Raw genomic sequence first — 288,358 nt, forward strand, 5'->3', positions numbered from 1 at the left:
TGAAATAAATTTGTTTTGCACCTCCCTCAACCCCTTGATACACAACCTTCTATCCTGGAAGAGATGGACACTTATCAATTGCATGGTTCTCATCACATACTAGGAAAACCTCTATCACATTCAATGGACATTCATTCCTATGGTTCCTTTTGGTACATTTGGGAAAAAAGATAGCTAGTTCCCTTTCTGCCTCCTCTTGTTTCTTCCTAATATGCATGGTGTCCATCTGTAAGGAAAAGGTGTGTAACATATAACTCTTGAAATATTCCGACATATTCCCTATTTCATGTTTGGTAGTTAAGGTAGAGGGAGAAGAATTTACCAAGACTTAACTAAATCTACCTCATTTCTTTGAAGCTCTAGAGTGATCCTTAAGCATTTTCTTGATTTCATCATAATTCAATTGGTAAATGTCTCCACTATACAATATATTAATGGTTTCCATTAGCTCATTCCTAAATCCTCTAAGTAATACATGCTTTACTGATTTTGGGTCAAGGGTGTAATTGACTCTCCTATAGCTGAGTTAAAATCTCTCCTCATAGTCCTCTAAGGACTCATCTATCCCTTGGGTCATCCTAAAGACTTCCTTTCTAGTTTCCTTTGTCCTGCAATAGTATTTTTACTTCTCATTGAATTATTTGATGCATTTAGGCCCAAGTGATGATGATTCCACCTTCCAAAACCATGAACCAACATAGGGATGCATCCTTGACAGTGTAGGTAAACAAATTCAACTTCTTCTCATCAGAAGTGTAATCATAGGTTCTACAAACCATAGAAAACTCGAACATGAATGTATCAAGGTCTTTGGAAACTAGACATGGAAGTGTGGGAGAGTAGTTGGGCTTATGCTCTTCATTCTAGCCTCCCCATTGATTTCTCTAATGGGAAAGAGCTCAGGCTACCTATTTTCAACCATATTTTGGGTAGGTGATGTAGGTTCTTATTTCCATATGGGTTCTTCAAATATATCTGGTTTCTCACCTAAAGGGTTCCCCGATTCCTCTGTGGTCAAAGTAGGAGGTTCACAGTCACCAAAGAAGAGTGATGGGTGACTTCTTGTAGGAGTTGGGGTTTTTGGCAGAAATTTCCCTAGGTTATCCCTAACCCTATGAGGCATGAAATAATTGTGCTTTTTGGTGTGTGTTGGCCCTCAACTTTGGTCTACTTTTGCTTAAGAAAAATTACTTAATCCTTATATTTTCCATCCACTTTCCATCACATCCATCTCATTTTGATGTATTTTATGCATATTCAGGTGTTTAATTTTAATTTTGCAATTTCTAGAAGTTTTTATGAAAATTGAGTTTCAAGTGCAATTTTGGACTGAATAAGAAATTCACATAATAGCTATGTGGATGACATATTTGCAGGACACTTGGGCTCGAGCTGGATGCATGAATGGAAAGCTTGGGAACTAGGACTAAGCTAACTCCACTTGGTTCGGTCAAAACAAGCTTTATTAGGCCCGGTCAAGGCTGGTCAAACATGACTAGTCACTCAGAAAATCCCTAGGAAATAGGGTAGTTTTGAGATTTTATGGGATTGACCATATTTCTTGGGATGGATTGGATGAGTTCGACTTAGATAGGTGGATATGAGTAGATATTATTTTTATAAAGATTATAGATTAGTTTGTTTCACAAAACCTCTATTTAAAGCCAAGACATTGAAGGCTTATGAATGAAATTTATATGTAACTTTTGTATAATTTTATGCTGAGACACTTTGGAGTTGGAAGCTAATTTGAAGAACTTGTTTCATTTCAATTTGTTGTTCATGCTTGGTTGATTTACTGAAGTTGTTGTAGCTGAGATTTCTTCAAGTGTGCAAGGCAAGGATGGAGGGCCCCCACACCAAGCTAAGTGCACTTCTTGGTTCAATTTTCATAGTTTTCATAGATTAGTTCTTGTTTCAAATGTATTTAGATGTGTGATGATTGCTGAATGAATATTGGTTTAATTCTAATCTACATATGAAGGGACACACAGGAATTTAAGTTAAATTCCCCTTCTATTTGATCTTGAACTAAAACTGAATTTCATTCTCCATTTCTTATTTGAAGTTATTTCTGCATTTCTGGTTTGAAGCAATGGTGACTGTGATATAGTAGGATTGTGAAGAAAGACAATCTAGACTTCCTTAGTTAGGAGCCTCTTCTTTTACATCTTCTGCATCATAAACCATTGTTAATTGGTGCTCTTAGATTTATCTTCATGGAAGTAGTATTGTAGGGAAGGACAACCTGGTTCTCCTAAGTTAGGAGCCTCTTCCCTCATATATTACATAAATGAATTAGAAATTGTTAAAATAGGTTTATATTTGTAATATGTACTTCTTTAAATCTTCAAATTTTATCTTCTAAACTTGATTATATCTGATGTCCATATATTGTGGATTTTCCTCCAAGTTTTACAAACCCGGATTGATAATTAAATACTTGTGTTAATTTATGTTAATAAATTAGCCCAACAGTGTGTTTTTTCTCTCTCTTTTTTTATTTATTTCTAGATAGACAAAGTTTGATGCAAAGATTTTATATATATATATCAGGAAATAAAATGGAAAGAGAAAGAAACTCAAAGAATAATGAACACCTAATTTGACAAATCTCCAGAAATAGTGCCAAAAAGTGATGAGATTTGGTATTGCAACAAGAATGTTCTGATTCCCAGGGCTACCAGCTTTAATTTATCAATTTGGGATTCGTAAAAAGTTAAGAAGTGAAAATGTTGTATGCATAGTAAGCTAAGTTCTACTCAAACTGCTCTGAGACAGTGAATCAACCAAGGTGTACAAAGATCATTCTACAAAATAAATCTAGGTTTTGCAAGAAGGACAGAATAATGCATAAAAGGAAATTCTAATCTACCCGCAGGAATGAAAATGTTACACGAAAGGAAATTCTAATCTATTTGTAGGAATGGAAATATTGCATAAAAGTATATTCTAATCTCATTGCAAAAATAGAGATCTTGCATACAAATATATTCTAACCTAATTGTAGGAAATGAAATGCTTGAAATGGAAACCCTAACCTACTGCAAGAAAGAAAAGACAAAGAAAACAAACTTAGTCTAGCTGCATAAAGTAAAGAGCATGAAATCAATTCTAAATGACTATCTTCAAAAGAGATTATACTCTAGTGAAAAATTTCATTAGATGCTTCAAGAAGTAACCATGATAACCATCCATGTACCATTCAATTCATGAACCTATTCACGAACCCTAATTATAGAAATGAAATGCATTAATGGAGAAGCAAGTCCTAAGTAATATTTAATCTTCCTAATGTTTGGTTTCAAAGCCTAGGAGTCATTGTATAGGGCTATGATAAAAAAATAAAGCTCACAGGGTAATTCTGGTCAAGTTTGGAGGGTTTCTGCACAATGTTATAGGATCGGTAGAGGGTGCTACATGATTGTCGTGTTTTGCTACAAGATCAGATCCAAGATAATTGTTTGGACTTAGAAGGTGATATTAAAGTGAGGTAAGGTTGGAAAAATTAAAAGAAGTGTGTATGAGGTCCTTTCCAAGATTAGTGCCCCTCAGGAGCCCATCTTGCACAAGGAGAAATGCAAAAAGTGACCTCAGTGAATATTATACTTGGAGAAGTTGTTGAGGAGGGAAGGAGGGTGATGAAGGTAGGATGACAAGTGGAAATGATAGTTCTTGGCCCTGCAAACCAATATTTTTATCCGCACACAAGAAAGATTATGCATTTTGTGCTTGAAAAGACTAATAAACAAATTATCAATTGCAGAAACCAAAGATGGAAAAAGGAAAGCTAATTGAAGATATAAATATTGCAGAAGGAGAAAAACTATGTTTTTTCTTGCCACAAAAAAATATACAACCACACTTCCCACAAGAGAGATGATTGGCATACCTACAAAAGCACCTTTTATCATTAACAAATCTTGCTAGAAAATAAGGAAATATTGTTAAACTAAGTACATGAAAGAAAATGCATATTAGAAATGTACAAGGGAGAGAGACTAGAGTGCTTGGGCTGGGCCCTAACCCAAGGGAACTTAGCCCTCTAAAACACACTCAAGTTGAAGATGAAAAAATGCTTTCCATTGATATCAAACGATGCTCAAGTAGTACATGAAGAGATAATTGAAAATGACAAGTACAAACTCCTAGCTCTAGCAGTCTCTATCCTTCTCTAAAATTTTGAATCCTATTGAGTCCTTTGGCTTCTTCATTTATACAAATATGGTTAAGGGGGTAGCCTCCTTAGAAGGAGGATTGCTTCCCCCCCCAAAATCCCTAAAAATGTGGATATATCTCCCTAAGATCCTCACAATCCTTGAGTGCATCAGTTGTTCAATAGATCATAAAGTTGTAGGTGAGTAAATACAGGGAGAAAGTCAAGTTGTATGTGAGTAAATGCAGGGGAAAATCCTCCTACATCTCCTTCAATTGGTTCCCAACATATCCTTGCACATTAAATTCTCTTCTTCCTGCACATTCAACTATGTTAGGCTACAAGATATGACAATATTATTTTCCCTACCTAATGAACACATTATAGCTCAAAACATGTCATCAAATGCAGAGAGAGAGGTAAAAGTATGCTAAAATATGGCCAGATGGGCCTTCTTGTGTACCTATTAGGAGGCCCATCAGGTTGTTGTAGATAGGTTTTTGAAGATGGCACATTTCCTAACATGCAAGAGGACAAGTGATCTTATTGAAGTGGTTATTTTATTCTTCAAATAAGTAGTGGGACTTCATGGGTTTTGAAAGACCGTTACTTCAAATACAAGATTTCTGGGTAAATTTTGGAGGATGTTATGGAATAACATGGGATCTAAGATATTATACAGTTTGGCCTATAATCCACATACAAATGGATAGACTAAAGTAGCAAACATGAGTCTTGGAAATTTGTTGAGAAGTTTGAGTGGTGAAAATCCCACCAATTGGGATATGGTCTTGGCACAAGCAGAGCTTGCATACAATGGTTTGGTGAACATGTCAACTGGTAAGAATCCATTTCAGAGTGTTTATGGGTAGTCACCGAAAGGTATTGTGGATCTAATACAGTTTCCATATAGTGAGGAAAATACTGTAGTAGAGTAAGCACAGGTATAAGGAGAAGGAAGATTCTAAAATAAGAGAAAAGGTTTTTACAGAGGGAGAGCTAGTAATGGCACATATATAGAAAGAGATATTTCCCAAAGGTACCTACAACAAGTTAAAATATAAGAAAATATGCCCATGCAGAATTCTTCGTAAAATTTATGAAAGTGCCTACAAGCTGGTGTTGCCGAGAGACTTGGATATCTCTATGATATTCAATGTGGTTGATCTATATGTGTTCCATGAAGGAGAAGGTAGTGAATAAATGGGTACACCCACTAACTGGAAGGAACAATTACTAGTTAAACCTGTCAAAGAAGTGGAAGAAATTCTAGCCACAAGGATTGGAAGGAAGACCCGTCAAAGGGAATATCTGGAGTATTTGGTTAAATGGAAAAATAGGGGATTTGAAGATGCATCATGGGTGATTGAAAGAGAGCTAGCATGCCTAAGAGGACCTTAAATATTTGAAGGAAATACCACATGAGCTAGTAGCTCATATTTTCTTACCAAGGGTGTCTGATGCAAGAGAATCCTTTGCCTTGAGCAATCCTCATAAACCAAAACAAGTTTCTATTGATTTTATAATAAGTGTTGTTACTCCCATGTATTTTAGTTGGTGATACTCCCAACATATGGTTGGTTCTACTCCTATAGCCACGTTTTATCAAAGAAGAGATTAATTTTGAGTTGTTGGCACTTTGAGGATTGCATGTTGATACTCATTAGAGAAATTTTGAGGTAAAACATGGGCTCAAAACAAAAATGTACAAAAAAAATCAAATTTATAAGAACCAATGTGATGATGTCAACCATGGGGGATGATCCACCATTTTTGAGAAAAAAGGTAACAAAAAAAAAAAACTACTTTTTCAGGTTGTAGTTTCAACTTATCTCCCTATGATTTTACTCAAATTTCGAGCAAGAGTACTCATTGGATGAGAAATTTAATTTTCATCCAAGGATTACCCATGTTGCATACTTTCAATAGACCCTACTACAAGAAAAACATGAAAGACATGAAAAAACATGATTACAATAACGTTTTTTCATTCATTTCACATTTTTAATGTAGTAGGGTCCATCAAAAGTATGTAACATGGGTAATCCTTGGATGAAAAATTAAATTTCACATCCAACAAGTGCTCCCACTCAAAATTTGAGTAAAATCATATGGAGATAAGTTGAAAAAGTATTTTTTTTTTCTTTTTTCCCTCCAAAACGTGATGAGGTAACATAATATTATTTTATCATTTCCACTATTATTTTGTAATATTCCTTGGGAGGCCATATTTAGACCTCAAAATTTCCCTAATGCCTACTACGTGGAGTTGCTAACACATCCAAAATTGACAGTTGTTTAGTTGCACTACTACATGACAACCACTACTAGATGTGTTGTAAATGAGATGTAGGTTACAAATTTTGGTCTTTTTGCATATTGATAGGAAGTGAATGGAATCAGTTCATGAAGCCGAAAAGGTCGACATCATGGGAAGTGATTTGTTTCAGTTGGAATACGAAGAGGTTAGCAACAGGAGGATAAATTACAAGAGCAAGGAAGAAAAGGGGTTTTTCTGCTTTTGGGATTTTGTGTTGAAAATGCAACAAAATGATGGAGCTTAGTGAAAAGAAGTTGCCTTACTAAGTGGGCCCGCAGGCTATTTTTGGTGCAAAGTCTATTTTTAGACATATGGATCATGGTCTATGAGTTGCAGGACGCTATTTGTGGATGATTGGTCATGTTGGTAAAAATAGATGGACTTCTATTTTTAGACATATGGGCGGAGTCTATTTTTAGACTGCCAGGCTAAAAATAGAACAGTCGAATATTATTAGCTCTTAATAATATTTGGACTATAAACATTATCTTATCCTCTTGGAGCACTTCAGTTTGAGTTACAGATGTGGCACATGCAGCTGTCAGAAGGAAATACGCTTTTCTTATGGGTCAATTGAGCTATTTCATGATGGACTTCAGTTAGAACTCAAGTGATTGAGTTTGGTGGAGTTGATTGAGGAGTTGATGGAGTTGTGTTCAGTTTGACTTAGTTGAACTAGTTGTATTTAGTCTAACTACAGAATACACTAGTGATGAGTGATGTGAATTAATTATTAATTAATTCACTAATTATTAACTCATAAAGCAACTAAAGAATACATCAGTTAACTTAGTGCATGGACAGTTCAGTGGAGACAGGTGTTAGAGGTGAGTGAAAAAGCAAGACTACTGTCAGTTGTGACTATAGTTGTGCATGAGATTTGCACAATCAATGGATTGAGTATTTCCAATGAGGATTGCATGGTTTAGCCAAGGGAAATACGAGTTTGGATCAGCCATTCTCATCTATTCTCATGCAGGATTTCGCAGTGGAGGATTGCTGGTGATAAAGAAGAGAAACTTGAATTTGATTGCAACTCTTATTTGGTGAGGTGGCATCCAAGTCACTAACTGTCCATGCGCTTTTTCCTCCCTAAATTATGAAAAATAGGGTCCAATTATCTCTTTCTATATCCCAAACAATAATAGATGTTAGAAAACAAAGAAATTTTTTTGTAAATGATGATATTAGAAACAAAAGCCTCTTTCAATTTTTGAAAATTCATTTCCACATGCTCAGAAACTGTATTTGAATACACTTTCTAAAAACAAGAAAATTCAGGAAAATAGGCTTTCAAAGCTTCATCCGAATCTCCCAAACCATAAAAGTTGTTAGAAAAATGAGAGAGGTTTTTGTACATGATGATGTTATCAACAAAAAGCTCTTTCATTTTTTGAAAATTCGTTATCAGTTTCTTGTAAACCATGTTTGAAATTACTTTATTGTACAAGGAAAAAGTGTAGTTTTAAGTGACCATGAAACATACATATGATGTGGAGGCGGGCGGTGACATGGAGGTGGGGGATGATGTCGAGGCACATGGTTTGTGGAAAGGAAGTTGGGTCTGCAAGGGTGATGTGGATAAATGACGAGGATGTGAGTGGGGGAAACAGTCCAAGTGGCAGGTAGTGAGTGGTGCAAGAGTGACAATGAGGTCAAATGTTGGCGGGGTCCACAAGTGTGGTGGCCCCCTTTTCGGAGCGGGGGGTTGGGGGGGGGGAGGCGGGGGGAGAGGGGGGTGCGATGAGGGATTGTGAGGGGAGTACAAAACACCGCAGGAGCGACACGTAACCAGGCAAGCCCAACCTTTTTGGACCCCCCCCCCCCCACAACCCCCCTTGACAGAATGCATGTTGGAGTTCGGGGGGGGGAAGTCATTCCCCCGTTGTTGATCTGAGCAAGGGAATTATTCACCGCTGATTTATGCATGCTCAATAATGCAAGCCAACAAAACTAGTATTGTTGCTTATTTGATTTTATTATCAACCATAACTTTAGTGCTGGAGGGTTTTATTACATATTAATTAACCGTGTTTAAACTACACGATTAACTTGATTAAAACAAAATTAATTTATGCTAAAACATAATTACTTCATCCTAAGGGCGCATTTTATCTTGCAAGCCCATTTCTTTACTTTTTCTATTTGTTCTTGGAAATACTTTGCAGGATGAAATATTATTTACATCTCTCAAACCCAAATAATCAGGTAAAACAATAACTCATCCTATAAAATTTATAGGACCCTAACAACACACTCCATAATTTTTATCAATGATGAATGATGCAATTAATGCAAAGCACTAATTCTCATTATATTTGACTCAATCACCTTCTAGAATGTGGAGCGACCTTCCTCAAACTATTTAACCAAATACCATGTGCCAAAACCATAGAAAATTCCCATGGAATTAATTGGAGTGCGCACACAATTTGGTAAATCCACCTATAGGTAGTAACACACCCTTTTTGTTTGGGCACTATGTTATAATACAGGTAACAGGCTCTTTGGGGTGCATTATAATGTTGCTTGTATACTTATTTAGTTTTGTTACCACATATTAACGGCCTCTCTACCTAAAACTTTGTTTCAGCACTTCTAGAACTTGTCCAACATCTCCAAAACTTATCAAAACTCCTCTGTAAGCATCAATACATCATCATGAGACTATGATCATCATGAAAAATCCTCCAAACTTGTTGACATAAATTCCAACACAATTGAATCCACGGTTGACTCCTTAGGTAGACATCCTAGTTTGACATCAGTGCCAAGACCATGAAGCCAAGACAAGGCTACTTTCAATTGTGTTCTTCATACCTCCATATGCTCATACACAAACATACTCATGTGTATTATCGTACACATTATTATCTCACTTATATTTTAAACAAACATTATTTGCAAGGGTCTACTTCCTTGCTTACTTATTCCATAATTAGCATTATGGCTCTCTTTGCCAAGAAATATTTCTCTTGCACATTGGCATCCATAAGCACAATGTGTCACATAGCCTCTCATTGAGGAAACATGGGAAGTGTTGAATCTTCCTTAGAACCTATCAACTAGCTCTCTACTTTCTTTATAACCTATTCGATCCATGATTCTATCCTAATTCATTTCAACTAGTACAATCATGCACATTCCTTTCTAGGAATTCATTAACCACATTCATATTCCATGCTCTACAACATTCTTATCCCTTTTCCTCAAGAACCATGCCTTAACCATCTATGAAACTTATCCTAGAACCAGGACTAAAGCATTTTAATTTAGGCATGTCCACTTAAGCATAAGGTGCAAGGACTTCTCTCATCCCCAACATAATTAGCTTCAACCACTTAGGTATATACCATTTACTAAGCTTCCCATCCTTCAAGAATTTTCATCATAGCTCATCATCCATTCAATGTTGAAATATTTTAATTATATTCAATTATGGCCACTACCACTCCATTCATTCCATAAAAGAACTCCAACATTCTCTTAAACCCTAGCATTCCAACTACCTTCATACACACATATCCATATGCATTCAACATATATGCAAGTGCATCTTCTATACTTTCCATTTTTAATTATACCTTGTTGATTTCAAGATAAGCATCAATCACAGGAGTCCATACTTCATAAAATAATCTTCCTCAAGAAACCTTTTTCAAAGCCTGACTCTCTATCAAGAGAGCACTCATTTCACATAGTTTCTCCACCTCAAGCAACAAAATCATTTATCCAAGGTTAAATCTAGGTAGTGATATTGCTACAAAACATAACTAGAAATATTTGTCATACTCAAATTCACCTCTATGCTATACCTTTGGCCCTCCGTGCCTAGTGTTGAACAATAAAGCTCTATCAAAACTCCAAATTAATCTCTCCTAAGCTCATTTAGCCAAAGGGATAAGCCTTATCTCCACTACAATCTATAACATACCCAACCCCTTCATTGCTCAATTACGAATATAGGGTATCCAGGCCCAACCTCTGTGATTACCTCAAGGAAGTGGAGTCATAAAAATTTGTCTCTCTTCAATCACCTCAAAAATAATTTCCAAGACCACCATCAACTTGTGTTCATCGATAGCTTTCCAAAAATATAAACTTCACCCATTTCCAATCTTTGGACACAAAGTTATGCCCATTTTGAATTTGTTCTCTAAGTGCCACATAGTGATCCATGTCATGCCACTTCTTTCTTGAATGGAGACTAGAAATAAAATTAATTTTGGAATCCATGCTATACAAAATATTCAACATTATATTCATCTTAAATATACTACATTCATTGTGGGGTCAAATACCGTGTAAACCATCCTTATCCAAAGGATGATATGGGAAAAGCATGTGAATTGGTCATCACATTATAGGAGTTTGACTTGGAATTTGTATTGAGCAAATCTAGAATTCTCTAGCATTCACCAAATTAATGTCAATGTTGCCTCTAGGCATGAAGGAACCTGTAATTAATGAGTCATTTACAAAAAGTAATTTATTCCTAATTTCCTCTATAGACCCATGATATGATGACAATGTTTTGTATCTTTAGACTAAAAAATGTGGCTTCCACCTATCTCATGATGAACATTGATGCATACAAAATTTGTCCAAATTATACCTCATTATTGTTGATTATATGTATCATCACGGTATTGATATTGTCACGTACCTATGATCAATCCATGAGGACAATGAATTAGTCTTTAATAATTTCCACAATTAAGTATGTGGAAGACATCTTTCTAGGATCAAAACAACTCAAAAAATTCTTCCCATATAGTATTTCTATCCTTCATTCTTTAAGGATTGTATTTAAGCTACTGAAGTTTTACATGTGACAATTTTTTACATGAAAAAGTGTGTGCACCCTTCTCCACTCCATCATATAGTGACTTTCAACCTTTCTACAAAATTTACTATCGATTATATGGAATGTCAACCAACCTCCAATGTGACACAAGTATATAATTTTGGACATCAACTACTTCACTAAGTGGAGAAAATCAATGCCAATTTTTTCTAATGTTATTCTTATAGAAACCCTCTTTATTTTTCAATAATATTATTGCAAGTTTTGATGTCCCCAAGGAAATCATTACTAATACTAGTTCTCAATTTTATAACCACATGTTATGAGAGCTAGTAATCTATTTAGGTTTTCAACATGAACATTCTACACCATACTATCATCAAGAGAATGGTCAAGTATGCTCCATTTAGCCCAAAATGGGGGATACACTTTAATGGGGACAACTTTGCTCTTACAATTTCAGAGGAAGTAACAAAGTGTTGAAGACAATATTGTAAAGAAGGTAAACAAAAATAAGTACAATTGGAATTTAATTCTTTTTTCCAACTTTTTAGGAATATAAAACATTAGTTAATATTACCATAGATTTTTCCTTTTTTCTATTGGCATTATAAATAAAAGAAGTCTTACCCATATAATGTGAATCTCCTTCTCTTCAACTTTATATCAAACTTCTTCTTGACAACTCTATCAAGGAATACCTCATTTACCTAGTATGTTTAGATTAACATTATCAAAATGTTTCAACCATTAATGAAGGACATAAGAAATGCATAAAATCTCAATATGATTAGCGGCCACAGCCTCTGCTGAACCCTCCCCAACGGTCGCACCCATATATATATATATATCACATATATTATATGTTGCATATCTCATCGCACCGATTTCCGATTTATACTATCGCCGATATGTATATCAGTGAAATCTCTGATAAGGGCGCCACTACCTCCACAGTGCCGACCGTCGATAAGCGCAATCACTGATATGGATATCGGCGAAGTCCTGATAAAAGTGTCGATATAGATGCTTCGCAGTTCCGATCACTGATATTGGAAAAGCGTCAATCTTTAAGGCGCCAATAGCAGTTGCGCTAATATATTTATGCCAACAACAGTTAAGCGATAAGGTGTTAAGTGCAGGGTTAGTGGGCTGGGCTGAGCAAAGCAGACCTGACCCCTATTTCAAAGACATTGTCGTTGTAAAAGTGTTACATGCGGAGAGGCGGGATTTGATCCCCTGATCTCTCCTCAACAGTTTGCCTTACTTGCCAACACGCCAACCTCTTTACCATGGTGAATCTGCCCAAGGTTTTTCTACTTAAACAGTCATTTTTCTCTCTGCACACAGTTCGAGGAGGAGAGATTGTAGGCATGAATTTCGAGGCAAAATGTAGGCACGAATTTCAAGGCAGATTAATTAATATTTTAATGCAGGAACCATGAATTTTGCAGGAGGGCAAAATTTTCACTTTGTTAGAATTTGACAAGTTTTATATGGTTTTTACACCTCTCATCACCACGAACACAATGGTGTTGTTTGTTTCTTCATTAGAGGTCTACATTTTCCAGTCAGTTCCAGAATGCATGTGGAACCATGATTTCAGCAAAAACATGGAGCGGAACCATGAGCCATGAAATTTTCCCAAGGAGGTAAAATTTTGACATTTCAGAATATAGTCAAGTTTATACTTGTTTTTCATGGTTTTCCACAGGGATCACAATGGAGAGATCATATTCGCCATCTGAGTTGTAGATTTACAGTCCATCCATGGAACAAAATCTTTGAGGAATCTCGGGGGAATCTAGAAGATTCCTTGAGCCCAGAATTCTCAACTTCTCAGAATTCAGATTTTGGACAGTTGATTCAGCACTACTCAACGCAAAAAATCTGATGGTGGCTTCAAATTTCTTATTCTCTCATTTCTTCTTCTAGTCACTTTTCTAAGTGCCAATGCAGATGTCCACATAATTGTGCAAGTAGTGATCTTCATGAGATTGATGCCTTGAGAGCAATGGTCCGAGCAGCTTCAGCAGTGAGACATCCACTTCTTTAGATGGCCCTTGGTTGTGAGGTATATGATGTGTTCATGTACTTCTTATTTCTGCATTATGTTGTACAGATCCATGATTGATGTTGATGCAGGATCTTCTTTATTACGTGTTGTCATGATTCGTTGCTTCATGTTATGTGGAATCTTTTATGTGATGTAATTTTTGTCATAACTCATCATGTTATGCTTTGAGATCCCTTGTTGTATGTTGCTAGGATACTCTTGTTGTCGTCATGCATGTGTTTTTCTTTGACATCCCTTTTGTGCCATGTTGGCAGGATGCGCACCATGCATGTTTTTGTGTCATACTGATAGGAGTCTTTTGATTGAGAGTTCCAGTTGTGGAACATCTCTTAGAGCCACTCCTGCATGAGGGAATTTTCCCTTGTATTATCGAGACATCATCTTTGTGTACATCACCTTATTGACAACACTTAATGCAGCAGCCTACACCATCTTGACACTGAGGCTCAGAGACGTAGTCCCTCCTGGATGAACTCTATTATCAACGACTTTTGTTTTCATGTGCTAATGATTGTTATGTTCCTCTTCTTTACAGTCAGCAGCTATATTTGGTAATGTTCTTTTAAAAATGCAATTTTAACACATCACGAAAGTAAAAGGTCTTGGAAAGGTCCTTCTTCACACCTGGACCTGGATCAAGTGGTATCAAATCAGGTCTTTACATTGATGTGAATTGCAGTGTGAACAATGACAAAGGATGAAAGAGCAATGTATGAGACCATGCTTAACATTTCCAAGAAAGTGGAAATCCTGTATAAAACTCTACAGAAAGAGACAGAGGAAAAGGAGCAATTACAGCTTCAGTTGAAAGCCACAGAAGAGGCCATGAAAGAACTGAAGCAAGACAAACATAATCTTCAAACAGAGAATTATGAATTGAAGATGCATCTAGATGAAAAGAAAGAGGAGAAGTAGAGTTTGCTACTTCAGCTGCAAGCAAAGGACAAGGCATTGGAAAAGCTGCAGCGAGACTCATCTTAGGTAAAAAGTAGTTCTCCATCTTCATGTATGTTTCCTGATGATGATTTCGCTATGTTTGAAAATCATACGACAAGAATTGGCTCCAAACTATTGAAGAGAATGGGGTATGAAGGAAAAGGCTTGGGCATTAATGGCCAAGGCATTGTCAATCCCATCCAAGTAGAGGAATTACCGTGTCGATTAGGACTTGGGTATGTCAAGAAAGAAGTTGGGGAATGCGATCCACCAACAACAAATGATGAGCAGCCCTCATCAGTTCTTTCCAAATCGAAAGAGAAGGTAAAAGATGTTGATTTCCTTTCGATTTCATCCTCTCATAGTATGATGTTTGTTGGAGATTTGGAGATCCCGATTACAGGGACAAATATGAGGCTTCTTACAAAGACAAGGCACAAGGAGAAAGAAATTGGTGCTAATAACCAAGGCATAACTCAACCTTTGGAGGTTATGCATGCACCTCGATTTGCAGGATCGAGATACACCAGAGGAGAGTGCTCAAAGGTGTCAGATTTGTCTGAGACATCATCGAGGAAAGAGAATGATGGGAAAACATCCCCATCATCCCATGGCAGTTTCCATCGCAAGGAGAGCTGAGGCAAGCTCTCATCGCCATACTGACATCAAAAACAGTAAATAAGGGTATAATCACTTTCGATCTGAATGTTCATTTTGATTATGATCATATTTTTAATAATGAACGAAGACAAAGGCATCGAAAAACATGCACTTTTTGTGGTTTACCTAACCATACCTTTTCCAAGTGTTGGAAAAGAATGGCAGCACTCATGAGGCGTGAAAAAACCCTCTCGATAGCATGAAAGGAAACAGGTGAAGCAGATATGGAGGAAGAAAGCCTAGTGCAGTCATTGCGACAGAAATGGCCATCAAAGAGCCACTTGTTGGAAGCTCCATCCAGAGCAGCACCTTAAGGACAATGCGTCGGTGCATGAACCAGGAAGAGCAGTTGTTCGATGAGTAGAACCACCTCAAGGAGGTGACCCATTCACATTGATAAGTGAAAAGTGGTTTTTTTGACATGATGTCATTTCATGATCATTCTTTGTAAATCATTTGTTGCATTTTTAAAGTGTAAAAGTGATGATGTGTCTCCATCACTTGGTCAACAACAATGATGTTTGGTCAAGTTTTGAGTCGTATTTTGAGTTGCATGTTAAAACTCTGAAAGTGATGTTATGTTTCCGTCACTTGTCAAAACAATAGTGTCTGGCCTTATGTATGTAAATCATGTGTTGCAGTGATGATGTGTTTTCCATCACTTTTTGAAGCAACCATGATGTGTTGGCCTTGTTGTCATAGCTGGGGTATTACGTCCATCTTGTTGTAAACTTGACCACTGAGTATGTGTTATAAACTCATGGCAAGTATGGGATGTTTGGGTATTTAGTTGGCCATGTCATTCAAAGCATGTACATTGCAAACAATGTACTATAGGTTGTAGAAGTAGCAAGTGTCGGTTCGTCGCTTAAGGCTGTGAAGAACAAAGGTGAAGGAGATGGAAGCGAGACCTTTTCAGGACACTTGTGATGTGGACAGGGTACATATAGAGATGCATATTATTTTTAATGCTTTTGGAGGACCAAAAGCTCCTTAAGGGGGAGGATTGATCCAGGTGACTCCAGAGAGACACGTAGGACAAAGATGGCTAAAAAATCAAAGCGTTTTGATTATGCTTGAACTAGAACCAGATCGAAGACCTCGTCGTCCTGATCGTGATGGTGTGAACGGCTTGTCAAACCGAGCTCGTATGCGAATGATAGAGCTCTTCAAAGTTTGACATGACAGGGGAAAAGTGGGGCCCACAGCATGCCACATGGCATCCCAATAAGCAGAGGGGGACCCACATGGCAGCCCATCAGTCATTGACACTTGGCGTTTTCCCATTTGTCTCCTAAAATGGCATAAGAGACAAAAAAATCATGGGAAATGGTTAAATAAATAACCATATAATGAAATGTTTAAATAGTAAGTAAAATAACTATATAAAACCATCCAAACACATGGTTGCAGGATCGGCGGCAACAAAGCCCGCCGAACACTTTGAACAACCATATTACAAACAATCGCATTTCTATATGGGATCGGGATCAACGGAAATAACCTCCGTTGAACCCTCCTCCACATTTCCCACGCATATATCGAAACCATATTATATATATATATATATATAATGGGATCGACAGCCACAACCTCCGCCGAACCCTCCCCAATGGTCGCACCCATATATATATCACATATATTATATGTCGCATATCTCGCCGCACCGATCGCCGATTTATACCATTGTCGATATGTATATCGGCGAAATCTCCGATAAGGACGTTGCTACCTCTACAGTGCTGACCGTCGATAAGCGCGATCGCCGATATGGATATCGGCGAAATCCCAATAAAAGCGCTGATATAGATGCTCAGCAATTCCGATCGTAGATATTCGAAAAGCGCCTATCTTTAAGGCGTCGACAGCAGTTGCGTCGATATATTTATGCCGACAGCAGTTAAGTAATAAGGTGTTAAGCGCGGGGTTAGTGGGGTGGGTCGCCCAAAGCGGACCTAACCCCTATTTCAAAGACATTGTGGTTGTAAAAGTGTTATATGCAGAGAGGCGGGATTTGATCCCCTGACCTCTCCTCAACAATTTGCCTTACTTGCCAACACGCTAACCTCTTTACCTTGGTGAATTCGCCCAAGGTTTTTCTACTTAAACAGTCATTTTTCTCTCTGCACACAGTTCGAGGAGGAGAGACTATAGGCACAAATTTCGAGGCAGAATGCAAGCACGAATTTCAAGGCAGATTAATTAATATTTTAATGCAGGAACCATGAATTTTGTAGGAGGGAAAAATTTTCACTTTGTCAGAATTTGACAAGTTTTATATGGTTTTTACACCTCTCATCACCACGAACACAAAGGTGTTATTTTTTTCTTCATGAGAGGCCTGCATTTTCTAGTCAATTCCAGAATGCACGTGGAACCATGATTTCAGCGAAAACATGGAGGGGAACCATGAGCCATGAAATTTTCCCAAGGAGGTAAAATTTTGACATTTCAGAAGATAGTCAAGTTAATAATTGTTTTTCATGGTTTTATGCAGGGACTCGCAATGGAAAGATCAGATTCTCCATTTGAGTTGCAGATTTACAGTCCATCCATGGAACAAAATCTTTGAGGAATCCCAAGGGAATCTAGAAGATTCCTTGAGCCCAAAATTCTCAACTTCTCAGAATTCAGATTTTGGACAGTCGATTCAGCACTACTCGACGCAACAAATCCGATGTTGGCTTCAGATTTCTTATTCTCTCATTTCTTATTCTAGTCACTTTTCTAAGTGCCAGTGCAGATGTCCACATTCTTGTGTGAGTAGCCATCTTCATGAGATCGATGCCTTGAGAGCAACGGTCCGAGCAACTTCAACAGTGAGACATCCACTTCTTCAGATGGCCCTTGATTGTGAGGTATATGAGGTGTTCATGTACTTCTTCTTTCTGCATTATGTTGTGCAGATCCATGATTGATCTCGATGATGGTTCTTCGTTATTACGTGTTGTCATGATTCCTTGCTTCATGTTATGTGGAACCTTTTATGTGATGTACTTTTTGTCATAACTCATCATGTTATGCTTTGAGATCCCTTGTTGTATGTTGCCGGGATACTTTTGTTGTCGTCATGCATGTGTTTTGCTTTAACATCCCTTTTGTGCCATGTTGGCGGGATGCACACCATGCATGTTTTTGGGTCATACTGATAGGATTCTTTTGATTGAGAGTTCTAGTTGTGGAACATCTCTTAGAGCCACTCTTGCATGAGGGCATTCTTCCTTGTATGATCGAGACATCATCTCTGTGTACATCACCTTATTGACAACACTTAATGCAGCGACCTACACCATCTTGACACCAGGGCCTGGAGACGTAGTCCCTCCTGGACGAACTCCGTTATCAACGACTTTTGTTTTCATGTGCTGATGATTGTTATGTTCCTCTTCTTTATAGTCTGCATCTGTATTTGTTAATGTTCTTTTAAAAATGAAATTTTAACACATCACGAAAGTAAAAGGTCTTGGAAAGGTCCTTCTTCACACTCGGACCTGGATCATTGGGCTTCGTGGCTCAAAAAATTTCAAACAAATTACTTATTACACTCATCGAATTATAAATCCAGTGCTAGTTGTGAAGCTGAAAAATGCTCACTGTGCACTCTGGAATTTGATCACTTATCCTCCTTTCTACATAGGTAACCAGTGAAATTCGTAATATGTTGCTCGAATTCTATTATCAATTTAAAAAGTAAGTAATTTCATTTGAAATGCACGTTATTTTTTAAAGTGGAATTCACTCAATGTTTTTTAAAAAATATTTTAATTTTAACTTTTTATTTTTTTAAATATTTTAACTATTTTTTCTTCTTTAAAAATAATATTTCAATTCTAATTTATTCTTGGGAAATTGTCTTCTTCTTCTTCTTCTTCTTCTTAACTATTTTTTCTTCTTTAATAATATCTCAATTCTAATTTATTCTTGGGAAATTGTCTTCTTCTTCTTCTTCTTCTTATATATATATATATATATATATATATATATATATATATATATATATATATATATATATTTTTTTTATTTATTTTTTTTTTACACTGTATTGTATGTGACTTATAAGTGTCCGTTCTTCGTTCTTGAACTAGCTTTGAAGTTTATGTACTTAATTGTGTATCTTCTTCTTCTTCTTCTTCTTCTTCTTCTTAAGTATTTTGTTATTGTGTTAAGAGGAGCCTTGGAGTCCAATATGATAGAGATTTGGTAATATAATTTAATTTCATGTAAACATTTTGACTTGGTCAAAAAAATAATTAATAGTTATAATTATCAATAAAACATTTTGATTGGTTCAAATTAAATAAAAATAAAATATAAAATTAATAATTAATAATTATAATTATAATTAATAATTAAATTAACCTAGATTCATCGTAACTCTGGATCTACCAAGCGCCAAGAGTGATCAAATCTCTAGAGATACAGACTTTTTTTAAAGTGAAATGAGATTTGATCCATCTTGACCCTTGGTAGATCCAGAATTAAGATAATCTGGACTAATTTAATTATTAATTTTAATTGTAATTAATTATAATTATAATTATTAATTTTATATTTTCTTTTAGAATATTTAATCTGTTATAAATTAGATTTTGTTATTATTAAATTTAAAATGGAAATTTACCTTGAATCTAAATAACCTTAAATCTAATAATGTAAAACCAAACATACAAAACATTAAATTCCTTATAATTAATACTTATTATTTACCATTAAATAAATTGATAAACCACTCCCATATTCATTCCATATCAACATCTAATGATAAAACCTTTAACACCCCATAAAAATTTCAAACCCATACACTCACAAATCCTCTTAATCATTCACCCATTAGGAGTTAAACCCACAAATCTTATTGGCCATTCACCCATTAGGAGTTACGAACTCCTAGACTCACAAATCCTCTTAGTCATTCCAAAATATATAATTGAATTACATTCTCCACTATTTGTTTTTGCCCACTTTCTACCTTTGTTCAACTTAATACATTCTCGTCATTTATTAATGATGAACACCATTTCCCCATTATGCTAACATTTTTTTGTCGTGGTATCACTCGAGTCTAAGTTCTCCATGTCCAAACCACTTACCATCTATGTCTATTCCACCCACGCTTGCCAATTTTATTACCCATGGGAAGACCTTCGAGTTATTATAACCCATCTAAAAATTGAAAATAGATTGAAAACCGCGGGATCTAAAGAGTTATTATAACTTGTCTGATACGCTTTATTTATATTCTTAAAATGTATTTAAGATAATTGACAGTAGAAGTGTCGGGTTAGTAGTTTGAGTGGTTAAGAGTCCTGTCTGTTATCTTATTTATTTAGATTTAATTTTAAAGAATATATTTGACCTCTTGTAAGATTCTTATATCGACTCTGTTATAAGTTGTCAGTATATCTAGTCTTGCATATGCATCTTATAACTTTAAAAGAAAAACACACATTTATTACATCAAGAGACACTCTCCAACTTAGTGTGCAAGAGATGCTGTAATGTCATGTCTTGTCTTCTCATTTAAACATTTTAACTTTGTAAAAATGTATTAAAAAAAGTTAAATAAAAAGATTAATGTAATGTGATAAACATTTTAACTCCTTCAAAATAAAATAAAAATAACCCTATCTTAAAATAAAAGTTTTACGTAGTAGTTAAAGTCCGGTGGGTTTTGAGCTCTAGGTTTATGAGAACCCATGATAGTCATGTAGAATTTAGCCTATTTAAAAGAGAGAATTAAACCAATTTAGATCCATCTTAACTCCATATCAACCCAACACCCAAAAAAACTAAATCTCTTGAAATTTAAAATTAAGATGAATCTAAATTAATTATATTTTAACACATAAAAAATATTAAATTATATATATATATATATATATATATATAACATTTTCGGTTTTAAATATATACCACCTCAATTACGATTTAACCTTTTTCGACAGTTTGAAAACATACTTATTAAGGCCAAACATTTTGAATAAATTAATGGGTATGTATTACTTAGATGGATTTGAGTATGACACCATTACGAGGAATCATGCGAAAATGTGTTAGAGAATCACGCACGTATATACATATATACATTATTATGCAAGAGACCACCAACCCTATAGTCTAGGAGTGTGAATATTAATAAAGTCTACAAGGTTTGACCACATGACCAAAAAACCTCTCCCTTCTAGGTAGCTGAGGTGATGCAAGTAATGGTATGTCACATGATATATAGTTGTTTAGTGAGCTAGTAGTGCAGGTATTATAATATATTAGAAGATGAGTGAATGAGTAGTGCAGGTAACATAATATATTAGTAGATGAGTGAATGAGTAGTGCAGACACTTATGTGGGAGGCACGCTAAGGCATGTGCCATCATATCAATGGAGGTCATCACTACAAGAAAATTGGCGTGGAAAATTTCTTGGTCTCAACTCAGCATTATAATTGGCGTGGAAGATGCTACCATTCTCGTCAAGTCTCTTATGATGAAATTTTTTTGCATTGATGGTCTATATAACATATGATTTTAAGAATAAACTTTGTTTAATTTTAAAAGAAAATACTATATTTAACACTAAAAAATTGTAAATATGGTATAGGGTGATTATGTAAGTGAAAGTGGGATGTGTTGTTGTCTCAGTAGCTCAATATTGGATAGGGTGATTATTAAGCGAAAGTGGGATGCTGGTGGCACACACCTTTTCAAGGCTCTTATAAAAACATGCAGTTTATTCAGGGCACTGTCACAATCCACCACTCAGATAGAATGTATGGTATTTTATTTTTTATTAAGTCGCATAATAGGAGATTTTAGTGGATATGCAACGGGATTTCACGGCTAATAGTACCACTCTCATGGGTTCGCCTAGTCGACACAATCCCTTCACTTGCCTAACATTCAATTATCTACATTCAATGGCCATTTCATTAAGGCTTCACATGCTAGGGAAGGATATACATTGTATAGTCTGGTTCAAGGGGCACATAGTTCTATTTTCCCTGGTACTGGTCTTTGGTTCTCAGACCCTTGGTTATCCTTCGTGCTAGGCTCTCCAATGCAAGCAATTAACTCCTCTTATTTCACCTAGTGCATCAACCTTCCAACAGGTTCTGACACACTATTGGCCCACATAATAGGTAGGAAAAGTTGGAACTACCTAGTTATTCCCTTAACCCATACCACAATGGGCATCCTTCCTTTTGCATCCTCGTTCTCAGAGCAAGAGATACATAGCTTTGACAAGTGTTCCTCCATTCCTTTAGCTAGAGCCAACTTGAAGTCATTTGCAAACTTCCAAGCGAGCCACCTTCGAAGCTTAGTGATCTAGGAGTTCCTATGTATGAAGTGATTTCATGGCTATTTATCCTTACTTTTGACTTTTTGTTTGTTCCAAAAGTCGCCATCACAACTATTATCAAGTGTTGGGATCGCCCACGCTCCAAGTGATATCCACAGGCTTTCAAGGCTGAGTCATTGGCCTTCCACTTTCTCATAGATTCTCATTCCTGCTACAATTCTCTCCTCCTTCTGGTCTTGTGTCATGCCTAGGCAAAGGTCTAGAGCACATAGGGGAGCAACATACTACAAAGAAATAGGTTGCTCTAGAGCCCAAACTCAAGTTGAAATCTCAACCACGCACTATAGAGACCGAAGCCCTCAACGAACCCAAGAGGAGATCAAACAAGTGGAAAGGGAGCTCTCAAATGAAAGACACAACCTCACAGACACAGGGGTCCTTGAAGAAGTGGCAGATTAGGTCCCTGATGCAAGTGACACTGGAGGCAAGTACAACTAATATATTTACACCATGTACATCTACTAGCATCTCAAGTTTCTCTTAGGGAGGGTGCTCATAGACAAGAATGAAATCAGGGAAGATATTATTTACTATGAACCAAATGCAATAACACTTAATTGCATGGACCATAGGCTTGTGAGAATATAAACGCTGGTGGGAACTCCTCCTTATCTTGGCTTCTCCCTAGGCAATAATAAGGAGCCCATCCTCGTCGAAGAAACTAATTCAAAGAAATAGACATGCATGTCAATATGGTCCTTTGTTTTTATTTTTTTCTATGTTTCATTGTAGCAATTTTCAGGATGGGAAAGGCCCTTGTGGCAAAAAAATAAGAATTTATGTTTTATCTCTTAGAACTATACATTTTATCTTATCTTTGACATTTTGAATTAATTGAAATTATGTGTCTGATTTGATTTTCCCAATGACAAGCTAGCACAAACTTCAACAATTAAGGATATAATTTTTATTTGCAAACAATACAACTTTTACTTTAAAAAAACATTAAAAATTTGTAAAAATATAAATCTGCGTTGTGATAGTATTAACATTATTTTATAAAGAAGCCACATGGTGTAGAACATATGGTGACAAGATGTTTTGTTAAGGCACTTTATGGTGTAAAGGTCACTCGTTCAAAGCTTTGCTGGAAAAGTCCAACCATGCTAAGGGCTGATGTGGCTGAGGCCGGACGTGATTCCCAAGTGATTTTTACAGCTTAGATGCCCTTGCCTCTTGGTAATTCAAGCGATAGGTTAGTCATGACAATCATCTCAAGGCTCACATAAACTAGCAAACAAAAAAATATTATTTTATAAATAGTATTAAAAATTGAATTATCGAATATCATACAAACATTTTATAATGAATTCTTTATTTTTAAATTTTTTTTTCATTCCAAAAATAATATTACAAACTCTTACTTTATAAATTTGAGGTATAAATTTAAAATTTGTGCCATTTGGATTGCAAGGAGTGACAAAAACTCTAATTTTTTTCATAATTTGCCACAAAAAGGAGGAAAACAAATATTATCTGGGAATTGAAGGATGACGAGGGAAGGAATATATCCTCCCTAAAAGACCTTCATCAGGAGGTTGTCCATTATTTTGGTAATCTATATCATGCCAAGGAAGGGGTAAATATAGAGAATCAATTGGGGATCATCCAATTCTTTCCAAACATGTTAAGTGAAGAAGACAATTATTTTATTTGAAAACCAATCACTTTTGAAGAATTGACATCGGTATTAAAGTCTTTCACCAGGGATAGAAGTTCAGGTCTGAATGAGTGGTCTATGGAATCATTCCTTCATTTCATGGACATCATGGGGCCGTACCTGCTTCTTTTAGTGGAGTCAAGGACCCTCTGTAAAATCAATGGTGCATTAAATTCCACCTTCATAGCTTTGATCCAAAAAGTCACAAATGCTTCATCTTTCTTAGAATATAGGCCTATTTCGCTTTGTAATACCATCTATAAAATGATTTCTAAGATTATTGCAACCCAATTAAAAGCCACTTTGTCAAAATTTATATCACTTGAACAATTTGGGTTCCTGGAACATCAACAGATTCAGGATGTGGTGTCAATTGCTCAAGAAGGCTTTCATTCTATCAAGGTAAAAAAGAAGGATGTGTTGTTATTGAAACTAAACTTGATCAAAGCTTATGAGTATGTTTATTAGGGTTTTTTCAGAATGGTTTTGCATAAGATTGGTCTTTCAATGATGGTCATTGATTTGATTATGGTGTGCATCTCTTCAGTAAATTTCAGAATTCTAATTAATGGCGTTCCTTCTTGTTTCTTACATCAGATTATAGAATGAAAAATCTTACATCAGATTATTTTCTCCTTCAATGATGCACCGAGTCTCTATATGAGTAAGTCTAAGTCTTTACTGATTTCAACATCTTTGAATGAGGTCTCGGTTTTGGAGATTGCAAAATTATTTGTTGTTGAGGTTGTTCCATTGGATAGTGGATTCAAGTACCTTAGTTTTATGATGAAACCAAATAACTATGGTATAAGAGATTAGATTTGGTTGATAGATATTTTTGAACATAGGTTGTCGTTATGTCCACATAAATGGATCACTATGGGGGGTAGATTGGTATTGGTGTAGTTGGTCTTGCAGAGTATCTTAGTCTACTGGATGCATACTTATATGTTGTGAAAAAATGTCATTAAGCAGATAAATTCATACATCTCAAAATTTATTTGGCCAGGATCTAGGGATGCCAATAAGATCCATCTTGTTTTTCTGGAGGAAATTTATTTGTGGAAGGAGGACAGGGCTGGGGAATAAATAATATTGAACAATTCAAGGGTGGGGCTTTGCTGACAAAGAGTTTATGGCGAACCTTAAATGGTAATGGCATATGGAATTTGAATATCAAGGAAAAGTACTTGAAAAATCAATATTTAATGACGTGGATAAAGGATGGGCCACAGTTTCCATACTTAGCATCATACATTTCGAATAATATAATGAAAGCAAAACAATCACTGATTGGGAATATGTGGTGGGAGATCGAATCAGGAACTTTGGTGGAGATCAGATTGGATCCCATTAGAGGTTTTATTGGGGAATATTATTTGCTTGCCCCTCTCATATGGTATATCCACAATTTGGGTCTTTACTTTTAAAATCAAATATATGTATCACATGATCTCATTTCATTGTGTCCTTCCTGGACACGAGCAAGGGAACTTGGCTTATTTGGTGATTTGGCTATAACTTGGGATAGGTACATGAATAACCTATTCATGGAAGATAACACATTGATTGAAAATGATGATATATTAGGGATGGAAAAATTATACATGGTCTGATCTTGGTAAAGGACACATACAAATATATCACTCCTACTCATCATTATTATGAGGATCGAAGGTAGTTTTGTAAAATATGGAAGTGGAGTCAAAGGAACTTAGGTCAAATGGTATGGTTCATGATTTGTGTCCGAATTAGCATGGGTTCAAGTCTCTGGAGACATGTTGGCCCTTGTGACATTTATGTAATATTGTTTATGCCAGGTGGAATTGTTGCAAATGTTTCTATGAAGACACTGATTGCGCCTAGTGGAATGTACTCATTATGGTTTAAAAAATAAATAAATTTGGAAGTGAAACTTTCCTATTAAACTAAAATATTTTCGATGGTTGGCGTGGAAAAATAAGATTTTTACTTGGGATAACTTATGTAGGAGAGGTTTCATCAGGCAGGGAGATGTGTTATGTGTAAGTAGGAACTTGAAGATGTGGTTCACCTTTTCCTAAATTTTCCTTTTGCGATCTCCATTTGGACTAGTGTATTGAATATCTTAAATATATTTGTTGATTGGAATCCCTCTTCACTAGAAGCTTGTTTGCAGGAGTGGTCCTCGAGTTATAAGGTATATCACACTCTCGCATTTTACATCTTCTGGGGCATTTGGAGGAGTAGGAATGCAAAAATATTTGAGGAAGCTTCAATGGACATCAAGTGTATTTGCATGAATATTGTTGCATACTACAATGAAATCGGGCTAGTGTATGAGAAGGGTTTAACGAGATGTATTCAACTCTAGAATATATGGATCAGATATCCAGTGGGTTTCTTTGATGGGGTGACTTGCAATAATTATTATGGATGTGGGGCATATATAGTCATACAACTTGGTACTTTTAACATTTTTGTTGGAACAATGGGGTAGATTCTAATACCCGAGTTGAGACCATTTCACTTTGGGGGGTCCTATATTGTGCAAAGTGGCTATTGATTGGGTGCTGATGTGGTCTTCTTTTGAACCTTCCTTGCTCATAAATAGGATGAAAATAATTAAAAAGTTGATTGAAAGTTTATGTGGACTGACTTTTCTCACATATATATAGGGAACATAATGTTGTTGTTGATGCTTTATCCAAAGTAGGATATAACAAACAAACAGAGGAGATTATTTACACTGCTTTTTTCAATGATACTTTCCAAAGGACGGGGAAAATCTATATTACATAGGCACTCTTTTATTGATATGAAACATATGTTTTTCTCATCTTCAATTTTTGGTGATCAAATTTGTGATGTAGGGAATCATATTATGTTTAAGTATATATGCTACATAAAAAAACATATTTTCAATCTAGAGTGTGATATCTTTTTTGTGATCATAGGTTTATTCTAGAATAAATAAATATCTCAGCGTTATATCTAAATGTGATAACTTTTTATGTAAACATAGGCTATAATCTTAGACCTAAGCTATACCAAAAATAGTGAATTAGTGAACAACTTTTTATAAATAAAAAGTTAGTTGGTTTTTTCCTTTTCTAAACCCAAAAAAAATATCCAGGTATAAACCCCTTTTAACTTTAAAATTCATTGCGCATAAAAGTTGTTGCTTCATCAAAAGTAGAATTCAAAATCTATATAGATATCCAAATGCAATAAATGATGGATATGCATTGGTAGACTAGTAGTTATTAGCGTGATTGACCACGATTAATCTGTATAGATGTAAAAATACAATAAATGATATGCACTAGTGATTGAAAGTATTGTGAATTGTGATTGGCAATGAATTGTGGTAATCATGACTTAATTTGAATTTCTAAACATCTATATTTAAAGTATTATATATTTAATAAATAAATAAAACATCTATATTTATTAAGTTTTATAAATTTAATAAAAAAATTATTTTATTATACATGAAGTAATAAAATTCCAAATTAAAAGTGAAATAATATTACAAAAGTGTGTAGTATATAAATTATTAGGAAAAATGTATTTAAGATTTCGTTTTTTCTGAAGATTAAATTAATAGAGTATCATTTTTTTTTTTAATATAAGTGGTTTTAGGTTAATTATTTTTTTAATATACAAGTTTTTATTTATTTATTTTTTAATGTTTTAGAAAATTAAATTATTAGAATAATGTTTTTTTTACTATGGTGAAATGATAATTTGTTGAAGTAATTTGAGTGAGGCTTAATATTAAAATTAATGGCTGCCACTATAACTTCAAGAGTATATCCAATAGTTTGTAAGCCAGATATACCAGGAATTTATGATTTGGCAAGAGCTAAGACTCCACGAGGGTGGGAGGACCTACTCCTTGAGCCTTAATCACGACATGCCAAATATATCTTTGTGAGATTTGGAACTGAGTGAAAAGAATAACATCCTATTATACCAACCACTTAATTATCTCACAAGAAAACAAACACACTAGCATCTGTAAAATTAGAATAACAGTCCTTATCTATTATGATATAAATAATCCTATATCACCCATCTTTTCCACCTGGTCCATTTTGATGTAAGTGATTTTATGTCATGAACCTTGTACATTATAATGTAAATGATCCTATGTTATGTCATGAACCTTGTACATTATGATGTAAGTGATCCTATGTTACAAACCTTGTCCTTTTTAATGTAAGTGGTCCTATGTTTAATGTAAGTGGTCACCAACCTTGTCCATTTTGATGTAAGTGATTTTATGTAATGATCCTTGTCCATTATGACGTAAGTGATCCTATGTTACAAACCTTGTCCTTTTTAATGTAAGTGGTCCTATGTTTAATGTAAGTGGTCCTCTATCACTAGCCTTGTACATTTTAATGTAGGTGATTATTTGTTAATTAATTTACTTAGAAATGAAAGTTATAATGTAATTTTTATAAATGATCATTTTAAAAACATAAAACATTACAAATATTTAACACTTATTATACTATTAATAAAAACATTCTCAAAGTTGGGTAATTTACAAAGTGACTATTATTGATAATATTTTTAAGGAATTTGTTGAATAATACAAAGATAAAAAAGGAAACTATTAATTCCATCATCAAAAAATATATTTCTTGAATCTTAAAAATGGATTCGGCCAAAATCATTGATACTCCAAGATGACATTAGGAATGACGTAATGGGGACCTCGAATTTGAACTATATAAAAAAACAAGTTTTATGTTTATTTTAATATTATGAGGTGGGGCTTTTCTTCCACCTTCTTCTATGAATCCCGTTTTCTAATTTCTTCTACTTTTATATTTAATTATCGAGTTGTCTTTAGTGCGACTTTTTGGAAGCTTTTCCAGTGGATTTTTCCGGTATAATTTCTCTAAAGTCCAGAGGAATTCATTGAAATCACAAGCTTGACGGGTAACCCCTGCACAATATAAGTGCCAATTGTGTTCTTGATACCTCCATATGCTCATACACAAACATACTCATGTGCATTATCGTACACATTATTCTCTCACTTAGATTTTAAACAAACATGATTTGCAAGGGTCTACTTCCTTGCTTACTTATTCCATAATTAGCATTATGGCTCTCTTTACCAAGAAATATTTCTCTTGCACATTAGCATCCATAAGCACAATGTGTCACATAGCCTCTCATTGAGGAAACATGGGCAGTGTTGAATCTTCCCTAGAACCTATCAAATAGCTCTCTACTTTCTTTATAACCTAGTCGATCCATGATTCTATCCTAATTCATTTCAACCAGTACAATCATTCACATTCTTTTCTAGGAATTCATTAACCACATTCATATTCCATGCTCTACAACATTCTTATCCCTTTTCCTCAAGGAACCATGCCTTGATCATCTATGACACTTATCCTAGAACCAGGACTAAAGCCTTTTAATTTAGGCATGTCCACTTATGCATAAGGTGCAAGGACTTCTCTCATCCCCAACATAATTAGCTTCAACCACTTAGATATATACCATTTACTAAGCTTCCCATCCTTTAGGAATTTTCATCATAGCTCATCATCCATTCAATGTTGAAATATTTTAATTATATTCAATTATGTCCACTGCCACGCCATTCATTCCATAAAAGAACTCCAACATTTTCTTAAACCCTAGCATTCCAACTAATTTCATACACACATATCCATATGCATTCAACATATATGCAAGTGCATCTTCTATACTTTCCATTTTTAATTATACCTTGTTGATTTCAAGATAAGCATCAATCACATGAGTCCATACTTCATAAATAGTCTTCCTCAGGGAACCATTTTCAAAGCCCGACTCTCTATCAAGAGAGCACTCATTTCACATATTTTCTCCACCTCAAGCAACAAAATCATTTATCCAAGGTTAAATCTAGGTAGTGCTATTTCTACCAAAACATAACTAGAAATATTTGTCTTACTCAAATTCACCTCTATGCTATACCTTTGGCCCTCCATGCCTAGTGTTGAACAATAACGCTCTATCAAAATTCCAAATTAATCTCTCCTAAACTCATTTAGCCCAAGGGATAAGCCTTATCTCCACTACAATCTATAACATACCCAACCCCTTCATTGCTCAATTATGAATACAGAGTATCCAGGCCCAACCTCTGTGATCACCTCAAGGAAGTGGAGTTATAAAAAATTGTCTTTCTTCAATCACCTCAAAAATAATTTCCAAGACCACCATCAACTTATGCTCATCGATAGCTTTCCAAAAAGATAAACTTCACCCATTTCCAATCTTTGGACACAAAGTTATGCCCATTTTGAATTTGTTCTCTAAGTGCCACATAGTGATCCATGTCATGCCACTTCTTTCTTGAATGGAAACTTGAAATAAAATTAATTTTGGAATCCATGCTATACAAAATATTCAACATTATATTCATCTTAAATATACTATAATTGTGGGTTAAAATACCGTGAAAAACATCCTTATCCAAAGGATGATATGGGAAAAATATGTGAATTGGTCATCACATTATAGGAGTTTGACTTGGAATTTGTATTGAGCAAATCTAGAATTCTCTAGCATTCACCAAAGTAATGTCAATGTTACCTATAGGCATGAAGGAGCATGTAATTAACGAGTCATTTACAGAAAGTCATTTATTCCTAATTTCTGCTATAGGCCCATGATATGATGACAATGTTTTGTATCTTTAGACTAAAAAATGTGGCTTCCACCTATCTCAAGATGAACATTTTTTGCATACAAAATCTGTCCAAATTGTACCTCATTATTGTTGATTATATGTACCATCATGGTATTGATATTGTCACGTACCTATGATCAGTCCATGAGGAAAATGAATTAGTCTTTCATAATTTCCACAATTCAATATGTGGAAGACATCTATCTAGGATCAAACCAACTCAAAAAATTCTTCCCATATAGTATTTAAGCTATTGAAGTTTTACATGTGAAAAATTTTTACATGAAAAAGTGTGTGCACCCTTCTCCACTCTATCATATAGTGATTTTCAACCTTTCTACAAAATTTACTATCGGTTATATGGAATGTCAACCAACCTCCATTGTGACACAAGTATATAATTTTGGACATCAACTACTTCACTAAGTGGAGAAAATCAATGCCAATTTTTTCTAATGTTATTCTTATAGAAACCCTCTTTGTTTTTCAATAATATTATTGCAACTTTTGATGTCCCCAAGGAAATCATTACTAATACTAGTTCTCAATTTTATAATGACATGTTGTGAGAACTAGTAATCTATTTAGGTTTTCAACATGAACATTCTACACCATACTATCATCAAGAGAATGCTCAAGTATGCTCCATTTAGCCCAAAATTGGGGATACACTTTAATGGGGACAACTTTTCTCTTACAATTTCAGAGGAAGTAACAAAGTGTTGAAGACAATATTGTAGAGAAGGTAAACAAAAATAAGTATAATTGGAATTTAATTATTTTTTCCCACTTTTTAGGAATATAAAACATTACTTAATATTACCATAGATTTTTCCTTTTTCTATTGGCATTATAAATAAAAGAAGTCTTACCCATATAATGTGAATCTCCTTCTCTTCAACTTTATATCAAACTTCTTCTTGAAAACTCTATCAAGGAGTACGTCATTTACCTAGTATGTTTAGATGAACAGCATCAAAATGTTTCAACCATTAATGAAGGACATAGGAAATGCATAAAATCTCAGTATGATAGAAGTGTTCATCCTTGCAACTATGTTGAATAGGACTCTTCATTCTTATACATGACCAGGGTAAGGAAATATCATGTTTAAGGAAATTCATACCATTATGATAAGTCCCTTTTATTTTTAACACATTATATAGAAGGAAGCATATGAGTTAGTGGATTTTGAAGAAAATCCTCTCAAATAGCCTCACAATCGGCTCTACTTGAATATGTTCAATTCTTAGACTGATGCGTGTAGATAACTTGTATAACTTATATAGTTATTTATTTTATACCTTTTTCACATTGTTCATGCTTATCATAGTTTGTGTTTAATTGACAACATCATGAAACCCCTGCCATTTACATGGAATTCATGAATGGTTCCACTAGTTGCACATGAATCCGTGCTTTTATAGCTTTGACATTCTATTCCCCCTCTAATCAATTAGTCCATTTAGGAAATATTTTTCTTTATCTGGTTACCAATAAAAAATGGGATATATTATTTTCATAGGTTTGTTGGTATAGACATTAGATCACTTAATATGGTGACTTATTGGTCCATCTTAACCCTCAACTAGTCATTTCATAACTAAATAATATGTATCACATTAACAACACTATTCTTCTACAAAAAATTATACAAGTTAGATTTTTAAGTGTATTTACATGTACAAATGGCATACATTAATGTTCCTATGTCTCTAAATACATTACTTGATTATTATCCAATCTAGTATTGGATTACCATTCAACACACTAAATAATGAGGTATGCATGCAAATTACAATTAAAAAAAAACATGTAAAATGACAAGTACAACATTTGATATGGAATAAGTTCATAAGCCAAAATTTAAATATAGTAAGGGTATACATCATATGAAAAAATGTGTTTATATGAGTATAAAACAAGGATTAAGTCAATCAAAAGCTTAGTTTAAGAACCATGCCTAAGGGATTGTGAGGTGGCATAGTCCTTGTCCTCATTTGCACCCATATATACCCATGCCTAGTAGCATATTACTCCCATCATGACACAACATAGAAGTCATTTCCATAAAGGTGGAACCCCCGTGAAGTGCCACTTTAAATTACAAGAGACATTGTCCAATATAGTCATTGGAAGTCTAGGGGTCAAGCCCTTGAGGTTCTATTACACCTCAGTCAATAAATCTCTAACATCCCCTACACTAGCTACTCCACCAAGTGTTGCAACTACTCATGGTGTGCCACATCCTCTGTTGGTTGACATCTATTTCTAGGGAACCTAGTGAGTCTCATAGCCTTGACACTTGTAAATAACAAAAGTTAATTCTAATTTGATACTAAAATCTAAAATATTACCAATTAAGACTCCACCAATCTCTAGTGAGTAGTGGTAGGTTAATATCACTCCAAAATTTAGCACTAGAAAAAGGTTAAACCTAGATAAATACACCCTAACTAGCCCACAACTGAAACAATGTGTCATTAAATGCTCACCCAACCTTATCACTATACATTAAATATGTTTACAAAATCATCTCATAATCTCTTACTAATGCATTCCAGATCCCCTCATGAGAATGAGAGTCCATTATAATCACTTGAAAAAAATGAGCAAACAATATTTCTATGCAAACTATCAATTAAACCTTCAATTTAAATAGAATTGTAAAACTCCAATAAAAATCCTCTTAATCTAGGCATCTAATTACCGCTTGCATATGAATCCAAGATATGTGACATAGGATGTGTGCCATAGGGTAGCCTAACCTACTACCTTGGTAATGGTATAAGATATGATCTAGGGAGAATCATCCAAAAGCACTTTTATTAAAATGTACTTATTGATTCTAAGTACTTGATGCGAATGTTGATTAATAAGACCTTGATATTTGGGTTTCAAAAGTTGATTATTTTTTTAGCAACAAATTGTAGGTCATATATGGGCCCATAACCTTTGAAAACGACCACTATGTTCTTGGCTCCAACACTCTTACAACCTAAATTTCATACTCACTTTGTCTTCTTTCGTTTCTTTTTTTACAGCAGAGTTGGACAAATGTAGCCTTTAGTATGTTATCTTGTGATCATATATTTCTTGTCATGGTTGTCCACTTTGTGGTCCTTTACAGGTCACAATCATGACCCTCTAATTGTAGAAAATGTCGTGTGATCCACGATCATATAGGTTGGGCTTCGTGGCTTAAAAAATTTCAAAAAAATTACTTATTACATTGATCAAATTATAAATCCAGTGGTAGTTGTGAAGCTGAAAAATACTCACTGTGCACTCTAGAATTTGATCACTTATCCTCCTTTCTACATAGGTAACCACTGAAATTCGTAAGATGTTGCTCGAATTCTATTATCAATTTAAAAAGTAAGTAATTTCATTTGAAATGCATGTTATTTTTTATAGTGGAATTCACTTAATGTTTTTTAAAAAATATTTTAATTTTAACTTCTTCTTTTTTTTAAATATTTTAAATCTATTTTTTCTTCTTTAAAAATAATATTTCAATTCTAATTTATTCTTGAGAAATTATCTTATGTTTTTTTTAAATTTAGTATTTTTTAAACTTTATTGTATGTGACTTATAAGTGTTAGTTCTTGAACTAGCTTTGAAGTTTATGTATTTAATTGTGTATTTTTATTTTTTTATGGGTAATTTTCTATATTATAAGTTTGATTTTATTAAAAGAAAATGATTAATAAGTATTTTATTATTGCGTTAAGAGGAGCCTTAAAGTCCAATATGATAGAGATTTGGTAATATAATTTAATTTCATGTAAACATTTTGACTTGGTCAAAAAAATAATTAATAATTATAATTATCAATAAAACATTTTGATTGGTTCAAATTAAATTAAAATAAAATATAAAATATAAAATATAAATTAATAATTATAATTATAATTAATAGTTAAATTAAACTAGATCCATCTTAACTCTCCATCTACCAAGCGTCAAGAGTGATCAAATCTCTAGAGGTACAAACTTTTTCTAAAGTGAAATGAGATTTGATCCATCTTGACCCTTGGTAGATCAAGAGTTAAGGTAAATCTACGTTAATTTAATTATTAATTATAATTAATTATAATTGTAATTAATTATAATTATAATTATTAATTTTATGTTATTTTTATTTTAGAGTATTTAATGCGTTAATATAGGTTTTGATATTATTAAATTTAAACTAGAGATTTACATTATCAAATCTAAATAACCTCAAATCTGATAATGTAAAACTCGACCTACAAAACATTAAATTCCTTGTAATTAATAGTTATTATTTACCATTACATAAATTGATCAAACCACTCCTATATTCATAGCATATCAACCTCTAACGATAAAACCTTTAACATCCAATAAAAATTTCAAACTCATACACTCAAATCCTCTTAATCATTCACCCATTAGGAGTTCCGAACTCCTAAACTCACAAATCCTACTGGCCATTGACCCATTAGGAATTACGAACTCCTAGACTCACAAATCCTCTTAGTCATTCCAAAGTATATAATTGAATTACATTCTCCACTATGGTTTTTTTTTTATTATCCTTGCAGGTAGGGCTCCTATTTGTTTTTGCCTACTTTATACATTTGTTCAACTTAATACATTCTCGTCCTTTATTAATGATGAACACCATTTCCCCATTATACTAACCATTTTTAATGTAAGTGGTCCTATGTTTAATGTAAGTGGTCACCCACCTTCCTATGTTTAATGTAAGTGGTCACCCACCTTGTCCATTTTGATGTAAGTGATTTTATGTAATGATCCTTGTCCATTATGATGTAAGTGATCCTATGTTACAAACCTTGTCCTTTTTAATGTCCTTTTTAATGTAAGTGGTCCTATGTTTAATGTAAGTGGTCCTCTATCACTAGCCTTGTACATTTTAATGTAAGTGGTTCTTTCTTAATTAATTTACTTAGAAATGAAAGTTATAATGTAATTTTTATAAATGATCATTTTAAAAACATAAAACATTACAAATATTTAACATTTATTATACTATTAATAAAAACATTCTCAAAGTTGGGTAATTTACAAAGTGAGTATTATTGATAATATTTTTAAGGAATTTGCTGAATAATACAAAGATAAAAAAGGAAACTATTAATTCCATCATCAAAAAATATATTTCTTGAATCTTAAAAATGGATTCGGCCAAAATCATTGATACTCCAAGATGACATTAGGAATGACGTAATGGGGACCTCGAATTTGAATTATATAAAAAAACAAGTTTTATGTTTATTTTAATATTATGAGGTGGGGCTTTTCTTCCACCTTCTTCTATGAATCCCGTTTTCTAATTTCTTCTACTTTTATATTTAATTATCGAGTTGTCTTTATTGCGACTTTTTGGAAGCTTTTCCAGTGGATTTTTCCGGTATAATTTCTCTAAATTCCAGAGGAATTCATTGAAATCACAAGCTTGATGGGTAACCCCTGCACAATATAAGTGCCAATTGTGTTCTTGATACATCCATATCCTCATACACAAACATACTCATGTGTATTGTCGTACACATTATTATCTCACTTAGATTTTAAACAAACATGATTTGCAAGGGTCTACTTCCTTGCTTACTTATTCCATAATTAGTAGTATGGCTCTCTTTACCAAGAAATATTTCTCTTGCACATTAGCATCCATAAGCACAATGTGTCACATAGCCTCCCATTGAGGAAACATGGGCAGTGTTGAATCTTCCCTAGAACCTATCAACTAGCTCTCTACTTTCTTTATAACCTAGTCGATCCATGATTCTATCCTAATTCATTTCAACCAGTACAATCATGCACATTCTTTTCTAGGAATTCATTAACCACATTCAAATTCCATGCTCTACAACATTCTTATCCCTTTTCCTCAAGGAACCATGCCTTAATCATCTATGACACTTATCCTAGAACCAGGACTAAAGCCTTTTAATTTAGGCATGTCCACTTATGCATAAGGTGCAAGGACTTCTCTCATCCTCAACATAATTAGCTTCAACCACTTAGGTATATACCATTTACTAAGTTTCCCATCCTTTAGGGATTTTCATCATAGCTCATCATCCATTCAATGTTGAAATATTTTAATTATATTCAATTATGGCCACTGCCACGCCATTCATTCCATAAAAGAACTCCAACATTTTCTTAAACCCTAGCATTCCAACTACTTTCATACACACATATCCATATGAATTCAACATATATGCAAGTGCATCTTCTATACTTTCCATTTTTAATTATACCTTGTTGATTTCAAGATAAGCATCAATCACATGAGTCCATACTTCATAAAATAGTCTTCCTCAAGGAACCATTTTCAAAGCCCGACTCTCTATCAAGAGAGCACTCATTTCACATAGTTTCTCCACCTCAAGCAACAAAATCATTTATCCAAGGTTAAATCTAGGTAGTGCTATTTCTACCAAAACATAACTAGAAATATTTGTCTTACTCAAATTCACCTCTATGCTATACCTTTGGCCCTCCATGCCTAGTGTTGAACAATAACACTCTATCAAAGTTCCAAATTAATCTCTCCTAAACTCATTTAGCCCAAGGGATAAGCCTTATCTACACTACAATCTATAACATACCCAACCCCTTCATTGCTCAATTATGAATACAGGGTATCCAGGCCCAACCTCTGTGATCACCTCAAGGAAGTGGAGTTATAAAAAATTGTCTTTCTTCAATCACCTCAAAAATAATTTCCAAGACCACCATCAACTTATGCTCATCGATAGCTTTCCAAAAATATAAACTTCACCCATTTCCAATCTTTGGACACAAAGTTATGCCTATTTTGAATTTGTTCTCTAAGTGCCACATAGTGATCCATGTCATGCCACTTCTTTCTTGAATGGAAACTTGAAATAAAATTAATTTTGGAATCCATGCTATACAAAATATTCAACATTATATTCATCTTAAATATACTACTTTCATTGTGGGGTAAAATACTGTGAAAAACATCCTTATCCAAAGGATGATATGGGAAAAATATGTGAATTGTTCATCACATTATAGGAGTTTGACTTGGAATTTGTATTGAGCAAATATAGAATTCTCTAGCATTCACCAAATTAATGTCAACGTTACCTATAGGCATGAAGGAGCATGTAATTAACGAGTCATTTACAGAAAGTCATTTATTCCTAATTTCTGCTATAGGCCCATGATATGATGACAATGTTTTGTATCTTTAGACTAAAAAATGTGGCTTCCACCTATCTCAAGATGAACATTTTTTGCATACAAAATCTGTCCAAATTGTACCTCATTATTGTTGATTATATGTACCATCATGGTATTGATATTGTCACGTACCTATGATCAATCGATGAGGAAATTGAATTAGTCTTTCATAATTTCCACAATTCAATATGTGGAAGACATCTATCTAGGATCAAACCAACTCAAAAAATTCTTCCCATATAGTATTTCTATCCTTCATTCTTTAAGGATTGTATTTAAGTTATTGAAGTTTTACATGTGACAAATTTTTACATGAAAAAGTGTGTGCACCCTTCTCCACTCCATCATATAGTGATTTTCAACCTTTCTACAAAATTTACTATCGATTATATGGAATGTCAACCAACCTCCATTGTGACACAAGTATATAATTTTGGACATCAACTACTTCACTAAGTGGAGAAAATCAATGCCAATTTTTTCTAATGTTATTCTTATAGAAACCCTCTTTATTTTTCAATAATATTATTGCAAGTTTTGATGTCCCCAAGGAAATCATTACTAATACTAGTTCTCAAATTTATAATGACATGTTGTGAGAACTAGTAATCTATTTAGGTTTTCAACATGAACATTGTACACCATACTATCATCAAGAGAATGCTCAAGTATGCTCCATTTAGCCCAAAATGGGGGATACACTTTAATGGGGACAACTTTTCTCTTACAATTTTAGAGGAAGTAACAAAGTGTTGAAGACAATATTGTAAAGAAGGTAAACAAAAATAAGTATAATTGGAATTTAATTATTTTTTCCCACTTTTTAGGAATATAAAACATTACTTAATATTACCATAGATTTTTCCTTTTTCTATTGGCATTATAAATAAAAGAAGTCTTACCCATATAATGTGAATCTCCTTCTCTTCAACTTTATATCAAACTTCTTCTTAACAACTCTATCAAGGAGTACGTCATTTACCTAGTATGTTTAGATGAACATCATCAAAATGTTTCAACCATTAATGAAGGACATAGGAAATGCATAAAATCTCAATATGATAGAAGTGTTCATCCTTGCAACTATGTTGAATAGGACTCTTCATTCTTATACATGACCAGGGTAAGGAAATATCATGTTTAAGGAAATTCATACCATTATGATAAGTCCCTTTTATTTTTAACACATTATATAGAAGGAAGCATATGAGTTAGTGGATTTTGAAGAAAATCCTCTCAAATAGCCTCACAATCGGCTCTACTTGAAGATGTTCAATTCTTAGACTGATGCATGTAGATAACTTGTATAACTTATATAGTTATCTATTTTATACCTTTTTCACATTGTTCATGCTTATCATAGTTTGTGTTTAATTGACAACATCATGAAACCCCTGCCATTTACATGGAATTCATGAATGGTTCTACTAGTTGCACATGAATCCGTGCTTTTATAGCTTTGACATTCTATTCCCCCTCTAATCAATTAGTCCATTTAGGAAATATTTTTCTTTATCTGGTTACCAATAAAAAATGGGATATATTATTTTCATAGGTTTGTTGGTATAGACATTAGATCACTTATTATGGTGACTTATTGGTCCATCTTAACCCTCAACTAGTCATTTCATAGCTAAATAATATGTATCACATTAACAACACTATTCTTCTACAAAAAATTATACAAGTTAGATTTTTAAGTGTATTTACATGTACACATATCATACATTAATTTTCCTATGTCTCTAAATACATTACTTGATTATTATCCAATCTAGTATTGGATTACCATTCAACACACTAAATAATGAGGTATGCATGCAAATTACAATTAAAAAAAAACATGTAAAATGACAAGTACAACATTTGATATGGAATAAGTTCATAAGCCAAAATTTTAATATAGTAAGGGTATACATCATATGAAAAAATGTGTTTATATGAGTATAAAACAAAGATTAAGTCAATCAAAAGCTTAGTTTAAGAACCATGCCTAAGGGATTGTGAGGTGGCATAGTCCTTGTCCTCATTTGCACCCATATATACCCATGCCTAGTAGCATATTACTCCCATCATGACACAACATAGAAGTCATTTCCATAAAGGTGGCACCCCCGTGAAGTGCCACTTTAAATTACAAGAGACATTGTCCAATATAGTCATTGGAAGTCTAGGGGTCAAGCCCTTGAGGTTCTATTACGCCTCAGTCAATAAATCTCTAACATCCCCTACACTAGCTACTCCACCAAGTGTTGCAACTACTCATGGTGTGCCACATCCTCTCTTGGTTGACATCTATTTCTAGGGAACCTAGTGAGTCTCATAGCCTTGACACTTTACCAATTAAGACTCCACCAATCTCTAGTGAGTAGTGGTAGGTTAATATTACTCCAAAATTTAGCACTAGAAAAAGGTTAAACCTAGATAAATACACCCTAACTAGCCCACAACTGAAACAATGTGTCATTAAATGCTCACCCAACCTTATCACTACCAAAGTAATACATTAAATATGTTTACAAAATCATCTCATAATCTCTTAGTAATGCATTCCTGATCCCCACATGAGAATGAGAGTCCATTATAATCACTTGAAAAAAATGAGCAAACAATATTTCTATGCAAACTATCAATTAAACCTTCAAATTAAATAGAATTGCAAAACTCCAATAAAAATCCTCTTAATCTAGGCATTTAATTACCGCTTGCATATGAATCCAAGATATGTGACATAGGATGTGTGCCATAGGGTAGCCTAACCTACCACCTTGGTAATGGTATAAGATATGATCTAGGGAGAATCATCCAAAAGCACTTTTATTAAAATGTACTTATTGATTCTAAGTACTTGATGCGAATGTTGATTAATAAGACCTTGATATTTGGGTTTCGAAAGTTGATAATTTTTTTAGCAACAAATTGTAGGTCATGTATGGGCCCATAACCTTTGAAAACGACCACTATGTTCTTGGCTCCAACACTCTTACAACCTAAATTTCATACTTACTTTCTCTTCTTTCGTTTCTTTTTTTACAACAGAGTTGGACAAATGTAGCCTTTAGTATGTTATCTTGTGATCATATATTTCTTGTCATGGCTGTCCACTTTGTGGTCCTTTACAGGTCACAATCATGACCCTCTAATTGTAGACAATGTCGTGTGATCCATGATCGTATAGGTTGGGCTTCGTGGCTTAAAAAATTTCAAACAAATTACTTATTACATTGATCAAATTATAAATCCAGTGGTAGTTGTGAAGCTGAAAAATACTCATTGTGCACTCTAGAATTTGATCACTTATCCTCCTTTCTACACAGATAACCAGTGAAATTCGTAAGATGTTGCTCGAATTCTATTATCAATTTAAAAATTAAGTAATTTGATTTGAAATGCATGTTATTTTTTAAAGTGGAATTCACTTAATGTTTTTTAAAAAATATTTTAATTTTAACTTCTTTTTTTTAAATATTTTAAATCATCTTTAAAATAATATTTCAATTCTAATTTATTCTTGAGAAATCATCTTATGTTTTCTTCTAAATTTAGTATTTTTTAAACTTTATTGTATATGACTTATAAGTGTTAGTTCTTGAACTAGCTTTGAAGTTTATGTATTTAATTGTGTATTTTTATTTTTTATGGGTAATTTTCTATATTATAAGTTTGATTTTATTAAATGAAAATGATTAATAAGTATTTTATTATTGCGTTAAGAGGAGCCTTAAAGTCCAACATGATAGAGATTTGTTAATATAATTTAATTTCATGTAAACATTTTGACTTGGTCAAAAAAATAATTAATAATTATAAATTATCAATAAAACATTTTGATTGGTTCAAATTAAAATAAAATAAAATATAAAATAATAATTAATAATTATAATTATAATTAATAGTTAAATTAACCTAGATCCATCTTAACTCTCGATCTACCTAGTGTCAAGAGTGATCAAATCTCTAGAGATACAAACTTTTTTTTAAAGTGAAATGAGATTTGATCCATCTTGGCCCTTGGTAAATCAAAAGTTAAAGTAAATCTAGACTAATTTAATTATTAATTATAATTAATTATAATTATAATTACTAATTTTATATTTTATGTTATTTTTATTTTAGAGTATTTAATGTGTTATAAGTTAGATTTTGATATTATTAAATTTAAATTGGAAATTTACATTATCAAATCTAAATAACCTCAATCTAATAATGTAAAACCCAACATACAAAACATTAAATTCCTTGTAATTAATACATAATATTTTCGTTAAATAAATTGATCAAACCACTCCTATATTCATTCCCTATCAACATCTAATGATAAAACCTTTAACACCCCATAAAAATAAAAATTTCAAACTCATACACTCAAATCCTTTTAATCATTCACCCATTAGGAGTTCCGAACTCCTAAACTCACAAATCCTATTGGCCATTGACCCATTAGGAATTAGGAACTCCTAGACTCACAAATCCTCTTAGTCATTCCAAAGTATATAATTGAATTACATTCTCCACTATGGTTTTTTTTTATTATCCATGCAGGTACGGCTCCTATTTGTTTTTGCCCACTTTCTACACTTTTTCAACTTAATACATTCTCGTCATTTATTAATGATGTCGTGGTATCACTCGAGTCTAAGTTCTCCATGTCCAAACCACTTACCATCTATGTCTATTCCACCCACGCTTGCCAACTTTATTACCCATGGGAAGACCTTCGAGTTATTTTAACGCATCTAAAAATTGAAAATAGATTGAAAACTGCGGGATCTAAAGAGGGAAAGCAATAAAAAATTAAAATTACTCATCTACAAAATGTATCAAACATATCTTTGCTATCAATGGACACTTTCCCTTGTGCCAATTGATACTCTTTATATATATCGTTAAAACGTATCTAAAATAATCGATGGTAGAAGTGTTGGGTTATTAGTTTGAGTGGTTAAGAGTGTTGTTGGTTCTCTTATCTATTTAGATTTAATTTCAAAGGACATGTTTGATTCTTGTGATAAGACTCTTATGTCTCGATTATTGGTAAGTTATAAGTTGTTGGTATATCTAGTTTTGCATATGCATCTTATAACTTTTAAAGAAAAACACGCATTTATTGCGCCAAGAGACGCTCTCCAACCCAGCGTGCAAGAGATGTTGTAATGTCATGTCTTGTCTTGTCTCCTCATTTAAACATTTTGACTTTGTAAAAATGCATTAAAAAAAATAAATAAAAAGATTAATGTAATGTGATGTAAACATTTTAACTCTTTCAAAATAAAATAAAAATAACCCTATCTTAAAATAAAAGTTTTAAGTAGTAGTTAAAGTCCGGTGGGTTTTGAGCTCTATGTTTATGAGAACCCATGATATTCATGTGGAATTTAGCCTATTTAAAAGGGAGAATTAAACCAACTTAAATCCATCTTAACTCTATATCAACCCAATGCCAAAAAAGACTAAATCTCTTGAAATTTAAATTAAAATGAATCTAACCTAATTATATTTTAACACATAAAAAATGTTAAACTTAAAAAAAACATAAATATTAACACTTTTTAAAAATAATTTCTAAATATATTATAAATAAAAAATTAACTAAATAAAAAATAAAAAAATAATAATAATAAATAAACCATATAAAAATAAATGGTAAACGATATACATAATACTAAACATTACACAAATTACGATTTAATCCTGATTTAACCCTTTTTTTTCCTTTCCCCATATATATATATATATATATATATATATATACATTTTCGATTTTAAATATATACCACCTCAATTACGATTTAACCTTTTTCGACATTCTGAAAACATACTTATTAAGGCCAAACATTTTGAATAAATTAATGGGTATGTATTACTTAGATGGATTTGGGTATGACACCATTACGAGGAATCATGCGAAAATGTGTTAGAGAATCACGCACGTATATACATATATATACATTATTATGCAAGAGACCACCAACCCTATTGTGTAGGAGTGTGAATATTAATAAAGTCTACAAGGTTTGACCCCATGACCAAAAAAGCTCTCCCTTCTAGGTAGCTGAGGTGATGCAAGTACTGGTATGTCACATGATATATTAGTTGTTTAGTGAGCTAGTAGTGCAGGTATTATAATATATTAGAAGATGAGTGAGTGCACTAGTTGTTTAGTGAGCTAGTAGTGCAGGTATTATAATATATTAGAAGATGAGTGAGTGAGTAGTGCAGGGAACATAATATATTAGTAGATGAGTGAGTGAGTGAGTAGTGAAGGCACTTATGTGGGAGGTACGCTAAGGCATGTGCCGTCATATCAATAGAGGTCATCACTGCAAGAAACTTGGCGTGGAAAATTTCTTGGTCTCAACTCAGCATTATAATTGGCGTGGACGATGTTACCATTCTCGCCAAGTCTCTTATGATGAAAAAATTAAAGTGCTTAGAGTCAATGCCCTTGTATCAATGATTACTTAAGAAAACCAAATCCTCTTACAGGGATTTATTACGGAATAATGATCCAATTATACGGCCGTGCTTAAAATGTTTCGAGTAGATTTTGCATTGATTGTCTATATAACATATGATTTTAAGAATAAACTTTGTTTAATTTTAAAAGAAAATACTATATTTAACAATAAAAACGTGTAAATACATGATATGGTGATTATGTAAGTGAAAGTGGGATGTGTTGTTGTCGTCTTAGTAGCTCAGTATTGGATAGGGTGATTATGTAAGTGAAAGTGGGATGGGTTGGTGTTGTCTCACTAGCTCACATGATAGTAGGAGGTGGCAACACACATCTTTAAGGCTCTTATAAAAGCATGTAGTTTACATAGGGTATTGTCATAATCCACCACCCAGATGGAATGTATGGTATTTGATTTTTTATTATGTCACATGCATAATAGGAGATTTTAGTGGATATGCAACAAGATTTCACAGTTGATAGTACCACTCTCATGGGTTCGCCTAGTCGACATAGTCCCTTCACCTGCTTGACATTCAATTATTTGCATTCAATGGGCATTTCATTAAGGCTTCACGTGCTGGGGAAGGATATACATTGTATAGTCTGGTTCAAGGGGCACATAGTTCTATTTTCCCTGGTACTGGTCGCTGGTTCTCAGACCCTTGGTTATCCTTCGTGCTATGCTCTCCAGTGCAGGCAATTAACTCCTCTTATTTCACCTAGTGCATTAACCTTCCAACAGGTTTTGACACACTATTGGCCCACATAATAGGTAGGAAAAGTTGGAACTACCTAGTTATTCCCTTAACCCATACCACAATGGGCATCCTTCCTTTTGCATCCTCGTTCCCAGAGCAAGATATACATAGCTTTGGCAAGTGTTCCTCCATTCCTTTAGCGAGAGCCGACTTGAAGTCATTTGCAATCTTCCAAGCGAGGCACCTTCAAAGCTTAGTGATCTAGGAGTTCCTATGTATGAAGTGATTTCATGGTTGTTTATCCTTACTTTTGACTTTTTGTTTGTTCCAAAAGTCGTCATCACAACTATTATCAGGTGTTGGGATCGCCCACGCTCCAAGTGATATCCACAGGCTTTCAAGGCTGAGTCATTGGCCTTCCACTTTCTCATAGTTTCTCACTCCTGCTACAATTCTCTCCTCCTTCTGGTCTTGTGTCATGCCTAGGCGAAGGTCTAGAGCACATAGGGGAGCAACATACTACAAAGAAATAGGTTGCTCTAGAGCCCAAACTCAAGTTGAAAGCTCAACCACGCACTATAGAGACCGAAGCCCTCAACCAACCCAAGAGGAGATCAAACAAGTGGAAAGGGAGCTCTCTAATGAAAGACACAACCTCAAAAACATAGGGGTCCTTGAAAAAGTGGCATATTAGGTCCCTGATGCAAGTGACACTGGAGGCAAGTACAACTAATATATTTACACCATGGACATCTACTAGCATCTCAAGTTTCTCTTAGGGAGGGTGCTCATAGACAAGAATGAAATCAGGGAAGATATTATTTTGACTATGAACCAAATGCAATGACACTTAATTGCATGGACCATAGGCTTGTGAGAATATAAAAGTTGATGGGCACTCCTCCTTATCTTGGCTTCTCCCCGGGCAATAACAAGGAGCCCATCCTCGTCGAAGAAACTAATTCAAAGAAATAGACATGCATGTCAATATGGTCCTTTGTTTTTATTTTTTGCTATGTCTCATTGTCGCAGTTTTCAAGATGGGAAAGGCCCTTGTGGCAAAAAAATAAGAATTTATGTTTTATCTCTCAAAAATATACATTTTCTCTTATCTTTGACATTTTGAATTAATTGAAATTATGTGTCTGATTTGATTTTCTGTGACAAGCTAGCACAAACTTCAACAATTAAGTATATATTTTTTATTTGCAAACAATACAACTTTTATTTAAAAAAAACATTGAAAATTTGTAAAAATATAAATATGTGTTATGATAGTATTAACATTATTTTATAAATAAGCCACACGGTGTAGAACATATGGTGACAGGGTATTTTGTTAAGGCACTTTATGGTGTAAAGGTCACTAGTTCAAAGCTTTGTGGGAAAAGTCCAACCATGCTAAGGGCTGATGTGGCTGAGGCCGGACGTGATTCCCAAGTGATTTTTACAGTTTAGATGCCCTTGGGTCTTGGTAATTCAAGCGATTGGTTAGTCATGCCAATCATCTCAAGGCTCACATAAACTAGCAAACAAAAAAATTATTTTATAAATAGTATTAAAAATTGAATTACCGAATATCATACAAACATTTTATAATGGATTCTTTATTTTTAAATTTATTTTTTCATTCCAAAAATATATTACAAACTCTTACTTTATAAATTCGAGGTATAAATTTAAAATTTCTGCCATTTGGATTGCAAGGAGTGACAAAAACTCTAAATTTTTTCATAATTTGCCACAAAAAGGAGGAAAAAAAATATTATCTGGGAACTGAAGGATGACGAGGGAAGGAATATATCCTCCCTAAAAGACCTTCATCAGGAGGTTGTCCATTATTTTGGTAATCTATATCGTGCCAGGGAAGGGGTGGATATAGAAAATCAGTTGGGGATCATCCAATTCATTCCAAACATGTTAAGTGAAGAAGACAATTATTTTATTTGACAACCAATCACTTTTGAAGATTTGACATCTGTATTAAAGTCTTTCACTAGGGATAGAAGTTCAGGTCTGAACGAGTGGTCCATGGAATCATTCCTTCATTTCATGGACATCATGGGGCCGAACATGCGTCTTTTAGCGGAGTCAAGGACCCTCTGTAAAATCAATGGTGCTTTAAATTCCACCTTCATAGCTTTGATCAAAAAGTCACAAATGCTTCATCTTTCTTGGAATGTAGGTCTATTTTGATTTGTAATACCATCTATAAAATGATTTCTAAGATTATTGCAACCCAATTAAAAGCCACTTTGTCAAAATTTAAATCACTTGAACAATTTGGGTTCCTGGAACATCGACAGATTCAGGATGTGGTGTCAATTGCACAAGAATGCTTTCATTCTATCAAGGTAAAAAAGAAGGATGCGTTGTTATTGAAGCTAAACTTGATCAAAGCTTATGAGTATGTTGATTGGGTTTCTTTTAGAATGGTTTTGCATAAGATTGGTCTTTCAATGATGGTCATTGATTCGATTATGGTGTGCATCTCTTCAGTAAATTTCACAATTCTAATTAATGGCGTTCCTTCTTGTTTCTTTAATGAATCGAGAGGTTTAAGGCAAGGATGCTCACTTTCCCCTCTCTTATTCCTATTGGTCATTGATGGCACGAGTAGGATAATTATAAAGGCACAATCTTGTGGAATTTTCTTGGGGTGTTGAATCACAAAAAAATTATCCATTACCAACATTATTTTTGTGGATGATGTACTTATCCTTGGGGAGGTTTTTGTTATAGAATGAAAAATCTTACATCAGATTATTTTCTCCTTCAATGATGCATCGAGTCTCTATATGAGTAAGTCTAAGTCTTCACTGATTGCAACATCTTTGAATGAGGTCTCGGTTCTGGAGATTGCAAAATTATTTGTTGTTGAGGTTGTTCCATTGGATAGTGGATTCAAGTACCTTAGCTTTATTATGAAACCAAATAACTATGGTATAAGAGATTAGAGTTGGTTGATACATAAATTTGAACATAGGTTTTCGTTATGTCCACATAAATGGATCACTATGGGGGATAGATTGGTATTGGTGTAGTCGGTCTTGCAGAGTATCTTAGTCTACTGGATGCATAGTTATATGTTGTGAACAAATATCATTAAGCAGATAAATTCATACATCTCAAAATATATCTGGCCAGGATTTAGGGATGCCAATAAGATCCATCTTGTTTTTCTGGAGGAAATTTATATGTGGAAGGAGGACGGGGCTGGGGAATAAAGAATATTGAACAATTCGGGGGGGGGGGCTTTGCTGACAAAGAGTTTATGGCGTACCTTAAATAGTAATGGCATATGGAATTTGAATATCAAGGAAAAGTACCTGAAAAATAAATCTTTAATGATGTGGATAAAGGATGGGCCACAGTTTCCATACTTAGCATTATACATTTCGAATAATATGATGAAAGTAAAACAATCACTGATTGGGAATATGTGGTGGGAGATTGGATCAGGAACTTCGGTGGAGATTAGATTGGATCCCATTAGAGGTTTTATTGGGGAACATTCTTTGCCTGCCCCTCTCATCTGGTATATCCACAATTTGGGTATTTACTTTTAAAATCAAATATATGTATCACATGATCTCATCTCATTGTGTCCTTCTTGGACACCAGCAAGGGAACTTAGTTTATTTGGTGATCTGGCTATAACTTGGGATAGGTACATGAATAACCTATCCATGGTAGATAGCACATTGATTGAAAATGATGATATATTAGGGATGGAAAAACTATACATGGTCTGATCTTGGTAAAGGAGGCATACAAATATATCACTTCTACTCATCATTATTATGAGGATCGAAGGTAGTTTTGTAAAATATGGAAGTGGAGTCAAAGGAACTTAGGTCAAATGGTATGGTTCATGATTTATGTCCCAATTAGCATGGGTTCAAGTCTCTGGAGACATGTTGGCCCTTGTGGCATTTATGAAATATTGGTTATGCCAGGTGGAATTGTTGCAAATGTTTCTATGAAGATATTAATTGTGCCTAGTGGAAAAATAAGATTTTTATTTGGGATAACTCATGTAAGAGAGGTTTCATTAGGGCGGGGAGATGTGTTATGTGTAAGTAGGTCTTGAAGATGTGGTTCACCTTTTCCTAAATTTTTCTTTTGCGATCTCCATTTGGACTAGTGTATTGCATAGATTAAATATATTTCTTGATTGGAATCCCTCTTCACTAGAATCTTGTTTGCAGGAGTGGTCCTTGAGTTATAAGGTATATCACACTCTCCCATTTTACATTTTCTGGGGCATTTGGAGGAGTAGGAATGCAAAAGTATTTGAGGAAGCTTCAATGGACATCAAGTGTATTTGCATGAATATTGTTGCATACTACAATGAAATCAGGCTAGTGTATGAGAAGGGTTTAACGAGATGTATTCAACTCTAGAATATATGGAGCAGATATCTAGTGGGTTTCTTTGATGGGGTGACTTGCAATAATTATTGTGGATGTGGGGCATATATAGTCATACAACTTGGTACTTTTAACATTTTTGTTGGAACAAAGGGGCAGATTCTAATACTTGAGTTGAGACCATTTCACTTTGGGGGGTCCTATATTGTGCAAAGTGGCTATTGACTGGGTGCTGATGTGGTCTTCTTTTGAACCTTCCTTGCTCATAAATTGGATGAAAATAATTAAAATGCTGATAGAAAGTTTATGTGGACTGACTTTTTCACATATATATAGGGAACATAACGTTGTTGTTGATGCTTTATCCAAAGTAGGATATAACAAACAAACAGAGGAGATTATTTACACTGCTTTCTGCAATGATACTTTCCAAAGAACGAGGAAAATCTATATTACATAGGCACTCTTTTATTGATATGAACATATGTTTTTCTCATCTTCAGTTTTTGGTGATCAAATTTGTGATGCAGGGAATCATATTATGTTTAAGTATATAGGCTACATATAAAAACATATTTTCAATCTAGATTGTGCTATCTTTTTTGTGATCATAGGTTTATCTAGAATAAATGAATATCTCAGCGTTATGTCTAAATGTGATAACTTTCTACGTAAACATAGGCTATAATCTTAGACCTAAGTTATACCAGAAATGGTGAATATCTTGGCATATAGTGAATAACTTTTTATAAATAAATAGTTAGTTGGTTTTTTTTTCTTTTCTAAACCCCAAAAAAAAATCCAGGTATAAACCCCTTTTAACTTTAAAATTCATTGCGCATAAAAGTTGTTGCTTCATCAAAATTAGAATTCAAAATCTATATAGATATCCAAATGCAATAAATGATGGATATGCATTGGTAGAACAGTAGTTGTTAGCGTGATTGACAATGATTAATCTGTATAGATGTAAAAATACAATAAACGATATGCACTAGTGATTGAAAGTATTGTGAATTGTGATTGGCAATGAATTGTGGTAATCATGACTTAATTTGAATTTCTGAACATCTATATTTATTAAGTGTTATATATTTAATAAATAAATAAAACATCTATATTTAAGTTTTATAAATTTAATAAAAAAAATTATTCTAGTATAGATTTAGTTTTTTCGGTAGAGTATCGTTTTTTTGTTTATTTTAATATAAGTGGTTTTATGTTAATTATTTTTTTAATTTACAAGTTTTAATTTTTTATTTATTTTTTAATGTTTTAGAAAATTAAATTATTAGAATAATATTTTTTTTACTATGGTGAATTGATAGTTTGTTAAAGTAATTTGAGTGAAGCTTAATATTAAAATTAATGGCTGTCACTATAACTTCAAGAGTATATCCAATAGTCTATAAACCAGATATACCAGGAATTTATGATTTGGCAAGAGCTAAGACTCCATGAGGGTGGGAGGACCTGCTTCTTGAGCCTTAATCACGACATGCCAAATATATCTCTGTGAGATTTGGAACCGAGTGAAAAGAATAACATCCTATTATACCAACCACTTAATTATCTCACAAGAAAACAAACACACTAGCATTTGTAAAATTAGAATAACACTCTTATCTATTATAATATAAATAATCCTATATTACCCACCTTTTCCACCTGGTACATTTTGATGTAAGTGATTTTATGTCATTAACCTTTTATATTATGATGTAAGTGATCCTATGTTATGTCATGAACCTTGTACATTATGATGTAAGTGATCCTATGTTACAAACCTTGTCCTTTTTAATGTAAGTGGTCCTATGTTTAATGTAAGTGGTCCTATGTTTATATGTTTAATGTAAGGTGTCACCCACCTTGTCCATTTTGATGTAAGTGATTTTATTTCATGAACCTTGTCCATTATGACGTAAGTGATCCTATGTTACAAACCTTGTCCTTTTTAATGTAAGTGGTCCTATGTTTAATGTAAGGGGTCCTCTATCACTAGCTTTGTACATTTTAATGTAAGTGATTCTTTGTTAATTAATTTACTTAGAAATGAAAGTTATAATGTAACTTTTATAAATGATCATTTTAAAAACATAAAACATTACAAATATTTAACACTTATTATACTATTAATAAAATCTTAAACATTCTCAAAGTTGGGTAATTTACAAAGTGAGTATTATTGATAATATTTTTAAAGAATTTGCTGAATAATATAAAGATCAAAAAGAAACTATTAATTCCATCATCAAAAAATACATTTCTTGAATCTTAAAAATGGATTCGGCCAAAATCATTGATACTCCAAGATAACATTAGGAATGACGTAATGGGGACCTGAGATTTGAATTATATAAAAAAACATGTTTTATGTTTATTTTAATATTACGAGGGGGGCTTTTTCTCTACTTTTTTATGAATTTTGTTTTTTATTTTTTTCACTTTTATATTTAATTATCGAGTTGTCTTTAGTGCAACTTTTTGGAAGTTTTTATAGTGGATTTTTCTGGTATAATTTCTCTAAAATCCAAAGGAATTCATTGAAATCACAAGTTTGATGGGTAACCCCTGCACAATAGAAGTGCCCTAAGGGTTTTTCAGGGTGTTGAATCCATATATAAAGTTAAAAAACTAGTTTAAATAACACAAATCAAGATTTCACCACAAATTTTTCCACCAGATTCCGACACCGGAAACTCCAAAAAGTCACACTAAAGACAACTCCTTTAATTATCATTATGGACACCTCCTCTTATAGAACACTTATTTCCTATTTGTTTTTTAATTTTTAATTTTTTAATTTTTTAATTATTTTAATATTTATATATTAAAATAAAACCAAAAAAAATGTAAAGCATGGCGAGGGTAGTTTATTAAATAGAGTTTAATTAGTTTTATGGCTACAAATTTTGGAGGCCACATCTCGAAATCTATTTCACCAATCAGGCGCATGAGGGTTGTTGGAAAGATAATTCATAGAAGAGCAATTTGGCAATAGTTATTCAACCAAATCTAGCCATTTAACGCCCCAAAAAATTAGCAAAAAATTGGGTTGCGATTTTGTAACCAATTCGATTTTCTAAGTAAGCTTTTTGGAGAAATTTCATATATGAAGAATTCTTGTGTTAATAACTCATTTCTAGATTGCTCATTTGCCAATGATATCTCAAATATATTCAGTTTTATCAATTCATTGATCTAATTTTTTTTTTTTTTGACAGTTTTGGATTTTGGATTTTGTTTGCAGATTTAATATACTATTAATTATATTTTTGTGAATTTGTTTACAAGATTGGTTACTTCTATCATAATGTGGAGCTTCAGAGGAATGGGATTGAATCAATAGAGAAACAATAATATTTTCCAACTATCAAATGAGGTCTCATAATTTTTATTCAACTATCATTGAAACAAATTCCAATTTTGGATCTGATTGATGTAAAAAATTTAAATATGAGCTCTAAAGATGAGCCAAGGGTTTCAATTTTTTGCAAAAATAGACTTTTTTCACAACTGTAAGAGACTTATTTTGTAAAAAAAAATCTATATATTGGACCAGTGATTGGAGAACTCTTTCTTGTAACCATTATCAAGCACTATTGTTTGGTTCCAGCTGTGAATAAAGAGATAATTAAGTTTCTTTTCATCCTCTGTTGTATGGGTATGATTATATTTTCCATCACTATTATTAGATTAGAATAGTTCATGCTTATTTTAAATCACTGTCAAGCTATATTGCAGGGTTGAACAGTGGTAGATTTAGAGCTGAATATTGCATTTTAGCAGGCTTTTATTGTATTTAGAGCTGAATATTGCATTTTAGCAGGCTTTTATTGTATTAAGATGCTAGCTATCTATCAGTGTAATTGCATATTCATTTTGTTTTATAGAACTATTTTTCGTAATCTAACATGATCTATTGGCTTAGATACAAATCTTGTTTGAATCTAAATATTTGTATAGGGGATTCTAAACTATTTATCAGATAATTTCATGTGCATGTCTGCGTGAACAATAGCATGTCTTAGAACTATTCTTTGGTTTGTTAGCTTTATTTTATTTTAGGTTCAAGCTAGTCCATGTTACATTTTATTGTTCTTAATTGGAAGTAGTACTAATACTCCTTTTAATCGATATAGGTTAGGATTTCACTTTGATATCTGCATCTTAGATTAGATTACATTTTCATCTGCATTTAAGAATGCATTCTTGAAAGTCTCCTTACGTGAGAGCAATCATCCATGTGTGTTAGAAAAGCCCTTATTTTATCCCATTGAAATATTTCTTTCTTCAAGAAGATGTAAGGAAACACAAGTATTTCCCTTTGCATGTTAGTACCAACAAGTAATACCATACAATAATAGGTAAAATTTGGAGTAGATTTGTGCATTTAGATTAGATTTAGATTAGATTACTCATTTAGTTTAGGTTATTTTTAGATTGAGGAACCGAGGCCAATAAACAAGCGAATTCACCATCCCAAATGGATAAGGGTGTAATTGGGGCCCTAATTGAGTAATTTCCTAATGTTGATCATGGTCAATTTTGGCCATCAATAAATTGTTACTTTCAACTTTTAGTAGTAGCAATATGTTTACTTTCAACTTTTCTCACTAAACTGAAAGCATGGTATAGGGATTTAGGATTAAAGAGGAACACCTCATGTTGGATGTTTTCCTTTAATTTTTCAATAAATAGGTCTAAGAAATTAGCCTCTGAAATGTTTTTTACCTTGAGACTCAACTATTGGAATTGTTGAATGTTCTTTGTAACTAGACCTTTTTGTCAAAGATTTACTAATTAACTAAAGAATGCATTGCTCTTAATATCCCCATAAACTTCTATCAATTACTTTATAAAATGAATTGAGATAAAATAGAATCATTTTTCCATTCACAAAGCCATTGATACCATACAAATTGATTTTGTTCTAAAACCATGAATGCAATATTTATATTTGTAAGGTTTTCACTTGGTGTATATCAAAGTATTGCTCCATCTGGACAATCCATGTTATACGATTGTTATCATGAAACTCCCTCATATCAATATTTGGAATGAACTGGTTCCTTGGTGCTAACTTGAACCCCCGATAATCACAATCTTGGAGTGAAAATCATGACTACGGTTTTGCGATTCAACATTTGTGCTCTCCAATTGTGATTAAATACTCCCCATATGTGATTGATTTTTGACATGATTTCTCTCCATATTTTCATGATTTCCTTGTATCTCCATGTATTTAGGAATCCTATATAAGAGAAGCTTTGCCATAGAATATTTGGATTTTCTATTTCTTCCTTGACAATTTTTTGTATTTCTTCCTTGGATTTTTGTATTTATTCCTTGTTTCCTCCTTTTTCTCCACATTTTTTTATTGATCCTTGCATCTGTGAAAATTGACCTTCCAACATAGATACCCAACCATGGACATCTTATATTACTTCGAGAGATATGGATAATATTTCATGAGGTTAAAGTGGTAAATTAACCTTTGAAGTTCCCTTAGGAGACATGTGAGTCAATAATAAATCTAATTTTTCCTCTTTATCACAATTTTTTAATCACCAAAAATAGATCTTCCAATCAAAATTTCTACCAATTGTAAGTTAGGTACCTTTCAAAACCATTATTTGTATACTATGTAGATGGATGATATTTGTTGTGATATATATCTAAAGTTTGAACCCTTCTTAATCTTAAATTTTGGTAGATAATACTCTGATATTTCTTCTTTGCAATTCTACGAGTCTAATCAAAATTTGATGTGCCAAGTGAATATTATGATAGCTTTCCCAAAATATGTTGAGTTTTGGCTTCTTTTCATGAGAAAAATTGTATATAATTCCACGTGTTTAATTTATAAAATTTGATTATGAAATTTTTACATGAGGTACCTTAGTATGTCTTCTTAAATTTCTGAAAATTTTACATTCCAAAAATTCTCCATGAGAAAGTTACATAGAAGATTGCAAGAACAATCATTTGAAATTGATTTTAGGACTGTGTAAAAACCCTAACTTCCATAGGGCATATCTCCAAAATTTTAGTGAAATAGAACCTAAAATTTGTATTGACTGTAACATGATATCTCTCCTTAGTCTCTTAAAAATTTCGTCATCAAAAGTATCCCAATTTTTTTTTATAGAAAAAATGCCATTATCAAACATCTAAAAATGATTTCAAGCCAATTCACAAACCTTGAATTCCATAATATGTATCTTTAAAACTATAGTGAAAAAGAATCTAAAATTTTGTTCATATGTACAATGAGATATCTCCTCAATTTTCTCAAAATGTTGCTATCTGAAGCTTCTCCATAAAACATTATAGAGAAAATTCCACTATGGTTCATTTGAATCAACAAAATTCTAGGTTCATATGCTTTGATATGAGTTGTTATGAACCATGCACCTTAAAAATGATAAGAAGCCACTATTACAATCGATTTCAAGGGGAAAACTTTTACAACGAATACAACATGGAAGACAAGATTTGATGATCCTAAGATTAGGTCTCCATATATATATATATGAGAAAAAAATGTACAATTATGATGAAAGGGTATAATGAAAGGTTCTAGCCTATATAACAATATAACATTATAAATGTTATGTTTTTATGTAGGCTAGAACCTTTCATTGTACCCTTTCATCATAATTATACTTTTTTTAAAAGGTTCCAACCTACATTAAAATATACCATTATAAATGTAATGACTCAATATCTAGGGCTTAATAAGTTGTTTTAGGTTGAATATGGGGATTTTTTGGGGCTTCACATCATGCATGGTTGTTGAAGGAGATGACTGGTTTGTAGGGAAATGTAGCTCAAGAATGGAGAAGATTCATCCATGGTCTTAATAATAGTGTTATTGTGGCTACATCAGATTCAGCTCTGCAACTAAAACCTAACGGCGGGGGAAGCTAGGTGCGAACATGGAGGCCGAGGGCAGGAGCTCCTTATGGCAGTAGATCCGCAATGTGAAGACTAAGCACTATGCGAGTATGGGGGCAGAGAAATAGGGATTCAAACGATAGTGCTATCGCAGTTTGGAAGAAGAACGCAGTGCGCATAGGGAGGCTGAGTGCTGGGGTTGTAGCAAGCAAGTGGGTCCGCAGTATGGAGGCTGCCATGTCAGATATCTGTATCGAATAATAATGGTGGTCCCTGGTCGTGATGCACAACGGGAGATGATTATTTCTTGTGAGTCTGTCGACATAGACCCAGCGCCAGAATACCTTCTCGCCTGCTGGGGTCATGACGTTTCCGAGAAAAACCTAAAACACTTCTTCCCGAATAATGTAGTGTACCCTCGATCTCTTGACAAGGCGGTGGGAGAAGGGAGTTTGAAGACAGGAGCTCAGGAACGGGCCTCTGTTACAAAACCTATATTGGAAGGGCTGACTACCATCTTAACAAAGGCTCCGTCCAATAATGAAGTAGGAAGGGAGCCTAAAGGTATCAGAAAAGAGGTACAAGTGAAAAGATTGTCTCTTATCCCTGGGGCTGGGATAAAAAGGTCGACTGTGGAGGTGGAAGAAGAAAATAGAGACAATGACGATAAAAAATCTGAGCTGTATCGGGTAGAAAAGGTAGATGATCCTGCTAAAAAGAATATAGGAAAGGGAGAAGCCAGGAAGGATGGCGGGGGTGGAAAGAGGAAGAAGATCAAACCTATCAGAATAAAGGAGGAGCGACCTAGTTCTGTGTTTGGAGTGGATATTCGTATAGATTAGGATATGGAAGCCTTGGAAACAATATTAGTTGGCAGAGTCTAAGGAAGAAAGTTCTCGGTAGACTACATCAAGGACTGGGCCCAGTCAGAATGGAAAGAAGCACCTGGTCAGCCAGAACAAATCAAAAACTTGGACAGAGGACGGTTTTGTGTTCGATTCGGACATAAAGACCATGTCGACTGGGTGATGGAAAAGAACTAGAGCTTCGGGAAGAGGCCAATCCTTTTTAGAAGATGGACACCCCTGCTTGATGCCCAGAAAGAAAAAGATGTGGAGTCCCCAGTCTGCGTCAAACTACTGGGTCTCCCTATGCAATTCTGGACCGACTTGGCCTTCACCTCTATTAGTAATACTCTGGGGAAGTTTCTCAATATTGATAGATCATACCTTCGAACTCACGACTGGGGAGTCGCCTGTATACTGGTTAGTCTAAACCCCAGAGAGGGATTGGCGGACGCTATGAACTTGAAGTATCGAGGTCTTGAGTTCATTCAGATACTAGACTATGAAAACCTCCCTTTCAGATGCCATCGATGTCATCAATATGGTCATCTGGCCTGGGAATGTCCCCTTGGACAACGTCGACGCCGAGGACAAAGGAGAAGCAGAAATATTCAGAAGGCAAACCAGAAGGTGATCATTCAGGAAACAGAGGCTCTGACCAAGGAAAGCGACCCTATGGCATCTGCTCAGGGATTGGTCCCGGAGCAAGGGAAGGTTGTTTATCAGTAACAACTGGGGACTGCAGCAAATGAGTACATCTCTTATCTGATGTTTTCTCGGGGACCCTCAACAGACTCTGAAAAGGCAGGGGAGGCTCAGGCGAGTTTGTTTCTTTCCCCTCCCTCCTCCTTATGCTTTTCTAATGCTCTATCTCTGTCTTGTTGTGATGAGTCTGGTCCTTTAAGACAACTCTCGAATGAAATGCTGGATCTGAGGAAGGGGCAAGCCTCCATTGATAGCGTTATTATGACCATTCCCTCCTCCCCATTGCCAACCTCTTTTCCCATCGATGCTGCCTACTCTGTCCCTCCTTCTGTCCGGAGTCCTGATCCCCCATATAATCTTAGACCTTTGGCCAATAGAAAGGGAAAAGGGCTCGCTGTGAGTGGATTGGAGCTGGATATGGAGTCATCAGGCCTGAGGAAGCAAAGAGGAAGGAAAACTAATCTGTCGAAGGCACAGTTGAAGGTTGTCATCGACATTGCTGACGGGAAGCAGATGTCTCTTCCAGGGGTGCTTAGAGCAAAGCGGACACCCTCTGCGAGTTTACGATGATCATCTTATCCTACAATTGCAGGGGTCTAGCTAGCCTACCCAAAAAGCTAGCTCTGAAGGAATTGGTCAGGTCCAATAAACCTGATATTATTTTACTCCAAGAAACTCTGGGGAAGGGGGAAGAAGTTACAGGCTGCCTCGTTAAGCTTCTTCTGGGTTGGAGCTTTCATGTCATAGACGCCAATGGTCATTCGGGAGGGGTGGCACTGGGTTTCAACACGAAGGTTCTTCGAGAGATCTCCTCTTGGGGATGGGAAAATGTACTGGCTGTGGAACTATACTCCAACGAACTTTGCATCCCCTTTTTCATTATCAATGTTTATGGTCCTGTTTTGGAACGGGAGAGGTTTTGGAACCCCTTCTTTGCTAAATCATTTATGGCGCACCCAAATCTTGTAATCGACAGAGACCTTAACTTTTCTTTGGGGATGAGAGAATCTTAGGGGGTCATAGCAAGAGCAGATCCTCTCACTGACTTCTTTCTAAATAAACTGGCCTCCTCTCTTCTGGTGGATGTCACTCCGCTCAAGATGCACCCGTCGTAGAGGAATCGAAGAATAGGAGAAGAATGGGTAGGGAATAAGCTTGACAGATTCCTTCTATGTGATTCGCTAACTGATAAGCTACAGGCCTTCAGACACTGGGTTGGGGAAGGCGGTCTCTCGGACCATCTCCCTATTTTCTCGAAGTGAAGGGTGTTTTATCTAAACCGGGCACTCCTTTCAAATTTAATGCCTCCTGGCTTTTGGATGCATCTTTTATTAGCCTTTTCCACAGCACTTGGAATAATGCTAATCTCAGTGAAGATGAGAGTCGCAGCAAGGCTTTCATAGAAAATCTAACAAGGATGAAGGCTGCCTCTAAGCAATGGGCCCTCCAGAAGAAACTGAATGAAGAAAAAACTCTGGAAAATGTCAACTCGGAGATAGCACTTCTTGAAGACCCAGGAGGTATTGGTTATAGAACAGAAGAGTCTCGGGCCAGACTCAAAGAACTAGAGATGGAAAGGAAGAGAATTCTCCAGGCTAGGGAAGAGAGTTGGCACTTAAAAAGTAGAGCGATCTGGTTGCAGGCGGGGGACGACAACACCAAGTTTTTCCAGAACTATGCAAAAGGAAGGAAAAATTCTAATACTATATGGGAATTGAAAAAAGCCAATGGTGATATGGCTCGTTCTTTTGAAGAGTTAGCTTCTCTAGGGAACACCTATTTCAAGAACCTCTTCAAAGCGCCAGAGGAAGCATCTATTCCTGAAGTTATAAGAGTTGCTCAGTTCTTTCCTAGGTTCATAGAGGAGGAAGGAAATGAATCCATCATGGCACGCGTTTCTAACGAGGAGGTAGAATATATTCTCAAATCTATGCAAAAGGACAAAAGCCCCGGCTCGGACGGTTGGACTGTCGAATTCTTCCAACACTTTTTCGAATTCATCGGTGACGAGCTAGTGGCAGTTGTGGAAGAATCCAGGCACACAGGATCAATATTCCATCCCTTCAACTCCACATTTCTTGCCCTTATCCCCAAATCTGACCTCCCGGGCTCTTTTGAAGAATTCGGACCCATATCCCTGTGCATGTGTGTCTACAAAATCATAGCAAAAGTCATTGCCTCCAGATTAAAACCTTTTCTCTCCAGAAACATCTCCCATGAGCAATTTGGCTTCCTCGATGGTAGACAAATTCATGAAGCGGTTGGGGTTGCTCAAGAAACTCTTCATAGTCTAAAAATTGGGAAAAAAAAGGAGTAGTAGTGAAAATCAAATATAAAAAATAAATAAAAATGAAAAATACAAAAGAAAACAAAAATTCAAATATCAAAAATAAATAAAAACAATAGAAAAAGAAAAAAGATAAATACAAAATTAAAAAGAAAAAATTCAAATATTGAAAAAATAAAAACAATTAAAAAACACAAAAAAATTTAAAAAATAATATCAAATAATAAAACATAAAAAAAAAAAAAAAAAAAAACATGACATAAAAAATCAAATATAAAAAATTATATTAAAAAGACAAAAAAACTATAAAATGTAAAAAAAATCAAAATTAACTTGTAAAATTAAAAAATTTAACAAACAAAAAGTAAATAAATAATTAAAAATCAAAAACAATTTTTTTTCAAGTAAAAAAAAAAAAAAAAACCACTGTGTTTTTTAAATAACAAAATTAAAACAAAACATTAAAAAAAATAAGAAATAAAAAAATAAAAACTGAAAAAAATATGCCCAAGATGGCAAGGGCCGATTCCGAGAATCAACCCCTACCACCCCAGGCTTGTTGGTCCATCGGGCTGGGCGGAGAGGGAGTTGCATGCAGCGCGCTCCCCGCCCACCCCCGCCACTCGACATGATCGCGAGTGGCAGAGGTAGATTCCCTTGGGCTTGTTGTGCCACGAGGGTAGGCGGGAGGGAGCTGTGTTTGGTTATGTTATATTCTTTCCACGACTACCCCATATTTTAGGACCTACCTATGGTTTTGTGCATGGATTTTGCACATGGTTTTGGGCACGATGGTTTTCTATCCATGGTATTTTGTAGATCCGGTCAAGGGAACTACGGTTATGTTCTAATCCAAGGTTAATGGATTGGGGTTTATGGATGTTTCGGCATGTATATATATGTATTGTAACATTGAAAGGAATATAATGAAAAACTCAATCTGGTAGTCCTGGTTTGGGATCCAGGGGAAAATCTCTGTGTATATTTGTTTTATGTTTTATGCTCTCTCCATTTTTATTTTCTATTTTTAGAATTCATATCAAGTAATTTCTACACGGGGTTAAAACCTACATTTGGAATTAGAGTTATGTTGGCTTTAAGGGGATGCCTTTGCTACTGAGCGGTTTTTGCTCGGGCCTATGGTACACCCTGTTCAGTGGGAGATCTGAGGGATCGATTCTTGTGGTGAAAGAAGATGGCGAGCAGTGGAAAGATAGAGATCGAGAAATTTAATGTTCAAAGTTTTGAGTTGTTGAAACTCAAGACAGAGGATCTGTTGTTGGATAAAGATCAGTGGGTCGCAGTAGGTCTAGGTACTAAACCAATAGCAATGTTAGCTGAAGACTGGGCGGAGTTGGATCAGAAGGCAAAGAGCACAATACGATTGTGTGTCTCAGATTCAATATTTTTGAATGTATCAGGGGAAGCTTCAATGAAGGTTTTGTGGGACAAGTTAGGGACTTTGTACCAATCTAAGTCTCTGGTGAATAAACTGTTCCTACGGAAAAAGTTGTATAACCTGAGGATGAAAGATGCAGACTCAATGACAGAGCATCTGAATGCATTTAATACTGTGGTAAGCTAGTTATTATATGTTGATATTAAAATTTCAGATGAAGATAAGTGCATCAGTTTGTTGTGTTTTCTACCAGATTCGTGGGATAGTCTGGTTTTTGCAATAGGTAGCAATGCAACTGCCTTGCAGTTTGATGAAATAGTCTCATCCTTGTTGTCGGAGGAGATGAGACAAAAAAATATGGAGGGCCAAAATGGTGATGCCTTGTCTGTATGAGTACGGTCCCAAAACAGAAACAAAATAAGTCCTCGAGTGGGAGATCAAAATCTAAAAGGAGATCTAAATATCTAGGAAACCCTGTAAAGGTGTGCTGGAAATGCGAAAAGGAAGGGCACTTCAAAAGGAACTATAAATCTAAAGCTCATGAGAAAGGAAATGAATCTGATGATGCTCCTTCTGTAAAGGTGAAAAACGCCTCAGATGAAGGTGGGGATGTTTACTTGGCTTCTTCTTCAAGTACACATGTAGATCATGAGGCATGGTTGATTGACTCAGGTGCTTCCTTTCACTTCACTCCCCAAAGAGAGTGGTTCTGCGAGTATGAGAAATATGTTGGTGGTGATGTCTTCTTAGGGGATGACAGGAAGGCTAGAATCGTTGGTCACAAAAAAGTCAAGTTGATGTTGCACGGTGGAAGGATTAGAACACTTTTGGGGGTTCTGCACATTCCTGCATTGGCCAGAAATCTGATTTCTGTAAGCAAGCTAGATGATGGAAGTGTAAAAATAGTGTTCGAGAAAGATACCCGCAACATGGTTCAGGGAGCACTGCTATTGATGTGGGGAGTTCAGATTGGAATGCTGTACAAGCTTCAAGGTAGCACTATTATTGATGGGTGCAATAGTTATGTGGTTCCTGAAAGTGGAGCCGCAAATCTAGTGGTCTCTGGAGAAAAGACCATGCTATGGCATCAAAGGCTTGGACATATTGGAGAGAAGGGCCTTCGAATACTTCATGGTAATGGTATGGTAGAAGGTATGTCTAATTCTCTCTGGATTTTGATTTCTGTGAAAATTTTGTATATGGGAAGCAGAATCGGGTGAGTTTCCCCTCTGGTGGTAAGATGATGAAACATATATTATAGCTTGTGCACAGTGATGTGTTTGAACTTGTGTCGGTTGCATCACTGGGTAAGTCTGTGTACTATGCATAATTTATAGATGACTTCTCAAGGAATACATGGATATATTTCCTCTAGAAGAAATCTAAAGTCTTTGACAGGCTCAAAGAATTTAAGTCTCTACTAGAAAACCAGACAGAGAAGAAGATAAAGGTGTTGAGGACAGATAACAGTGGAGAGTTTTGCAAGAAGGAATTTGAAGAGTTATGTAAGAAGTGTGGTATAGCATGGAAGAAGACTACTCCATACACACCTCAAGTACAAAATGGAGTTGCAGAAAGAATGAACAATACATTGATGGAAACGGTAAGAAGCATGCTCAGGGGTGCGAGGTTAGGATTGGAATTATGGGCAGAGGTAGTGGAGACTACATGTTACCTAGTCAACAGATCACCTTCATCAACGTTGGAGGATAAGACTCCACGAGAGGTATGAAATGGTAAGAAACCTTCTATTTCACATATGAGGGTATTTGGATGTAATGCATATGTACATGTAACAAAGGAGAAAAGAACAAAGTTGGATAGTAAATATGAAAAGTGCATCTTTATTGGGTATAAGGATGGTTTAAAAGGTTATAAGATTTGGAACCTAGAAACAAGGAAGGTTGTGTACAGCTGAGATGTGGTGTTTAGAGAGGTGAAAGATGTTATTAAACATGAAGTCCTACCAAAGGAACCTAAGAATATATAGTTTGAGCTAAACGAGGAAGAATCAGACTCTACAACAAAATAGAAATCAGAAGATGAAGAGCCACAAACTCTAGTTGTGAGAAGATCAGTTCGAGAAAGAAGGCAACCAAAAAGGTATAGTCCATCTTCTTTCTGTTCAAATTTTGCTTTATCCATTACTGATGATGATCCGAAAACTGTGAGGGAAGTAGTAGATTCAAAGGTTGGAAAACTCTGGAAAGGGGTCATGGTTGATGAAATGGCATCTTGCACAAAAATGAGGCTTGGGATCTGTTGGAGTTACCGGCTAGAAGGAAACCCATTGACAGCAAATGGGTGTTTAAGAAGAAGATGAATGCAGAAGGAAAGGTGGAGAAATACAAAGCTCGGTTGGTAGAAAAAGGTTATTCCCAAATGTTGGGAATTTATTTTGGTGATATTTTTTCTCCTTTTGCCAAGGTAGCTTGTATTAGATTACTTGTATATGTTGTTGTTGCTTTCCATTTTTAGGTAGAACAGATGGATGTGAAGACAACATTTCTTCATAGAGATCTGGAAGAAGAGATCTACATGAAGCAACCTGAAGGCTTTGTAGTGAAGGGTAAGAAAGAACTGGTATGCAAGTTAAAAAAGTCTTTGTTTGGGTTAAAACAGTGACCAAGGATGTGGTATCAAAAATTTGATACATTTATACGGGGACTTGGCTTCACTAGAAGCAAAGAAAATCACTGTCTGTATTTTAAATTATTTGGTGACCGTGTTATTTATCTGGTCTTGAATGTGGATTATATGTTGCTGGTTGGAAATGACAAAGAAATTATCCAGGATTTGAAGACCCAATTGTCCTCCAAATTCAACATGAAAGATATTGGTGCTGCAAACTATATTTTGGACATGGAAATTAAATGAGATCGGGCAAAGAGGAAACTTTGGTTAAACTAGAGGAAGTATGTCGAGACGATACTGAGAGGTTTAATATGTAGGATAGTAAACTGGTGAAGGTTCCTATTCTTGTAGGTGTAAATTTATCTACTCAACAGTGTCCCAAGACACAAGAAGAGGAAGAGGACATGTCTCATGTTCCATATACAAGTGCAGTCGGTAGCCTAATGTATGAAATGATCTATACTAGACTAGACATTGCACATGCAGTGGGAGCATTGAGCAGGTTTATGTCAAAACCAGGGAAGGAGCATTAGACAGTAGTGAAGCAGGTTTTCAGGTATTTGCGTGGCACTAGTGATTATGGTTTGTGATACGAAGGAAGACCAGGATTGGACAAAGTTTTGGACATCCATGGCTTTGTTGATGAATACTAGGCTGGAGATGTGGATCAGAGAAGATCGACAAGTGGGTATGTGTTTAACCTATTTGGAGGTGCAGTCAGTTGGATGAGTAAGAGACAGTTTATAGTCGCACTTTCAACTACAGATGCAAAATACATGGTAGCCACTCATGCAAGCAAGGAAGTAGTTTGGTTGCAGATATTGTGTTCAAGTATGGGGTTACTACAACAAGCTATAAGGATAGATTGTGACAACAACCTGATGGCTTAGAGATTCCATGTTTTGGAACTAACTTGAAGCCCAAAATTTTCTTGACAAAGAACCCTGCTTATCATTTAAAGAAAAAGCACATTGATATTCAATATCACTTTGCGAGGGATATGGTTGAGGATAAAAAGGTGTTACTAGTAAAGGTGGACACTTTGAAGAATACTGCAGATGCATTGACAAAGTCTGTGAGCACTGAGGAGTTCTCTTGGTGTAGAGAAACAATGGAAGTTGCAGGGCTGGATCAATGACTAAGCTCTTATGTGGGCCCCCATGGAAAGAAAACAACAAGTGGAAGAATGTTGGGTTGTGTTATATTCTTTCCACGACTAGCCCATGTAGTTAACTGGAGGGTTAGAGGGGGGGCGGAGCCCCCCCTTCATTGTGCCGATTGGCAATCTCGCTTGAAAGAACACAAATGTGTCCTAGGTGGAATAACCGTGCATCCTGAAGGTGAAAATTTGGAAATTTCTTCCCTTCCAGGAGTGTCTGGTATGTGTTGTTGAAATCTGGATCACTTTTGTAAAGATGTGGCCACCCCGAAGTCTCGTGTCCAAAGAATTCGAGCACAGTGATCAGTGCTATGACCAGTGGTCGGTTGAGGCAATCAACAATATTATTGGTGCTGCCCTTCTTATACTTAATGTTCAAATGGAACTGTTGCAAGTAGGTCGACCATTTCTGATGGTGATCGTTCTGCAACTTCCCTTGTATCTGTATGAACTACAGGGGTCGGTGGTCTGTGTGGATGATCATTTCCTTCCCCATAATGTAATGCTTCCGTTGATGGCAAGCCTGCAGAATGGAATACATTTCTTTGTTGTAAGTGGGATACTTTTAGACTGTGTCTGAAAGTGACTCACTGTGGTAAGCCATTGGATTCCCATCCTGAGTAAGAACTGCACCAACAACATAGTTGGAGGTGTCTGTCTCAATCTTAAATTGTTGTTGCATGTATGGTAATGTGAGAATGGGTGCATAGCAGAGGTGATGCTTCAACTCAGAAAACTCCTGTTGTTGGGTTTTGAACCAAAAAAACTTTTCTTTCACTCCGCCCTTGGTGACTTGACTTAAAGGCCAAGTGATATGAGAGAACCCAAACACGAACCTGCGGTAAAAATTGGCAAGACTCAAAAAAATGCGGAGCTCTGTTAGAGTGGTTGGGGCTGGCCAATCTTGAATGAATTGTATCTTGGATGGGTCCACATGTACACTTTTCTCATCAATGATGTACCCCAGATATTGAACCTGGGTCAGGCCAAAAGTGCATTTCTCCAAGTTAGCATACAACTTGTGTTGTCGTAGATTTTGAACGACCCGTCGAATATTGTGGAGGTTCTCTTCCCAACTCTGGTTGAAGATCAAGATATCATCTAAATAAACCACCACGAATGCATTGGTGAAGGGTCACAAGATGTCGTCCATCAATCTCATGAAGGTTGCAAGGGCATTCATCAATCCAAACGATATGACCAACCATTCGAAAAGGCCCTCCTTGGATTTGAAGATAGTCTTCCACACATTAGAGAGTTCGATAGGCACCTGGTGATAACCTGACTTCAAGTTAATCTTGCTAAAATATTTGCCCCCCTTGAGCTAATCCAGAAGGTTATCAATCTGCGGGATTGGGTACCTATTCTAGAAAGTGATCTTGTTTAGCACCCAATAGTCAATGCAGTGTCTCCAGGTCCCATCCTTCTTCTGTACCAATACAATCAGGCTCCCATAGGGTGATGAGCTTGGCTTGATCTTCCCTTTCTGCAATAGTTCCTTAATCTGCCTCTTGATCTCATCGTTCTCTAGAACAGAGCGTCAATATATTAGTCCCTTCGGCAGCAATGTGCCCGGGGTTAGATCGATGGAGTGCTTGACTTGACAATGCAGAGGTACCCCTATAGGTGAGGCGAAAATATCCCTGTACTGCTCCACGAACTTTTCCATCTGTTGTTGCTATGCAGAGGAGCCCTGCCTGGAAGCCACAACGACAACCTTCTTCATGCCCCGAGGGTGGATCATAAGGAAAATAAATTTCATGGTCTGGGAAATGATCTTACTGCATTGCTTTGCAGTGATTAAAGAGATGGCAGTAGATGGGGCTACCTATGGTATCTTATACAACTTATTGGCCAAAGTAATAATCACAGAGCGAGTTTTAGACTCATATACAACATGTCACTTCCACAAGTATGGTTGTCCTAATAATACATCACAAAATTCAAGAGGAGAAACATCACACAACACCTCATCCATGGAGGGATTGATGTTATAAGGAAGGCAACACTGCTGGCTGACGCGAAGATCTCGTCCTTGGTGAAGCCACTTATGGTGTACGATTGTGGATGTGTTGTAGTCTTTAGGCCCAACTTCTTCACGACCTCTACTGAAATCAGGTTCTTTTGTCTCCCGCTGTCGACAATGAACTGCAACGGAGAACCCTTCATCCACATCTATGAGTGGAAGAGGCATCCCCCCTCCTCTGGATCTTTAGGCTCAATCTTCTAGATTTTGGTGGTGGCCACGGTGGCACTGGGCTCCACATCAATTATCTGATTCCCTTTTTCATTCCCCTTATCGGGTTCTGATTCAGAGTTCGAACATGCGTCTTATTTGGAGGCCTTCATCTTGGCCACCAGTGACTGCTTGGCTCGACACTCACTTGTGTTGTGAGTGGAGCTCTTATGGAACTCGCACCATTTTCCTGTGTCCTTCTTTGTCTTCGTGGTGTTTTTATTTACTTGTGGCTTCGGTGAAATGTCCTGGGTAGCCTCGCCTTGGCTCTGTCCTTTTCCCTGTGGTTTGGGGGCACCTTTTCCTTGCTTTTGATTTGGAGATCCAAAGTCCCGCTTCTTCTGTTTAAACTTCTGCTCAATCTTGACAGTGTATCGATACGTCGTGTCGAGCGAGGAAATGTCCAGGAACTCCATCTCATCCTGAATGTACTTGTGTAGACAGTCGCGGTACTTGAGTACCAAATGCTGCTCAGTATCCTTGATAGCCAGCTTCGTGCGAAGGGTATGGAAATTATTTTTAAACTCCAACACATCTTGGTCCCTTCCCTGCCATAATATGGTCCACTTTATGTATTTATCTTCATAGCTCCTGACAGGGTAATATTGTCCCTTGATGGTGTCTCAGAAAGAATCCCAAGTGGGTGCAGCTGAAAATAGCGAGGTTTCACTCTCGTATTTTTGTTCACAGTACGTTTCTCACCAGTCCTTCACATGTGGGGCGACTTTGAGAAGTGAAAAAGTAATATTTTCCCGATTGGAAAAGGCATGAACTGAAAAATATCGTTCCAACAGATTTAACCATTTATCTATGACGTTTGCATCTATTATGCCCTCAAATATGGGAATATCGAAGTTAACGTGTACCTTAAAAGGGGTGGCGCCTCCGAAGTGGTTGTTGGATGAAGATGTGTTGCAAGTGGGTAGCCATCGATGGATTTGGCAAAGTTATCCATCATCGCGTTCCTCTGTCGCTCAAGGGCTTCCTCGAGCAACATTTTGAAAGGATCTCCTACCCCCTCATCGTTATTTTCTTCCAGCATGGGAGGTCATTAGGGTTTGCGAGGCTGATCTTGCATCAGTTCAACCAGATGGAGCCCCAACTCTGTATACCCTGACCTCGTTGGGGACATGCACAGAAAAATAGAGAAAGAGCAGATTGCTTTGATACCACTGATCTGAACTTAAAAAGGAATGCAAAAAATTACAGATATAATCATAAATACAGAGATGCAACAAAAAAACACTTCATTTCATTAATAGAAAAATATTGAACTATGTTTACAAATAGAATGGAAATAAGATAGCTCAGGCGATGATAACTTATCTATGAGAAGAGATGTGGCAACTACATGCCTCTGAACTATGTTATAATGATGCTCAAGGGCCTATTTATTATTGAAAAACATGAGAAAACCATAAACAACCAAAACCCTAACCCCAGGAGATGTAACACCAAGATTTTGTGGGCCCCATTGGGGTTATTTGGGTAGCCAACTTCCCAGGGTTGTAACTTGGTCATATTATCTCCATTCGGCACGTACGATACCTTGTTGGAAAGGTCTCTCCAAGTACTATAGGTTTCTCCACAGGGCACCCCTCCCTATGGCTACGAGCCTGTAGTGGACCTCAAGAAAACATTGTTTAGGGGGTCAAAACTGCTTTGAAACTTCAGGACCTGAAAAACTACAAAAAATAGTAAATGCTGAAATAAACAAGGAAACATATGAAACTAACTGGAGGGTCTAGGTGGAATAGGCGGGTGGTCACCAATATCCACCTGGATCACATTCAACACTAAATAATATAGTAGGTATACTAATGAATAGTATTATTTGGCAAACAATCTTGCACGTCTTGCAATCCATGTCACAGTTATATGGACAATCAACAAGGCAATTGTATTCATATCTATAGCATCTAGGGTACCAGGTATCGGTGCATTTATCTTTTCCTATTACAAATGTTATGTTAACCATAAACATAAAGCAAAGTACAACAACATTCATGAATGTATTTGCAGCCATGATCAATCAATAGAGTAATTCCAAGGATTTGTGGCCCTTGCATCACTTCATTGTGATGTTGTGATGATATTCTTTGATATTGAATACATTTTAGAGTTGGTTTAGATTGATGTAGAGGGTGGAATCACATATTTTTCCCACTACCTTACGAATTAAGCACTATGCTAATGTGTTGCATTTTATTTATTTAGAAGTACAACTCATAATTCAAATATGCATTCATCCATAGGATTGGAAGTTCCCTTCCTATTAATTTTGGCTTTGTGGGCATAAATTCAATTATATAATGAATTTTTAGCTTTTTAGACATAAAATCAATTATATAATGGATTGGGATACGACATCTCGCCTCCCCTTGACTTTTAGTTTTCCACCAATAAGTACAATAATATTGCTTTAAACATACATACTTTCTTTTCATACTAGTCTAAATCAATTAATTACAAGTTAAGAATTCAAATGACAACTTTATTTATTCCATAAAGAATGCTTATATATATATATATATATATATATATATATATATATATATATATATATAACATTGCACTTTCATTACTGGTAATTTTAAGTCACCACCTTAATTCACTTAATAAGAACACAACAAACTTACTAGAACTGGTAATGCTATAGAAATCAAATAACATTATCTTAATAGGAAGGCTCTGCACACTTGCCACTTGTAAAATTGGAAAAAACCCTAAAAACTATATATTTCATGTGGGTAAAAATTATTTTTCAAATTTTAAAGAAAACCATCCGTAAAAGAGCCTACAACTTGAAATCTTAATTGTTAGCCAATAATCCCCATCATAAGAGTAGATAAATATGGGAGAAAAAATGGATGGTTAGATTTCGACATTGGCTGGAAAAGATGTTTGAGCTTAAAAAGTAGCATGTGAGTCTAATGGTATCTAATTGTTAGTATTAACTTCGATGAACGTCATTTATTTATATCATGTAAGAAACATGTTCCTGCATTAATCCTTTGCTTTGACCTTATGGGATTTCACACGTGCATGTGAAGTGGGGTATTCACGTGCATTGATTAGATAAAGTTTAATGAAGTTTTAATTAAGTGATTTTTAAAATTATATATGATACATGTTTTCCTTAAATAAACCAAAATATTGCATATCAAAATGTATGAGGAATTTGATTTGGGAAGATGCCATCCCATGGGATCCAAGGGTTAATATTAATCACGATAGATGGTTGAAATTTACATTGGGTGTTAAAAATCATTGTTGGTGAGGACTGTTTCATCCATTTGGAGCTATGTTTCAAGTTATACTCTCTAAGCCCTAGTGTGACTGATGTGCTTGGATAGACCCATGGGGAAAAATATAGAAGCCCTATGAAGATGGGTGTGCTCATGTCAGTGATGGGAGGGGAATCCAAATATGTTATTTACAATATGTCTTCCATAGACTGCAAAGTTGCCAGTTTCGGGTACCCCTCTAACTATCGTAAATTTGGCATCACCAGTGCACTCAATTGCAACAATGTAATTATTGGTGGTCGTGGGATCATCTACCACTAATAACGAAAAATGATAATGACAAAACAATAAGGGCATTGATTTGGATTGCTAGAAGCAAGTGAAAATGTGACAGATTCTATCAAAGCACCTTGTTGCCTTTTAACCACCCATAAACATAATACATTTCTAAACAACTAATAACTATGAACCAATAACTACCAAAAGAAACAAAAGCTATGCTATTATACCACTATCCAACTTATTTATTATATTAATCAAATATAAATATAATTAAAATAATCGAAATAAAAATTATTTTTTCCCCAAATTATGGATCTCATAACTTCCCCTCCTGACGTGACTATACATTTAATACACATTTATTATTTAATTTTAAAAAACACTCATAAATTTTATTAAAACCACCTATCGACAGCCCACATGTTTTTTTTTAAAACAAGTCACATGCATGCCATGAATAAAAAATTCATTCCCAAAAAAACACAAAAAAAAAAAAACAATAACAAATAAATAACCATTAAAATATACGAGACCAAGTACTACTTTTAATTACACCCAAACCTCTTAGCCAAGAAAAATCACAACATATCCTAATGTTCCAACCTACAACATACTTAAGTCCAAACATTTTGAATAAATAAATTAATAGTTTAAGTGTTAGAGAATCACGCACGTATATACACATGTGCATCATTATGCAAGAAACCACCAACCCTATAGTGTAGGTTTGACCACATGACCAAAAAAGCTCTCCCTTCTAGGTAGCTGAGGTAATGCAAGTACTGGTATGTGACATGATATATTAGTTGTTTGGTAAGTGAGTAGTGCAGGGAACATAATATATTAGTAGATGAGTGAGTGAGTAGTGCAGGGAACATAATATATTAGTATGTGGGAGGTACACTAAGGTATGTGCCACCTATCAATGGACGTCATCACTGCAAGAAACTCGGCGTGGAAAAATATATGAAGGCAAAATTCTTGCTCCCAACTAAGCATTATAATTGGCGCAAGCATGGTACTTGATCTCAAAAAAGGGTAAAGAGTAGGCCGCGGCTAACCAGCTTGTCATAGGGCATTAAATGCCCGGGAAGAGATGCAGGTTGGATAGCCCGGTTACACCCGAATTCGGAAACTGGGTACTAAATAAGAAATGGGAATTCGCGTGTAAGCGGGCTATCCAGCCTGCATCTCTCCAGGAATTTAATGCCCTATGGCAGGCTGGTTAGCCGCTGCCCTAAAGAATAAGGTAAAATTGAGAAAGAATAAGATAAAATTGAGATGATTAAACATTTATACAAAAATAAGTAAAACATAAATAAAAAATATATATTTAATATATTAGGTGGTAATATAATTCGCAAAAGAATGTTCACACATTTTTAATTTAATTTCTAGAATATATTTTAAGAATCCAATTTAATATATATAAAGAGAAAATTATAATTTTTTTAATAAGATATTATAAATTGATAAAAATTATTTTGTAACAAAACAATATAATACTTCTAAAATAATAATAATAATAATAATAATAATAATAATAATTTAATTTTAATTTTAAAATTATTTAAATTAAATTAATATATGAGGTTTTTTATTTATGAAATAAAAGATTCTCATTCACATAAAAATTTCATTATCTCTAAAAATATATGGAAATGTACATACTTTACTCCTATCTAAATTACCTCATCTTTTTAAGAAAAACACATAATTTGATTTATTAAACTTACTCAAAGACGTATAAATAAAATTATTAAACATATAACAACACCAATTTGTAAATCCAAAACAATAATTCAATTATTCAATCATTTTCAATAAAATATAATAAATTTGATGAACAATTATTTTAGAATAAAAAAACTTAATACTTCTAAAATAATTTTTAATGTTTAATTTTAAAATTATTTAAATTAAATTAATGTATTATATTTTTATTATAAAATAAAAAAAATTGTATTCACATGAAAAATTATTCTCTCCTTTTTATATATATATAAAAATTACTCGTTCATCCTTTAAAAAAACACAATCTGATTTATCAAACTCACTCAAAAACATATAAATAAAATTATTATTAAGCATATAACAACACTCATTTATAAATCCAAAAAAATCCTCATCCAGACCTTTAAAAGCACCCCTTTAAAGTGAGCCTCATTCACAACGCCAAATTAAACTACCAATATAAAGACCTTGAATCTTAAAAATTTAATAAAAGAGAAACCTTATATACGAAGTACAAATTAAGAAGTCTCAATACCACAAACCCCTAAATTAAGGAGAAGCCTTACCTCAACTTAAAATTGTTGGTCAAATCCAAAAGGGAGACTTAATTAATAATATAATGTAAGATGCATACATCTCACATTAAAACTACCATTAAAATTTTTAATATTCAATATTTTGTAAATTTTTTAATATTCAATATTTTGTATTTTTTTAAGGTGGGTATATGGTAATCAATGTTTTATACACGTTAAATGATAGGTTATAGAGTAATTAGTTTTTTTCAATTAGTTTTGAAAATTTTTAATAGATTTTGTAAAGTTTATGAAAGTTTTGAAAAACATAAATATTATACTGAATATTTTGAAAATTAAAAATAATTTTGAAAATTTTATTTTTTTAATAATTTATATAAATGAAATGATTAATTTTATAAGATTATAAATAGAATTTATCAGAAATAAAATTTATTCTTAAAAAAAAAAAACTGTATATCACCGAGTATCATAATAGTATACACATCAAATCTCAATATTTATGAAAAATAGTACACATTAAATCTCAAATCTCAATCTCTATCAAAATTTCATTTTTATGTAAATGTGTCATTAATTGAAGGAATACTTTTTTGTTTTTTACTATCAGCTCACCATGCTTTCAGCGGTTTTTGGAAAAAATAATACTCCCTAGGCTTTATATTATGGAGATGATGTCCGCGATCCAAGACAAATGTGTCCTATATTTTATTTTTTTTTATAAAGTTAACTATATAAATAATTGTGTTACATTTCTTACAACATGGTCTTTAATACTAATCTTAAAACAAAGGCTACATAGTAGCTAGTACCTACCCCTTAGCTTAAATATAGCTTAGTTAAAATAATAAAATAATAAAGACAAAGATTTCATCACAAAAATAATACAACTAATAAAACACTGTCATCACCAAAAATTAAGAAATATGATTAACTAATATTGTTTATATTAGCATATATACACTTTAGTATATATGTTTATTAAAATGTGTTTTTAATATGATAATAAGTCATCTTAAATTGAAAATATGGAGAAAAACTATAATTCATGAAAATGAAAATAATAGAAAAAAAGAAAAAAAACTACAATTCACGAAAATGGAAAAAAAAATAAAAATAAAATCAAAAAGCTATAATCCATCAAAATGGAAATAATAGAAAAATGAAAAATAACATAAAAAAGTTAAATAAAAATGAAATAAAACAAAAAACAAAAAATTAGTAACTAATAGAAATGGAAGTTACTAAACAACCCATAATAAGACATCAATCAATCATGTTACAAATAAATAAATATAAATAGTAATAAAAAATACAAAAAAAAAAGAATTCTCAATGTTGGATTTAAGTGGCATAAATGTTTGGTCAAAGACAAAATAATAAGCAGTCAAAGGCGTAATACCATGGTAGGCGTAATACCATGGTGCTGCAGGTATATATAGCTAATTGAAGGATGCACAATGATGAGTTAAACAAGTGCTACTGAGTAGGTAGTAGCTAGTGCCTACAACTTAGTTTAAATATAACTAATTGGAGTATGAACTGCTAACATGATGTGACATGATCAATTAAAGCCTTCATAAAAAAATAAAAATGAAAGTGAAAATGTTGTGCTAAAATGTTTTTTTCTGGTGTTCATTGGTTGTAATGAAGCTTTATAACTTTATTTCTTTGGTAGTGTTTGGTTCAAATTGATATCAAGAAACTTAGTTTCAACTCAATGAGGTGTCAATTCCAAGAAACTTGCTTTATCAGAACAAATTGTCTCCTACAAAGTTCAGGGGAATTGTACATGATTGATATAGAGTTGAATGCAATTGTGTTTGTGGCAGTGAAGGCATGGAATATGGAATAAAACTTTAATGTCATCTCTCAAATGGTGTCCCGTTTTAAACATGACTTCTTTCTTTTGAAGAGCAAAATGGAGCTAGGATGATCTATAATTTGTGATTTAATATTAAATTATTTTTAAATTAGATTGTAAAGACAAGTTAATTTCTAATCAAAATACTTAGTTCCTGAAACATTTTGTATCGTGAAAAAAAAAGAAGCATTAAAGTTGCAGTAGATTAAACCGCTTTAAAAAAATTCACACATTAACTTTTTGCACGGTAAATGAGACCAATCTTCTATGTTTGGTTTGAGGAAAGAAGATAAAATAACTTTAACAAATCAGTTGAAACATATGAGAAATTGAAGGCTAATCTTCCAATAAATGTCTAGCAATCTCTAGTGACTTGAAGTAGAATATGGAACTTCAAAGTGGGATCCTGGTAATACTTGGCCATAGTTTCAAATCCTTTGACCTGCAAGAATAACAGACCTTAATCACAGACACATGAAAGGATTAAAAAAAAGATCAATTTCTTGAATTCTTGATATACTTGGAGGAAAAAAATTATAAAAGCTATGCATAAATAAAACAAATTCAACAAAGTTATGGAAAAATTGCTCACAAGATCCTAAAAATTAGTAACTATACATCAATAAAACTGTCTTAATAAAATTAGGAAAGAAATGCTCACAAAATTCTGAAAATTAATAACTAATTATCATAATAGTGATTAATAAAAGCAATGTGTAAATAAGAAAAAAATTATGATTAATATAATTGGAATTGAAAATAGAGAAAACAAAAAAATATAAGTCAAATTAAAAAGTAATAAAACTTAAAAAAAAAAAATATTGGAAAAAGATTTTTTAATTGTTATTTTTTCTTTAAAATTAGTCATCTTAAAAAAAACCATAGAAAAAGATTAAAAATTAATATAACTAAAAAATAATTATTGGAAAAAGTTTTCTTAATTATTTTTTTATGGAGAAAAAACTATAATTCATGAAAATGGAAATAATAGAAAAAGAAAAAAAAAATCGAAAGGTTAAATAAAAAGGAAATAAAACTAAAAAAAAAATTAGTAAGTAATAGAAATGGAAGTTACGAAATAGTTCATAACAAGGCCTCAACCAATCACCTTACAAATAAATAAATTTAAATAATAATAAAAAATAACAAAAAATGAATTCCCAAGGTTAAATTATGGATAAATGACATAAACTTTTTGCCAAAGACAAACTAATAAGTAGTCAAAGGCAAAATTGAATGCGTAATACCATGCCTACGACAAGTATAATAATGATAAACACCATTTTTAAGTGTATATTAAAGACCATTCAAGCCTCCAAAGTTGCCACTTAGGGAAAAAAACTAATAATGAATGGGTCCATTTGGGCTTACCCTTTCATATGAAAAACTAACGATACACATGCGTGCTACAATAAAGAGTCAGTAATAAATTAATATATATATATATTCTTCTTATTTTTATTAATAATCCACTATCAATGATACTGTTGACACCTGATATTTCGGATTAGGTAAATCCATGTAAATATTGTAAATAGAAAATAAGGAGAATTAGAAGATGAAGAGACACTGGGAGATGAAACCCAAGAGTCTCTCCCTCCATGTATATATCTATGATCAATCTTAATGCAAGGACACAATTCGCTTTAAGGAGTTACCTCTTGGCCTGACATGGTATCAAAGCCAACCCTTTTTTTTGCTTCCTTTCTGCCCTTGTAACTCCCTCCTGCCTCTATTTTGCATATTTTGCAAAATTGCCTCTATTCTACATATTTTTGCAGAACTGACACCTATGCCTTCCAATCGACCATACCTCTCCAAAGCGAGCCCAATAATAAATCTTGACATACGAGCCATTATTTGTGTACTATGCTTCCCTCTCTCCTCCAAAAACTAGTATCGAAGCAACAACAACACCTTCAAGTCCTTGAGTTTTCGATTGTATCTTGCTTCATTGATCTTAATGTAGTTTCTTGTCACAAGAATTTTCATTTTGCATGCTCTCTTTCATGTTTATCTATGGAGAATATTTCTTTGTTAACTAATAAAGTTTCCAACAGCTTCTCTCTGACGACCTTCGTAGCCTTCCTGTGAAATCTTACCTCCTCACACCTCCATTCTACATATCCCCATAGTAGACCCGCCTCATATCTCCTAGATTGCGAATTTACAATGATAGACTTGTAAAATGAAGCAGTGAAACTTCATGGTAAGAAACGTTGAAGCAAAGAGTTGAAATGACTAGGTGAAATATGGTGTAGTGGTTGGGTGTCTTCGAGCTCAAGAGCGATAGTTGATAGTGGAAAAACCCTGGCAGTGAATGTGTATATTTTTGGAGTTGCGTTCAATTGTGGTAATATTCCAAATCCTTCAGCAGAGAGGGTGCCTCCACACAGGAACGAAGGTGAACCCTTGGTGTAGTCATGTGGAGCAACAGAAGTGTGATACATTTTGTTGATCAGTGAGTGCATTTCTTATTCCCTTTGTTGACTGTATGGTAATTATGTTGTGCATTACTGCCTATGCAAATATGTGGAATGAAATAGTGATTGTGCTTGGTTCTATGGTATATTTTTTAAGACATTCATTATGAGATAAAGTTTTTAATAGGGGTCGATACATGTTATGGTGAATGGTGAATGCCTTATGGTGAATGATCATAGGTAAATTATAATATTGTGTGTGTCTTCATATATTATATTGGGGCATTGGTATATACACATATTTGAAAAGTCAAAGATTGTTTGAAGCATGGTGTATGAAGGTATATTGATGAAGTTTTGAAGACATAGCCACTGAATTTTATTACAAATACATCAACTTTTTTTGCAACCACTAAAATTATTTTAGGCACAAATCAATTTTTATGATGCATTCACTAATTTCCATTGTGGGAGTGGTTCTCTCTGGCAAAGATAACTATCCTGAGTGGTCTCGGAAGATAAAACACACCCTCATTTTCAATGAGTTGTGGAAAGGGGTTTGTGAAGGAGAAGGAGACAATGCACTTGCAAAGCCCACTTCAGATAAGGAGCTTGCCATTTGGGAAAACAAGAACAACAAGGCCTATGCCTTGATTGCAACATCAGTAAATGAAGAGGTGAGTCGACATATTTCACCATTTTCAAATGCCTTTGAATCTTTAACGAAATAGAAAGAATTGTATGACTCACACTCGAAACTTGAAGTTGTTAAATTGATGATTAATTTGTTCAGTCTTGAATTGAAAAATGATGACCCTCTTTCCTTAGCATCAGAAGTAAAATCCATTATGCATGATATAAAAGCCACCGATGTCGAGAAAAATATTCCTCTTATAGCTTATGTCAAGGCACTATATCCCACTTACTCACATTATCTTGGGTCATTGCAAGCAAGTGGAAACCTTAAGGAGATTAACTTTGACTCCCTTGAAAGGAATTTTGCTGAGAGAGAGAAGTATTTTGGGAAGAAGACAACTCCTCGGTCTACTGAAGGAACTGTATGCCTCGCACAAAAGGATAAGAATCATACACAATATTCTTCTAGAGGAAGAGGTGGTCATAGAGGAAGAGGAAGAGGTGGTCATAGAGAAAGAGGAAGAGGGAATTTTAGAGGTAGCAGGGGCAGACAATTCCAAGGAGAAAATTCTTATATTCATTGCATACAATGCAATAAACATGGTCATGATGCATCCACATGTAAGTTTACTTGGGACAGAATTGAGAAGGAAGGAAATTAAGGGAAAGGTAAAATCCAATACAAAGGGAAAGGTAAAGAACCTGAATTCGCTCACTATGTTGTGGCACATTGTAACAATGGAGTAACTGAAGACTTGTTTAATGCTTCACTTGCTTCATGGAAAGGTGATTGGTTACTTGATTCAGGAGCAACTTGCCACATGAATTTTAGGAGAGAATTTTTTGAAGAATTCACTTACAATGTTGATGGAGTAGTTTATTTTGCAGACAAGTCAAAACTCAATCCATCAGGGCTTGGCATCATCAAGCTCAAACTCTCTGGTCTTCTAGACTTTCTTCTACATGATGTTCTATATATCCCAGAGCTGAGGAGAAACTTGTTGTATTTGGTCCACATTCACCAACAAGGACACTCCATTCATATGTTTGATGGCAAAGTTGAGGTGAGAAAAGCATCAAATCACTCACTTGTCATGACAGGAATAGAAGAAGAAAGACTTATGAAGCTGCAAGGTACCTCTGCTTGTGCACAAAACTTTTCATACAATTCTCACTATGATGAAGGTACATTTCTATCAAATCTTTTATTGCATGCTAAATTTGGACACTTGAACTATGGCAACCTTCGTTTGTTGAAGAAAAATGGTGTTACTGGTTTGCCTACAATTTTTAGGAAACTTAAGCAATGTGATGCTTGTATTCTAGGAAAGCACAACAAATAGTCTTTTCATAATTCTCATTCTGGAGCACATAGAAAACTTGAACTCATTCATTCAGATTTATGTGGCCCAATGTTTGTTCCTTCTGCAAATGGCAATAAATATATGATGACATTTATTGATGATTACACCACAATGTGTTGGGTTTATTTATTGAAGAACAAATCTGGTGCTTTTCAAACATTCAAGAACTTTCATTCATGGATTGAAAATGAATATAATTACCGACCAAATGAGAACTATTACCTCAAAACATGTACTCTAGCCCAAAAACCCCAAAAAAACGCTAAAAACATACTGAAAACGAAAAATGTTAATGTTGGAATAACAAAAAGAAATTGGGGTACATTTTCAACATTTTTTAAAAATGACAGTAAAAACCAAATTTTTGTGTGCAAAAGACCCTTAAAAAAAGGTGTTGATGTTGGAATAACGTCCCTTTTTTTCAGGGTAAATTTTCAACATTTTTTAATAATGATGTTAAAAATAAAATATTAGGACTCTGAAAACTTTAAATTTCCATCGATTTTCAAGCATGACATTAAAGATAAAATATCTCTTTGAAAAGCCTAAAAATTCCAAGAGTTTTAGGCATGCCATTAAATTTAAAATAACATGCTTTTGAAAAACCTTAAAATTCCAACAATTTTCAGGCATGGTGCTAAAGAAAAAATACTTATAACTGTTTTCAACTATAGCATTAAAGATAAAATATCATGACTTAGAAAAACATTAAAATCTTGACAAATTTTGAACCGTGAAATTAAAACCAAAGATTACGACCACAAAAAAATCTTAAGTTTTCAAAATATTTCAAGCATGACATCATGGAAAATTTTTATGGCTAAATAAAAATTAAAAATGAGCCCTTGAAAGAAAGAGTTATTATACCAAGAGTAATTTATTTTTTAAATGCTAAATGTATAGCAATTTTAAAATCTTAGCATAAAACAACTTGATACATTACAACAAAAATTTAAAAATCAACCATCAAATTGACACGTACTGTAGGTGAACTGGACCCATTGTAATGAAAACTTAAAGACCAACCATGAAACTGACACATTGTGGAAGCATACTCGATTCATTATAACGGAAATTTTAATATCTACTATCAAATTACACATAATGGGATCAGGTACCTTGATGAGCATCGACACGAACCATGCATAAATAATAATAATAATAATATAAATAAATAAAAATGAAAAATACAAAAGAAAACAAAAATTCAAATATTAAAAATAAATAAAAACAATAAAAAAATACAAAAAATACAAAAAAAAAAATTGAAAAAAAAAACAATTAAAAAACACAAAAAATTAAAAAATAATATCAAATAATAAAACATAGAAAATAAAAATAAAAAGACATGACACAAATAATCAAATATAAAAAAATGTATTAAAAAGACAAAAAAAAACTATAAAATGTAAAAAAAATCAAAATTAACTTGTAAAATTTAAAAATTTAACAAAAAATAAATAAATAAAAATCAGAAACAATTTTTTTTCAAGTTAAAAAAAAAATAATAAATAACTTTTTTTTTTAAATAAGAAAATTAAAACAAAACATTAAAAAAAAATTAAAAATTAAAAATAAATAAATAAAAACCCGAAAAAAATAAGCCCAAGATGGGAAGGGCCGATTCCAGGAATCAGCCCCTGCCATCCCAGGCCTGTTGGGCCATTGGGGTGGGCGGGGAGGGAGTTGCATGCAGCACGCTCCCCGCCCATCCTTGCCGCCTGACACACTCATGGGTGGCAGAGGTAGATTCCCTTAGGCTTGTTGGGCCACGGGGGTAGGCGGGGAGGGAGCTATGTTGGGTTATGTTTTATTCTTTCCACGACTACCCCATATTTTAGGACCTACCTATGGTTTTGTACATGGATTTCGCACATGGTTTTGGGCATAATGGTTTTCTGTCCATGGTATTTTGTAGATCCGGTCAAGGGAACTACGGTTATATTCTAATCCAGGGTTAATGGATGTTTCAGCATGTATATATATGTATTGTAACATTGAAAGAAACATAATGAAAAACTCAATCTGGTAGTCCCAGTTTGGGATCCAGGGGGAAATCTCTGTGTATATCTGTTTTATGTTTTATGCTCTCTCCATTGTTTATTTTCTGTTTTTAGAATTCATATACAAGTAATTTCTGCATGGGGTTAAAACCTACATTTGGTATAAGAGTTCTGTTGGCTTCAAGGGAATGCCTTTGCTGTTGAGCAGTTTTTGCTCGGGCCTATGGTAGACCCTATTTAGCGGGAGTTCTGTGGGATCGATTCTTGTGGTGAAAGAATCGAGCAGTGGAAAAATAGAGATCGAGAAATTTAATGTTTAGACTTTTGAGTTTTTGAAACTCAAGATGGAGGATCTGCTGTTGGATAAAGATCAATGGATCGTGGTAGGTCTAGGTACTAAACCAATAACAATGTTAGCTGAAGACTGGGTGGAGTTGGATCGGAAGGCAAAGAGCACAATACGATTGTGAGTCTCAAATTCAATATTTTTGAATGTATCAGGGGAAGCTTCAATGAAGGTTTTGTGGGAGAAGTTAGGGACTTTGTACCAATCTAAGTCTCTGGTGAATAAACTGTTCCTATGGAAAAAGTTGTATAACCTAAGGATGAAAGATGAAGACTCGGTGATAGAGCATCTGAATGCATTTAATATTGTGGTAAGCCAGTTATTATCTGTTTATATTAAAATTTTAGATGAAGATAAGTGCATCAGTTTGTTGTGTTTTCTACCAGATTCGTGGGATAGTCTGGTTTTTGCAATAAGTAGCAATGCAACTGCCTTACAGTTTGATGAAATAGTCTCATCCTTGTTGTTGTATGAGATGAGACGAAAAAATATGGAGGGCCAGAACGGTGATGCCTTGTCTGTACGAGGACGGTCCTAGAACAAAAACAAAAATAAGTCCTCGAATGGGAGATCAAAATCTAAAGGGAGATCTAAATATCTAGGAAACCTTGTAAAGGTATGCTATAAATACGAAAAGGAAGGGCACTTCAAAAGGGACTATAAATTTAAAGATCCCAATAAAGGAAATGAATCTAATGATGCTCCTTCTGCAAAGGTGAAAAGAACCTCAGATGAAGGTGGAGATGTGTACTAACTTCTTCTTCAAATACACATGTAGATCATGAGGTATGGTTGATTGACTCAGGTGCTTCCTTTCACTTCACTCCCCATAGAGAGTGGTTCTGCGAGTATGAGAAATATGATGGTGGTGATGTATTCTTAGGGGATGACAGAAAGGCTAGAATTGCTGGTCACAAAAAAGTCAAGTTGAAGTTGCAAGGTGGAAGGATTAGAACACTTTGGAGGGTTCTACACATTCTTGCATTGGCCATAAATCCGATTTTTGTAAGCAAGTTAGATGATGCAAGTGTAAAAATAGTGTTCGAGAAAGATACCCGCAACATGGTTCAGGGAGCACTGGTATTAATGCGGGGAGTTCAGATTGGAACGTTGTACAAGCTTCAAGGTAGCACTATTATTGATGGGTGCAATAGTTATGTGGTTCCTGAAAGTGGAGCCGCAAATCTAGTGGTCTCTGGAGAAAAGACCATGATATGGCCTCAAAGGCTTGGACATATTGGAGAGAAGGGCCTTCGAATACTTCATGGTAATGGTATGGTAGAAGGTATGTCTAATTACTCTCTGGATTTTGATTTCTACGAAAATTGTGTATATGGGAAGTAGAATCGGGTGAGTTTCCCCTCTGGTGGTAAGATAGCGAATCAGATATTAGAGCTTGTGCATAGTGATGTGTTTGAACTTGTGTCGGTTGTATCACTGGGTAAGTTGGTGCACTATGTATCATTTATAGATGACTTCTCAAAGAATACATGGATATATTTCCTCTGGAAGAAATCTAAAGTCTTTGACAGGTTCAAAGAATTTAAGGCTCTACTAGAAAACTAGACAGAGAAGAAGATAAAGGTGTTGAGGACAGATAACGATGGAGAGTTTTGCAAGAATGAATTTGAAGAGTTATGTAAGAAGTGTGGTATAGCACAGAAGAAGACTACTCCATACACACCTCAGCAAAATGGAGTTGCATAAAGAATGAACAATACATTGATGGAAAAGGTAAGAAGCATGCTCAGTGGTGTGGGGTTAGGACATGAATTATGGGCATATGCATTGGAGACTGTATGTTACCTGGTCAACAGATCACCTTCATCAGCGTTGGAGGATAAGACTCCATGAGAGGTATGGAATGGTAAGAAACTTTCTATTTCACATATGAGGGTATTTGGATGTGATGCATATGTACATGTTCCAAAGGAGAAAAGAACAAAGTTGGATAGTAAATATGAAAAGTGCATCTTTATTGGGTATAAGGATGGTTTAAAAGGTTATAAGATTTGGAACCCAGAAACAAGGAAGGTTGGGTATAGCTGAGATGTGGTGTTTAGAGAGGTGAAAGATGTTATTAAACATGAAGTCCTACCAAAGGAACTTGAGAAGATATAGTTTGAGCTAAAGGAGGAAGAATCAGACTCTACAGCAAAATAGGAATCAAAAGATGAAGAGCCACAAACTTTGGTTGTGAGAAGATCAGTTTAAGAAAAAAGGCAGCCAGAAAGGTATATTCCATTTTCTTTTTGTTCAAATTTTGCTTTATCCATTATTGATGATGATCCCAGAATTGTGAGGGAAGTAGTAGATTCAGAGGCTGGAAAACTTTGGAAAAAGGCCATGGTTGATGAAATGACATCTTTGCACAAAAACGAAGCTTGGGATCTGTTGGAGTTAACGGCTGGAAGGAAACCCATTGGCAGCAAATGGGTGTTTAAGAAGAAGATGAATGCATAACGAAAGGTGGAGAAATACAAAGCTCGGTTGGTAGAAAAAGGTTATTCCCAAGTGTTGCGAATTGATTTTGGTGATATTTTTTCTTCTTTTGACAATGTAGCTTCTATTAGATTACTTGTATCTGTTGTTGCTGCTTTTGATTTTGAGGTAGAACAGATGGATGTGAAGACAACATTTTTTCACATAGATTTAGAAGAAGAGATCTACATGAAGCAACCTGAAGGCTTTGCAGTGAAGGGTAAGAAAGAACTGGTATGAAAGTTAAAAAAGTCTCTGTATGGGTTAAAACAGTCACCAAGGATGTGGTATCAGAAATTTTATACATTTATACGAGGACTTGGCTTCACCAGAAGCAAAGAAATTCACTGTCTGTATTTTAAATTATTTGGTGACCGTGTTATTTATTTGGTCTTGAATGTGGATGATATCTTGTTGGTTGGAAATGACAAAGAAATTATTCAAGATTTGAAGACCCAATTGTCCTCCAAATTCGACATGAAAGATATTAGTGTTGCAATCTATATTTTGGACATGGAAATTAAATGACATCGGGTAAAGAGGAAGCTCTGGTTAAACTAGAGGAAGTATGTCGAGACAATACTGAGAGGTTTAATATGCAAGATAGTAAATTGGTGAAGGTTCCTATTCCTGTAGGTGTAAATTTATCTGTTGAACAATGTCCCAAGACACAAGAAGACGAAGAAACAATGTAAACTTTGAAACGGGAACTATAAACTCAAAACGGGAACTTTGGCCAAAAAACCTCGAAAAAACATCAAAAACAGTGTTAAAAACGAAAAGTGTTGATGCTGGAATTACACCTCTTTTTTTTTGGGTAAATTTTCAACATGTTTTAAAAATGGCGGTGAAAACCAAATTTTTGCACAAAAATTGTCCAAAAAACACCCTCAAAACGAAAAGTGTTAATGTTGGGAAAACACTTTTTTTTTTTCAAATGTAAAATTTCAATATTTCAAAATAATGCCGTAAAGTATTTTATCATGACCTCGAAAAACATTAAAATTTAAAAGAAATAATGAAAACATAAAATAAAATTAAAAGAAAAAAATTAAAAAATGAAAAAAAACACAAAACAAAAAAAAGTAAAAAAAAAAATAACAAAACGTAAATTAAAATATATACTAAAAAAAAAAAACCAAACAACAAACATTATAAACAAATAAATAGTAAAAAAAATAAAAAAAAAAATGGAAAAAAAAATAAAAAAATCTTCTAAACCATAAAGAAAAATTGGCAAAAAGAAAAAAAAACTAAAATATGGAAATGAAAAAATAAAATTTAAAATAAACTAAAAATTAGGTTAGTAAAAATAGAAAAATAAAAAATAAAAATTGAAAACAAACTGGATTTAAAAAAAATAGAAAATTAACAAAAAAAATTAAAACTACAAAAATTAAGATTAAAATGTTAATTATTTAAAAAAACAAATATTAAAATATATATAAAAAAGACAAAAATGAAAAATAAAAAATGTTAAAAAAAAATTATGTCATAAACCATAAAAGAATTTGGAAAATAAATAAATATATAAATATAAAATTAATTAAGTAAAAAAATAGAGAAATTTAAAAAAACATTAGCAAAAACTAGGAAAAAAATTAAAAACAAGCTAGTTAACAAAATAAAATAAAATAATATAACGAAAAATATTAAAAAACAAGTAAAATTAATATTAAAAAAAAAAACAAAAATTAACTCAAATTATATAAAAAAGACACAAAAAAATATGAAAATTATTTAAAAAAAACCAAAAAAATATCAAAATATAAAAAACCAAAAAAAATTTAACATTTAATTTTTTATTTTTTTTTTAAACCTTTTTTTTTTAAAACAAATTCTTTTTCTTATTTCAAAAAAAAAGAATTCACTAATTATTATTTTTTTAAATGAATTAAAATTTAAAAATTTTTAAAAAATTATTTAAAAAAAAAAATTAAAAATCTTCCCTTTTTTTTTCTTAAAACATTTTATTTGTAATTATAAATTTTAAAATATATAATTATTATTTAAAAAAAATTATACATTTAAATTTTTTTAATTTAAAATCTTAAAGTATATAATTGTTGTTTAAAAAAAAAATATTAAACATATGATTTTTTTTAATTTTTAATTTTAACATTTATATTTATTGTTAAAAAAAAAAATTAAAAAAGAAAAATGTGTTTTGCCCGCCCCGCGGCCGCCCGTGGTGGCACGGCGCTGGGCGGAGGGTCCTCCGTGCAGGACCCTTTGCCAGCCGCCACGCCACCATGGGCGGCCGGGGGGCGTGTGTCCGATTCCCGGAATCGGACGCCTGCCCCTGGGCCACCACGGGCGGCCGAGGGGCGGGCGTCCGATTCCGGGGAATCGGATGCCCGCTCCCCGGCTGCCCGTGGTGGTGCGGCGGCAGGTGAAGGGCCTGTGCGGAGGACCCTCCGCCCGCTGCCGCGCCACCACGGGCAGCCGGGGGGCGGGCAAAACAAATTTTAATTTTTTTTTTTTAATAATAAATATAAATTTTAAAATTAAAAATTAAAAAATTTCATATGTTTAATTTTATTTTATTTTTTTTAAATAATAATTATATATTTTAAGATTTTACATTAAAAATTTTTAGATGTATAATTTTTTTAAATAATAATTATATATTTTAAAATTTATAGTTAAAAATAAAATGTTTAAAAAAAACCCATAAAAAAAAATTTACATTTTTAATTTTTTTAAAATTTTTAAATTTAAAATTTTAATTAGTTTAAAATTTTTTTAAAAATTTGTGAATTGAATTTTTTTTTTTTTTTTTTTTTTAAATAAAAGGTTAATAATAATAATTTTTTTTAATAAAAAAAAGAATTTAATGTTAATTTTTTGTTTTTGTTTTTTTTTTTTTTTATATATATTTTTTTTTGGTTTTTTAAAAATAATTTTCATATATATATATATTTTAATTTTTCGTTAATTTTTATTTATTTATTTAATTTTTCTTTATGGTTTTTCGTTAATGTTAAATTGATTTTAGTTTTTTTTTAAATAATTTTCATATTTTTTTGGGGTTTTTTTTAGTTAATTTTTGTTTTTTTTTAATATTAATTTTACTAGTTTTTAAATTTTTTTCGTTAATTTTTTTTATTTTTTATTTTTTAACTAGCTTGTTTTTAATTTTTTTTTTTTTTTACTTAATTTTATATTTTTATTTATTTATTTTTTTCCAAATTTTTTTTATGGTTTATGAGATAATTTTTTTAACATTTTTTTTTTATTTTTCATTTTTGTCTTTTTTATATATGTTATTTAGAGACAATTATTTGATGTGGAATGAAAATTTAATTAACGATATATAAATATATAGAATATCATAAATGCAAAATATCGACCTTCTATAAATATGCAAAACAATAAAAAGCTCACTACAAAAAAAATAAAAATAAAAATAAAAACAAGAAAATATGAAAAAGAAGATCACTTCCAAAGTTATTAAATTTACAAAATAATTATTTACATTTCATACATTATAAAATTAAAAGTAAAAAGAAAAAGCCTCTTAAAAAAAGGGCATGGTGTAGAATTACCACTTTTTTAAATCAACATCAAAATCACTACCATTCTAAAACGCAATGTACATTAAAAAATTTATTGTGCCAAAAACTATGCTCTAAAAAAAACATGTGTGTTCTGCATCACTCCTTTTCAAAATCGGGTCACTTTTTTGCTATCTCTACAAAATGGGTAACAGTATCAGTTCCCGTTTCAAAGTTTACATTGTTGAAGAGGACATGTCTCTTGTTCCATATGCAAGTGCGGTCGCTAGCCTGATGTATGAAATGGTCTATACTAGACCAGACTTTGCACATGCAGTGGGAGTATTGAGCAGGGTTATGTCAAAACCAGGGAAGGAGCATTTGACAGTAGTGAAGTGGGTTTTCAGGTATTTGCGTGGCACTAGTGATTATGGTTTGTGCTACCAAGGAAGACCAGGATTGGATAAAGTTTTGGACATCCATGGCTTTGTTGATGAAGACTGGGCTGGAGATGTGGATCAAAGAAGATCTACAAGTGGGTATGCGTTTAACCTATTTGGAGGTGCAGTCAGTTAGATGAGTAAGAGACAGTTTGTAGTCGCACTTTCAACTACAGTTGTAGAATACATGGCAGCCACTCATGCAAGCAAGGAAGTAGTTTGGTTGCAGAGATTGTGTTCAAGTATGGGGTTACTACAACGAGCTATAAGGATAGACTGTGACAGCCAAAGTGCAATTTTCTTGGCAAAGAACCCTTCTTATCATTCAAAGACAAAGCACATTGATATTCAATATCACTTTGCAAGGGATATGGTTGAGGACAAAAAGGTGTTACTTGTAACGGTGGACACTTTGAAGAATATTGTATATGCATTGACAAAGTCTGTGAGCACTGAGAAGTTCTCTTGGTGTAGAGAAACAACGGGCATTGCAGGGTTGGATCAATGACTAAGATCTTATGTGGCTCTCTGTGGAAAGAAAACAACAAGTGGGAGAATTTTGGGTTGTGTTATATTCTTTCTACAACTACCCCATATATTAGGTGGGTGGACCTACCTATGGTTTTGTGCATGGATTTCACATATGGTTTTGGGCATAATGGTTTTTTGTCCATGGTATTTTGTAGATCCGGTCAAGGGAACTATGATTATGTTCTAATCCAGGGTTAATGGATTGGGGTTTATGGATGTTTCAACATGTATATATATGTATTGTAACTTTGAAAGGAACATAATAAAAAAATCAATCTGATAGTCTCGGTTTTGGGATCCAGGGGAAAATCTCTATGTATATCTGTTTTATGTTTTATGCTCTCGCCATTGTTTATTTTCTGTTTTTAGAATTCGTATGCAGGTAATTTCTACACGGAGTTAAGAACTACAAGCTACACGTAGCTCCCTCCCACCCCACCCCCACGGCCCAGTTGACCCAGGCGTGGCAGGGGCCGACTCCAGGAGTCAACCCCTGCAATCCTTGGGTCGGTTAGTTCCCTCTCTGCCTACCCCCGTAGGCCAACAGGCCAGGGGGTGGCAGGTGTCGATTCCTTAAATCGGCCCCTGCCACCCTGGGCCTGTTTTTTTAATTTGTTTTTTTCATATTTATATATATTATTTTGTTTTTATTTTATTTCATTTTTTTAACTTAAAAAAATTGTTTTATTTTATTTTTCTGGTTATTTTTTTTCTTAAATTATGTGTATTTTTAAAATATTTTCCATTTTTTTTTACATTTTAAATTTTACAAGTTTTTTTTTGTCATGTTTTATTATTTTATTTTTTATGTTTTATTACTTGTTATTTTTTTAAAAAAATTTTGTGTTATTTTATCGTTTTTTTTTTTTTTCAATATTTGAATTTTTGTTTTCTTTTGTATTATTATTATTATTATTATTATTTGAATATATATATATATATATATATATATATATATATATATATATATTTGTTTACAAGTTTTTTTGTTTTTTGTTTTTGTTTTCATATAATTTTTTATATTTGATTTTTTTTACTTGTTTTTTTACTTGTTTTTTTTATGTTTTATTATCAACATGAAAATCCCCAATATTTAAAAAAAAATATCTACACTTAATACAGTAGAAAATTTAAAGTGTAAAAAATAAGTCCTTAAACAAAAAGGGTTGATATTGTATCAGAACTTTTCAAAATCAAGATGAAAATCACTAACAAAAAAAAATTCTTATACTTGATACATAATAAAAAAATTGAAGTGTCAAAAGTAAGCCCTCTAAAATGTGTTGATGCTGCATCAACACTTTTCAAAATCAACATGAAAAACATTAACATTTAAAAAAAATTGTTCATACTTGACAGATAAGAAAATTTAAAGTGCCAAAAATATGCTTTGAAAAAAAATGTGTATTTTGAATCAACAGTTTTCAAAATCGAGTGATTTTTTGTTACCTCAAAAAAATGGGTACTAGGTAATTTTTGCGTTTGACTGGTAACTATGTTAATGATGCACAATCTCATATTGGCTCTATTCACACTAATAATGGAAAAGAATACACTTCAAATGAATTTGAAAACTATCTTCTCCAACATGGGACCAAAAATCAAACAACTATGCCTTATAATCCCCAACAGAATGGAGTAGCTGAAAGAATGAACAAGACAATTTTAAATATGGTACATTCCATGATGTTTTTCAAGAGTGTTAAACTAATGTTTTGGGATGATGCAGTTCTATGTGCTGTGTATATAAAGAATATGTGTCCATCTAATGCTATAAAAAACAAGACTCCCTATGAAATGTGGTATGGCCACATTCCTTCGGTGAGGGGTCTCAGGGATTTTGGTTCCACCTGTTATGCCTTGATACCTAAGGAATAAAGAAAAAAACTCGGTCCAAGGAGTCGCAAGTGTATCTTCTTGGGGTATTCAAATACCCCCAAAGCACATTGTGTCTATGATGAAGTGAACAAGAAGTTTATAATATCTAGAGATGTTATATTTCTTGAATCTTCCAAGGCTGACAATGTTCTTAAGTGGCAACGTGATCGCTTGGATATATTCGTACATGCAAAATATTTTCAAGAGTTTGATAATCAGATTCCACATCCTAAAGGGGGGATTCCTATATTGGATCAATCTGTGGAATCTTCTTCTGAAGCACTCTCTCCCCCACAAGAAGCTCCAACCATTGATGACACTTTGAGTGATGTGATTGACAAAATTGGGAGACTAAATCTTGATTCATTCCCATCTCAATCAACCGAGCAACATGGGCCATCTCATAAAGGTCCTCCAATATGGATGACAAAAACACTTGAAAGTGTTCATCCTTATGAGGTTGGAAAGACAGGAATAAGAAGCTCAACCAGACAAAATGGAGGTGATGTAGATGATTATGATTCACTGTTGATATGGATGTTTCGTATGATTGTGAACTGAATTTGTGTACAAATTTTGAACCAACTTGCTTCAAATAAGTTGCTTCTCATGATGAATGGAAAGAGGCGATTCAGAAAGAATATGATGCCTTGATAAAGAATTACACCTAGAAGCTAGTTGCTCCTCCATTGGGAACCAAACCAATAGGTTGCAAGTGGGTCTACAAGAACAAGTATAAAGTTGATGGCTCACTTAACAAGCACAAAGTTAGGCTTGTGGAAAATGGTTTTGCACAAAAGGAAGGGTTCGATTATGAGGAGACTTTTTCCCCTACATCAAAATGGGTTACCATCCAGACACTCTTTACCTTGGAAACACAGAATGGCTAGAAATTCCATCAAATAGATGTAAAAAATTCTTTCTTGAATGGAGATCTGAATGAGAATGTTGTTAGGTCCCAACCAGAAGGATTTTTTCTGAAGGGTCAGGAACATAAAGTATGAAAGCTTGTAAAATCATTGTATGGCCTCAAGCAGTCTCTGCGAGCATCGTATGAGAAGTTAACTGAACATCTTCTGAAACTCAACTTCAAACATTATGATCTTGATGATGCAACTTTGCTTATCAAGAAAGTTTGCGAAATAGTTGTATATCTTGTGGTGTATGTAGATGATATTTTGATGACAGGGAAAAATGAGAGCTATATTTCACTCGTAAAGAAGGAATTGAGGAAAGTTTTTGAAATGACAAAGTTGGGATATGTTCACTACTATCTTGGTATTGAAATAACTCAACATCCAAAGTTTACATTCCTCTCTCAGATGAAGTACGTTGGAGATTTGTTGAACATGTTTGGCATGACTGAGTGCAATCCTTTAACCACTCCAATAAAATAGAATTTAAAGCTCACATCCACTGAAGGAAAATAATTTGAGGATGCAACAAAATATAGACAACTCATAGGAAGTCTCAACTACCTAACTACTACCAGACCAAACATTTCATTTGTTGTTGGAATCCTCTCCAGGTTTATGAAAAAGCCTTGTGAGGGATATTGGTATGTTGCAAAAAGAGTTCTAAAGTACTTGAAAGGAACTCAATACTTTAGACTTAAGTATACACAGTTGGGTGACTTCAACTTGATTGGATACTCTGATTCAAACTTCGATGGAGATAAATAAATTGGGGTATCTAATTCAGATTATGTTATGTGCCTTGGATCAGGAGTTGTCTCCTGGAGGTCACGCAAACAATCAATTTCCAGCGGATTCCACAATTGAGGCAAAATATGTGGTAGCAGCTGAAGCAACAAAGGAAATTGTGTGGCTCAGGATAATTTTGGAATTTTTGTAGGAGAAACAAGTGCATTCAACTCCTCTCATGATGACAACAATTTTGAAATAAACTTGGCCAAGAACCCAAAGTTCCATGATCGAAAGAAGCACATCAATACAAAATACTAACTGATTCAACATCATGTTGAGGCCAAGACAATCCACCTATGCCATTTTTCCACAAATGAGAATATTGCAGACATCTTCACCATAGTACTTGGAAGAGAAAATTTTGTAAGATTCAGAATGATGCTTGGACTCACCAACATCCCTTCAGATTAAGGGGGGAAATGTTGACACCTAATCTTTGGGATTAGGTAAGTCCATGCAAATATTGTAAATAGAAAATAAGGAGAATTATAAGATGAAGATACATTGGGAAATGAAACCCAAGAGGCTCTCCCTCCATGTATATATCTACGATCAATATTAATGCAAGGACATAATTCGTTTTGAGGATTTACCTTCTGGCCTGACATATACAAATGCATGATGGTATTAAAAGTCCGTAATAAATTGATATTTACATCGTGATCACCATATGTATTTGAAGTATATATTAGAGCTCGCTTGATTTACTAGGGGATACATGATAATGTTTTTTTTACTTAGAAGTGAAATTTAGTTGATGATTCAAACCATTTACTATTTGTAAATGGATAATGCACTTAATTCTAAAAAAAGAACACTAGAATCAAATAAGAATTCTTTAAGAAACTTTAAATTTACTAATTTTTGTATTTTGAATTTTTTTTCTTTTAAGACATTATAATTGTATTTTTGTACATGCTGAAATTATTATTTTTACTTTAATTTAACTATCAACTACTTTTTGTATAAGACACAGGTACTATGCAACAACTCTGCATATTACACTTGTTTACCATATCAATTAACACCAAATTCCCCACCTGTGTGAAAAAAAAACACCAATGTCCTTGCCCGAATTAAAAAATCTCTCCCACTCACTTCTTTTAATTGTACTTTATGAACTTTCCCATTTGTAAATGTCATGCAAGAAAGTAATGAAATTTAAATATGAATAACTATTAAAGCCTAATTTTTATTTCTTTTTGTAAGCTTGGTAGTACTTTCTCTATTAATATTATCCAACCACTAACATGTTTTTCACAGTAGTAACAGGTGGCCTCAACCTGCCTGTAGGAAACCAGGTTGGCCACCTGTCAGCATTAAAAGATGTCCAAAATTTAAATAAGTCTTTTTCCACCATCCATGCAACATTTTCTGTTCTATCTATAATAAACATCAACTTAGGAAAGTAAAGGCTAATTGACATATAACAAAATTCTGTCTAGAAAACTATTTCACTTGTCTGAGGACTCCACTGGGGTTGGGGCTTTTGCACTGGACCTCGAAATCCCACTTCTCCTCATGTCTTGTAGACTTTTCTCTATCCTAATCAGAGCTAAATTGTTTCGGTAGACTTGAATCTGGACTGCTACTATCTCCCTGTGGAGATCCTTCCTGCTGGGCTCCTTGGTTTTGGCTTCCTCCTATACCTCCTGTTCCTTATTTAATTCATGTTCCTTGTTTAGTGCCATAGCTCAGGCTACTATGTTCTTCATAACCCAGTATTGCTGGATTGTTTGCCGGAATAGAGTATGTTGGCCACGAGTGTTCCCCGGGTCTTGCACCATGACATCCCATTCTTCTATCTCAATGTCTTGGTTGGTGATGCTGTCATTGAGTTCCCTCTCCCACTCGGCTATTTGTGGTCTTAGCTCTGGCGGGTTGCCAACCATGTAAGCATTAGACTTCCTGCATCTTTTTCTTTGGCCTTGGCTGGAGGTTGCATCCCCCCCAGAGGTCCTTTTCCCTGCATTCCCAGTTCCTCTGCTGCCTCGTTTAGCCACCTATTTTCCTTCTCTAGCCATGCTATCTTTTTCTTGGTCGCGTTTTTCTTCGCTTGAATCATTCTCCACTGTAGGTTTTCTCTCTACAACGTAATGCGTGATCCGAACCTCCAAGTTGTGCTGCACCCTCGTTATTATAATACCTAAAACAGTAACACAAGAAATGTCATCAGTCTGAATGCATACACACAAAACTGTCATATTTTTAGTTGCTCCAGACTTGGCCTCTCGCCCTAGTCCTGGCAACTTGGGTTTGCCCTCCTTCTCCCTCAGATTCCCCCATGACTATGCTTGACATAACAGGCTTTGGCCTCTCAGTTCTTCTCCTCTCTATTTTATCCCTCCCTGGCAATCCGTAACATGCAGGTCATCCTTTATGGTCTATAGGAGTCCCTGATTTGGATTCCCTTATCCCTGTTTGGGAGTTCAATTGGGTTTCCCGTCCTGGCTTCTCTCCTTTCAGGTATCCCCACTCGAATTTTTCCCCTGGTTATCCCCTGGGTCCCGCTCTGCAAATTCCAGTTTGGTTTCATCTCATGCCAGGCTATCCATAGTCGTACTTTGTTGGCCACCTGATCTAGGTGGATATTGGTGGCCACCTGCCTATTCCACTTGGACCCCCAACACTGTCTCTTTCAGTTTTTCGGGTCCTGAACTTCCGGAGCCGTTTTGAGGCCCTAAACAGTGTTTTTATGGAAAACGGAGAGATTGGAAACGTTCCAAATCGGCTTGCCCATTTTTTTTTATCTTCTCTTAGAGATCTTCAAAGCAAGGTATTATGATAGCCAAACAAAGATCATATGCCAAAATTATGACCCCGAGAAGTTGATGTACCAATTTACCCAAACGGGGCCCATAGTTTTAGCGCTTCATCTCGTAAGGTTAGGTTTTTGGATGTTTAGGTTTTTCCATTGTTTCTCAATAATAAATAGGCCTTTGAGCCTCATTGTAACACAATTTGGAGGCATGTAGTTGCCACATCTCTTCTCAAAGATAAGCTACCACCGCCCGAGCTAATATTATTTCCATTCTATTTGTAAGCATATTTCAATATTTGATATTAATAAAATGAAGTGTTATTTCTACTAAATATTTGTATTTATGGTTATATCTGTAATTTGTTGCGCTCCTGTTAAATCTGGATTAGTGGTATCAAAGTGGTTTGCTCTTTCTCTGTTTTTCTTTTCATGTCCCCAATGAGGTTAGGATATAAAGAGTTAGGGCTTGAACTGGTCGAACCTTAGCAAGACCAGCCTCGCAAATCCCGACAGCCTCCCATGGTGGATGAAAGAAAGACAAGGGGGTAGGAGATCTTATCAAAATCTTGCTCAAAGAAGCCCTCAAGTGACAAAGGAACACAATGATGGACAACTTTGTCTAGATCCTTCAGTGGCTACCCAAGGGCGATGCAACTACTTCTCGTATCTACTCTGGAAGCACCACACCCTTTAAGGTACAAGTTAACTTTGAAATTCCCATATTTTATGGTTAGATAGATGCAGACGATTTAGATAAATGGTTAAATCTGCTAGAAGGATATTTTTCCGTTCATGATTTTTCCAGCCGGGAAAATATCATTTCTGCACTTCTCAAAGCAGCCACCCACGTCAAGGACTGGTGGGAAACCTACTGTGAGCATAAGGATGAAAGTACAAACTCATTGTTTTCAGTCACACCCACTTGGAACTCATTCCAGGATGCCATCAAGGAGAAGTACTACCCTGTTAGGAGCTATGAGGACAAATACATAAAGTGGACAACGCTGCGACAGGGAAGGGACCAAGCTGTCCCGGAGTTTACCAATGATTTTCATACCCTTCGCACAAAGTTAGGTATCAAGGATTCTGAGAACCATCTGGTTCTCAAGTACCACGGCTGCCTACATAGGTACATCCAGGACGAGATGGAGTTCTTGAACATCTCCTCACTAGACATGGCATACTGATATGCTGTCAAGATCGAGCAAAAGTTTAAACAGAAGAAGTGAGACTTTGGATTTATGAATCTGAAGCAAGGGAAAGGCACCCCCAAACCATAGAACAAAGGACAAGGCCAAGCCGGGGCGACCCAGGATAACCCGCCAAAGCTGCAAGCAAAGAACAACACTGCGAAGCCGAAGAAGGACACAGGAAAGTGGTGTGAGTTCTATAAGATCTCCACTCACAACACAAGTGAGTGTCTGGCCAAGCTAAAGGCTTCGGAATCAAATGTATGTTTCAACTCTGAGTCAAAAACCGACAAGGGGAATGACAAAGGGAAGTAGATTATTGATGTGGAGCCCAACACCACCATTGCCACCATGAAGATCCAGAAGGAGGAACCCGAAGATCCAGAGGAGGAGAACCACCTCTTCCACTCCCAGATGTGGGTAAAGGGTTCCCCACTACAGTTCATTTTCGACAGCGGGAGCCAAAAGTACATCATTTTGGTAGAGGTCGTGAAGTGGTTGGGCTTACCGACCACAACACATCCACAACACATCCACAACCGTACACCATCGGGTGGCTTCACCAAGGATGGGATCTCCGCGTGAGACAACAATGTCGCCTTCCATACAACATCAAGCCCTTCACGAATGAGGTATTATGTGGCATTGCTCCCCTTGATGTTTGTGATGTATTATTAGGCCAACCATACTTATGGAAGCGACATGTTGTGTATGAGTCAAGGCCTCGTGCTGTTATTGTTACTTTGGGAAATAAGTTGTACAGGATACTAGAGGTAGCACAACCTATCGCCATCTCTTTGATTACTACAAAACAATGTAGTAAGCTCATTTCCAAAACCAGGAATTTTTTTCCCTAATGATACACCCTCAGGGAAAGAAGAAGATGGTGGCCAGAACCTCTAGACAGGGCCCCTCCGCACAACAACAACAGATGGACAAGGTCATGGAGGAGTATGAGGACACCTTCACCTCCCCAACAGGGGTGCCTCTACACTGTCAGGTCAAGCACTCCATCGATCTGACCCTAGGTGCGTCGCTACCCAATGGACCAATCTATCGGCGCTCCATTATGGATAACGACGAAATCAAGAGGCAGATTTAGGAGCTGCTGGAGAAAGGTCACATCCGCCCGAGTTCATCACCCTGTGGGAGCCTGATCGTGTTGGTACAGAAGAAGGATGGGGCTTGGAGACTCTGTATTGACTATCAGGCATTGAATAAGATCACTGTCTGGAATAGGTACCCGATCCCATGGATTGATGACCTTCTGGACCAACTAAAGGGGGAAAAATATTTCAACAAGATTGACTTGAAGTCAGGATATCACCAGGTACCAATTGAATCCTCCAATGTATGGAAGACTGCCTTCAAAGCCAAGGAGGGCCTTTTCGAATGGTTGGTTATGCCTTTCGGGTTGACAAACGCTCCTGCAACCTTCATGACGCTGATGTTTGAAATCTTGTGGCTATTCACCAACTCATTTATAGTGGTATAATTGGATGATATCCTGATCTTTAGCTAGAGTTGGGAAGAGCACCTCCACCACATCCGACAGTTTCTTCAAACACTGTGGCAACACAAGCTATGTGCCAATTTGGAGAAATGCACTTTTGGCATGACCCAGGTTCAGTATCTGGGATACATTATTGATGAACGGGGGGTGCATGTGGATCCAACCAAGATCCAAGTCATCTGGGATTGGCCAGCTCCAACCACTTTGATAGAGCTCCGTAGCTTTCTGGGTCTTTCCAATTTCTACCGCAGGTTCGTGTTGGGATTCTCTCATATCACTTGGCCCTTGAGTCAAGTCACCAAGGGAGGAGTGAAACAAAAATTCTTTTGGCCTGAATCTCAACAGAAGGCATTCACAGAGTTAAAACATCACCTCTGCTTTACACTAGTGCTCACATTACTAGACTTGAAACAACCATTTGAGATTGAGACAGATGCCTCTGACTATGCTATTGGGGCAGTCCTTACTCAACAGGGGCATCCAATGGCATATCACAGTGAGACACTTTTAGACACAGTCTGAAAGTATCCCACTTATGACAAAGAGATGTATTCCATTGTGTAGGCCTTCAGACAATGGAAAAATTACATTTTGGGGAAGGAAACGATCATCCACACAGACCACCAACCCCTGCAGTTCATACAAATGAAAGGGAAGTTGCAAAATGATCGCCATCAGAAGTGTTCCACATACCTGCAACAGTTTCATTTGAATATCAAGTATAAGAAGGGTAGCACCAATAATGTTGTAGATTGCCTCAGCTGACCACCGATCATGGCGTTAACCACCTCTCTGTCTCTGCTACATGTTTTTCCCTTCCATGCCTCAGGTACCACCTAGCCGGGACTTTAATATTTATGCGCTCCCCCTTAATGGAATCCCCATTGTCTCCCTATCCTCCCTCATTCCCTCTCTTCTCATCTTCCCAAGGAGACCCTTTAACTTTACCATATCTCTTCGCTTCATTAGCATTCCAGACCAGGTTAGAGTCCCAGGAACCCGAGGTCGCAACTCATTCTGAGTCATGGCTTTCCCAAGCCCCCTCCCCAAATTCCTCTGAATTAATCATTACTTCAATTCTATCAGGTAAGGCATTCAAGGTGACATACCATTGATTTTCGTTGACCAACCTGTGTCCACCACCTTTCTTTTCCCGTTCCTTCGCCTTCTTCCTTTGCATGCACCTATCTCCTTTCTCAACTACCTTCACCACTTCTTGTTTTATCCTTCTATCCTAGCTTTCTTCTGTCTAGCCTCCCACGTGCCCTCTTCTTCCTCTCACTGCCCATTCTTTTATTCCTTTTCCTCGGAATGATCAATCTCTGACACTTCCATCCTTGTCTCTCATTAATTCCCTCATGCCTCTGGCTGCTCCTTCCGTGGGTACCTCTTTGCTCTCATGCCACTTTCCGACTCTGTTCTGCCCACCCTCTTGCCTGCTCCCAAGCCTTCCTCGCTCCCTTCCATTCTCAGCCACACCTATCCTTGTTCTGAGCCTTCCTCTTCCCTGCTCTTTCCTACTTGCTTCCCTTCCTGCTATCTCATCCTCCCACCTCCCGGTGTCCCCTCTATCCTTGGGCCCAAGTGGTTGGTTTCTAGCGCCTCCACCTCCCATCCCCTCCGGCCCACCTCGACTTCCCTATCACACCCCAATCAGGGGATTAAAGCCTAAATTTTGAAATACATTGATTTACATGTGAAGTTAAATAATATTGTTAAAACTTGAAATATTAAATTGTATAGTCTAACTAATAAATGAAATGTTTTTCTAAGGAAATTTTTCCTGGTTAATTTTGGAGTAGCCTTTAAGTGTGGCTTTTTGGAGTTTTCGGTGGATTTCTAGGTGGAATGTGGCGCAAAAAATTGTGGCCAAATCTTGATTTTTTTTGTTTAAACTAGTTTTTTGACTGTATATATGGATTCACCATCCTCAAAAACTGCTTGGATACTTCGAATGTAAAGAGTTCACCTTTCAAACTTGTGATTTCAATGAATCCCTGTCGGATTCTAGACAAATTAGATCATAAAATAAACTGAAAAACTTTCCAAAAAGTTGCACTTAAAGGTTACTTGGTTAATTTTAACCAAATTTTGGTCGATGTTTTTAAGAACTTGAGTTCAAGTTGCTTAACCTGTCGAGTTAAAGTTCCCAGTGTTGAATCCATTTATGCATTCAAAAATGTAGTTTAAACAACAAAAAATCAAAATCTTTTTTGAAATTATATTTCTGTATTCCGGTCAAAGTGGTCATTTTGTCAATAAGTTAGACTATGCCACATTAAACCACACATTATGTGAATCTAAGCAGTAATTATTAAAAATGTAAACATTAAACCACCTAATTAAGTGATGAAAAAGACACAAAATATGTAATGAAATAAAGGACATATTTAGCATTGATATAAGAATAATTGATTGATTATTACTAATTTGTGAGTTTAATGGTTAAAAATATTTATTTCTTTGTAAGAGGTTATAAGTTCAAATCCAAAAGGTGTAATATACACCTTTGTAGTCTAATAATAAAATTGCTATGTGGAAGTGGATCCCTCATCCTACAAATAAGAGAATCTTTGAGTATGTATACCTCCATAGACTCTAGCATTCAAATTTCTATGTGGAAATGGATTCTTTATCCCATAAATGAGATATTCTTATACATTTTTACAACATAATATCAAGAAATATATATTTCATTTTATATTTAATTATTAATATGTAATTATGTAATTGATGTATAATATTTTTTCTTTTGATTGTTAATGTATCTGCGACTTGTGACCAGTATGTGGTTTAAGAAACCATGATCTAGGGGCACCTAAGTCATCAAAATCACTTTCAAATTGCACTCTACCTATGCCACACTAACCCTTAACTTGGATGGATTTTAAGTGTCTCCTCGCTACTGCAGGTTTTGAATTTGATTTCCATACAAAACTAGGTCCTTTGAAGCCAAACGCTCTAACAAGACTTCATTAATGTACAATATTTTTTTTCTTTTTTTTATTTAATTACCTTCTATTAAATCATAAAACTGACATACAAAGCTCAAAACTTATCCTTCTCACTATTGTGGTATTCCACAAGGGAAACCAAACTGATGATAGTAGATGCATCTTACCACTCTTATGTATATCAAAATGATCAAAATTTAAGTCATTGGAGAAATTTTAGAACTAGATTTGTAAAATTGGATATGTGACATGTTGTGGAAGTGTTCTTTAGAAGAAGCCAAAAGCAATAGCTTTTTAGAGAAGTATACTTAATGAGGGAAGAGGCAGCAAGTATACCTAGTGAACACAAAAGCAACTAACAAACCTAGTGAATGTAGAAGTGGAAAGGACACTTGGTGAAAGAAGGAGTAGCTAATAGATATTGTGAATAAGCAAGGAAATTTAGTGAAGTAGGTTGGGGCCTACAAATATTTTTAGTAGTGGGGATTGGTGTTTCATGTAGCTTGGTGCCTACAAATATTGCATCAATGGGTATTGGTGTCTCTTCTAAGTTGTTGTCTACAAATCTTGTAATAATGGGGATTGATGTCTCCTATGGGTTGGTTCCTACAAAGTAGTAGATGGGATTGGTGTCTCTTGTAGGGTGGTGCCTACAAAGCAGTAGAGGGATTGGTGTGTCTTGTAGGTTGTTTACCACAAAGAAGCAAAGGGGATTGATGTCTCATGTACATTGGTTCCTACCATGTAGTAGAGGAGATCAGTGCCTCTTGTAAGTTAGTGCTAACAAGATATTTCATATAAATAAGTCTTGTGGTTTTATCTCTTAAGGGTTTCAATGTATATCTTGTGCTAATTTTTTAGTTTATGAGGCTGGTGCTTTATGATGTTCAAATTTTTAAATAAGTAAAATAATGCATTATACTAACTCAACCCCCTCTTAGGATAGTTGTGATACAAATAATTAGTATCCAAGTAAGTTCCTTCAGAAGCAGTCTAGCCACTAGAAGGCATTAAATTGTAGCAAGAAAAGGCTTCATTTGACTTGTGCCTTAGTTAAATGAGGAAATTCGATTTTCCACATCAGTAGGATGACTTGAATTGTAGTTAGTAGGAGTGACATGTTCAATTCACTTAGTTAACTCAGTCAATTCGAGTTTGTGGGAAAGCAGTAGAGTTGTGCATGAGTTGATTGTTGAGATGTAGGAATCTAGGATTTATAGTTAGTGAAACTCAATTAATTGAACTCTAGTCATGAATAGAGTCAATATGAGTCCAGTTTACTAGTTGTAACTATTTATAACTCATTGATCTCTTAGTTAAGAAGTCAATTTACTAAAAATAGCCCTAGTCATGCATGCAATTTGAATTGCCTGGTTGAGTGGAGGGAAAAATTATAATTGTATTTATTATTGTATACCAGGATGGATAGAGTTTGCATGTAGCAGGTGAGCTAATTTCTTCAGGAATTATGCAAGGAAATATGAGCCTCTTATTCTTTAGGAGAAGGAATTGTGCAAGGAGATAAGAGGAATCTGGATACCTATTTTGGCTAAGTGTTGGTCAGATCAGTCATAGCAAGAGACCAATATTGCAGTGAAAATTGAGCTTCAAGAATTGAAGTTGTCATTGTAATAGATCATTGTTCTCATCTTATTTAATACAAACAAAGGAGGGGTTTTTCCCCGTTGGGTTCCCTAGTAAAAATTATGTTCATTGTGATTGAACGATTACATGTGTTTATATTATATGTTTTCCCTTCCGCGGATTGAGTAGAAGAAATTTGTGTCTATTTTTTCTAGTTTGAATTCATTATCAGTTGCAAATTTCAAGTTATTTCTACATGGTATTAGAGCTATAAAAAACTACATAGAAACCAGGTTTCTGATCTTCTCTCCGAGAAATTTCGAATAGAAGATTTGTGGTGCGGGAATTTTTCTAATGTAGGAGGACAATGTGAGTTGCTAGGAGGGAGAAGAGAGATTTCCCACAGGGAGATTGAGACTTAAGGATAGTCTAGTTTCAAAGGGAGTATCCCTATGGAAGTTAGTACTTTAGGATCAGGGGAGATCAAAATCATTATTGTAGTATTTGCAACAGTAGTGAGGAAGCAACAACAAAAGTATGAGTAAATCAGAGTTTTCTTTGTATGCAGTTATACCTCCATGAGTAAGGTGGGGTAATGTAGATCCTTAGTCACAGAGTTGCAAAGACTTGGGCAGGGTCCATAGGAGAGCAGCAACAATTGTAGTATACTCTTCTCATGGGCCATTACCCTTTCTATAGGGGTCCACAATATTCAGTAGCAGAAGGATCAATGTAAGTTGATGCAGTCAGATCTTAGGAAATAATTATGGGCTAGTAGTAGTGAGAGACTCTGGAGATAGTTTCAGCTTAGAGACACAGTTGATTCAATATTTTGGATGTGTCTTAGTTGGGGTTGTTACAGTAGAAACAACAACAATGAGAGGGAGTGTTAATTGTGTTACAATACATTTCTACAAAGCAACGAGATTGGGGGTGTTAGAACCCTTTTCTTGCTAAGAGGGAGTGTTAAATTATAGCAAGAAAGGGCTTCATCTGACCTGTGCCTTAGTCAAGTGACGAAATTTGAATTTCCACATCAAGAGGATGACTTGAGTTGCAGTTAGGAAGAGTGACAAGGCCAAGTCACTTTGTTAATTAAATCAATTCGATTTTTTGGGCAAGAAGTAGAGTTGTGAATGAGTTGATTGCCAATATCTAGTAATCTAGTGGAGTTATAGTTAATGAAACTCAGTTATTTGAGCTCTAGTCATTAATAGAGTCAATAGGAGTTCAGTTGAGTAGTTTTAATTGTTGTTAACACACTGATCTCCTAGTTAACTAGTCAATTTACTAAAAATAGCCCTAGACATGCATGCAATTCGAATTGCCTAATTGATTGGACAGAAAAAGTATAATTATATTCATTATTGTATACTACTGAATGTATAGAGTTTGCATGTAGAAGGTGAGCTAATTTCCTTAGGAATTGTGCAAGGAAATAGGAGCCTCCTTCTTTAGGAGCAAGAATTGCGCAAGGAAATAGGAGGAAGATGGAGGCCCATTTTGGCTAACTGTTGGTCAAAGTAGGAGATGAGTATTGCAGTGCATATTGAGCTTCAAGGAATGAAGTTTTCATTATAATAGATCATTTTTCTCGTCTGACTTAATACAAATGGAGGAGTTTTTCCCAGTTGGGTTCCATAGTAAAAATTATTTTCATTGTGCTTGAATGATTGCATGTGTTTCTATTATATATTTTTGCTTTTGCAGATTGAGTAGAAGAAATTTGTGTCTATTGTTTTCAATCTGAATTCATTAGTAGCTGAAAATTTTGAGTTATTTCTACTTAAGGAAGATCTCAAAGGGACCATGGCTATTCATGAAGGTTCAATTAAATCTCTTATGTTTGATGGATCAATTAAATCTCTTATGTTTGATGTATCAAAGGAATAAAAAGTGTAATCTATCTCAAGAGGAACTAGAAAAGGAAAAATCATGAATGCTTAACCTATCGATCATCAAAATGAAGATTCAAACTCAGGAAGAAGTTGAAGATGAGGTAGATATTGAATGAGATCTAGTGAATTCCCTAGAATAAATAAAGAGACTCAGAGGCAATAAAAAAAGGGAGAAAGAGTTGTTACATAAATATGAGAAGAAATATAATGATTATGATGAAGCACCAATCATCCTCTGAAAGAAAAAACTAGAAGAGGCTAATAAAATAGAATAAATATTGATAAGATATTTGAAATAAAAGGAAAGAAATTATGAAAAGCTAAAATTAGAGGTTGTGTCCTTAAGAAAGGATCTATAGAAGACAAATGCTTAATTAAATCTAAACTCAAAGTTTGTAAATAGGGTTGGAACATTAGATAATATTCTCATCTACCAGATATATCCCTCTACTAAAAGAGGCCTTAGTTATAATGAATAATCTAAAAGCTATGATAATGTGCTCAAATAATTTAGTAGCAATGCAAACATATTTGCAAATGAATCCAAGGATCACTAGAGATTTAATCCTATCTACAATACTAGCAACATAAGAAATGAAGTTAAGAATAACAGAGATATGGTTTTCAAATGAAAGAGAGCAACACCATAAAGGAATTAAGTAATAAACACACATCTACCCTCATAAAGACAATCAAAACGAGTTCAGGAGAACAATTCCCCCAAGAAGGCCCTTCACATCTAGGTACCAAAATATTTTGTATGGCTATTGCTTTTCGTGTCATAATTTTGGACATAAGGCAATAGATTATATATCCTATGTAAGAAATTATTGTTTAAGGAATAGAAGTAGGCGATCATATACAGTCTCAAGGAATGGTTGTGTGATTAGCAATCCTAGAAGTTTTAATGAGAATGTTGTCAAACATTAATTTATTTTCCCCCTTATTAGATCATATTAAATGTTTCAAGTGAAACAGTTTTGGGCACAAATCTTATGATCGTAGAAGCCTTATATTGAGGCCTCCAAATCAATGTAGAGAATAATATATTTTCATAAATAGAAATCAAAGAACAAAGGTATGGAGAAGGAAGCAAGAGAAGGAGGAAGAATTTGGTCTAGCTCTATGTGTTCAAAACAAAGAAATCCAACGGTATATAGACAAAAAATGTTCACATCATATGACATGAGATAAAACTAGATTTCTCTCTCTAAAGGAAGTCAATGGTGGTAGTGTCACTCTTGGATATAATACACCATCTAGAATAATGGGTAAAGGAATAGTTAGCCTCCATAATGAAAAAGCTAAAGTTGAAGATGTATTGTTTATTAAGGTTTAAATCAAAATATTCTAGGTGTAATTCAAATGGTTGATAAAGGACATGAGGTCATATTTTATTCTAAAGATTGTAAAATAAGCCTAAGGAAGGCTCTCGAATATTATTAGCAAAAATGCTTTGAGCACTAGAAGAAAATCACCAACACCAAAACAAAGACTTTAGACAATGGATATGTCCTTAATAATGATAAAGGAGAAGATTATTGTACCCCATACTAACCCTACTAACCCTAACCCTAACCCTACTAACCCCTACTAACCCTAACCCTAACTAATGGTAGAAGGAGGCACTTACTATGATGACTTGACCTCCAATGTCCCGTTATGGAAATGGGGTCCAAATTTTTTGACCCTTTTACACTTTCTTAAAACTTAAAATGGTTAATGTTATTGCGTTCATCTTGTTGGAGTGCTATAGTGATAGGATTCATAATTTTTGAATTGGCTGAGGTTAAGTCTTGTAATATTGTACATACCTTTGCTTTCTACAAATGTTTTCCATATTAAAATTAAAAAATGTAAAGAGGGTATGTCCTAAAAGAAATATCAAAGGACAAGAAAAATAAGAAAAGATCAAAAAAATGAAAAAATATGAACCCCAAACAAAAATAGATCATGAAAGTGTGTAATTCCAAGTGCCACTACTCTTTACTTTACTGTCTTAAATAATGGTTGTGTGCAGCTTGTCATACATGCCACAACCTATGATAGTCAAACTGTTTAATCTTGACTATTTCATGCTTTGAATTTCAAGTTTATAGTTAGAGAATAAAAATTAGACCAAACAGTTTAATCTTGGCAGATTAGTAGATATGTAGAGAAATAAAAGGATCTCATTAGTTTAATCTGAGCCCTTGGAAGATATAAGGTTAGAAGTAGATAGTTGTTTCATAAAAGAAAAAGGAAAGAAAAGGGTTTGCTAGCTTAAGTGCACCCAACAAAGTGAAGAAAAAATGTTAGGGTAAATAAAAGGGTAAGTAGAAGAAAGGTTGCAGAAATACAAGCTATTTGAGTCATAAGCACATCTATCATGTTTAATCATGTGTTTCAATGTGCAGGAGCAATTGTGAAAGAAAAGGGATGCTCATAAGCTAATTTGCCTAATTTTTCCCCGTTGCATTTCACCCCCCACTATATACTTACTAGTTTCCCTTCTACCCCTTCATGGCTTGTGAGGACACCATTTCCCTTCATTTTGACTCCTACCCCTAGGTTTCACACATTCCCTATTCAATTTACCTTCTAAATTCATCCCCCTTCCCAAAAATTCCTTTCCCCTAGTGTGAAACCCTTTTCCCCTTGGAAAAATCATTTTCCCTTTGATTAATTCCCCAAAATACCCACTAAACCTCTTATCCTAACTATTATTCCCCTCCCGCTTTACTTTATTAATCCCGAAAATTCACTTTTATCTGTTATGTTCCATAAACCCACATTACTTTATTAACCCCACATATATACAATGATTAATTACACTTAAGCGTAATTAACCATGGGCCCCGCTAAATCCCGCTCCCATCTCCCACCGTGCATCTCTGCCACGCGATGACCATTCGATCATCCACCCCCAGATCCAACGACCCTCGCCCATATCGCGCCCGCTCACTGCCATACCTTTACCAGCCTGAGAGCACACGATATGGGCGGTATTGCTCCAGCCCCCTTGGGTTACTTGGCGGAACCACGCTAAGTTGCATGCTCTCTGCAAAATACCACCCGACCCTCATAAGCGGTGTGATACCCTCCAATACCACCTCCCCGCCATAAAGAAAAACTGCCATTTTTCATTTAATTTCCCGGCCAATTCTAACCGCTCCCGGTTAAAAGCCCTCACACCCCATTTTCGCCCTTTTTCACTTGTTTTCACTGCGAAGCCTCCAAAGCACACCTGCGCCCTTAGAGCTCCTACGACCAGATACCAACCACTAGATACCTTCCGAAATGCCACCATAGCACACCTAAAAGCCACAAAAGCCTCTACAAACCTCCATTTAAAACTAGTTCGTAGCCCCGACCATAAATTCCAGGTATTTAAGCAGAAAATCATAACGATCCTCTCATTTAAAAATGTACACTAAATTCATGAAATAATTGATTGAATTTAATTGAATTCCTTAAATTGAGAGTATTCCCTATCCTAAAATACCAAAAATCCTACCTGCAAACTGCCAGTACCCTACCCCTTCACTAGAGTTATAAAGAATTCATTCCCATAGATAGTATAAGATAAGCCAAGTTCCCACATTTTATCACAAATATGGCTACCCCAACCTCTTTGAATGTTAGACTAGTGACAACCCCTCATCTAGATTTGGCCCTGACAGACAGGGATTTTCGAATTAAATATGTAGCCACCCCAGGCCACCTGCTGAGAATTCATTGTTGGGCTAGGGATAGGTTCCTAAACCATGTTGATGATATAAACCTTTGGGAATCCAATTTTCCTGAGTATACATTCCCAGAAGTCCACCCATTCCTAGACATTGTACATTTTTGTCATGTCTGTTATGTTCCAAGCCATAGGGGTATTGAGGCACCAAACCATGAGATATTGTTCACCATCACTGCTAAATCCATCAACGAGATGCTACAAATCCAACCTAGTCCTAATATGACTCCTTTGTCCATTGCAAACCTATTGGACTTGTACATCACACTGGACCCAGTTAAGATCAAACAAATATTTCAAAATTTCATCCTTGAGGAGTTCCATACTCCTAAAGACATTACACCCTATGTTGCCAGTATTTTTTTAGAGACTGGTAGGAGAATAATCACCATGCTCTCATGCATCTTAGGATTCACATCAAATGAGTATGTGGATGAGGTCATCATGGCTTTCTTATCCATTTTCACTCCAGGCAAGCCTCCTAATGTCATGTATGATTATGCCCAGTTCATTGCAGACAGAATGCATGAATAGTTCACTAGATTGCCCACTAAAAGAGTCTTCAAATACTCTTCAGTGTTGTTTCATATGTTCCTGTATTATCAAACAGATAAATTCCCTTTGAAGATCTAGAAATTGGACATCAAGGGAAAGGAAAGATTAGTCATCTACTAGACACCCTTGGTCCACAAGTTTTCCACCTCATACAAAGACTTCATAGACTCTTTTGTATACCCAGTTATGAACATGCTGACTTCTAAGACTCAGCCTAGAATCAGCCCAGAGATTAAAAGAGTATTGCAATTGGCCAAGAATAGCAAGGTGGGAGATTGGTACTTGTACCAAAACCACACAAAGATCAGGATTTATGGTTGTGAGCTAGCCCTCTACAAGTTGCCCAAGTACTTTCCAATGAGGATATTTGCTCTTGAGTACTCTAGGTAGATGATCAACTCTGACGACATCAACTTCCTAGCTTATAGGAAGAAAACCAAGTTCAAAGTGAAGAACCAGATGGACCCATTTATTTGCAACAACAAAGAAGCTGGACCAGAGGCTGACAAGTTACTTCAACTAATGAAGTTCAAAAACAGTTTCATCTAGCATTATAACCCTCATGGGGTCATAAACAAGCTTAGACTTAGGGTTAAGTTGGCATCCTACATACACCACCCAAGGCTTGACATTGAACAGTTTGCTAACCAGGATGAGTGGGTGGAGAACACCTTGATTGACATGGACAACACTGTTGTGGACATAGAAAATACACATTGATTTAGAGAGACAATTTGATCATAAATCTTTCCTGCAGGTTCCAGAACAGGGAGGGCCAATGAACATTCCTCCAGTCATACAGACCCCAGCAAATGAGGAGAAGAATCCTAAGAGGAGTAGGGATAAGGCATCTAGCTCTGCCATGGAGACCACTGATGAGTTGATGGAGCCAAGCAAGAGGCCCAAACCAAAGCTTGTTTTTGAACAGGAGGATAACATTGTATCACAAGAAATCATTGACACTGAGGCAATGAGACAGAAAGGAAAAGAAGAAGCTACATGAGAGGAGACACAACAACCCTCAACATCTAACACACAGTTGGTAGATAGACAACCCAGTATGGAGATTTCTTCCTATGTCAGGCCAACTAAAAAGGAAAAAGACATCAAAGATAGATTCAAAGAAATCAAAATGAGGAATGAAAGACTGAAGGCAGAAACATATGCACAGTACCTCAAGCTCACACCACCAAACCAAACCAGACTGATGTCAACCTTTGACATCAAAGAAGGAAAAATGCAGGTCTCATTCCTACAAACCATTGTACAGCAACCGAAGACCTCAGCAGACTATAAGAGGACCAATTTTGAGGTGTTGGCCATGCATGCTCATCCCATTGATCAGATAGAATTTCACAAGCATGCTGGAGAAATGAGCTACTCCACCCTCACAGCAAAGGCCATGGTTGCTTACAAGTTACAAGATTCATTAGACAATGTAACAGCTCAATTCAAGCTGGAAAGAGCCTCTTCACAGGCTAAAGACACCAGGATAAAGTCCTTGGAGGACTTGGTTATTGAACTGGGCCATGACCCAAGTGATGTGAAGGCCACAAAGAAACTAATCAAGAAGAAAAATGAGGACATAACATCCATTAAGAAAAAACTCAAGTTGCCTCACTTGCAGCAGCCACAAACAAAATAAGTCTTTGAAAGCCAGACCAATCATGAGGAGATGATGGACTTGGTGCTAAAACTCAATGACCAGTTAAAGGAGATGGAGAAGGAGTTGGATAGCTTGATCCAGCTCAAACAAGCTAGCATTGATAATGCTCCTGCAACTGTCATTCCAATAGTGACCACAACTATACCTTCTACTCTAGCAACAACATTAGCTCCCACTGCTCTAATGGCCATTGCACTACCAACATCAGCACAAACTACATCAGCAACAGGATCAACAACAACTGCTTCCACAAGTGAAGAAGCAAACAGGCTTGTCAAAGCAATGGAAGCAATGTCCATTTAGACCAATGAGATGAACAAATTGAAAGAGAAAGTCAGCAACCTTGAGATAGATTGCAAACTTGCCCAGATCATGCATAAGGAAGAACAAAAAAAGGCTGCAAGGATGAATGAGAGGATAAAGAACCTGGAAAAGGAACTGACCTTGATTGAACCAATAGGAAAGGCTAAAGAGCAACTGTGGGCCAATATCATTGACTCTGTCAATGATATTTGGCCATCTATCTAGGTCATTTTTTAGTAGATTGATTTGATTAAGCAGGCAATAGAAGCCATTGAAAGGGTTAAAACAAAACTTGGAGATATGCCAGAGGAAGCAGCAAGAATCATCCATTTCCTCAACTCCAAGAATAAATATGAACTGCAAGAGCTTGAGATACCTGATAGGACAGGTACCATTTTAGAAGTCAGAAAAGTCCTCACCAAGAGGAATTTGATGTTGAATCTAGAAGATAAGTGTCAGAACATGCAGTTAGACATTGACAGGTTCATGGCTAAGTTTGAACTGTTGAAGGAAAAGGGATTACCTAATCCATTAGTTATAAATAACAAGTTAATGACACATGCAGATTACAACAAGAAGATCAGGGAAGTGGCCAAAGAAAAGGCGATCACTTCATCTATGAAGGGCATGCCAACAAGCAAAGTCTTGTATCAAACTTTTGAAAACTTGTTTTACCTCCAGCATTAGGTAAAACACCTATTTATTAACACACCAACTTTTACCAAATATACAAAGGAAAATGAGATATATAGAAAAATGATCAACGTCCAATTACCAGATGAAGAAAGACGGGAAAAACTGAATGATTTACTTTAGTAAAAGGACATTAAATTGTAAATCTATAATAAAAAGTGAAACATCAAGGTAAAAGGATATTGACAGGTTAGTAGGATTAAAGTGTATCAGATGAAAGAGTATTAGGTGAAAGGTCAAAGTGAAACAGAACATCCAGCGTAAAGACCAAACAGCCAAGCAGCATAAAGGGCAAAAGATCAAAGAGCAAAGGCCAGCAAAACCTTAATAACAGGGACATCAAGCAGCAGTTCAATAGCGGTCTCTATCTTCTTGCAAGAAGATATTCATTTTTTCCTAGATTAGTTCTGAAATAAGTTTCAAATATTTTGTAATTCCTTTTGTATAAATACTTCAAAATTCGAAGTATTATGGTGGACTACTTTACATTTGTAGAGTTATTTTGATCCTGAACCTAAGGGTGATTGTACCATTTTCAAGTCAACAGACTGGAGCAAGTAATAAAAGCATTTCACTATAGGATTCATGAGATGAGCCATTTGCAGTGAAGTACTATCTTTGTGTGATTTTGTTACCTTTCTTATGTGTTTTCATAATCTTAATTGTGTTCTAAAATCTAAATGAATTAACTTGAAATATCACTCAGAATTTGTTTAATTACACTCTGTTTTGCACAGTTATTCATTTACATGTTTTCCTCTGATACCTGGATTTGAGAAACCTTAATTTCTCTCCCATCCTAGTTTACTTCTTTCATTCCTTCCAAAGTCATGTCTAGAGAACCCTTAATTTCTCCCTTGATCCAATTTGAAGCCATTCACCATTTAGCCTTTGAGATCTACAGTAACTCATCTATCTTGCCTTGTAGACACTATTTTTAGAACTAAATCCAGTCTTATTTGTTAGACATCCGACTCCACAGCCCAATGGTATAAGCCAAACCTCTGTCCATCTAAGTAAAGTGATCCCACCACCAAATTTTCAAAACAAAACCCAAGTGCAAGCAATAACTAGCCTAAAATCATCTTAACTAAAACAAAGTTAAATTATAAAGAGAGAGCCCTCTCTCAGCATCAGGAAGGTTAGATCCTGATCTCCAAAAGTGGTTTGTGGTTACCTTTGATTTGTCTTTCTTCATACTTCAAAAGAAATACCAGATTGATAACACATATCATTAATAACTTTCCAACGATATGAAATTTATCTCGATCGAAATCTAGAATCAAAATATATGGTTGATTAAAGTCTTGGCCAATTGAAAGAAAATGAAAGAAATTATGAGAAGCTAGAAGTAGAGGTTATGTCATTAAGAAAGGATATATAGAAGAAAAATTTCTAATTAAATCTAAACTTAAAGCTTGTAAATAGGACTGGAACATTAGATAATATTCTCATATACTAGATATATCCCTCTGCTAAAATAGGTCTTGGCTATAAAGAATAATCTAGAAGCTATGTTAATGTGGTCAAATAATTTAGTAGCAATGCAAACATATTTGGAAATGAAGTCGAGGATCACTAGAGATTTGACCTTATCTGCAATACAAGCAACATAAGAAATGAAGTTGAAGACCAACAAAGATATGGTTTTAAAATGAAAGAGAGAAACACGAGAAAGGAAGCAAATAATAAACAAACATCTAATATCACAAAGAAAATCAAACTGGGTTCAGGAGAACAATACCACCAAGAATTCAGAAAATAAAAATAAAAACAAATAAATAAATAAATTATGGCTATTGTTTTTCGTGTCATAATTTTTGACATAAGGAAATTTATAGATTATATCATATGTAAGAAATGATTTTATAATGAACAAAAGTAGGTGATCATATACGATCTCAAGGAATGGTTGTGTGATTAGCAATCCTATAAGTTTTAATGAGAATGTTGTCAAAAATTACGATTCATTTTCCCCCTCATTATATCATGTTGAATGTTTCAAGTGAAACAATTTTGGGCACAAAGCTTGTGATCGTAGAAGTAATACATTGAGGCCTCCAAATCAATGTATAGAAGAAGATATTGTCATAAATAAAAATCAAATAACAAAGGTATGGAGAAGGAAGAAAGAGAAGCAGGAAGAATGTGGTCTAGTTCTATGTGTTCAAAACAAAGAAATCTAATGGTATATAGACAACAGATGTTCACATCATATGACATGAGATAAAACTAGATTTATCTCTCTAAAGGAAGTCAATGGCGGTAGTGTCACTCTTGGAGATAATACATCATCTAGAATAATGGGCAAATTAATAGTTAGGCTCGATAATGAAAAACCTAAAGCTAAAGATGTCTTGTTTATTGAAGGTTTAAAGCATAATATTCTAGGTGTAATTCAAATGGTTGATAAAGGAAATTAGGTCATATTTTATTCTAAAGATTGTAAAATAAGGAAGGAAGGCTCTAGAAGATTATTAGCAAAAAATCTTTGAGCACTAGAAGAAAAGCACCAACACCAAAACTAATACTTTAGACAATGTATATGTCCTTAATAACAGTAAAGGAGAATATTATTGTACCCCCTACTAACCCTACAAACCCTAACCCTAACCCTACTAACCCTAACCCTAACCCTACTAACCCCTACTAACCCTAACCATAACTAAGGGTAGAAGGTGGCAATTACTATGATGACCTAACCTCCAATGTCCTAGTATGGAAATGGGGTCCAAAATTTTCAACCTTTTTAAACTTTCTTAAAACTTAAAATGGATAATGTTATTGCATTCATCTCATTAATACCTTTCCAATGATATGAAATTTATCTCAATCCAAATCTAGAATCAAAATTTATGGCCAATTAAAGTCTTGGCCAATTGAAAGAAACGGAAAGAAATTCTCAGAAGCTAGAAGTAGAGATTGTGTCCTTAAGAAAGGATCTATAGAAGACAAATGCTTAACTAAATCTAAACTTAAAGTTTGTAAATAGGACTGGATTTTTAGATAATATTCTCATATACCAGATATATCCCTCTACTAAAATAGGCCTTGGCTATAAAGAATAATCTAAAAGCTATGCTAATGTGCTCAAATAATTTAGTAGCAATGAAAACATATTTGGAAATGAAGCCAAGGATCACTAGAGATTTGACCCTATCTGCAATACTAGCAACATAAGAAAAGAAGTTGAAGACCAACAAAGATATGCTTTTCAAATGAAAGAGAGAAACATTAGAAAGGAATAATCAAACATCTAACCTCACAAAGACAATCAAAATGGGTTTGGGAGAATAATTCCCCCAAGAAGGCCATTCACATCTAGGTATCAAAATCCTTTTTATGGCTGTTGTTTTTTGTGTCATAATTTTGGACATAAGGCAATAGATTATATATCCTATGTAAGAAATGACTGTATAAGGAATATAAGTATGGGATCATATACGACCTCAAGGAAGTTGTGTGATTAGCAATCCTAGAAGTTTTAATGAGAATGTTGTCAAAAATTACAATTCATTTTCCCCCTTAGTAGATAATGTTGAATGTTTTAAGTGAAACAATTTTGGGCACAAAGCTTGTGATTGTAGAAGCAGTACACTGAGGCCTCCAATTCAATGTAGAGAAGAAGATATTGTCATAAATATAAATCAAAGAAAAAAGGTATGGAGAAGGAAGCAAGAGAAGTAGGAAGAATGTGGTCTAGATCTGTGTGTTCAAAAAAAAGAAATCCAATGGTATATAGACAGCAAATGCTCACATCATATGACATGAGATAAAACTATATTCTCTCTCTAAAGGAAGTCAATGGTGGTAGTGCCACTCTTGGTGATAATACATCATCTAGAATAATGGGTAAAGGAATAGTTAGCCTCGATAATGAAAAATATAAAGCTAAAGATGTCTTATTTATTGAAGGTTTAAAGCACAATATTCTAGGTGTAATTCAAATGGTTGATAAAGGACATGAGGTCATATTTTATTCTAAATATTGTAAAATAAGGAAGGAAGGCTCTCAAATATTATTAGGAAAAAAGCTTTGAGCACTAGAAGAAAAGCACCAACACCAAAACTAAGACTATAGACAATGTATACGTCCTTAATAACAGTAAAGGAGAAGATTATTGTACCCCATACTAACCCTAACCCTAACCCTAATAACCCCTACTAACCCTAACCCTAACTGAAGGTAGAAGGAGGTAGATGTTATGATGACCTGACCTTTATTGTCCCGTTATGGAAATGGGGTCCAAATTTTTTGACCTTTTTACACTTTATTAAAACTTAAAATGGATAATGTAATTGCATTCATGTCATTAATACCTTTCCAATGATATGAAATTTATCTTAATCCAAATCTAGAATCAAAATATATGGCTGATTAAAGTCTTGGCCAATTAGTTAGCGTCACATCATCTACTTGCCATGTGGTGCCCGGATGGTCCGAACACGGTTGTCCATGATCTACTGTTGAATGTTAGTTTTGTTGTGCTAATTTCAACTTCAAAATTAAAAACAATTGCTCATCATTTGCTTCATGTGCATAGATTTCCTTATGGTGTTTGTGAATGTAACAGGTAAATTTGTCAAGTTTTATGTCAAATTCATGAGAAATATAGCATGTAAATAAAGTGTTGAACAACAACAAACAAATATACTACAAACCATCAAAATGAACACTTAAAAAAGTGTTTTGATGAAGGAGTTCACCCCTCCTGGGCTACATCTCCTTGGTCCATCTTCCATGGCTTGGGCCTCTATATTAGCTCAAAATGGAAAGAAGTGTTGTTTACAATACTCTACTGCTCCTAAAACCTGCTTCAATGTGCTCAGAACATCAAAATCATCTAGGAATGACTCTTTTTGAGCTAAAATTCGTCGAAAATTGTAAAATTTATGGCCTCTTCAGGTTTCCCTAGGAAAACTCTACCAAATCTGGAGAAACTCTAGTTAACCCCGCCAAAAATGGAGCAATGTCGGATTTGTCGGACCGGCCAAAGCTACTGCCAAGTTAATCTGTACTTTAATTAAGGATAAGCATGGTTTAATTAGTGTTAAACTTCAGTTAGCGTGTTAAGCGCGTAGTTAGCAATTAGCGTTGGCTCTTGGTTTGAAGTGTTGGTAACATGCAGAGGGGGTTGGCCCTCTCCTCCCCCAACCACCACGTTTTATCACATGAAATACATATTGCAACCATAGTATGTTAAGTAATGATGTCGTGACATAGTGGTAAGAATTTGGGTTTATGTGGGAGAGGTAGCAGGTTCGACTCTGCCAACCTGCAAATAAACTTTTGTTGCTATGCACTGATGCTAATAGGCCCTTGGGGAGGGACATGTGGTGGCCTCTGAGCTTGCCACATGTCTCCTTCTCATTGGTCCTTCCCCGTCCAATCAAAAAATGCCATCTCAACAAACTATAGACTGATCAAAAAGTGCTACTTGGCGTGACCTCACTGGCTGTTGACCAAACCTTTGACCTACATAGTCACTTGCCATGTCAGCAGTACGGACTGCTAACTAGGCAGTGACTGTATTTTTTTTTTGCAAAATTCCTTGGTTTGGCAAAGCAGACAGAAGTACCTATCTTTCTCATACACACTCTGTTTTGAGTAAACGAGTTGCGTTGGGATCGTATCACCCAAAAAGATGTGTTCATTCAGTCTTTGATTGATTTTGAGCACTTTGATTTTTGAGCTAAATATTGATCATCTCATCATTCCTCCCCACTAGAAGCCTTTTGGACCCCAAAAGATACTATCGATTTTTTAGTAGGTGAGGGTACAACTCCCTCACCTTCTCAATCTACATCCATTTGGCCTTGAAAGGATTTTGTCCCTTGAGTCCCACTCGAAGGTATTCGACATTCCCTCTCTTTGAAGCTCTAGTTCTTCTGTCAAGTATGAGATCTTGTTGTGGTTCATCAAGTTATTCTGGTGAGAAATCATCTATTGATGGCAGCTGAACATGCTCTCCTTGATCATCAATCAAAGGAGGCTCAAACAATCTGAAATTCTCAACATTAACAATAGAGTATATTTGCATATAAGGAGGAAAATCTAGCTTAAATGCATTGTTACAAATCATTTCTAGAATTCTAAAAGGACCATAACGGATTGGATTCAGTTTTTTACTTTCCCCTTGAAGTCTCTCTTTTCTAATATATAACCAAACTTCATCTCCAACTTGAAATTTATGATTGACACGGTGTTTTTCATGCCTTGCCTTGTAGCTTCTTTGACTCTTTTCAAGCTGTTCTTGCACTTTGTAATGTATCAATTGAATTTGCTCAATGAACTTCCTTGCCTTATCGATGTCTCTATGACCATCAATGGTGACATATTTCTCAAAGATGAAGTCCAATGGTGATCTGGAAAGTACCCAAAACATGCCTCAAATGTCGATGTGTTTGTGGAAGAATGCTTTGCCCTGTTGTATGCATGTTGTATGTAATGCAACTGTTCATCCCACAACTTGGGATGTTTGCTACAATATCCTCTAAGAAGATGAATGATTGTCCTGTTGATCACCTTAGTTTGTCCATATTTTTGCAGATGAAAGGTTGTACTCTTATTCAACTTAGTGACCATCATGTCCGACAAATTTGACCAAAAATTCCCAACAAATCGACAATCTTGATCACTTATGATGTAAGTAGGAAGACCAAAATGAACCCAAAAATTTTGAAAGAAAATATGATCTATTTGTTCAGCTGCAATTTGCTTTTTACATGGTGTTAGAATACACATCTAGCTGAACCTATCTACAACTACATATAAGTAATCATGACCTTTCCTTGACAATGGAAGACCTCCTACAAAATCCATTGAGATACTCTCCCATGGACGTGAAGATACCGGAAGTGGAGTGTACAATCCTAGTTTCCTATTGCTACGCTTACTTATTGCACACAAAGAACATCGTCTAATGAAATGAGATACATTATCAAACATGCGTGGCCAATAAAAATACCTTTGGAGATTCGCTACAGTCTTGCCTACACCAAAATGTCTAGCAATCAATGAAGTATGCGCCTTCCTTATGATATTGTTTCTTTCTCCCTGTGGAATACACAACTTACCCAAGTGATACAACAAACTGTTATGTACATGGTAATCTAGCTCTTCAATTTGGTTTCCTTGCCTCAAGCTTGCATACACATCTTGAAAGTCATTATCATCTGAATATTGATCAATGTAACTTTCATGTAAAACATAATTGTGCTTGACTATAATAAATGAATTTACAATAGGCCTAGAAAGCATATCAACTACCTTATTGTAGATTCCCTTTTTCTACTTGATAACCAAATGAAACTGTTGTAAAAAACCCATCCATTTAAAGTGTCGTGATTGTTTCAACTTTGACTTTGACTGTAATTACGACAATGGTTGATGGTCGGTATGTTTAATGGTCTCCTTCCCCATCAAGTAGTGTTTCCATTTTCTTAACACTTTGTACCAATGCATAAAGTTTTTTGTCATAAGTGGGATAATTAGTCATAGCACCATTAAAAATTCTAGAATTAAATGAAGTGGGTTTACCATGATACATGAGAATTGCTCCCATTGCATAATCACTAGCATCCATTTGAATCTCAAATGGCTGTCTAAGATCTGGAAGATTCAATACCGGTGCTGAACTGATCTTTTTTTTTTAAGCATCAAATGCTTTTTCCTGTACATCTCCCCAATGGAAGACTTTCTTGAAACTAGTCAATGCATGTAGTGGAGTTGCAATGGAAAAACAATTAGCAATAAATTTCCTCCAATATTGTGCTACCCCTAGAAAGCTTCTTACCTCTATAACTGTATTGGGGTTGGGCCAATTCACAATGATCTCAACCTTAGAGGGGTCTATCTTCAACTCACCTCCTCCAACAAAGTGTCCCAAATACACTAAAGAAGTCTTGCCAAATTCACACTTTGACATCTTTAAAAATAACTGTTCTTTTCTCAAGACATCAAGTACTTTGTTCACATGCATGACATGTTCATCTTTGTCATCTAAGTAAACAATGACAAAATCATCTAGAAATAGTCTCAATACATCATTCATAACTCTCATGAAAGTAGCTGGAGAATTTGTAAGACCAAAAGGCATAACAAGTCACTAAAACAATCCTTGTTTAGTTTTAAATGCGGTTTTCCAAATGTCATCTTTAGCTATTCTAACTTGATGATAACCACTTCGTAAGTATAACTTAGTGAAATACTTTGCATACCTTAATTGATCAAGCAAATCATCAATTCTTGGGAGTGGATAATGATTCTTTATCGTTATCTTATTCAATGCATGAAAATCCACACACATGCACCAAGTCCCATCCTTCTTTGGCACTAAGACAATTGGTGAACCACATGGTGAAGTAGATGGGTGTATGATACCTTTGTTTAGAAGTTCTTGAATTTTATTTTTGATTTCCATACTCTCCATGATCGACATGCGATACATGCCAATGTTTGGAAGTGGAACATCCTGCTGCAGTTGTATCTCATGCTGAATTCCCCTCTTGGGAGGTAACCCCTTTGGTTCCTGAAATATCTCACCATGCTTGCTTACCACATCAAACAAATCAGATTTTGACTTATCATCATAACCTTCAAAATATTCATAATCTATATCATTATTTTTCTTGATCATGAGAAGCACAAAATTTTTACTTTCATTTACTAGTCTCTTCATTTGTCCTGCATTAACCAAAGAAATGTTTAACTTTTTGTGATTGGATTTCACAATATACTCCACTCCATCCTTGATAAATTGAGATTTGTTCTCATGGTGATAAAATACCGCTTTCCTATCATACAAATATGGGCTTCCCAAAATAATTCCTGAGATGTCAAGTGGAAATACATTTAACTCAACTTCATCCATGAATTTTTCAGTAATGGCAAACCTGAATAAGCATTTTCTTGTAACTTGTAAATTTTCATTATTGACTATCCAACCCAAAGGATATGGCTTACTATGAGGTACAGTTTCAAGGTTAAGTTTTTTGACCAAGTCTTCTGAATCGAGTTCAATTGTGGCCCACTATCAAATAATGCATCAATCTTTGTATGATTTGAAATTACCCTTACATGGAACAACTCTATCCTTGATTCTTCATTTGGAGTGTTGTTGTGATTATGTGAGGAACTAGTGCTTTCTATAGCTTCCTTTCCCTTTGTGACCATGGCTGAAATCTTGGTCTCATCACCGGAATCGGATCCAAGATCATGTTTTGTGGTAGCGGTTGTCTTTTGTTTCCCCTTATTGTTTGGTTTCTTAGGCCTTAGTTGAGGATGTAGTTTCCAACAGTGGGCTTCATCATGCCCCTCTTTGGAAAAATGTTTTCGTGTAAGTTTCTCCCCTTATTTCCTTACACTTTCATTCTTCTTTCCTTTCCATTTTCCATCCTTCTCTTTCTCCTTACCCTTAAATGGCTTCTTCTTACTACCCTCTTCTAGAATGTTCTTTCCTCTTGATTTAAGGAGCGTGGCTTGCACACATACCTCGTCTAAATTGCTTGGATTGAACATAAGGATAGTGTGTTTTAAGTAGGAAAGTAAATCCCCAATGTATTTCAATAGAGTATCTTGGGAATTAAGTTTACTCCTAACAACAAAGCCATTTTCCTAAACTCCTGGGTATAGTCTTGAACTGTTTGGCCCTTGAGTTGCCTAAAATTTTCCCAAATCATAATGGCTTTTTTCATGTAGGCTAAAGGATAAAACTGTCTTTTAATTGAAGAAATAAATTCAACCCAAGAAATGGATATCTTACCATGAATTCACATTTCCTCTTGAGTCTTTTCTTCCCACCAAACTAGTGTTGCTCCTTCTAGCCTCAATGAAGCCAACTAGATCTTTATGTCATCTTCTTGAAGGTTCTAAATTTTGTAATAAACCTCCAATTGTTGAATCCAATTGTCTAACTTCTCTGCATTTACCTCACCATTGTACATGGGAAGTTCAAACTTAATGTCCAATTTGAGTAAGGGATTTTTTCCTTTTGGGGTTTGTGAATGAGTATGAACAGTTTTTGTGGTGGAAGTGGAAGATAATGTTGTTTGTGATGATGAGGATGATGAATATGATGAGGAAGATGATGAAGATGGTGGAGATGGAGGAGGCTTTCCTCCATTACCCTTTGAATCCTTCTTTTCATCTTTTTTATCTTCTGAGCTTCCCTCTCCATGTGGAGACTTAGAACTCTCTCTAGCCATTCCAGTATTCCTCTCTTCATAGAGGACTCTAACCATGTCAGTTAAATCATAGAAATATTTCTTGAATGCTTCCTCTTCTGAAATACCTTCAGTTTCTCTTGCTCCAGACATGTTGACTTTGGATTCAAGCTCAACTTCTAGTACTGATTGTACCTCCTCAATCTCATCTGAAGGTAAAACTTGAGGTGCTTCAAGTGCAGATGGGATTGAAACTTTGGGTGGAGATTGTGGCCTTGTGGCTCTCCTTCTTTTGGGCATCACCTCAGGATTTCCAACCAATAGTTTTCCTTCTCCTCTCTGCAACTTTAACCTTGTAGGCATCACAAATTTGCAACCATTAAAACCCTACTTGCATAAAACTCAAGAAATCAAGCAAATAACCTTGCTCTGATACCAACTTGATCTGTTGTTGAATGTTAGTTTTGTTGTGCTAATTTCAAATTCAGAATTAAAAAAGATTGCTCATCATGTGCTTCATGTGCATAGGATTCCTTATGGTGTTTTTGAATGTAACATGTAAAATTTTCAAGTTTTACGTCAAATTCATGATAAAAATTAGCATTTAAATAAAGTATTGAACAACAACAAACAAAGATACAGTAAACCATAAAAATGAACACTTAACACAGTGTTTTGGTGAAGGATTTCACCCCTCCTGGGCTACATCTCCTTGGTCCAACTTCCATGGCTTAGGCCTCTGTATTAGATCAAAATAGAAAAAATTGATGTTTACAATGCTGTATTGCTCCCAAAACTTGCTTCAATGAGCTGAGAACATCAAAATCATCTAGGAATGACTCTTTCTGAGCCAAAATTGGTCGAAAATTGCAAAATTTATGGCCTCTTCAGTTTTCCCTAGGAAAACTCCACCAAATCTGGAGAAACTCTAGTTAACCCCGCCAAAAATGGAGCAATGTCAGATTTGTTAGACCCACCAAAACTCCTTTGCACTTTAATTAAGGATAAGCATGGTTTAATTAGTGTTAAACTTCAGTTAGTGTGTTAAGCGCGCGGTTAGCAATTAGCGATGGCTCTTGGTTTGCAATGTCGGTCACATGCAGAGGGGGTTGGCCCTCTCCTCCCCCAACCACCACGGTTTATCACATGAAATACATATCACAACCATAGTATGTTAATTAATGATGTCATGGAATATTGGTAAGATTTTGGGTTTGTGTGGGCGGGGTCACGGGTTCGACTCCACCGACCTGCAAGTAAAAGTTTGTCACTGCGCACCGATGATAATATGCCCTTGGGGAGGGACATGTGGTGGCCTTCAGGCTTGCCACATGTCTCCTTCTCATTGGTCCTCCCCTGTACAATAAAAAAATCCAACTCAATAAACTGTAGACCAATCAAAAGCACCAGTTGGCGTGACCTCACTCGTTGTTGACCAAACCTTTGACCTGCATAGTCACTTGCCAGGCCAGTAGTATGGACTGTTGACTGGGTAGTGACTGTATTTGTTTTGCAAAATTCCTATGTCTGACAAAGTGGATAGAATTCCCTATCTTTCTCATACGAACTCCATTTTGAGTGAAACGAGTTGCGTTAGAATTGTATCACCGAGAAGGACACGATTATTTAGTCTTTAAGTGATTATGAGCACTTTGAGTTTTGAGCTAAATAATGATCCCCTGATCAAAGTCGTGGCCCACATGGAAGTTGTTGACTTCCTTATACTTGTTAAACCTCTCTTAGCACATTATATTACACATTACACATATATCATGGATGTAGTACACGATGTGGGCCCCTCTTGCTACCACCTCATCCCAAAGATTAAATCTTGGGAGTTTCTTGGGTAGTCTCTCAACAACTCTTCTAGGGTATAAACTTTCGATATTGTATGTAACTTGTGGAACCCAATTCTAATGTGGCCCAAAACCTATACATGAATTCAACATTTCACCTCATGATACCTACGATGGCCCACTCTTCCACATCCACCTAAAAATAAAATCTCGGGAGTTCTCCATAGGGCCTCCATTTGAAAACTCTAGGGTCTGAGGTATGAGGTCATTTCTCTAGTCCTAAATGTCAATGTGATGTCATCCTTTGGTGTGCCCTCTACGTTATGTGACACGTACATGTGGGTCCCATTGTACCCCAACATTGCGGAACTTGCATCAAATCTTGTTGTAAAGTGAGTTTATATTTCCATTCACCACTTCGTGATAAGGTGTAAAATTGGCCCCATAGCATTGAGGCATCCCAGGAATAAAATCATGGGAGTTTCTCCTTGAGGCTCTCCTCAAAATATTCAGAGACAAAGTGTTAGGACACGTGGATGGCTATGAGCATTTAACTCTCGATGGTTAAATTTTTTCCTATTCTGCCTATGGTCATTGCACCCAGTCAATTAGCTTACTAGGCTTGAGCTTCTCAGCTCCTTATAGCCCTAAATTCCAACCCCCAACATATATGATATATGAGAAAAATTGGTCCCTTCTGCCCTAAGAACTCAGTCACAGTGTTTCTATAGCACAACGCCTATTGTGGCTTACTGCCCAAGCCCTTAGATGATCAAGATTCATTCCATATATGTATCAACATACGATAGGATTGAACCTGGTCGTTTCCAAAGGGAATCCTCCCTTAGTGCTTAAAACACATGGCTTGAATCCAATGGTTTTTGCAAAAGACTTAGTCCAAGTCTTTGTTGTAGTGGTTCTGATAAGAATCCAGGGTCCAAATTCAAATTCATCCTAATATACATATACATATATTTATATTTGTATAGACTATGGGGCCCTTCCTTTTCGTAGTTAACATATTAAGAATATATATATCTATATATATATATATCTATATCTATATATATATATATATATATTATTCCTCCTAATATTGTAAGGCTTCGACCCAACCATGCCATTATGTAGATGAACAATTTAAAAAAATATATATATATATATATATATATATATATATATTCGCTCATGGGAATCTTGGTTTTACAACCATAAAAATTCGAAACTTAAAAGCTTGCCTATCATTACATGCTGGTACATATGGTTAGCCCGGAATCGTTTGATCTTTGATGACAAACCAGCCATCTGGCCGCACATTATTTCTCTCATTATAGCTGCATATAACGCGCTGCCCGACCCGCCACAGCCCAGGAACAGAAGCCCGCGTGACCCTCCACAAATTGACCATAGCACCCCATGGGCTTTCTTTGATGGCTCAACACAACAACAGGGTTGTGGGGGTGGTTTTATATTATTCATCAATGATCATCATTTCTACAAAGCAAAACTGGGGCTGGGACCTGGCACAAACAATTTTTCTGAGATTATCTCTCTTCGTCATCTCTTGCATTTTGCATTGGGGCACAACTGCATGCATATCCATATATTTGGTGACTCTAAGATTATCATTGATTGGTTCAACAATAATACAGAATGCCACACACACACTCTCAGAACCATATTGGATGATATTCATATACTGAAGGCTCAATTTATTGACATCACTTGTCATCATATCTACAGGGAACACAACAGCAGTGCCGACCAACTTTCCAAGGAGGCTACGACACTTCCCAGAGGCGAGTGGTTGATCCAAGAGCAGCGAGGCACAGATTTTTACCAGTACTATCATCGACCATATATTGATACACACTACTATAGGGCGGACAACCCATGAGATATAGATCTGTTTTTGATACTTTTTTGAACTCCTGTACATAGCTGGAACAGACAATATATGATGCCCTGCGTGGCATTATGTTTCATATTTTTAACAGATAAGTTAAGGAACATCCTGCGTGATGGTTCATTTTTGCCTTTTTTTTATCAGACTTAACAGTTTCACAGCTTTCCACATACAGTGGAAGAATATACGGAATATGCCAATGCATCTACAACATGTAATTTTTCAACTTTTAATGAAAGATTACGATTTTTCCAGTGGAATATATATATATATATATAGATATCACAATGATGTCTTTCCTGAGATGTATCAATCATATAAAGGCCACTCATGTAAATCATTAAAAATATATATATCATTTCAACAAAAAGATTTTCTCATCTTTCATACTCAAGTAAATACATTGATTTTACGCTCACGATGACACAGGGTCCATATGATTGTTATATTAAGTAAATTTGAGCTAATTTCATACTCCTAAAGATAAGGAGAGCACATATGTTGCATTCAAGAAAGCATACCAACTTCATGCATACAAATAAGTACATGCATTAATCCCTTGGATCCATCATAGACACTCATCCATCCATAAGTGTGATGCAACAAATAGAAGGCATTTTCCTCACAACAAACATAGAACGCATGACTATTAGTATTACACAATTTAAGTGCACATGATTAACTCAAGTACAGAGGTCCAACCAGCTCATGCACCCAACAAATATACTAAGTTGTAAGCCGAAAACACATATAGAGATCAAGAATGAAATTATTTCTCTTAAGTCACACAAAACCACTCCATTTTCCCAAAATCATGCAGGAATCACTTCATCCAATCATAAAGGCATTTAAACAATTTAGTAAGTGAGGCTATGAGATCTACATGCATATAAAGTTAAATTGGTACTTATCTAATAATGAAGAAACCTGGCAAGTGATATTGGAACTCTAACTCTCCACCCAACCTTAGACAAGTTGCAACCAATATTTCTTTTAGTTGTCACCCCCATTGAAATTTCAAAGCTTGAGTAAGGGTACTCAAAGGGGAATTTTTACACCTTCATCACCATTGGGAGTCTTGATATTCTCCTATCTTCACCCAGAAATAAAGTAAGTGAGAAACCCAAGTGCCTTCAAAGATTCATGTGCTCCTCTAAACTTTGTGTTATCTCTAGGTAGGTTTTTCCTCTCCCTTTTCTTTTACATATATTGTCCAGGATATTTTTTCCTCCTCCCTTTTGTGTTGAGAGAGATGCTTATGTATTCCTTTCCCGGGGAGTTCTCCCTCTTTCATTTCTCCATCTCTCTCTATGTTTTCATTCCCCCTCTTTTTGTGTTGGTCTCCCTTTCTACCATCATTACATTTGGTTGTTGGAGATTGCAGGCACATTGTCCTGCTAGTGCAAACCACTCTTTCTGATTACTTTTATGTCATTTTCTTGCTTGTGATTTTTTCCCAACAAGCTATGGGTCTATCCTTATTTACCAACTAATAAATATACAATCAACCCCATTAAAAGCACACAAATCAGCCCATGACTAATATTTAATAGCCACATCTCTAACTTCCCAAGCAACCTCATCCCCAAGATCTGAAATATTTGTCCCATATCTCAACCTTTTAGATTTTATTACAATTGTTTGCAAGAGGGAACTTTTTCCAAAGGGGCTATCACAATCCCCTCCCCCTTGGAGGAATTCCATCCTCAATGTTGTAATATTGAGCATAGTGTAAAACATGATTAGCACCAACATAAATAATTGTGAGCTTTATAGTGCAACTCTCTTACAATTACATTTATATGTATACAAAGTTTTCTTACTCAACAATTGAATGGAAATGAAACTTTTCTTAGATTGTTAGGTCCCTATAATACCAGTGGATTCCCTTATTATTATTGTTATTGTTGTTCCCATGTTGTCCCCATATTGTTATTATTGTGCCCCATAAAAGCCCACTATTGTTATTGTTGTGCCCTCACATTATTATTGTTATGTAAGCTTTGACTATATTGTGACCCCTTAGACTCATATATATAGAAAGGAGGTCTTGTCATTTGTATCATCCAAGAATTGTTCATTTGTGTAATGTAAACAAGTTTTTCCCGTCTAAGAGGCTGATTTTGAAGTCGTTTCTCTATCTTTTCTTCTATTTTGTGAGCTGGTTGCATTACAATTGATATCAGAGCTTTGGATTCTAGGGTTTTGCTGTTTCAAATAGGTCATCATGGAATTTTCGCTATAAATATTTTTCTACAATGTTTCAGAAGCTAAAATTAAAACCCATTTGAGCTGCAACCTTGTTGAACCTAGGGTATGAATTTATGATATTGTCTCACTATATTTTCAAAGATATGATCTAAGGAAGTTAGGGTGTTTGTGGGCTCTCGAATTATATCGCAAATAGGTGACCTGGTAAAGATTGTCATAACTTTCTCTTTCAGCATCAGATTGAAATTTCATAGAAGGGTACATAAATAAGATGGACTTTAGTTTTCTATGTATCATTTTTAGGTCCGAAGGTAAAAACAGTGACATGGGGAACTTCGTACAAGTTCGCTCTACTAAACCAGTCTATAATCAGGTCATCGTGAGATATTTGGAATAACTCTTCCTTGGAGAATCCAATCATGATCAGAATTGCGGGGTTGGAACAAGGACTCAGAGAGCTACCACAGGAAAAAAAATTAGACCTTGGAGATCCAAAATTACAGAGATACAACATATTCAATATCGAGCTCCTACAAATCCAAAAAAGGTGTGTAGTCTTTTTAAAATTTTGCATAAGTTTGGTTTGAAAAATTAGTTTGAAGGAATTCAAAGGACATAGTGAAGCATAATTATCATTAATTGATGCCCCGAAGAAATAAAATGGAAACACTTAGTAAGAAACCTGAAATTTCTAGCATGACTCATGAAGAAGAGGAAGAAATGCAACATGATATATCAAAATTACGAGACCAAGTGCAACAAATTTCACTCTCACAAAAAGTAACAGAAGCTAAGATGGATGGTTTAAAGAAAGGCATGGAAGCTAAGATGGATGGTTTAAAGAATGGCATGGAAGCTAAGATGGATGGCGTGGAAGCTACGATGGATGGTTTAGAAGTAAACATTGAAGATTTGAAAGGAAGTTTGACAAAGTTGCTACAAGAAATGCTTCCTAATGGCGAAAAGGTAGTAGAGGAAACTCGTGATGAAAAAAAAAGAAATGTTAGTCATGATTTCATAGATTCTAACGTTGGATTGAAGACCCACCATGTTCCAAAGATCGATATGAAGAAGTTTGATGACAAGGATCCCGTAACATGGATATTACTGATGAAGCAATATTTTGATCTCCGTAATGTGCAAAAGACAAAAAAGGTATGGATTGCGAATTTATATTTGGAACCTAATAACTTTGTATGGTATTGATGGCTTTTCTCTCGTGAACAAATTGTCACTTGGGAAATTTTTACCGAAGAAATGATAGCACATTATGAGGATACAAAAAGCAACACCTTTTTTAGCCAATTGATAAATCTCAAACAAAAAGGTTCAATGGTGGAGCACATTGAGGACTTCCAAAAATTGATTATGAGGGTAAAAGATATTCCAGAGGAGAATAGGATTGATGTGTTCATAGAGACATTAAAGGATAACATCCAACATGAGGTTCACCTTTGGGAACCTGATTCATTGGAGAAGGCATTCAGGTTGGCAAGAAAAATTGAAAGCAAAATTATGGAAAGAAGGAAACCTACCAATCACAACTATAAAGATGGAAGTGTTGTTGCTCCTAACCTTCCACAACGTACAAGGTTGAAACCACAACAATTGGAATAAAAAAGAGAAAAAGGGCTTTGTTACAGTTGTGATAGAAAATACACTAAAGGTCATAAGTGTGCTGAGAAGAAATTATTTTACATATATTGTGAAGAGGAAGAAGAAAAAGAAGAAGAAACATCAAAAGAAGAGGATACACACCAGTAACAAATCCTAGAGAAAGAAGAAATGAATCTAGCCATACCTTGTAATGCATTGGTTGGAATAACCACTCCTCAAACTATCAAGATAAAAGGACATATCAAGAATAAAGAGGTAATAGTGTTGATTGATTCGGGCAGTACCCATAATTTTATTCATTGTAAGATAGCAAAGGAATTTAATTGCTTCCTATATCCAGCACCAGAGTGTCAATTAATGGTTGCAAATGGAAGAACCATAAATTTCTCTAGAAAGTGCCATAATATCAAGCTACCCATGGGAGAATATGTGTTGAATTCTCCAATGCTTTCCATTCCAATGGGTGGTGTTGATGTTGTACTCAAAGTCCAATGGCTACAATCTTTTGGTACGATAGCTTTTAATTTTCAATAACTTTTCTTGATTTTTTTTTCAAAAGGAAAGGAAGTTGGATTAAGGGGTATCATAGGGAAACCATGAAATATAATCACCTCTAATGGCATGAAAAAGCTTCTAAATAAAGAAAAACGTAGCGTAATTTCACAATTATGTTAGCTATAGTTTCCCACGTCAAAATCATCTATTTCTCCAGATCTCCAAAAAGTCTTGGACAATCATTCCAAGGCATTTGAGACTCCAAAAGGCCTCCCACCTATTTGCAATCATGATCATGCTATTCTTTTGATTCCAGGAAGTGTTCCTTCATGTTGGCTTAAGGGGGTTTGACCCATGTTTAGAGTTATTCATTCCAACCAACAAAACCCTAATTTTTGGCCCTTTCAGCAATAACATGTGTAGCGCTGGCTGCAGTCTCACCCGAAGAAGTATTGGGGGATGCTAGATCCAGTTTTTTGCATCTAGAGACCATGTGATGTGTATTGAAACCCTTCTAGCTCAAACCAGCCTTCATGCAAATCTATACCTTCCTACTGTCCACCACTGCAACTTTATCCAATTGACCTCTAGGCCTTCATGAAGGTCTACGATTGGGCTTATCAGACATAAAAGAGGCAGAATCATGACTTTTGCTCAGTAGATAACAACCCTAGATGTGCCTTCGTGCAGATCTACCTGTTCCAAATAATTATATTACCAGATCTATATAATATCTTCGCAAAAATAGTTCATTAAATTTTACAAGCATAGGCATTAAAGATCTAAGATATTTGTGCAGTAGAATATGTTGGCATTATGATTCAAGTGTTGTCCTTGATGGCAACTCACTCAGAGGTTGGTACAGGTGATGGCAACTTAATCAGAAGACAGATCTTAGTACATCATGCCAAGGAAGTTTATATACGCAGGTTCGTTAAGCCCAAGTCGCGTGTACACGCCAGTTGGATTCAGAAAAAGCGCGTGTATGTGGAAAAGTACCTTTGGTCCATGGTGGTTAGTCCTTGGAAGTTGTGCCTATGATTTCGGACCATTGTGTCTCGACGGGCGTGTCGATCCCTAGTTTTGAAGTTGATGGTATTGTGTTACTATGGTTTTGGCTCTTGGTATTGAGCAAGGCCTAAGGCTATATAAGGAGAAGAAGATCATTAGGCAAAAACATCTTTCGACAAGGCTTGAATATCTAAGAGAGAAAGAGATCTGATATGCAGGTTCTGGGTTGCTTGATCTAAGCCAAGGAGAGATCACATCGGTTGATGGAAGACTAGATCTAAGGATAGATCGGGATCTAATGGTTTGAAATGCACTATCATGATATGGTTGATTATGCGTATTTCTAGATCTGCATATTGTCGCAATGTTATGTTCTGGGTCTAACTGATGTCTGGTACAGCTGCAAATTGAGAAAGTTTATTTTTAGATCTGTACGCAGGTTGGCTTCGGTAAAAGCGCGTGTATACGCGGGTTTTGTTCATTGAAGTAGCGTATATCTTTTGAAGCTTGATTTTGGGTTTACAGTGGGGTCTGACTGTTATTGCAGAGTTCTGTAGTCTGCTCTGTGTTCTGGTAACCGGTGATTGACAGGGTTCAGTGGTTCAGTGATTCAAAGTTTGGTTGTTTTATGCTTCAATGATCTGTTGTGAAAATTGAATGAATTGGGGTCTACAGATTGTAATGTTGTGCTTCAGGAATATCCAGTCTGAAAATGTATGAAAGGTGGTACCTGAAGGAAAGAAGATTGTAGGTCAGCACCTACGTACTAGTATCTTGGCTAGTACAAGAGCAAAGGGGGTTGGAGCTCCCTTCCAAGGAAGTTTGGAGAACGAGAGAAGGTTGTAGCCTTCTGCAGGTTGTAGCCTGCGTACTGGTATAAGGCTGCACCAGTACAAAAGATTGTAAACTGAAGTTTCATATTAAAGAAAGATAGAGACAACTTGCAGCAGGTGGTTTTCACCCACATTGGGTTTCCACCTTACATCTTGGTGTTCATGTGTGTGGCTTTTGATCTGTTCTGTTATACTGCACCTGTTTACTGTTAATGTGGTGAATAATGTCCTGATGAACTTAACTGAAGAATAAGCTAACTAAATTATGAGTTTTCTTCTTATACGCTGTTTTATTTAGTCACAGTAGCGTGTACACGCTGGTTCACCTAACTGAAGTAGCGTATATGTTTCTGAGCATTGAAAAAGTTTGATTGATCTGATAATACTGATTCACCCCCCCTCTCAGTATTATTTCCAACAATTGGTATCAGAGCAGGTCCTTCAGAGAAGCTTGATCGCTTGAAGGTAGATCATTCATCATGAGAAACTACGAGAAAGAAGCATCAATCAGGCCACCGATTTTTGATGGGACAAATTTCAATTATTGGAAGGTAAGAGTTACTGCATATCTTCAATCTCTTGGTACAGAAGTTTGGAACATTGTAGAAACAGGCTATGCTTTTCCTTCAGCTACTCCTACAGATCCAGCTGAGAAAAAGCAGTATGAAACAAATGCAAAAGCAGTCAGTACTCTATTAGGAAGTATATCCCAAACAGAATTCATGAAGGTCATGCACTTCAAATCAGCAAAAGAGATATGGGACAAAATGATCACTAGCTATGAAGGAGATGAACAGGTAAAGCAAGCTAAACTTCAAACTCTCAGGATTCAATATGAGACTCTCAAGATGTATAATGATGAAAGTGTGGCTAATTATTTTCTTCGGGTAGATGAGATTGTTAATTGCATGAAAAATTTGGGTGAAGAAATAAAAGAGACTATAGTAGTTCAAAAGATTCTAAGATCATTATCCCCCAAGTTTGAATCTAAAGTATCTGCAATAGAAGAAAAAGAAAATCTCCGTGTTCTCACTATGTCTCAGCTACATGGAATTCTAACTGCTTATGAAATGAGAAAGGGAGGTCCATCTGACAGAAGGGAAGCTGCTTTTAAGGCATCAGGAAAAGAAGATTACTATGAAGCAAGCCATGTTCCAGAAGAAGAGGAAGAAGAATCAAATTTTGTCAGAAATCTTCAAAGGGGTTCTGGAAGGTTCAGAGGTAAGCTACCTTTCAAATGCTTTGCTTGTGGAAGAGTAGGTCATTATGCTGCAAAATGTCCTTATAAGGATAAAGGAAAAGAACCTGCTAGATGGAACAAGAAACAAAGTGCAAATAAGAAAAGCTACTACACCCATGAAGATAGTGATGGCTTATCAAACAGTGATGAAGATGAACAAGGTAATAAATATAAGCTGTTAATGGCATTTGAAGATGATGATTATGAGGATGCTGTAGATGTGGATAATCTCTATAATGAAATTACTAGACTCAAGAGATGCATAGAAGAAAAGAGTGTGATCATTGATACTTTGCAATTTCAAATTGATGAAAAGGAAAAACATCTTGAAAAACTAGAAGGTGAAATTGTTGGTCTCAGAAAAGAAATTGAGAAAACAAAAGCTATTAATCTTAAGTTTGTCAAAGGATCTGAAACTTTGGATGAGATTATCAATGTGCAGCGGTCTCCTCTAAACAAGACAGGTTTGGGCTATAATGGAGAAACCTCTCAAGCATCCACCTCAAAAAGTTATCTTGATGCAGCAAGAAGAAATGAGCAGAAGAACAATGAAGATAATCAGGTAAAGCAGGGACGAATTACAAACAGAAACTATCAGGGACAATCCTTCTTAAGGGTGAACAAAAGCTACAACCAACCACAGGTAAAATCTTCTCAGTTTGGCTCAAGAATAGATGAAAATAGAAATTACAATCAGTTGGCTGGTAGATTCAATAACCGCAGAAGCTTCTTCAATGGACAATGCTTTTCTTGCCATAACTTTGGTCACAAAGCAGCTCAGTGTGTTGCATATAAAACAATCATGACTAGGGAAGCTCAAAAACAAAGAAGTATGACAGGGATTACAAAGAGGACCTATAACAACTTTTCGGTTCTTGAAAATGAAGTTGAATGTTCTATTTGCAATAATTTTGGTCATAAAGACTCTGAATGCAGGAGCAGGTTTCAGGAGAAAAAGGAACAAGCCACGAGCACCAAAAAATGGAGAATAAAGGAACCTCAGACAGAAAGATGTGGGATAGCTTTTTATGCAGAAGGACAGGAAAATCTATGGTACATTGACAGTGGATGTTCGAAACATATGACAGGTGATAAAGAAAAACTTGAATCTTATTCTACTTTAGAAAAGGGAAAGAAAGTTTCTTTTGGAAATGATACTCCTGCAACTATAAAGGGAAAAGGTATTGCTCCTTTGAAAGAAAAGGTCAAGGCTGGAAATGTTTTGTATGTTGATGGATTGAAGCATAATCTACTAAGTGTCAGCCAGATGTGTGATCAAAAAACTGAGGTTATTTTCAGATCGAATGGATGTCTTGTTCGTGATCTTGATACAGGTAAAACAGTTCTCAAAGGCAAAAGAACTCCAAATAGTCTGTACATATTTGAAGAAGGACAACAACAATGCTATCTTAGCAAGGATGAAGAGCACTGGTTATGGCATCGAAGGTTGGGACATCTAAGCTTCTCACAAATAAGGAAAGCATGCAAATATCAGGCAGTTCGCGATCTTCCAGATATCAAAATTCCAGACAACACCATATGCAAATCTTGTCAGTTTGGAAAGCAAACCAGAACTAACTTTCCAGAGAAGGAAGGATCAGCTAGCTTGCCTCTTGAGCTAGTCCATACAGATGTATGTGGTCCATTTAGGAAAAGGACACCTCGAGGAGAAGAATATCTGATATTATTCATTGATGATTTCTCAAGGTTTGTTTGGTTAGGGCTTATGAAGCACAAAGATGAAGCATTCGAAAAATTCAAATCCTTCAAAGCATTGGCTGAAAATGAATCAGGACACAAAATTAAGTGCCTCAGATCTGACAGAGGTGGGGAGTTCACATCAAATGAATTTTTCGATTTCTGCGATGAACATGGGATAAGAAGAGAATTCTCTACAGCTAGAACTCCTCAGCAAAATGGGGTTGTGGAAAGAATGAACAGAACTATCCAACAAATGGCTCGTGCTATGCTCGATGAATCAGGTACTCCTGCAACCTTCTGGGGTGAAGCTGCACATGCTGCTGTTATTATTCTTAACAAAACAAATGTCCGAGTAAACAGCACTCAAACACCTCATGAGCTTTGGAGTGGTAAAACTCCTTCCGTGAAGCATTTCAAAATCTTTGGGAGCAAATGTTATATTAAGAATACTGATGAGCAACTTGGCAAACTTGAACCTAGAGCAGATGAGGGCATTCTTCTTGGTTATTCTCCACATAGCAAAGCATACAAGTGCTACAATAAAAGACTTGGCAGAATTGTTGACAGTATTGATATAGTGGTTGATGAGAAGGGATATATTCCTAGGCAAGTTCATCATGAAGACATTGAAGAAGATGAAGGTTACTCTCAAAGGCGAAATGATGAAGAAGAAGAACCTCAAGAAGAAGAAGAATCTCAAGAAGAACCAGAGGAGCAGACAAGAATAGAAGAGAAGACTCCATCCAGATATGTCCAAAAGAATCATCCAGAAACTCAGATTGTGGGGCAGAAAGAAGCAGGAGTACAAACAAGAAGGACACTTGCAGAAGCTTCAAGCTACTTGGCACTACTCTCCTCCACTGAACCACAAAATGTGAAAGAGGCATGCAAAGATGAATGTTGGGTCAAAGCAATGGATGAAGAACTTGAGCAAATCGAAAAGAACAACACTTGGGAATTAGTTCCTAGACCAAAAGATAAGAATGTAATAGGAACAAAATGGGTCTTCAAGAATAAATTAAATGAAAATGGAGAAGTAATTAGAAACAAGGCCAGACTTGTTTGTAAAGGGTATGCACAGCAAGAAGGAATAGATTTTGAAGAGACCTTTGCTCCTGTGGCAAGACTAGAGGCCATCCGAATGTTCCTTGCTCTCTCAAGCTTTCAAAACTTCAAGGTATTTCAAATGGACGTGAAATCAGCCTTCCTGAATGGAGACTTAGAAGAAGAAGTATATATTGAGCAGCCAGATGGCTTCATTCTTGGGAATGATCCAAACCTTGTATGCAGATTGAAAAAGGCACTCTATGGACTCAAACAAGCTCCAAGGGCTTGGTACTATCGGTTGGACAAATATCTTCACCAACAAGGCTTTTCAAAAGGATCAGCAGATAGCAATCTCTATATAAAAGTTGAAAATAACAAATTGCTAATTCTTGTTGTTTATGTAGATGATATTATTTTTGGCAGCAATGAAGAGACTATGAGTCAAAACTTTGCCTTGGTTATGCAGAAAGAATTCGAAATGTCACTTCTTGGAGAATTGACATATTTTCTTGGATTGCAAATCCAACAAAATGAAGGAGGTATCTTCTTGTCTCAAACCAAATACCTCAAGCAGATCTTGAAGAAGTATGGCATGGAAGAGTCAAAGCCAGTTTGTACACCCATGGTTACAGGATGCAGCCTCAGTGCTAATGATGAATCAGCAGCAGTTCACCAACCCACTTATAGATCCATGATTGGGAGTTTGCTTTATTTGACAGGTACTCGACCAGATATTACACATGCAGTAGGAATAGTTGGAAGATTTCAAGCCAACCCAAAGGAAACTCATCTTCAGGCAGTCAAAAGAATCTTCAAATATCTTCAAGGGACCCAAAACTATGGCTTATGGTATCCTAGAAATACAGATCTCACTCTTCATGCTTACACAGATGCAGATTGGGCTGGAAGTGTGGATGATAGGAAAAGCACAAGTGGTGGTGCTTTCTTCATGGGTTCCAGATTAGTATCTTGGTTCAGCAAGAAACAGAGTTCGATTGCCTTATCTACAGCTGAAGCAGAATATGTGGCTGCGGCATCTTGTTGCACACAACTTCTTTGGATGATGCAGACCTTGCAGGACTTTCAAATCACTTGCACTCCACCAGTTTCTATCTTATGTGATAATACTAGTGCAATCAGCATTTCAAAGAATCCAGTCATGCACTCAAAGACCAAGCACATACCAATCAAGTACCATTTTCTCCGGGAACAAGTGCTTGAGCAGAAGGTCAAGTTGGAGTATGTTCCTTCTAAGGAACAAGTTGCTGATATTCTCACAAAACCACTGCCCAGGGAAACTTTTGAATATCTCAGACAAAAGCTGGGAGTAGTTGATGCTTCATCCTGCTGTTGAAGCTTGTCTGTTCTACAGAAAAGTTGGTATACGCAAGTTACGAAAGGTATATACGCGTATACACGCGGATTTATGGTGGGAAAGTCGCGTGTAATGTGTACGCTTGTTGCAGAGATTATATCCGCGTCCATACGCTGTTTCATGCAGGAGAAATCGCGTATATGAAGTTCTGAACAGCAAGGGCAAACTCTGGAGTTCTGAACAGCAATGGGTATGTCAGAATTCTTCAGGCACGGTTTCAGGGGGTGCAGCAGGCACAGGTTCAGGGGGAGCAGCTTAAAAGTCTCATAAAGCATTGTTGGCATTCAGATGTTTTGGTTGTTGATTTCAGGAAAAGGAGCTCAGAAAGAAATCCTGGTTGCTGATCTAAAAAGATGTTTATAATATGCTACTGATGACTTTCATAAGTCTTGGTCTAGATCTGTTGTCTCTATGTCATGTATCTCTCTTGTAATGGTGTCAAGGTCATGTAACGGCCTATGTTGGTTTCCCCACTATGCTGTAATGTAATTGGTTGTTTCTGATATGTCCCCTCTTGGTAGGGAGTATGGATGTATGTATTGAGTCTTTTGGTGATAGGAAGGTCCCTTATGGTGTATAAGTCTTGGTTCTTGTTGAAGAACATCTTTTGCAGATCTGGCCTACTGTCAGGGGGAGCAGCCAAGCAGAGGTATCAGCATGTCCTCAGGGGGAGCACAGCCCTTTGCCCTTGATGTCAAAGGGGGAGAGTGACTTGGTGTGGTGGTTGCCATCAAGTCCAAAGGGGGAGATTGTTGGCATTATGATTCAAGTGTTGTCCTTGATGGCAACTCACTCAGAGGTTGGTACAGGTGCTCAGAGGTTGGTACAGGTGATGGCAACTTAATCAGAAGACAGATCTTAGTACAGCATGCCAAGGAAGTTTATATACGCAGGTTCGTTAAGCCCAAGTCGCGTGTACACGCCAGTTGGATTCAGAAAAAGCGCGTGTATGTGGAAAAGTACCTTTGGTCCATGGTGGTTAGTCCTTGGAAGTTGTGCCTATGATTTCGGACCATTGTGTCTCGACGGGCGTGTCGATCCCTAGTTTTGAAGTTGATGGTATTGTGTTACTATGGTTTTGGCTCTTGGTATTGAGCAAGGCCTAAGGCTATATAAGGAGAAGAAGATCATTAGGCAAAAACATCTTTCGACAAGGCTTGAATATCTAAGAGAGAAAGAGATCTGATATGCAGGTTCTGGGTTGCTTGATCTAAGCCAAGGAGAGATCACATCGGTTGATGGAAGACTAGATCTAAGGATAGATCGGGATCTAATGGTTTGAAATGCACTATCATGATATGGTTGATTATGCGTATTTCTAGATCTGCATATTGTCGCAATGTTATGTTCTGGGTCTAACTGATGTCTGGTACAGCTGCAAATTGAGAAAGTTTATTTTTAGATCTGTACGCAGGTTGGCTTCGGTAAAAGCGCGTGTATACGTGGGTTTTGTTCATTGAAGTAGCGTATATCTTTTGAAGCTTGATTTTGGGTTTACAGTGGGGTCTGACTGTTATTGCAGAGTTCTGTAGTCTGCTCTGTGTTCTGGTAACCGGTGATTGACAGGGTTCAGTGGTTCAGTGATTCAAAGTTTGGTTGTTTTATGCTTCAATGATCTGTTGTGAAAATTGAATGAATTGGGGTCTACAGATTGTAATGTTGTGCTTCAGGAATATCCAGTCTGAAAATGTATGAAAGGTGGTACCTGAAGGAAAGAAGATTGTAGGTCAGCACCTACGTACTAGTATCTTGGCTAGTACAAGAGCAAAGGGGGTTGGAGCTCCCTTCCAAGGAAGTTTGGAGAACGAGAGAAGGTTGTAGCCTTCTGCAGGTTGTAGCCTGCGTACTGGTATAAGGCTGCACCAGTACAAAAGATTGTAAACTGAAGTTTCATATTAAAGAAAGATAGAGACAACTTGCAGCAGGTGGTTTTCACCCACATTGGGTTTCCACCTTACATCTTGGTGTTCATGTGTGTGGCTTTTGATCTGTTCTGTTATACTGCACCTGTTTACTGTTAATGTGGTGAATAATGTCCTGATGAACTTAACTGAAGAATAAGCTAACTAAATTATGAGTTTTCTTCTTATACGCTGTTTTATTTAGTCACAGTAGCGTGTACACGCTGGTTCACCTAACTGAAGTAGCGTATATGTTTCTGAGCATTGAAAAAGTTTGATTGATCTGATAATACTGATTCACCCCCCTCTCAGTATTATTTCCAACAGAATATATCAATTTATAGAAAACAACTTACAGATAAAAGATCCATTATTTTAAGCATAATTGAAGAACAAGGCACAAATGCATTCAATTCAACCCAAAATAGTATTTATTAGATTCAACGTTTAAATTACAGACGCTTTTACCCTATGCACTCAGCTGCGGACTTGCCAAGGTCTTCACACACTCAGCTGCATGAGCCTTCCCATTTTGCCTAAGTACAACAAACAAACCTTTCTTGTCTTAGCACCTTACCCTTTCAATAGATATTTTTACCCAAGTTATCCCCCTACACTCGCTATGAATCAGAATCATATTTATAGCCTTTCTATTACAATACCATGGCCCACGGCCCATGGGTGAGTCTCTAAACCATCCTATCACTTACCCATACAAGGGGCTAAAGCCTCCTTGACTCTTAGTTAACTGCAAGCTCTATTTCCTCATTTCGCAGAGACTTTACATTCTTTACAAAATTCTAGCCAAAAACTTATCAAACTAACAAACATTTACCCTAAGGACCTTATTCCAACGGGCCCCCAGCACAAATATGTTGACTCGCCCTCAAGTCACTCAGTTGGCTTCTCTACTTTGTAGTGGAGCTCACTGAAATCCTACTTCAATGCTTCCAGCTCTGTGATGCCTTCTACAGCAACCTACTTCACCTCTTCGACCATCTTTTCTGTAGTTGGCCTCTCTATCGCAAGACGCATGGTCCTATGAGTCTGCTGCAAAGCTTTCATTTTTTCCTGAATAGTTTGAGAAATCTAGCTGGCCTCTTTTGTCCAAGGTTGAAGCCGAGCCTTTAAAATTGATTCTTTTTGCTGCAATTCCTGAACTTGTGCATGTATTAGCTTCCCTTCTTGTAGGTGCACGAAGCGCTAGACTGGCGCCAATTTATGTGCAGTCTCCTTGATCTCATCATATTTCTATTGAGCCTCTCTAATTTCTATACTCAATCTCTACAAGTTTGGGTCCTCCTGAAAAGTATCCCACAACCCCATGGTGTTGTTAAAAAGAAAGTCGCAGCCTTTCACTGCATTCTCCAAAGTAGTCATGTGTTCCTTGATGGTTGCGCCGTGCTACTCCCTGACCTTCGGGGAAGTAGTTGGCTGTAGTTTCAGCTGTAGTTATGATATCTTCATCTAGAAGTCAAAAGTGACTCTAACTATTTCATATTTCGATTCGCGCAATGCAGCAGCCAATTTCATAATCTTTGCCGCAACTGCTGCATCCTCTAGAATATGTAATTCTGGAACTAAATTACATGCCCATGTAATTGTTGCTTCCAAGCTCTGACTTTGTGCTTTTATCTCTTCCTTTTCTTTCAGGGCATGAGCCTTCTCAGTCAATATCTGTTCATTGTTTAACTTAACCTTGCTGATCACTGCTAGTGCACACTGCTCTCTGATTCGAAGTTCGTCTAAGACCCCCTGATGAAACGCGTGGCGGGTATGAAGTCGCAACATGGCTAATTTCACCCCCATGCCTTTAATCTTTCCCAGTTGAGTGCATTCTTCCTCTTATTCTACACGGACTGTATCTTCTAGTAAGGAGATGACTCTGAGATCTAGAGTCCTTTATGTCTCCAACACACTCTCGATTTCTTGTTGCAGGCTCGCTTGAACCCCACTCGCTTGTCCAACGCTCGCCTAAATTCTACCTATCTGGATTTGCAACTTGTGTAGATCCTTTTGGACACTCCCTAGTGTCTGCATGTATTGTTTCTCGAACTATTTCCATAGTTCTGTTGTTGTATCTTTGACCTTATCCCGAATTTCATCGAGATCCCCTTCTATGAAGACCATTGGGTCAAGGCGCACTTTCTATTATGATTTGTGCTTCTTCCTTGGTCCTGAGGTTGTTTCCTTAGTTCACTTCTTCAATGTCAAGGGAGTACTCTGATCATCACCCCCATCACCTCCCTGTGCAGACTGTTCCTAATCTTCGGTATGCTGGGAAGTCGATGCTTTGACTTCCACTGTGTCCCGTTGTTTGGTATGCTCTTTCTCGGCACGCACTTTCTCAACGCGCACTTTTTTAGAAGCTTCCTTAGCAGCAACTTCTTTCTTCCTCTGCTCGACCAATGCTTGCTCTGCTACCCGTGCTACTTCTTTTCCTTTCTACGCAGTTGTCATCTGCGCAACAGAGATTTTTCCACCCTGACTGGTACCTGCACCAACATTCGTGAGTTGTATCCACTTTATTGGCCAACTCCCCACATTTTCCTGCACATCTCTTTCTGAAACTAGGTATGGCAACTTATGCCAGATCTAGGATAGAGACATTATGAAAGTCGACCTTAAACTCCGCAAAGGCCCGCAGTTTATTAAACAAGGTTGTAGACAACCTTGGCTGCCGACTTATCACTGTGCGTAGGTCCATCTCAACCAGTATCCAAAAAACCTTTGGTTCCATGATCCTCTCCAGATCCTTTGCAACAGCGAAGTGAACTTCGCTGCCTACGGTAAGTCTTCTTCTTGTGGAGGAAATTGACTATCCTCTGGCAATCGCCATGCTACTAATAAAATTAGCAACGGGGGCTAGACATAGTGAAATGCATTGCTATCCTCCAATGATTCACGATAGTTCGCTAGGAATTCTTTACATAGGTACTACACCCAGTTGTACTGCACCCCCTTCACACACTGTGTAGCCAACGAAACGACTGGCGCCAGAACCTCGTCCACGCGATATTTCCTCATTATTTTCCTGGATAAAATTAGGGTGAGCAACTACACCGCTTGGTCTTGAATTGAGCAGACAGAATATCTGCGTGAATTTTTGATCAACCTAGATTCAATTTTCATTCGATCCGCCATCTCCTTTTCTTTTCTCTTTCCTCCAAATTCCTTAGCTGGGTCCTCCAATTTATAGGGAAACTTCGTAATTCTATGGATAAGCATATCAGTTATAGGGATGGGTTCACCTAGCCATAAGAACCCATCATGCACCATCGCGAGCATCTGGCGTACACAGTCAATGTTGATAATTGACCTGTGGAAGTGTGGCACACAAAGCATATGCAGTAATCCGGTCTGCTCGACAACTTTAACCCATTTCATGGGGTCTAGCCTTGTGACCCTAGTTTCTTCATAATAAATCTTGGTCATGTATTTATTGGTAGCCAAGTGAGGAAATTTCTCATGGTCGGAGAGATCCCAATCCTCCATCTTCAACACTAGGATGCGCGCTAAAATAATGCCTTCCAAAACTACCTCTTCTAGTAACAATAGTGTAGAGATCATGAATTTTCCCGAATCTGGGTCCTTGGTTACCTTGGCTTTCCCTTTTCACGGAGGGATATACGCCAGGATCCTTGCAATAGGCTCACCCTCCTCAGCATATAACTCCTCAACTCCATCTCGGAGCTCCTATACCTCCAATTCCAATGGTTCCTTCAGGTTCTTCCTTGGTGACTACCTCACCCGTACAGGTTTCTCGTGCTTCTCCTTAGCATGCGATTGCTTTGGCCTAGGTGACCTCAGCACCGTAGGCACTGAGAGCGTAGCTTCCATGGACACAACTTCACGGGTCTCTGCTTGAGAGACTACGACTTCAGAACTTACTGGAGCAGACATTTGTTCGAGAATAAATTGCTGGCTAATTTCAAGAAGTTTCACGAATGTCGGACTTGAAATTGTCCTCCCAAACCTGTCGATTCATATAGCGAAAATAAGAGGGCTTGTACCAATTTCTCATAAATCAAAGTGTTCTTCGGTAGCCCAACATGCCAGATTTATAGGTGATTTTAATTCAAATCCAAACGTTCCCTCCATTTTCTGGTCATAAATGCAGATTTGGTGGCAGATCTCTAAAAAGTTTCGCCATAAATGTCGCCTACCCTCTCCTCCTAATGGGATTTTTGTTATCCAATCATGAACAGTGACTTCAATGGCTACTTTTAGACCCGGTTGCACAACACCACCCCTTGTGGTGCAGCTCGTCCATCGTAGCTCCATCTGTCACAGCTTCATCTGTTGTAGTGTTTTCCGTCGTAACTTTTTCATCCATCGCGCAACCTCCTTACTACATTTTCCTCTTCTACATGCAGTGTATTTTATAGTCCCGCGCCCCTTTTCAACTACTTGGAATGCTAAGATTGTCCTGCTACCATATAGTCATTGCGTGGGGCCAGGATCCCTTGTATACAACTTCAACCTACTTCCATTCACTTTTCTAGGGAATGGCTCCCCATTAAGCTTCGCGAGCTGAACTGCACTACCATCCGTGATCTCCTTAGCAACATATGGCCCTAACAAGTACATTTGAAATTTCCCAAAAACTTTGTGAACTTGCTGTCGTATAGAAACACTAAATCGTCCACCTTGAAAGCGCGCAACTTAATATGCTTATCATGCCATGCTTTTTCTCATTCCATTTTGCACTTGCTGGTGAAATACTGCAAGAAAACGATCTTCTTCTAGCTTGAGTAACTGCGTGAGTTGTTCCTCCAAAGTCTCACGATCTGCCATCTCTGTCAAAGTTGCAATATGCAGACTTGGCACAATATACTCCATAGGCATTATCGCCTCAATCCCATAGACCAACCTAAATGGAGTTTGGCATGTCAACGTCTTGCAGGTCATTCGATATGCCCATAGAACTGTTGGTATGCATACGTCCCAGTCATTCCTCAACACGTTGAAAATCTTGGTCAATGCATTCTCCAGAATCTTATTGAATGCTTCCGTAGTACCACTGGCTTGGGGATGATAGGGTGTACTCTTTTGATGGTATAGCTGTAATTCTTGAAGCATCAAGCTGATTGTTTCATTCAGAAAATGTGTACCCCTATCACTCATCAATACCTTAAGGCACCCAAACTATGTTAAGACATACTCAAACAAGAACTTCACTATAGTGGTAGCATAACAATCCTTCACGGGTTGCGCCTATGCCCATCTTATTAAGTAGTCTTTTGCAGTAATAATCTACCATGCGCCCGTCTTCTTTTCTGGTGGTTGTATCAATCCTATAAAATCAATATCCCACTTATCAAATACTTGCAATGACACCTAAGGGTTTAGGGGTAATTCATCTCTTTGTGAAGGCATTCCCGTCCTTTAGCAAGAATCGTACGCCTTAGAATCCTTATGTATTGTTAGCCACTATAAACCTGCATGCAAAATCTTCTACACAGTCATTGTTCGTGCATAGTGTCCTCCTATCGCTCCTCCATGTGCTTCGGTGAGGATACTAGCGTGATCAAACTCTAGAACATATCTTCACAGTATTTCATCTATTCCCATCTTATACAAGTGACCTGAAATCATTGAAAAATATGCAAAGTAGACCACTTATTCCTTTTTTTGTTGAGTGGAATATCCTTCCGAAGTTGTACCTGTGGTTAAAAATTGAATGATATCAGAAAAATGGTCATTCGCAACGTGCATAGCAAAGAGCTATGCGTCCGATAATCATTCCTCCAAACTATTTGGTTCTTCGCCCATTTCAATCCTTGACAGGTGGTCTGGCCCTGCATTCAGCCTTCCAGGATTCACAATTACTTCAAAGTCATACTCCTGAAACAATAATAACCATTGGAAGATTCCCCCCCCCCCAACACAGGCTTATTGACCAGGTACCTCAGCGCAGAGTGATATGTATACATTTTAAAATGTGCGCCCAACAAATAGTTCTGAAACTTTTACAGCACGTAGACCATCACCAGCCCTTCACGTTCTGTAGTGGAATAATTCTTCTCAGCCTTTTATAACTTTTTGCTCGCAAAGGCTATCAGATGATCAATTTCTCCTTCTCTTGCCTATGTTAATACCACATTGAGTGCAATGTAAGAGGCATCGACATGCATGTGGAAGTATTTCTTCCAATTCGGGAACACCAAGATTGGGCAGTCACCATATTTTCCTTCAATACATCCAGGTTGTGTTGACATTCGTCATCCCAAAAAAGGTCGCATCTTTCTTCAATAACTTTTCCATCGGCGTGGTTATCGGAGCATATGTCTTGATAAACTTTCTATAGTACCCAGTGTGACCCGAGGTCAGGCGTAGCTGCTTTACAATCATGGGAGCTTCCAAATTCATAATTACAACAATATTCGCAAGTGTTGAGCCATGGAAAAGGTATGAATTTGCCATTTATTTCTTTATCTTTTTCTTTAATCATAAATCCTTTATATTCTAAGATGGTAGTATATCAAAGAATTATAGTAGAATTAAGGATATTTGTGATTATTACAAATTAATGAATTATTGTCTTTTCTTCTATAAAGAAAATAGAAGAAATGGAAAATCACCATTCGGGAGGAAAAGGCAAAGCAAAAGTAACTGTTGTCCCTTCTCCAGGAAGCCATATCCAGACAAGAAGATCGAGATTAGAGTGCACAGTCAAGGAAAAGAAAGGGAAAGTGAGGCATCAGCGTAAGAAGACAAAAAGATAATTGGAGATAAAAGATAGAGCGAATCCCTCAAGATCCTTTGATCTTGAGGGATCGCTACTTCAAAGCTCATCTATATTCTTGTTTTGTCTACCTAGCTGTCATAAAAGGATAGCTTTTGTAGAAATTAGGGGGCATGTATTATCAGTTTGCAAAACTTACTATTATTTTTCTACTTTGATCATCGACTCTTGTTAATCAAAACAGAGTACGATTGTTTGTAAACATTTTCACATGATCAATATATAAGTCGGTTGTTGTTCCATTCCTTCTTACTAAATTAGTCCGGCAATGCTTCACTAGCTACTAAGGGCCCGACCTTGGTGGATCCACTTGCTATTTGTACCATTACTTTACAATTCCAGTCGTGTGATGGTTTAATTTACTTTTCATTTCCTTGAATCGCATTGCTCTACAGTTTCCTGTTTTTACAGTTTACGGTTCTAACATTTTATGGAATCGTTTTATTGCATAAGTTGTGATTGAATCGCATTGTTGTTCCTTTCCATCATAACAAGATTATTATCCTTTACAACTTATACTGTTATTCATTTCAATTAGAAAGCCTCGCTGTTCATTACAGATTGCTGTTCATTTCCATTAAATTAGCTTTGTTGTTCATTTGGATTAAGATAGCTTTGCTATTCATTTTGACTAAGATAGATTTGCTATTCATTTTGATTAAGATAGCTTTGTTATCCATTTCTACTCAAATAGCTTTGCTGTTCATTTCTTTCTTGCAAGTATTTGGTTATGCTTTTAAGTGTTATTGCAGTGAGCGTATTTTCCGTTTTCTCTAGCAGCATTATTGAGTTAATTCAATTCTCATTTCCAATCAGTTACTTTAGTGTGGAGTGTAAACTGTAAAGGAAATTGGCTATTATTGTCTAAGTTCTCAGATTGAGGATCTTGTTTATGGTTAAATTCATTTACATTAGTTGACAGAGGAAAGAGTTACTACTACTGCATCCTTGATTGATGACTGTTGTAGTTTTCTTAGTGAATGATTTAGTTTCAAAGCATTGAGTTTCTTGTAATTGAAATTAGATTTGTTTCAAGAATCTGTTTACTTTTGTATTTGAAACACTGTACTACAAAACATTACTCTTGGAATAAATTCCCGCCTCAGACTAAGTACACTCTTGAAATAAAAAATTGTACTTGGATTGATAATTAATGTAGCATAAATAGGAGTTAAAAAGACACCTCTTTATCGCCCAACAACCCTTGCTTACATACTACATGACCAAGTAATATTCCAAAGGGCACATAGAATATGCACTTCTTCAAGTTTAGCGTGATCTGATATCTACGGCATGTATCCAACATAAGGCGCAGACTTGCAACATGGCGCTTCACCAACCTGAACACAGTCTAATCATCAAAATAAGCCTCCAAAAATTTATGAATAAACTCCTTGAACGCCGCGATTACTACCCGGGAGAAGATTGTAGGCGCATTCTTGAATTTGAATGGCATTACTGTATTCTGAAAGAAACCCCACTCCATCGCGAACGTAGACTTGATTTGATCCTTCGACACGATCTTTATTTGATGGTGTCCCGAAAATCCATTAGTAAATGAATAAGCCTTCTGTCCTCCAACATTCTCTAAAACTTCATCTGTAAATGGTGTTGGAAATGGATCATGCACACATGCATCATTTAGTTTTCTTAAATCGATGCATATCCTAATTTCACCTTTCTATTTCTTTTCTTCGAAAACCATTGGGCTCACCCAATTGGATTCTTCTACTGGTTAAATAATAACAGCATCCAACATCTTATCAAGCTCTTGTAGCACCTTTTCTTTATACTTCGGATTTAGCCGCTAAGGTCTCTACTTAACGGGCTTCACGTCAGGTTTCAAAGTGATTTTCATTACACCCAAATCTGCAACGATCCCCTACAAATCTGACAACTTTGTTGGAAATAGATCCTAGTATTCATGTAGAAATTCGGCCACATCATCTAATGTATCTTCTTCCCAGTAGTCTCGTATCTTTGAGATCTTAGGCTCTCCTTCAAATCCAATATTTACTTGTCTAGTGTTCACAGGCTCTGATATATCTAGGTTCTCGGATTTTGGTCCTTCGACTTCGCGTTGTCCTTCTATCTCTGGAATGTTAATATTTCTTGGGTCTTCTTCTTCCTCTTTAGTAGTCACATTGTAACATTCCAGCACACAGCGCAACTGTGTACTCCAATCCGACTAAGCCCATTCTACCGATTCCTTAGGCTTTCTGAATATAACTTATTTTATCTCTTAGAGCACTTGATCAATGCATTCAAACCCATCCTCAAAGCTGAAAGTCAATAAGAAACTCTCTCTTAATATATCTCATTCAGTTGTCCCATGGCGAAGCTCTGTTTCCAAATACCAATTCATTGGAATTATATCTAAGGTATGAAAGAAAATGTGCACCCATTATAGTTGCGGCTCCGTTCCCCAGGCCATAGTCCACCACGCCAAATGATCACAAGGATCATCCTTCCCACTATACTTCTCAGTCATTCTGGTATTAGCATATCAAAACCTTAATTTCATCATCCTTCTATATTCCTTCCAACTGATGAAGTTCTCCTTGTGCGTACCCCAACAATGGGAAGGTGTAGCGCGTAGTGCCAATTCAAGCGCTTGGAAGCGATGTTCTTCAGGTACTTCCCTTTCAAATTCATCCAGAAACAGATCGACATCAGTCAAACCATCATAATGGGGAAGCTTCCTTACCTCAGTTGAGACACACCGCAGTGATTTGGTCATCATATTGCAACGTAGTGTAGATACTTCATGCAACTGATTTTGCTAGTGTTCAAGCTCTTCATCTAAATCTGAGGTGCAGGAGTTGTCTTTATCCCACGCAATTATTCCATCGTCTGTAGGGTTGATCCAATCTTCGTTTTGCACTGTGATCTTGTATATCTAATCCAGATCATCATCATCCTCCATAAAGTCACAAACAGGTTCAGTATAGTGCACTCCCTCAGTAGGGTCTAGTGGTACTACAACCCTGAGTGCCTTCCTTTCAAAATCATCTTCCACTTCTTCAAGTTTATTACCGCATCCATGTCAAAAGTCCAGTCAATTCCTAGTAGCATGGGGTAAGGGTTACTATCATCCACTATTTCAATGACCTCAAAGTCAGCCAGCGCACTCGCGCCATCAATATATACCATCACACCATATAAGTGCCCCATCATAATAACATTTTGTTGATTTTCCATGCGCAGCTGAATAGGAGACCAATGTAGTGCATGCCTCCCCATTATTTCCCATGTCTACTTCGGCAGTACATTCACATGAGAACCCAAATCAAGGATGACTTGGTCCATTTCATATTTTCCTATCTGCGCAGTCAGCCTCATCTCATGTCTTATCCTCTTCTTATGCCTACCGAGTTTCCTTTCAATGCATTGTTCTGAAGGAACCTTAATCTTATCTGCACACTTTTCTATTAAGTCTTGGAGCCCTTCTACTACCTTCTTATCACACAATAACTTCATACAGGTTTTCAGGAAAGTGGCTAATAACGAGGGATCTACATCTTGCACTTCATTGTTCCTAGTGGATTTCTCTTGACTTCCTCACGTAGAAGCTTCAACAAAATTATTTTTAACCTCCATGAAAGTTTCTTTAGCTCGGTTAAGGTAAAATCAGACTTCCTTTTCAGTGGCCTTGTGCACCCATCGCTCGGTCTCTGGGTGTTTTCCCTTAACTTCGTCAGCGGTCATACCACTTCTTATTACTATATTTACACTATGATCTTCTTCGTGTGGTTCCGCCCTCATCATCTGGATATTCTGCGTAGGCTGCTAGTGTTGTGTCTGCTTTTTTTGCATATTTTCTATAAGGATCGGACAATCTTCTATCACATGGTCAAATTGTCTACAATATTGACATGACAGATGCTTTGGGTTTTGGCAGTCTCACACGAAGTGTCCTTTCTGGCCATAGTTATAACAGATCACATGTCCACGACCTATACTGGCCCCTCCTCCTCTTCCTCTTCCTCTTTCGCAACCTTGGAATCCTCCACGTGCTCTTCCTCTTCTTTATTCAGTGCTTGCTGAGTTTCTGCCAATGTCGCATTGGGGTGATCTACATAGTACTTGATATACCAGGTTAAAGATAGGTCTTGTAGGACTGTGAGCAACTGTACTTTCTTGATGTTATTGCCTGTAATCTGTTGTGTCGTCCACACAACTCCTATAACAAACCAAAACTGTTCGGGGTCCTCATTCCCTACCCCTTTAAAACTGACATCTTCATCACATTTGCCATGTTGAATGGTGGAAGTGGATGTGGAGGTAGAGGTGAAGGTGTAGGCGTATGAGGTGGAGGTGTAGGTGGAGGCGAAGTGGTCAGACGAAGTATCCTCAGGATACCCTAACTTACCAACTACAATGTAGTTTGTGATGTGTTCAAAATCGTTCCTTCGTCATCACTTGACGAGGATCCCAATAGCGGACTATATTCAAATCTCGATTCTTCGTTCCTCCTGATGGGTTTTCTGCTTCATGTAGTCCCAAACATCAAGGTAATGGCATAAACCATTTTTCACACAACAACATCTTAATCCAATTTTTCAAAGATCGTAAGTACTTACCTCGTGGTCCCTTGAAGAGTTTGCACTATCCTTCACTGTAACTGATAGTTGTATCGATCGTGAACTCAGTGAAAAATGCTTCGAGTGTTCGATAAATCCAGTGATCAACGACCTACCCAATGTTGTTTTCTAAAGCTTCTAAGCACCTCACCAGTTCTGGAGTCCACACAATAAGGCCGTCAAGTCTCCACGTACCCTGACTATCTGCTAATCTAGATAACCACCCATGCAATTCGCCAGGGAAGAAAAAAAATAAAAAAAAATAATAATAATAAAAAAAAAAATAGAAAAAAAAAAAATCATTTTTGTCTGATTATAGGTATCTACTCAATCGTTGTACCTTGAACAACTATGGGATTCTTTTCTCCTGAGCTGCAAATGCATGTTCCTTTTGATCGCATCACTTCTCAATTTATTTCTTGCTAGGGAACCACTTATTCGACATCACACATTCCTTAGATTGATCCTGTCTCGGCAAAGGAACCATTTGTTGGCTTAAGGGGGCTTGGCCCAGGTTCATAGTTATTCGTGCCAACCAAAAAGACCATAATTGTTGGCCCTTTCGGAAACATCCTACATAGCACAGGCTACAGTCTCACTCGAAGCAGTATTGGGGGATGCTAGAACCAGTTTTCTGCATCCAGAGACCGTGTGGTGTGTATTCCGAAACCCTTCTAGCTCAAATCAACCTTCACATAGATCTATACCTTCCTAATGTCCACTGCTTCAACTCTATCCAATTGACCTCCAGGACTTCGCGAAGGTCTACGATTAGGATTATCAGACATAAAAGAGGCAGAATAATGAATTTCACTCAGTAGATAGCAATCCTAGATCTGCCTTCGCGCAGATCTACCCATTCTGAACAATTATATTACCAGATATATCTAATATATTCGTGAAAACAGTTCATTACATTTTACAAGAATAAGCATTAAATATCCAACAGATTCGCACAGTAGAACATATCAATTTATAGAAAACAACTTACAGAGAAAAGATACATTAACTTAAGCATAATTGAAGAACAAGGCACATATGCATTCAGTTTAACCCAAAACATTCTTTATTAGATTCACCGATCAAATTACAGACTCTTTTACCCTGCGCACTAAGCTGCAGGGTCCCGTGCACTCAGCTGTGGACTTGCAAATGTATCTGCAAACTCAGCTACAGGAGCCTTCCCTTTTCGCCTAAGTAAAGGAAACAAACATTTCCTATCTTAGCACCTTTCCCTTTCAATATATTTTTTCCCCAAGTTATCCCCCAACACTCTCTATGACTCAAATATTTATAGCATTTCTATTGCAATACCATGACTCGCTACCTATGGGTGAGTCTCAAAACCATCCTATCACTTACCCATACAAGGGGCCAAAGCTCCCTTGACTCTTACTTAACTGCACACTCTGCTTCCACATTTCATTGAGACTTTACATTCTTTACAAAATTCTAGCTAAAAATTGATTAAACTAACAAAAATTTACCCTAGGGACCCTATCCCAACACTCCAAACATCAGTGCTTACAAATATCCCTATCCCCAAAAGAGTGAAATTGAACGTATGGTTGTAAAAATGTTAGAGGCTAGTATAATTCAACCTCGTCAAATTTCTTTTTGTGCTCCAGTAGTATTGGTGCACAAGAAGGATGGATCATGGCACATGTGTCTAGATTACAGGGAGCTCAACAAGCTCACTATTAAAAATAAATTTCCCATTCCTGTCATTGATGAATTATTGGATGAATTACATGGAGCAATTTACTTCACCAAGTTGGACCTTCATTCAGGATATCATCAAATCAAAATGAAGACTGAAGACATTCTAAAAATGACATTTATAACTCATGAGGGTCATTATGAATTTTTGGTCATTCCTTTTGGCCTTACCAATGCTCCTTCTACATTTCAAGGTTTGATGAATTCCATTTTCAAACCCTTCCTTAAAAAGTTTGTGTTAGTATTTTTTGATGATATACTAAGCTACATCAAGTCTTGGAAGGATCATGTTCAACATGTTGATAGAGTGCTCAAACTATTGGGGGAGAAACACTTATATGCAAAAACCTCCAAATGTTTCTTTGTGTCAGGCCAGGTTAGCTCAGAAATTAATGAGAAAGAAATATGTTCATTACAAATCTCCAATGTATTTATTTTGAGAAAGAAATATGGACTTTGGATGTTGGGTAACTTCAATGCCAAGATAGTAATGAACATAGCCCAAATCAGTCATTTCAAAAAATTTTCCTAATTCTTTCTTTATGGATGCAATATAGCTTTCATTGTTCCCTGTCATTAAAAGGTCATCTACATATACCACAAGATATACAACTGTTTTGCCAACTTTCTTGACAAATAAAGTTGCATCATCAAGATCAAAATGTTTGAAGTTGAGTTTCAGAAGATGCTCAGTTAGTTTTTCATACCAGGCTCGTGGTGCTTGTTTGAGGCCATACAAGGACTTCACAAGTTTACATACTTTGTGTTCATGTCCTTTCACAGCAAATCCTTCAGGCTGGGACATAAAAACATTCTCTTTTAGATCTCCATTCAAGAATGCAGTTTTTACATCCATTTGATGGACTTTCCAACCGTTCTGAGCAGCTAGTGCAAAGAGTGTCCGGATGGTGGCCCATTTTGCTGTGGGAGCAAAAGTTTCCTCATAATCGACCCCTTCCTTCTGTGCAAAACCTTTTGCCACAAGCCTAGCTTTGTGCTTGTCAAGTGAGCCATCAGCTTTGTACTTGTTCTTGTAGACCCACTTGCAGCCAATTGGTTTGGTTCCAAATGGAGGATCAACCAGCTTCCAAGTGCCATTATTTATGAGGGCATCATACTCCTTCTGCATCGCTTCTTTCCATTCATCATGAGAAGCAGCTTCTTTGAAGGAAGTTGGTTCAAAATCTGTAGACAAGTTCAATTCACAATCATAAGTAACATCCATATCAACAGGTGAATTAGAGTTATCTACATCACCTCCATCTTGTCGGTTTGAATTTCTGGTTCCTGTTTTTCCAATTTCATCAGGATGAACACTTTCAAGTGTCTTTGTCAGCCACTTTGGGGGACCTTTCTGATATGGTCCAGGCTGTTCTGTTGATTGAGTTGGGTCTGAATCAAGATTGAGTCTCCCAATTCTATCAATTACATCACTTAAAGCATCATCCGTTGTTGGAGTGTCATGCAGGGGAGATTGTTCTTCAGAAGAAGATTCCACATGTTGATCTAGTATAGGAATCCCCCCTTCAAGATGTGGAATCTGATTATCAAACTCTTGAAATGATTTCGGTTTTGTGAATCTATCCAAGCGATCAAGTTGCCGCTCAACAACACTGTCAGATTTGGATGATTCAAGAAAAATGACATCTCTAGATAAAACAAACTTTTTATTTACTTCATCATAAAGGCGGTATGCTTTAGATGTGTTTGAATACCCCAGGAAGATACACTTATGACTTCTAGCACCAAGTTTGTTTCTATGTACCTTTGGTATTAAAGCATAACAGGTGGAACCAAATATCCTGAGATGTTTTACCGAAGGAACATGTCCATACCACAATTCATAAGGAGTCTTGTTTCTTATAGCACTAGATGGACATCTATTCTTTATATATGCAGCACATAGAACAGCATCAGCCCAAAACATTGTCTTTACATTTTTTAAGAAAAGCATGGATCGTACCATATTTAAAATTGTTCTGTTCATTCTTTCAGCTACACCATTCTGTTGAGGATTATAAGGTACAGTTGTTTGATGTTTAATCCCATGTTGGCGAAGATAGTGTTCAAATTCATTTGATGTATATTCTTTTCCATTATCAGTGCGAATAGACCCAATATGAGATTGTGCATCATTTTCAATCCACTTATGAAAATTCTTGAATGTTTGAAAAGCATCAGATTTGTTCTTCAATAAGTAAACCCAACACATTCTGGTGTAATCATCAATAAATGTCATGATATATTTATTTCCATTTGCAGAAGGAACAGGCATTGGACCACATAAATCTGAATGAATAAGTTCAAGCTTCCTATGTGCTCTTGAATGTGAATCATGAAAAGACTGTTTGCCATGCTTTCCTAGAATGCAAGCATCACATTGTTTATGTTTTCTAGGAATTGTAGGCAAACCAGCAACACCATTTTTCTTCAACAAGCGGAGACTATCATAGTTTAAATGTCCAAATCTAGCATGCCATAATAAACTTGATGGAAGTGCACCTTCTTCATGATGAGAAATATATGAGAAATGCTGTGCACGAGCAGAGGTTCCTTGCAGTTTAAGGAGTCTTTCTTCTTCTATACCCCTCATGACAAGTGAGTGGTTAGATGCCTTTCTTACCTCAAGCTTGCCATCAAACATGTGAATGGAGTGACCTTGCTGGCGGATGTGGACCAGGGGCAACAAGTTTCTCTTCAGCTGTGGGAGATATAGAACATGATCCAGAAGAAAGTCTGGAAGACCAGGCAGTTTAAGCCTGATTGTGCCAAGCCCTGATGGCTTGATTTTTGACTGATCTGCAAAGTATACTGCTCCATCAACATTGTCAGTGAAATCTTCAAAGAAATCTCTCCTATAAGTCATATGACAGGTTGCTCCTGAATCAAGCAACCAGTCATTTTTCAAAGAAGCAAGTGAAGCATTAAACAAATCTTCATTTACTCCAATGTTACATTGTGCCTCAATATAGTGAGCGGATTCAGGTGCTTTACCTTTGTCTGTGTCATCAGTTTTACCTTTCTGTTGATTTCTTCTCTGCTCAACCTTGTCCCATGGTAGCTTGCATGTAGAAGCATCATGTGATCCATTTCATTTGCAGCGAATGCAATGCAGATCTGCCTTTTCTGCTTGAGGATGTCTTCCCCCCCTGCCTCTGAAGTATCTTCCTCTTCCTCTTCGTCCACCTCTTCCTCTTGTAGAATCTTGTGCAGGATGATTTTCTTTATGAGCAAGGCAAACAGTCTCTTCAGAAGATTCAGGGACTGTTTTCTTTCCAAAGGCTTTCTCTCTTTCAGCAAACTTTTTCACAAGAGTGTCAAAGGTTATATCTTTAAGATTTCCATTTGCTTGTAAAGACTCGAGATAGTTAGAGTAGGTAGGATAGAGTGCTTTGAGAAAGGCAATAAGAGAGATATCCAGCTCAACCTTAGTGGATTTAATATCATGCACTATAGACTTTATTTCAGATGCAAGAGTAAGAGGATCATTATTTTTCAGTTCAAGAGTGAAGAGTTTAATCATGAGCTGAACAACTTCAAGTGCAGGATGTGTATCATAGAGTTCTTTCAGCTTTTGTAAAGCTTCAAAGGCAGTGGAATAGGATGAAATATGACGACTTACTTCCTCACTTACGGATGCTGCGATCAATGCAAAGGCTTTGCTGTTCTTGTTTTCCCAAATGGCGAGTTCTTTGTCTGATGTGGGCTGCACAGGGTCTCTGTCTTCTTCTCCGACACACACACCTTTCCACAGCTCATTGTAGATGAGGGTGTGTTTTACCATCCGAGACCATTCAGAATAGTTCTCCTTGCCAGTGAGAACTATTCCGACCATAGAAATGATTGAATGCATTCTGTAAAAATATCTCTGCTAAAAAAAAACTTCTGTTGATAAAAGACTTCTGCTGGAGAAAAAAAATCCTTATGCCACAGCAACACTTCTGCTGAAAAAAAAACTTATGCCACAGCAACACTTCTGCTGGAAAAAAAAATCTTATGTCATAGCCTTATGCATTCTGTAAAAAAATATATCTCTGCCAAAAAAATCCTTATGCCATAGCCTTATTTTCTTCAAACATACATCATTTCTTATATCACCGCCACAATATTATGTTTTAAAAAAAGGAAGGCGCTCAAGGGATCTCATATATCATTTCAATATATATATTAATGCAAAAACTGTTCAAGAGGACAGCGTAATAAAACTCTAAGATGGTCCAGGCATTTGTATTTGTTTAACAAGATTAAAACTCTGCTCCAAGTATACTATAAACTCCGCTGCTAGCACATTACAAACGGGTTATTCAAAGAAACAACCCTCAAAACACCGTCAGGCACCACACCACAGCCTCGACTTCGTTTGCTTTCCAGATGTGCAAAAGCCACAAAGGTTAATGCGTATATAACCATGGTCAATGGGAATATAATGCAGTCTTCAAATCCACGGTCTTCAATAAAAACGCAGTCCACAGCATTAAAATGTATATACCATGAGATGTCTTGTCTTCAAAAAAACGCAGTCCACAGCATTTAAAATGCGCATATACCCACAACATTCAGTCTTCAAATAAAAATGCAGTTAATCATTTCAAGTTTTTAAAAAAAACGCAGTCATCTTTTCAGTCTTCATGTCATCAATACAACGCAATCTATCAACGCAGTCGCAGTCTTCAAAACAATACCACGCATGCTTGCATCCATTCTTCAATACACCGCAGACTTTAACACAATACAACGCAGCATTTCCATACAATACAATACAACGTAGCTTCAATACAACGCTGATGTATAAAAATTTGTATTGATGACAATACTCTGCTCATACATCAATTCCATGCAAAACACAGCGATACCAATAGAGCGTAACCATACTTCTTACAAAAATAGAGTGATACCAATAGAGCGATACCACAGTGCAGCGTAACGCAGTCTATACCACAGTCTTTACAATCAAAAGAAAACGATACCTCAGTTTTCAACGCAGTATTCAACAGCGCATTCCACGCATCCAGGGGCCAGAGGCGCTCAGATCACTGCCAGAAGCACGCAGTCTCAGGACAGAGGTAGGTTTCATGAGGCAGTAGAAACCTGGCAGAGGCAGGAGCTATTTCTGGGACCTGTGCTCTGATACCATGTCAGGCCAGGTTAGCTCAGAAATTAATGAGCGCAAGAAACAACTGGATAATTTTATTCATTAGACTATTATTATTTATACATATACAAAACGGATCAGTTCATCTTCTAGATGACTGTCCAGCTTCACCTCATCCATTTTGGATTAGGTGTCAACACTTTGGAGTACAAGAGGTAGAATATTTGGGTCATATTGTATCTCATGAAGGTGTTAAGGTAGACACTAGAAAAATTAAATCCATTAAGGAATGGGAAATCCCCACATCCTTAAAGCATCTGTGAGAATTTCTCGAGTTGACAGGGTATTATCACAATTTTGTTAAGAATTATGGGAGAATAGCAGCACCTATAACAACATTACTAAAGAGATATTAATTTTCTTGGACTCCAGAAGCAATGAAAGCCATTGAACATCTTAAAGAGAAAATTTTCCAAGCACCGGTCTTAGCTACACTAGACTTCACAAAAACCTTTATTGTGGAATGTGATGCCTCAGGAAATGGAATTGGCGTTGTTTTAATGTAAGAAGAAAGGCCCATTTCTTTCAAAAGTTGTCCAATCAAAGGAAAGTATTTACACAAAACTATTTATGAGAAGGAAATGTTGGCAATAATACAGACACTTAAGAAATGGTGACCTTACCTAATGGGAAGACACTTCAAGGTAAAAGCAGATCATGATAGTCTTAAATACTTTTTAGAACAAATATTATATTCATAAGAGCAGCAAAAATGGGTCACAAAGATGTTGGGTTATGACTTTTATATCATCTACAAAAAAGGGAAGAAAAATGTTGTTGCAGATTATCTCTCAAGAAAGGATGAGGATGTGGAAGAATTGCTTAGCACCATTTCTATTATCCAACCAAATTGGATAAACAAAGCAAGGGATGAATGGAAGAATGACGAAGAAGTGTGGGCACTCATTCAAAAGTTACAACAAGACTCCAGTGAATCTGATACATTTAGCTGGAAAAATGATTCATTGTGGTACAAAGATCGCTTATACCTCTATAAGAATTCCCAACTCAAACAAAATATTCTTATGGAATTACACACCTCTCCCTTAGGAGGGCACTCAAGATTTTTAAAAACTTAGCACGGGGTTAAGAAGGAATTTTTTGGGATGGCCTTAAATTTGATATTCAAAAGTTTGTGGCAGAATGTTTGGATTTCCAACAAAATAAAGCTGAAACAATTAAGATCCCAAGTCTATTACAACCTTTATCCATTCCAAGTCAACGTTGGGAGGAGGTTTCAATGGATTTTATCATAGGTTTACCCAAGTCCGAATGAAAGAGTGTCATCATGGTGGTAGTTTAAAGACTTACCAAGTATGCACTTTTTTGTGCATTATCTCATCCCTTTAAAGCTAGTACAATTGCTACTACATTTATGGAAACAATTCAAAAGCTACATGGAAACCAAAATATGATTGTAAGCGACAGAGATCCCATTTACACTGGAAATATTTGGACAGAATTATTTTCTTTTCTGGGTACTCAGTTAGCTCATAGCTCATCTTATCATCCTCAATCTGATGGGCAAACTAAGATAGTCAACAAATTTTTGGAAGGATATCTTTGTTGCTTTGCATCTGATAAACAGACACAATGGGTCAAATGGTTTCCTCTGGGTGAATGGTGGTATAACACTTCCTTCCATACTGCAGCAAAAATGATCCCATTTATGGCACTTTATGGATATCATCCACTATCCATCACATCATATTTAAGAGAAAATTCTAAGGTTCAAGCATTGGAAGATCACATTGACCATCAACAAAAATTTCTCCAACTCTTAAAGGATAACCTCACTTTGGCACAGAATAGAATGAAACAATAGGTAGATCAACATCGCAACGAAATAAGTTTTGATGTAGGTGACTGGGTATTTCTATGACTACAACCATACAAACAAATGTCCCTCAAGCAAACCAAGAAGGACAATAAATTATCACCAGATTATTATGGTCTGTACAAGGTGTTGCAAAATATTTGTACTATGGAATACAAATTGGAGCTTCCTACAGCTTCTCGAGTGCAGCTAATTTTCCATGTTTCATGCTTAAAGAAGGTTATAGGTGACAAGGTCCTAGTTCAAAAAATATTGCTAGAACTTGACGAGGAAGGAAAAATCATATTGGAACCTGAAGCAGTCATAGAAAAAAGAACTCAATAGCTATGAAATCGATCAATTTCAGAGTATCTCATTAAGTGGAAGAACTTACCTGTTGAAGATTCCACATGGGAGGATGAAATTTTTATATAGAAGCATCCATAACTACTCAAGCATTGGGGACAACACTTTTCTGAAGGAGAGGGTCATGTTTGGTCCCTATAATACTAGTATATTCCCTTATTATTATAGTATTCTATCCCCTTATTGTTATTGTTTTTCCCACTTTGTCCCCATATTGTTATTATTGTACCCCATAGAAGCCCACTATTGTTATTATTGTGCCCTTACATTATTATTATTATGTCAACTTTGACTATATTGTGACCCCTTAGAGTCCTATATATACAAAGGAGGTCTTGTCATTTGTATCATCCAAGAATTGTTCATTTGTGTAATGTAAAAGAGGTTTCCCCCTCGAAGAGGTTGATTTTGAAGTCGTTGCTCTATGTTTTCTTCTATTTTGTGAGATGGTTGCATAACATAGATCAACCACTATCAGTGGCCCCTTTGAAATTTCTTACCGCTTTCTACACCCAATTTCAGCTGCCTCACTTTCATTTTTCTTTGAGTGTTGCTCAATTCCATCATCCAATGTTGTCTTTCTCTTGCGCTCTTATTCCATCAATGAACATTTCATAACCCATTGCTTGCTGAAACACCCCAATATGCATTTGATTCCAATCATCCATGCCCATGACCCTTTTTTTTAAACCAAATTATTTTTCGACATCCCCTTCTCTGAATATCAGTCCCTCTGGTGATATAGTCCCTCTTCCATGTAGTCACCCACCTTCCAATTTCAAGAATCCCCTTATTTGCTTCCCAGTCCCTCGAGTGATCCATTACTTTGAAAGTTCTCCTCACATCAAAAGAGTATCATAACCGAGGCAAGTCCCTTCTTCAACACCTTTATACCGGTCATGGCATTCTTCATAGAAATTGATGGACACTATTGGTTGTTAGTCTCCCACAATGACCATATTCCTTGATTTTTTTACTAGCATATTGTTGCATGCTTTAATTCCTTTGTTGCTACTATTATTCATCTTGCATCCAAGTCCATCCACCAAACCTGAGAAGTTCTATGATTTCCTACACTATAACACATAAATATCCATGAGTATCATCATAAGCAATTGCAATATTTTAAATCATACCTAATTTACAGTGTATTAATGACGTGACATTTGAAATTTTATTTTGGTTCCTATTACAACAGGTCAAATTATTTCATAGATCAAATCATCATAAATCAAAATATCACATCACATTCCTAGTTGTGATTTTTCATGAAATCAAATGAGTCACTGATACTTATCTTGAGTTTCTCTTTACTTCTTTCTCTACACACACTAGATCGGTTGCCTAACCCAACAAGAAGCCAATGGCCTTTTCTCTTCCCGTACACACATTGGATTGGTAGCCAAACTTGACAAGCACCCAATTCCTTCTCTTCTCTTTGACCCCATACACACACTAGATTGGTTTCCAACCCGACAAGCACCATTCCTTCTCTTCTATTCAACCTTGTACACACACTAGATTAGTTGCGAACTAGACAAGCACCCAATTCCTTCTCTTCTCTTCGACCTCAAGTTTATTAAGTGGTTCATTAGCCCTAACGTGAGCACTTAGTAACTGATAAATATAAATAATCTCAATCACTAACCTGCGAATATGGGAACTACAAATCCCAGTAGTCTTATGTCTACAAAATATAGGTTTATTTCACACCTTCACAGGTCCAAGAAATGCCCATTCCAGGTAGTCTACCTATCATAATCAACATAGGCCCAAACAATTCCATACACACCTATCCTAAACACATTACACAACACAAGGGCCAGACAGTCCCATACCTTCTTATCCCAAAACATTACAAAACATATACACATATATATAGTGTACAACAAAACAAATACACATATACACATGATACAACACAATGAATACACATGGTACAACAAAACACATACACAATACACATGGCACAGTATAACATCTACAAACCATGTTGAAAATCCAAATATCACGTCATCTCTATCCACAAACACTAGGAAAAATTGCCTCTAGTGTATTTCCCATGCTTTATCGCATGCATTCACAATGCAAATTTGGAGTCTATGTTTTCTTGAATTATTCATGCTTGTCCTAACATGCCACATATCACACTTCTTTCGCTTTGCTAATATATCCTTCAACATTCCCCATTCATAATATAAACATGGGTATAATATAATAATCATATTCACATGATATTACAATCATAGATCATCTAGGGCTATTTTTTCCCACTTGATTCCTTACACAACCGAGAATCTTACATGCCATCCACATTTGCATTAAATGAATATGAACAATCATTATTCCACAAGAATGATCCCTAACAAGGTATATGAGTCACAATGGCATTCATATATGTATATAAACATTGGATTGATCATGAACATAAAACATATTTACATACGTACATTTGAGTTACAGTTAGGAGAACCCCCTTTGTGGTATTTTCATGGTTGTCTTATCATTGTCCATTATCACATGGACTAAACTAGTCGACCTAGTTGCCATATTGTTGTCCACTTATTTATGGACATAACATACATTAACATATGTCAAATAGAGCCAGGTTTTATAGAACTCCCTTCAATTATACACATCATGTATATAATTCTCAACAACAATCACTAATGTGGCCGAGAAATTATTTTAGACAAATTCCTCCCTTCATATTTTCACATTGCTTTTAGTGCCAGTGCTTCCAGTTGTTATTTTGTACTAGATATTTTTGCATAGTTGAGTTCTAGCCATGCAAATTTCTTCATTTATGTATTTTTTCACATTCATGAGCAACTCTCCAAGGTGTTCCATTCATGGCATATTTCAGCCCTTCTAACCAACATCAACATGTTTTTATCCATGCCAATCACACATTATATGTTCCCAACCTTCCTCATTGTCCTTCATGCGTAGGTCTGTCTCTAAAGTTTCATTCTATGCTAAGTTCGACTTAGTTGTCTCACAAGAGCTCTGTGGATTTCCTACGACACCCAACAATTTTTCCCCAAGCCCCTGGCATGAAAGTTGAAAGGAAAAAAATTAAAAATGAAAGCAAGGGAAACAATAAACTTTGTGGCAACAATATAAAACCACAAACAAAGGTAGGTTGATATGCCATAATTTAAAAATATCCCATAATAACTCAACTTTGTGAGTACAATGTTCACTATGTCCTTCATCACCATATATATATGTGTGTGTGTGTGTCCAAGGCTTTTCCACGATTTATGGAACCATAAAATATCACATCTCTCAATAATTCAAAGGGGATATTTTCAACACATAACTATATATCAAGGAGCTTGAGGGAATTACCCTTCCTCCTCCTCGACATCTTGCATCACTGATTCATGTTCCAATGGATCGTAAGAGCTATTTTATTTCTTTTTTTACCTACGAGGATAGTCCTTTCTCAAATGCATTTCTCCATGATACCAATAGGAAAATATCCTCTTCCCATGTTTATCTCACAAGGCCTCTTCCTTCCAATGTATTTTTTCCTTTTTGAGGATTAAGTTTGATATGTCAATTCCTACAATGTTTTTTCAATTTGGAGCTCCACTTGACCAATTCTTGTTGTTTCCTATTGAGATTTCTAAGTTTTTCCCTATGTATCTTTAGCTCATATTCTAAGTCCTTGAGAACAACCTCAAAATTCATAAAGGTTCTTTTCTTTTAGAGTATTTATCATTCTTGATGGATTTGGTCCATATATTGTTACACCATGACATGATACATGCTTCCTTTTACTACCACTAAGTCTTGCTATGTGCTACCACACATACTCAGCTATTAGTGCATTAACGAAATACAATAAATAATATAGCAATAGTCCCATTTCCAAGCTAAGCCAAGTAAGATACCCTGCAACTATCCACACATATTCAAATTTGTTAGGTCCCTATACTACTAATGTAACCCCTTATTGTTATTAGTACAACCCCCTTATTATATTGTTGTGCCCATGTAGTCCCCATATTGTTATTATTGTGCCCCATAGAAGCCCACTATTGTTATTATTGTGCCCTTACATTATTATTGTTATGTCAGCTCTGATTATATTATGACCCCTTAGAATCCTATATATAGAAAGGAAGTCTTTTCATTTGTATCATCGAAGAATTGTTCATTTGTGTAATGTAAAGGAGGTTGCCCCCTCGAAGAGGCTTATTTCTAAGGCATTCATCTATCTTTTCTATCTTTTTGTGAGTTGGTTTCATAACAAAATTTCTCATTTGTCACATAGCTTAAGCCAGGACACAATTAAATATATACATCAGTTTGGTTTTGAAATTCAAAGATAAATATATGTTCATATCAACGTGGTTTCCATCATGCCATCACAGTTTTGATTTATCCTTCTTGCTAAGATTAGCAGTAGCCATTAACTTCAACCTCATTACTAAGGAAAACTACGATCATTAAGTCCAACCTTTTTTCCAAGGCGAACAATCATGGAATTTACAATCTCAAAGGGGATAGTTAGAAAGCCATATCTAACATTAATATATTCCATCTTATAAATTATAATGATCACAATTACAAATGAAACATGGATATGCATACAATATTCCTCAGTCAATACATAACCATTCCATCACAATGCTACACCTTAGCAGCCACTTGCACAAGTAAGCAATCAACGAAACAATTCACTCTCTAATGGGGTCTTAGAATATCATTCCTTCAATCCACTGAGGCTCTTTTCCACATAATATAAACCATGGGATTCTCACATCCCAATTAGTGTATACACACACACACACACATTCAATCAAAAACCATCTATGTTATGCAATACAAGCAACACAAGGATCTTCCCAATCCCTCATATCATATGAGCATTCACATGTGCCTTCATTCCAATTATGAAGGAATACATCACTTAACCGATAGTGATAATACACTAAAAAAATTGTGCACAAAACCATGCAGGAATTTCTACAACATTTTAAAGAAATAATAGTAATCCCATGTCATAACAATAAGTTATCCTGACCTTCATCATCCATGATAGTAACTGCATGCATTGCTAATGCATCCCTGTGACAACATGCTAGCAACTTTATTGCAATCCACATTCAATTCTATAATCAAATTCCATAACAACATAAAATCTGCAATATGTGTTATGAGTAGCATGCAAAAATTATTTACCCTCAGCTAAGCACCCAAATTTTATGCTACATTCCATCTCTAGATATCTAATCATTAGATTTACTACTCTCTTAAATTCAATAATCGGGCATCAATTTTACTTCCAAAGGCTTAAAATTGCACCCTTGGCTCTGTTTCATCTGTGATAGAACCCATCCAGTCCAAGTGTTGAACCTAGAAACTTTGAGACCACTCTATAACGTAACCCGTACAAAACCATAGCCCCAGTTGAGGGTAGAAGAAGGCAGTTAGTATGATGACCCGACCTCCAATGTCCAGTTATGGAAATGGGGTCTAAATTTTTAGAACCTTGTCAACTTCTTAAGACTTAAAACAAATGACATTATTGTGTTGATATTGTCGATACCTTTCCAACAATATGAAATTTATCTCATTCCAACTCTCGGATCAAAATATATGGCTGATTAAAGTATTGGAAAATTAGCTAGCACCACATCATCTACCTGCCATGTGGTGCCCATGTGGTTGTCCATGTCATGGGCCACCTGGAATTTGTCAACCTATTCATACTTTTTAAACCTCTCTTAGCACGTTCCATCACACATTACACATATATCATGGGTGTAGTACGCGGTGCAAGCACTTCTCCCTACCACCTCATCCTAGAGATTAAATCTCAGAAATTTCTTGGGAAGTCTCTCGGAAGTTCTTCTAAGGTATAAACTTTTGGGATAATGTGGAACTTGTGGGACCTGTCGCTAATGTGGACCAAAACCTCTGAACGACTTCAGCCTTTCACCTCATGATATGTACATTATCCCATTATGCCACATCTACTTGGAAATAAAATCTAGATAGTTCTCTGCAGTGACTCTATGCAAAACCTCCAGAGTCCGAGGTCCAAGGTGATGTCACTAGTCCTAAAGAGCGAGGTTATTTCATCCTTTGATGCATGATCCACATTATGTGCCATGTATCTGTGGGTACCGATATACCCCAACAATGCGCAACTTGCATTAAATCATGTTCTAAAGGGAGCTCGAGTTTCCATTCGCCACTTAGTGCTAAGGTGTAAAACCAACCCCACAACACTTAGTCACCTCGCAAATAAAATATTATGAGTTTCTCCTTGAGGCTCCCATCGAAATCTCTGGGGACAAGTATCAGGACACATGAATGTCTACAAGCGTTCAACTCTCAATGGTTCATATTTCTCTTGTTCCACCTTTTGTCCTTATGCATGATGAATTGACTTACGAGGATTGGGCCTTCCATCTCTTCTGAGCCCTAATCTTCCAACCCCCAACATATATGATATGACAATACTTGGGCCCTTTCACCCTCATAACTCAGCCACGGTGGTTCTATAGCATAGGTCCTATTACATCTTAGTGCTTGAACCCTTAGATTATAAAGACTCAACCCTCACTCATTCCATATGCGTATCAACATATGATAGGGTTGAACCTGGTGGTTTTTGCAAAATAATTAGTCCAAGTCCTGGTTGCAGTGGTTTTGGTAAGAATTTGGGGTCTGACTCCAAATTCGTCTTAGTATACATATACATATATATATATTGTAGTCATATAAAGGCCACTCATGTAAATCATTAAAAACACAGGGATCATTTCAACACAAGGATTCTTCCCATCTTTCATACTTAGGTAAATAGATTGATTTCAGGCTCATGATGACACAGGTTCCATATAACTGCTATATTCAAGAAATTTAAGCTAATTTTAGGCTCTTAAAGACAAGGAGAGCACATTTTTTGCATTAAAGAAATCAGACCAACTTCATGCATATAAATAAGTACAGGAATTTAGCCACTGGATCCACAATAATCACTTAGTTGTCCATAAGTGCGATGTGATGAATAAAATGCATTTTCCTCATAAAAAACACACAAAATAGGACTATTGATATTATACATTTTAAACGCGCATGATTAAATCAAGTACAGAGGTCCAATCTTTTCATGCACCTAACAAATACTAAGTTGTAATCCTAAAGCACATATACAGATCTAGAAGGAATCTATTTCTCTTAAATCACACAAAACCACTCCATTTTCCCGAAGTCATGTAGGAATCATTCCAAGCATTCATAAAGGATTTAAACAATTCAACAAGCCTGGATTATGAGATCTATATGCATACAAATTTATATGGTCACTTATCTAATAATGAAGAAACCTAACAACTAATATTGGGACTCTAACTCTCTGCCCACCTTTGGCAAGATGCAACCAATCTTTCTTGTTGTTTTCACCCCTGAGCCATATTTCAGAGCTTGAGGAAGGGTACTCATCACCATTAGGAGTCCTTATATTCTCCTATCTTTTCCAAGTAATCAAGTAAGTGAGCATCGCTAGTGCCTCCAAATATTCACGTGCTCCTTTGAGCTCTGCATTATCTCCAGGAAGGTTTTTCCTTTGCATATATTTTACATGGTATTTTTTCAACCTCCCTTATGCACTAAGAGAGATGCCTCTTTCTTCCCGTCCTATGGATTTCTCCCTCTTTATTTTCTCGATCCCTCTCTTTGTCTACATGCCCCCTATTTCTATGTTGGTCTCCCTTTTTTCCATCATTTCATTCAGTCGTTGGAGATTCTAGGCATGTTGTATTGCCAATGCAACCCACTCTTTCCAATTATTTTTCTGTCCTTGTTTTTCTTGTGGTTTTTCTCGAACAAGTTATGGGTCTGTCCTTATTTCCCAACTAATTAATATATGATTAGTCCCATTAAAAGGACACCAATCAACCCATAAATTATATTTAATAGCCACATCTCTAACTTTCAAAGCAACCTCCTCCCTAAGCTCTGAACTATGTGTACCATATCATATCTCATCCTTTTATATTTTATTACAATAGTATTACAATTGTTTGTAAGAAGGGAATTTTTCCAAAGGAGCTATCACAATAGGAGACAAAGAAGAGATCTCAAGGTACCTATAGTAGAAATTTCAAACGTTGTTTTGCTATAATTTCATAAATATCATCTGAGGAAGTTAGTTTCCTTGAATTATCCTAAAACATACTTCAAACATGTTAGATTGGCATTTTTTTATGAATTTATTTTTGATATGTTTTAGACTGAAAAATTTGAAGGGGATAGAGAAGATAGATCCAGGTACATGTGGTAGAAATTCCGTAACCATATTTGCAAAAATTGGATACATGACATGTTGTGCAGGTTCGTTCTTAGGAAGAATCCAAATGCAACAAGTTTTGGGAGAAGTAGACTTGATGAAGGAACAAGCAATAACTAGACTTGGTGTAGGTACAAGCAACTAATAGACTTGGTGAAGGTACAAGAAACAAGAAACTTTGGTGAAAGTATAAGTAGCTAACAAACATTCTGAAGAAGCAAGTAGATTTAGTGAAGTAGGTTGGTGCCTATACATTTTTGTAGCAATGTGGATTGGTCTCTATTGTAGGTTGTTTCTTACAAATATTACAATAGTGGGGATTGGTGTCTCTTGTAAGTTGGTTCCTATAATTCTTGTAATAATGGTGATTAGTGTCTATTGTAGGTTTGACTACAAATCTTACGACATTGGGGATTGGTGTCTCCTTCAGGTTAATGCCTACAAAGTAACAAAAGGGATTGGTGTCTCCTATAGGTTGGTGCTTGCAAAGCAGTAGAGGGAATTGGTTTCTCTTTGGTGCCTATAAAGAATCATATTTGATTGTTGTCTCTTGTAGGTTGGTAACTACAATGTAGCAGAGGGGGTCAGTGTCTCTTGTAGGTTGGTGCCTACAAACTAATGTAATAGTAGGTTGGTTCCTACAATATAAATCATATAAAGAAGTTTTATGGTTTTCTTCCATAAGGGGTTCCATTTATATCTTATGTTACTTTAGTTTATGATATTGATGTTTTATGATGTTCAAATGTTTAAATAAGTAAAAAACTTCTTCATACTAATTCACCTCCCTACCCCCACTCTCTGAGCCTCATCCGATACACACTCAAGTTTTGATTTTAAATTTACCTTACATCTCCTTTGACACATAATATCACTCCATTTAGCCTCTACTAAGTGATATATCATTCCACTAGGCCTTAGATAAGTGATAAACTCTCACAACTTGTCCTTAAAGTCATCTTGCAACTCAATCATCTCATTATATTGCTCCATTATGGGCCAATGTAGCAACATATCACCCTCTTGAGCCTTAGTATAATGTTTCATCACTCTATTGATGGTAATTCTAGTGATATGGCATCTTTTTTAAGATTTATTTCATGCATGACACTCATGCTTTAACTTTTCCAATATGTCAGTGACTCATCTACTACTGGAAGTAAATTTAACAAAGGAATTTATTGAAGAATTAATGCAATAAACCTCAATGAAACTCTTTAAAAGGGCCCCATAATGCCATTATTTGTCACATTTATTGGCTTTCATGAGTAAAATAATTCATATATGGAGAAATATACTTCATCTTTCGTTTTCAATGCTAGAATAAACTTTCTCAGCTCAAGTATGGTTAGATGTATCCCACTCATTTATAGTGTTGATCCTTCCATTTATCTCTTTCTCATATTTTATTCGGTGATTGTTCTTTTTATACATCAATTGAGTAAATTTAAGACACTCCTTTTGCGAGGTAAGTCTATGTTTTTTCATTCCCCATTGACCCTAGCTCTCTCAAGCTCCCCACATGCTAAAAAACCTTGACCAACACTTAAAAAGGGATTCACCACTTCAACCAAGGCTTAGAGAGAAAGCTTGGCACATGGGAAAATTTATCATTAGTTGGCCAATATAACATTCCTCCATCTCATCTTGACCCCAAAATTGTGCCCCAACAACTACAAGTTGCTTTTGGCCTCCATGGCAATAAAACCCTTGAATATCTCTTTATTTGGCCCAACAACACTAAGATATATTTTCTCTTAGCTTCCTAGGATTACCCTCACCAAGACACCTAGGGTTTCATGCTGAATGCCACGTCACTCCACTAAGCTATTCCTTTTTCAATTAAAATTTGACAAGAATTTATATTTCTAGCATCGAGTTTATTACCAAGTATCTTTCTTGCCAAAAACACTATAACCCTAGTCTTTGTAGCACAAATATACATCTCTATAGAATAATATGAAGCCATCCTTGTTAATATTGTGATTTTTTAAACTATTATAATGATTCAAAACACTGCCCTTGGTGAACTTGGTGTTGGGCCGCCAAAATAACATTCACTTTCACTCTATTTTTCACCTTTATCCTCATTTTGTCACCTCATTCCATAACATTATCACTACATAAACCTACATTATCATTACTACATGAGTTCACATTTACATTTTCCAAAGTTATTAATTTCAAGTATTTAGAGTGAATTTATGATTAAAAGTTAGAGAAATAACATGTATTTGCTTATACCTAAGAGTGGCTTGAGTTTGATGACATGTGTAGATAATTTGGAAGCTTCCAAGGCACCCTTATGTGGCCTCGCAAGATCAAATTCGAATTTCAACTCAAAAGGTGGACCATATTCCAAAGAGAAAGATCATGGAGATCTTGATGTGTCATAGGATTTGTTTCTAGTATTTAGGGATAAGTTGAGACAAGTATGGATCTAGTAGATATTTAAGGGATCTACATTTATTGAGTAGATATCCCTAATTCATGTATAAATCAGAGGAGCATCCTTCAAATGAAGAAGAATAGTTATCAGTTATTCATTAGCATCAGATTTATGATTGTTCATTCAGCATGAATAATATCATTTTCTCCAAATCATGAGTTATGAGTGTTGTTTGATTCTTAAGGTGTGATAGTTGTTCATGTGTGCTCATTGAGGAATGGAAGAATACCCATACCAAGATAAGCACACTTTATTGTAGAATAATATTCATACTTTTGAATATACTAGTTTTAATTCTAGATGTACATCTTATTTTTTTTTTGTAAATACTTGTAGATAATTTCAGTATGAATTCATGTTATGGCCATGTTTTGTCGTGTGAAGATTGATATCCTTTCAATAGCTAGTTTTTGTGTGAGAAGGACAACCAGGAACTCCTAAGTTAGGAGCCTCTTCTCCCTGAGCTAGACTGAGCTAAAACAAGATTTAATTTCTTATATGCTTCCCTAGATTACATTTATGTGAAGATTAATTTCCTTTCAATAGCTAGTTTTTATGTGAGAAGGATAACCAAGTCCTCCTAAGTTAGGAGACTCTTATCCATGAGCTAAGAACTGAACTAAAAACAATATTTACTTGCTTTCATTTATATGCTTTATTTCCTGCTTTCTTAGATTTTTGGCAATGTTATTATAGAAAGATTGTAGAAGGACAATCAAGACGCTTGAACAAGAGACTCTTCTCTATCTTCTAAAGTAAAATAATTCCATTGATCAAACATTTTTATGCTTTCATAAAATAGATTTGGATCTTTTCTTTTCAAAATAGTTTAGATTTGTAATATGCATTTCCATTCTAAACAAACTTCCTACACTAGTTTCATCTGAGGTCCCATATATTTTGGTTTACTTCTAAGTTTACGAAACCCCTGGGTAGACAAATTAAATGATAGGGATTTAGCATACAATTAAATCGACCAACATTTTGGCGCCGTTACTAAGGAAGAAAACTTAGATGTAAGCTAGATAGGAGGACTGTTTAGGAATCATTTTCATGTAGGATCATTTTTATTTAGGGTTAATTGAATTTAGGCATTTTCATTTAACGTTTATTCTCATATAAAAAAACATAGAAATAGAACACAAACCAAAAACCCCCATTCACTAAAAAAAAAAAGAACACAATAAAAATCCATATGTATATATGGAAGAATGATGAGTATAAGTTTGGAACAACTCACTCAGATCCTAGCAAGAGTCAGGATCTCCTCTTTTTGCGAAGAAGAAATCTTGATAGCAGCCAATAGCTTAACTACTCCTCCAGAAGAAAACAATGAATTAACATTCGAAGAATCCTGTATATCTGATCATGAACGATTATTCGAACAGGAGATTGAGGAGGACAAAGAGAAGTTGTAGCATTATCTGAATCAGAGTGGAAAGCACGCCTATGAAAGCATTATAAAAAGGTGGTTTCGATGGTTTCAAGCAAATACCACGTTCGATCAATTTCGTTTTTGTTCTTATTTCATTAAATCACACTCGCAAAAACTAGATTCGATCATCCTTGTATGTTTTCATTTTAAAATTGCAAAATTGAAAATGAATATATTTTTATTACTATTGCATGAATGGTTACATTGGAAATTTAATTACACGTAATGGTTTGTAATTTTCAATTAGCATAGAATAGGTAAGGTGATATTTTTTGTTTCAAATAAGTATGCTCTCCTCCTGTGTCTTTGCACGATATTGAGGATCATAAAGTAGGATGTCTATAAACTTTTCAGTGTTTGCAATATTCTTGTCTCCATTTGCTAAAAAAAATTCATCCTAAATCAATAAAAAAATTTGAATTGTTTTAAGGGTTAGAATAAAATTTATTTATTCAAAAAAAAAATTGATTTTAAAAACAACATAACAAATTAGAAAAAAATTTAATATCTTTTTGAAAAGATTTTGATTTTAATACAACAGAAAAATTTAAAAAATTAGAATAAAATTCAGTTTTTTTTTAATATTTTAATTTAAAAGAAAAATTAAAAATAAATTTAGGAATGAAATTCAATTTGTTTCTAAAGATTTAAAAAAAAAACAACATACAAATTAAAAAGATCATTAGAAATACATTTAATTTCTTTTTAATTTGTTGCAACATAAAAATTAAAAAAATTAGGAATAAAATTTATTTTTAATTTTTAATTTAAACAAATAAAATCAATTTTATTTTAGTTAAAAAAAACAATAGAAAATAAATCAATTTAAAAAAAAAAATAGTTAAAAAAAAACAACATAAAATTAAAAAAAAATTAAGTATAGGATTTTTTTATTTTTTTTTAACAGAAACAGTTGAATTTTATTTATAAGAAGAGGTTGGGCATGCCAAACAACCTCGATTATAGTCAATTGAAAGAATTCTGGTTCTATAGAGTCCTCATATTCTAGCTTTTGTATCAAAGAATACCTACTGCTTTTACGCATTTGGCATGGCTGAGAGATCCTTGCTATGCTTTTGGCGTCTTAGAGTCCTGTCTTACATTTCCTCTTTTTTTGTTGCTTTGGTACTTTCCTGGGTTAAGATAAATCCTGAATAAACTTTAATTCACAGTCCAAATTATACAAAACCTGCATATATTAAACTATATTAATATATAACCTGTCCTCGCCTCCGATATACCAAGGCTCTCATCAGTACCTGACCCCACTTCAAGGTTAAAACCTGGCCATGTTTAGCTCGTGATTACCATCAGATCTTCCTCCATCCAGATCTGATGCTTATTGCGTCCCTCTCTGTTCGGCCCTTAACACCTCAAGAGTGCGTGATATGGGCTGTTTTGTCCTGCCACGTGTCAGCCACTAAGTGGCATCACGTCCGCTTCGTAGAAAATTGCCCAACAACCAAGAGTGGTGCGATGAAAACCGCTTACCACTCTCAGCGTAGTTAACACCCCTCCTTTTGCAATGCGCGATGACTGTCAGATCAACCCCGCCCAGATCCGATGCTTGTCATGTCCCTCCCTGTCTGATCCTTAACCTGATCCCACCTTTGTACCCCACCCCATAACAAGGATAATACCCCGCCATGTACAACAAGCGATAACCGTCAGATCTTCCCCTGAACAGATCCGACGCTTATTGCATCCCTCGCTATCTAACCCATAACACCACAGAAGCACGCGATATGGGCGGTTTTGACTAGCCACGCATCGAGCCCTATGGTACATCGCATCTGATTCATGAAATACTGCCCAGTAGCCAGAAGCAGTGCGATGTAAACTGCTTACCACTCCTCGCGACTTTAACACCCCACATTTTCCAGTGTGCGATGACCATCGAATCATCCCCCACCCAGATCCTATGCGTCGCTTCCTTCAAAACCATCCTTTGATTGGATACAATTCTGCGCCCTGTTAAAACACCCAAAAACTGTTGGCCCATGTGAAAACCTATAGCCTATCGAGGAGTGGCCCACTCTTTCTTGACAGTGAAAGTTTGTCTATGCCAGCCTTTGTTCTACAGAATTCTGTCCTTGATCATCTCTCCTTATCTGTTAAGGTATTGGGTGCCTTTCAGGTTCTTCATCATTCTTTACCAGCATATCTTGAGCTAGAAGACATCCTTTGTTAGCCATTATATCAGCTTCCTTGTTCAGAGCTCGTAGGACATGGTAGAATGAGTAGGATGTGAAGTTTTGAGCCATCTTTCTTATTCTTTCAAGGGTCTTGTTTAGAGCATAGCTATTGAGTTGGTCACCTGTGTTAAGGATTTTAATCAGGATTTCAGTATCCCCAAATATTTGAAGGGTTTCCCCTATGTTCCTCTAAGCCAGCTGACACACTTTGAGCAGTCTGAGGATCTCAGCCTGATTGTTGGTGCCCTGACCTAGGCCCCAACTAAAGCTGTATTGTTTTTGTCCATCTGTGGAGTAAATTTTTCCTCCTGCCTTTGATATCCCCGAGTTTCCTTTGGAGGCTTCGTCGAAGAAAACCGTGACTTTGCCCTAATTTTTCCACCATTTTTTAAATTCCGCCTCAGAGATCTGAAGACGCCACTTTGGGTTATGTCTAGACAAGAAGGTATTCTTATTGATCCTGGCGCGTCTCAGGGATTCAACTAGCTAGCTGAGCTCTTCAAGAAGAAGGGAGTTATCTAGCTTATGAGGTCTATTTTCAATAGTTTCCAGTAGTAAAGCTTTGGCCTTGGCAGCCATTATGTTGGTGGATTGAAGTCTGTTGTTGAAGATGCCTTCATTCCTAGCCAACCAGATTTCCCAACAGATATATTTTGGTATTACATTCCAAATTTTAGTCCATGTTGAGTTGCTATTCAAAGAGTGAGGATAACATTCTTTCCAAGTTGCTATTAGACTAACAACTAAAGACTGTTGAGGGATTTGGGCGTTGAGCCCCATAATTGCTTGCAGCCAGATCTCTTGAGAAAAGGGGCAGTCTATGAACAAGTGATCAATAGTTTCCTGATCCTTGCAGCAGAGAGGACATCTATGTAGACCCATGATTCCTCTTTTCTCTAAGTTGTCCCCAATGAGGGTCCTTCTCTGCATGAGAATCCAACAGAAGAAGTTGATTTTTGGGAGACCAAATGGGTCCCAAACATGCTGCCAAAGCTTTGTAGTATGGATATGATGTTGTTGTTCTTGTAGGGATGCAAAACCCATTCGAACTAAGTAAGCTCTGGACTTCCCCTAGCACCACTTGTCCCTCGAATGGAATGCACAGGAGCTAGAGCAGTGAGTTTAGCTAATAATTGATGGATTTGAGGGAGCATCCAATTAGGGGGGTGATGGAGGGCCCAGTTACTCCAGTTCCCTGCTGAATCCCATGTGCATATGTCAACAAGTTTGAGGATACCTTTTTGGATGAGTTAGTTACGCAAATCTGCTATTTTTGGAGCAAGATTTAGGGGATGGAGTCCCATGATCTTGTCATCCCACAGTCTAATTATTTTCCCATTTCTTGGAATTTTGTAGAGATGTTCTTTGAAGAATTTCCAGCCTTGGTTGCAGAACTTCCACAGCGTGGTTCCTTTGTGGGAAGATCCTCCTTCCATATTATTTGTTGAGAGTCTGTGCAGATATTTTTTAATTAGAACTTGACTTACATGGTTTCTTTGGTTTGAGAAGATTTTCCAGAGGATCTTCCCTCCCATCGCCAGATTGGCCAACACAGGATCTCTTACCTGAAGTCCACCTTCAGATATTGGCCCTTTCACTATGTCCCAGCTTACTATATGGAATTTTTTTTGGTTCCCCTTTCCTCCTTGCCATAGAAAATTTTGAATCAACTTTGCTAAATGTTCGGTGATAATTTTTGGAGCCAAAAGGAAAGAAGCCTGGTAGGTAAGAAGGGATGAGAGAACTGACTTGATTAGAGTGAGCTTTCTGGCTGAAGTAAGCCATTGTCCGCCCCAAGCAGTCATTTTAGCCTTAATTTTGCTGATAATTTCCATCCAATGAGGGGCCTTAGTGGAACCCAAGGTTAAAGGTAGGCCAAGATACCTAAATTTTTCCCAAAGGCATATCCAATGAAGCCCAGGGCTTGGGCAATCCTGAGTATAGATTCTTGGTCTATCGCCCAGCCGTAAACTGCACTTTTTCTCTTGTTGACCATAGCTCCAGAGAGTCTGCAGAAGCTTTGGATTACTCCACTGAAGGCTCTTGCTATTTTAATGGAGGCTCCTCCCATAAGGATAAAGTCATCGGCAAAAAAGGCGTGATTTATTGGGTTTGTTCCGGGTATCACCCTAATGCTAGGAAGAGTCCCGTTGAGCTTCTCATCTGTGAGATTTTGGCTTAGAGAGTCTTCCATCAAAATATACAGGAAGGGGGACAGAGGGCAGCGTTGCCTAATTCCCCTTGAAGCTTTGAAGTAGTTTACCGGCCTACCATTTACTAGAGGGGCTATCCAAGGTTCTCCAATGCATGCTTTAATCATTTTTACAAATTCAGAGCTGAAACCAAATGCAGAAAGAACTTGGAGGAGGAATGAGTGTCTTACTCTATCGAAGGCATTCGCCATGTCCAGTTTGATGAGCATACCTTGATCTTTGCGTTGATGGCTGGAATAGATGATTTCCTACACTACTATCACATTGTCTAGGATATGCTTGCCTTTGACAACCACTCCTTGATTGGGAAAGATGAGTTTGTCCAACAAAGGTTTTATTCTATTAGTAAGTAACTTGATGCGTATTTTGTAGGATGCATTGTAAAGCGATATTGGTCTGAATCTGTCGAATGTCTCCAGGTTGGCTTCTTTGGGAATTAGGGCTAGGAAGGTGGAGTTTGTGCTTCCTCCCACTTTGGCTTTTTGTAGGAATCCTTTGCTCATTTGGTACAAATCAACCTTGATGATGTCCCAACAGAGTCTATAGAAGTGTATTGAGAATCCATCAGGTCATGGGGCTTTGTCTGGTTCCATCTTCCATATGACATTGCTAATTTCTTCTTCAGTGAATGGATTCACGAGAGTTGCATTGTCCTCCTCGTTAACCATCCTTGGAACGTTCTTGAGGAAGTCGTGAGCTTCCTCATCATCCTCTGCGCCTTCCTCTTTGAAAAACTAATTAAAATGAGAGGTTTCCGCCTCTTTTATCAAAGTTGTGGCTTTAAGAACAGTCCCTTCTCGCGAGGTGATCTTGGCAATGTGGTTTCTAGAGAGGTGGGTTCGAATTTGCTTGTGGAAGAAGGCTATCTTTTTGTCTCCAGACACAAGCCAGAGATTACGTGTCTTGAGCCTCAAATATTCTTCCTCTTCTCTAAATGTTTGGAGGGTGTTGATTAGGTGTTTTGCTCACTATGAATTTCTACTCTGGTTATGTCTTGAGTCTCCAGGCCCATTTGGAGGTCCAGCAGCTGCTTTGTGCTCTATTTTCATTAGGTAGTGGGAGAGACTGTGGGATTTTTTATCCATTGCTTCATGGTTGTTTGTGTGGCTTTTATCTTTTGCTCCCAAACATAGCTGGGTGATCCAAGAACATGGATGGACCATGCCTTATTCATTGTATCCAAAAACCCTTCCCTGTTTTCCCATAGAGGGTTGAATCGAAAGGGGATTGGTCCCAGGTTTTCTTCTTCTTCCAGCAGAATGAGGATGGATTTATGGTCTGGTTTCCACTTTGGCAGAATTTTTGTGGAGATGATCATCTTTTCGGAAAGGAAGGAACTCTAAAGAAGGAACCTATCCAACCTGGCTGAGATATGCTCCTCCCCTATTCTGTTATTAATCCATGTGTATAGTCCTTTTTTTGGCTTGAAATCCATTAAATCCCATTGTTGAATCAGGTTTTCCACTAAGGGGAAAAAGCAATCCCTACTGCTGGTTCCTCCTTTTTTTTCCTTTGGGTCTAGGATTAGATTGAAGTCTCCGGCAATAATTATATTATTGAGGGAGTGTGCTTCCAAAAAATCGGTCAGAGTTTGCCAACATTGTTCCTTTTCTCCATAGAGGAAAGGTACATAGAGATTAAAGAGTGCAATGTTTATCTTACTTTATAGGTGTCAGAGTTCAGTGTAAATCCAGTGCTGTGTCTGAAAGGATCTCTCAAGCAGGAATTTGTTAGACTCCAAGAGAGTGGCTAACCTGCCACATGTACCTCTAGCACTTACCACTTTTCCACCTTTTGTTTTCCATTTTTCTTTGTTGAGTTCCAAAAGGTCTTCACCTTCTACTTTAGTCTCTTGGAGCATGAGAATCTCGGGAAGTTCTGATTTTAGTAGGCTCTTGACTGCTTCAGATTTTGATGGGTTCCCCAATCCTCTGCAATTCCAAGAGACTAATTGCATTATTTACTGGTAGGGGTTGGGGCATCACCTCCCTTGGGAGTCTTGGTTCTAGTATTTATACCGATAGACATCTCTATAGTGGCCTGGCTGCCTTGCATTTTTTGTCTCTCTACTTCTTCTTCTCTAGCCTTTTTGTGAGATTTCCTCCCCACTCTTTTCAAGGGCCTCTCAGATGTTTCATCTTCCGAGGATCCTGATATCTCAGGGGTCTTCTTTCTTGTCATATTTGCATAGGTTGGGGAGCTAGAGGCACCTTTTGGGGATGCGATTTGGACTGATTCCTCTTGCCTTTTGTTTTCTTCCATGTTATTTGCCCGTTGTTCATCCTCTTTATCTGTTGGGTCTTGGAGTTTTTCTGGTGTGCTGAGTATATCAAAGGGGTTTGTTGATATGTCTACTATTGGAGGGACTGAGCTTCCTTCTGCTTGGGTTTCGGGAGGAGAAACCCTCCCAGTGGATATGAGTTTCCCTTTATTCCTGTTGCTCTACTTAGTTGGCCCTTATTTCTGAACCTAATTCCATTGATCTCCTTTCTCCTTCTCAGCTCCATCCTCTGATTTCTTTTTGCAATGCTTGGCAAAATGCCCATAGCCATGGTAGTGCCGGAATTTAAATGGGAGTTTCTCATAGTCTAGGACTTGTATGTGTGTCCAGTCAGCCACCGTGAGTTTAATGGCTTCAAGGAGACCTTCCTCCAGGTCTACTTCTACATAAATTCTCGCACAGGAGTATTGGTCTCTTCTTTCTGCTCGGTCAATGTATTTTCCTAGATTGTTTCTTATGGTTTCTAAGGATTTAGGGTTCCAACAGTGCAGAGGTAGGTGGGGCAATCATACCCAGACTGGAATGGACGAGGGCACATCCTGAGTCAGGTCAAAGTCTGGAGTCCATTGATTCAGATAGAGGCCTTGAGGCCCCATGAAATATGGGTCGTTTCTGAATATGAGGTTCCTATCTTTTGCTACTTCAAATACGAATACGAAGAAGCCTTTGCTGACGAAATGGCTTTTTATTCATTCTTTGACTAGTGAACACCAGTTCCTTTACACCCAAGCTTCTACTTCTTTAGGCGAGGACCATAAGCCTATGAATTGGCCAATAAGCCCTCGCTTTGCTAGGTTTAATGCTGCTTTGCAGGGTTCTTCAGTTGGCAGAGTAACTGTAGGGATGGATTCCATTTTTTTACAAACTTCTGATGGTTTTTGGTTGCTGGCCATTTATTGCATGCTACAACCAGATTTTGGAATGTAGCTAGCTCAGGTGGCAAGGGAATTTCATTTTCGCAGCCCCCTCCTAGGGCCATGACTCTGGAGCTTCGCATAGACTTGTGGATGGTTGTGTCTCTTTACGCACTCCCCGGGCTTCCTCCTACTGGCCTCGGAGGCTGCACCAGGCTCCTGCTATCTAGTTCCTCTCATGTAGGCTGCTCCAGGCTCCCGCTCGCTTGTCTCTGGGAAGTATTTTACTTTTTTTTTGTACTTTTTAACACAATAACAAAATAAACAATTAAAAGAATATTAAAAAATACAAAAAATATTAAAAATATATAAAAAAAAAAATCATAGAGGATGGGAAAGAACTCCTAAAGACCTAAAACAAGAGAAAGATGGTATTGAAGATGTTCCCAAATGTTTGAAAAGGGTGATCTTGCTGTATGGCAAAAACCCATGAATCACATGGAATGTGTGAAGAAGGGAAATGCTTACAAGGTTCCTCATATTTGTAAAAATGGTAACTTTGATGATGCTTGGTATAGAAAAATGGAAACCTCCGTAACTCCAAAGGTCAGGTATATAAACTATGGAATGACAGGGTAGAAAACTACAACATGCTTATACGACAACTGGGTCAAGGAAGATACCGCAATATCATGGACATGAATCCTGGTCTAGGAGGCTTCACTGCTGCCTTGGTCAATGATCCTGTGTGGGTTATGAACTTTGTGCATCAGATGCCAAACATAACAGGGTGTCATCTATGAGCGAGGATTAATAAGAACTTAACGGAATTGGTGTGAGGCATCTCATGTGACCATTCTAGGGGAACTCGCACATCTATTTTGAGGCAGAGTATGATGTACTTTTGAGGCAAAGTATGACATAGTTCTGAGGTAGAGTATGATGCATTTCTAAGGCATCATATGGCATATTTTTGATACAGAATGAGGGCCATCCCTAAAGCATGCTTCTTACTTGAATTTATTACTAGCTTCTTAGTGGAGTGAGTGGGGATAAACAACGGTTTCAACTGCTCTCATTTTTTTACGCATCCATTAAACTTGGTCAGAGAAAAATCTTCCAAAAATCAGCGTCTCTATTTGAATTAATTGCTATCCTATCTTTATGTGATTTCCTATGATCTTTCCCTCCACAGGATCTTGATTGCCTAGTCCACCAATCTTTCAACTGAGCTTACCTATCAAATTATTGATAGGCCTATGCCAACAAATGAACGTACAAATGAAGACTATGTTTGGACATATGTATCACCCGTTTTCATGATGCAGCAGGAGGATAGATTGCAAACATTCAAACTTCCAAGACTAGTTTTGTGCATTGGGGGAATCTTGCAGATTGAACTACTTGGTAGGGTTCATAAGCAAGAAATGGATGGGTTGTATTATATGTGTGTGCCATGCTCAAGTTTTTGGAATACCTCTCCCCTTTGCATTTTATTTTGAGGCACTAGAGTCACAAGAACACTATATTCTAAAATACTCAAGCAAACCTGAACATCTTGATTCATTTTCGGAAGATTCTTCAAGAGGATCTTCTAACGATGGAGTTGGTGGTCCATGTAGTTGGCATGCCTTTGTAGAGCGGATAAGACTGATACGGGCTAGAATGATTCTTTTGTGGAATCGTTCAATTCTCAATGCATTGCTGGGAAATGCAACTGTGGAAAATTTGATGCTTCCAGATTATCAGGATTCAGATGAAGATGAAAAAGATGATGATGTGTTATATGAATAAGAATAGCATGCTTGAGTTCAGCAGAGTTGTTGTTTTTTCATTTTGGATTCAAGCTCTTGAATATGCTAATTTCTAGGTGATATGGTGACAGGGAAATCTACATGTAGTCTCAGATAGATAATCAGGAGTCGGGACATCTTTGTGGTCAACAATCAAATGCAATTAATTAGAGCTATGGGGTTGCATCTCAAATGGTGTTGGCCATCATGATTATTCATTGAGTTCCTTTGCATGGAATATTATGCATTTGTACTGGAAAGGTTCTCATTTAATGGCTATCCATAGCCTTTAACAAAAAAAAAAACAATTAAATAATAATAATAATAAAATCAAAACAATTAAAAACAAATAAAATAAAAAATTTGCAAATGGACATTTCATAATTTTTGAAAACATTTTATGCTAACTTTTCTTCTTGGATTTAGGAACTAGTGAGCAAAGGCAACAGGTAAAAAAAAATTGTTTTATTTTATTTTGTTGCTAGCATTGATACTTGCGTTTTATATCTTTCAAAAATCTCTCACATTTTTCATGGAGGATTTGTACTGAGCTTTTACAGGTGCGCAGACGATCCAAGTTCATGCAGATGTGATCTCCAAAAATCACATTCATCATTGAAAGATTGAAGGATATAATTACATATGTCACGACATTTGTCGCTACACATAAATGTTTTGCGTCATGATATGTTTACCCACACTTTCCTTCAAATCCTCATTAGTAATCCATGTTAAAGTCCATTGATTGATTGCCTCATCCATCATGACTTCATACATGTCTACTTTTCTGAGTCGCATACATTTTTGCCTTCTTTTCAGTTCATCATTTTGCCTCATGAATAAACCATTCATCTCTCTACATTGCTTTGTTTTCCTTGCCATAAAAACAGTTTGACCATAACATATTGTATCTATAGTCCTACCAATCATTTTGTACGAACTCACATTAACTGATGTGGGATTCCTTAAGGCCCACCTTTCAACAAGTCTTGACCCATCAACCTCAATACCTTATCTGGGACAAAGACTAGAGTCATTATTAGTACCTTGAGGCTTGCATGCCCTAATGGAAAGTCTTCTCGCCAATGAACAATGGGAATACATTAATGTCCCTTGTTTTTTGGATCTTGCAAGTGGCTCGACATCAGCTCATTTATTTGCACTTCGCAAGATGTGCTTTGGTACCTTGGCACTCATTGACATTAATGGTGAGTTTTCATCGCATTGGTTAATGCCATTCATCAATGGCTAGTAATCCAATGACTTCTTTCCATGTTCGACATCAACACATTTATTCACATGGAAAGAATTGTGCCACGATATGGGACGACATGAAGACTATATGATTCAGTAGCAGATTCAACACCATTTTATACTTTGGAACATATTCAGCAGCAGTAATAAAGGATCCACATTCACAACTTCATCCATCATGTATGCAACCAAAATGCAGATCATATTCGTGTATTCTTCATTCCATGTTTCAGCAATAGGAGCTACATTAATCTACATATACACAGTCTGTCCACTTAGGTAAGTAAAGGTATGTTCTTTTCTAGCTTTTTATCATATAATTCCTTTAATACTACAATTATAATTTTTGGAAAATGTTTCACCATGTTCATTTTCAGACCTCATATTCACATTCATATTTCATTATCACCTTTCATATGTCATATATGTCCTTTACACACATGTTATCCTAACCAACATACTTTTTCCAAACAACTACTATTGCATTATGATTCAAATGTTACATGTTTTGCAAATAATGATCGAAAAATGAATGGTTGATTAAATGTTTTCAAAGTCTTTTGATGCAACACAAAAACGACAAAAGTATTGCTACATAAGAACCAATACTAATCAAATTTTTTTCGTCACACAAGAACCAACCAAAATAATAGGTTGCAACCCAATGTTTTTCAGAAAGAACACCTTGCAAAAAGGAACAAAGTTGTCAAAAATAAAATTATGCAAAGTTAAAAAAATCGATATCAACCAAAGTTCATATACAAGAAAGACAATTCAAAAAGATTAAATCATGATTAAGTGAATAAATGCAATAGATTGCATAAGGACATGCAATAACTTAACATTCACTTTCACTCTATTTTTCACCTTTATCCTATTTTGTCACCTCATTCCATCACATTATCATTACATAAACCTACATTATCATTACTACATGAGTTCACATTTACATTTTACAAAGTTATTAATTTCATGTATTTAGAGTGAATTTATGATTAAAAGTTGGATAAGTAACATGTATTTGCTTATACCTAAAAGTGGCTTGAGTTTGATGACATGTGTAGATCATTTGGAAGTTTCCAAGGCACCCTTATGTGGCCTCCCAATGTCAAATTCGAATTTCAACTCAAAAGGTGGACCATATTTCGAGGAGAAAGATCATGGAGATCTTGATGTGTCATAGGATTTGTATCTAGTATTTAGGGATAATTTGAGACAAGTATGGATCTAGTAGATATTTAAGGGATCTACATTTATTGAGTAGATATCCTTAATTCATGTATAAATAAGAGGAGCATCCTTCAAAGGAAGAAGAACAGTTATCAGTTATTCATTAGCATCAGCTTTATGATTGTTCATTCAGCATTAATAATATCATTTTCTCCAAACCATGAGTTACAAGTATTGTTTGATTCTTAAGGTGTGATAGTTGTTCATGTGTGCTCATTGAGGAATGGAAGGATCCCTATACCAATATAGTTACACTTTGAGAAATGTTCATAGTTGTGAATATACTAGTTTTAATTCTGGATGTTCATATTATTTCTTTGCTGTAAATACTTGTAGATAATTTCAGTATGAATTCATGTTATGGCCATGTTTTGTTGTGTGAAGATTGATCTCCTTTCAATCGCTAGTTTTTATGTGAGAAGGACAACTAGGAACTCCTAAGTTAGGAGTCTCTTCTCCAGGAGCTAGACTGAACTGAAAAAATATTTACTTTCTTATATGCTTTCCTAGATTACATTTATGTGAAGATTGATTTCCTTTCAGTAGCTAGTTTTTATGTGAGAAGGATAACCAGGGCTACCTAAGTTAGGAGAATCTCCTCCATGAGCTAAGAACTTAACTGAAAACAATATTTACTTGCTTTCATTTATATGCTTTCTTTCCTGCCTTCTTATATGTTTGGCAATGTTATTATAGAAATATTGTAGAAGGACAATCACGACTCTTGAACAAGAGACTCTTCTCTATCTTCTAAAGTAAACTAATTCCATTGACCAAACATTTTTATGCTTCCATAAAATAGATCTGAATCTTTTCTTTTCAAAATAGTTTAGATTTGTAGTATGCATTTCCATTCTAAACAAACTTCCTACACCAGTTTCATCTGAGGTCCCATATATTTTTGTTTGCTTCTAAGTTTAAGAAACCCCCAGGTTGACAAATTAAATCAGAGGAATTTAGCATACAATTAAATCGCCCAACACTTGGCTAACCTTATTTCCTATATCAAAGGAGTCCAAGCCCTTAATCTTAGTTTTAAAATCTATGAAATGAATTGGTAGACAAGCACAACTAGATTTAAACCCAAACTGCTTACTTCCTTGAATATAACATTGTGATCTAATTTTCATAATGGATACCTATTTTTGCACGAAGACACACAATGTAGCCAAGTAACACGATGACGTTGCAAAACATTATGTAATGTGTTATGAAATGTAATGTTATGTTGACTTGATCAACATTAAAATTAAAAATTAAAAATTATATATAATTTTGAGTTAGTCATTTGATGGGTTTACTAATGGTGGTTTACAAGCCCATGGTGTTTTTCCATGGCATTTGTTATGATGAATCCTATTCAAAGTCTTGAGGAAGTCCATTATGGAATGCAAGAGTATCATCTTAGATCCATCTTAACTCCAAACTTGATCCTTTTTGGTGTTCGGTATATTTGGATTTAAGATGGATCTAGGTTGGTTTTTAATTGGATGTGTAGGAGGATCACATACATGGTAATGAACAAGGTCTATAAAGCCCTAGTGGTTGAGACCTTATATGAAAAGGGACCTGCAAACTCATCTGGTTCGTAGTTCTAGGATACTCTATGCTTCATTTATAGATATACCACATCTACATGGTTAGAAGTGTATTGGTAGTTTAAGAGAGAAACCCACCTCCAGATGACCTAGATACAAAGGTTTACAAGGCTGCTAAGGGATCATGGATGCCTAAAGTGGCTACTCATCCACCTGCTCTTCCATGTGTCAAGGATGTTGAGTGGCTGGTGAAATTTTTTTATCATGAGGAATCCATGATCAAGGATAGCCACAAAAATCCCATCACTTCATTTGATGCCTCAAACATTGAAATGTACTACAAGATTCCTAAAAAGGAAGTAAACCTAGATGAATATTAGCTAATATGTTTCAATATTTTTCCCAGAGAGTTGATAAATACATGGTGGATTAGTAGAGGAACCCTTAGGACCTAGGAAAACAATAAATATCTAGTAAACATGTCAAATCTCCATTCCATATAGTAGCTACCACACTATGTGATTTATATGGTCAATATAATGTTGAGACCTTCCCTAAAGGATGGGTACCACTCATGTACATTGTAGTAATCAAGGGAAGAATATTAAATGGGAAGATATCATTTCATGATCCTTGAGGGACAATATTAAACATGTCTAGAATCCTAAAGAAGGCTAGCACTCTTAATTTTTCATGGTTTCCTATATATTGGATAGTGTTGTGCCAAACATGAATTCCCAAAAATAGGATGGAAGTGGACAATTCATGATGAACTAGTCCATATATATTGCAAATTCTTTTAGGAGGACCACGATGTATAGGAATATGCAAAGATATTTTAAAAATTCTTGGTGCCACTATATGAGGTCACATTTAATGAACCTATTTCATGTATGTCCTAGAGGGCCAAGTAGGTAGTGTCCTAAGTTGGTGATTGGTTTGTGGAACAATATTGAATTTACCTAAGAATATTTGGAGCAACCAAACCTCCCCATCTACTACCTAAGTTTGTAACTGATAGAGCGTTATTTCAAGAAATAACATATTAGGTTTACAAAAGGGTAGATGGAGCACTTTGATGGGACAAGAAGGATCCATAGCCACACATGATTTTACACCTGGGAACATATTAGTTAAAGGATATGAAGAAAGAAGAGGAGGATTATGATGCATTGGTGATTTTCCATTTTGGAGACCTAAAATTCCACATGTATGATCCAAGATTTGCAATGAAAAATAATTACAAGTCATGATAATACATGTGGGATTACCGGTTAGAGATTTGGGAAGAGGAGAAGAAAGAAAATAATTCTTTAAATTTATCAAATGGTATTCACAAATATGTTACAATATTTCTCAAACTAAAAAATAAAAGGATCAAGCTAAAAAGGAAATCCTAGCCTAAAAATAGGTTGCTCAGTAGGAGGTAGCTAGTCGAACAAGAGAAAAAAATGAAGCAGGACCAAGAATAACATATATATCCCAAGGAATTAATGTTAAATAATAGGAGGAAGAAAGAATGAGGAGATAGATAAAGTAGAATAAAAGATCAAAGGAAGAAAAAGGTAGCAAGATAAAGTAGAAGCCATTAAAAGAGAAGATGTTATTAAGGCCCATAAAGAGGAAGAGGAACCAACTACACAACCATAATCAAATGCCATGGATGTTGATCCATTCCAACTAGTATCTCCCATAATCATAGGAGGCCACTTTCCAATGATATAAATGGGCATCATACCAACTAAAAGCAAGAAAGTGGTCAACCTTGGTAGATTCAATTTTGATCACATCTTGAACATGATAGTGGAACATATGCATAAAACATTTGCTACCCCATGTCAATCTTTAGTGCATATGTTCCACCTACCCATTGTTCTTCAAGGCTTCATTAAAACATAAAATATACTTAGTCTAAGAAAATATCAAGTGCTTGAACTACTCTTGAGATAGCCACAATTTCCATTTACCTTTATGAGGGGAAACCTTATAAATATTTGTACCTAGAATAGGGATCTAAATATTAAATTGTGAGAAATTGAATTATTCTCTATTGTCCGAGGAATGTGGGGTTGTATTGCATTGTTCTGTTATGTGTTAGTGCTCTGCTAATAATGAGAGTGCTCAAGAATATATTTATTGAGTTTAATTCCTTTCTTCCTAAAATATAACCCTATTTCTACAAATTGCATCTTCTAACACAAGAAATTGGGAAGGGCCATCCATACTTGCTTGAAGATCGAATTTCCTTTAAAATTACCTACATAATGCTTTTCCCAAGACTCATTAAATTTTCACATTAGAGGGCCAAACCGTTCTTCCTACTAATACTTGCATGAAATATCCTCAATTATATTTTGTAAAATTTCACTCTACACGTAGAGGCTAGATTGATTCAATATTATTTTGAGAAATAGAGCAACAATAAAGTCCATGGATTCCTATTTTCCTCAAATTATTAATTGTTAGGATTTTGTTATGAACACTAGTTCAATAAAAGATGATTATCAATGGAAATCCATTTTTGTTTCATACATTTTCCCAAATCCTTGATTTTATAGCGGGGAATGAAGAAAGAGCGTTGATAAATATCCCTCTTTAACTATGCATTCCGCTATTCTCCATCCCCTTAAATCCTATTCTTCCTAGTCGCTCAAAGCACATCTAGAGAGAAATCCTTCGAACAATCATGTGTGCACTTTTAGATTTTCTAGAGCATTGACAAATGAAATTCCTTCCACTAACCATCCTCCATCCATGAAGAGATATCCACCAAAGAATATTTTCCTCGTCCCACTAGCCATTCACACTGAGAGAGAAGGGACTTAATTCCTCCTAGTGGTGGACACCCATTATGAAACAAATCCAAATGTAGATATATCTTCTATTATATAAAAAATAGGTAAGATTATCCTTTATCTAGGGGAAACTACTGTCCAAATCCTCTAAATTGACATTCCTCCCCTAAAAAAAATAGGGAAGTCCAAACATGGTTTCTTATCTCTAGCAAAATCATTTTATAAAACTACTTGATTCCATCACCTATCTTGTTGTGATATCAATTTCCAATAAAAATTTTCCACGAGGGATAAATTCATCAAGTATAAATATATTATACCTAACCCCCTTTGAATTTTTGGAGAATGCATAATTTCCCATTTAAAAAGATGGATTTTTTTTTATTGGATTTCCCCCTTGATACAAAAAATTTTCAATTTCCTGGGTCATTAGGAGCAATGAGGGATGAAAATTGATACAATGGTAAAGCAACTAGAATTGTCCTTATTAGAATCGATCTCCCCACTGGATTCAACCAATTAAGTCCCCATTTCTCACATTTCCTTTTAAATTTGAAAATAATGGGAAGCCAACATGGATGGGGATATGGCTTCAAGTTGATCAACATACCTAGATATTTAAATTCCTTTCAAGCTTCAAAAATTGGAAAACCCAAAATTCTTAAAATATGGTCCTAGATCAATCTATTGACATTCTAGGTACAATCTTGGCTTTTTTCTTTGTTAATCAATCCTTCTAATGTGGAAACAAAATTCTCTAGAGATGATTTAAATCTTGAATCAATGTTAATCAAATCTCCTCTTAAGAGCAAGGTGTAATCCAAAATATGTAAGTGGTTAATTTTCTTGATCCCTCTAACATATTTGATTTCTTATCAAGTTCATATTCTTATTTCATAATCTAATTTCCTAGTCAATGAGTCTGCCATAAGAATATAAAGAATAGGAGAAAGAGGGAAACCTTTTCTTAGACCCCTAGAAGCTTTAAATAATCCATCTAACCTCTCATTAACCAAAGGAAAGATATATGGGACAACAATGCAAGAATATATTTACTTAATAACATGATCATAAAATCAAAATTTTCCTAATACATCAAATATAAAGTGCTGATTCAACCTATCAAAGCCATTTTCCATATCCATTTGTATGATCATTCCCTTCTCCCCTATAACTTTTCTGGAATGAATTTCCTCTTGCACCAATATAATAGTATCAACACTCGATTGATTAACCACAAAAACATCTTGATTATCAAAGATCAATTTGGGAAGGAGTGTAATCCTAAAGGCTATAATTTTAGACATAATTTATAGGACACATTGTAGAGGAAAATAGGCCGAAATATCATAATCGAGGAGGGGTTTGCATATTTGGGAACTAATTCCAAGAAGGAAAAATTTATTTTGCCTCACATTTTAAAATTCTTATGAAAAAAATATACTATTCTGCAGATATCAAACTTAATAGCATTCCAACACTTTTGATCAAAATGAGACGAGAACTTGTTTGGCCTAGGAGCCTTGTCTAGATCAAATGAGTTCAAGCTCGTCCATACCTCCTATTTTATCATTGTCCTAAGAATGGATTTATTACCCTCCTAGGGAAATATTTTTGGAATATGTTCTAACATGATCCTAACTGCTTCCTCCTCACTATTTCCTGAATCTTTATAAAGATTGTTGAAGTTTTTGATAATATATTCTTTGTTTTTGGCATATTCCAAGATTCTTTCTCGATTAATTAGAATGGATTTAACATGATTCCACCACTACCTCATTTTATTTTTATTATGGAGGAATTTTGTGTTTCTATTGCTCGCATTTAGCCATAGACTCTTGGATTTCAATCACCACCTTTCCTCCTATGCCTTAAATTCTTTGTGATAGAGAGAAAACTCCATCCTTTTTTATTTCAAACCTCCTTAGACTTCTTCTATTGTTCCATTCATTATTTAATTTATTTTAATCTACTTTGATGTTGTTTGATATCTTTCTCCCAATCTGAATGGTTTTCCTTTGCCCAATATTTTAGGGCTAGATTTTAATCTTTGAATTTTCATTCCCATATATAAACAAGAGACCCTAACACCCATTTTCTCCATGCCTTTGTTACCAAATTAGGAAACCCATACCATTGTAGCCACTAAGGATTAAAAAAAAGGTAGTGGTCCATACTCCTCATTTCTAAGGAGATAAAGTGAAATTGAATGATGATCAAAGCCTCCTCGAGATAGAGTCTATAAGAAGAATGAAAATCATTGCTCTAAAAATTCACTATTCATTAGGAAGTGGTCAAACCTTGGAGTGATGTGTCCGAGCCTTGCACATTTATTACTCCAAGTGGATTTCTTTTATGAGTTTAATATCTATCGATTCCTGAACAATAATGAAATCTTCCATTTTCTCTCGGAAGGATCCTAAATTGGGATAACCGCCTCCACTATTTTCCACAACAATGAAGGGTCGTGTTGAAGTTCCCTCCCATAAATAATACAATTATTATAATCAAATTCCCCAAGATTAATCAATTATAGCCAACAAGAAACCTTTTCTTGATAAACCACTAGCATATAAGAATTAATAATAAATAAAAAAAATGGAATGAAATATGAAGTCATTGATATCTAGTGCAAACATCTAAGCTTTGAGACCAACTAAAAGATAGAAGAGGACCAAAGAGTACACAATTCTCCTAAGGCCCAACAAGTGCTTACAACCAATGCCCCACAACATTTCCATAAATTTCCACTTTTTGGAGGATTTCCTAGTCCCCCATTTTCATCTCCTAGAGAAGGAGGATTATAGGTTTTCCCTTTTTAACTATACTTTTAACTTTTAACATGTTTCATTTTTATCCTAATCCCCTACAATTCTAGAAGACTATCTTCATCATTTATTGGTAGTCTTTAGTGTCCCCCCTTATGTAGGGGTTGGTCCAATACATTTCTTAGTATTCCTCTATCCTTTGTTGAATGATACTTATATTATTTGTTGTGTTCCCATTTCTTTATCTTTATCTACCTTCTCATTATGAATATCCCAATTTGTCTTTCTTCCTACCCATTTATATGACTTGTGCTATCTATGCTCCTTTCCCCATTCTTTTTCAAACTTTTCATTTGTTTATCCCGTAGAAAATGGCCTCTAGTGATTTCTTGGGTTTTAAGGAGAGTGAAAAACAACTTCTTCTTCAGATTCTAACTCCTTCTATCCTTTCATTGACCAACACATCTTCTAGCTGACGAATATATGCATTTCTACCATTAATACTTTTATGGGGGATGGTTATTGAGGGATCTCCTTATTTCCATTAATCTGGTTTGCCTCTTCTTCTCCCATTTTCTCCAACACTATGCAATTATTACTTTGAGAACCCATATCTTTATTTTTTCTTGAGGAAGAATCATGCACCTCATCCCATTTTTTAGAGAAAGAGGAGCCTTTAATCCTACACCATTTGTTTCCGGGGATTTTGCTACTACATTTTGAAGGTTTGGGCCTCATATTTTCTTTGGATGTGCATTATTTACCATCCTTTCTCTAATTTTTTTTATCCTTTGACTTAGGGAAATTCCTATAAAAGTGTTTGTATTCATGACATTATTTTCACTTGAAATAATATTGATCATAATCAACCTTTTGGAAAAAGGTCTAGTGATCTAGATTAAGATGTATTTCTTTAGGAAAGCCCTTATTGAGATCCACTTCAACACATATTCATGCACTTGTAAACATTCCCTCCCATGACTTGGCACAATTTATATATCATCCTAGAGCATTCCATATATTTTGAAATGTTTCTTCATTCTAGTAATGAAGTAGGAAGTGGGATAACTTGACACACATGTGGACTATGGAAAGGACATAATTCTTAGCATTGAAATATATACTTCACCTATCTACATAGATCCCTTGAGAACCCATAAATATGGCCTAACTCTGAATATGAGATCTCAATCAACCTTTTCCTCAAAGAGAATTGAAAATCCCTCAACCACAAAAAGGAACCGAGAGTTGCAGCTTTATAGGAGGGCACTAGTTCTAATCAATTCATAGATTTAGAGACATGGGGGAGGGCCAAAATCCCTGTGAAATACCCTATTAAACCTTATTTTACAAATTTTGGGGCCATAACTCGTTATTAAGTTGCATTAACTAAGAGCTTTAGAATATCATCTATTTTATTCACAAATCAAGCAGGCCTGACTTTCTGCACACATGGGTAGGCTACTACAAGAGTGTTGAATAATACAATGTAAGGAGTAGGAGGGGGTGACAGAGGAGTAGTCCCTCTTGAGCCCCAAAGCATTGTTGAAACTAGGGCTATGGCTAGGTTTTTAGACAAACACACCTACCATAGAGAAAATCTTCTACGAAATTCATTAACGTCAGCTACATGTGAAATTATTAAATAAAGAAGGAATTCTTTATTTATGAAATTTGTTGATATGGTAAAATAACTTGATAATCCACCCCTAATAACATATTCAATACTATTAATTAAAGAAAAAATGGAATTAGAACTAAGAAAACTAAAATTTGCATGGGGAATGGAGTTTGATGGCCTCACAAATATCTTAGAGGATGAAATTAGACATTAGTTGGCCAGCTTTGTAAATGAGAATGAAGATCAAATGGTTGTCACATGACAATAACACTTTGATTTGAAAGGAATTCAAGATGGAATATTTGTACTAAATATTAAACTAGACATTACTATAGCATCATTACAAGAATATATTAAAGAATGGTTGAAATAGGCATTAGAAGAATTAACTAGCCCACTATGATATTCAATATTCAAGTAATTTTTACATTGGTTAGCATTGTTGTGCAAGCTCCTTAAATATTTTAAACGATAAAAGAGTCATATTCCATCTACCTTTTGTTACTTCCATTTTTGTAAGTATAGGATCCATGAACCATTTCTCTTGGTAATTCTTACTTCTCATGCTACAATTTATGTCCTTGTCATTTGTACATTGGGCTTATTCCTTACTATATTTTTTTTGTTGTAAGTTACATTTGTTTATTATATGATCCAAGGGAGACCTATCCAAGTTCAGAATTATGAATGCATTTTGGTAATTTCTCATTTAAGTATCACGAATGTTATGTAGTACTAATTATATTTAAGCTTAATAAGTAATTATTTTTTTATATTTTATTAAAACTTGACCAAGAGATATTTTGGATCTCATAACTTTTCTTATTTATGGGTTTTATTAGTCCCTACCTCACAAGGGACTATAACACTCACCTCATAGTCAAAGTGCATTGATCATGCATTATTTTGCCATTTTTTGCAATTTTAACCAAATTTTATGGAAAATGTTGAATATTTCTATTTTCTATAAATTCAAAAATAATTTTCTATTTTTCTGGAAATTTTATTTCTAATTTTCGATTGGCCTGGAAAATTCTAACATGACATAATTCCCCTGGTGGAGAGCATTTTATTTTTGGTATTTGTCAGTGCCTAAAAATTGATTTAAAAATAAAAACTAATTTTCTGAGTTGCCATTCCATAGGTAAGTGAAATGACACTAACACTATTATGGTACTTATCTTCCCAATGATGACAGAATTGATGCAGTTACAGGTACTTTCTATAGGTTAGGGGGCTAGACAAATATCTACTTAATATTTTGTTGTGCAAAGATGACTATTACTTTTACAAATTTCAACATCGTATATCGTATATTGTTCCTTGAAAAAATTTCCAATGCACAAGGATGGGGTATGTGTGGGAGAGAAGATGCATAGAGCTCTTATTTTATAGAGCTATGAATCTTTGTGGAGGAAAATCCAAAAACATGGAGAACGGGTTGTGATTTTCGTGAGTGTTGAGACAGTATGTTATTGCTCTATCCAATGGTGTTAGAAACTTTAGAGACAGGATGTAGAGGAAACTTTAATTAGTTTAACTATGAACAAATTTTGAATTAATATTACTATGTTTCATTGTGCATAGATTTTACCATGCACAAGATGCAGTATGCATAGGAGAACGAGGGTACAAATGGAACTTTATTCGGCAAGGAAAAAATTACTGTTAAAAGTTTTCCTTGTGCGAAGCTTTTATTGTGCGGAGGACAAACTATGTGTGGGAGAGCTATTGTGTAGAGATTTTATTTTATAGTTATGAATATTTGCAAAGGACGGGGTATATGCGGGAGAACATAATACTTAATATAGTTATGTTATATTTTGCAGAGATTTTACTATGCAGAGGATGGGGTTCGTGTGAGAGAACTGGTGGTGCATAGGGAAATTAATGTTAAAATATCAATGTTAATCTGTGAGATCTTTTCACGCAATGGATTTTTTCTACTATTCTGCACATATGCATTTGTGTTATATTTGTTGAAAATGGAGCAAGAAAATCTCATTTTGACTTCACCTTGGACAAACTAGAGAAAATTTGAATTTCTATTTTAGCAAAAATATTGGAGGTAGTTAATTGAGGTGACATGGCACTTGCCACTCAGTTAAATCAATTAATTCGAGTTGGCGAAGCTTGAGTTCAGATCAGTATGTTTGATTGTTAATTTTTAGCAATTTGTTTTAGTTAATTTGAGTTATTGTCAGTTAAATTAGTTCTAATTGTCAGAAGAACTAGTGGAGGTCAAGTTGTGGAAGTGGAACTTCAACCACACTCAGTGATCAACCAGTTAACTGATCAATCATCCCAAAAAATTGTTGCATGCAGAGAATTCGATCCCTCTCTCTGTCTAGATGCCCCCTATTTCTATTTTGGTCTCCCTTTTTGCCATCATTTCATACAATCGTTGGAGATTTTGGGCATGTTGTCTTGCCAATGCAACCCACTCTTTCCAATTATTTTTCTGTCCTTGTTTTTCTTGTGGTTTTTCCCGAACAAGGTATGGGTCTGTCCTTATTTCCCAACTAATTAATATATGATTAGTCCCATTAAAAGGACACCAATCAACCCATAAATTATATTTAATAGCCACATCTCTAACTTTCCAAGAAACCTCCTCCCTAAGCTCTGAAATATGTGTACCATATCATATCTCATCCTTTTATATTTTATTACAATAGTATTACAATTGTTTGTAAGAAGGGAATTTGTCCAAAGGGGCTATCACAATAGGAGACAAAGAAGAGATCTCAAGGTACCTATAGTAGAAATTTCAAACGTTGTTTTTCTATAATTTCATAAATATCATCTGAGGAAGTTAGTTTCCTTGAATTATCCTAAAACATACTTCAAACATGTTAGATTTACATTTTTTCTATGAATTTCTTTTTGATATGTTTTAGATTGAGAAATTTGAAGGGGATAGAGAAGATAGATCTAGGTACATGTGGTAGAAATTCCGTAACCATATTTGCAAAAATTGGATACATGACATGTTGTGCACGTTCGTTCTTAGGAAGAATCCAAATGCAACAAGTTTTGGGAGAAGTAGACTTGATAAAGGAACAAGCAATAACTAGACTTGGTGTAGGTAGAAGCAACTAATAGACTTGGTGAAGGTAGAAGAAGCAAGAAACTTTGGTGAAATTATAAGTAGCTAACAAACATTCTGAAGAAGCAAGTAGATTTAGTGAAGTAGGTTGGTGCCTATACATTTGTGTAGCAGTGTGGATTGGTCTCTATTGTAGGTTGTTTCTTACAAATATTACAACAGTGGGGATTGGTGTCTCTTGTAAGTTGGTTCCTATAATTCTTGTAATAATGGTGATTAGTGTCTATTGTAGGTTTTACTACAAATCTTATGACAGTGGGGATTGGTGTCTCCTTGAAGTTAATGCCTACAAAGTAACAAAAGGGATTGGTGTCTCCTATAGGTTGGTGCTTGCAAAGCAGTAGAGGGAATTGGTTTCTCTTTGGTGCCTATAAAGAATCATATTTTATTGTTGTCTCTTGTAGGTTGGTAACTACAATGCAGCAGAGGGGGTCGGTGTCTCTTGTAGGTTGGTGCCTACAAACTAATGTAATAGTAGGTTGGTTCCTACAATATAAATCATATAAAGACGTTTTATGGTTTTCTTCCATAAGGGGTTCCATTTATATCTTATGTTACTTGTTTAGTTTATGATATTGATGTTTTATGATGTTCAAATGTTTAAATAAGTAAAAAACTTCTTCATACTGATTCACCTCCCTACCCCCACTCTCTGAGCCTCATTCGATACACACTCAAGTTTTGATTTTTAAAGTTACCTTACATCTCATTTAACACATAATATCACTCCATTTAACCTCTACTAAGTGATATATCATTCCACTAGGCTTTAGATAAGTGATAAACTCTCACAACTTGTCCTTAAAGTCATCTTGCAACTCAATCATCTCATTATATTGCTCCATTATGGGCCAATGTAGCAACATATCACCCTCTTGAGCCTTAGTATAATGTTTCATCACTCTATTGATGGTAATTCTAGTGATATGGCATCTTTTTTAAGATTTATTTCATGCATGACACTCATGCTTTAACTTTTCCAATATGTCAGTGACTCATCTACTACTGGAAGTAAATTTAACAAAGGAATTTATTGAAGAATTAATGCAATAAACCTCAATGAAACTCTTTAAAAGGGCCCCATAATGCCATTATTTGTCACATTTATTGGCTTTCATGAGTAAAATAATTCATATATGGAAAAATATACTTCATCTTTCGTTTTCAACGCTAGAATAAACTTTCTCAGCTCAAGTATGGTTAGATGTATCCCACTCATTTATAGTGTTGATCCTTCCATTTATCTCTTTCTCATATTTTATTTGGTGATTGTTTTTTTTATACATCAATTGAGTAAATTTAAGGCACTCCTTTTGCGAGGTAAGTCTATGTTTTTTCATTCCCCATTGACCCTAGCTCTCTCAAGCTCTCCACATGCTAAAAAACCTTGACCAACACTTAAAAAGGGATTCACCACTTCAACCAAGGCTTAGAGAGAAAGCTTGGCACATGGGAAAATTTATCACTAGTTGGTCAATATAACATTCCTCCATCTCATCTTGACCCCAAAATTGTGCCCCAACAACTACAAGTTGCTTTTTGGCCTCCATGGCAATAAAACCCTTGAATCTCTCTTTATTTGGCCCAACAACACTAAGATATATTTTCTCTTAGCTTCCTAGGATTACCTCACCAAGACACCTAGGGTTTCATGTTGAATGCCACGTCACTCCACTAAGCTATTCCTTTTTCAATTAAAATTTGACAAGCATTTATATTTCTAGCATCGAGTTTATTACCAAGTATCTTTCTTGCCAGAAACAATATAACCCTAGTCTTTGTAGCACAAATATACATCTCTATAGAATAATATGAAGCCATCCTTGTTAATATTGTGATTTTTTAAACTATTATAATGATTCAAAACACTGCCCTTGGTGAACTTGGTGTTGGGCCGCCAAAATAACATTCACTTTCACTCTATTTTTCACCTTTATCCTCATTTTGTCACCTCATTCCATAACATTATCATTACATAAACCTACATTATCATTACTACATGAGTTCACATTTACATTTTCCAAAGTTATTAATTTCAAGTATTTAGAGTGAATTTATGATTAAAAGTTAGAGAAATAACATGTATTTGCTTATACCTAAGAGTGGCTTGAGTTTGATGACATGTGTAGATAATTTGGAAGCTTCCAAGGCACCCTTATGTGGCCTTGCAAGATCAAATTCGAATTTCAACTCAAAAGGTGGACCATATTCCAAAGAGAAAGATCATGGAGATCTTGATGTGTCATAGGATTTGTTTCTAGTATTTAGGGATAAGTTGAGACAAGTATGGATCTAGTAGATATTTAAGGGATCTACATTTATTGAGTAGATATCCCTAATTCATGTATAAATCAGAGGAGCATCCTTCAAAGGAAGAAGAATAGTTATCAGTTATTCATTAGCATCAGATTTATGATTGTTCATTCAGCATGAATAATATCATTATTTAACATGAATAATATCATTTTCTCCAAATCATGAGTTATGAGTGTTGTTTGATTCTTAAGGTGTGATAGTTGTTCATGTGTGCTCATTGAGGAATGGAAGGATACCCATACCAAGATAAGCACACTTTATTGTAGAATAATATTCATACTTGTGAATATACTAGTTTTAATTCTAGATGTACATCTTATTTCTTTTTTGTAAATACTTGTAGCTAATTTCAGTATGAATTCATGTTATGGCCATGTTTTGTTGTGTGAAGATTGATATCCTTTCAATAGCTAGTTTTTGTGTGAGAAGGACAACCAGGAACTCCTAAGTTAGGAGCCTCTTCTCCCTGAGCTAGACTGAATTAAAACAAGATTTAATTTCTTATATGCTTCCCTAGATTACATTTATGTGAAGATTAATTTCCTTTCAATAGCTAGTTTTTATGTGAGAAGGATAACCAAGTCCTCCTAAGTTAGGAGACTCTTATCCATGAGCTAAGAACTGAACTAAAAACAATATCTACTTGCTTTCATTTATATGCTTTATTTCCTGCTTTCTTAGATTTTTGGCAATGTTATTATAGAAAGATTGTAGAAGGACAATCAAGACGCCTGAACAAGAGACTCTTCTCTATCTTCTAAAGTAAAATAATTCCATTGATCAAACATTTTTATGCTTTCACAAAATAGATTTGGATCTTTTCTTTCCAAAATAGTTTAGATTTGTAATATGCATTTCTATTCTAAACAAACTTCCTACACTAGTTTCATTTGAGGTCCAATATATTTTGGTTTGCTTCTAAGTTTACGAAACCCCTGGGTTGACAAATTAAATGATAGGGATTTAGCATACAATTAAATCGACCAACATTTTGGCGCCGTTACCAAGGAAGAAAATTTAGATGTAAGCTAGATAGGAGGACTGTTTAGGAATCATTTTCATTCAGGATCATTTTTATTTAGGGTTAATTGCATTTAGGCATTTTCATTTAACGTTTATTTTCGTATAAAAAAACATAGAAATAGAACACAAATCAAAAACCCCCATTCACTAAAAAAAAAAAAAAACAAAATAGAAATCCGTATGTATATATGGAAGAATGATGATTATAAGTTTGGAACAACTCACTCAGATCCTAGCAAGAGTCAGGATCTCCTCTTCTTGCGAAGAAGAAATCTTGATAGCAGCCAAAAGCTTAACTACTCCTCCAGAAGAAAATAATGAATTAACATTCAAAGAATCCTGTATATCTGATCATGAACAATTATTCGAACAGGAGATTGAGGAGGACAAAGAGAAGTTGTAGAATTATCTGAATCAGAGTGGAAATCACGCCTATGAAAGCCTTATAAAAAGGTGGTTTCGATTGTTTCAAGCAAATACCAGGTTCGATCAATTTCGTTTTTGTTCTTATTTCATTAAATCACACTCACAAAAACTAGATTCGATCATCCTTGTATGTTTTCATTTTAAAATTGCAAAATTGAAAATGAATATATTTTTATTACTATTGCAAGAATGGTTACATTGCAAATTTAATTCCACGTAATGGTTTGTAATTTTCAATTAGCATAGAATAGGTAGGGTGATATTTTTTGTTTCAAATAAGTATGCTCTCCTCCTGTGTCTTTGCACGATATTGAGGATCATAAAGTAGGATGTCTATAAACTTTTCAGTGTTTGCAATATTCTTGTCTCCATTTGCTAAAAAAAATTCATCCTAAATCAATAAAAAAATTTGAATTGTTTTAAGGGTTAGAATAAAATTTATTTATTAAAAAAAAAAATTGATTTTAAAAACAACATAAGAAATTAAAACAAAATTTAATATCTTTTTAAAAAGATTTTGATTTTAATACAACACAAAAATTTGAAAAAATAGAATAAAATTCAGTTTTTTTTTAATATTTTAATTTAAAAGAAAAATTAAAAATAAATTTAGGAATGAAATTCAATTTGTTTCTAAAGATTTAAAAAAAAAACAACATACAAATTAAAAAGATCATTAGAAATACATTTAATTTATTTTTAATTTGTTGCAACATAAACATTAAAAAAAATTAGGAATAAAATTTATTTTTAATTTTTAATTTAAACAAAAAAATCAATTTTATTTTAGTTAAAAAAAAAAATAGAAAATAAATCAATTTAAAAAAAAAAAAATATTTAAAAAAAAACAACATAAAATTAAAAAAAATTAAGTATAGGATTTTTATTTTTTTTTAACAGAAATAGTTGAATTTTATTTATAAGAAGAGGTTGGGCATGCCAAACAACCTCAATTATAGTCAATTGAGAGAATTCTGGTTCTATAGAGTCCTACTGCTTTTACGCATTTGGCATGGCTGAGAGATCCTTGCTATGCTTTTGGCATCTTAGAGTCCTGTCTTACATTTCCTCTTTTTTTTGTTGCTTTGGTACTTTCCTGGGTTAAGATAAATCTTGAATAAACTTTAATTCACAGTCCAAATTATACAAAACCCGCATATATTAAACTATATTAATATATAACCTGTCCTCGCCTCCGATATACCAAGGCTCTCATCCGTACCCGACCCCACTTCAAGGTTAAAACCTGGCCATGTTTAGCTCGTGATTACCATCAGATCTTCCTCCGTCCAGATCTGATGCTTATTGCGTCCCTCTCTGTTCGGCCCTTAACACCTCGGGAGCGCGTGATATGGGCTGTTTTGTCCTGCCACGTGTCAGCCACTAAGTGGCATCACGTCCGTTTCGTAGAAAATTTCCCAACAACCAAGAGTGGTGCGATGAAAACCGCTTACCACTCTCAGCGTAGTTAACACCCCTCCTTTTGCAATGCGCGATGACTGTCAGATCAACCCCGCCCAGATCTGATGCTTGTCACGTCCCTCCCTGTTTGATCCTTAACCTGATCCCACCTTTGTACCCGACCCCATAACAAGGATAATACCCCGCCATGTACAATGAGCGATAACCGTCAGATCTTCCCCTGCCCAGATCCAACGCTTATTGCATCCCTTGCTATCTAACCCATAACACCACAGAAGCACGTGATATGGGTGGTTTTGACTAGCCACGCATCGAGCCCTATGGTACATCGCATCTGATTCATGAAATACTGCCCAGTAGCCAGAAGTAGTGCGATGTAAATTGCTTACCACTCCTCGCGACTTTAACACCCCACATTTTCCAGTGCACGATGACCATCGAATCATCCCCCGCCCAGATCCTATGCATCGCTTCCTTCAAAACCATCCTTTGATTGAATACAATTCTGCGCCCTGTTAAAACACCCAAAAACTGTTGGCCCATGTGAAAACCTATAGCCTATCGAGGAGTGGCCCACTCTTTCTTGACAGTGAAAGTTTGTCTATGCCAGCCTTTGTTCTACGGAATTCTGTCCTTGATCAGCTCTCCTTGTCTGTTAAGGAATTGGGTGCCTTTCAGGTTCTTCATCATTCTTTACCAGCATACCTTGAGCTAGAAGACATCCTTTGTTAGCCATTATATCAGCTTCCTTGTTCAGAGCTCGCAGGACATGGTAGAATGAGCAGGATGTGAAGTTTTGAGCCATCTTTCTTATTCTTTCAAGGGTCTTGTTTAGAGCAAAGCTATTGAGTTGGTCGCCTGTGTTAAGGATTTTAATTAGGATTTCAGTATCCCCAAAGATTTGAAGGGTTTCCCCTATGTTCCTCTGAGCCAGCTGACACGCTTTGAGCAATCTGAGGATCTCGACCTGATTGTTGGTGCCCTGACGTAGGCCCCAACTGAAGCTGTATTGCTTTTGTCCATCTGTGGAGTAAATTGTTCCTCCTGCCTTTGATATCCCCGAGTTTCATTTGGAGGCTCCGTCGAAGAAAACCGTGACTATGCCCTAATTTTTCCACCATTTTTTAAATTCCGCCTCAGAGATCCGAAGATGCCACTTTGGGTTATGTCTAGACAAGAAGGTATTCTTATTGATCCTGGCCCGTCTCAGGGATTCACCTAGCTAGCTGAGCTCTTCAGGCAGAAGGGAGTTATCTGGCTTATGAGGTCTATTTTCAATAGTTTCCAGTAGTAAAGCTTTGGCCTTGGCAGCCATTATGTTGGTGGATTGAAGTCTGCTGTTGAAGATGCCTTCATTCCTAGCCAACCAGATTTCCCAACAGATATATTTTGGTATTACATTCCAAATTTTAGTCCATGTTGAGTTGCTATTCAAAGAGTGAGGATAACATTCTTTCCAAGTTGCTATTAGACTAACAATTAAAGATTGTTGAGGGATTTGGGCGTTGAGCCCCATAATTGCTTGCAGCCAGATCTCTTGAGAAAAGGGGCAGTCTATGAACAAGTGATCGATAGTTTCCTGATCCTTGCAGCAGAGAGGACATCTATGTAGACCCATGATTCCTCTTTTCTCTAAGTTGTCCCCAATGAGGGTCCTTCTCTGCATGAGAATCCAACAGAAGAAGTTGATTTTTGGGAGACCAAATGGGTCCCAAACATGCTGCCAAAGCTTTGTAGTATGGATATGATGTTGTTGTTCTTGTAGGGCTGCAAAACCCATCCGAACTAAGTAAGCTCTGGACTTCCCCTAGCACCACTTGTCCCTCGAATGGAGATGCACGGGAGCTAGACCAGTGAGTTTAGATAATAATTGATGGATTTGAGGGAGCATACAATTAGGGGGGTGATGGAGGGCCTAGTTACTCCAGTTCCTTGCTGAATCCCATGTGCATAGGTCAACAAGTTTGCGGATACCTTTTTGGATGAGCTAGTTACGCAAATCTGTTATTTTCGGAGCAAGATTTAGGGGATGGAGTCCCATGATCTTGTCATCCCACAGTCTAATTATTTTCCCATTTCTTGGAATTTTGTAGAGATGTTCTTTGAAGAATTTCCAGCCTTGGTTGCAAAACTTCCACAGCGTGGTTCCTTTGTGGGAAGATCCTCCTTCCATATTATTTGTTGAGAGTCTGTGTAGATATTTTTTAATTAGAACTTGACTTACATGGTTTCTTTGGTTTGAGAAGATTTTCCAGAGGATCTTCCCTCCCATCGCCAGATTGGCCAACACAGGATCTCTTACCTGAAGTCCACCTTCAGATATTGGCCCTTTCACTATGTCCCAGCTTACTATATGGAATTTTTTTTGGTTCCCCTTTCCTCCTTGCCATAGAAAATTTTGAATCAACTTTGCTAAATGTTCGGTGATAATTTTTGGAGCCAAAAGGAAAGAAGCCTGGTAGGTAAGAAGGGATGAGAGAACTGACTTGATTAGAGTGAGCTTCCCGACTGAAGTAAGCCACTGTCCGCCCCAAGCAGTCATTTTAGCCTTAATTTTGCTGATAATTTCCATCCAATGAGGGGCCTTAGTGGAACCCAAGGTTAAAGGTAGGCCAAGATACCTAAATTTTTCCCAAAGGCATATCCAATGAAACCCAGGGCTTGGGCAATCCTGAGTATAGATTCTTGGTCTACCGCCCAGCCATACACTGCACTTTTTCTCTTGTTGACCATAGCTCCAGAGAGTCTGCAGAAGCTTTGGATTACTCCACTGAAGGCTCTTGCTATTTTAATGGAGGCTCCTCCCATAAGGATAAAGTCATCGGCAAAAAAGGCGTGATTTATTGGGTTTGTTTCGGGTATCACCCTAATGCTAGGAAGAGTCCCGTTGAGCTTCTCATCTGTGAGATTTTGGCTTAGAGAGTCTGCTATCAAAATATACAGGAACGGGGACAGAGGGCAGCCTTGCCTAATTCCCCTTGAAGCTTTGAAGTAGTTTACCGGCCTACCATTTACTAGAGGGGCTATCCAAGGTTCTCCAATCCATGCTTTAATCATTTTTACAAATTTAGAGTTGAAACCAAATGCAGAAAGAACTTGGAGGAGGAATGAGTGTCTTACTCTATCGAAGGCATTCGCCATGTCCAGTTTGATGAGCATACCTTAATCTTTGCGTTGATGGCTGGAATAGATGATTTCCTACACTACTATCACATTGTCTAGGATATGCTTTCCTTTGACAACCACTCCTTGATTGGGAAAGATGAGTTTGTCCAGCAAAGGCTTTATTCTATTAGTAAGTAACTTGATGAGTATTTTCTAGGATGCATTGTAAAGCGAGATTGGTCTGAATCTGTCGAATGTCTCCGGGTTGGCTTCTTTGGGAATTAGGGCTAGCAAGGTGGAGTTTGTGCTTCCTCCCACTTTGGCTTTTTGTAGGAATCCTTTGCTCATTCGGTACAAATCAACCTTGATGATGTCCCAGCAGAGTCTATAGAAGTGTATTGAGAATCCATCAGGTCATGGGGCTTTGTCTGGTTCCATCTTCCATATGACATTGCTAATTTCTTCTTTAGTGAATGGCTTCAGGAGAGTTGCATTGTCCTCCTCGTTAACCATCATAGGAATGTTCTTGAGGAAGTCGTGAGCTTCCTCATCATCTGCTGCGCCTTCTTCTTTGAAAAACTAATTAAAATGAGAGGTTTCCGCCTCTTTTATCAAAGTTGTGACTTTAAGAACAATCCCTTCTCGCGAGGTGATCTTGGCAATGTGGTTTCTGGAGAGGCGGGTTTGAATTTGCTTGTGGAAGAAGGCTATATTTTTGTCTCCAGACACAAGCCAGAGATTACGTGTCTTGAGCCTCAAATATTATTCCTCTTCTCTAAATGTTTGGAGGGTGTTGATTTGGTGTTTTTCTCACTATGAATTTCTACTCTGGTTATGTCTTGAGTCTCCAGGCCCATTTGGAGGTCCAGCAGCTGCTTTGTGCTCTGTTTTCATTGGGTAGTGGGAGAGACTGTGGGCTTTTTTATCCATTGCTTCATGGTTGTTTTGGTGGCTTTTATCTTTTGCTCCCAAACATAGCTCGGTGATCCAAGAACATGGGTGGACCATGCCTTATTCATTGTATCCAAAAACCCTTCCCTGTTTTCCCATAGAGGGCTGAATCGAAAGGGGATTGGTCCCAGGTTTTCTTCTTCTTCCAGTAGAAGGAGGATGGATTTATGGTCTGGTTTCCACTTTGGCAGAATTTTTGTGGAGATGATCATCTTTTCGGAAAGGAAGGAACTCTGAAGAAGGAACCTATCCAACCTGGCTAAGATATGCTCCTCCCCTATTCTGTTATTAATCCATGTGTATAGTCCTTTTTTTGGCTTGAAATCCATTAAATCCCATTGTTGAATCAGGTTTTCCACTAAGGGAAGAAAGCAATCCCTACTGCTGGTTCCTCCTCTTTTTTCCTTTGGGTCTAGGATTAGATTGAAGTCTCCGGAAATAATTATATTATTGAGGGAGTGTGCTTCCAAAAAATCGGTCAGAGTTTGCCAACATTGTTCCTTTTCTCCATAGAGGACAGGTACATAGAGATTAAAGAGTGCAATGTTTATCTTACTTTATAGGTGTCAGAGTTCAGTGTAAATCCAGTGCTGCGTCTGAAAGGAGCTCTCAAGCAGGAATTTGTTTGACTCCCAGAGAGTGGCTAACTTGCCACATGTACCTGTAGCACTTACCACTTTTCCACCTTTTGTTTTCCATTTTTCTTTGTTGAGTTCCAAAAGGGCTTCACCTTCTATTTTAGTCTCTTGGAGCATGAGGATCTCGGGAAGTTCTGATTTTAGTAGGCTCTTGACTGCTTCAGATTTTGATGGGTTACCCAATCCTCTGCAATTCCAAGAGACTAATTGCATTATTTACTGGTAGGGGTTGGGGCAGCACCTCCCTTGGGAGGCCTGGTTCTAGTATTTCTACCGATAGACATCTCTATAGTGGCCTGGCTGCCTTGCATTTTTTGTCTCTCTACTTCTTCTTCTCTAGCCTCTTTGTGAGATTTCCTCCCCACTCTTTTCAAGGGCCTCTCAGATGTTTCATCTTCCGAGGATCCTGATATCTCAGGGGTCTTCTTTCTTGTCATATTTGCATAGGTTGGGGAGCTAGAGGCACCTTTTGGGGATGCGATTTGGACTGATTCCTCTTGCCTTTTGTTTTCTTCCATGTTATTTGCCTGTTGTTCATCCTCTTTATCTATTGGGTCTTGGAATTTTTCTGGTGTGCTGAGTATATCAAAGGGGTTTGTTGATATGTCTACTATTGGAGGGACTGAGCTTCCTTCTGCTTGGGTTTCGGGAGGAGAAGCCCTCGCAGTGGATATGACTTTCCCTTTATTCCTGTTGCTCTACTTAGTTGGCCCTGATTTCTGAACCTAATTCCATTGATGTCCTTTCTCCTTCTCAGCTCCATCCTCTGATTTCTTTTTGCAATGATTGGAAAAATGCCCATAGCCATGGTAGTGCCAGAATTTAAATGGGAGTTTCTCATAGTCTAGGACTTGTATGTGTGTCCAGTCAGCCACCGTGAGTTTAATGGCTTCAAGGAGACCTTCCTCCAGGTCTACTTCTACATAAATTCTCACACAGGAGTATTGGTCTCTTCTTTTTGCTCGGTCGATGTATTTTCCTAGATTGTTTCTTATAGTTTCTAAGGATTTAGGGTTCCAACAGTGCAGAGGTAGGTGGGGAAATCATACCCAGACCGGAATGGACGAGGGCACATCCTAAGTCAGGTCAAAGTCTGGAGTCCATTGATTCAGATAGAGGCCTTGAGGCCCCATGAAATATGGGTCGTTTCTGAATATGAGGTTCCTATATTTTGCTACTTCAAATACGAATACGAAGAAGCCTTTGCCGACGAAATGGCTTTTTATTCCTTCTTTGACTAGTGAACGCCAGTTCCTTTACACCCAAGCTTCTACTTCTTTAGGCGAGGACCATAAGCCTATGAATTGGCCAATAAGCCCTCGCTTTGTTAGGTTTAATGCTGCTTTGCAGGGTTCTTCAGTCGGCAGAGTAACTGTAGGGATGGATTCCATTTTTTTACAAACTTCTGCTGGTTTTTGGTTGCTGGCCATTTATTGCATGCTACAACCAGATTCCGGAATGTAGCTAGCTCAGGTGGCAAGGGAATTTCCTTTTCACGGGTCCCTCATGGGGCCATGACTCTGGAGCTTCGCGTAGAATTGTGGATGATTGTGTCTCTTTATGCACTCCCCAGGCTTCCTCCTACTGGCCTCGGAGGCTGCACTAGGCTCCTGCTATCTAGTTCCTCTCACGCAGGCTGCTCCAGGCTCCCGCTCGCTTGTCTCTGGGAAGTATTTTACTTTTTTTTTGTACTTTTTGACACAATAACAAAATAAACAATTAAAAAAATATTAAAAAATACAAAAAATATTAAAAATATAAAAAATAAAAAATCATAGAGGATGGGAAAGAACTCCTAAAGACCTAAAACAAGAGAAAGATGATATTAAAGATGTTCCCAAACGTTTGAAAAGGGTGATCTTGCTGTATGGCAAAAACCCATGAATCACATGGAATGTGTGAAGAATGGAAATGCTTACAAGGTTCCTCATATTTGTAAAAATGATAACTTTGATGATGCTTGGTATAGAAAAATGGAAACCTCCGTAACTCCAAAGGTCAGGTATATAAACTATGGAATGACGGGGTAGCAAACTACAACATGCTTATATGACAGCTGGGTCAAGGAAGTGTTGTGCTCTATAACAACCCCCCATTTCATACAATTTTATTCACAAAACTATAATATGAAATGGGTCCCTTTTCGTTTTTAATTGGTATCAACTTTGTATTAGTCAAAAAGGTCCGAAAAACAAAATGAAAGCATTATAAAAAACATTTTTGACAAACCAATTATTTGGTCTTATAATATAAATAATTAATCTTTTATCATTGCGATAAAGCGATCGCAAGATCGCATATCGCAATGACAAAGGAAGCATAACTTAAAGGCCCGTTGGTTTTCTCCGATGCGATGACATGCAGTAGGCTATCAGATATCGGCAATAATAAGTTCCCATAACAAAAGTGCCTCCCGATCCGATGCGATGCGATTAAATGCTTTTCACTCCGATGCGATGCGATCACGTCCCTTTCGCTCCGATGCGATGCAATATCGCTATCGGCGATCGGGGATATACCATTCATGCTTTTTTAAAGTGCCCATACTTCGAATGCGATGCGATGCGATATCGCTATCGACGATCAGGGATTTCAAAAGGTGTCAATATAAAGATTTAAGTTTTCCCCGACACCGGATTGCGATAAAGCCAAAAGCGCAAACTTCAAAAAGCCGTTAAAGCAGAGGTATTATGATTAATTCGTATTTAAGGCCTTATCTTTCAAACAGTGATTCACTTGTGCTCAACCGCCAAAACGTCCAAGGCACGCTTAAACAAATCATGCGGCCGATAAGAGATATGATGAGCATTTAAAGGATTGGCAGGTTTTAATGGCCATTTAATGAAATAGTAAGCTTAAAAAATCTTCTCATAGATTGTATCCGTGGCCACTTTAAGTTAATCCCTCATCATGCATTGATCAATATATATCACTCATATTTGGTTTTCGCTACCAATTCTCTGTGTTACACTTATTTCCACTACTGTGCAAAATTCTTCCGAAGTAATAGATTCAAACAAAATGGGGAAGAAGTCTAAGAAAACCACAGTCGCTTCCACTACACTAGCCACAGGACAAGCCGTCGCTGATCCAGCAACTAAAAAGAAAGGATTAATATCTGATACTACATGTTCAGGACTTGGCAAGACCACTTGGCAAAGTACCTATAATTTGATCGAGGCCGAAGAACCAAAGGTGACGGCAGTGCAAGCTACAGCGGGTTCCAATAGAAAATCTGATGGTACTTTGAAAGACTTGGCCGACTCTTTCCTTCATCGGATAGCGGCTCAGGAACAAATTCTCCCATATACGGATGTAGTAAAGTGGGCAATGTAGGAAATCCCAATCACAGATAGAACCTTCTGCACCAAAGATGGGAGAATCTTCGGTTCATTCAAGGCTGACGATTTGAGGCAAATGTACCATTTGCCTAAGCCAGAAAAGAAGTACAACAAGGCATTTCTGGAGAAATTCCGAAGTGAGAACGAAACTGAATCCGAACCCATTCGAGAATGGAGGCAAAATCCAGTGAAACACAAGCATGAAACTTCCGGTAAGTACTCTGTTGATTCTCTATGTTCTCCGTATTGTTATGCTGGGATAATGATGTGTAGATTGTGGGGGTTGCACGATTCCGCTAATTTCACCATAGAAATGGTTCCCTTGATGGAAGCGGCATGTAATAGTGAGATTATAGATTGGGCAACCATACTGTCAGATAAGCTAGCTACAGCAGTTCTTAGTTTTAGAACTAAAACTTCCATCTCAGAAAGGTTTATTCCCCCATTCTACTACAGTGCTTATATACTAGATACCCTGTGTTTTAATTCTGAGTTTCCTGTACTCGGCTGGAGGTGGACTCCACAAGACCCCACGCCTATTCACATATACCACCAGAAATTGTGGAAGACTTCCTATAAGCACCATTTGTACCAAGTCTGCAATGGCTTTATGTTACCGATTCATTATTCTATTTTTAATAAACCTGCTCCCAAGATTTCTTACCAAGCAGGGATTGATTTGACATCAATAGGAAGATGGTTCGGAGAGGAGAAATTTACTTATATAAGAATTTTCGGCAGCCAAGCCGAACCTCATGTTCTTCCTTTGTACATACATGATAAACTGCTGGCAAGGGAGATAACCTATCAGATTATTGCCGAAGGAGTTACACAAACTCTGAAGAAAAATAAGAAGCAGGTCTGGCCCTCCTTTCCTCTGAGATGTGGTGTCTACACTTTGCATGATTTCAAACATGCAGAAAAAGAAGCTACGAAAATGAAATCATTAACTCTAGTGACTCTCCCAAATAGGCGATTTGATCCCAACAAAGTCGCCTATAATGCACTTGAACAGGCCAAATTAACAAAGTTTGATCATGTAGAAGATAAGTTTGATGACCTGTTCTCTTCAGTTGAATCAATGTATCAAGTTAGATCGTTGGCCATAATGCAATACAAAGATGAAGGGTTAGCTGAATTCAACAGACTTAGAGAACAGAGGTTGCAAACTCTGCCTCTAGATCTGTTAGCGACAACCCCAGAAACAAGACCAAGCGAGCCTGAACAGCGACATACTAAGGAACCTCCAGTTACAACAAAAGAACGGGAGAAAGTGCAGGAGGAAACCCAGAACAAAGAGCAGAGCAAAGAGCAGGAGAAAGTGTAGGAGTAAACCTAGACTAAAAGGCAGGAACAGAGCAACATAGAGGTAAATGTGGATACTCAAATTGATCCCAAATTGCTCCAGGAATGGCAGCAATTTGATTCAATTATCAGTAATCTTGAGTGCTCAAAAGACACCGAAACTTCAAAAGTGGCAGATACACAGGAGACCACTTCAAAACAGGTTCCAACTGGAACCAGCGACCTACCCAGTTCAAAGGAAGTAGAAATAATACCAAAGGATCCCTCCGATCAAATTATTTTGTAGATAGAATAAATTCCTCCTTTGGATGTCTTCTATAGCCGAAGACACAAAGCTATGGTAAAACGACAGAGGAAGAGGAGAAGGACTGATCAACCTTCCCTTTTCCCAGAACAGATGGTCACGGGCAATGTGGTTTGGAAGGAGGAATTCGACCCCTCTGATGACCTAACAAAGCTATCACAATATGCTGGAGCCTATTCGGAAGCAACAATAGACAAGGCATCAGAGGTGAGTCTTTTATTAAAAACAAAAGACCAGGAAATCTTTTTATTGCAAGCACAGCTATCAGAAGCACAACAGAAAGCGGAGTAGGCAGAACAGCAATTGTTAACACAACAACAAATAAATAATCAATTAAATCAACAATTGAGAGAAGAGAAACAAAGGATTGATCAGAGCGTAGTCTAGAAGCAGAAAGAGTTGTCTGAGGCCTTGGCACAACTGAGGGTAGCAAATGAACAAATGTTGAAGACAAAAGATGAGTAGATTGCTCAATTATCAGCACAACTTGAGAAGACAAAGGGCGTTCCATAGATATCCAAATTCAAATTAGAAGCATTACAGATAAATAAGGCATTAATAACACAAATCAAGCTTCTATGTCAACAAATCGCCCAGGCGGAACCATTATGCGAATTGACGGCATCAATAAGTAAACAAACAGAAAAGACTAGAACAGAATTGGATCAAGCTGAAGAAACATTAACTGAATTTCTTGACTGGCAAGATACCGATCAGGGACAAGCAGCAAATTTACCAAGAATTTTAGAGTCACATAAAGAAATATTGTTTACAGAATGGCAGTCCCAGTTAATGAAAGCAGAGAGGGCAATTTCAAGATGCAAATCAACCACAAGTAATTTGGTTGAATTGGTTAATAATACTCTCTACTTGTCAAACATTATTTCCCAATGCACTCCAGGTAAATTGACAGCGGTGAAAACATTGGAGCAGTCATGTTATGCAGATCTAGAGGAAAAGGGGAGATTAATTGCTGGAATTAACAATTTAACATGGGACACCTATTGGTTCTTCTTGGTAAAACCACACAGTCAAAGAGCCGCCCTCAAATTCCTTACAGATGCAATCGGGTATATTATCCCCGATATTCAGGATGCCACCTATGCCGCCCAGCTTAACGCTCGCCTCAACAGACCGCCCGAAGTGGAGCCAATGCTTGCGATAAGTCAGCTCAAGTTTAAAGGCAAACACCCTACTTGATGATTCATGCCGCCGACTGCCAGATTGCTGAGAAGGAGATATTCAAGATCATTTGATACCAATTAAGTAGGATTTCAGTTTCATAGATAGTTAGTTTAATTTAGTATTTATAGACCCTTTCATTGTTTTGGAAATGGTCGTAAAGTTTTGTACTTGACTTAAAACCTGAAGTTGCACTACTGTACTTCAGGCATATTCTTTTATAAAACTGGACCAATCATTCTGATTTTGGCAAAGAAGCTTTTATGCAAATGTGCACTACTGTCTTTGTTTGAAATTATTTCTGCGTTAGAGGAAGAATTTCAAATAGCGATTGATATTGGAGAGTGACTCGCAGCTCATATGGTACTATTATCTATGTCTGAATCCATTCTTTTTATATGAATTCTTATTTGATCGCCTTTGCTATTATCGAATATATGTATGTGTTTTAACAGCATTTCTTTATTCCCTCCACTATTGGATGTTTATGGTAATGCTCTTCTTTTGATCATATATGTATTGATGATATAAATAATGAGTGTAGCAATATTGCGTTAATCACCTTGTTTAACTATTTAAGCAAAGTAATCCTTGAATGAGTAAATGTCCATGTTTATTAGATGGAGTCGTCTACATGCCTGTTAATAAACATAGATCATCAAGCGCTACACTTCAAAGTACAATAGTTCCCAGGATTAGTAGTAATTCTTTTTATTTCGCTGATAAATTAATTTATTCGCCTATCATTAGATTAGTCAATCAATCATTCATTCATCCCGTTTATTCATTGCTGGGAAACTGGTCCCATTATCCCCAGTCGGAGCCACCATTCCAAACAGAAAAGGAGTTGTATTAAGGTCCAGACCGGGTGGTTATCCCCCAATGTTGATACAACGATTTTCGGGGCATCAACATTTTTGGCGCTAGAAGGAGGGCCATCAACTGTGCATGGCAAGCAAACCCAAATCTGCAGGCCATTCTAAGAGTAATTCTCCCTCCGCATCACCTCGTACTTCCCAATTGCATGCTGGTTCTCCAGTATCCAAACAAGAAGAAGAGGAGTCAACTACCACTGCTCAAACCCATCATACTCCAGAATAGCTAAGTCTTGAATCCCCTGAAGTTCAGTCTCTCATCCACAAACTTCAGAGCTTCTCGATTTCACCACAGAAATCTGAGGTATCTCAAAGCAGTGCGACTTCGCAGTTCAATTTACCTTACCCTCTCACCAAACTTCAGAGTGGAAAGCTTGGTATTGAACCTACTGAGTTCCCTTTACCCAAAAAGAAAAAGGCGAAGAAGAACACTGAAGGATCTGACAGTGAAGAACTTTCATCCACATCCTCCATCTCATCTTCCCCCGTGCGAAGTCAACCATCCACTCCCTCATCACACATTGTTGTTCATCAGGGATTAGCAACTGCAACATCCCAAACTGCGCAATATTTAATATCAACTCCTTCCCAAACTTCTGTAAGTTCAACAGTAATATTATCCACTACTGCAGTTACAATGGCAGATCCATGGACCAGGCCTGGTGCAGTCAATATGCCTGCTCCATTGCATGCATTACCTGATGCACCTGAAAAATGGCTACCCAAGTTTAACCCAGATGATGGAACACAAGCTGAGGAACATATTAATAACTTCATGTTGGCAGTTAATTTGAAAGGAGTAACGGAGCAAGATGTTTTCGTTAGGCTTTTTCCTTATACCTTGCAAGGATCAACAGGATCCTGGTATTTTTCTTTACCTTCTGGTTCCATTACCAGTTGGACGACTTGCCAAGAATAGTTTCTTACTAAGTATGGTGATGATAGGTCTTTGGCTACACTAATAAATGATCTCTCCAATCTTAGGATAGAGCATAGGGAACCAATTAAGGAATTTAATGCGCGATTCAATAAACTCTTGAATAAAATCCCAACGGCCTCCAAACCAAGTGAGCAAATCCGAAGTGAGTGGTATATAACTGCCCTACCTGCCAATATAGCTATTTTTGTAGATAGGGTTGGAAAACCTACTTTAGCTGAAAACATGAAAGAAGCACTTGCTGTGGAGAAACGTATTAATGCTCTAGAAAAGAAAGCTGCTCTTGAAGATAGAAAAGCCAAAAAAGTTTCTTTTAAGGATGATTCAAAGAAGAAAACCCCTAAAGATCCATATGACATGGAGGGTCTACAAAAGGTCCTCAAAACTATGTCAAATGAAATGGTTGAAATCAAAAAACAAGTAGCCGAAACCTCAACCAAAAGACCCTTTAGAAATTACAAGAAAACTGAATCAAAACCACCAAATGTTATATCAAATACAGATTCAGATCTTGAAGAAGGAGAAGAAGAAACAGCTACACCAACTGATGAAGAAGAGGAAGTTGTTGAATGTCATGGAATGTGGGATTTTATATTGCCTAACTCCGATACAAAAAACGAAGAAGAAGCATTTCCTGTCACTACCAGGAGTAGAGGTACCTTCGAACCTATTTAGACAACTTCGAAGAAAAGAAGTGCAGGTGCTGCTACAACAAAATAAAAGGTACCCCCAAAAAAGCCACCTATAACAATTCCACAAAACCAACCTTCAACCTCAACAATCCCATCAACATCTAAGACACTGGTAGTGTTTGATTCAATGGATTACAATATTGTTGATGACATGAAAAAGACTAAGGCAAACATTACCATGTTTGAACTTAGTAAATTGAAACATCAGCAAAAATTGCTTCTCAAAGAATTAAATGTTGTTCCTACTTCACCTCTTCCCAGTGCTAAAGCTGCAAACGATACAGGTCAACCACCTTCTGGTATGGTCGAAGCTACTGATACAGTCCTAATAGGAGATAGATCAAATTCTCATACTCCACCTTTCCTTCTAACCTATGAAATCTACAATAGAAACCTGCACAACTGCTTGATTGACTCAGGGGCATCTTCTAACATAATGCCAGCTTCAGTTTGTTCCAAACTTAACATTGAACCCCAGAAGTCTTCTATTCATATTGTACAATTGGACAGGACTAAAGTACAGGTTTTGGGAGAGATCAACTCCGTAACTATCAGGTTATCTGCTGATCCTAGAATAGTACAAAGGATTGATATTTTGATCGTCGATATACCTGAATTTTATGGTTTGATCTTGAGTAGGGATTGGTCTAAAAAACTACATGGATATATATCTACTGATTGGTCACATATGTGGCTTCCCTATAAGGGTAAGCCAAATCAAATAAGAATCGATTGGGAAAAGCATATGACCCATACAGTTACTGAATTTGAATAAGAAAACCAACCAATAGCATTTAATAACAACATTTTGGGGAATTATTCATCAGAGTCATTCTTTGGCAACTTCGTTGCCCAACCATCCCCTTTCTTAGTAAACCATTTTACATCTCAGATCGAAATTTTTTCACAAACAGATAGGTCAAGATGTTTCAATGATACTGAGGAAACTGTAAATAAAATTGTTAATACTTCTTTATTCTGGTCATTATATTTTGATGGGTCCAAATCTAGTGAGGGCTCAGGAGGAGGATGTATTTTGATTAGCCCGCAAGGAGAAAAAACAATGTTGTCCTGTAGGTTAGAGTTTGAATGCACGAATAATACAGCAGAATACGAAGCCTTAGTCCAAGGAATATATAAAGCTATTGACCTCAAGGTTCAATATTTGAAAGTGTTTGGAGATTATGAAATTATCATCAAACAGGTAAGGAATACAATTCATTGTCTTTCCACCCATCTCAAACATTATCAATCGTTGGTACAGGAACTCACCTCCCACTTTTCGACATTCAATATTTCTTCCATTCCCAGGTCTCAAAATTCGGCAGCCGACCTGCTAGCCAATGTTGCTTCCAAGCTCCTACCTTCCGAAGACTACAGCCCAGATAGATTTTCAGTAGAATTACTTTTTAGGCCATCAATTCCTGACAATATTACTAATTGGAGAGTATCCAACCATGATGAAGACATTTTACAGTTTTTAACTTCCGAAAAGTCCTATGATGATCAAATCATTCAAGAAAACGAGCATGACCTTCAAATGAGAGGTAAACCCGAGGAGAATTCAATCCCTAAGCCTGTGGTGAAGCTTGAGGATCTTTATGATATTAAAGATAGGTTTAAACCTATGACCAATACAAAGCTCCAAAGTTCTACCTTAAGGTTTGAATTGATAAACCTTGGCACTGAGCAAACTCCTCAAAACATTAATTTAGGATTAGGACTTTCCTTGGAAGAAAAGGAAGCATTCAATAGACTGTTAAGAAAAAATAAATAGGTTTTTGCTTGGAAATATGATGATTTAAAGACATATGACACATCCATCATCCAGCATACCATTCCAATGCTTCCCGAACAGAAACTAATTTAGCAGAAGTTAAGGAAAATACATCCGAACTTAGAGAGTCAAATAAAAACTGAACTTAATAAACTCTTGAAAGCTCAGATTATTTTTCCCGTTCGGCACTCAAACTGGGTCTCCAATATGGTGCTAGTACGAAAGAAAAATGGCGACATTAGGATTTGTATAGATTTCAGAAATTTGAACAAGGCGAGATTAAAAGATAATTTCCCATTACCTACTATGGAGCAGATACTCCAATCAGTAGCAGGCTCTGAGTTAATGTCCTTTCTAGACGGTTTCTCAGGATATAACCAAGTTTTGGTCCATCCTGATGACCAACTCAAAACCACATTTAGAACAAAATGGGGAACATATGCGTATCAGAAAATGCCTTTCGGACTTATTAATGCAGGAGCGATGTTCCAAAGAGCGATGGATATAGCTTTTAAAGGGTTGATTAACAAAACAGTAGTCGTCTACCTAGACGATATTACTGTATTTTCTAAGGAGAAGTCCAATCATTTGCATGATTTAAATCAAATATTTCAACACTGCAAAAGATATGGTATTTCACTTAACCCTAAAAAATCTTTCTTCGCTCTTGACCAAGGAAAGCTCTTAGGCTTTATTGTGTCTAAAGATGGCATTTATATTGATCCCGATAGGATCAAAGAAATCTCTGAAATCCCTTTCCCTCATAATAAAAAATCCATGCAGTCATTTTTAGGCCAAATCAATTTTGTCAAAAGATTTGTTCCAGACTTTTCAAAAATCATTTTGCCACTTCAAACTATGATTAAGAAAAATTCAGTCTTTAAGTGGGGATCAGTAGAAAAGGAAGCGTTTGATTTAATCAAACAATCAATAATTAATGCCCCCGCCTTAAATACCCCTAATTTTTCTAATCATTTCACATTGTACACTATCGCATCTGATTTATCTTATGCAGCAGTACTCACACAGATCAACGATCACAATTCGGAAGCACTCATTTCGTTCTATAGTTTAAATCTTCAAGGTGCTGAATTGAATTACTCCGAAGTAGAAAAACAAGCCTTTGCTGTATATAAAGCTGTCAAACATTACAGACCCTTCCTTTTAAAAGCCCACACAAAAGTTATAGTTCCTTTCCCTGCAGTAAGGCAACTATTAATCCAAAGAGAACTAGGTGAAAAAAGAGCAAACTGGGTTACAACACTTCAAGAATATGATTTAGAAATTAAACCAGCAAAGATTGTTAGAGGCCAAGGTTTTTGCAGGTTATTGGCAGGAGCATCCAACATTCCAAAATCAGGTGATACAGATCAAACCGAAGAAATCAACCAGATAAGTATTACTGATTCGAAATCACAATATGCTGACTTAATCTTTTATTTGAAAAATGGGTATGCACCTGCTAACCTGTCTTACAAAAACAAAAGGGCCATTAGATTAAAAGCAAAAAATTTCACAATTATTGATGATGTGATTTTTAGGCAAAATTATGATTCAATCTTATTAAGATGCCTAGAAAAACCTGAAGCACAAAAGGTCTTGCAGGAATTACATGATGGACTAGCAGGAGGACATTTTGGAGCTAATACAACAGCCCACAAAATCATTCATTCTAGATATTACTGGCCCACTCTGTTTAGAGATGCTCATAAATATGTAAGGAAATGCCGAAATTGTCAAACTTCTAGTGGAAGGCAAAGAAAACCAGCTTTCCCTTTACAACCAGTCAACATTGAACAGCCATTTGAGCAATGGGGATTGGATATCATTGGGGAAATTACTCCACATTCTTCCAAACAGCATAAGTATATCCTTACCACCACTGATTATTGTACTAAATGGGTTGAAGCATTTCCTTTGAAGACAACAAATTCTGAGGCAATCATTGAATTCATAGATCAATTCATCATTACCAGGTTTGGTGTCCCAAATTCTCTTGTTTTTGATAATGCATCTTACTTTTCAGGTAATGCTATGTTGGATTTCGCTATTAAAAGAGGATTTAAATTAAATATTCTGCTAATTACTATCCCTAAGGTAATGGTTTGGCAGAGTCTACAAACAAAAATCTGATTAAAATTAGTAAGCGAACCATTGAACATAATCATAAAAAATGGCACAAATCCTTAATATTTGCACTATGGGCTGATAGGGTAACGCAAAAGGCTTCCATAGGATCTTCCCCGTTCAAAATTGTATATGGAAAGAAGCAGTACTACCAACAAATCTTGTCCTCTCTTCTCTAGCCCTAGTGCAGTTTATTGAGGAAAGCCCTTCTTCTTCTATTCAACTTAGACATGACCAAATTTTAAAATTAGAAGAGGAAAGAGAAAAAGCCAAAGTTATTCATGCCAAACATCAGCAAATCATCAAGTCATCCTTTGATTTAGTCTCATCCGGTTCAAAACAATTTCAAGTTGGTGATTTAGTTCTGAAATGGGACAAAGCCCATGAGGACAAGGGAAAACACACCAAGTTTCAGAAGATGTGGCTTGGGCCATTTCAGATCTGTGAGAAGATAGGCCATTCGACCTTCATATTACAAGATTTATCAGGTTTGAGAGATTCTCTCCCTGTTAATGGCCTTATCTTAAAAAAATTCTTCAATTGAGAAGGTAACCCCTTCTCCCCCTTTTTTAGAATTTTGTAGTTTGTAGGATCATTAGAAAATAAAGTTGTGAGATATCTACCATTGACCTTTGTTGTACTTGAAAGTTGCTCAAAACAGAGTAGGGTTGATATTTACTTTTAAAATAATAGAGATCTTAAACAAAAGGGATAATTTCTGGGAAATTAGGTGTAATTGCATTCTGAAAACTACATTTCAATTTTTGTGAATGCTTCTCAAAGTTTAGAATTATTGTAAATCATTTTATGATTTTAAATTGGTCACAAAAAGGTTATCAATATCAGAATAGAAACTGATCCAACTTCAGCATCTTTAACTCTTACCTTGTCATCCATTTACTCTTAAGGAGAAAATTGTCCATCCCACTCACCAAAGCTTATGATTACTCAGAGTGTAATTCTAAAATATTTGATATAAAAGATAAGAGGTCTTATTACAAGCCTGCTTACCATGATCATAGGGAAATAGTTTAACCGACGTTACCAATACTGCATACCAAAACAGGGTAATGGCTTAGAATTATAAGACAAGGGGTCTCATCACGAGCCAACTTGTTCGGTTAAATTACTACCAGTGAATGGCATTGTCACTAAGCTGGTCACCAAACTAGGACAATGGTTTTTTATCTTACAAAATTGCAGAAAAGTGGAAAAGAAATGCAAAATATGAAAAAGATGTTTTGAATTCATTCTGATAATCATACTCTGAAATGAGCAGGACAATGGACAATAGCATGGTTAAAAAGGTATCCCTGTCGAAACTATGAACGTTTGCTGGCAGCAGAGGCTCTACCTATGACAAAGGAGTCAATTCTAAAAGCTGATTTGGAAAGTTTTTCTGTTTTATCACTATCAACCACAAAAGGCCAATTTAAAACTTAGAATGTATCTAATTTTAAACAAGAGAGGAAATTAGCAAAGATAGTTTTATTTTATTTGGAATGCATATATACCTAGTTATATTAGAATTTTCCCCTTTGATGAGAACTCTATTTTGAAAAAGTTTAAGTATTTCCATACTTTTCAGAGATAACTGTTTCTTCCAGCGAATCACCAATTGTTGTGCTCTACAACAACCCCCCATTTCATACAATTTTATTCACAAAACTATAATATGAAATGGGTCCCTTTTTGTTTTTAATTGGTATCAACTTTGTATTATTCAAAAAGGTCCGAAAAACAAAATGAAAGCATTATAAAAAACCTTTTTGACAAACCAATTATTTGGTCTTATAATATAAATAATTAATCTTTTATCATTGCGATAAAGCGATCGCAAGATCGCATATCGCAATGACAAAGGAAGCATAACTTAAAGGCCCGTTGGTTTTCTCTGATGCGATGACATGCAGTAGGCTATCGGATATTGGCAATAATAAGTTCCCATAACAAAAGTGCCTCCCGCTCCGATGCGATGCGATTAAATGCTTTTCGCTCCGATGCGATGCGATCACATACCTTTCGCTCTTATGCGATGCGATATCGCTATCGGTGATCGAGGATATACCATGCATGCTTTTTTAAAGTGCCCATACTCCCAATGTGATGCGATGCGATATCGCTATCGGTGATCGGGGATTTCAAAAGGTGTCAATATAAAGATTTAAGTTTTCCCCGACACGCGATTGCGATAAAGCCAAAAGCGCAAACTTCAAAAAGCCGTTAAAGCAGAGGTATTATGATTAATTCGTATTTAAGGCCTTATCTTTCAAACAGTGATTCACTTGCGCTCAACTGCCAAAACGTCCAAGGCAGGCTTAAACAAATCATGCGGCCGATAAGAGATATGATGAGCATTTAAAGGATTGGCATGTTTTAATGGCCATTTAATGAAATAGTAAGCTTAAAAAATCTTCTCATAGATTGTATCTGCGGCCACTTTAAGTTAATCCCTCATCATGCATTGATCAATATATATCACTCGTATTTGGTTTTCGCTACCAATTCTCTGTGTTACGCTTATTTCCACTACTGTGCAGAATTCTTCCGAAGTAATAGATTCAAACAGAATGGGGAAGAAGTCTAAGAAAACCACAGTCGCTTCCACTACACCAGCCACAGGACAAGCCGTCGTTGATCCAACAACTAAAAAGAAAGTATTAATATCTGATACTACATGTTCAGGACTTGGCAAGACCACTTGGCAAAGTACCTATAATTTGATCGAGGCCAAAGAACCAAATGTGACGGCAGTGCAAGCTACAACGGGTTCCAGTAGAAAATTTGATGGTACTTTGAAAGACTTGGCCGACTCTTTCCTTCATCGGATAGCGGCTCGGGAACAAATTCTCCCATATACGGATGTAGTAAAGTGGGCAATTAAGGAAATCCCAATCACAGACAGAACCTTCTGCACCAAAGATGGGAGAATCTTTGGTTCATTCAAGGCTGACGATTTGAGGAAAATGTACCATTTGCCTGAGCCAGAAAAGAAGTACAACAAGGCATTTCTGGAGAAATTCTGAAGTGAGAACGAAACTGAATCCGAACCCATTCGGGAATGGAGGCAAAATCCGGTGAAACACAAGCATGGAACTTCCGGTAAGTACTTTGTTGATTCTCTATGTTCTTCGTATTGTTATGCTGGGATAATGATGTGTAGATTGTGGGGGTTGCACGATTTCGCTAATTTCACCATAGAAATGGTTCCCTTGATGGAAGCAGCATGTAATAGTGAGATTATGGATTGGGCAACCATACTGTCAGATAAGCTAGCTACAACAGTTCTTAGTTTTAGAACTAAAACTTCCGTCTCAGAAAGTTTTATTCCCCCATTCTACTACAGTGCTTATATACTAGATACCCTGTGTTTTAATTCTGAGTTTCCTGTACTCGGCTGGAGGTGGACTCCACAAGACCCCACGCCTATTCACATATACCACCAGAAATTGTGGAAGACTTGGCACAATTGAGGGCAGCAAATGAACAAATGCTGAAGACAAAAGATGAGCAGATTGCTCAACTATCAGCACAGCTTGAGAAGACAAAGGGCATTCCACAGATAACCGAATTCAAATTGGAAGCATTACAGATAAATAAGGCATTAATAACACAAATCAAGCTTCTATGTCAACAAATCGCCCAGGCGGAACCGCTATGCGAATTGACGGCATCAATAAGTAAACAAACAGAAAAGGCGAGAACAGAATTGGATCAAGCTAAAGAAACATTAACTGAATTTCTTGACTGGCAAGATACCGATCAAGGACAAGCGGCAAATTTACCAAGAATTTTAGAGTCACATAAAGAAATATTGTTTACAGAATGGCAGTCCCAGTTAATGAAAGCAGAGAGGGCAATTTCAAGATGCAAATCAACCACAAGTAATTTGGTTGAATTGGTTAATAATACTCTCTACTTGTCAAACATGATTTCCCAATGCACTCCAGGTAAATTGACAGCGGTGAAAACATTGGAGCAGTCATGTTATCTAGATCTAGAGGAAAAGGGGAGAGTAATTGCTGGAATTAACAGTTTAACATGGGACACCTATTGGTTCTTCTTGGTAAAACCACACAGTCAAAGAGCCTCCCTCAAATGCCTTACAGATGCAATCGGGTATATTATCCCCGATATTCAGGATGCCACCTATGCCGCCCAGCTTAACTCTCGCCTCAACAGACCGCCCGAAGTGGAGCCAATGCTTGCGATAAGTCAGCTCAAGTTTAAAGGCAAACAACCTACTTGATGATTCATGCCGCCGACTGCCAGATTGCTGAGAAGGAGATATTCAAGATCATTTGATACCAATTAAGTAGGATTTCAGTTTCATAGATAGTTAGTTTAATTTAGTATTTATAGACCCTTTCATTGTTTTGGAAAGGGTCGTAAAGTTTTGTACTTGACTTAAAACCTGAAGTTGCACTACTGTACTTCAGGCATATTCTTTTATAAAATTGGACCAATCATTCTGATTTTGGCAAAGAAGCTTTTATGCAAATGTGCACTATTGTCTTTGTTTGAAAGTATTTCTGCGTTAGAGGAAGAATTTCAAATAGCGATTGATATTGGAGAGTGACTCGCAGCTCATATGGTACTATTATCTATGTCTGAATCCATTCTTTTTATATGAATTGTTATTTGATCGCCTTTGCTATTATCGAATATATGTATGTGTTTTAACAGCATTTCTTTATTCCCTCCACTATTGGATGTTTATGGTAATGCTTTTCTTTTGATCATATATGTATTGATGATATAAATAATGAGTGTAGCAATATTGCGTTAATCACCTTGTTTAACTATTTAAGCAAAGTAATCCTTGAATGAGTAAATGTCCATGTTTATTAGATGGAGTCGTCTACATGCCTGTTAATAAACATAGATCATCAAGCGCTACACTTCAAAGTACAATAGTTCCCGGGATTAGTAGTAATTCTTTTTATTTCGCTGATAAATTAATTTATTCGCTTATCATTAGATTAGTCAATCAATCATTCATTCATCCCGTTTATTCATTGCTGGGAAACTGGTCCCATTATCCCCAGTCGGAGCCACCATTCCAAACAGAAAAGGAGTTGTATTAAGGTCCAGACTGGGTGGTTATCCCCCAATGTTGATACAACGATTTTCGGGGCATCAACAGGAAGATACCGCAATATCATGGACATGAATCCTGGCCTAGGACGCTTCACTGCTGCCTTGGTCAATGATCCTGTGTGGGTTATGAACTTTGTGCATCAGATGCCAAACATAACAGGGTGTCATCTATGAGCGAGGATTAATAAGAACTTAACAGAATTGGTGTGAAGCACCTCATGTGACCATTCTAGGGGAACTCGCACATCTATTTTGAGGCAGAGTATGATGTACTTTTGAGGCAAAGTATGACATAGTTCTGAGGTAGAGTATGATGCATTTCTAAGGCATCATATGGCATATTTTTGATACAGAATGAGGGCCATCCCTAAAGCATGCTTCTTACTTGAATTTATTACTAGCTTCTTAGTGGAGTGAGTGGCGATAAACAATGGTTTCAACTGCTATCAGTTTTTTACGCATCCATTAAACTTGGTCAGAGAAAAATCTTCCAAAAATCAGCGTCTCTGTTTGAATTAATTGCTATCCTATCTTTATGTGATTTCCTGTGATCTTTCCCTCCACAGGATCTTGATTTCCTAGTCCACCAATCTTTCAACTGAGCTTACCTATCAAATGATTGATAGGCCTATGCCAACAAATGAACCTACAAATGAAGACTATGTTTGGACATATGTATCACCCGTTTTCATGATGCAGCAGGAGGATAGATTGCAAACATTCAAACTTCCAAGACTAGTTTTGTGCATTGGGGGAATCTTGCAGATTGAACTACTTGGTAGGGTTCATAAGCAAGAAATGGATGGGTTGTATTATATGTGTGTGCCATGCTCAAGTTGTTGGAATACCTCTCCCCTTTGCATTTTATTTTGAGGCACTAGAGTCACAAGAACTCTATATTCTAAAATACTCAAGCAAACCTGAACATCTTGATTCATTTTCGGAAGATTCTTCAAGAGGATCTTCTAACGATGGAGTTGGTGGTCCATCTAGTTGGCATGCCTTTGCAGAGCGGATAAGACTGATACGATCTAGAATGATTCTTTTGTGGAATCATTCAATTCTCAATGCATTGCTGGGAAATGCAACTATGGAAAATTTGATGCTTCGAGATTATCATGATTCAGATGAAGATGAAAAGGATGATGATGTGTTATATGAATAAGAATACCATGCTTGAGTTCAGCAGAGTTGTTGTTTTTTCATTTTGGATTCAAGCTCTTGAATATGCTAATTTCTAGGTGATATGGTGACAGGGAAATCTACATGTAGTCTCAGATAGATAATCAGGAGTCGGGACATCTTTGTGGTCAACAATCAAATGCAATTCATTAGAGCTATGGGGTTGCATCTCAAATGGTGTTGGCCATCATGATTATTCATTGAGTTCCTTTGCATGGAATATTATGCATTTGTACTGGAAAGGTTCTCATTTAATGGCTATCCATAGCCTTTAACAAAAAAATAAATAAAATAAAATAATAATAATAATAAAATCAAAACAATTAAAAACAAATAAAATAAAAAAAATTGCAAATGGACATTTCATAATTTTTGAAAACATTTTATGCTAACTTTTCTTCTTGGATTTAGGAACTAGTGAGCAAAGGCAACAGGTAAAAAAAAATTGTTTTATTTTATTTTGTTGCTAGCATTGATACTTGCATTTTATATCTTTAAGAAATCTCTCACATTTTTCATGCAGGATTTGTACTGAGATTTTACAGGTGCGCAGACGATCCAAGTTCATGCAGATGTGATCTCCAAAAATCACATTCATCATTGAAAGCTTGAAGGATATAATTACATATGTCACGACATTTGTCGCTACACATAAATGTTTTGCGTCATGATATGTTTACCCACACTTTCCTTCAAATCCTCATTAGTAATCCATGTTAAAGTCCATTGATTGATTGCCTCATCCATCATGACTTATACATGTCTACTTTTCTGAGTCGCATACATTTTTTCCTTCTTTTCAGTTCATCTTTTTGCCTCATGAATAAACCATTCATCTCTCTACATTGCTTTGTTTTCCTTGCCATAAAAACTATTTGACCATAACATATTGTATCTATAGTCCTACCAATCATTTTGTACGAACTCACGTTAACTGATGTGGGATTCCTTAAGGCCCACCTTTCAACAAGTCTTGACCCATCAACCTCAATACCTTATCTGGGACAAAGACTAGAGTCATTATTAGTACCTTGAGGCTTGCATGCCCTAATGGAAAGTCTTCTCGCCAATGAACAATGAGAATACATTAATGTCCCTTGTTTGTTGGATCTTGCAAGTGGCTCGATATCAACTCATTTATTTGCACTTCGCAAGATGTGCTTTGGTACCTTGGCACTCATTGACATTAATGGTGAGTTTGCATCGCATTGGTTAACGCCATTCATCAATGGCTAGTAATCCAATGACTTCTTTCCATGTTCGACATCAACACATTTATTCACATGAAAAGAATTGTGCCACGATATGGGACGACATGAAGACTATATGATTCAGTAGCAGATTCAACACCATTTTATACTTTGGAACAGATTCAGCAGCAGTAATAAAGGATCCACATTCACAACTTCATCCATCATGTATGCAACCAAAATGCAGATCATATTCGTGTATTCTTCATTCCATGTTTCAGAAATAGGAGCTACATTAATCTACATATACACAGTCTGTCCACTTAGGTAAGTAAAGGTATGTTCTTTTCTAGCTTTTTATCATATAATTCCTTTAATACTACAATTATAATTTTTGGAAAATGTTTCACCATGTTCATTTTCATACCTCATATTCACATTCATATTTCATTATCACCTTTCATATGTCATATATGTCCTTTACACACATGTCATCCTAACCAACATAATTTTTCCAAACAACTATTATTGCATTATGATTCAAATGTTACATGTTTTGCAAATAATGATCGAAGAATGAATGGTTGATTAAATGTTTTCAAAGTCTTTTGATGCAACACAAAAACAACAAAAGTATTGCTACACAAGAACCAATACTAATCAATTTTTTTTCGTCACACAAGAACCAACCAAAATAATAGGTTGCAACCGAATGTTTTTCAGAAAGAACACTTTGCAAAAAGGAACAAAGTTGTCAAAAACAAAATTATGCAAAGTTAAAAAAATCGATATCAACCAAAGTTCATATACAAGAAAGACAATTCAAAAAGATTAAATCATGATTAAGTGAATAAATGCAATAGATTGCATAAGGACATGCAATAACTTAACATTCACTTTCACTCTATTTTTCACCTTTATCCTCATTTTGTCACCTCATTCCATCACATTATCATTACATAAACCTACATTATCATTACTACATGAGTTCACATTTACATTTTACAAAGTTATTAATTTCATGTATTTAGAGTGAATTTATGATTAAAAGTTGGATAAGTAACATGTATTTGCTTATACCTAAAAGTGGCTTGAGTTTGATGACATGTGTAGATCATTTGGAAGTTTCCAAGGCACCCTTATGTGGCCTCCCAATGTCAAATTCGAATTTCAACTCAAAAGGTGGACCATATTTTGAGGAGAAAGATCATGGAGATCTTGATGTGTCATACGATTTGTATCTAGTATTTAGGGATAATTTGAGACAAGTATGGATCTAGTAGATATTTAAGGGATCTACATTTATCGAGTAGATATCCTTAATTCATGTATAAATAAGAGGAGCATCCTTCAAAGGAAGAAGAACAGTTATCAATTATTCATTAGCATCAGCTTTATGATTGTTCATTCAGCATTAATAATATCATTTTCTCCAAACCATGAGTTACAAGTATTCTTTGATTCTTAAGGTGTGATAGTTGTTCATGTGTGCTCATTGAGGAATGGAAGGATCCCTATACCAATATAGTTACACTTTGAGAAATGTTCATAGTTGTGAATATACTAGTTTTAGTTCTGGATGTTCATATTATTTCTTTGCTGTAAATACTTGTAGATAATTTCAGTATGAATTCATGTTATGGCCATGTTTTGTTGTGTGAAGATTGATCTCCTTTCAGTCGCTAGTTTTTATGTGAGAAGGACAACTAGGAACTCCTACGTTAGGAGCCTCTTCTCCAGGAGCTAGACTGAACTGAAAAAATATTTACTTTCTTATATGCTTTCCTAGATTACATTTATGTGAAGATTGATTTCCTTTCAGTAGCTAGTTTTTATGTGAGAATGATAACCAGGGCCTCCTAATTTAGGAGACTCTCCTCCATGAGCTAAGAACTTAACTAAAAACAATATTTACTTGCTTTCATTTATATGCTTTCTTTCCTGCTTTCTTATATGTTTGGCAATGTTATTATAGAAATATTGTAGAAGGACAATGAGGACTCTTGAACAAGAGACTCTTCCCTATCTTCTAAAGTAAACTAATTCCATTGATCAAACATTTTTATGCTTTCATAAAATAGATCTGAATCTTCTCTTTTCAAAATAGTTTAGATTTGTAGTATGCATTTCCATTCTAAACAAACTTCCTACACCAGTTTCATCTGAGGTCCCATATATTTTTGTTTGCTTCTAAGTTTAAGAAACCCCCAGGTTGAAAAATTAAATGAGAGGGATTTAGCATACAATTAAATCGCCCAACACTTGGCTAACCTTATTTCCTATATCAAAGGAGTCCAAGCCCTTAATCTTAGTTTTAAAATCTATGAAATGAATTGGTAGACAAGCACAACTAGATTTAAACCCAAACTGCGTACTTCCTTGAATATAACATTGTGATCTAATTTTCATAATGGATACCTATTTTTGCAAGAAGACACACAATGTAGCCAAGTAACACGATGACGTTGCAAAACATTATGTAATGTGTTATGAAATGTAATGTTATGTTGACTTGATCAACATTAAAATTAAAAATTAAAAATTATATATAATTTTGAGTTAGTCATTTGATGGGTTTACTAATGGTGGTGTACAAGCCCATGGTGTTTTTCCATGGCATTTGTTATGATGAATCCTATTCAAAGTTTTGAGGAAGTCCATTATGGAATGCAAGAGTATCATCTTAGATAAATCTTAACTCCAAACTTGATCCTTTTGGTGTTCGGTATATTTGGATTTAAGATGGATCTAGGTTGGTTTTTAATTGGATGTGTAGGAGGATCACATACATGGTAATGAACAAGGTCTATAAAGCCCCAGTGGTTGAGACCTTATATGAAAAGGGACCTGCAAACTCATCTGGTTCATATTTCTAGGATACTCTATGCTTCATTTATAAATATACCACATCTACATGGTTAGAAGTGTATTGGTAGTTTAAGAGAGAAACCAACCTCCAGATGACCTAGATACAAAGGTTTACAAGGCTGCTAAGGGATCATGGATGCCTAAAGTGGCTACTCATCCACCTGCTCTTCCATGTGTCAAGGATGTTGAGTGGCTGGTGAAATTTTTTTATCATGAGGAATCCATGATCAAGGATAGCCACAAAAATCCCATCACTTCATTTGATGCCTCAAACATTGAAATGTACTACAAGATTCCTAAAAAGGAAGTAAACCTAGATGAATATTAGCTAATATGTTTCAATATTTTTCCCAGAGAGTTGATAAATACATGGTGGATTAGTAGAGGAACCCTTAGGACCTAGGAAAACAATAAATATCTAGTAAACATGTCAAATCTCCATTCCATATAGTAGCTACCACACTATGTGATTTATATGGTCAATATAATGTTGAGACCTTCCCTAAAGGATGGGTACCACTCATGTACATTGTAGTAATCAAGGGAAGAATATTAAATGGGAAGATATCATTTCATGATCCTTGAGGGACAATATTAAACATGTCTAGAATCCTAAAGAAGGCTAGCACTCTTGATTTTTCATGGTTTCCTATATATTGGATAGTGTTGTGCCAAACATGAATTCCCAAAAATAGGATGGAAGTGGACAATTCATGATGAACTAGTCCATATATATTGCAAAGTCTTTTAGGAGGACCACTATGTATAGGAATATGCAAAGATATTTTAAAATTCTTGGTGCCACTATATGAGGTCACATTTAATGAACCTATTTCATGTATGTCCTAGAGGGCCAAGTAGGTAGTGTCCTAAGTTGGTGATTGGTTTGTGGAACAATATGGAATTTACCTAAGAATATTTGGAGCAACCAAACCTCCCCATCTACTACCTAAGTTTGTAACTGATAGAGCGTTATTTCAAGAAATAACATATTAGGTTTACAAAAGGGTAGATGGAGCACTTTGATGGGACAAGAAGGATCCATAGCCATGCATGATTTTACACCTGGGAACATATTAGTTAAAGGATATGAAGAAAGAAGAGGAGGATTATGATGCATTGGTGATTTTCCATTTTGGAGACCTAAAATTCCACATGTATGATCCAAGATTTGCAATGAAAAATAATTATAAGTCATGATAATACATGTGGGATTACCGGTTAGAGATTTGGGAAGAGGAGAAGAAAGAAAATAATGCTTTAAATTTATCAAATGGTATTCACAAATATGTTACAATATTTCTCAAACTAAAAAATAAAAGGATCAAGCTAAAAAGGAAATCCTAGCCTAAAAATAGGTTGCTCAGTAGGAGGCAGCTAGTCGAACAAGAGAAAAAAATGAAGCAGGACCAAGAATAACATATATATCCCAAGGAATTAATGTTAAATAATAGGAGGAAGAAAGAATGAGGAGATAGATAAAGTAGAATAAAAGATCAAAGGAAGAAAAAGGTAGCAAGATAAAGTAGAAGCCATTAAAAGAGAAGATGTTTTTAAGGCCCATAAAGAGGAAGAGGAACCAACTACACAACCATAATCAAATGCCATGGATGTTGATCCATTCCAACTAGTATCTCCCATAATCATAGGAGGCCACTTTCCAATGATATAAATGGGAATCATAGCAACTAAAAGCAAGAAAGTGGTCAACCTTGGTAGATTCAATTTTGATCACATCTTGAACATGATAGTGGAACATATGAAGAAAACATTTGCTACCCCACGTCAATCTTTAGTGCATATGTTCCACCTACCCATTGTTCTTCAAGGCTTCATTAAAACATAAAATATACTTAGTCTAAGAAAATATCAAGTGCTTGAACTACTCTTGAGATAGCCACAATTTCCATTTACCTTTATGAGGGGAAACCTTATAAATATTTGTACCTAGAATAGGGCTCTGAATATTAAATTGTGAGAAATTGAATTATTCTCTATTGTCCGAGGAATGTGGGGTTGTATTGCATTGTTCTGTTATGTGTTAGTGCTCTGCTAATAATGAGAGTGCTCAAGAATATATTTATTGAGTTCAATTCCTTTATTCCTAAAATATAACCCTATTTCTACAAATTGCATCTTCTAACACAAGAAATTGGGAAGGGCCATCCATACTTGCTTGAAGATCGAATTTCCTTTAAAATTACCTACATAATGCTTTTCCCAAGACTCATTAAATTTTCACATTAGAGGGCCAAACCGTTCTTCCTACTAATACTTGCATGAAATATCCCCAATTATATTTTGTAAAATTTCACTCTACACGTAGAGGCTAGATTGATTCAATATTATTTTGAGAAATAGAGCAACAATAAAGTCCATGGATTCCTATTTTCCTCAAATTATTAGTTGTTAGGATTTTGTTATGAACACTAGTTCAATAAAAGATGATTATCAATGGAAATCCATTTTTGTTTCATACATTTTCCCAAATCCTTGATTTTATAGCGGGGAATGAAGAAAGAGCGTTGATAAATATCCCGCTTTAACTATGCATTCCGCTATTCTCCATCCCCTTAAATCCTATTCTTCCTAGTCGCTCAAAGTACATCTAGAGAGAAATCCTTCGAACAATCATGTGTGCACTTTTAGATTTTCTAGAGCATTGACAAATGAAATTCCTTCCACTAACCATCCTCCATCCATGAAGAGATATCCACCAAAGAATATTTTCCTCGGCCCACTAGCCATTCACACTGAGAGAGAAGGGACTTAATTCCTCCTAGTGGTGGACACACATTATGAAACAAATCCAAATGTAGATATATCTTCTATTATATAAAAAATAGGTAAGATTATCCTTTATCTAGGGGAAACTACTGTCCAAATCCTCTAAATTAACATTCCTCCATTAAAAAAATAGGGAAGTCCAAACATGGTTTCTTATCTCTAGCAAAATTATTTTATAAAACTACTTGATTCCATCACCTATCTTGTTGTGATATCAATTTCCATGAGGGATAAATTCATCAAGTATAAATATATTATACCTAACCCCCTTTGAATTTTTGGAGAATGCATAATTTCCCATTTAAAAAGATGGATTTTTTTTTATTGGATTTCCCCCTTGATACAAGAAATTTTCAATTTCCTGGGTCATTAGGAGCAATGAGGGATGAAAATTGATACAATGGTAAAGCAACTAGAATTGTCCTTTATTAGAATCGCTCTCCCCACTGGATTCAACCAATTAAGTCCCCATTTCTCACATTTCCTTTTAAATTTGAAAATAATGGGAAGCCAACATGGATGGGGATATGGCTTCAAGTTGATCAACATACCTAGATATTTAAATTCCTTTCAAGCTTCAAAAATTGGAAAACCCAAAATTCTTAAAATATGGTCCTAGATCAATCTATTGACATTCTAGGTAAAATCTTGGCTTTTTTCTTTGTTAATCAATCCTTCTAATGTGGAAACAAAATTTTCTAGAGATGATTTAAATCTTGAATCAATGTGAATCAAATCTCCTCTTAAGAGCAAGGTGTAATCCAAAATATGTAAGTGGTTAATTTTCTTGATCCCTCTAACATATTTGATTTCTTATCAAGTTCATATTCTTATTTCATAATCTAATTTCCTAGTCAATGAGTCTGCCATAAGAATATAAAGAATAGGAGAAAGAGGGAAACCTTTTCTTAGACCCCTAGAAGCTTTAAATAATCCATCTAACCTCTCATTAACCAAAGGAAAGATATATGGGACAACAATGCAAGAATATATTTACTTAATAACATGATCATAAAATCAAAATTTTCCTAATACATCAAATATAAAGTGATGATTCAACCTATAAAAGCCATTTTCCATATCCATTTGTATGATCATTCCCTTCTCCCCTATAACTTTTCTGGAATGAATTTCCTCTTGTACCAATATAATAGTATCAACACTCTATTGATTAACCACAAAAACATCTTGATTATCAAATATCAATTTGGGAAGAAGGAGTGTAATCCTAAAGGCTATAATTTTAGACATAATTTATAGGACACATTGTAGAGGAAAATAGGCCGGAATATCGTAATGGAGGAGGGGTTTGCATATTTGGGAACTAATTCCAAGAAGGAAAAATTTATTTTGCGTCAAATTTTAAAATTCTTATGAAAAAATATACTATTCTGCAGATATCAAACTTAATAGCATTCCAACACTTTTGATCAAAATGAGTCGAGAACTTGTTTGGCCTAGGAGCCTTGTCTAGATCAAATGAGTTCAAGCTCGTCCATACCTCCTATTTTATCATTGTCCTAAGAATGGATTTATTACCCTCCTAGGGAAATATTTTTGGAATATGTTCTAACATGATCCTAACTGCTTCCTCCTCACTATTTCCTGAATCTTTATAAAGATTGTTGAAGTTTTTGATAATATCTTCTTTGTTTTTGGCATATTCCAAGATTCTTTCTCGATTAATTATAATGGATTTAACATGATTCCACCACTACCTCATTTTATTTTTATTATGGAGGAATTTTGTGTTTCTATTGCTCGCATTTAGCCATAGACTCTTGGATTTCAAGCACCACCTTTCCTCCTATGCCTTAAATTCTTTGTGATAGAGAGAAAACTCCATCCTTTTTTATTTCAAACCTCCTTAGACTTCTTCTATTGTTCCATTCATTATTTAATTTATTTTAATCTACTTTGATGTTGTTTGATATCTTTCTCCCAATCTGAATGGTTTTCCTTTGCCCAATATTTTAGGGCTAGCTTTTAATCTTTGAATTTTCATTCCCATATATAAACAAGAGACCCTAACACCCATTCTCTTTGTGCCTTTGTTACCAAATCAGGAAACCCATACCATTGTAGCCACTAAGGATTAAAGAGAAGGTAGTGGTCCCCGAGATAGAGTCTATAAGAAGAATGAAAATCATTGCTCTAAAAATTCACTATTCATTAGGAAGTGGTCAAACCTTGGAGTGATGTGTCCGAGCCTTGCACATTTATTACTCCAAGTGGATTTTTTTATGAGTTTAATATCTATCGATTCCTAAACAATAATGAAATCTTCCATTTTCTCTCAGAAGGATCCTGAATTGGGATAACCGCCCCCACTATTTTACACAACAATGAAGGGTCGTGTTGAAGTTCCCTCCCATAAATAATACATTTATTATAATCAAATTCCCCAAGATTAATCAATTATAACCAACAAGAAACCTTTTCTTGATAAACCACTAGCATATAAGAATTAATAATAAATAAAAAAAATGGAATGAAATATGAAGTCATTGATATCTAGTGCAAACATCTAATCTTTGAGAGCAACTGAAAGATAGAAGAGGACCAAAGAGTACACAATTCTCCTAAGGCCCAACAAGTGCTTACAACCAATGCCCCACAACATTTCCATAAATTTCCACTTTTTGGAGGATTTCCTAGTCCCCCATTTTCATCTCCTAGAGAAGGAGGATTATAGGTTTTCCCTTTTTAACTATACTTTTAACTTTTAACATGTTTCATTTTTATCCTAATCCCCTACAATTCTAGAAGACTATCTTCATCATTTATTGGTAGTCTTTAGTGTCCCCCCTTATGTAGGGGTTGGTCCAATACATTTCTTAGTATTCCTCTATCCTTTGTTGAATGATACTTATATTATTTGTTGTGTTCCCATTTCTTTATCTTTATCTACCTTCTCATTATGAATATCCAAATTTGTCTTTCTTCCTACCCATTTATATGACTTGTGCTATCTATGCTCCTTTCCCCATTCTTTTTCAAACTTTTCATTTGTTTATCCCGTAGAAAATGGCCCCTAGTGATTTCTTGGGTTTTAAGGAGAGTGAAAAACAACTTCTTCTTCAGATTCTAACTCCTTCTATCCTTTCATTGACCAACACATCTTCTCTCTGGCAATCAGATTGAAATTTCATAAGAAGGTACAGAAAGAGAATGGACTGTAGTTTCTTGTATGTGTGTTTTAGATTCAAAGGTTGAAACAGTGACTCGTGGCACGTCGTACAAGTTCGCTCTGCTGAACCAGTCTAAAAGCAAGTCACTGTGGGAGATTTCACATAACTCTTCTTGGGAGAATCCAATTTGGCTCAGACTTGTGGCATTGGAAAGAGGACAAAGAAGGCTACTACAGGTAGCAATTTTAGAACTAGATGATCCAAAATTACAGAGATACATCAGATTCAATATCAGGCTTCTATAAAGTGAAAAAAGGTGTGTAGTTTTTTTTTAAATTTTTGTGTAAGCTTGGTTTAACGGAATTCAAAGGGCATAGTAAAGCATTATTATCGGTAACTGATGCCCCGAGGAAAGAAAATGCAAACACCTAGTAAGGAACCTGAAAGCTCTAGCATGACTCATGAAGAAGAGGAAGAAATGCTACATGATATATCAAAATTACAAGAACAAGTGCAACAAATGTCACGCTCACAAAAGCTAACAGAAGCTAAGATAAGTGGCGTGGAATCTAAGATAAAGGGCATGGAAGCTAAGATGGATGATTCGAAGACAGATTTGAAGAGATACATGGTAGATTTGAAGATAGATTTGAAGACAGACATGGAAGAATTGAAGAAGTTGCTACAAGAAAGGGTCACTAATGGTGAAAAGGTAGTAAAGGAAACTCATGATGAGAACAAAAGAAATGTTAATCATGATTCCATAGACGCTAATGTTGGATCGAAGAATCACCATATTCCAAAAATGGATATGAGGAAGTTTGATGGCAAGGATCCCGCCACATGGATATTACAGATGGAGCAATTCTTCGATCTCAATAATGTGCAAAATGCATAAAAGGTACGTCTGGCAACTGTATATTTGGAACCAAATTAGTTTGTATGGTATCAATGGCTTTGCTCTTGTAAACAATTTATCACTTGGTCAATTTTTATGGAAGAATTGATAGCACATTATGAAGATACAAAAAGCAACACTTTTTTTAGCCAATTGATAAGTCTCAAACAAAAGGGTTAAGTAATGGAGCACATTGAGGAGTTCCAAAAATTGAACATAAGGGTAAAAGATATTCCAGAGGAGCATAGGATTGATGTGTTCATAGGGTCTTTAAAGGATAATATCCAACATGATGTTCGCCTTTGGGAATCTGATTCATTAGAGAAGGCATTCAGGTTAGCAAGAAAAATGGAAAGCAAAATTATGGCAACCAGGAAGCATACCACTCACAACTATAAAGACGGAAGTGTTGTTGCCCCTAGTCTTCCACAACCTATAAGGTTGACACCACAACAATTGGAAGAAAAAAGAGCAAAAGGGCTTTGTTACAGTTGTGATAGCAAATACACTAAAGGTCATAAGTGTGCTGAGAAGAAATTATTCTACATAGATTGTGAAGAGGAAGAAGAAAAGGAGCAAGAAAGGTCAAAAGAAGAAGATATACTCCAGGAACAAAGCCTAGATGAAGAACAAATAAATCCGACCATATCTTGTAATGCATTGGCGGGAATTACCACTCCTCAAACCATCAAGATAGAAGGACAAATCAAGAAGAAAAAGGTAATAGTGTTGATTGATTCAGGAAGCACCCACAATTTTATTCATTGTAGGGTAGCAAAAGAATTGAATTGCTTCCTATATCTAGCACCAGAGTGTCAAGTGATGATTGCAAATGGAGGAACAATAAATTGCTCTAGAAAGTGCCATAATATCAAGCTATCCATGGGAGAATATGTATTGACTAGCCCAATGCTTTCCATTCCAATGGGAGGTGCTGATGTTGTACTAGGAGTCCAATGGCTACAATCCTTGGGTACAATAGCTTTTAATTTTCAAGAACTTTTCATCAAATTTTCTACAGAAGAAAAGGAAGTTGAATTAAGGGGTATTGCAGGGAAACCAGGAAAGATTATCAGCTCTAATAGCATGACAAAGCTTCTAAAAAAGGAGCAAAGAGGTGTAATTGCACAATTATGTTCGCTAGATGTTTCCACATTGGAATCATCTATTTCTCCATATCTCCAAAAATTCCTGGACAATCATTCCAAGGTATTTGAGACTCCAAAAGGTCTCCCACCTATGCATAGTCATGATCATGCTATTCATCTGATTCTAGGAAGTGTTCCTCCAAACATCAGGCCATACAGATATCCCTATGTCCAAAAAAGTGAAATTGAACGTATGGTTGCAGAAATGCTAGAGGCTGGTATAATTCAACCGAGTCAAAGTTCTTTCTCAGCTCCAGTAGTATTGGTGCACAAGAAGGATGGATCATGGCGCATGTGTCCGGATTATAGGGAGCTCAACAAGCTCACTATTAAAGATAAGTTCCCCATTCCTGTTATTGATGAATTACTGGATGAATTGCATGGATCAATTTACTTCACCAAGTTGGATCTTCGTTCGGGATATCAGCAAATCAGAATGAAGATTGAAGACATTCCGAAAACGGCATTTAGAACTCATGACGGTCATTATGAATTTTTGGTCATGCCTTTTGGCCTTACCAATGCACCTTCAACATTTCAAGGTTTGATGAATTCAATTTTCAAACCATTCCTTAGAAAATTTGTGTTAGTATTTTTTGATGATATACTAATCTACAGCAAGTCTTGGAAGGATCATGTTGAACATGTTGACAGGGTGCTACAACTATTGGAGGAGAAACAATTATATGCAAAAAGATCCAAATGTTTCTTTGGAGTCTAGGAGGTGGAATATTTGGGTCATATTGTATCTCATGAAGGAGTTAAGGTAGACCCTAGCAAAATTAAAGCCATTAAGGAATGGAAAATCCCCACATCCATAAAGAATCTGCGAGGATTTCTTGGGTTGACAGGGTATTATCGCAAGTTTGTTAAGAATTATGGGAGAATAGCAGCACCTCTAACAACATTATTGAAGAAAGATTCATTTTCATGGACTCCGGAAGCAACAAAGGCCTTTGAACATCTTAAAGAGGCAATGTGCCAAGCACCGGTCTTAGCTACACCGGACTTCACAAAAACCTTTATTGTGGAATGTGATGCTTCAGGAAATGGAATTGGTGCTGTTCTAATGCAAGATGAAAGACCCATTGCTTTTGAAAGTCGTCCAATCAAGGGAAAGTTTTTAAGCAAAGCTATTTATGAGAAGGAAATGTTGGCAATACTCCATGCACTTAAGAAATGGCGACCCTACCTAATGGGAAGACACTTCAAGGTAAAAACGGATCATGATAGCCTTAAATACTTTTTAGAACAAAGATTATCCTCTGAAGAGCAACAAAAGTGGGTCACAAAGATGTTGGGTTATGACTTTGAAATCATCTACAAAAAAGGGAAGCAAAATGTGGTGGCAGATGCACTCTCAAGAAAGGATGAGGATGTGGAAGCATTGTTGTGTGCCATTTCTATTATCCAACCAGATTGGATAAACGAAGCAAGGGAGGAATGGAAGAATGACGAAGAAGTGTGGGCACTTATTCGAAAGCTACAACAAGATTCCAGTACTTCTGATACATTTAGCTGGCAAAATGATTCGTTATGGTACAAAGATCGCTTATACCTCTGTAAGAATTCCCAGCTAAAACAAAAGATTCTTATGGAATTGCACACTTCTCCCTTAGGAGGGCACTCAGGATTTTTAAAAACTTACCACAGGGTTAAGAAGGAATTTTTTTGGGATGGCCTTAAATCATATATTCAAAAGTTTGTGGCGGAATGTTTGGTTTTCCAGCAAAATAAAGTTGAAACAATTAAGACACCGGGTCTATTACAAACTTTATCCATTCCAAGCCAACGTTGGGAGGAGGTTTCAATGGATTTTATCACAGGTTTACCCAAGTCTGAGGGAAAGAGTGTCATCATGGTGGTAGTTGACAGACTTACCAAGTATGCACACTTTTGTGCATTATCACATCCATTTAAAGCCAGTACAGTTTCCACTGCATTTATGGAAACAGTTCAAAAGCTACATGGAAACCCAAAGATTATTGTAAGTGACAGAGATCCCATTTTCACTGGAAATTTTTGGACAGAATTATTTTCTTGTCTTGGTACTCAGTTAGCTCATAGCTCATCTTATCATCCTCAATCTGATGGGCAAACTGAGATAGTAAACAAATGTTTGGAAGGATATCTTCGTTGCTTTGTATCTGATAAACAGACACAATGGGTCAAATGGTTGCCTTTGGCTGAATGGTGGTATAACACTTCCTTCCATACAGCAACAAAAATGACCCCATTTATGGCACTTTATGGGTATCAACCACCATCCATCACATCATATTTAAGAGAAAATTCTAAGGTTCAGGCAGTGGAACATCACATCGAACATCAACAACAAGTCCTCCAACTCTTAAAGGATAACCTCGTGTTGGCACAAAATAGAATGAAACAACAAGTAGATCAACATCGCAGTGAAAGAAGTTTTGATGTAGGTGATTGGGTAGTAAGAAGGATAATAAATTATCACCAAAGTATTATGGTCCGTACAAGGTGTTGCAAAAGATTGGTACTATGGCATACAAATTGGAGCTTACTGCAGCTTCTCGATTGCACCCAGTTTTCCATGTTTCATGTTTAAAGAAGGTGATAGGTGACAAGCTCCCAATTCAAACAATATTGCCAGAACTTGATGAGGAAGGAAAAATTATATTGGAACCGGAAGCAGTCACAGAAACAAGAACTCGACAGCTACAAAATCGATCAATTTCAGAGTATCTTATCAAGTGGAAGAACTTATCCGCTAAAGATTCCACATGGGAGGATGAGAATTTTATGCAGAAGCATCTAGAACTACTCAATCGTTGAGGACAACACTTTTTTGAAGGAGAGGGGCATGTTGGGTCCCTATAATACTAGTGATTACCCCATTACTATTGTAGTTATACCCCTTATTTATATTGTTGTGCCCCTATTACCCCCATATTGTTATTTCTGTGCCCCATAGAATCCCTCTATTGTTATTTTTGTGGCTTTATATTATTATTGTTAGGACGGCTGGATTATATTGTGACTCCTTAGACTCTTATATATAGAAAGGAGGTTTTGTCATTTGTATCATCCAAGAATTGTTCATTTATGTAATGTAAAGGAGGTTGCCCCCTCGAAGAGGCTGAATTCTAAGGCGTTGATCTATATTTTCTATCTTTTCTTGAGCTGGTTTCATAACAACATTTGTGTTATATTTGTTGAAAATGGAGCAAGAAAATCTAATAGTAGGTTGGTGTCTCTTGTAGGTTGGTGCCTACAAACTAATGTAATAGTAGGTTGGTTCCTACAATATAAATCATATAAATAATTTTTATGGTTTTCTTCCATAAGGGGTTCCATTTATATCTTATGTTACTTGTTTAGTTTATGATATTGATGTTTTATGATGTTCAAATGTTTAAATAAGTAGAAAACTTCTTCATACTGATTCACCTCCCTACCCCCACTCTCTGAGCCTCATCCGATACACACTCAAGTTTTGATTTTAAAGTTACCTTACATCTCCTTTGACACATAATATCACTCCATTTAGCCTCTACTAAGTGATATATCATTCCACTAGGCCTTAGATAAGTGATAAACTCTCACAACTTGTCCTTAAAGTCATCTTGCAACTCAATCATCTCATTATATTGCTCCATTATGGGCCAATGTAGCAACATATCACCCTCTTGAGCCTTAGTATAATGTTTCATCACTCTATTGATGGTAATTCTAGTGATATGGCATCTTTTTTAAGATTTATTTCATGCATGACACTCATGCTTTAACTTTTCCAATATGTCAGTGACTCATCTACTACTGGAAGTAAATTTAACAAAGGAATTTATTGAAGAATTAATGCAATAAACCTCAATGAAACTCTTTAAAAGGGCCCCATAATGCCATTATTTGTCACATTTATTGGCTTTCATGAGTAAAATAATTCATATATGGAGAAATATACTTCATCTTTCGTTTTCAAATCTAGAATAAACTTTCTCAGCTCAAGTATGGTTAGATGTATCCCACTCATTTATAGTTTTGATCCTTCCATTTATCTCTTTCTCATATTTTATTCGGTGATTGTTTTTTTTATACATCAATTGAGTAAATTTAAGGCACTCCTTTTGCGAGGTAAGTCTATGTTTTTTCATTCCCCATTGACCCTAGCTCTCTCAAGCTCTCCACATGCTAAAAAACCTTGACCAACACTTAAAAAGGGATTCACCACTTCAACCAAGGCTTAGAGAGAAAGCTTGGCACATGGGAAAATTTATCACTAGTTGGCCAATATAACATTCCTCCATCTCATCTTGACCCCAAAATTGTGCCCCAACAACTACAAGTTGCTTTTTGGCCTCCATGGCAATAAAACCCTTGAATCTCTCTTTATTTGGCCCAACAACACTAAGATATATTTTCTCTTAGCTTCCTAGGATTACCCTCACCAAGACACCTAGGGTTTCATGCTGAATGCCATGTCACTCCACTAAGCTATTCCTTTTTCAATTAAAATTTGACAAGCATTTATATTTCTAGCATCGAGTTTATTACCAAGTATCTTTCTTGCCAAAAACACTATAACCCTAGTCTTTGTAGCACAAATATACATCTCTATAGAATAATATGAAGCCATCCTTGTTAATATTGTGATTTTTTAAACTATTATAATGATTCAAAACACTTCCCTTGGTGAACTTGGTGTTGGGTCGCCAAAATAACATTCACTTTCACTCTATTTTTCACCTTTATCCTCATTTTGTCACCTCATTCCATAACATTATCATTGCATAAGCCTACATTATCATTACTACATGAGTTCACATTTACATTTTCCAAAGTTATTAATTTCATGTATTTAGAGTGAATTTATGATTAAAAGTTAGAGAAATAACATGTATTTGCTTATACCTAAGAGTGGCTTGAGTTTGATGACATGTGTAGATAGTTTGGAAGCTTCCAAGGCACCCTTATGTGGCCTCACAAGATCAAATTCGAATTTCAACTCAAAAGGTGGACCATATTCCAAAGAGAAAGATCATGGAGATATTGATGTGTCATAGGATTTGTTTCTAGTATTTAGGGATAAGTTGAGACAAGTATGGATCTAGTAGATATTTAAGGGATCTACATTTATTGAGTAGATATCCCTAATTCATGTATAAATCAGAGGAGCATCCTTCAAAGGAAGAAGAATAGTTATCAGTTATTCATTAGCATCAGATTTATGATTGTTCATTCAGCATGAATAATATCATTATTTAACATGAATAATATCATTTTCTCCAAATCATGAGTTATGAGTGTTGTTTGATTCTTAAGGTGTGATAGTTGTTCATGTGTGCTCATTGAGGAATGGAAGGATACCCATACCAAGATAAGCACACTTTATTGTAGAATAATATTCATACTTGTGAATATACTAGTTTTAATTCTAGATGTACATCTTATTTCTTTTTTGTAAATACTTGTAGATAATTTCAGTATGAATTCATGTTATGGCCATGTTTTGTTGTGTGAAGATTGATATCCTTTCAATAGCTAGTTTTTGTGTGAGAAGGAAAACCAGGAACTCCTAAGTTAGGAGCCTCTTCTCCCTGAGCTAGACTGAACTAAAACAAGATTTAATTTCTTATATGCTTCCCTAGATTACATTTATGTGAAGATTAATTTCCTTTCAATAGCTAGTTTTTATGTGAGAAGGATAACCAAGTCCTCCTAAGTTAGGAGACTCTTATCCATGAGCTAAGAATTGAACTAAAAACAATATCTACTTGCTTTCATTTATATGCTTTATTTCCTGCTTTCTTAGATTTTTGGCAATGTTATTATAGAAAGATTGTAGAAGGACAATCAAGACGCTTGAACAAGAGACTCTTCTCTATCTTCTGAAGTAAAATAATTCCATTGATCAAACATTTTTATGCTTTCATAAAATAGATTTGGATCTTTTCTTTTCAAAATAGTTTAGATTTGTAATATGCATTTCCATTCTAAACAAACTTCCTACACTAGTTTCATCTGAGGTCCCATATATTTTGGTTTGCTTCTAAGTTTACGAAACCCCTGGGTTGACAAATTAAATGATAGGGATTTAGCATACAATTAAATCGACCAACATTTTGGCGCCGTTACCAAGGAAGAAAACTTAGATGTAAGCTAGATAGGAGGACTGTTTAGGAATCATTTTCATTTAGGATCATTTTTATTTACAGTTAATTGCATTTAGACATTTTCATTTAACGTTTATTCTCGTATAAAAAAACATAGAAATAGAACACAAATCAAAAACCCCCATTCACTAAAAAAAAAACAAAATAGAAATCCGTATGTATATATGGAAGAATGGTGAGTATAAGTTTGGAACAACTCACTCAGATCCTAGCAAGAGTCAGGATCTCCTCTTCTTGCGAAGAAGAAATCTTGATAGCAGCCAAAAGCTTAACTACTCCTCCAGAAGAAAACAATGAATTAACATTCGAAGAATCCTGTATATCTGATCATGAACAATTATTCGAACAGGAGATTGAGGAGGACAAAGAGAAGTTGTAGCATTATCTGAATCAGAGTGGAAATCACGCCTATGAAAGCCTTATAAAAAGGTGGTTTCAATTGTTTCAAGCAAATACCAGGTTCGATCAATTTCGTTTTTTTTCTTATTTCATTAAATCACACTCACAAAAACTAGATTCGATCGTCCTTGTATGTTTTCATTTTAAAATTGCAAAATTGAAAATGAATATATTTTTATTACTATTGCATGAATGGTTACATTGCAAATTTAATTCCACGTAATGGTTTGTAATTTTCAATTAGCATAGAATAGGTAGGGTGATATTTTTTGTTTCAAATAAGTATGCTCTCCTCCTGTGTCTTTGCACGATATTGAGGATCATAAAGTAGGATGTCTATAAACTTTTCAGTGTTTGCAATATTCTTGTCTCCATTTGCTAAAAAAAATTCATCCTAAATCAATAAAAAAATTTGAATTGTTTTAAGGGTTAGAATAAAATTTATTTATTAAAAAAAAAATGATTTTAAAAACAACATAAGAAATTAGAATAAAATTTAATATCCTTTTAAAAAGATTTTGATTTTAATACAACACAAAAATTTAAAAAAATAGAATAAAATTCAGTTTTTTTTAATATTTTAATTTAAAAGAAAAATAAAAAATAAATTTAGGAATGAAATTCAATTTGTTTCTAAAGATTTAAAAAAAACAACATACAAATTAAAAAGATCATTAGAAATACATTTAATTTCTTTTTAATTTGTTGCAACATAAAAATTAAAATTAAGAATAAAATTTATTTTTAATTTTTAATTTAAACAAAAAAATCAATTTTATTTTAGTTAAAAAAAACAATAGAAAATAAATCAATTTAAAAAAAAAATAGTTAAAAAAAAACAACATAAAATTAAAAAAAATTAAGTATAGGATTTTTTTTTTTTTTTTTTAACAGAAATAGTTGAATTCTATTTATAAGAAGAGGTTGGGCATGCCAAACAACCTCGATTATAGTCAATTGAGAGAATTCTGGTTCTATAGAGTCCTACTGCTTTTACGCATTTGGCATGGCTGAGAGATCCTTGCTATGCTTTTGGTGTCTTAGAGTCCTGTCTTACATTTCCTCTTTTTTTTGTTGCTTTGGTACTTTCCTGGGTTAAGATAAATCCTGAATAAACTTTAATTCAGAGTCCAAATTATACAAAACCCGCATATATTAAACTATATTAATATATAACCTGTCCTCGCCTCCGATATACCAAGGCTCTCATCCGTACCCGACCCCACTTCAAGGTTAAAACCTGGCCATGTTTAGCTCGTGATTACCATAAGATCTTCCTCCGTCCAGATCCGACGCTTATTGCGTCCCTCTCTATTCGGCCCTTAACACCTCAGGAGCGCGCGATATGGGCTGTTTTGTCCTGCCACGTGTCAGCCACTAAGTGGCATCACGTCTGTTTCGTAGAAAATTTCCCAACAACCAAGAGTGGTGCGATGAAAACCGCTTACCACTCTCGGCGTAGTTAACACCCCTCCTTTTGCAATGCGCGATGACTGACAGATCAACCACGCCCAGATTCGATGCTTGTCATGTCCCTCCCTCTCTGATCCTTAACCTGATCCCACCTTTGTACCCGACCCCATAACAAGGATAATACCCTGCCATGTACAACGAGCGATAACCGTCAGATCTTCCCCTGCCCAGATCCAATGCTTATCGCATCCCTCGCTATCTAACCCATAACACCACAGAAGTGCGCGATATGGGTGGTTTTGACTAGCCACGCATCGAGCCCTAAGGTACATCGCATCTGATTCATGAAATACTGCCCAGTAGCCAGAAGCGGTGCGATGTAAACTGCTTACCACTCCCCGCGACTTTAACACCCCACATTTTCCAGTGCGCAATGACCATCGGATCATCCCTCACCCAAATCCTATGCATCGCTTCCTTCAAAACCGTCCTTTGATTGGATACAATTCTGTGCCCTGTTAAAACACCCAAAAACTGTTGGCCCATGTGAAAACTTATAGCCTATCGAGGAGTGGCCCACTCCTTCTTGACAGTGAAAGTTTGTCTATGCCAGCCTTTGTTCTACGGAATTTTGTCCTTGATAATCTCTCCTTATCTGTTAAGAAATTGGGTGCCTTCCAGGTTCTTCATCATTCTTTACCAGCATATCTTGAGCTAGAAGACATCCTTTGTTAGCCATTATATCGGCGTCCTTGTTCAGAGCTCGCAGGACATGGTAGAATGAGCAGGATGTGAAGTTTTGAGCCATCTTTCTTATTCTTTCAAGGGTCTTGTTTAGAGCAGAGCTATTGAGTTGGTCGCCTGTGTTAAGGATTTTAATCAGGATTTCAGAATCCCCAAAGATTTGAAGGTTTTCCCCTCTGTTCCTCTGAGCCAGCTGACACGCTTTGAGCAGTCTGAGGATCTCGGCCTGGTTGTTGGTGCTTTGACCTAGGCCCCAACTGAAGCTGTATTGTTTTTGTCCATCTGTGGAGTAAATTGTTCCTCCTGCCCCTGATATCCCCGAGTTTCCTTTGGAGGCTCCGTCGAAGAAAACTGTGACTTTGCCCTAATTTTTCCACCATTTTTTAAATTCCGCCTCAGAGATCCAAAGACGCCACTTTGGGTTATGTCTAGACAAGAAGGTATTCTTATTGATCCTGGCCCGTCTCAGGGATTCACCTAGCTAGCTGAGCTCTTCAGGCAGAAGGGAGTTATCTAGCTTATGAGGTCTATTTTCAATAGTTTCCAGTAGTAAAGCTTTGGCCTTGGCAGCCATTATGTTGGTGGATTGAAGTCTGTTGTTGAAGATGCCTTCATTCCTAGCCAACTAGATTTCCCAATAGATATATTTTGGTATTACATTCCAAATTTTATTCCATGTTGAGTTGCTATTCAAAGAGTGAGGATAACATTCTTTCCAAGTTGCTAATAGACTAACAACTAAAGACTGTTGAGGGATTTGGGCATTGAGCCCCATAATTGCTTGCAACCAGATCTCTTGAGAAAAGGGGCAGTCTGTGAACAAGTGATCGATAGTTTCCTGATCCTTGCATCAGAGAGGACATCTATGTAGACCCATGATTCCTCTTTTCTCTAAGTTGTCCCAATGAGGGTCCTTCTCTGCATGAGAATCCAACAGAATAAGTTGATTTTTGGGAGACCAAATGGGTCCCAAACATGCTGCCAAAGCTTTGTAGTATGGATATGATGTTGTTGTTCTTGTAGCGCTGCAAAACCCATCCGAACTAAGTAAGCTCTGGACTTCCCTAGCACCACTTTTCCCTCGAATGGAGATGCACAGGAGCTAGACCAGTGAGTTTAGCTAATAATTGATGGAATTGAGGGAGCATCCAATCAGGGGGGTGATGGAGGGCCCAGTTACTCCAGTTCCCTGCTGAATCCCATGTGCATATGTCAACAAGTTTGCGGATACTTTTTTGGACGAGCTAGTTACGCAAATCTGCTATTTTCGGAGCAAGATTTAGGGGATGGAGTCCCATGATCTTGTCATCCCACAGTCTAATTATTTTCCCATTTCTTGGAATTTTGTAGAGATGTTCTTTGAAGAATTTCCAGCCTTGGTTGCAGAACTTCCACAGCGTGGTTCCTTTGTGGGAAGATCCTCCTTCCATATTATTTGTTGAGAGTCTGTGCAGATATTTTTTAATTAGAACTTGACTTACATGGTTTCTTTGGTTTGAGAAGATTTTCCAGAGGATCTTCCCTCCCATCGCCAGATTGGCCAACACAGGATCTCTTACCTGAAGTCCACCTTCAGATATTGGCCTTTTCACTATGTCCCAGCTTACTATATGGAATTTTTTTTGGTTCCCCTTTCCTCCTTGCCATAGAAAATTTTGAATCAACTTTGCTAAATGTTTGGTGATAATTTTTGGAGCCAAAAGGAAAGAAGCCTGGTAGGTAGGAAGGGATGAGAGAACTGACTTGATTAGAGTGAGCTTCCTGGGTGAAGTAAGCCACTGTCCGCCCCAAGCAGTCATTTTAGCCTTAATTTTGCTGATAATTTCCATCCAATGAGGGGCCTTAGTGGAACCCAAGGTTAAAGGTAGGCCAAGATACCTGAATTTTTCCCAAAGGCATATCCGATGAAGCCCAGGGCTTGGGCAATCCTGAGTATAGATTCTTGGTCTATCGCCCAGCCGTACACTGCACTTTTTCTCTTATTGACCATAGCTCCAGAGACTCTGCAGAAGCTTTGGATTACTCCACTGAAGGCTCTTGCTATTTTAATGGAGGCTCCTCCCATAAGGATAAAGTCATCGAAGAAAAAGGCGTGATTTATTGGGTTTGTTCCTGGTATCACCCTAATGCTAGGAAGAGTCCCGTTGAGCTTCTCATTTGTGAGATTTTGGCTTAGAGAGTTTGCCATGAAAATATACAGGAAGGGGGACAGAGGGCAGCCTTGCCTAATTCCCGTTGAAGCTTTAAAGTAGTTTACCGGCCTACCATTTACTAGAGGGACTAACCAAGGTTCTCCAATGCATGCTTTAATCATTTTTACAAATTCAGAGCTGAAACCAAATGCAGAAAGAACTTGGAGGAGGAATGAGTGTCTTACTCTATCGAAGGCATTCGCCATGTCCAGTTTGATGAGCATACCTTGATCTTTGCGTTGACACTACTATCACATTGTCTAGGATATGCTTGCCTTTGAAAACCCCTCCTTGATTGGGAAAGATGAGTTTGTCCAGCAAAGGCTTTATTCTATTAGTAAGTAAATTGATGAGTATTTTGTAGGACGCATTGTAAAGCGAGATTGGTCTGAATCTGTCGAATGTCTCCGGGTTGGCTTCTTTGGGAATTAGGGCTAGGAAGGTGGAGTTTGTGCTTCCTCCCACTTTGGCTTTTTGTAGGAATCCTTTGCTCATTCGATACACATCAACCTTGATGATGTCCCAGCAGAGTCTATAGAAGTGTATTGAGAATCCATCAGGTCATGGGGCTTTGTCTGGTTCCATATTCCATATGACATTGCTAATTTCTTCTTCAGTGAATGGCTTCAGGAGAGTTGCATTGTCCTCCTTGTTAACCATCCTTGGAACTTTCTTGAGGAAGTCGTGAGCTTCCTCATCATCCTCTGCGCCTTCTTCTTTGAAAAACTAATTAAAATGAGAGGTTTCCGCCTCTTTTATCAAAGTTGTGACTTTAAGAACAGCCCCTTCTCGCGACGTGATCTCGGCAATGTGGTTTCTGGAGAGGTGGGTTCGAATTTGCTTGTGGAAGAAGGCTGTATTTTTGTCTCCAGACACAAGCCAGAGATTACGTGTCTTGAGCCTCAAATATTCTTCCTCTTCTCTAAATGTTCGGAGGGTGTTGATTAGGTGTTTTCTCACTATGAATTTCTACTCTGTTTATGTCTTGAGTCTCCAGGCCCATTTGGAGGTCCAGCAGCTGCTTTGTGCTTTGTTTTCATTGGGTAGTGGGAGAGACTGTGGGCTTTTTTATCCATTGCTTCATGGTTGTTTTGGTGGCTTTTATCTTTTGCTCCCAAACATAGCTGGGTGATCCAAGAACATGGATGGACCATTCCTTATTCATTGTATCCAAAAACCCTTCCCTGTTTTCCCATAGAGGGCTGAATCGAAAGGGGATTGGTCCTAGGTTTTCTTCTTCTTCCAGCAGAAGGAGGATGGATTTATGGTCTGATTTCCACTTTGGCAGAATTTTTGTGGAGATGATCATCTTTTCAGAAAGGAAGGAACTCTGAAGAAGGAATCTATCCAGCCTGGCTGAGATATGCTCCTCCCCTATTCTGTTATTAATCCATGTGTATATTCCCTTTTTTGGCTTGAAATCCATTAAATGCCATTGTTGAATCAGGTTTTCCAGTAAGGGAAAAAAGCAATCCCTACTGCTGGTTCCTCCTCTTTTTTCCTTTGGGTCTAGGATTAGATTGAAGTCTCCGGCAATAATTATATTATTGTGGGAGTGTGCTTCCAAAAAATCAGTCAGAGTTTGCCAACATTTTTCCTTTTCTGCATAGAGGACAGGTACATAGAGATTAAAGAGTGCAATGTTTATCTTACTTTATAGGTGTCAGAGTTCAGTGTAAATCCAGTGTTGCGTCTGAAAGGAGCTCTCAAGTAGGAATTTGTTAGACTCCCAGAGAGTGGCTAACCTGCCACATGTACCTCTAGCACTTACCACTTTTCCACCTTTTGTTTTCCATTTTTCTTTGTTGAGTTCCAAAAGGGCTTCGCCTTCTATTTTAGTCTCTTGGAGCATGAGGATCTCAGGAAGTTCTGATTTTAGTAGGCTCTTGACTGCTTCATATTTTGATGGGTTCCCCAATCCTCTGCAATTCCAAGAGACTAATTGCATTATTTACTGGTAGGGGTTGGGGCAGCACCTCCCTTAGGAGTCTTGGTTCTAGTATTTCTGCCGATAGACATCTCTATAGTGGCCTGGCTGCCTTGCATTTTTTGTCTCTCTACTTCTTCTTCTCTAGCCTCTCTGTGAGATTTCCTCCCCACTCTTTTCAAGGGCCTCTCAGATGTTTCATCTTCCGAGGATCCCGATATCTCAGGGGTCTTCTTTCTTGTCATATTTGCATAGGTTGGGGAGCTAGAGGCACCTTTTAGGGATGAAATTTGGACTGATTCCTCTTGCCTTTTGTTTTCTTCCATGTTATTTGCCTGTTGTTCATCCTCTTTATCTACTGGGTCTTGGAGTTTTTCTAGTGTGCTGAGTATATCAAAGGGGTTTGTTGATATGTCTACTATTGGAGGGACTGAGCTTCCTTCTGCTTGGGTTTCGGGAGGAGAAACCCTCCCAGTGGATATGACTTTCCCTTTATTCCTGCTGCTCTACTTAGTTGGCCCTGATTTCTGAACCTAATTCCATTGATCTCCTTTCTCCTTCTCAGCTCCATCCTCTGATTTCTTTTTGCAATGCTTAGCAAAATGCCCATAGCCATGGTAGTGCCAGAATTTAAATGGGATTTTCTCATAGTCTAGGACTTGTATGTGTGTCCAGTCAGCCACCGTGAGTTTAATGGCTGCAAGGAGACCTTCCTCCAGGTCTACTTCTACATAAATTCTCGCACAGGATTATTGGTCTCTTCTTTTTGCTCGGTCGATGTATTTTCCTAGATTGTTTCTTATGGTTTCTAAGGATTTAGGGTTCCAACAGTGCAGAGGTAGGTGGGGCAATCATACCCAGACCAGAATGGACGAGGGCACATCCCGAGTCAGGTCAAAGTCTGGAGTCCATTGATTCAGATAGAGGCCTTGAGGCCCCATGAAATATGGGTCGTTTCTGAATATGAGGTTCCTATATTTTGCTACTTCAAATACGAATACGAAGAAGCCTTTGTGGACGAAATGGCTTTTTATTCTTTCTTTGACTAGTGAACGCCAGTTCCTTTACGCCCAAGCTTCTACTGCTTTAGGCGAGGACCATAAGCCTATGAATTGGCCAATAAGCCCTCGTTTTGCTAGGTTTAATGCCGCTTTGCAGGGTTCTTTAGTCGGCAGAGCAACTGTAGGGATGGATTCCATTTTTTTACAAACTTCTGCTGGTTTTTGGTTGCTAGCCATTTATTGCATGCTACGACCGGATTCTGGAATGTAGCTAGCTCAGGTGGCAAGGGAATTTCCTTTTCACGGCCCCCTCCTGGGGCCATGACTGTGGAGCTTCGCACAGACTTGTGGATGGTTGTGTCTCTTTACGCACTCCCTGGGCTTCCTCCTACTGGCCTCGGAGGCTGCACCAGGCTCCTGCTATCTAGTTCCTCTCACGCAGGCTGCTCCAGGCTCCCGCTCGCTTGTCTCTGGGAAGTATTTTACTTTTTTTCTTGTACTTTTTAACACAATAACAAAATAAACAATTAAAAAAATATTAAAAAAAAAAATTTAAAAATATATTTAAAAAAAAATAAAAAAAATCATAGAGGATGGGAAAGAACTCCTGAAGACCTAAAACAAGAGAAAGATGGTATTCAAGATGTTCCCAAACGTTTGAAAAGGGTGATCTTGCTGTATGGCAAAAACCCATGAATCGCATGGAATGTGTGAAGAACGGAAATGCTTACAAGGTTCCTCATATTTGTAAAAATGATAACTCTGATGATGCTTGGTATAGAAAAATGGAAACCTCCGTAATTTCAAAGGTCAGGTATATAAACTATGGAATGATGGGGTAGCAAACTACAACATGCTTATATGACAACTGGGTCAAGGAAGATACCGCAATCTCATGGACATGAATCCTGGTCTAGGAGGCTTCACTGCTGCCTTGGTCAATGATCCTATGTGGGTTATGAACTTTGTGCATCAGATGCCAAACATAACAGGGTGTCATCTATGAGCGAGGATTAATCAGAACTTAAAAGAATTGGTGTGAGGCATCTCATGTGACCATTCTAGGGGAAGTCACACATCTATTTTGAGGCAGAGTATGATGTACTTTTGAGGCAAAGTATGACACAGTTCTGAGGTAGAGTATGATGCATTTCTAAGGCATCATATGGCATATTTCTGAGACAGAATGAGGGCCATCCCTAAAGCATGCTTCTTACTTGAATTTATTACTAGCTTCTTAGTGGAGTGAGTGGGGATAAACAACGGTTTCAACTGCTCTCAGTTTTTTACGCATCCATTAAACTTGGTCAGAGAAAAATCCTCCAAAAATCAACCTCTCTGTTTGAATTAATTTCTATCCTATCTTTATGTGATTTCCTGTGATCTTTCCCTCCACAGGATCTTGATTGCCTAGTCCACCAATCTTTCAACTGAGCTTACCTATCAAATGATTGATAGGCCTATGCCAACAAATGAACCTACAAATGAAGACTATGTTTGGACATATGTATCACCCGTTTTCATGATGCAGCAGGAGGATAGATTGCAAACATTCAAACTTCCAAGACTAGTTTTGTGCATTGGGGGAATCTTGTAGATTGAACTACTTGGTAGGGTTCATAAGCAAGAAATGTATGGGTTTTATTATATATGTGTGTGCCATGCTCAAGTTGTTGGAATACCTCTCCCCTTTGCATTTTATTTTGAGGCACTAGAGTCACAAGAACGCTATATTCTAAAATACTCAAGCAAACCTGAACATCTTGATTCATTTTCGGAAGATTATTCAAGAGGATCTTCTAACGATGGAGCTGGTGGTCCGTCTACTTGGCATGCCTTTGCAGAGCGGATAAGACTTATACGGGATAGAATGATTCTTTTGTGGAATCGTTCAATTCTCAATGCATTGCTGGGAAATGCAACTGTGGAAAATTTGATGCTTCCAGATTATCAGGATCCAGATGAAGATGAAAAAGATGATGATGTGTTATATGAATAAGAATACCATGCTTGAGTTCAGCAGAGTTGTTGTTTTTTCATTTTGGATTCAAGCTCTTGAATATGCTAATTTCTAGGTGATATGGTGACAGGGAAATCTACATGTAGTCTTAGATAGATAATCAGGAGTCAGGACATCTTTGTGGTCAACAATCAAATGCAATTCATTAGAGCTACAGGGTTGCATCTCAAACGGTGTTGGCCATCATGATTATTCATTGAGTTCCTTTGCATGGAATATTATGCATTTGTACTGGAAAGGTTCTCAGTGATTAAATACAATTTCATGGCTATCCATAGCCTTTAACCAAAAAAAAAAAAAAAAAATTAAATAATAATAATAATAAAATCAAAACAATTAAAAACAAATAAAAAAAAATTGCAAATGGACATTTCATAATTTTTGAAAACATTTTATGCTAACTTTTCTTCTTGGATTTAGGAACTAGTGAGCAAAGGCAACAGGTAAAAAAAAATTGTTTTATTTTATTTTGTTGCTAGCATTGATACTTGCGTTTTACATCTTTGAAAAATCTCTCACATTTTTCATGCAGGATTTGTACTGAGCTTTTACAGGTGCGCAGATGATCCAAGTTCATGCAGATGTGATCTCCAAAAATCACATTCATCATTGAAAGCTTGAAGGATATAATTACATATGTCACGACATTTGTCGCTACACATAAATGTTTTGCATCATGATATGTTTACCCACACTTTCCTTCAAATCCTCATTAGTAATCCATGTTAAAGTCCATTGATTGATTGCCTCATCCATCATGACTTCATACATGTCTACTTTTCTGAGTCGCATACATTTTTGCCTTCTTTTCAGTTCATATTTTTGCCTCATGAATAAACCATTCATCTCTCTACATTGCTTTGTTTTCCTTGCCATAAAAACTGTTTGACCATAACATATTGTATCTATAGTCCTACCAATCATTTTGTACGAACTCGCGTTAACTGATGTGGGATTCCTTAAGGCCCACCTTTCAACAAGTCTTGACCCATAAATCTCAATACCTTATCTGGGACAAAGACTAGAGTCATTATTAGTACCTTGAGGCTTGCATGCCCTAATGGAAAGTCTTCTCGCCAATGAACAATGGGAATACATTAATGTCCCTTGTTTGTTGGATCTTGCAAGTGGCTCGACATCAGCTCATTTATTTGCACATCGCAAGATGTGCTTTAGTACCTTGGCACTCATTGACATTAATGGTGAGTTTGCATCGCATTGGTTAACGCCATTCATCAATGGCTAGTAATCCAATGACTTCTTTCCATGTTCGACATCAACACATTTATTCACATGGAAAGAATTGTGCCATGATATGGGACGACATGAAGACTATATGATTCAGTAGCAGATTCAACACCATTTTATAGGGAACAGATTCAGCAACAGTAATAAAGGATCCACATTCACAACTTCATCCATCATGTATGCAACCAAAATGCAGATCATATTCTTATATTCTTCATTCCATGTTTCAGCAATAGGAGCTACATTAATCTACATATACACAGTCTGTCCACTTAGGTAAGTAAAGGTATGTTCTTTTCTAGCTTTTTATCATATAATTCCTTTAATACTACAATTATAATTTTTGGAAAATGTTTCACCATGTTCATTTTCATACCTCATATTCACATTCATATTTCATTATCACCTTTCATATGTCATATATGTCCTTTACACACATGTCATCCTAACCAACATACTTTTTCCAAACAACTACTATTGCATTATGATTCAAATGTTACATGTTTTGCAAATAATGATCGAAGAATGAATGGTTGATTAAATGTTTTCAAAGTCTTTTGATGCAACACAAAAACAAAAAAAGTATTGCTACACAAGAATCAATACTAATCAAATTTTTGTCGTCACACAAGAACCAACCAAAATAATAGGTTGCAACCGAATGTTTTTCAGAAAGAAGACTTTGCAAAAAGGAACAAAGTTGTCAAAAATAAAATTATGCGAAGTTAAAAAAATCGATATCAACCAAAGTTCATACACAAGAAAGACAATTCAAAAAGATTAAATCATGATTAAGTGAATAAATGCAATAGATTGCATAAGGACATGAAATAACTTAACATTCACTTTCACTCTATTTTTCACCTTTATCCTCATTTTGTCACCTCATTCCATCACATTATCATTACATAAACCTACATTATTATTACTACATGAGTTCACATTTACATTTTACAAAGTTATTAATTTCATGTATTTAGAGTGAATTTATGATTAAAAGTTGGATAAGTAACATGTATTTGCTTATACCTAAAAGTGGCTTGAGTTTGATGACATGTGTAGATCATTTGGAAGCTTCCAAGGCACCCTTATGTGGCCTCCCAATGTCAAATTCGAATTTCAACTCAAAAGGTGGACCATATTCCGAGGAGAAAGATCATGGAGATCTTGATGTGTCATAGGATTTGTATCTAGTATTTAGGGATAATTTGAGACAAGTATGGATCTAGTAGATATTTAAGGGATCTACATTTATTGAGTAGATATCCTTAATTCATGTATAAATAAGAGGAGCATCCTTCAAAGGAAGAAGAACAGTTATCAGTTATTCATTAGCATCAAATTTATGATTGTTCCTTCAGCATTGATAATAGCATTTTCTCCAAACCATGAGTTACAAGTGTTGTTTGATTCTTAAGGTGTGATAGTTGTTCATGTGTGCTCATTGAGGAATGGAAGGATCCCTATACCAATATAAGTACACTTTGAGTAATGTTCATAGTTGTGAATATACTAGTTTTAATTCTGGATGTTCATATTATTTCTTTGCTGTAAATACTTGTAGATAATTTCAGTATGAATTCATGTTATGGCGATGTTTTGTTTTGTGAAGATTGATCTCCTTTCAGTCGCTAGTTTTTATGTGAGAAGGACAACTAGGAACTCCTAAGTTAGGAGCCTATTCTCCAGGAGCTAGACTGAACTGAAACAAGATTTACTTTCTTATATGCTTTCCTAGATTACATTTATGTGAAGATTGATTTCCTTTCAGTAGCTAGTTTTTATGTGAGAAGGATAACCAGGGCCTCCTAAGTTAGGAGACTCTCCTCCATGAGCTAAGAACTTAACTGAAAACAATATTTACTTGCTTTCATTTATATGCTTTCTTTCCTGCTTTCTTATATGTTTGGCAATGTTATTATAGAAATATTGTAGAAGGACAATCAGGACTCTTGAACAAGAGACTCTTCTCTATCTTCTAAAGTAAACTAATTCCATTGATCAAACATTTTTATGCTTTCATAAAATAGATCTGAATCTTTTCTTTTCAAAATAGTTTAGATTTGTAATATGCATTTCCATTCTAAACAAACTTCCTACACCAGTTTCATCTGAGGTCCCATATATTTTGGTTTGCTTCTAAGTTTACGAAACCCCCAGGTTGACAAATTAAATGACAGGGATTTAGCATACAATTAAATCGCCCAGCACTTGGATAACCTTATTTCATATATCAAAGGAGTCCAAGCCCTCAATCTTAGTTTTAAAATCTATGAAATGAATTGGTAGACAAGCACAACTAGATTTAAACCCAAACTGCTTACTTCTTTGAATATAACATTGTGATCAATTTTCATAATGGATACCTATTTTTGCACGAAGACACATAATGTAGCCAAGTAACGCGATGACGTTGCAAAACATTATGTAATGTGTTATGCAATGTAATGTTATGTTGACTTGATCAACATTAAAATTAAAAATTAAAAATTATATATAATTTTGAGTTAGTCATTTGATGGGTTTACTAATGGTGGTTTACAAGCCCATGGTGTTTTTCCATGGCATTTGTTATGATGAATCCTATTCAAAGTCTTGAGGAAGTCCATTATGGAATGCAAGAGTATCATCTTAGATCCATCTTAACTCCAAACTTGATCCTTTTTGGTGTTCGCTATATTTTGATTTAAGATGGATCTAGGTTGGTTTTTAATTGGATGTGTAGGAGGATCACATACATGGTAATGAACAAGGTCTATAAATCCCCAGTGGTTGAGACCTTATATGAAAAGGGACCTGCAAACTCATCTGGTTCGTAGTTCTAGGATACTCTATGCTTCATTTATAAATATACCACATCTACATGGTTAGAAGTGTATTGGTAGTTTAAGAGAGAAACCCACCTCCAGATGACCTAGATACAAAGGTTTATAAGGCTGCTAAGGGATCATGGATGCCTAAAGTGGCTACTCATCCACCTGCTCTTCCATGTGTCAAGGATGTTGAGTGGCTGGTGAAATTTTTTTATCATGAGGAATCCATGATCAAGGATAGCCACAAAAATCCCATCACTTCATTTGATGCCTCAAACATTGAAATGTACTACAAGATTCCTAAAAAGGAAGTAAACCTAGATGAATATTAGCTAATATGTTTCAATATTTTTCCCAGAGAGTTGATAAATACATGGTGGATTAGTAGAGGAACCCTTAGGACCTATGAAAACAATAAATATCTAGTAAACATGTCAAATCTCCATTCCATATAGTAGCTACCACACTATGTGATTTATATGGTCAATATAATGTTGAGACCTTCCCTAAAGGATGGGTACCACTCATGTACATTGTAGTAATCAAGGGAAGAATATTAAATGGGAAGATATCATTTCATGATCCTTGAGGGACAATATTAAACATGTCTAGAATCCTAAAGAAGGCTAGCACTCTTAATTTTTCATGGTTTCCTATATATTGGATAGTGTTGTGCCAAACATGAATTCCCAAAAATAGGATGGAAGTGGACAATTCATGATGAACTAGTCCATATATATTACAAAGTCTTTTAGGAGGACCACGATGTATAGGAATATGCAAAGATATTTTAAAAATTCTTGGTGCCACTATATGAGGTCACATTTAATGAACCTATTTCATGTATGTCTTAGAGGGCCAAGTAGGTAGTGTCCTAAGTTGGTGATTGGTTTGTGGAGCAATATGGAATTTACCTAAGAATATTTGGAGCAACCAAACCTCCCCATCTACTACCTAAGTTTGTAACTGATAGAGCGTTACTTCAAGAAATAACATATTAGGTTTACAAAAGGGTAGATGGAGCACTTTGATGGGACAAGAAGGATCCATACCCATGCATGATTTTACACCTGGGAACATATTAGTTAAAGGATATGAAGAAAGAAGAGGAGGATTATGATGCATTGGTGATTTTCCATTTTGGAGACCTAAAATTCCACATGTATGATCCAAGATTTGCAATGAAAAATAATTACAAGTCATGATAATACATGTGGGATTACCGGTTAGAGATTTGGGAAGAGGAGAAGAAAGAAAATAATGCCTTAAATTTATCAAATGTTATTCACAAATATGTTACAATATTTCTCAAACTAAAAAATAAAAGGATCAAGCTAAAAAGGAAATCCTAGCCTAAAAATAGGCTGCTCAATTGGAGGCAGCTAGTCGAACAAGAGAAAAAAATGAAGCAGGACCAAGAATAACATATATATATCCCAAGCAATTAATGTTAAATAATAGGAGGAAGAAAGAATGAGGAGATAGATAAAGTAGAAGAAAAGATCAAAGGAAGAAAAAGGTAGCAAGATAAAGTAGAAGCCATAAAAAGAGAAGATGTTATTAAGGCCCATAAAGAGGAAGAGGAACCAACTACACAACCATAATCAAATGCCATGGATGTTGATCCATTCCAACTAGTATCTCCCATAATCATAGGAGGCCACTTTCCAATGATATAAATGGGCATCATACCAACTAAAAGCAAGAAAGTGGTCAACCTTGGTAGATTCAATTTTGATCACATCTTGAACATGATAGTGGAACATATGCAGAAAACATTTTCTACCCCACGTCAATCTTTAGTGCATATGTTCCACCTACCCATTGTTCTTCAAGGCTTCATTAAAACATAAAATATACATAGTCTAAGAAAATATCAAGTGCTTGAACTACTCTTGAGATAGCCACAATTTCCATTTACCTTTATGAGGGGAAACCTTATAAATATTTGTACCTAGAATAGGGATCTGAATATTAAATTGTGAGAAATTGAATTATTCTCTACTGTCCGAGGAATGTGGGGTTGTATTGCATTGTTCTGTTATGTGTTAGTGCTCTGCTAATAATGAGAGTGCTAAAGAATATATTTATTGAGTTCAATTCCTTTCTTCCTAAAATATAACCCTATTTCTACAAATTGCATCTTCTAACACAAGAAATTGGGAAGGGCAATCCATACTTGCTTGAAGATCGAATTTCCTTTAAAATTACCTACATAATGCTTTTCCCAAGACTCATTAAATTTTCACATTAGAGGGCCAAACCATTCTTCCTACTAATACTTGCATGAAATATCCCCAATTATATTTTGTAAAATTTCACTCTACACGTAGAGGCTAGATTGATTCAATATTATTTTGAGAAATAGAGCAACGATAAAGTCCATGGATTCCTATTTTCCTCAAATTATTAGTTGTTAGGATTTTTTTATGAACACTATTTCAATAAAAGATGATTATCAATGGAAATGCATTTTTGTTTCATACATTTTCCCAAATCCTTGATTTTATAGTGGGGAATGAAGAAAGAGCATTGATAAATATCCCTCTTTAACTATGCATTCCGATATTCTCCATCCCCTTAAATCCTATTCTTCATAGTCGCTCAAAGCACATCTAGAGAGAAATCCTTCGAACAATCATGTGTGCACTTTCAGATTTTCTAGAGCATTGACAACTGAAATTCCTTCCACTAACCATCCTCCATCCATGAAGAGATATCCACCAAAGAATATTTTCCTCGGCCCACTAGCCATTCACACTGAGAGAGAAGGGACTTAATTCCTCCTAGTGGTGGACACCCATTATGAAACAAATCCAAATGTAGATATGTCTTCTATTATATAAAAAATAGGTAAGATGATCCTTTATCTAGGGGAAACTACTGTCCAAATCCTATAAATTCACATTCCTCCCCTCAAAAAATAGGGAAGTCCAAACATGGTTTCTTATCTCTAGCAAAATTATTTTATAAAACTACTTGATTCCATCACCTATCTTGTTGTGATATCAATTTCCAATAAAAATTTTCCACAAGGGATAAATTCATCAAGTATAAATCTATTATACCTAACCCCCTTTGAATTTTTGGAGAATGCATAATTTCCCATTTAAAAAGATGGATTTTTTTTTATTGGGTTTCCCCCTTGATACAAGAAATTTTCAATTTCCTGGGTCATTAGGAGCAATGAGGGATGAAAATTGATACAATGGTAAAGCAACTAGAATTGTCCTTATTAGAATTGCTCTCCCCACTGGATTCAACCAATTAAGTCCCCATTTCTCACATTTCCTTTTAAATTTGAAAATAATGGGAAGCCAACATGGATGGGGATATGGCTTCAAGTTGATCAACATACCTAGATATTTAAATTCCTTTCAAGCTTCAAAAATTGGAAAACCCAAAATTCTTAAAATATGGTCCTAGATCAATCTATTGACATTCTAGGTAAAATCTTGGCTTTTTTCTTTGTTAATCAATCCTTCTAATGTGGAAACAAAATTCTCTAGAGATGATTTAAATCTTGAATCAATGTTAATCAAATCTCCTCTTAAGAGCAAGGTTTAATCCAAAATATGCAAGTGGTTAATTTTCTTGATCCCTCTAACATATTTGATTTCTTATCAAGTTCATATTCTTATTTCATAATCTAATTTCCTAGTCAAAGAGTCTACCATAAGAATATAAAGAATAGTAGAAAGAGGGAAACCTTTCCTTAGACCCCTAGAAGCTTTAAATAATCCATCTAACCTCTCATTAACCAAAGGAAAGATATATGGGACAACAATGCAAGAATATCTTTACTTAATAACATGATCATAAAATCCAAATTTTCCTAATACATCAAATATAAATTGATGATTCAACCTATCAAAGCCATTTTCCATATCCATTTGTATGATCATTCCCTTCTCCCCTATAACTTTTCTGGAATGAATTTCCTCTTGTACCAATATAATAGTATCAACACTCTATTGATTAACCACAAAAACATCTTGATTATCAAATATCAATTTGGGAAGAAGGAGTGTAATCCTAAAGGCTATAATTTTAGACATAATTTATAGGACACATTGTAGAGGAAAATAGGCCGGAATATTGTAATGGAGGAGGGGTTTGCATATTTGGGAACTAATTCCAAGAAGGAAAAATTTATTTTGCCTCACATTTTAAAATTCTTATGAAAAAAATATATTATTCTGCAGATATCAAACTTAATAGCATTCCAACACTTTTGATCAAAATGAGTTGAGAACTTGTTTGGCCTAGGAGCCTTGTCTAGATCAAATGAGTTCAAGCTCGTCCATACCTCCTATTTTATCATTGTCCTAAGAATGGATTTATTACCCTCCTAGGGAAATATTTTTGGAATATGTTCTAACATGATCCTAACTGCTTCCTCCTCACTATTTCCTGAATCTTTATAAAGATTGTTGAAGTTTTTGATAATATCTTCTTTGTTTTTGGCATATTCCAAGATTCTTTCTCGATTAATTATAATGGATTTAACATGATTCCACCACTACCTCATTTTATTTTTATTATGGAGGAATTTTGTGATTCTATTTCTCGCATTTAGCCATAGACTCTGGGATTTCAAGCACCACCTTTCCTCCTATGCCTTAAATTCTTTTTGATAGAGAGAAAACTCCATCCTTTTTTATTTCAAACCTCCTTAGACTTCTTCTATTGTCCCATTCATTATTTAATTTATTTTAATCTACTTTGATGTTGTTTGATATCTTTCTCCCAATCTGAATGGTTTTCCTTTGCCCAATATTTTAGGGCTAGTTTTTAATCTTTGAATTTTCATTCCCATATATAAACAAGAGACCCTAACACCCATTTTCTTCGTGCCTTTGTTACCAAATTAGGAAACCCATACCATTGTAGCCACTAAGGATTAAAAAAAAGGTAGTGGTCCATACTCCTCATTTCTAAGGAGATAAAGTGAAATTGAATGATGATCAAAGCCTCCCCGAGATAGAGTCTATAAGAAGAATGAAAATCATTGCTCTAAAAATTCACTATTCATTAGGAAGTGGTCAAACCTTGGAGTGATGTGTCCGAGCCTTGCACATTTATTACTCCAAGTGGATTTTTTTTATGAGTTTAATATCTATCGATTCCTGAACAATAATGAAATCTTCCATTTTCTCTCGGAAGGATCCTGAATTGGGATAACCGCCCCCACTATTTTCCACAACAATGAAGGGTCGTGTTGAGTTCCCTCCCATAAATAATAAATTTATTATAGTCAAATTCCCCAAGATTAATCAATTATAACCAACAAGAAACCTTTTCTTGATAAACCACTAGCATATAAGAATTAATAATAAATAAAAAAAATGGAATGAAATATGAAGTCATTGATATCTAGTGCAAACATCTAAGCTTTGAGACCAACTGAAAGATAGAAGAGGACCAAAGAGTACACAATTCTCCTAAGGCCCAACAAGTGCTTACAACCAATGCCCCACAACATTTCCATAAATTTCCACTTTTTGGAGGATTTCCTAGTCCCCCATTTTCATCTCCTAGAGAAGGAGGATTATAGGTTTTCCCTTTTTAACTATACTTTTAACTTTTAACATGTTTCATTTTTATCCTAATCCCCTACAATTCTAGAAGACTATCTTCATCATTTATTGGTAGTCTTTAGTGTCCCCCCTTATGTAGGGGTTGGTCCAATACATTTCTTAGTATTCCTCTATCCTTTGTTGAATGATACTTATATTATTTGTTGTGTTCCCATTTCTTTATCTTTATCTACCTTCTCATTATGAATATCCCAATTTTTCTTTCTTCCTACCCATTTATATGACTTGTGCTATCTATGCTCCTTTCCCCATTCTTTTTCAAACTTTTCATTTGTTTATCCCATAGAAAATGGCCCCTAGTGGTTTCTTGGGTTTTAAGGAGAGTGAAAAACAACTTCTTCTTCAGATTCTAACTCCTTCTATCCTTTCATTGACCAACACATCTTCTAGCTGACGAATATATGCATTTCTACCATTAATACTTTTATGGGGGATGGTTATTGAGGGGTCTCCTTATTTCCATTAATCTGGTTTGCCTCTTCTTCTCCCATTTTCTCCAACACTATGCAATTATTACTTTGAGAACCCATATATTTATTTTTTCTTGAGGAAGAATCATTCACCTCATCCCATTTTTTAGAGAAAGAGGAGCCTTTAATCCTACACCATTTGTTTCTAGGGATTTTGCTACTACATTTTGAAGGTTTGGGCCTCATATATTCTTTGGTTGTGCATTATTTACCATCCTTTCTCTAATTTTTTTTATCCTTTGACTTAGGGAAATTCCTATAAAAGTGTTTGTATTCATGACATTATTTTCACTTGAAATAATATTGATCATAATCAACCTTTTGGAGAAAGGTCTAGTGATCTAGATTAAGATGTATTTCATTAGGAAAGCCCTTATTGAGATCCACTTCAACACATATTCATGCACTTGTAAACATTCCCTCCCATGACTTGGCACAATTTATATATCATCCTAGAGCATTCCATATATTTTGAAATGTTTCTTCATTCTAGTAATGAAGTAGGAAGTGGGATAACTTAACACACATGTGGACTATGGAAAGGACATAATTCTTAGCGTTGAAATATATACTTCACCTATCTACATAGATCCCTTGAGAACCCATAAATATGGCCTAACTCTGAATATGAGATCTCAATCAACCTTTTCCTCAAAGAGAAGTGAAAATCCCTCAACCACAAAAAGGAACCGAGAGTTGCAGCTTTATAGGAGGGCACTAGTTCTGATCAATTCATAGATTTAGAGACATGGGGGAGGGCCAAATCCCTGTGAAATACCCTATTAAACCTTATTTTACAAATTTTGGGGCCATAACTCGTTATTAAGTTGCATTAACTAAGAGCTTTAGAATATCATCTATTTTATTCACAAATCAAGCAGGCCTGACTTTCTGCACACATGGGTAGGCTACTACAAGAGTGTTGAATAATACAATGTAAGGACTAGGAGGGGGTGACAGAGGAGTAGTCCCTCTTGAGCCCCAGAGCATTATTGAAACTAGGGCTATGGCTAGGTTTTTAGACAAACACACCTACCATAGAGAAAATCTTCTACGAAATTCATTAACGTCAACTACATGTGAAATTATTAAATAAAGAAGGAATTCTTTATTTATGAAATTTGTTGATATGGTAAAATAACTTGATAATCCACCCCTAATAACATATTCAATACTATTAATTAAAGAAAAAATGGAATTAGAACTAAGAAAACTAAAATTTGCATGGGGAATGGAGTTTGATGGCCTCACAAATATCTTAGAGGATGAAATTAGACATTAGTTGGTCAGCTTTGTAAATGAGAATGAAGATCAAATGGTTGTCACATGAAAATAACACTTTGATTTGAAAGGAATTCAAGATGGAATATTTGTACTAAATATTAAACTAGACATTACTATAGCATCATTACAAGAATATATTAAAGAATGGTTGAAATAGGCATTAGAAGAATTAACTAGCCCACTATGATATTCAAGATTCAAGTAATTTTTACATTGGTTAGCATTGTTGTGCAAGCTCCTTAAATATTTTAAACGATAAAAGAGTCATATTCCATCTACCTTTTGTTACTTCCATTTTTGTAAGTATAGGATCCATGAACCATTTCTCTTGGTAATTCTTACTTCTCATGCTACAATTTATGTCCTTGTCATTTGTACATTGGGCTTATTCCTTACTATATTTTTTTTGTTGTAAGTTACATTTGTTTATTATATGATCCAAGGGAGACCTATCCAAGTTCAGAATTATGAATGCATTTTGGTAATTTCTCATTTAAGTATCACGAATTTTATGTAGTACTAATTATATTTAAGCTTAATAAGTAATTATTTTTTTATATTTTAATAAAACTTGACCAAGAGATATTTTGGATCTCATAACTTTTCTTATTTATGGGTTTTATTAGTCCCTGCCTCACAAGGGACTATAGCACTCACCTCATAGTCAAAGTGCATTGATCATGCATTATTTTGCTATTTTTTGCAATTTTAACCAAATTTTATGGAAAATGTTGAATATTTCTATTTTCTATAAATTCAAAAATAATTTTCTATTTTTCTGGAAATTTTATTTCTAATTTTCGATTGGCCTGGAAAATTCTAACATGACATAATTCCCCTGGTGGAGAGCATTTTATTTTTGGTATTTGTCAATGCCTAAAAATTGATTTAAAAATAAAAACTAATTTTCTGAGTGGCCATTCCATAGGTAAGTGAACTGACACTAACACTATTATGGTACTTATCTTCCCAATGATGACAGAATTGATGAGGTTACAGGTACTTTCTATAGGTTAGGGGGCTAGACAAATATCTACTTAATATTTTGTTGTGCAAAGATGACTATTGCTTTTACAAGTTTCAACGTCGTATATCGTATATTGTTCCTTGAAAAAATTTCCAATGCACAAGGATGGGGTATGTGTGGGAGAGAAGATGCATAGAGCTCTTATTTTATAGAGCTATGAATCTTTGTGGAGGAAAATCCAAAAACATGGAGAACGGGTTGTGATTTTCGTGAGTGTTGAGACAGTATGTTATTGCTCTATCCAATGGTGTTAGAAACTTTAGAGACAGGATGTAGAGGAAACTTTAATTAGTTTAACTATGAACACATTTTGAATTAATATTACTATGTTTCATTGTGCATAGATTTTACCATGCACATGATGCAGTATGCATAGGAGAACGAGGGTACAAATGGAACTTTATTCGGCAAGGAAAAAATTACTGTTAAAAGTTTTCCTTGTGCGAAGCTTTTATTGTGCGGAGGACAAACTATGTGTGGGAGAGCTATTGTGTAGAGATTTTATTTTATAGTTATGAATCTTTGCAAAGGACGGGGTATATGCGGGAGAACATAATACTTAATATAGTTATATTATATTTTGCATAGATTTTACTATGCAGAGGATGGGGTTCGTGTGAGAGAACTGGTGGTGCATAGGGAAATTAATGTTAAAATATCAATGTTAATTTGTGAGATATTTTCACGCAATGGATTTTTTCTACTATTCTGCACATATGCATTTGTGTTATATTTGTTGAAAATGGAGCAAGAAAATCTCATTTTGACTTCACCTTGGACAAACTAGAGAAAATTTGAATTTCTATTTTAGCAAAAATATTGGAGGTAGTTAATTGAGGTGACATGGCACTTGCCACTCAGTTAAATCAATTAATTCGAGTTGGCGAAGATTGAGTTCAGATTAGTATGTTTGATTGTTAATTTGTAGCAATTTGTTTTAGTTAATTTGAGTTATTGTCAGTTAAATTAGTTCTAATTGTCAGAAGAACTAGTGGAGGTCAAGTTGTGGAAGTGGAACTTCAACCACACTCAGTGATCAACCAGTTAACTAATCAATCATCCCAAAATAATTATTGCATGCAGAGAATTCGAGTTACCCAATTGAGATTGATATTCCAATGTAGTGTACTATTAGTTTGTAGCATATTCCAATGTGTAGAGGTGGTGTGTGCCTTCAAAGGAAGGACCTAAGGGAATTGCACAATTAAATAGTGGGAAATACCTAAATAATAAGGGGAAATTTCCCAAAGGAACAACATAAGGAAATAAGAGCTTGGAGGGCTTGAAAATTGGCTAAGTGTTAGCCAGAGTCAGCCAGTCAAGCAGAGAGATAGACTATACACTTGTAGGGTATGCTCAAGCTTGAGAAAGCATATGTATTTCATCTTTATTCTTTGATTAATGCAATATATATAGTAAGGGGTTTTGAGCAATTGCTTCCCCCAGATAAATATATGTGCATGTGTGATGTTTACTTTTGCATGTCTATGATTTGTGTTCTAGATGGTGAATTAACTTCTGCAGATCAGTAGAGTAGCTTCAAGTCTTATGATTTAGTAAATTTCATGAGCAGTTTTGAATCTACACATTAATTTGTACATGGTATCAGAGTTGGAATCACTCTAGAGCAGATATTTCAAAGTTGTTACTATAGGAGGACCATATTTGTGGGATCGATTCTCAAGAGCTAGAAGGATGGATTTCTATGGACTAAGGCTCGAGTATGTCCTTGAGGGAATCTCTAATTATGTTGCTTGGAAGGACCACATGGAGGAAGTGTTGGAAGATAATGGGTTGAAGGAATTCATTGATAATGATATTCTGAAAGCAGCAACATCTAATGCTCAAGATCTAGAGGAATGGAAGAAGTGTGTAGCCAAGGAAAGGAGAATCATATTAGAGGGAGTACGAGACCATATTGTTTCAAATATCCATGGGAAAGAGACTTTGTATACAATGTGGCATGAATTGACGTATATGTTCCAGAATAGTAATGACCACAGGAAGTTGGCATTCAAGGAAAAACTTCGAAATATCAAGATGCAGAAGAACGAGACCATTCCATAGTACCTTATCAGGTTCACACAATGTCGTTATGAACTTGGTTAAGTTGGTGTTAATATGGCAGAGGATGATTTGGTAAGCCTAGCCCTTCTAGGCCTTCCCAAGAGCTAACATAGCTACCAAGATTCAGTGAATGGGAGGGAGAAACTACCAAATTAGGAATGCGTACTATATGAGATGATACAGTAGGAAATAAGGCAAAACACCAAAGATGGGACTTCATCCAAGGGCGAGGATAAAGATAATTTTTCCTTGGATGGAAAGGCAAAGAAAGGGAAAGGGAATAAATCCCAATCCAAAACAAAATCTAGTCAAGGGGGTAAGAAGAAAGACTTGTCTAGAATCAAGTGCTTTCACAGTCATGAATTTAGGAACTATGCCATGAAGTGTCCACATAAGAATACAAGAAAGAATATCGTAGCAAGAGCAGCATGTGAAACCGTGGCCTCACAGTTCGAGCTTGACTTCACTCTCACTGCATATATGGCCAACACAATGATGGGAAGTGTGTGGTACCTAGAGAGCAGTGCCTCGTTCCATATGACAGGGAATAGATATTTTTTAGTGATTTGGAGAAGATGGATCTACAGATGCACATAGATATGGGATATGATGTAAGGTACAACACAACCGAAATAGGTATAGTCACCTTTCAGAGGGAGTTGGGCTCCCCTCTCAGACTTAAGGATGTGATGTTTGTTTCGGGTCTAAAGAATAATCATGTCTTTGTTGAAGTTTTGGAAGATTTTGGTTATGATGGGATCTTGAACAAAGGAAAGGAATTCTTGAGACACATAACCACAGGATAGGTGAATAAGATCAAGGTTCATGTGAAGAACCTTTACAAGCTAGATGTGGAGGATTGTGCTGCATTGAGCACAAAGGCAGAGAAGGTGTAGAGTCATGATGTCGATGAACTTTGGCATAGAAGACTTGGCCATTTGCATCATGGCACTTTGAAGATCATGCAAAATATAACCACAGGCCTCCCCAAAGGAGCACTAGAGCAGCAAGATACATGCAAAGGGTGTACCTTGGGGAAGTACACAAAATCCACTTTCCATGATCGGGACAACAGAGCACATGCAGTCCTTGAAAGGATCCACTCTAATGTTTGTGGACCTTTGTCAACAACCTCCACTGCCAAGCACAAATATTTTTTCATCTTTATTAATGATTTCTCACGGAAGTGTTGGAACTTCTTCATGCGGAAGAAGGATCTTCTTCATGCAGAAGCAGGATGAGACTTTCTCCAAGTTCTTAGAGTTCAAGGCACTCATGGAGAAAGAAATGGGAAATAAGGTGAAGGCTCTCTGGAGTGATAATGGAGGTGAGTACGTGATGAATGAGTTCAAAAATTTCTATGCAAAATAAGGCATTCGACGAGAGTTGACAACACCCCATAACCTATAGGTGGCTGAGATGAAGAACCGTAGCATTGTGGGAGCACCATGTGAAATGTTGCATGACCAAAGTATACCTCTACACTTGTGGACATAAGCATGAAACACAATGGTATATTTGCAGAACATGAGTCCTCATTGAATACATGGCATGATCACACTAGAGGAGGTTTTCTCGGGGAGGAAGTTGAATGTGTCGCACTTCAGGACTTTTGGAGCCTTTGTATACTTCCATGTCTCCAAAGAATCAAGGAAGAAGTTAGAGCTAACAACAGAAATGGGGGTATTTTTGGGTTACACAAAAAATCCCCACAACTACCGTGTGTACTTTCCATCACTCATAATGACATTTGTGTGAAGGGATGTAAAATTTGATGAAGATAAATACGTGTGGTGCTCTCTTGAGAGGGAGCTTAAGATCCCACCAGAGGAGGAGCTTTTAGCTCCAAAGGAGGAGCCTCAAGATGTTGTGGAGTAACCATAAGTTGAGGAACAGAAAGTGGAGACATCCAATCAAGTAGAACCATCTAGAGAAGGAAGGAAGAGAACCAGGGAAGCTAAGAAACTTGTGCAAGATGCGAGGGAGAATTTGGGTGCTCCTTAAAATCAGTGCAAGTAGAGAAGGTCACCATATTGATACAATGGCTACATGGCTCTAATGACTGAGCTAGTAGAGATTGAGACATGATCTTTCGAGGAAGCAGTAAAGAAACCAATATTATTTGATGCAATGGTGGAGGAGTAGGAATCCATTGTAAACAACAGTGTTTGGGAAGTGGTCCCAAGATCAGCAGACAAATTAGCTACGGGTCCGAGATGGATCTTCAAGGTGAAGCGGGCAGCAGATGGAAGCATAGAAAAGTACAAGGCTAAATTTTTGGTCAAGGGGTAATCTTAGGTTGAGGGGATTGACTATGAGGAGACCTTTCTCCTATAACAAGGTACTCATCCATCAGATCAATCCTTTCTCTGGTTGCACAGATAGGGTGGAAGATCCACCAACTGGATGTGAAAAGAACATTCCTCAATGGAGTTACTGAGGACGAGGTGTATATCGAGAAACCAGAAGGATTGATACTTTTGATCAATATTCTCATCTATGCAGACTCAAGCAGGCGTTGTATGGTCTCAAGCAAGCACCCCGTGCTTGGTACACCAATATTGGTAGCTATCTCACCAGTTTTGGCTTCACCAAAAGTGAAGCAGATGAAAACCTCTATCATATTTTGGTAGAAGGTAAGTTGTTGATTATTGTTTTATATTTTGATGACTTGGTTTTGACTGGTGATGAGCAGTTGATAAGATATTGCAAGGAGGACCTTGCAAGAGAGTTTGAGATGAATGATATCGGCCTCATGCACTACTTCCTCAAATTGGAAGTATGGAAAGGTGATGGGGAACTATTTGTCTCTCATGGAAAGTATTCCAATGAGATACTTTAAAAGTTCTGCATGGACAGGTGCAAACCCATGCAAACGCCTCTAGCGACTAACTAGATAGGGAGGATGCCACTTTAGGTGACGAAGTGGATACGACTATTTACTAATAGTTGGTGGGTTCAGTCATGTATCTTGTGAACACACTTGCAGACATGTGCTTTGCAGTCAACCAGCTGAGCCAAGATATGGTTAGGCTAACCAAACTATTTTGGAGGGCATCTAAGCATGTTCTACATTACCTCAAAGGAACTACCCAGTTTGAACTTTGGTACAAATAGACAAAGGGAGTGAAGTTGTGTGGCTTCACCAATGCATATTGGGTGGGCAGTGCATCAGACCTGAAGAGTACATTAGGTGGAATTTTAGTGTTGGGTCTGCAACGGTTTCTTAGTATAGAAGGAAGCATAGATCTATGGCACTCAACTCAGCATAAGCAGAATACATGGCTACAAGTCAAGAGCATGTGAGGTGATCTGGATGAGAAAGATACCTATTCGCTTATTTGGTCATATGATGGATCCAACTTTGATTTACTGTGATAATCAAAGTTTTATCAAACTCTTTGAAAATCCTATTTTTGACCATCGATCCAAGCATATTGAAATCTGGTATCACCATCTACGAGATTGTGTGCAAAGGCAGATTATGTTGTTGCAGTATTCTGACAGAGGAACAAGATGTTGATATTTTGATAAAGTCCTTGTCAAGAGGGAAATTCAAGTTCCATAGGTGTAGGATAGGGTTGGTTGATAATCATTTTCTTACTGAGAGGGAGTTTTGAAAATGCAACAAGAAAATCTCAGTTTGAATTTGCCTTGGTCAAACTAGAGAAAATTCAAATTTCTATTTTAGTAGAAATCTTAGAGGTAGTTAACTGAGGTGACATGGCACTTGTCACTTGGTTAACTCAGTTAATTTGAGTTGGGGAAGCTTGAGTTTATTTTAGTATGTTTGATTGCTAATTTTTAGCAATTTGTTTCAGTCAATTTGAGTTATTGTGAGTTAAACTAGTTCTAACTATCAGAAGAACTAGTTGAGGTCAAGTTGTGGAAGTGGAACTTCAACTACACTCAGTGATCAACCAGTTAACTGATAAATCAACCCAAAATAATTGTTGCATGCAAAGAATTCGAGTTACCTAGTTAAGATGGAGATTCCAAGGAAGTGTACTATAAGTTGTAGCATATTCCAATGTGTATAGGTGGTGCATGTAGTCAGAGGAAGGACCTAAGGTAATTGTGCAATTCAATAGTGGGAAATTCCTAAATAATAGGGGCCAATTTCCCAAAGGAATTGTTATCACTCAAAAATCTCCCTGTCTATGGAAGGAAATAATTGAGGTAACCTCTAACCAATCTCTTAAATTGAAAGCTAGCCCTTCCAATCCAAAGGGGGATCCCTTCTATAACTCAGTCAAAATGACTGGTTATGTACTTAAATCAATGACTAGATCTGTTGTAATAGGGTTTAAAAAATGTGGTAGGGTTTGATATATTTCCATTGGGCATGGATTAAAAAAATTGGCTTAACAAGGAGGCAAAATAAAACCTTCACAGAAGCAGGGTAAATGAGATACTCTAAAATTTTAAAAATGTTGGGATGAAATGTAGAATAGAAGACAATGGTATACTCATAAGAGCACCAAAAGGACGAATTTTTTAAAGCATAAGACATAAATTTGTGACATAATGATCATATAAACAAAGCATAGTAAATATTATTTATGTTTATTTACTCTTATCATTCATAGAAGAATACATATATGACAACATAGAAGGGAAACAAAAATAGGAAAATGCATATTCAAACTCTCTCAACACAAGAATCTCTGCTGCAAAATTGGTCTTCCTTTATTAAAATTTCAGAAAATACATAAGCCGCAATAAGTTTCTGATAAAAAACCCAACCCTTTCTCATTTTTCAGTCTTTGTCTTTATAGAAAAGACAAACTAACTAAAAACGAGTTTTTAGCAAAGCTTTAATTACAAAGTCTAAATAATTACAGCGTACATCTCAAATACATGCATATAAAACTTTTTAATCCTATCTACATCTAAATATCATGTTGTTGTTTGAGTCATATCTAGATATAAGGATCAGTAAGTCGAGTTTGGTGAGGTGGCATCCAAGTCAACCACTGTCCATGAGCTTTTTCCTCACAAAATCCTAAAAAATAAGGTCCAGTGATCCCTTTGAAAACCTAAAACCATGATAGATGTTAGAAAATCAGGAGAGGTTTTTCTAAATGAGTTTGTTTTGGATGAAAACCTCTTTAATTTTCGTAAAATTCATTCTCATTTGTCTAGAAAGTGTGCCTAAAATTATTATTTTGTATAGGAAAAACAGAGTTTTAACTGGCGATTTCACTCACAGACTAACTATCAGCATTTCCTTTCTGCCTGTTTTTAGAATTCACTGATAGTGGGAATGTCATAATTTCTCTTGTCAAAAGTTACCAATATCTTCTCAAAATAACCAAACTTACAATAGAAATCACCAATTTACAAAGTGAAATGAGTTTAATCAGTGGACAGGATAAATCATTACAATTTGGGGAAATTATTACAATCCAGGGAAAACACGTTTTAAAGCATGATTAATTGACACACCATACACTGATGGAAGTGGATAAATTTATGATTTAGCCTCCCACTTACTCATGGAAAGCTTGCAGAGCTCATCATTAATGCTGACATGGTCAACGTAATTCCACATTTTAAATATGAAATTTGTTGTTTTGGCGCTGACAATTGGCCTGTCAATTTTATCAGAAATGTTGATAAGCCCATTGTTAGCGTTAATAGCCCCGCTATCGATAATTTCCCTGTTTATTACAACTAAAATGTTGACACTAAAAAAAACAAAAAACAAAACAAAACAAAACAAAAAAAAAAAAAAACAAAACAAAAAAAAACAAAAAAAAAACATAGTTAATGTGATAACAAGAACAACGCAAGGAAATAGGACCCTGGAGGGCTTGAAAATTGGATAAGTGTTGGTCAGATTTAGGCACTCAGACAAAGGGATAGACTATACTCTTGCATGGTTTTCTCAAGCTTGAGTAAGCATATGTATTTCATCTTTATTCTTTGATTAATGCAATATAGATAGTAAGTGCTTTTGAGCAGTTTCTTTCCCCTAGATAAATTTGTGTGCATATGTGATGTTTCCTTTTGCACGTCTATGATTTGTGTTATAGATGGGGAATTAACTTCCGTAGATTAGCAGAGTATCTTCGAGTCTTGTGATTTAGTAAATTTCATGAGCAGTTTCGAATCTACACATTAATTTCTACAATATTGAAAGTATATGAGTTTTCTATTTATAAGAGGACAAACATTGGCATGATAAAAAATATGGAAAATGGGGTATGTGTGGGAGAACGAGGTATGTGTGAGAGAAAATAATAATTTTTATTATTATGTTTCATTGTGCATAGCTTTTACTATCATGAGCTTTTATATTCAAAACTTCATTTAGCAAATACGAAATTAGGATGGGGTATCGTCGGAAGAACGATGGATGCATAAGGAAACTAATGTTAAACTATTAATGTTAATCTGCTATTATTATTATGTTTCTTTGTGCAGAGAGGGAATTGTATAGCACATTAATGATATAGTCATTTCTTGTATAGCTGACGAGAGTAGTTGCGTATAGCAATGATTTTATAGAGTTATGAATCTTTGCAGATTGAAGGATTTATAGATGAATATTATTATGTTCATTATGTAGATTTTTATTATGTGGAAGATGGGATATGTATGTCGACTTCTCGAATAAATGCTTACGTTAGCCCGAAAAGAAAAATAAACAACTTTGCAAATTAAGCTGCGTAAATATTTTGAAATTAAGTTACCAAGAGAAAAACAATAGCTAAATCAAAAATGATTTGCTTTGACGTAGGGTATATGCAACAAATTAAATAGATCAATACTGATAAATATCATGCATGGAAATTATTTTTTTATTTTTTTTTATTTTTTAATTCAACCAAAATTTCTTGTTCTAATGTCCAAAAACTTGAAGAAGGATTAACACAGTTCACAATTGGATTATAGAAGCTACTGTAAGAGGATTTTCTCTATTAATGAAAACAAACTAACAATTGTTTAAATTACTACATATCCTCAATAACAGAGGAAATGTGGGCTTCATTAACTTTTGGCTCAAGCTAAGAAGGGGGGAATCTTGGTCAATGGCCATGATATCATCATTTGTTTCATTAGATTCCTCCTCAACATTGACATCCTTTGTCTGAGCCAAATTATCCACACGAAAAATCAATATTTCATTTTCCAATTGCAGTTGCTCCAACTTCAATTCTTGTATTTCCATTTTCTAATTTAAAAGGTTGAAATGGACCTATGCTTTAGATAGAATCATTTTAGCATGCTTTGAGACGAAATCAATGAGGAATTCTAGAGCACTGACCATTTTAACTAAAGAAGTATTGAGCTCTTTCTCTGCAATTCCAGAATTGTGCTCCATAAAATTCAACCTATGTCACACTTGCTAATAAACTTGGTGCATTATTGTTCTAATCCCTAACTCTATGTCTGTAGAGTCACTCCAGTAATGTAAATATACCTTCGATCTAACATTCCTCGATTTTATGCCTCTATCTTTGTCGTTAATGTCATCTTTGACTCCACATGACATAAACGTTCATGGTATGAAGGATGTGTGAAGGATGGTGTATGTACGAGAAAATGGGGGTCAGAAGGAAATGTATGTCGTCAACGCATAATTAATTTAACTATGAACAAATTTCGAATTAGTATTATTATGTTTCCTTTTGTGAAGATTTCCTTGTGTGAATATTTTATTGTGCGGAGGATAGGTAATGTGCACGAGAATGGGGGTACAGAGGGAAAATTCATTTTAAACAATTTTCCATTTAAAACTTTTACAGAATTAGTTGTGTGGAATGAAGGATGTGCGCAGAAAGAAATATGTACGAGAGAATGAAGGAGTAGAGGGAACTTTATAACTTTAATTCGTAAAGTAATGATATTCGCATATATATATATATATATATATATATATATATATATATATATATGAAAATGTGAATATTGATTAAGATAAGGCTTTTCTAGTTTGTGTTTTCTATAATAAAAGTTTTGATTCGGTTTTGTGCTTCAGAGAGATTTCATTCTGCAGCTCGTTTTCTCCACACTCAGTACAATGTTTAGTAAATTATTTAGCAATATTCAGAACTAAAATATTACTAATAATATATAATAATAATAATTTTGAAGAAATTTGTGGAAATAAAAAATATATGAAAGTGGAGATCTTTCATTATGACATAACAACCTTTATTCAGTTAATTAGAAAAGTCTTTCGCGCAAAAGAAGTTGATTTTTCAGGGGTGTAGAAAAATCACTATTATTTGCACTTTTGCAGTTCCTACTAAAGTGATCTAATAACATAGTAGTGGAGAGAAGCATTATTTACAAGTGTTGACATGAACAAAAGTATTTTTTAAATTTTGTTATTAAAAAAGTTGTTTATGAGTACAAGCATGCATGAATTGTGTGGAAGGTTTTTTATTTTACAGAGTGTGGAGGTCCACACAATGAAAGCTTGAAAGCTTCCTCTACACAATGGACTTCCTCTACAATTTTGCACATATGTTTGTTTACACAAAGATAACCATAAACAAGGGCACAACCTTTAATCAATTGATTAGCAAAGTCTTGAGTGTGGAATAAGTTGATTCTGTTGGAGTGCAAAAATTGCACTCGGTCTGCAAGGGGTAAAGTTTCCTACAAATAGATTTTACTATGCGGATAGGTTTTATTGGGGATACAGAAAGTCTAATAAATATTAAATAAGAAAAAATATTATTTTCTTTTAAATAAGAAACATTAATTTATTGCAATAGAACTTTAATAAATATTAAATAAGGAATGTCAATATTTCATTTTAAATAACATAAAACTATTAATCATTAATAAGGTTCAATTTCATAATGCGACGAATCATTGACCAAATTATTCATTTTTTCAATTATAATGTTATGTGGTGAGAATATGGGCATATGGTATCGCCATTAATAATAATAAGTTGATCAAAGTGTTCATTTTTTCATCCAAAAATATTGTTGGTGTGTTTGTAGTGCATCATTTTCCCATATTGCTGGCACAGAACATTATGATTGAATAGGGACTCCTGGTAATCATAGGGCTTCTCTTTGGAGCCTCCCGGTGTGATTGGATCATAGTACATCAATAAACAATATAGACTCTTCTTTGTTGTAGCCATTCCTTTAAATTTTCTCTGAAATAATAGCATGAATTTATCTATTCCTGGTGTGATTGTTGCACTACTTTCCTTGTTCCAATTACAGACTATTCTATTTTGCTGATCTATCGATTCTTTTGTTGTGTCCATTCTGTTGGCTAATGTTTTATATCTATGGCATATTCACAGGATTTTCCATTTTTTATAGACGATCATACATTGGCTTTATCATTAGTCTTTGCATATCTAGATCGATACACTTATGTGTCGAAAGTGCGTGAAATATTTTTTAATTCAGTTTGAAAAGGATAGCATACACATGCCACCTCTAAAATTAATACCAATTCCTTCCAGCACAACGCTTTTCAGTCATATCATTGTGATACCCAATAAGTGGAAATGGTTGTTCATGTGTTGCTTTTTTTGTTGTTAGGATATGATTCAGGAATAACGTCAGCTTCTTTATTTCAATTTAGTTGTCATTAATATAACAATTATCGTAATTATTTCATATTCGGATATAGTTTGCATCTGATTTCTTACTGTCATCCCCTAGTTGTATGTCGTCAATATTGCATCGAAGGCATTGGGTCGATAAAAAATCTAGATAATAATCTATCTATATAATGATCGGGATGATCAAAAAAATCTAGATAATAGTCTGTCAAGATAACGATCTATCTATGGAGGTGTCATAAATATGTCATTGTGTTGCCTTGTTACTAACGTATCGGCTTCGTTTATCCTTTTTTTGTATGCTAGACTATGCAAATGAAAAAAAAACATATTAGCAATGTGTGTCGCTTATGCACCTTCATTCTCCCATACATACTTCGTCTTCGACACATTATTCATTACAGATAATGAAATTTTTTTTCTCGACTCCGTATTATCTGAGAGTGCAACCTTTGATCAATTAATTAGTTCTATGTGATTGTTCTTCTATATAAGTATATTTGCAAAGTTCTAAATGAGAGATTTTAAAATTTAATCAAAGAAACGCTCTCCCTAGCGTGTAAAGGAGTTGTGTCATTGTACATATATTAGCAAATGCTTGTGTGAACAAATTTCACTTTGTGAATAACAAAATATGTGATCATCCGAGCATCGGCTACTTTCTAGATTCATGATCTCTCGCAAAAAACATCTTTGATTTTCAATTGAGCCTAAACGGCATCTCCAATCTGTATTAGCTTTCATCGCTTTTTGTTTAGCATTTGGTGCTTTTCATGAGATATTTAGAGATGTTATTCATACCCGATTGAAAGTCAAAGGTGTGTTCATCTATGCATCAACATCTTATGCAAATGCTCCATTTTGCGTAGATTCAGAGCTCTATGCAATTTCGCGTCTGGATAGGTGAGATAAGGCTACTCTACCACTAAACAAAGAAAGAATGGCTCAACTAGGAAAAAATCAAAGTGATTAGAAGGGGGAAATACTCATTTTTGTTATATGTCTTGGGACCTTGACGGAAAGGGGAAAACTGTAATTTTTTAAGCGTTGGCTGCTTTCCATATCTATGATGTGTTGCAAAAAACATATTCAATCTCCAACTGGGCTTGAACAACATGTCAAATCGTAGGAAACATTATATTGTATTGCTTTATGTTTAATATTTCCTTTTGGAGAAGCCCCAAGGGTTAGTTCAGTTGGTCGAGTTCCCATTGCTGAGTACCTCATCGTTGGGAGGTCACGTGATCAAATCTCCTCAACACCCTTGGGGTTAGGCCTTGCTTGTTTGGCTGATGGGTAGCTCCCTTTAGATTGACCTCCTTGGATTTTCCTATGAATGTAGCGGCCACCTAGTGTCCATGAACGACCCTTACAAAAAAAAAAAAAAACCCTTTGGAGATTAAAGCTCATGTAAAGAAACAAAAACTTGAATAATACTCTCATTTTCTAAATGCATTGTGCAAAAATAATTTTTCTATTCATTTATTTTTTTTACTTATAATTATTTTCTTAATCATCGACGTTCTCAATTTTGTCTAACCCTATACTTCTTGTTTTTGTGTATAATGACCACGTGTAACTATTTTACATGTGACTCATGTTAGACAAGACATATCATGTACACATATCCATGGTGAATAACAAAAATGTAGGAAATTAAATAAATATGAAATTGTTTGGTACATTGTACAAAGTGATTGATATTAAGTGGCTTTTGTATTTAAAAATAAATATTATGTGGAAGGAAAATGTGCCATAGAACTATGTGGGGAGAAAGTGAGTGTGGAGGTATGTAACTTTGCTATGGAAAGATTGTGTTTGTTATTGTCAAAGATTCTAAGTTTTATGAAGTTTTTGTGACATAATTTTAACAAATAACGTGTGAGGAAATTTGGGAGGGGGTTGTTAGAATGAATATTCGACTAGGATAATCTTATTTCAAATGAACTGTATTTTCAATTAGTGAACTTTTATAGATTTAGCATTGACATGTGTGAGTGCAGAGCTTTGTTTGAGTTCAAAGAGTGAGTGCAGAAAAGTTCAAAGCTAACATGCAATGTCACACAATCAACTTATATGCATTATTTATCATTAAAATATTGCCAACAATACAACCCTACATATATGCTTAATTCTTTAATCACTTGATTGCAAAAGTCTTGATCACAAAGGAACTTGATTCTAATAAACTACGAGAAGTATTCACTGATAAATGTGCTTAAGCAAAGAGTATTCTACACATATCAAAATAATATTATTATGTTGTCAATGAAAGTTACCAATAATATCGTAAACATAGCGATATTCCAGATCAAAGTGCGGACGTATATGAGTGCGGAGGTTTATGTTTCTTGTTCCACACACCATCCTTCTGCACATATTTGAATCCATTATGTTGTCATTTCTAAGCAAGAAAACCAACTTTTGATGCAATTGTAACAACGATTATTTAATAATTTTGAATCTAATGACTATCATGTGTGGAGGAAGTTGTGTGAAGGTGTCTTTATTCCACCAATATTACCAGATGACCTATGTTTTGTTCAAACAAAAGATATGCCAAGAACAAATTCATTTGCGCATTTCTTTGACTTTGTTCACTGAAGGACGTTATTTAATGTGGAAGTAGTTATTTATATATGGTTGTGTGTATCCAACAAAAAATGCATGTGTGACAGAGCTTTGACTGTGTCAAAAGATTTGTCCAATATCTATCAAAATAATGAATATATAAATATCTTTTTTAATTATTATTTAGTAACATATTTCACAATAATTTCTTCCTCCTCACAACATCTGGACCCACATCAATTAATAACATCTTCAAATGTCAATGATTGACCGTTGTGTAGAGAAAGTTACATGTCAAAGTTTAGCGATATAATTGAGTGTCAATAAAACAATTAATTAAGGGCTTTCATTACAAGATTAAATGTAAACCGTTTTTGGCATTTTTTCAGTTGATCAATTTTGCATTTTTTAAGACTTTTCTTCTGAGGTATCCGTAGTATTATCCATTTCTATTTATCTGATTATTAGTTAGAGATAACTGATGTTATGTATAGAACATTACCAAAGCCATAAAATCATTTTGTGTTTATGTTAAATAGTCACATATGTACACAATATGTTTGTACAATTGTATCAAATAACTGTACAATAATGGACATGATCATAATGAACTTGTATTTATTTTATTTTTTACATCCATGCTATTTAGTACACGTATACCGACAACATTAAAGCAATAATAGTTAGCAATGTAAGGAAATATTTTTTTATTTTCGATATTTATTTTACCACCTACCATTAATGTTCACTTTGGTATTCTCAATTTTTATTTATTGAAAATTTTAAATGTGTAAATAAATATATAAATCGTATCTGATTCCAATAACGGATAAGAAAAAACGGTGGTAAGAACTACTGGCATTGGACCATTAAGTCATGATTGATAGCTTTAGTAAATGAAAACCTTTGACAAAAATCATGAGAAAATGTGTAGGCAGCCAACTAGAACACATTATGGAAATTAGCTTTGTACCGTGATCTTGAAAATTGTGTATCAGAGTGTTCATAGATCAAGTTTCCTTCATCATTTTTCGTACTCCATTATCAAAATAAAATGAATTGTTAATGATTTAGTGGTGGGGACCATCTCAATCACTAAATCAAATCACGATAAAAGTAGTCGATCACGTCTGCGCAAAATATTTATTTACAATTATTTATAAACAACGTAAACTTTGAAACAGGAACTGTAAAGTCAAAACGAGAACTCTAGCCAAAAAACCCAAAAAAAAAACATGAAAAACAACATGAAAACGAAAAATGTTGATGCTGGAATAAAGTTGTTTTTTCAACACTTTTTAAACATGGTAGTAAAAACCAATAAAAACCACTTTATTTATTTTTCGAGGTACATTTTCAACATTTTTTCACAATGGCGTTAAGGAAAAAATGTCATGACTCAAAAAACCCTTAAAAGTTTTACAAATTTTCAACCATGGAATTAAAACCAAAGATCATGACTACAAATAACTTTTTTTCAACATATTTCAACCATGGGATTATGAAAATTTTCTATGACTAATTTTTTTTAAATGAATACCTGAATGAGAGAATCATTATACAAAGAGAAATTTTTTGTTTTCAAATGGTAAAAGTATAACAACTTCAAAATATTACCCTAAGACAACTTGACACATTGCAAACAGAAATTTAAAAATAAACCATCAAATTAACAAGCAGTGTAGGTGAACTAACCCATTCTAATGAAAGCTTAAAGACCAACCATTAAATTGACACATTGTGGGGTTAGACTCGATACATTATAACAAAACTATCAAATAAACTATCAAATTGACACATAATTGGATCGGGTTGCTAGTCGAGGATCAACACGGACCCTGCAAGAAAAAATAAAATCAAACAAAATAATAAATAAATAAAAATGAAAAATACAAAAGTAAATAAAAAATAAAACATGAAAAAAAACAAAAAACCAAAAAAAACACAAGTTTAAAAAATAATAACAAGTAAATATAAAGATATATTAAAACATTAAAAAAAATGACTTTAAAAAAAATACAAAAACACAAATTAAAATATTGAGAAAACTAAAAACTAAAATAAACAAAAAAAGAATTAATAATAACAAAGAAAAATATATATTAACATATAACAAAATTAAAAACATGGCAAAAAATCTAAAAATAAAAATATATAAAAAATGACAAAAAATGACAGAAAAAGACAAACAATAAAAATGTAAAAAAAAAATCAAAATTAACTTAAAAATGATAAAAAAAAAAAAAAAAAAAAAAAAAAAAAAAAAAAAAAAATTATATTAAAAAAAACAAATGAATCAAAAAAAAAATACAAGAAATTATTACTAAAATAAACTAAAAAAAATAACAAAAAAAATGATACAAGATAATTAAAAAATAGATTTCAATATTTAATTTTTAATTTTTTTTTATGTTTTTATGATTTTTTAATGATTTTTTATTTTTTTTTTTAATTATCTAGTTTAATTTTTTTGTTATTTTTTTGTTTATTTTAGAAATAATCTCTTGTATTTTCTAATTAATTTGTTTTATTTGTTTGTGTATTTTATATAATTTTTAAGTTAATTTTGTTTTCTTTTTACAATTTATGTGTTTTTTCTTTTTCTTTTTTCATTATATATATATATATATATATATTTGCCACGTTTTTAATTTGATGATATTTTAATATATATTTTTTGTTGTTATTATTTTAAAAAAATTTGTTTTAGTTTTTATTTCTCAATATTTTAATTTTTGTTTTTTTTAAGTCATGTTTTTTTTTTTTTTATGTTTTAATACATCTTTTTATTTACTTCTTATTATTTTTTAAACTTGTGTTTTTTTTGTCAAACCGATCTCATTATTTGTCAATTTGATAACTAATTTTAAAGTGTCAAAAATATGCCTTAAAAACCAATGTTGATGCTTTTCAAAATCCACATGAAAATTACCAAAATTTAAAAAAAAATTATTCACACCTAATACATTAGAAAATTTAAAGTGTAAAAATAAGCACTCTAAAAGAGAGATTGATGCCTCATCAACACTTTTCAAAATCAATATGAAAATCATTAACATTTTTTTTTAAATGTTCATAAGAAAATTTAAGTGGTTGATGCATCATCAAGACTTTTCAAAATTAGCATGAAAATCATTAACATTTTTAAAAAAATTGTTCATAAGAAAATTTAAAGTGTCTAAAATATGCTCCAAATAAAAAAAAGTGTATTATGAATGAGTACTTTTCAAAATCGAATGGTTTTTTTGCTACCACAAGAAATGGGTAATCGTATCAGTTCTCGTTTCAAAGTTAACGTTGTTTACAGTTATTGTTGGCACTTTCAAAACTAATTGTCATAATCACAAAATATTATTTTGTCTTGTTTAAAATGAGCTTTATTATTGAATATATGCACTTATTTGTTTCAAAAACTTGTGCGATGGTCAGATTATGCAGAAATTTGAACCCAAAATCGGGATTCCAAGAAATTCTTGCGAAATTTTGAGCAATTTAAACCAAAAAATGCACGAGAAAACATTTCAAAACCTAGCACAGATAGTTAATGGCCTTATATTGTATTTCTTATTTATGTTTATAATGACACATATTCCAATGACACTAAAGCGAGAGAAAAATGCACAATAAGTGGACAAGATGGTTTTGCAATATCGATATTTATTTCCATTACTTCCCGTAAATGTTGGCTTTGATATTTTCAATTTCTATTTATTACGAGTATCGTATGTGGTAATTTCCACGTGAAGAATAGAAATAGATAGTAATTGGGACTCGAGCAGGAAATTATGAATTTATGTGGCATTGGAAGCAAATATAAGTACCAAATAAACAAAACAAAGTATTTGCACATATACAATCAACCAAGCGGTATTTGAATCTTCAACGAAAAAGAAAAGAAACACAAACATTTGGAGTAGCGAATACTTTCCTGGGCTCATAGTTGAGCAGACTCATCATTATTCAACAATTTTTTTTTTCAATTGATCAGGTCCTTTCACAATTTTCTCTACAACATATTTCTTTTTCTGCACAATTGTTTAAGGATTTCTATTTTCTATTTTTGTAGTTTATGAACGCAAGAACTCTAGTAAAAGTTTCAACACATCCAATAGTCATTACATCTTATCAAATATATTGCATGCAACGCACATTCTATTTTATCAATTTATTATTTATTTTTCTTTTGCTTTTGCTATTTGCAATTGCTTTTCCCTAATAGCCTAAATTACATCTGAATAAAGAACCAATGCAATTTACATCTCATAATGTGAAAGAAAATAGTGTCTCTAAATCTTTGTCTAATTCAAAATATGTTTACATACCACATAGTTTATAAAATTTGTAGACAATCAAATACCAAATATCGACAATGGATGCCCAAAGAGTAGCTCAAGAAACCAACATTAACAAGGAAGAAAGATAGAAACATAAACTCCTAAATGTGACACAACAATATTCAACTTCCACACCACCTATTGGTTCAACCTCATCCACGAGTCTAGGAAAGAGAAAAAATCATGGTTATGGAAAATTGGTAATTGGTGAGCCAATACATCGTTGAGATGAACAAGATAATCTTCGCAAATTATTTCCAGACTAAACACATATAGTTCAAATAGCGATGTCCAAAAGCGTCGTAAATAGAGAAAGCATTCAACAAGCTATAGAGGTGGAAGATGACAACATTGTACCATCTAACTGGGTTACTACTCGTTTAGTAGAAAATCACTCATTTAGCAGAAAATTAGAAGATAATGGAGAAAATTGCAGAAGAGGACGTTATTTTCGATGAGCATCCCGTGACATTGCAAAAATGAAAAATATGACAAAACCAACAAAAAATTGAGAGTTGAAAAGGTAAAAGTTGAAAATAATAATATTATTCGTCAAGAATCAGTGGTTATTGATCTATCTAGCATTGACAAAATGGGGCTCATGATATTTCATCAATCGACCAATGATGGAATTATTCAATATGTTACCAAAGCGCTTGCAGAAAATCTCACACTGAAAAGGAAATTAAAAGAACTACAAGACATTGTGTATCTAGTTCCTTTATTAATGACTCCACTCGCATTACGATCACCTTCATTGTCAAGATCTATTATTGTAACGCTGCAAACATATAACAAGGTTGTGAATTTTCTTAATGCACAGAAGTCATATATCCTCAACACCATATGCCAAAGACTAGAAATTATTCGCTATGCATGGCAAGCAATTTTTTATTTAACACGTTTGCAAGAGAAAATGGAAACATTTATGAATTTGTTCAATAGTAATATCATGGAAGACAGGAAATTCGTTAACAATGAGTTAGCTACTTTTAACTAGAGGCTAGAACTAATCTCCGATATTCAAAAGAAAAACCAACAACCTCCATATGTTGCTCGAATGAAGAAATTAGAAGCTGGATGGGTAGAGAGAATCAACACACTTGAGAATATCAATTCTGACTATAGTGACCTATGCAATAGGAGAGGTGATGCCTATCTCAGGGTAATAGATATTATTAAATGCTTAGATGGTCTATGAATCCTGCAAGATTCTGAATTAATTTCAAATGACATGTTACAAGATGAATTGGAGTAGATAAAACAAAAAATGGTAGCAAATTTTGATAGCATCATTGATTTTACTAAAAAACAAATTAACACATGGCCAATTAATTTTTCTAAAGTCAATAAGAAAAAAATTGAGTCAGTTACCGAGGTGTAAAATGAAGCTAGAAAATTTGAAAAACAAATTTTCACTAAAAGCATGAAAATCAAAATTATAGTTGCCCTTGATAGGGATTTCATTAAAAATATGGTGGACTTATTTGTTCAATGAATCATCAATTCATAACACATCTAACAAAATCATAGTCAGCACAAATTGTTTTGCATAGTGTGAGTATTATCAAATTGTTTAACATTTGATTTTATATTACCTAATATAAAGAATTTATCTTTGTTTATTATGTTATGTTAATCTTTGCTAATTACTATATACAAATTGTTGTTTCCTGGTTGTAGATGCCTTTCAAAGAAGCACAATCTTAGTTTCCACTTGAACAAATGCATTTACTTTACTGTTTTCCTTGCACAATTCTGACTCTTTTAAGAAACTTTGTCTTTTATGAGTATGTTTTGAATATGATCTCACACATATTTGAATTATGGCTACGGTCATTGACATTTTATTCTAAATACAATTCTTACTGACTCTGACTTTGTATCAACGTTTCATAATGTTTTCTATAAAGTTTGAAATATATGCCTTCAAAGTTTCTATTATATTCAGTTTTTTGTTTTTTCTTTAAACGAAATTGAGCATTTGACAATAGTTTGCATCTTTAGACATATATCTATTAATAATAGAATACTAGCACAATGTCTTCAAAACTGCACAAATTTCATTCTATGGAATACAAAAATCCAAAGAAACTTTTCATCGTAGTTGATCTGCACTACTACATTTTCCACAATCAAAGCTCGCTTTAAATGTAACTATGCATATTAATTAATTAATTAATTATATTTCTGACACACCCTTTCTGCGTATAGTGAAATAACTCTCGATATTACAGTTCAAATCTTGTTCACCTTCAATTGCTAATGTTGTGTTATTTAAAACTTTTAATCAATTGGTAAGAAAAGAATTTACTGCTTAGTTCCTTCTACATAGTTGTCATTGTGTGGAGGTTACAATGAAAAGTTTCATTGTGCAGAGTAAGCTTTTTTCACACAATGAAAGCTCTACACAAGGAATGCCTTACTTAAAAAACCATAAACCTAAAAATCATATATACAAATTAAATTAAATTAGTTTTGATCATGTTGAGCAAGTTGTTTTTATGGCTCTAAACAGGCTTTCAACAATTTTGTTATTTACAAATTTAACTGCAGTAACTCTTTTCCATTTAAAACTATTTGACTTTATCAATTTTATGATAACATTTGTTATTTGCATTCGAACACATGCTTTCAAACTTTTTTTTATCTGATACTGTGTTATTGATTAAAATGAAAATTAACATTTGACAATAGTTTTGCATCTGAGACACAGATCTCTTAAGACTGCAATTACTAACTACAATTCATATGAGTTAAAATTTGATTGTGCCATTACAAGTTTTAATCAATTAATGAGATTTGTTTTATAATTCTATGTTATTTAAAGTTTTTTAATCAATTGATAAGAAAAGACTTTATTGCTTAGCTCCTTGTACAAATTTGTCCTTGTCTGGAAGTTACAATGAAAAGTTTCATTGTGAAGAGCAAGCTCTTTCTACACGGTGAAAGCTCAACACATCGAATTCCCTACTTAAAAAACTATAAATATAAAAATCATAGATATAAATTAAATTAAATCAACTTTATAACAAAATCAAATTTATTTAATGATGAATTATATTCACAACTCTATGCAAATTGACTACCGCAATATGCATTTATTGTTAATTGTTACTTGTGTTTACATTTTGACATTCTAAAGATCTGATATTTTTTATATAATATGACCAAAAGTTCATAATAAATAACCTTTTGCAGGGTAACGTGGGCCATTATCGTCTTTACTATGTATGTGTAATGCTAATACCCCCTATTTGAATGGTTAGTTACACTATTTCATGTCTTGTCACATGTCATACCCTCTTTTGATTATGTCAAATGGTCATATTTTTAACCCTGCTATGGAAAAAGATGGGTGCAATCTTGGAAATCCAAAAAGGAAGGGCCTAAATCTGAAATCCAAAGGAGAACCAAATTTGGAGACCGATATCAAAAGGGAGAGCTGAAATTCAGGAGTCGATTATTGAGACTCGATATTGAAAGAGGAATACCAGAGCAGTTAAATGTCGGGAGATCAAACCTTGGAGCAGGTTCATATCGACACCTGATATAGGAAGGAGAAGACCTCGAAGCAGGATGGTATCTGGATCTTAGAGTTTCTTAATTCCTTAAAAATTGAAATTCTTTAAACAACCCCGAGGTTGCCGACAAAAGGAAATACAAAGGAAATCATTGAAAATCCAAGGACCCGGGGCCTTTTTCTCTCTCCTTCAAAGAAGACACATCGAAGCTGGTGATTGGCCCCGAGAAGAAGACATGATTGATGACATCAGTATCGTGTAGTCGTACAGTAGACACATGGCAGTCGATTTTGACATTTTTGGGGGCCTAATGGGGAAAATATGGATGACACATGTCACCACTCAAGAGGCACCACGTGGAGATGATGACCTCAGCATGACAACATCTCAAAGGTTGACAGTTTGGAGGAAAGAGATTTCGTAACCCCCTGTTCAAATTGTTTTATAAAAATTTTGATCTGATGGAGGGGCTCCGATGTTTTTGACATTTGTTAATGAGGACTCAGAGGACCAAGGGCATAGAATAGGTGGAGCAACTAGGTGCTATGTTGAATATCAGAGGTTGGAGTTTTCAGAACCCCTTTGAAATTGCATTTTTGAAAAGGTCCCGATGAGAGGGGTTTCTGATGTGTTGTCAGTGTTTGGTTTCGAGGGCCCAAAGAAACAAGAGTGTGGACCAAGGTCAAGCACCTAAGTGTTATGGAGCCCATCATAAGAGGGAGACATCATAACTTTGTTTTAATTTCCAATTCGAAGAAGTTCTGATGAGAGGAGCCCCGACAGGGAGAGGCACTTGGTCACAAGTATTCAAAAGAACCAAGGGAAAAGAACAAATACCAAAGGGAGATAGGCTCCCAACAGGAGCCCAAAGGCTTTAACACCCAAGTGTTGGACCTAGAGTCACAGTACTCGATCCTATAGGGGAGAAAAAGTAAGGGGAACAAACTCAAAAGGGGGTGAAGTCATTAGAACTCTACGAATTCTTAAGATTTTTCTAAAGAAAGTTATGATGAAGAAAGGCTCTGATATTGTAGCACTCAAGTGTTATACTAGTGGTCTCAAACAATGATCCCATGTAAGGTAAAATAAGAGTGGCATTAAGAGAAAAGGGGATAAGAGTATCGAGACATTATGATTGTTTCAAATAGAGTTACGATGGACAAAGGCTTCGACATTGAAGCCCCCCCACCCAGGCATTATAATGGTGGTCATAGGTGGCAGTTCTATGGCATATGAAAAATAAGGAGCTAAGCACAGGAGGGCTCAAGGCATCAGAACTTTGGATTTTCGTAATGACATTTTAATCAAAGTTACAATGTGCCTTGGCTCCGAAATTGCACCATGGAAGTCTTAAGAGATGTATTGGGCTCTGATAGCATACAAAATAGGAAATAAATGGATGGATGGGTCGACAACTATGTCATGGGACACCTTAAATGCCACCACACCTGATCACATCCAACTCCAAGAGGGGAAGATTCATGTTGTTAAAGGGAGAAAGCGACAAGAGAACTAGTTGGTAATCGTGGAGGAATATCATAACAGAAGTATGGCTAGATCATCAGCCCACCACTGATCCAAACATGGGAACCTGAGTTTTCCTAAGGAAATCAAAGGAATTAGCATGGAGATATTTTTTTGTGTCCATCACGACACCTCATGTTTCTCACGTTTTGTTATTTTGTAAATTTTTTCATTTTCAAGAAGAGAATCAGATCTATTTTGTAATCATTAGGACATTTTCATGCTTAGACAATTGTGTTGTTCAGACATTTGTAACATTTGAAGATATTTTGTAAGTTGTTTTCCTTTGGTTCTCCCTATAAAGATAGGGAAGAAACTCATTAGAAGGGTTCCGAAATTCTGTTTTCAAAGGTATGAATTATGTTTGTTCAGAGGTTCTAAGTTCTATTTGTAGAGAAAGAGGTTCCAAGTTTTGGTTCAATTGATTTTTCATGAGGTGGTAATTGTTATACAAATTTTAACTGTGTTTGGTGTGGAGTGTGAACATCCGCATAATGAAAGCTTGAAATCTACCTTTGCCTACTTTCAAAAACTTAAGCACAAACAAAGCTTTTATTCAACGATGTGAGAATTGGACTTGCCAATAGCAAATATGGATTATTTAATACTACAATGTTAGCAATAGAAGCCTTTAGTGCGAGGTACAGAGATCCACACAATGAATGCTTGAAATATTTCTCCACACTTTCACACATGTTCTTAATTTCAAAAAGATAACCAAAAACAAATCTTCTTCCCAATGATGCAAAAATTGATGTGGTTTTGTACATAATTTTGATCGCATTCACCATAACCTTTACTCAATTGATCACTGATCACTAAAATATTACCAATGATATTGCATGGGTCTGCACTTCCACATATGTT

The sequence above is a fragment of the Pinus tabuliformis genome, chromosome 6 (genome assembly GCF_031772625.1).
Source record: "Pinus tabuliformis cultivar Carrire ecotype Pingquan chromosome 6, CPIR1, whole genome shotgun sequence".
NCBI classification, from domain to species: Eukaryota; Viridiplantae; Streptophyta; class Pinopsida; order Pinales; family Pinaceae; genus Pinus; species Pinus tabuliformis.